This window comes from Lepidochelys kempii, chromosome 8 (genome assembly GCF_965140285.1).
Source record: "Lepidochelys kempii isolate rLepKem1 chromosome 8, rLepKem1.hap1, whole genome shotgun sequence".
NCBI lineage: Eukaryota > Metazoa > Chordata > Testudines > Cheloniidae > Lepidochelys > Lepidochelys kempii.
In genome coordinates, this window is record NC_136387.1 from 88417026 (window position 1) to 88660818 (window position 243793).

Sequence of the window (243793 nt, forward strand, 5' to 3'; positions counted from 1 at the left end):
GGTGAAGGAACCCTTCCCTGTAAAGTCACAGATTGAATTCTAACAAATGTTGGTTATAGATTGTAATGACTTTCAACTACCAGCAATGTGGGGGCCTGCATGAAATTAGCAAATGTTCTCCATCCATTAACAAATGTTCATACATTAAAATCACCCTCACAATGGGCAATGATCGGAAGACTTAATGAGAGTCTCAGCAGGGAAGTCCAGACTGGAGGAGCATGGACACTGAACCATCCACTTGCCCTTAGAGGTCACTTCATCTATGTCAGAGTTGAGATTCATTGCTGGGGAATTAGACAATAACAATGGCCATGTTTTTTACCTGTTTTTTGACTAAATCTAGAACTTCAGTCCCCTGGGTTGTTTATCTGGGATCTCACATGAGTAATATATTCAAGATTTAAACCGTTTGATCATTTAAAAATTATCTACAAAATCACTAACTTCTGTGCTTTGGGGTTTGTTGTAGTTTCTGTTAAGGAAGTCAGTATCTGTACTATTTAGTAAGGAATCAGGTTTGCCAGGACACTTCAATTATAACTACATGAGTTTTCAGTTCAATCAAAGTGTGCACAAATTGATGGAAATAGCTCTGTCACATTGGGAACACTCAGACTTAACACACACGGTGGCATATTTGGTCTCATTCTAACAGTACACCTGTGTATATATAGTTACTGCCATTCTAACACAATATCTAGCCCTGCAACATCCTATGAATACATGGAAGGGATAGAAAACGATTAATTTTGCCCTGTACTATGATACAAGAATGAGTAGAGGACATGGTGAAACTGAAAGGCAATGCACTTAGAAAAAATAAAAGGAAATTCTCCAACATCCAAGTTGTAAGTAACCCATGGAACAGCCTGCTGCAAGATAAATTTGAGACAAATGACTTAAATATAATTTAAAAGGATTAGACATTTCTCCAACTCAGAATCCAAGCTGGTTTTCAGGGTCCTCTAATACCTAAAATATAATGCGCATTCGAAATGTAATTCGGATCATACATCACAAAAAGATCCAGCAGAATTTTAAAGGACTGAGACAGGATGAAAAGAATAGGCATGGAAAGACTTTCACATGAGGAAAGGCTGAAAAGATTTAGATGGTTTAATTTAGAGAGAAGATTAGTGCAAGGGGACATGACAGAGGAATGTAAAATAATGAATGATATACAGAAGATGAATCAAGCCTTCCTATTTATCCTTTCTCACAATAAGAAGAATAAAGAAACAATGAAATTGAGTTTAAAAGTGTTATATGGAAATAGTTTTAGACCATTCATAATAATCTGTAGAACACATTGCCACTTTCATAAGTAACGTGGAATCCATTACCACAAGATATCAGAGCATAGCAGAATTCCGAAAGGATTAGACAGATAGATGGGAAATGAGAACATCCATAGTCACACTAGATAGCATAAAATATTTTTAGAAGGGATATAAACTCTCATCCTTCAGGGCATGAGCCATCCACTAACTGGTGTGGGGGTTAAAAAGAAACTTCAGCATAAGATTGTTATTCCACATTGGATCAGGCCATTGAGACTTCTCACATATTCCATAATTGTCTGAAGTAGTGATATGGAAGTAGATAAGCTAACATAACCAAAACTCCATATTCCCCAAATGAGAAGTGGGTAAACTCAGTTTACATATGTTTAACCTAGACCACACTACTGCCCTGAGGCATCTGGTATAGTTACTGTCAGTTAGCATACTGGATTAGATGGCTAGGTGCTGTGCATAATCAAAATAAGGCACCATCCCTAGGCCAAAGAGCTCAGAAAGGGCAAACAGAGAGATAAGGGGAAAGACATGCATATGGAATATATTTCCCAGATTTGAATAAGAACTCTGTGTAAGCTGGAAAGTTTGTCTTTCACCAATAGAAGTTGCTCCAATAAAGATATTACCCCATCCATCTTTCTACATACAACGAAATTGTATGGCATTGTGCTTAAGATATCCTGTTGCTGGGGATTTGCAATGTGAATGAATGATGTTTGTGACATGTTGTATTTGAAATATTTGTTTTCTTCATATACCTGTCAAAACACAGACCATCCATTCCAGCCCTGGAGTTGGATCAATTTCCTAGAGTCAAACGCAGGACTGTTTGACCAACACCATATTTGAGTTGCACTCATTCAACTGTGAGGAAAGATGATCTGGGCTCAAGTATAGGGGCCCTGTTCTGCATGATTGGGAGGGAAATCCTGAACCCACTGAAGTCAATGGGAGTTTTGTCATTGACTTCAGTGGGGTCAAGATTTCATCCCAGGTATTTGGATGACAAAAGGAATGCAGGATCAGACCCTTCTGGTTTGTCAAAGAGAACAATGAAACATTTCCAGGTTGTGAAGACTCCTGTGCATTTCTTGCTCAAGTAGTGTCTTGAACTGAAATGTCAGGATGTGGACAAGAAAAGGGTTTATTAACTTCCACATCTCACATTTTGGGTGGTGTGGCTGCTCTCTTACAATTTCCTTCCTGCACAAGTAACGATCACTACTTTTAGACCAACTTGCACGCTAGAAAAACAATGATGCTTGGAGACAGTTTGCAGTTTCTAAAATACCACCACAACTACCGGCTTAAAAAACTTACCTGGTAATAGAGTACTCTGTAAATTAAGTAGAAAGGTGAAAGATTTCATGGATCTGAATAGCACACTGCACATTACTAGGAAGCAGCCACAAATAGTCCACAACTATCTCCGCTCAAAAGCCAAGGACAAGCAATTAGAAAGATCAGTCATTCGGTCATCCGTTATTTGAGAAGAGCTTACAGAGCCTAGCACAATTTGAGAAAAGCCTGCAGAGTGCTAGCACAATTGGGTTCGTTGTCCATGACTGGGGCTCTTAGGTGCTACCACAATAAAAAAAATAAATAGTAGTAGTAATTAATATTAAAGTGCCATATTCCTAGATAGCTTAGTATGGATTTTATAATTTCTGAGCTTTAAGACTATTAATACACTCGTACAAAATCAATATTTGTTTCCTTTTAATATTTTACATTTCAGCTTGGTAGCAGGCATTCAAAGGTAACACTTCCTTTTAATATAATTATTATTAGCTTCATCATTACACAGCGAGAGAGGGATAGCCCTACAATTTGTGTATCCAATTAAGTCATGTATATACAGTATCCTCTATGAGGATCCATTGAGCTACTTGTTTCCACTCTAATATGCATTGCCCGAATTTCCCAAAAGACAGTGCACAGGACAATGGTGACGTGCACAATGAGACATCTCTCCATGCATCTCACTGTGAATTGACACAGGGACACCTGATGAGTACATGCTGTGCTGATGCAAGGACCTAAATATGCACATGCATGAGCAATATATTATTATATATATGCCAGATTATGTTGGCATACAAGCACGTCCGAGACACTTGGATAAGCTTCTTTGTCACATTGTAAGAAGAATATGCCTAACAGGCTTGTACTTCCTATGAATAAAATAAGCGTGCCCAAAATACAACCAACAGGAACAAATGCATCTTACGGTGACCCCACCTTCTCCCTCTTATGCAGGCTGAGGACAATGCTTGGTCTTCTGCAGAATTTTATTTTGAGTCAACTAAGGCAACCAACAAATTGTATGAATGTACTCCTAAAAACTGGTGTACAACCAAAGATTTTGGCTCTGAACATTTATTTTTAATAAAAATAAAAAAAGTCCATATGCAAATAAGATTGGGCCCTGGGCTCCTGACAAGCTACTACTGTGACTCTTGGTGTCTTTTTGGGCATCACATGGAAGTAATCGCAGTACCTCAGAACCCAAGTCTGCTCCATTGAAGTCAACGGGTGTCTTGCCATGCTCTCCAAATGGAGCAGGATTGAGCATGTATTTGCATACAGTGTAAACTAGGTACTAAAATATCATCAGAACTGAAAATATCTTAGAATTTGAGAGAACTTAAAGATCTCCCCCCTCCCCTCCCAGATTGTGTAACGGCAGCAAGCCAAAGCCTACAGCCCTTATTCAGACCTTAATTGTAAAGCTTGCACTGAAGGCAATGGGCCTGATTCTCATCACACTCACTTTATAACTCCACTGATTTCTCCACTAGGCTTAATTCTGTTTTCATTTCCACTGGGGTAAATTGGGATTAACCCCACTGAGGTTGCACTGGTGTAAGCAAGAGAAGAATCCAGCTCAGTATGTCTTTTAGTTTCATTGCTTTATGGTAAAAATTATAGAGCAATTGCAGTAATTGTACCAGAAAAGACATGCAAAATTTGTGTTTACATAGAATCTGAACCCAAGTGATTCTGATACTATTACTCAAGATGAATTGCACATTTGAAGACAATCTGACTACTCCTGGGGTAAGGTACTATTCAACCCAAGTAAAGCTAGCAGAATCTGGGTCTTGAGGAAAAAACTTAAACTCAGGCCATGTCTTCACTACAAAAGTAGGCTGTCACAGATTATGTTGGCATAAAGCAGACACAGTTAGTATATTGCTCATGCATGTGCATATTTAGGTCCTTGCATCAGCACAGCATGTACTCATCAGGTGTCCCTGTGTCAATTCACAGTGAGATGCATGGAGAGATGTCTCATTGTGCACGTCACCATTGTCCTGTGCACTGTCTTTTGGGAAATTCGGGCAATGCATATTAGAGTGGAAACAAGTAGCTCAATGGTGACTGGGAGCTAGAGGTCAAGTTCCCAGCGTGCAACTTTTGCCAACCCACACTAGCATCCATATCCCATAATTTTTATGCCATTTTTTTAATATCCCACAAACCCATGTGGCATTATTCAGTGTCAGCCATCTCTGACAGAAGCATGGAGCCCACACAGCTCTGTACTAGTCTCATGACTGCAGCAAATACAGGACATACGATTCTCCAGTGTTATCAGAGCTGCAAGAAGAAACAAAATAACAGGGGACATGATGATTTCTTCAAGGACAGATTTCTGAGCTACATAGCAAAAAATAATTCAAGGGTGTTGGTGTCATTCACAGAAAAGCTTCAGACAGTGGATCACTGCTTCTGGGCCAAGAAACAAGCACTGACTGGTGGGATTGCATCATGACTAGCAGTAGCTACAGAATTTTCAGATACACAAAGCCATATTCCTGGATCTGTGTGCACTGGCCATTCCTCCAGAGAAAGCATGGACACCAGAATGATAGTTGTGTTGACAGTTGAGATGCAAGTGGTGATCACACACTGGAAGCTTGCAACACTGGATTGCTATTGGTCAGTATGAAATCATTCCGGATTTGAAAAATCCATGGTGAGGGCCGTTGTCCTGTTTCCTAGGTCATTAATTGTGTCCTTCTGCGCAGAACCAGGGCTCTTGGCAACGTGCACATTACAGTGGATGGATTTGCAACAATGGGGTTCCCAAACTGCTGTGAGGTGACAGATGGGAGGCACATCCCTAGTTTGGCACCAGCCAGCCTTGCAACAGAGTACATCAGCAGGCCAGGCTATTGGTCTATGGTTATGTAAGCCTTGGCAGAGCATGTGTGCACTGGTCTAGAAAGGTACATGATTTTTGCACCTTTAAGAACACAGGACTGTTCAGAAAGCTGTAACCAGGGACATTCTTTACTGACGGGGCTGATTACCATTAGTGATGTTGAAATGCCAGTACTGATCCTGGGAGACCCAACCGACCCATTGCTTCCTTGGCACATGAAGCTGTACATCGGCCACCTCAACAGCACCAAGAAAAGATTCAATTACATGCTCAGCAGGTGCAAAATGACTGTTGAATGTACTTCCGGATTGGTTCTCATGAGAAAAATATCCCAGTGGTTATAGCTGCCTGTTGTGTCCTGTGTACTATCTGTGAGGTCAAGGAGGAAAAGTTGGTGCCAGGTAGTGGGGGGGGTGGCTGTCTGCTGAGTTTGACAAGCCAAACAAAAAGGCTATTAGAAAAGTTCAATGTGGAGCTGTGGCCCGAGGTGCCCAGGGCCAGGGCCAATAGGGGGTGGGAGGGGGTGGGGGGCAGGAAGAGAGAAGGGCCATTTGGCCTGGGCCTCAAGCTCAAAGGGGGCTTCAGATTTAGGCACTTGTTAATTTTTTGGCATTTGATAAGTTTCGCAGCTTGTTTTTATGCGCATCCCTATCCGGCCAAAATGTGACACACACTCTCAGCTTAGAGATGCAAATTTAAGCAAATAAGAGACGTGATTTGGTAAAAGATGTAATTTTTTTGGAAACTGATATAGATTTTGTCATATTAAAGAGTTAAAAATGTTCATAAATATTAATAAAAATTGGTTCTGATGGCACAAGATTAGACCGTGATGAATGTGTCCTCTCAGATCAGCTGATTATATAAACAAACCACTACTAGTGGCTGGTGCTGGATCTAGTGCGTGTTGAAAAGTAGAGAATGGTTACATTTTAGTGCCTTATAGTTTTACGTCTAGTTGACTAAGGAATTATTTATGTGTGAGAATTCCTCATTATCTTCATATGGTAGCTAAAAGAGGTGACTGGTTGGTTGGTCGAGCTCTAGCCTGGTAGCTTGGTCATCATCATAGGCTTTCATAGTCTATAGGCCCAGATTCAAGATGAAAATTTGTACAGTGAGTTTTGTGAGGACACATGTTTGAAATTTTTGGACATTATCCCTCTGTCTGTATCCGTATTTTTACTATATATATGTGTCATCCCTTTGTCTTCAGCTCAGCCTGTTATATTATACCTTGCGTGCTTGAGTTTTGATTCAGTGATAAGGATAATAACCTGTCTGACTGTTTCATTTTGTGTTCTTAATTAGTATTCCTTTGTTTTAAGTCTTTTCAGCATTTGTGTACCATTCAGCATTTTTACATGTTTACATGTACATGTTTACAGTAGAAGATTTCAAGTGTGGATAGGCTACATATTAACCAGATAGATCACTGTGAAGAGGAGATTTGAAAGTGGTGCAAGCAAGAGACAGCGAAAACAACTGAGTGAAGCAGCAGCTAAGAGCTCAAAGCCAATAACTTCATTCCTCAAACCACTGGAAAATACCCAACAAACCATGCTACAGATAATGAAAACTCCGCAATTACAACAGGTGATATTTCGACGCCAATACCTGAACATGAGGACAGTAGTCAAGAAGGAGATGTGCCAACAGTAACAGATGCAGCAGAAGATCCTGTGTATGATCAAGAAACTCAACAGCAACAGGAAGATGTAGATCTTGCATAGCAAGAGCAATTCATGAGTACTACAGGTTTGACCATGACTGACACTGGAATTATTGACCAGAGCAATGCTGCCCAAATGCAATCATTTCTTCAAATTAGTTGTTTTGAAATTCCAAGTAACATTCCATGAGATGCTGATAATCATGCTTTCCCTACTTGCCCGCTGACAAAAACTCTTCCAGATGGTGAGACCTGCTTATGCTGGAGTATGTAAAAACAATCTCTGTACTGTGCACCCTGCTTCATTTTGAACAAAAGTGCTGCAAATGCATCAGTTCTCTGATCAATCAGGATGGAGCATCAACAGAGGTTGGAGGAAGTTGAAAGACCGAATACCATCATATATGAGTTCAACGTAGCACAAATAAAGCTATGTTGCATGGAAATCAGCCAGTAGGGCAGCATCAGCTGAAAGTTCAGTTGAGAATTTACTCTTGACTGAACTCTCTACAGAAAATAATAACTGGAAAAAACTTCTTGAGCGCATCCTGAATGTCATCCTTTTTCTTTCTGAGCAGGGATTGGCTTTCTTTGGTTCCAGACAACGTATTGGTGATCGTGCAAATGGAAACTTTCCAGGCTTAGTTGAGCTCCTCAGCAAATATGGCCCACTTTTATCAGAGCATGTTAAAGAATTGCAAGAGAATCAGAAGCGCATGCAAGTCTATTATCTCTCCACATGCATACAAAATGTGTTTGAGCTATGCGGGTCATTCGTATAAACAATTCTTGATGAGATTCGAAATGCCAAGTATTTTTCAATCATTGTTCTCACAAGGAAGACTACTATGGTTATTTGATATGTTAAGATTGTAGACAGCTCAAAATTTTCAATTGAAGAAAGGTTTATTTTGTTTGATTTCATCAGTAAAACTGGAAAAGAAATTGCTGCTCGAGTACTAGCAATTCTAGAAGGTTTTAAGTTAGATTTTCAAGTCTGCACTGGTCAAGCCTATGACAACGGATCTAATATGGCTGGGAAGTACAAAGGTGTATAAGCAGTTCTGCTTGAGCATAATTCAAACTGCATTTTCTCCAGCTGTGGAAACCACACCCTAAACCTTGTAGGTGTTGACTGTGCTGAATCATGCAAGGAGGCAATTACTTACTTTGGAACCGATCAGCAAATGTACAATCTCTTCAGTAGCAGTCCACAAAGGTGGGAAATTCGGAAGCAATATCTTCCTGTTTCACTGCATGGGATGTCCAAAACTAGGTGGTCTGCATGGATTGACAGTGTTCAACCAGTTGTGCAATATTTGAATTTAGTGAGAGGCTTTAAATGAGCATGAATCTCTCAATCTCACTGCACAGGCTCAAACTGAACTTCAGTCTATTCAGAAGCACATGTCCAGATTTGTACATTCTGATGTCAAATTTGTGGATGAAGCTACTTACAATGATCCACCAAACTGATCTGGCAATTGAAGCACGCAATGCTACACTTGATGTTGAGAGGGATAACATTGAAAGTCTTATCAATGACATTCAACAGATACGTGAACAATGGGATGAGTCCAAATTAGTAGCACAAAATATTGGCATTTCATCTGAGTTCTCCACCAATGGCAACTTATCTACTGAATCTGATGCTGTAAAGGAGCGGACTCACCCCTGCGGCGCCTCCTGCTGGTCATTGGGAATTAGCTCTTTTCCAGCCTGGAGCGCCCTCTGCAGGCCAGTGATCCACCCAGCTCTGGTCCCTGTGTCCCTCACAGACCCCAGTGCCCCTTTCTCTGGGGTTCTGCTCCCTGGCCGTACCCCCACACTCTGCTTCTAGGTCTCTCCTTCCTGGGGAACCCCCAACCCACTATCCCCACCTGGCCTCAGTCTGGGCTACAGCCAGTCATCACCAAGCCCCCACTCCCTGGGGCAGACTGCAGCATAAAGGCCATTCATCATAGGCAAGGGGGTTCGGACCTGCTGCCTTCCCCTTGGACCAGGCCCTACAGCCTGGGGAGTTGCCAGCCTGGAGTACCCCCACTCAGCCTTCTCCTTCCCCAGTGCGGCACCACCCTCAGTACCCCGTCAGCCAGGCCCTGCTCTCTTCCAGCCTGGAGAGAGACTCCTTGGGCCTCTGGCTAACAGCGGCCAGCTGGAGCCTGATTGCGTTGTGGCCCAGCTGCAGCTGCTTCCCCAATCAGCCCTCTCCAGCCACAGCCCTCTCCAGGGCTGCTTTTAACCCCTTCTAATTTAGTGTACCCACACCACTGCAGATGCCAAGCAGCATTATAGGGTCAATGTCTTCCTTGTCATCGTTGACTCTATTCAATCAGGTCTTACACGTCGATTTGTACCCTTTTTGGGTTTCTTTGGCAGTTCAACAGACTGAGTAATGAAGATCTTCTTTCTGCAGCTGAACAATTTCAGCAACAGTACAACAAAAATCTCAAAAGATCTTAGTGACGAGGTCATCTTCCTCAAACGAATATATTCCACAAACTTTAAACTGGATTGCAAGCCAAAGGAATTGCTTCAAGAAATACTCAAACTTGGACTCTCTGGGGTGTTTCCTAATATCACAATTGCATTGCGTATTTTTGTCAGTTTGCCTGCATCCGTGGCTTCAGGTGAACACACCTTCAACGTGTTGAAGCAAGTAAAGAACTATCACCGTTCAACTATGGGACAAGAGCGTTTGAATGGGCTCGCAATGCTTAATATCAACTGTGATATTGCACGAAAGCTAGATTTTTCCTCAATAATTAGTGCATTTGCACAGAAAAAGGCTAGAAAAGCATTTGTTAAATAAAAAAATATTCAAATTATGTCTCACTCTTTTTTTGGTGCCTTATTTTGTTTTCATGTGTTGTCATTTTTTATTTTTATTATGGCTAGGGGCCTCAAAAGCTGGAACTGGCCCGAGCCTCTCTGGACCTCATAGAGGGTCTGACAATGGTGTCTGCTGAACTCATCATGGAGTAGCATGGGAAAGTGTCTTCCTATGGAGGAAGAAATAAGGCAGCCAACCCTAGAAACCTCACAGAGTATCTCCATGAAAGTTTCATCGAGATCTCTCAGGAGCAGGGCCATCCCTAGCTATTCTGGGCCCTATGCAGCCCCCCTGCGGGGGTGTGTGGGGCCCCAGGCCTCTGCAGCGGTGGGGAGGCTGGCTTGGGGGGCAGGAGGGAAACCACCCCCCAGCACTCACCAGCAACGCGGCTGGAGCTGGGTCGCTGCACTTCCCACTGCCAGTGAGAGCAGGCCTGGCCCTGTGGCAGTCCTCAGTGGCAGGTTGAGGCGGGGCTGGGGTGGAGCAGGGGCGGGAAGAGGTGGGGTGGCAGTGGAGCAGGGCGGGGGCTTTGGGGAAGGGGTGGGAAGAGGCGGGGCTGGGACAGAGCAGAGGCGGGGGCCATGGGGAAGGGGCGGGGCGGGGGCTGGAGCAGCACGCAGCTGCGCAGGGCACCAGGAAATTTGGTGCCCCAAGTTTCCTGGTGCCCTACACAGCTGCGTACTTTGCATATGGGTAAGGACGGCCCTGCTCAGGGGGATACAAGGGACGTCCTTATGTATAGCAACAAACTGCTCCACATGTCCTCCCTACCCCCACCACCTAATCCTACAGGGGAATGAAAATAACTCTACCTCAGCTGGTTGCACTGAAATCTTTTCTCACACAAGTAAACTGATGAAAAGTTGATACATGTGTCTTTGGGAACCTGGGATGATCTAGGCACCATCTTTCCATTTAAACATTGTAATGGGAAAATACATGCACACGCTTACCCAAGTTTCCTTCCCTTTCATCAGGCTCATCTGTGGTTGGCTGGTAGGACTGGCAAGAATGTGGTGGCGTCTCAAAGAGGTCCTGGCTCACTGCATAGCCCATATATTCCTCCTCGTCACTATTCATGGCCAGGGTCTGTGTCTTGGGCTCCTCGGAGGTATCTGTAATGGTCTAAGGGGTGGTGGTGGAGACTCTGCCATACTCATTGTAACAGTGGCAAGCCTGTGGCTCAGCACCAGATCTTGGTCTCCCTGGCCTCATGGTATGCCCGCCACAGTTTCTTTGCTTTCACGTGTAGATGTCCACATTTCTATGACTACTCCGTAGCTGTGCCTGAGCAGTCCCTTCTCCCCATGGGCCCAGGAGATCCAATAGCTCCTGTCTACTCCAGGCAGGAGCATGTCAAAGATACGCAGAGTTTTCCAAAGGTTAGGAATGGCTTCTGGTCTCCAGGACCCTTGGGCAATGAAGTTCACCGTTGTGACCAGAGCAGTCAGTGTCAGGCATACACTAGAGCAGTGTTTCTCAATGACCAGTCCGAGGGCTGGCAGCGGTCCCTGAGATCTCCCTGACACAGTTCAGGAAGGCAGAAAGCTGGTTCCTGGTATCAAAAAGGCATAGGCACTGGAAGTAGGAGTGCAGGGGGTGCTCCAGCACCCCCAGGTTTTACATGGAGTCCTGGCGGCCTATCTCGTGCCCGCCCCTATCTGTGGCTACAGCCTTGGCCCCCTTACTCCTGTCTGGGTCCCCCCTTCCCAGAGACATAGCCTGGTCCCAGGTCTGGGGGGAGGAACGCGGACAGAGGCAAGAGGGTTGGCTTTCAGCACCCCCACTATTAAATTATTTTCTAGCACCACTGCGAAAAGGTTGAGAAACACTGCTAGAGGATTAATAGGGTTGACGTAGGTCATGCAATGTCTACACTCACTCTGCATCAACCGCAGTGCATCAACCAGGACTCGAGGCTGTCCAGGGAGGTCTTGTTACTGCATCACCAGAATGGGACTCTTATGTCAGTAGGAGACAAATTTGAGTGTAGACACATGCATGAATTGGTTGATGCAAGATGCCTGTCATCGACCTAACTGTAGCGTAGACCAGGTCTCAGGATAGTGTTTTAAAACAACCCCATAGGTGGAGCTAGACATCTCACAAGTAACATGCTGTTTGTAGCAGGATGGTTTAGGATATGAGTAGCTGGATGGCTAAAAACCTTAATATAACAATGATAAGCCAGCAGTGTATTTAAATATTGGCTGATGTTTGTAGGTCCAGACCTGGTGCTTAACAAAGACTTTTATTTTAATTACAGGTATTAAAATATTGTTCTTATTTTATTATTTGCATTGCAGTAGCACCTAAGAGCCCTAGTCATGGTGCAGAACCCCATTGTGCTAGTTGCTATAGAAACGCAGAACCAAAGGAAGGCCCCTGTGCCAAAGAGCTGACAGTGAAAGTAACAAAGGAAAGCAAATGTTAGGAAAGCAAACGTTTCCAAGTCTGTTTTTGAATGGGCTGCTGAAAGTTTGATATAAAAACTTGACACTTTCTATTAATTACAAAATTATTTGAAGTTCTGTGGAATTTACTCTTTTAAACAATGTATTTAAACTCCCTTTACTATCATATTTAAGTCTTTAAAACACATGCTTTTTGAAAAGTTTTGACTCACCATGTGAAATAAAAATATTAAACACAATGATACAACCCTTTCTCATTTAAAGTAAGTTTCAGAAAGCCTAGGGAACACTATGTGATACCTTTAAAAGCACAGGCTGAATTTTCCATGATAGCAGGCCAGGTCATCCCCATAGGCACATATCAGAAAAGAGAGGCCTGGCTTTTCATTATCTTGATTTCAACAAAACTGTGTTCCCTGCAACATACCTAATGCACGTTCTCATTGCCACGTTGCAGGTCACTCAGAACACTGACGCTGGACTATAAGAAAATAATTGATGAGGAAGTAAGAAGTTGGGGGGGGGCATGGAGGGGAGGTGATGGTGGTAAATCAGTAACATTAAGTTCCCATTAATTTAGTATGAAGAAGTTGTTTTATGACTAGTCTAGAAAGACGTTTTAAGTCAACTGGGCAGGGCAAGGTGTGCTGAAGGCTAGTTCTTCTATTCTTATTACAGGATGGAAGTGACAATTAAATACTGATTTTCATTTGTATGGAAAAGATTTTGGGTTTTCAGACTCCAGGCCTGTATTATACAATATATAAACATCATCTTAAATGTAGTGCCTTTACATTCCTAATGATCCCAAGATATTTTGCAAACTTCAGCTAATACATATAGGGATAATTTTATCCTTCACTAAAATGCAACTGGCTCTGGAGTGAAACATATCTATAGCAACTATTTAACATGAGAATGCCTTAGGATTTAGGAGAGAAGAATTCCGTATCCAGTTAAAACTGCAAGGATACTGAAGCAGGCAGTCTATAATCCCCTACATTTGAATTCATCTCAGGCACATGATTTATACACTTATTCTTCCGAAAAGCCAAGGAAATTTAATGACTACAAATGATTAGTGATTTATGGACCCAAAGTGTTTTATCTCATCCAAAAGTCTTTTGATTCAATTTAAGACAATGAACTTCAGATTTTGAATTAGGTTTTCAGTTCTGATGCTTGAAAATTCAGAGAGATAGATGTATTATGGCCATAAAATAGTATTATTTCTTTATTGCAATTATTTCTATTGAAATAGTTTACCAACAGTTTGTGGAAAATAGGACTTTATACCTATGGATTCTTCAGTCACCGCTCCTAAGCAAGAGACCAACTCATCTGGAACTAACGTCTGCTCTTGAACATTTTCAGTGGATAGTGGACTCTTCCACTGGTTTTCCAAAAGCGTATTAGGTTCTTCATCTGTTGTATTGAAAGTGTTGCTCTGTCCGCTTCTGTTGCTGTTTAAAATAAGGTTAATCTTCTCAAGTAAAAACATATTGCTCCCAGTTCCTTCAGCATGCCACAAGGAAGTAACAGGACTTGTATAATCTTTTAAGAAAACATGTGTATCTTGGCTTGAGAGATATGTGTTTGGATCCAGTGCTTGGGACTGTGTTTCATAAGTATTACTAAATACGTTTCCCAGTGGGCTTCTGTTGGAAACCTGGGGCTTATAGCCATTGTTTTGCTCAGTATCTGGAGTGCTGACAAGCAGTGAGTTTTGAGAGATGTCCATATGCTCAGTGGCCACTTTTCTGTTTCCCTTTTTGGTGTCTGTGGTCTTGCACTCCTCTTGCAGTGATGTCTCTAGTACTTCCGTAATGACTGGATCATTATTATCCAAGAACAACTGGGTGGAATTGCTACTCATTAAATCACTTTTTTCCTGAAAAAAAAAATTAACAAATAGATAATATTTTGTAAATGGTAGAAATGTCACTGCTGTTTCCTGAGAGAGAGACAGGAGCGCAGATTCAAAATCCTACTCATTTCACCTATCCTTACTGTTCTCCCTTTCGGTCTCTTTCTTAGCATGTGTTACCATCATTTAACCACCTTCTGCAAAGGGAACTAGAGGGGAGGAGGAAAGGGAACAGGTGAGTGTGCCTGAATATTTTTCAACACGCTTCAGGGCCAGTCCTGATTGTAGCACTATTATTTAATATTTAGGTTGCAGTAGAGTCTCCAGATCTCAACCAGGTTGGACCCCATGGTGCTAGGCACTGTACACACACACACAGAGATGACAGTTCCTCCCCCAAAGAGCTTGCAATCTGATTTCCAGAGCCACTCCAGAATGTCACTATGCTTGCTGTGGAATCACGGTGAGCCATGACTCATAACCACAACATAACCTGTTCCAGATAGATTCATAGATTCCAAAGCCAGAAGGGATCATTGTTATAAACTAATCTGACCTCCTATTAGTGCAGGCCATAGGACTTCCCTGAATTAATTCCTGTTTGAACCAGAGCATATCTATCAGAGAGAGAAGATTTCTCTCACTTTGGTCTGCATTTATTTGTCATAACTTTTTGCATATGGAGTTAAATTTGAGCTGTATAGAAAAATGAAAACAACTGGGATCTTGTTTTGACTAGTTACCTGGAGTGACTTTACCACACTGCTGTTTTCCACGTTAGGAAAATCTTCAGTCAGCCATTTTGGTGTCAATGATGCAAGTGCTGTGTTAACTCTTACATAAAATAAAATAAGTAAAAAGTTAATGTATTGTATTAGTCACTTAGCAGGGTAAAATTGCCTCTGGACAGAGTGGCAATATGAGACCTATGCACAACTTATGTCTCACTTCAGCGGCATATAGGCCTTGCATTTGCCCTCTGCCCAACGGTGACATTTACCCTAGGAGTATTAAAGGCTCATTTACTTACAGTAATGTGATATAAATAATGGTGTGCTGTGAATTCTCAGAATTTTTTTGAAAACTGAATCCCATTTTCACCATAAAAATAATGTTGAAACCTCCTGGCAAATTTCAATTTAAGTGCCCAGTTGAGTACCACTTTCTCAGACTGTGTTCCATAGAAGTCAGAGAAAGGTAAATCCTGAACAGGGCTCTTTGGGAACATGAAAGTAGCTTGGTAGATGCAGACAAGTGAGTCAGGGCCTGATCCTGAAAGCCCTCCATATGTAGAATTCCTAAGGAAACCATGGAGAGCTCCATTTGCAGATTACATGTGGGACTCGGCCAAGAGAATATAGCTTGAATCCCACACATTTCCTATCCTTGTGAATCAGTTTGATGCTAACAGACTGACTGAGCCTGAGGGATGGGGTAGGTTGAGTCTGGCTTCACCCCTGGGAAGGGGACAGGCTCTGGAAATTGCATAATGCTTACTCTGGTCTTATGCTAGGTGGCTGCTACTGAGGAGGCAGTATCCTCTCAGATTCAGCCTTTGCAGCTGTGTAGCCTCCAAGGCCTGCGGTGCTTCCACGAATCAGAAATCACGGAAGCCATTTAAGCCCTCGTGCAAAATGTATGGGTTTAAATTTACAGTGTTGCCAGCTGTCAGACTGGAAAAAACAAGAGGAAGAGGATGCATATGTTTCCTGATCTGTTGAGATTGGCTCAGGCACATGGTCAGAAAAACAGTGGTATTGAACCTTGACTCTCTTACAATCAAAGCTGCTCTATAACCTGCACAAATGAAAATTACTTAAAAGAAACTTTAATTGAGCCAAACTTCCATGGATCTCACTGTGTGGTACAGTGTTCCTGAGGGAGTAGGAAGTCTCTGGTTTCAATTAAATGCTTTTATTTAACAGGTGCATCAACAGCAGAATAGATGAAACCTGATTCTGTGTTTGGTTCAGAGAACCCCTAAACACCATCTGTCCACATATTTCTCCTAAGCCTACTTTGTGTTGTGCCATCCTTTGGATCATGCAGCTTAACTCCATATGCAGGTTAATCCACATTAGGAAAACCTTCAATCGGCCATTTTGGTGTTATGCCACAGGAGTCTGCTTGCCCAAGAACCACAGCATTTCACTCAAGTTTCCTGTACAGGTGTGTTTGATGCAGCAGCGGATGGATTCCTAGATATCAATATCTTAGTGAAGCACAAGATTCAAATGTTGATGTCATTCACAAATAACATGCCCATTGTTCTGTGAAGTCCCTGGTTCGGAGGGAAGGAGCAGGGGATACAATACATTTGATACTGTAGCACTGGTGAAATGGATGTCAGGAAGTCTTTGTAAAATATTTTAACTGTTCTGACTGATTTTTCTTTCTGCTGCCCCTCTCCCATGATCTATTCCTGTTTCTAAATATCCTAATGTGGGATTTTGATAGGCAAGCTCTATTTAAGCAGTAATTTCCATTTATGCCTCAGCAATAAAGTTTTAAAAGATCAAATATAAGCCAACATGAGACCAAACTTAATTAGGGTTTGGATTAAGGTTTTTTCTTATTCTTTTTTTTTGTATGCCTATTTTATGAAATACCCCTTGTTCTCTAAATATGGGCTTTACAGAGAAATGGTCAGATTATTTTGTGTTGTGATTATCTACCTTATTGTGTGTGGGGAAAAAAAAAATCTAGGACATCTTTTGGCAACGTATAATTATGAATGGGGAAAGTTGCCCTGGATAACAGGGGGCTGTACAAAACTGGATCAATTTCTATAATTCTAGGTTTTCTGAGAGAGAGGTATATTCTGGAGACTAAGGGGGGAAAAAACTGAAAAGAAAGCAGTACCTTTTTCTAAGTGATTTTTTAAATATCAAAGTTAAGAAAACAATTGATAGTATGATCGCACCAGTGCCTATTCCCCAAAAAACTTCTCCATCATTATCTGAAAAAGGAGGGAAAAAAAGAGAATTAATCAAATAGCTTATATCTTAGGGAAGATTTTTTTTTCTAGGCCCCAAACCTGAAAACATGTACGACACATGTGTGAGTTGTCCCATTGAGTTCAATGGGATTATTAACACACATAAAGTTATTAATGTGCATTAGGGTTTGCAGGATTGGGGCATTAGCTTGTAAACCCTGGTGAGAGGACAAACCTTTTTCCAAAAATGAAGCTTAGAAAGGCTGAAGAAATCTTTCCTTCTTAAGAAATGTTGTTGGGCCCATTGCTCAGCTGACATACATCAGCATAGCTCCACTAAAGTCAATGGAGCGATGTTGATTTACACCAGTTGAAAATCTGGGGTGAGACACACAAAATAGAATATTGAGTGCTTGATTCAGCCCATTTGTTTAAAAATGACAAAGCAAGGGAGATGAATGTGCACTGTTGTCCTAATTGTACATTCCCTGTGCACCCCAAGCCCCCAGTGTCTTCAGTGAGTGCAGGACCAGAGGCTAGAGGAGCAGCACACTTTACACTGCAGACTTCTGTACATTTGCTGCTGTGATCTGGCTGTGAGAATCTAGCTGTGGAAGGGAGTTTCCAGGCAAGCACTTCTGAGAAATATGGCCATTGTGTTTAACCATTACTTACATATAAGAACAAATGTGTACACTCCTTTTAAATTGATCTTTTATTTGGTTTTGGCTGCCTGACTCTGAACCAGCAACACAGAAGTACCTTTATTGGTTACAACAAACCAGAAAAGTAACTGAGGTTAGTGTTACATGAGAAATAAACAAGTCTTTGGCTCAAATTATGGAGTCAAAATAGCTCAGCCAACATGCCAATGTGTATGATCAGGAAATGCTATCTTATTCTTTGTCTCAGTTTCTCAGATCTTAGCTGTTGTCACATACATTTAATTTTAAGTGTCTTAACAAAACAAAAAGACCTAAAGCATAATTGTTGCAATAGCATAGTATATACAACCTCGTAGTATTATGCCCTAGACTAACCAACATGTGTTGTTTGCTTTATAGGGCTGTAGCATTCTTGTACTGGTGAAAGGGTGTGTTTTTGGCTGGGCCATGTCTCCAGTAACAAACCAAGTGTTACTAACTTTTCACTTCTCTGCTATCACGTCACGAAACTGCCATCCCCTCTCACAGTCTCTGAGATACTATCGGTAGCACATAGCACAGCTAAAACCACCCACTTCTGGTCAAGTAGAAACTCTTGCTTACCCAGTCTGAAATACTATCTTCTTACCATAGGAAATCTCCCCTGTAGCTGTGGTGACGATTACAGGTTCAGTATAAATGCTTGTGTTTGGAAGCCTTTTCACTGAAATAATTCAATGAGGGAGAGAAAACAGTGTTGTGGTGACAACCTTACAGAATATGCTTCCTTTAAAAATTGGATCTAAAGTGCCTAAATCTGTTCAAAATGGCATTTAGGCACCCAAGACTGCTTAGGTGCTTTTTGAACATTTTACCCATGTCCTTACTGAAGGAAAAGAATAGAGCTGTTTCACTCAAGCCCCAAGGCAGCTGTTAGCACCTATTTGCCTTGGTGCCCAAGCAATTCAGTATGGATTTTTGTAGACCTGCCTGGAATTTAGACACAAGTGCAGAATGCCCATACTTACCCTTTTCAGCTCCCCCACTCTGAACTGGATGCCTGCCTGAGATTTCTCTTACAAATGCTGACTGCCAGTAAATCAGTTGCCAAACATCCTTGTCTAATGAGCCTCTTTGTATAATTTTTAAATGGTAAAAGAGAGAAATCCCTATGCCACTGTGCTGTGACAGGGATCCCATCAGTGAGATTTCATTAGCTTAGTGTGGATTTTGATGGCCAAGACCACAGACCAGTATGACAAATTGTACTACACAACTTGCCTTTATTTTAAAAAAACAAACAAACGTATTTATAGCCATGGAGTCCCATATCTATGTCTATCTATCTATTTTAGGCCTTCATAATCTGGACTCCCAGGAGATGGAGAACACCCACTCAATCATTTTTCCCTGCAGTCTAAATGTCTGAGAAGAACAACACTGCAGCCTTGCCTGAATTTCTTTTGAATTCTTTTTGATATCATTCATTTTGACTGGCTGGATGCAGAGCGAAGGCCAGTGATTGTGCGTCGCTTCCATGGAAGGAAGCACATTTTTACTGAACAAAGTCATGAGCATGGTTTCTTGTTTTATTGTTGCAATTCCCTTGGCATCTCCATTTCCCTCAGCCAATAGAAGGTGTCTTTGATTCCACAGAAAACCTCTTCCTTTAATTTTTGAAGTTCCATTCTATGCTTCTCACTTTGTTTTTAAAGTTACAGTCAAACTCTGTGCCCCTAGACCTGGCAGTTCAGGCCAGCAAGTCCAACACTGATACGTTATTTTGAAGGACTTTTTAAAGCTAACAAAGAAGAGTTTACATATACAATTTATCCCTTTTTAACAAAATACCGTAAAGGTTCAAAACTCTCCATCTTATAATATCTTACAACAGGACAATATCATTACACTAAGTCTTATAATAAAACGTTGTAAGAAGTAGAGTTGAATGACATCGAGATTTGAGCCATTGCTGTAGAGTAATGCAGTATTTTTTTTATAAAGGAAAAATATATTGTAGGTTTATACATGAACATGTACTGGATTTCGAGAACTGCTAATCCTGCTAATGATAAACATAATTACAAGATATATTGAATTCTGAACATATGTTTGATTCTCAGGATATGAAATACCATTATAATACTGATTGAATACAAATGAGTCATCACTGTGGACAATTACAGTCCATGCACCGTATAATTTACTCTGTTCTTTGGTTCCTCTATTGTAGTCGTGCCTAGAACAACACAGTTAGTAATAATAATGGTCGTATGTAGCACGAAATCATTTTTCCCCTGTCACTGAGCACCACTTAAAAGAATTGTGGTTATCTTTAGATCTGTGCTCTATTTGGGTTAAGGACATGACCTTCACCTGATGTAATTTGTTGGCCTATGTGAAAACCCATTATATGAAGTTCAATTTTGTCAGGACTTGCTATTGTATGACGATTTTCACAATATATCATTTGTTAACACTGAAGAACTATGGGGAGGGGGGAAGCTGTGGGTGTGGAACGAGAAATGTATTGATTTATACATTCAAATATATTTAGCCAATATTAGTGGGTTGAGACAGAATTACTATATTCTACATGGAATGCTGCCATCATGTGGCTCAGGTGGAAAATGCAAATTATAACAATTTACCTGCACCATGGATGTTACTTAGAACTAGTTGAATCTGTTATTGCAAATAGTTTATCTGGTCACTTTGGCCCTTTCTTCTGTTCATGACCCAGTCCTGATTTCTAAGAATATATTTGGTTTTTGCAAGCATTCATAAAAGAGTTTATGCAAACTGATTTCCACAAAGTATTTCTTTCAACTATGTCTTTAACTTCTTGTGATTCATAGTGTGTGTGGTTGGTCACCAAAGGCATATGGCATTGTTTTTGTTCCCTGATTGGATGATTAAATACTCTTAAACTCGGGAATAATGAATGAATTATAAAAATAGCAAATAATGAGGTCTGGAATGAAGGAGCACTGCAAGAGATCCTGAGGCTCTGGTTGTAGAGACTTGGCTAAACCCACAGTGGAGAGCCTTGCCACAGTCAGGAGGTCTGAGACTTTATCTTTGATTTCAGTTATTTGATGTCTATTCCTTTACCTGTTGGGAAACAGGGAACTGGTAAGGAAGCAATCCAGGAGTCAGCAATATGGCACTTTCAGGCACAGAGCTTAGCTGCCTAACTTTGGGTCCTGGATCTGAACCCAGAGGAGAGGGCAGGCTTGGGTTTCCTTACCATCCCCAAGTGCAAAAGAAGTGATCCTGCTATGCCTGAGCCTGATCACAAAGGGGCACCTCTGGTGTGCACCCACCTGCACAGCACTCCTCCTCTCTTCATAAAAAAACTCACACATCACCTTTTCCGCTATTCAGCTGGCTCTCATGCCAGTAGTTAACATTTCCTTTTTAAAATGTCTTGGTTAACCAAGACTTCGACACGAAAGGAAGACTGCCAAACTCAGAGACTGATTTCTTCTTCTTCTCTGGACCTTCTCCACAACTGTTATATGAGATGAACTGTATGTGTCACAATATCACTGCTGTGTCAACTGTCAAGCTATTTCCTACACTCGTCTTGGTACTAGTTTCAGTGCAGTCTTTGCTCTGAGCCTGTCATTCAGGCTGACATGGTTTATAATCAAAGGTGGGAAGGTGACTAATTCACAAAAGAAGAAGAAACACTATTCACTTGTTTTTGCCCCAGTGTGATTCACATCTATATTACCTATTTTCCCAATGGACTTGAAATAGCTTTTACATTTTAAGGATTTACGAGCTTCCTAAATCAACTGTTAACAGAGACAAACCCATTTAACTAAGTGCTTTAGAGTAATTACAAAAAATCTCTTGGAAAACTGGGTTGTGGATGACTGGGATAAATTATATATCTATATAACGTATATCATTGACCCCAGTCATTTATAGCACATATTTGATTTCACATTTGTAGCTTAAAATCACAATATAAATATTGATATGTTCTAGCTCAACCAGAAGATATAGGCTTGATGCAGGAATTATCAGGTGATATTCTATGGCCTGTGTAATGCAGGAGGTCATACTAGATACTTTAATGGTCCTTTTTGGCCTTAAATCCTATGAATATATTACCGATATGTTCAATAGTATCGATAACATTCTATACTTAGATCCTGTAGTGTCTTCAGCAGTGCAGCAAACATCACCCTAAGCTATGTCTTGTTGAGAGTTCAAGATTTAGTGTCTTACTTATACTGATTCTCCCACCCCCCCACGAGTAGATGGAATATCTGCAGCCTGGTTAGTTCCTATGGGAACACGGTCTGCTGATCTAGTAACTAGATCACCACATTGGAGACAATCAATTTGTCTTTGAGGAAGGACAACACTGAAGACCGTGATCAAATAACTTTGAGTATTTACTTGAGGTCATGCCTCCTTGATGGAAAACATTGGCAGGACTGCCCCCGAGAAAAATCCTGGCCAGAAACATAGCCAGTTTGTCTTAGGGGCAATGTATGTAGAGCTTCAGGTAGCTCCTCTGGAAATATATTCAGAGCAGCATGAAAAATTATTTTGTGGCTTTGTGGAAAAAAACACACATGTTATCCTTGTCTCCGCTTATGGGTACAGTAGCTTTTCTTTCCCGAAGAAAACAGCCAGTAGAATTCTGATGGCCTCCAAAAGTGTGTCTCTATTGATCCAGAACAAAAGATCAGGTTTGGGCTTTGTGTACATTACAGATTTCATGAGTCCAGGCCAGGAGAAAACAGGACCCTTTCCGTTTGATTTGGGTGTGAAAGTATGTGGAGTAGCTGTAGGAGAGGGAAATACTTGTGTTCTCCCATATTGTTCTGAAGATCCCTGACTGGCTGTTGGCTTGTCCCAGTGTGTCACTTCAGCTGGTGCTCTGGCCAAGGATCAGTTGCACAGAACATCTTAATTAATGTTGTGCATCTGGTTCCCAAGCAGAACAGAGGTCAAAATAATGCTAGAGGCCACTCAATTATCCTACAAGGGAGGCAGGGGCATTCAGAATACTGGAAGTCATGCAAAGCTTTCTCTTATTTTTCTATATTTAGACCACGTAGGGCCTGGCCTGGGACCTACACAGCTGCTTCTTAAAGGGAGGTTAGGAAGCGTCACAGCTTTGTCATTTTCTCCCCATAATAATGATGCTGTTTCCCCACAATGCATGGGCTTTAATTGTCAAATGTGCCCCCAAAAGAAGCAAATTTTGTCCTCTTCCATTACAAAAAATGAAAATTCTCCCCATGAACAAATCTGCAGATTCTAATGAAAATTCACAAACACATCAGTATTTGCACCATCTTGAAAAGTGAAAATTGATTCCCTTGAGCATCAGCTTTAATTATATTGTGTCCCATGAGCTGCAAACTACATTGTACCCACACAAAGGCAAAGTACAACTGTATTGGCAAGGTCCCTGCTAGTGGTGTTCTGGTATCCAAAGAAAATCGCCGTCTTTCAAACTCCTTCTAAAGTTCTGCTTTTCTCTATAGTTCAAGGAAGGTGGGAGAAAATTGATAGGTTTAGCCATAGTTTATAAAATCAAGTAACTCTACAAAATTGCCAAATCATGGAAAGATCTGGGGGAAGACTGTTTTCCATAAAAACCAAACACTGAAATGTTACTTCCATCCCAGCATGCAGTGACTTTACCACAAGAGCACACTTACCTAAATCTACCAGATAGAGTTGGCCAGGACATGGCTTGCTTATTCCATCATGATATACTGCATATACTGAAATGTTCATGTGAATTCCTGCTGTGATGTCGCCTGAAATGAATGTTTTATTTAAAATTTCTGTGCAAGTTAAAGTTAAAACTGCAGAAAATTCTAATGGGATATTTAAAGAAAAGGTGAAAAGAGGCCTGGTCTGAATATATGGGAGCAGGAAGGAGCTAGGAATGCTTGAATTCTATTCCCATTACTCAGACTGACTATCCAGTTTGGGTCAAGTCACTTAACTAGAACTGGTCAGATTTTTTTTTGGGGGGTGGAAAACTTCATTTTTTTGCAGTGAAAAATCAACTACTGAATGATACACTCTGGGCTCTCCTTTTGGAGAGGTGAAGCAGTGCATCATGGGTGTCTTTGGCACCTTGCATCATGGGAAGATGTTGTCTGGCTGGGAAGCCTAGCCCATAGAGGACAATGGAGATGTGAGGCAAGTGAACAACACTTCCCAGGAGGCATTGCCTGTAGCAGCATGGCCAAACCTAAATATTTTGTGAGTTTGGCTGAAATATTTCCATTTTCGGGGCTTTTAAAATTAATGTATTTATATATTAATTTTTGACAAAAAATTCAAATTTTCTTGGAAACCTCTCTCTGCTTCCCCATCTCTAAGGGAAGAGCACTCATTAACATTGCAGTGAAGATTAATTAGTTAATATCTGTAAAGTGCTTTGAAGATGAAAAGTCTTATGGATATTTGACACCACAGTGACTGGTGGTTTTAAAAAATGCCTAGAAAGAGAAGCATATTATTATTAACTTCGGAAGGAAATTACAGTTTAATACAGACTGAATATAGATAGCTAGCTTATGTATGACAGATCTGTTCTGATACATAAAATTGGAGACGATTGTGTTGTGAGAGAATTTGGGTATCAAATTTTTCACCAGTAATAAAAACTATACATCCAACCTTCCTGAATCTGCATTGCTGCAGATTTAGCAAAATTAATGTGTGCATTAATTAATTTGTGCATATGTGTCATAGCAAATTTTATAATCTCTGTGGTGACATCGGTTTAACAGATGGAAGAATTAATTAATTGTGTGTCAATTACAGAGGCTCTGTTTTCCCCACTGTAAAGACCCTATTCGTTAACAGTTTATGGAAGGGATTTTAGTTTCATATTCATTTACATGTAATGTAATATGGCATCCAATGAGAAGATGACTACAAAGGATGCGTTCATTTTTTTAATTTATACAGCTGTATTTATTATGATGAAAGCAGCTACCAGTTTTCACTTGAATTTCGTTTCTCACATTTTCCTCATAATATATCAGTACAGAATCTTTTTTCCAACTAATACAGTTAACTGGAGTCTCATACTAGGCTATATTGCTATACTGCTCAGGATACAGATCCCATTATATGCAATTCACCAAGACTATGCTGACTGATTTTAGGGGAGTACATATGTCAATGATCACATGGAAATGTGGGGACCAGGAACACTTTGCTGGCAGGATCTGCATTCAACACAATGGAGAGACAAGGTGGGTGAGGTAATATCTTTTTTATTGGACCAACAGAAGTTGATGATGGTAAAAGAGACACGCTTTTGAGCTACATAGGGCTCTTCTTCTGAAGCTCGTCTCTTTCACCAATAGAAGTTGGTCCAATAAAAGACATTACTTCACCTACCTTGTCTCTCTCTCTCTCTCATATCCTGGGATCAAGATGGCTACAACAACACTGCATTCAGCAAAATGGGACACATACCAAAATGGGACACAATCCTTATTTTGCCGGATGCTCGACCTCAGTGGGAATTTTGCCTGAGAAATGCCTGCAGGTTTTGTCCCCTACAATTGTTCAGTAACAATAACCGCAGAAGACAGTTGTTGCCTCACATATTACCGCCTCCTCTCCTGTCCTTTCACTTTTTATAGACACATTGCCATATATACCACTCTTCGTTGCCCACATATGACTTCATTCCTTCCCACAATCTAGCCAAGTTTCATGTCTTACTGCTTCTTTGTCTTCTCCCTCTTTGTGACTTGGTCCATCCTTTCACAGAGCATCCTATATTTAGAACAGCCTCCCAATTAATTTCCCCAACCTCTTTCAGACCACGTAACTCTTCCTCCTGCCTATCTGCTACAAACATATACCTGCTCTCCTTTATCATATTTGTACTGTTAAAAGTACCAGAGAGCTGGGGCTCAATTTAAATTTACACTTCCTTTGTTTTCTTTTGTTGTATTTTGAGCTACACGGCCTTGTGTACATCTATAGCACTACAGAGAAAGTAGATAGCAAAAAGATTGTTACCACATCTTACCCGCTATATATGTAAATGTATCCTGGCTGGGGACTTTCTTCCATAAAAAATCCTGTTGCTGATTATGCTGAGCTGCAGAAATCCATTCAACTATGAACCACAGAACTGATCTTCCAATGTATTTAGGCAGTTCCCATTTGACAGAGATTCCTCTTTTGTCATCATGGCTAATCTGCATGTTGATGGGGGATAGGAAATCTGCAAACGAGGTAGGAGGAGTGATATGACTAAGGTGGGCCGGATCCTTCCAGTCATAGGAAGGCCCATTAAATGGCTCATTCTGCACAGGGAAACTGCCTATGCTCTGAAATAGTTTAAGAACTGATCTTGAAATGAGAGAGAGATTTTACACATACATGGAGCATTTTATATATTAAAGGCCCATTGTCGAGTTTATCGCACCTTCTCTCTCTGAAAATCTGTATCTATTGCTTTTTACAAGAAATACCTCTGATTCTTCTAACAGAGAGACTCAAGAACAATCTGAATTTTCCACTTTATTTACCTAATGCACTTTTTATTTAGTTATTTTCACTACATAACCCCTTTCACTTGCAGTGTCTGTGGGACTTTCCCTCGTTGCTGAGTGCAAGAAACATTTTAGAAAACAGGAAAATGTGGTTGTGGAAAACCACAGTCATTGGCCTGGGGAATCTGAGGCAGATGTAGACCCTGAAACTACTTCTAATTCCCTGTTGTTTTGTTTGTTTTAAATGATGAGATGTAAAGGTGAAACTTGCCTTTATGGGAAATGAAAGGGGTTATTTTCACTAAGGTCCTGTGTATTTAAGGAAAATGCCCATGTTCTAAGACTGCTTTCAAGACCTAATTAAGCAGCACAGTTGTGTCAGCTGGAGCCAGCCAATACAGACAGCCCAAAACTTATTTTTAAACCTCTTGTTGAACATTGTCAGAGGGGAACATTTGAAATATATGGCTGCTTATTGTCTCCAGGTCACACAGTCTGGCGTCTTCTGGAGAGCACTAAGTTCATTTACAAAAAGGAGTGGGTGGTAGCAGAATTTCCAGAGGGTTTTCTCCAATTTAAAGCAATAAACAGAAGATTCCTTCTCCCCCCCGCTCCCCCCCCCCGTTCTGACAAAATCAGATTTCAGTTAAAGCCAATGATGAAGTGTGCATGATCTTACCGTTAAAATTACTGTGCTCTTGGGTCACTGTTATACTGGCTGGCATGGAACTTCCCTTTGAATTATATGCAGTCACATGGATGGTACGCATTGCTGGGGAAACCAGAACTTTGCATTTGGTGTCTGATGTGTTACATAAGTTAATCAATTCTCCCTGGCTTTCATGGAACACAGTGTAACCCAGAATTCTTCCTCTGGCATCTTTTGGAGCAAGAGGCTGAAAACAATGGAAAATAAATGCCCTTATAGAACAGTGTGTTATTTGCTGCCACTGGGGATTACATTCCTCAGTTCACCATCCCCACGCATAGTGCTTCGCATGAAATTGTAACTATGTGCCAAAAGTATTGTTAATTGACAAAGGATCTCAAAGGTCTGGAGTGAGATTCATCAACACAGCATGCAGAATACTCCGGAACAATTTCCTCTAAAGGAATAGACACAAACAAATTTTGCCTTAAGTTTCTACAGGCATGTCATTGTCTTTGTTCTCTTTCTTCCCTTGAACAAACTGGCTGGTTACTGCTTATACAAGGAAACCATCACTTTTCCTTGTATCTTTGAACTCCCATATAACCAGGATGTGGAACACTCACCGATGAGCCCTAATTTTGCTCGGCAGTAGAGCCACAAAACTAAAATCTCTTCCTTCCCCTTCTCCCTGAGCCCACAACTCTGCAGGGGAGACACCCTCACCCCCCCCATCCCCCTTATGTGGTATCAGGATCCAGGGGTATATCTCCTCCCTCCACCAGGTGGGCTTGGGAGAAAGATGCAAAGACCAGCCAGCCAGAGGGGCAGAAACAGCCAAAGCAGGGACCTTTGTCCTTTTTGGAAAACTTTCTACAGTTTTGACAGGACTTCTCTGCTCTTTCGTGACTGGCTGCTTACTCCAGCCATCCCTCTCTCCCTCCTTCATAGGGTATGTCTACACTGCAATTAGACATCCACAGCTCAGCTGGCCCATGCCGGCTGGCTTGGGCTTGGGCTGCAGGGATGTTTCATTGCAGTGTCGGCTTCTGGGCTCAGGGTGCGGCCTGGGCTCTAGGACCCTGTGGGTCTACACTGCAATGAAACAGCCCCGCAGCCCGAGCTAGCTGGCAGTGTAGACGTACCAATGGTCTCTCTTCATCCCAGCTTCACTCCTCTTACCTTCTTCTCCCTCTCCCTGTCCAACAGTGTCCCCTCTCCCTTCTACTTAGCTGATATCCTAACCCTCCTTCCCCAGAAAAGTAGTGGCACTAACATGCTGTTTGCTGCCATCACACTGTTCCTGCTGCTGACGTATTCTGCCCCTATCCCACCCTGTGTCTCTTTTGTCTACTTAGATTGTAAGGTCTTCAGGACAGGGGCTGGTTTTTTTTGTTCTGCGTCCGTACAGCACCTAGGGAAACAGGGTCCTGGCCCACGACTGGGGCTCCTAGATGCTACAGTAATACAGTAATAATAAATGGTGTTTTAGAATCCCATAGACGTATTGGAGCATGAGCTTTCATGGGTGAATACCCAGAAGTGGGTATTCACCCACGGAAGCTTATGCTCCAATACGTCTGTTAGTCTATAAGGTGCCACAGGACTCTCTGCCGCTTTTACAGATCCAGACTAACATGGCTACCCTTCTGGTGCTTAGAATCCCATGTGGCTTGAAAAAGAAAATGGCATTACCTTTATCAAGACTGTGACTTCTCGGCTACCGTTCATGTATACTGGACCCATAACCCTCCACACATCCAGGATTTTAGAAGGTGCTGCATTCAAAGGAAGTACAGTAATTGAATCAGTGATTTCTGGTATTAACATTTAAATGAACAAGGTAATGGCCATGATTTGGTATGTGACTTAGTTCAGTTTTAAAATCAAATGAAATGGCATCAGCAAGTATTTTCAAAGCACCCCCTTGGGGGCATTCTGAGACACAGGCTCTGGCAGATATGTTTCTATAATCTTTCTAATAATAATTAAGAACTGAGCTGCCTTTAGTTTAGCTCCTTAAGACAGCAGGGAAGGAGTTGATGATGCCTGGTCTCAGGGACCTGCTGGTACACAGCATGTCTCTCACTGCCTTTCGGGCACCGTGTGAGCCCTATTTGTAACTGTGACCCGCTGGGGTCCACTCCCTTGTTTGTGTGGCTTTTTGTACCGTCTACCTGACTCCCCCACCCTGTCTGTATGAGTTGGAAATTGTCCTCTTCTATTGGTAGATAGTTCCCATGAGAATCCCAGGGTTTTCCTCTGAACTATATTTAGTGCCTTACCCAAACATCAGTGAATCTGATTTGGCTGACTTTTCAATTGAAGTTTTGTGGTTTGGTTTCATTGTTTGGTACTTATAGATGCTTTGTGATGGGCCCCCTACCAATGGATGATTCATGGAGTTTAAGGCCAGAAGGGACCATTAGATCTGCATCACAAGCCATATTTCACCCATTTACCATTGCATTAAGATAACTTGCCCAATAACTTGTGTTTGGCTAACTCCTATCTTTCAGAAAGGCATCCAGTCTTGATCTGAAGACACCAATAGATGAGGAATCCCCTTGGTAGTTTTTTCTAGTGATTAATCACCGTCATTGTTAAAAATCTGTGCCTAATTTCTAATTTGAAGTTGTCTGACTTCAATTTCCCACCATTGGTTCTTGTTTTGCCTTTCTCCCCTAAATTAAAGTATTTTCTCCTTGTTAAAGTATGTTGTCATCACTAAGTACTTGTACACTGTAATCAAGTCACTTCTCACTCTTTTTGGTAAGCTAAACAGTTTGAGATTTCCAGACCTTGCATCATTTCTGTGGCTCTCTTCTACATCCTCTCCAATTTTTCAACATCCTGGTTAAAATGTGGACACCAGAACTGTACACAATATTCCAGTACCAGACTCACCAATGCCATATACAGAGGTAAAATTGCCTCCTTACGCTTACTCATACTTAAAGATCCAAGGATCACATTAGCCCTTTTCGCCATGTTATCACACTGGGAGCTCATGTTCAGTTGTTTTGTCCCCTAAATCCTTCTCAGAGTCACTGCTTTCTAGGATACAGCCCCCCCATTCGGTAAGTGCGGCCTACATTCCTCGTTCCTAGATGTGTATTGTAACTTTGCATTTGACTACCTTAAAATGCATTTTCTTTGAATGGGCCTGTGATGGGGTGTTTACCCCACACAGGACTGGAAGGTGTTCAGATGGCCAGGAAGGCCAATTAACTCCACAGACTACACCTGTAGGAGGAGCCAGAGAGCAGGGGATTGACTGGGAACAGACGCAGGGCAGGAATAGGTGGGACTTCCATAAAGCCAAGGTGCATACAACAGAAGGGGGAACCGGAGGGAAGGAGTCTCCAGTCACTCCCTGGGAGAAGGAAGGTGTATCTGGGGCTAGAGACAAGTAGCTTAGTTACTCCCTGGGAAGAGGGCTGTGGCGTGGCAAGCCCAGAGCAGGGGGAGAGCCAGAGAGGGAGGCAAGGCTCAGGGGAAAGAGCAGTGAGGTATGGGGTAGGTCAAACCTTGGCTGCTGATGAGAAGGCCCCTGAGCCAGGACGTGGAGTAGAGGGCGGACCTGGGTCCCCCTACCAGCCACTGACAAAGTGGCACCAGTGGGGCAGTGAGGAGGAAGAGAGCCTGAGCCAATTTGCCAAGAGGGACTTTGATACTCTGGAAGGTGGGAACGTGTATGGTGACCCAGCCAGAGGGCCGAGTCACAAAGAGGAGGCTAATATCAGAGGGGTAGCCGTGTTAGTCTGTACCCACAAAAACAACAAGGAGTTGGGTGGCACCTTAAAGACTAACAGATTTATTTGGGCATAAGCTTTCGTGGGTAAAAAAACACTTCTTCAGATGCATGGAGTGAAAATTACAGATACAGGCATAGATATACTGGCACATGAAGAAGCGGGAGTTACCTTACAAGTGGAGAACCAGTGATAAGAAGGCCAATTCAGCCAGGCTGGATGTGGTTCGCTCCCAATAACTGATGTGGAGGTGTCAATACCAAGAGAGGGAAAATTGCTTTTGTAGTGATCCAGCCACTCCCAGTCCCTATTCAAGCCCAAATTAATGGTGTAAAGTTTGCAAATGAATTGTAGCTCTGCAGTTCCTCTTTGAAGTCTGTTTTTGAAGTTTTTGTTGTTGAAGGATGGCTACTTTTAAATCTGTTATTGAATGTCCAGGGAGATTGAAGTGTTCTCCCACTGGCTTTTGTATGTTACCATTCCTGATGTCTGATTTGTATACATTTATTCTTTTACGTAGAGACTGTCTGGTTTGGCCAATGTACATGGCAGAGGGGCATTGCTGGCACATGATGGCATATATCACATTAGTAGATGTGCAGGTGAATGAGCCCTTGATGGTGTGGTTGGGTCCTATGATGGTGTCACTCAAGTAGATATGGGGACAGAGTAGGCAATGGAGTTTGTTGCAGGGATTGGTTCCTGGGTTAGTGTTTCTGTGGTGTGGTGTGTAGTTGCTGGTGAGTATTTGCTTCAGGTTGGGGGGCTGTCTGTAAACAAGGACTGGCCTGCCTCCCCAGGTCTGTGAGAGTGAGGGATCATTTTCCAGGATAGGTTGTAGATTGTTGATGATGTGCTGGAGAGGTTTTAGCTGGGGGCTGCACATGATGACCAGTGGTCTTCTGTTATTTTCCTTTTGGGCCTGTCCTGTAGTAGGTGATTTCTGGGTACCCGTCTCGCTCTGTCAATCGGTTTCCTCACTTCCCCAGGTGGGTATTGTAGTTTTAAGAATGCTTGATAAAGATCTTGTAGGTGTTTGTCTCTGACTGAGGGATTGGAGCAAATCTGGCTATCTGGCTATTTGGACTCTCTCCTCAGACCCTACGCTACCAGCACTCCTAGCTATCTTCGTTGACTTCCTAAGGAAACTACAATGCCTTGGTGATCTTCCTGAAAACACCATCCTGGCCACCATGGATGTAGAAGCTCTTTACACCAATATTCCACACAAGGATGGACTACAAGCCATCAGGAATAGTATCCCTGATGAGGCCACAGCACACCTGGTGGCTGAGCTTTGTAACTTTCTCCTCACCCACAACCATTTCAGATTTGGGGACAACTTATACCTTCAAGTCAGTGGCACTGCTATGGGTACCCGCATGGCCCCATAGCATGCCAACATTTTTATGGCTGACTTAGAACAATGCTTCCTCAGCTCTCGTCCCCTAGTGCCCCTCCTCTACTTGCACTACATTGATGACATTTTCATCATATGGACCCACAGAAAGGAGGCCCTTGAAGAATTCCAGCTGGCCACCCCACCATCAACCTCAGCTTGGACCAGCCAACACAAGAGATCTACTTCCTGGACACTACAGTGCAAATAAGTGATGGTCACATAAACACCACCCCATTCCTGAAACCTACTGACCACTATTCTTATCTACATGCCTCCAGCTTCCATCCAGGACACATCACACGATCCATTGTCTATAGCCAAGTCCTAAGATACAACTGCATTTTCTCCAAGAATGTCACAGAATACCTGATGTGGCCAAAGTGGAGGTGGGTGGAGCTCAGGAGAAAGCAGAGGCTGCCGGAACATTAGAACCTTCTCTCTCAAAGGGGAGATGGGATATTTTGTGAGGCATCTGGTGGTTGTGAGAAAGCCATTTCCCATTGAGTAGGGTCCCTATGTGAAGGGGAGTTGAAGGAAATTAATACAAAGCCCACCCCCTGCAGAGGAATGTATGTAAATGCAAATGTAACCAACCAACCCTGTGACTGCGTTATTAAAACAGAATCTCAAATGCCCCGATCAACAGGGGTAGAGGCAGAGCAGGCATCACACCACTGTGTGGGGCTGGAATCAGGACGGTTCCAGGAAGAGTCGAGACGTCTGCTCCTATAACAGTTGGTGATACATCACCTCTAGATGGAAGCAGAAATCAACCAGCAAGCTTTCTGGCTACTGACAATGCCAGACCCAGAATTAGCCAGCAGAGGGCACCAGCAAAACACTGCTGCGAGACCACTTCTTTCCTAGATGTGCTGTTAACTCCATTTGCCCATCAATTTGTGGGGCGTTTGCTTATGCTAACATGTGGGAAGTTACTGGGGTGTGTTTGCAGGATAGGGGGGTTAATTTATCATTCTGTTCAGAATCAAGTGGCACTCTGCACGACAGCAGAGCACATAGAATGACTGAATAATCCAACTCGGCATAAGAATAGGATCAAATTAATTATGCGGTTGATATACCAGGAAATAGCCTCTGTTGTACTTTCAAAGATGAGGCACGCTGCAAACAGGTAAGTAGCATAGTGCCTTTATGACCAGTGTGTGAGTTCTACCATGGTTCATCTATCCTCCCTGGATGGAAGTACTCATGGTATCTTTGAAAAATTATATCCAGTAATGAGATGCTAATCAGGGGCCTGATCCAAAGCCTAATTAAGTAAATGGAAAGTTTCCCTTTGACGGCAGTGGCTTTGGCTCAAGCTTTGGATGGTGCTGCTGTATCATTCCTGCATGTGCCATGGGTAGGAGGCAGTGATCTGAGGAAAGGTGTCACAGTGCATTGGCTAGGGCTGATGCCAGCTGCATTAGAGCAAAGGCAGAATGGGTACAGCAATTATTTTACTAGCTCAGTTTAAAACACAGGACAGTAACTAGCACTGATACTCTGTGCACATATCAATGCCTTTCATGTGAAGATCTTTATATACGTTAAGGCTCATAATGACCCTATGAGGTAGATGAGTATTGTACCCATCTAGCAGGTATGTACACTGAGGCGCAGAGAGGTTTAAATGATTGCCTAAGTCATTGTCAAAGCCAGGAACACAATTGTGATATCCTGACTCCAAATCTCCTACTTTAACTATTAGAGATGCTGTCTCCTTTGACTGATGTTGTTTGTAGTGTTGTCGAAGCCATGTTGGCCCCAGGATATTAGAGACAAAGTGGATGAGGTAAAATCTTGTGTTGGAGAAAGAGGCAAGTTTTTGAGTTACAAATGACCTGAAGAAGAGCGCTGTGTAGCTCAAAAGCTTGTCTCTTTCACCAACAGAAGTTGGCCCAATACAAGATATTACCTCGCCCACCTTGTGTCTCCATTGACTGAGTCATTTAAAAAATGGCACTAACTATTCTAATGACATCTATCCTGATTGGTTAAATGTCAGAAAAGGTTAAAGCCCAAAGATTACAAAAAGTCAATCTCTTCTTTGCAGATACACTTGTATTTGTATTTTTGCGCATGTGTTTGAATCCCAGGTGCAAACCTGGGTACTTGCATCTCTAGCTACTTAACTACAGCTGTCAAAAGGGAGGTTGCACCTCAGCCCTTCTTAAAAAATGTACCTTTTATGCTTTCAAGTGGGAAATGATGTGTCACATGCCATCATAAATATCTTTACAGTGGGCCTTTATTCCCCTGTAGCTTGCCAACCAGGAGGAATGGGAAGTGTTTGTAGCAAGAGAGATTGTCACACAGGGTGTCATAAATATAAAGGGAAGGGTAAACCCCTTTGAAATCCCTCCTGGCCAGGGGAAAGCTCCTCTCACCTGTAAAGGGTTAAGAAGCTAAAGGTAACCTCGCTGGCACCTGACCAAAATGACCAATGAGGAGACAAGATACTTTCAAAAGCTGGGAGGAGGGAGAGAAACAAGGGGTCTGTGTCTGTCTGTAGTCGTCTTGGCCGGGGACAGAACAGGAATGGAGTCTTAGAACTTTTAGTAAGTAATCTAGCTAGGTATGTGTTAGATTATGATTTCTTTAAATGGCTGAGAAAAGAATTGTGCTGAATAGAATAACTATTTCTGTCTGTGTATCTTTTTTGTAACTTAAGGTTTTGCCTAGAGGGGTTCTCTATGTTTTGAATCTAATTACCCTGTAAGATATCTACCATCCTAATTTTACAGGGGGGATTTCTTTATTTCTATTTACTTCTATTTTTTATTAAAAGTCTTCTTGTAAAACACTGAATGCTTTTTCATTGTTCTCAGATCCAAGGGTTTGGGTCTGTGGTCACCTATGCAAATTGGTGAGGCTTTTTATCCAACATTTCCCAGGAAAGGGGGAGTGCAAGTGTTGGGAGGATTGTTCAGTGTTCTTAAGATCCAAGGGTCTGGGTCTGTAGTCACCTAGGCAAATTGGTGAGGCTTTTTACCAAACCTTGTCCAGGAAGTGGGGTGCAAGGTTTTGGGAAGTATTTTGGGGGGAAGGACGCGTCCAAACAGCTCTTCCCCAGTAACCAGTATTAGTTTGGTGGTGGTAGCGGCCAGTCCAAGGTGTAATATTTTGTACCTTGGGGAAGTTTTGACCTAAGCTGGTAAAGATAAGCTTAGGAGGTTTTTCATGCAGGTCCCCACATCTGTACCCTAGAGTTCAGAGTGGGGGAGGAACCGTGACATGGTGGCACAGTGGTGGGATTAACCTGAAATCATTTTGAGATCCAGTTGAGATTTTTTGAACTAGAAATACAGATTTTAAAAAGGAATTTTTAGGAAGTCCAGAAGGCAGCTTTGAAACTGAAAGCAGCTTGGTTTCTCTCTGCTTTGTGGCCAAGCAGAGACAAAAGGGGATTATCTTGTGAATTGCAGGTTTTCTTTGCCTGGAGGCAGGGTACTTAACTCCTGCAGGGAAATTCACAGTCTTCCAACCCAGAGGTTTTTTTTTCTTTTCTTCCTAAAAGTAAATAGGGGGTGTGTGCTCTACCCATTTGCCTGGAGACAAAGTGGCAGGGTTTTTTTTAGGATTTTGATTTTTTTTTTGTTTTACAAGGAGCACAGGTTTGAAAAGAAATTTTTTTTTCTTTGGGCTGGGTAAGCAGGTTTCCAAGTAGTTGGAGGTTTTTTGCTTTAATTTGGGCCCAGAGCAGAGACAAGGGAATTGTCTTTTTCTGTAGGCTGACAATCACTATCAGAGAATAGGTATTCTATTCCAGCACAGCAAAATTTTACAGCCAAGTTTTGCTTGTTTATTTCTAAACCTCGGGTGTAAAGTTAGTTAAAAACAGAGAGGTTAGAATGGCCAAATCCTCGGCTCGACTACAGCTGGAATTAGCCAAATTTCAGGCTGAGGAAAAACAAAGGGAACATGAAAGACAGATAGAACTCATGCGGCTGGAGAACGAGGTACAGGAGGCTGCCCACAAGAGGGAAATGGAGGCAAGGAAGCATGTGGAGGAGATGGAGAGGATAAAGGCCCAGCAGAATATACCAACAAACCCTAGCAATCCTTCTCCAGGTACCACTTCCCATCCCAGAAAGTTCCCCACCTACAAGGCAGGTGATGATACTGAGGCCTTCTTAGAAAACTTCGAAAGGGCCTGCCTTGGGTACAACATCTCTACTGACCAATACATGGTAGAGCTGAGGCCGCAGCTCAGTGGACCCTTAGCTGAGGTGGCAGCTGAAATGCCTAAAGAACATATGAACAAGTATGAACTGTTTAAATCCAAGGCGAGAGTCAGAATGGGGATAACACCCGAGCAGTCTCGTCGGAGGTTCCGAGCCCTAAGGTGGAAACCAGACCTGTCATTTACCCGACATGCCTACCACATTGTGGAACATTGGGATGCCTGGATATCAGGAGCAAGTGTTGAATCTCCAGTAAATTTGCCCTTCCTAATGCAAATGGAACAATTCTTAGAGGGTGTTCCTGAGGAAATAGAAAGATACATCCTAGATGGGAAACCCAAAACTGTAATCGAGGCAGGAGAGATTGGAGCCAGATGGGTGGAGGTGGCAGAGAAGAAGAAAACTGGTCGCAGTTGGAGCGGAGACCAGAAGGGACCACCCCAGACCACACCCTATTACCGGGGGCCGCCCAAAGCCCCACCTACCTCCCAAAGAACCCTCCAGACCCCTTATCGTCCCACCACCCCGTTCTCCAGCAACCCACCTCGCCCCGGTGACCCGTCAGCTGGACGATGTTTTAAATGTAACGAGCTGGGGCATGTAAAGGCCAACTGCCCCAAGAACCCCAACAGATTACAGTTCATTGCACCGGAATCACACCAGAGGTCCACAGGCCCAGATACCTCCCAGATACCCTTGGAGCGGAGGGAAACTGTGAGTGTGGGCGGGAAGAAGGTCACCGCGTGGAGGGACACCGGAGCACAAGTGTCAGCTATCCATGCTTCCTTAGTGGACCCCAATTTAATCAACCCAGAGATCCAAGTGACGATTCAACCCTTCAAGTCCAACTCTTTCAATTTGCCTACAGCCAAGTTGCCTGTCCAGTACAAGGGCTGGTCAGGAATGTGGACTTTTGCAGTCTATGATGATTATCCCATCCCCATGCTGTTGGGGGAAGACTTGGCCAATCATGTGAAGCAGGCCAAGAGGGTGGGAACAGTCACCCGCAGCCAGGCTAAACAAGCCGTGAGGCCTAGCTCTGTTCCGGAAACTTCTATCAGAACCCGGTCAGAGGTGATGGACCCGGACCCCAGGCCAATGTCTGCAACAGCAGTAGTGGATCCAGTCCCAGAGACCCAGACGGAACCAGTCCCAGAACCGGAACCAGCTGAACAACCAACACCAGACCCCGTGTCAGCACTGAATCCAGTACTTGCAACCTCAACACCAGAGGGCCCCACCGAACCTGAACTGGCAGCAGCCGATAACCCTACCCAAGAGGCTCAGCCGGAGCCTGAATCCCAACATAGTGCACCAGCGGAGAGCGGTTCACAGTCAACAGAAGCAGCTCCATCCTCTATATCGCTTCCAGAGGGACCAAGCCTAGGTCCACAATCCAATGAGGAACTGATGTCTCCAGCATCAAGGGAACAGTTCCAGACTGAACAGGAAGCAGATGAAAGCCTCCAGAGAGCGTGGACGGCGGCACGGAGCAACCCACCGCCTCTCAGCTCTTCTAATCGATCCAGGTTTGTTGTAGAAAGAGGACTTTTATACAAGGAAACTCTTTCTGGGGGACACCAGGAAGACTGGCATCCTCAGAGACAGTTGGTAGTTCCAACTAAATACCGGGCCAAGCTCTTGAGCTTAGCCCATGATCACCCTAGTGGCCATGCTGGGGTGAACAGGACCAAAGACCATTTGGGGGGGTCATTCCACTGGGAGGGAATGGGCAAGGATGTTTCTACCTATGTCCAGTCTTGTGAGGTGTGCCAAAGAGTGGGAAAACCCCAAGACCAGGTCAAAGCTCCTCTCCAGCCACTCCCCATCATTGAAGTTCCATTTCAGCGAGTAGCTGTGGATATTCTGGGTCCTTTTCCGAAAAAGACACCCAGAGGAAAGCAGTACATACTGACTTTCATGGATTTTGCCACCCGATGGCCGGAAGCAGTAGCTCTAAACAACACCAGGGCTAAAAGTGTGTGCCAGGCACTAGCAGACATTTTTGCCAGGGTAGGTTGGCCCTCCGACATCCTCACAGATGCAGGGACTAATTTCCTGGCAGGAACTATGAAAAACCTTTGGGAAGCTCATGGGGTAAATCACTTGGTTGCCACTCCTTACCATCATCAAACAAATGGCATGGTGGAGAAGTTTAATGGAACTTTGGGGGCCATGATACGTAAATTCGTAAATGAGCACTCCAATGATTGGGACCTAGTATTGCAGCAGTTGCTCTTTGCCTACAGAGCTGTACCACATCCCAGTTTAGGGTTTTCCCCATTTGAACTTGTATATGGCCGTGAGGTTAAGGGGCCATTGCAGTTGGTGAAGCAGCAATGGGAGGGATTTACACCTTCTCCAGGAACTAACATTCTGGACTTTGTAACCAACCTACAAAACACCCTCCGAACCTCTTTAGCCCTTGCTAGAGAAAACTTACAGGATGCTCAAAAAGAGCAAAAAGCCTGGTATGATAAACATGCCAGAGAGCGTTCCTTCAAAGTAGGAGACCAGGTCATGGTCTTAAAGGCGCTCCAGGCCCATAAAATGGAAGCATCGTGGGAAGGGCCATTCGTGGTCCAGGAGCGCCTGGGAGCTGTTAATTATCTCATAGCATTCCCCACCTCCAACCGAAAGCCTAAGGTGTATCATATTAATTCTCTAAAGCCCTTTTATTCCAGAGAATTAAAGGTTTGTCAGTTTACAGCCCAGGGAGGAGACGACGCTGAGTGGCCAGAAGGTGTCTATTACGAAGGGAAATGTGCTGGTGGTGTGGAAGAGGTGAACCTCTTCATGACCCTTGGGCGTATGCAGCGACAGCAGATCCAGGAGCTGTGCCCTAGCTACGCGCCAACGTTCTCAGCCACCCCAGGACTGACTGAACGGGCATACCACTCCATTGACACAGGTAATGCTCACCCAATTAGGGTCCAACCTTACCGGGTGTCTCCTCAAGCTAAAACTGCTATAGAACGGGAGATCCAGGATATGTTACAGATGGGTGTAATCCGCCCCTCTGAAAGTGCATGGGCATCTCCAGTGGTTCTAGTTCCCAAACCAGATGGGGAAATACGTTTTTGCGTGGACTACCGTAAGCTAAATGCTGTAACTCGCCCAGACAACTATCCAATGCCACGCACTGATGAACTATTAGAGAAACTGGGACGGACCCAGTTCATTTCTACCTTGGACTTAACCAAGGGGTACTGGCAGGTACTGCTAGATGAATCTGCCAAGGAAAGGTCAGCCTTCATCACACATCTCGGGCTGTATGAATTTAATGTACTCCCTTTCGGGCTGCGAAATGCACCCGCCACTTTCCAAAGACTTGTAGATGGTCTCCTAGCGGGATTAGGAGAATATGCAGTCGCCTACCTTGACGATGTGGCCATATTTTCGGATTCCTGGGCAGACCACCTGGAACATCTACAAAAAGTCCTTGAGCGCATAAGGGAGGCAGGACTAACTGTTAAGGCTAAGAAGTGTCAAATAGGCCTAAACAGAGTGACTTACCTTGGACACCAGGTGGGTCAAGGAACTATCAGCCCCCTACAGGCCAAAGTGGATGCTATCCAAAAGTGGCCTGTCCCAAAGTCAAAGAAACAGGTTCAATCCTTCTTAGGCTTGGCCGGTTACTGCAGACAATTTGTACCGCACTACAGCCAAATCGCTGCCCCACTGACAGACCTAACCAAAAAGAAACAGCCAAATGCTGTTCAGTGGACCGGAAAGTGTCAGAAGGCCTTTAACAAGCTTAAAGCGACACTCATGTCTGACCCTGTACTAAGGGCCCCAGACTTTGACAAACCGTTCCTAGTAACCACAGATGCATCCGAGCGTGGTGTGGGAGCAGTTTTAATGCAGAAAGGACCTGATCAAGAATTCCACCCTGTCGTGTTTCTCAGCAAAAAACTGTCTGAGAGGGAAAGCAACTGGTCAGTCACTGAAAAAGAATGTTATGCCATTGTCTACGCTCTGGAAAAGCTACGCCCATATGTTTGGGGACGGCGTTTCCACCTGCAAACCGACCATGCTGCACTAAAGTGGCTTCACACCGTCAAAGAAACTAACAAAAAACTTCTTCGGTGGAGTTTAGCTCTCCAAGATTTTGATTTCGACATCCAACACATCTCAGGAGCTTCTAACAAAGTGGCTGATGCACTCTCCCGTGAAAGTTTCCCAGAATCAACTGGTTAAAATCGTCCTTGAGATGTGGAAAATATTGTTAGTCTTTATGTACTTGGTAGTATATTTAGAGATGCATGTGTCTTATTAACTCTGTTTTCCTAGAGCTCCAGGAAGAAATCCCAGCCAGTGTTTCACCCTAGCTGAGATTTGGGGGGCGTGTCATAAATATAAAGGGAAGGGTAAACCCCTTTGAAATCCCTCCTGGCCAGGGGAAAGCTCCTCTCACCTGTAAAGGGTTAAGAAGCTAAAGGTAACCTCACTGGCACCTGACCAAAATGACCAATGAGGAGACAAGATACTTTCAAAAGCTGGGAGGAGGGAGAGAAACAAGGGGTCTGTGTCTGTCTGTAGTCGTCTTGGCCGGGGACAGAACAGGAATGGAGTCTTAGAACTTTTAGTAAGTAATCTAGCTAGGTATGTGTTAGATTATGATTTCTTTAAATGGCTGAGAAAAGAATTGTGCTGAATAGAATAACTATTTCTGTCTGTGCATCTTTTTTGTAACTTAAGGTTTTGCCTAGAGGGGTTCTCTATGTTTTGAATCTAATTACCCTGTAAGATATCTACCATCCTAATTTTACAGGGGGGATTTCTTTATTTCTATTTACTTCTATTTTTTATTAAAAGTCTTCTTGTAAAACACTGAATGCTTTTTCATTGTTCTCAGATCCAAGGGTTTGGGTCTGTGGTCACCTATGCAAATTGGTGAGGCTTTTTATCCAACATTTCCCAGGAAAGGGGGAGTGCAAGTGTTGGGAGGATTGTTCAGTGTTCTTAAGATCCAAGGGTCTGGGTCTGTAGTCACCTAGGCAAATTGGTGAGGCTTTTTACCAAACCTTGTCCAGGAAGTGGGGTGCAAGGTTTTGGGAAGTATTTTGGGGGGAAGGACGCGTCCAAACAGCTCTTCCCCAGTAACCAGTATTAGTTTGGTGGTGGTAGCGGCCAGTCCAAGGTGTAATATTTTGTACCTTGGGGAAGTTTTGACCTAAGCTGGTAAAGATAAGCTTAGGAGGTTTTTCATGCAGGTCCCCACATCTGTACCCTAGAGTTCAGAGTGGGGGAGGAACCGTGACACAGGGCATGGCTTAAGTGACTATTTTTTTACATTTAGTCTGATTAGAAAATCAAATGCTACATTCCTGTTTTACATGGTAAGGGACAAACCCTGGTTTCTTTGTTGGATTAAGGTGGAAGAAGATGTAAGGAGCATTCTTTATCACCACCTTAGCACAGAGACAGGATTTCTCATCAGTGATTAAGAGCACTAAGAGGTGGGCCCAGCTAACATTCCCATTCCTTACACCCTGGCCCAAAGGGACTCTGATGAGCCAGCAGAGGTCTGGAATGGCTAGACTTCCAGCTGGCATGCGCTGACCAGTGAATCTGAACATAAGAATGGTCATACTGGGTCAGACCAAAGGTCCATCTAACCCAGTATCCTGTCTTCCAACAGTGGCCAATGCCAGGTGCCTCAGAGGGAATGAACAGAACAGGTAATCATCAAGTGATCCACCCCCATATCACCCATTCCTAGCTTCTGGCAAATAGAGGCTGGGAACACCATCCCTGCCCATCCTGGCTAATCGCCATTGATGGACCTGTCCTCCATGCATTTATCTAGTTCTTTTTTGAACCCTGCTGCTCCAGTAAGGTACACCTGACAGTCCACTGATTCCTCCATGTTCCAATAGCAGGGTAACTGGAAGCCTGCACCATTCCACTCCCTTTGACAATTGCCCCAAACAAGGGGGTGATCTCATTCAAAGTTTTTAAAAAATGAGAAAAAGTGATGCATGACAGCAAGAGATGGAGAAATCCTCTTGTAAGCCTGGGTGTGAACTCACCTGCTTCTGGGGTTGTGTAAATAAAGGGCTCACTCCATCCACTCCAATAGCTTTTGGCAAGAATTAATCGGCATCTCACTTGAAACTCATACTCTGTGTTCGACTCCAGGATGTAGTCTGTGTGTGGCCCTCTTGTCACATTTATGTCCCATTCTTTCATCTAAAATTGACAAACAATATAACTTTCCAAGCTGTACTAACTAGCCTCATGAAATTAGATATTCTTTCAGAAACATGTCCTGGCACCTATTAATAATGTTATAACAATCCCTGCCCAAGTGGCCTAGCCCTGAGGGAGTAGGCCCCAGCCTCCCTAGAGTGCCTAGGAGTGCAGGATCAATGTGGGCACTGCTCCGTGCCTTAGCCTAGAGCTGTGTTCATGGCCAGCTCCTCATACCAATGTGGAGGGGGGCGTGGCCATGGCCCTCTGTCCTCCTTATCTGTTCTGGCTGGGTTTGCACCTCTGGGGGTGTCAGGAGGAAGCAGTGCTCCCCCAAATGGAGGGATTGGGATTGTGCCCCGTCCCTCTGGCAGGGTGTGAGGGGTGGATAAAATTCTCCACATACACCCTGGCCCTTTTGCACGGTCAATCAGAGGCGGGGCACAATAGAGACCTAACAAGCTGATGTTAAACTGACCTACAAAAGCAGTCTCATCTCTTAGGGATCTTCTACATGGGACATTATACCAGTATGATGGTGTGAATTTAATCTGCAATAGTTATTCTGGTATAATTCCCCTGGCGGACACTCTTATTCTGGTATGAGTGGCTTTTCTAGCTCAGTTGGTCATTTTGGAAGTGATTTAAATTAAACTGTAACACTGGGAAATATCTTGAATATTGCGTTAATTTTCCTTTGCTTAGTATAGGGTTTATCTAAAGAATTCTGCAAGTACAGAGGTAAATTAATTTGAGTTACAAAGCAATGCAAATCTGCACGTGGCAGTGAGTGGGTGTTACTGAATAGTTCAGTTGGAGCCTCTCCCTTCCAAATTACCTGTTCGAATCCAGCCTAAATTACAAATGCCCTAATGTAGTTAGTAATCTCATGGCTGTTTGAGAGTGTATGTGAAGCGACGAGGTGGTCTCAGTCCAGGTGTGAGTGGACAAGTCCACACACAAAACCAACATCACTAATTGACTCCTGGTAGGAGTTTCAGTGGAAAATCTTAGAGTACCCCTCAGAAGAGGTGTCTCTAGGTTAGGTTTGATGCACACAAACAGGATAGTGCAAAGAAGCTTTCACCATCCTGCCACTGCTGTACCTGTCTGAATAAACAGAAGACTTCAGTCTCCAGGATTAGTAGCTTTGCACCTTTTACAAGTACTTAGTTAATTTTAAAATGTTTTAAAAACAACCCCTCCAAATACCCTTGTTGTTATGGTGCTATTATGTCTGTAAGGAGGATATGCAATCGCTTGCAAATCCTTGTTTCATAGACGTCCTCCTCTCCATATTTGAATACAGCAAATGACTGCATGGAAAAACGCCAGAGAATTGGTATCAATAATCCAGCCCAGCAATCTTTCACGCAGGGCCCAATTCTGCTCCCACTGAACGTAGTGGGAGTTTTGCCATTGATGTCAATGGGAACAGCAGCAGGCCCATGTTATGTAGTCGGAAAAAGGGTGCCTCACATGCCAAGTTTGGTCTGCCAGTGCTTTGTATCTCTCTTCACAGTATACGTTCTTCATGGATGTTTGCTTTTTCCAGCGGAGCAGGGTTTTCGGTGCTGAGCTGTCTGTAGTTTCAACATTTGTGACAACAGGTGTAGCTGGTATCACTAGAAGAGAGACAAAAGAATGGTGAATCTATTCTGAGCCCATGAAGAAAACGGTGCCAGTCTATCACTGTTAGGCTCTGCTATAATGATTTTTTAATACACTTTACTACAGAGGAGATCTGTTTTCTCCTGGGAGAAATATATCTTGATTTTTCAGTTTAACCTGCTAAAAAGCCCCGTCAGAGAAAAATCGCTGGACAATTTCACTGTCAGTTAAAGATAACTCTCCATTAATCAGTTTTATACTTTCATTAATGTACACTGGGAATTTAAAGTTGGAACTAACAGACAGGCAGTATGAGACTTGCTGTAATTGGAACGTACTACCAAATCACAGGCTTTGTGAGCCTCAATGTCAAAGTACTTTACTCAAATCCAGCACATCGCAAAAAACTAAGGAGAGAGCATACTGACCAGTGAAAGAATATTGATGGAAAATACTACAGACCAACCTGAGAAGAACAAATAAGAGAGGGCCATAAGACAGTGTATCAAAATGTACATCAGCAGCTGGTTCCCTAATGTTAAACAGCACTCTATCAATTTATCACCGATGCGCTCAGAAATCTTCAGTACTGCACATCCATCTAGATGTAGATTTTATCACTTTGTTTAGGGTTTATTTTAGTTCATACATATTACAACCTGCTTTCAAAGCCATTACTGAGATACCACATGTTACCTAAATCCTCAAGGTTAACTTGCAGATGATCCGAATGTGCTGTGCCTAGGTCGTTTTTGGCTTGGACCCAAATAGAATACAGTTTGCCTCCTTGTAATTTGCTCAATGAAACGTTGAGCGATGCATTTGAAGGAAATGCTTTCTCCTCCTCTGTCTGTAAACTAAAAAAGCAAAAAGCACCGGGGTAAATTCCGGGCCCCATTCAAGTCAATGGGAATTTTGTCATTGACTTCAATGAAGCAAGGAAAGAGACAGCACAAAAGCCAGTTTAAACCAATATAATTTAAAAACAAAAATCCGCGAGAATGGGGATGGTAGGGCCACCACATTGTTACAACGGTTTTGTCAGTCTTATCTCCTGCTGCAAATGCAGCCCAGCAGCTCATTTAAGATCAGTGGTATGATAATAAATTGATCCTCCTGCACTGTGGCAGTCTCCTACATTCCCGAACAATCCCCAGCTGGTCACCCAGACCAAATAGGACGACTGTCGGGCTAGTGATGCCACTTTTTTCCTTAGCAATATATACCATTGCCAAATTGATACTGTTGTAGTAGCCTCTTTTCCTACTACTTCATTGCATCATAACCCCATTATTTCTCATTTTGCCATCCATGTCCAGAATTCTAAACAAAAGGAAAGACGGTGATTTCTCATTCACTGGATACTTTTTTGTGAATCTTTGTACTGACAGTGTTGTTTTTTCTGAATAAAATAGAACCTGGTGTATTTAGTTTTCATGGATCTACTTAGAAAGGTCCAAATTGACAGGTGAGAGCTAAGCAATGAGGAAGAATTCTGCAGTAAACACTACAGTATTTTAGCATTTATTTAAATTGTTGCTTTACTGTCTCAAGACATTGTGGTAGATTATAGCATCTCAAGACCTCTTACAGGGCTGGTTAAACAACTTGATACGATCTCTGGACAGTGGGTCCTTACTGACAAATAGAAACATATACATGCCATACATTTGAGGGTGGGAGCTTTACTCTATATTTCCTTCCTTTTCCACCCCACCCTTCTGTTTCTGACTTGCCTATTTCTCACTTTCCAATCCACAGTCTTTTGATTAATCTGCGGGAGGTCAGTTTTCTCTCTGCTGTTAAGTTTCATGAGTATGTGTACGCTATCGAAAGAGGATGGAACTCTAGAGGGCTGGGTTCAATTCCTGGCTCTGCCACAAACTTCCTGTGTGACCTAAGGCAAGTTACTTAACCTCTCTGTGTCTCATCTGTAAAATGGGGATATTATTTTCCTTTTCATCCTTTATCTGTCTTGTCTGTTTAGATTGTAAGATCTTTGGGGCAGGAAACTATCTCTTGCTATGTGCATGTCTACACTATAATTGGAGGTGTGATTAAAGCTAGAATGAGTATGCCTACCCAAGCTGTAATCTAGCTAGCACAGCTAAAAATAGCAGTGAAGACACAGTGGCATGGACCCCAGAGCCGGCTGTACAAGCCTGCCTGGAACTCTGGGTACGTACCAGTAATGCTAGCCTGCAACGCTGACTGTGTCACCGTGTCTTCACGGCTCTTATTACCTTTGCTAGCTAGAGTAAAGATACAGTGCAGATGTCTGCACCAGAGCTGCAATTGCCCCTCCGATTTCAGTGTAGCTATACTGTGTTTGTACAATCCCTAGCACAATGGGGCCCTGATCTTGTTGGGAAGGCTAAGTGTTACAGATAATTAATGCTGTCTAGCACCTCCCAACAGAGCACGGGGCCCTTTTCTCCCACTGTCACTACTCCAGTTTTACAGAGGGGTAAGTCCATGGAGTTCTATGAGCATGAGATACGTCGGCATACAAGTAACATAACACAGTGATGGCTCAGGCCCATTGAGTAGAAAGCTGGCTTTTGTTTTACATTCTCGGTTTAGGTTTGACTAGAAACACATGCTCAACTATGAGCCAAATAGCACTGATTAGACAAGTAATTACAACACTGAGCAGAAACCTAGGTCTTAAAAGATTTAAATCCTAAACACCACCTCATTTGCGTTAAGTGAGAGCTAGCCATATACACAAGGCAGTTCACCTGAAGAGATCTGTAAGGTGGTGTTCTAGAAAGTGTAACTAGGACACTCTGTCTTTCCAGTCATCAAAACTAGAACATTTATATAATCGTGCTTGGTTTGTGGCTGCCGTTACGCTGACCGCATACGATTAGACCGCATAGTCATACTGGTACTTCAGGTTACAAGAGCTCTCCAGTCTTAACCATTGCCCCCAATTAACCTAGTTTGTTCTGCTGTTTTCTTTCCATACCATTAGCACTTTTACCACAAAGCACACTAGCAAGTGAGAGAATCAGTGAGAGCCTCTTGCTTTTATTCCTTTGAAACACTCAGAGCTACATTCTAAGCCCTGCAGAGAGCCCTCTACTTCAATTGTTCTTGGTTTTCAACTAAACATGGCAAGAAGCTGTCCAGGCAGGACTTACCTCTTCAGGAAGAGAATGTAATTAGTACTTAGGTAGGTGTACTTCCCTGCATCCCAAGCACAAGTGAGGTGGTCTGAATGTTCATAAATGACACAAGTTAAATTGGTCGGACTGTCTGGTGGATCTACAAAGATAGATTATATGCAAATGTACGTCAGTTAGGTAGTTAATGGGCAGCTCATCCAATGACTGGACATTTAGACATTTGAAACTGTAATGTCCTATAGAACCTAAACATAGGGCTCTATATCTTTGAACAGAAGTTATGAAGACGTGCTGCATTTTACCCATAATTGTTTGATACCAGAATCAGATGATTGTGTTATTCTGTGCCTTTCCATAGTGGGTTTTAGCTGAAATTTTAAAGTAAACTCCACTAGTATTAATGAAATTAATCTTCCACTGGGCTGGGATGCTGGAACTCATTGTCCTAAGGATGGAGCTTGCAGGCTGCAGGCAGGGCATTCCTGGCACCTATGGGATTCACTCTGCCAGAAACACACTTAAAATGTGAATCTGGGCCTTAGCTGACAGTCCAGATAGTCTTCACTCAGTCTTAAAGCTACAGCCACCAGGGAAACGTAATGTGTTTTCTCCTCTAATTTAGAATGTTAATGAGCCAATTTAAGCCATGTCAGTGTGTGGCCAGATACCACGTGGATGGGCATCTTGGCATTTATTTGTTAGAAAGATTTATCACCTCCGTGGGGTAGATCAGTATTATTTTACAGATAGGTACAGTGAGAAAGGTAGGCATGAAGGGGCGGGGGACAGCCTGTCAAAAGCTCAGAGGCGGTGGCCAAGGATCTGAAAGCAAAGACTGCTCAAACTCTATTAATCCCAGGCCAGATGTGTGACTTCCAGCACACTCAAGCAGACACTGGTGGTAAATCCAGCTGTACTGCTATCTTACGGCAGCTCTCCCGCCAGCAGAAGCGTTCATGTGGCTGCTGCAATGAGGGGCTCTGGAGTGTGGGGAGGGATTTAATGTTACTCAAAACAGTATTAAAAATTTTGCAGCCACGTCTGCATAAAATGCATGGATTTGGAAAGGAAACCATCTCATTCCCAACTCCTTCCACACTCTGGCTGCCCCATCTTCCTCCTCTCAACTCCACATGTCAGGGTACCCATACTAGTGATTGTGTAGAAGGAAATAAACTATGGCACATCAGTTTGCCTCTCTGTGCCTCAGTTTTCCTGTACGTAAAATGGGGATAATGGTAGTGACCTCCTAGTAAAGCGCGTTGAAATCTACCACTGAAAAGTGCTGTATAAGAGTTAGGTGGTGGTATAGCCTGGAATGATGCACAAAGTCGCTTCTGTTACTTGACTCAGGGAGTTCAATAGCTCCTTGCCATTTGGGCAAGCACATGACAGGACGAGGATAGTTTCAGTGTCACGTCCAGATACCTGTACACTGAATATGCACTGAAGTTGCTACTAATGACGTATATCAGCTGACTTCAGTTACAACATAACTTGCTGGTTAACTACAATATAAGTGTAATTACTAATAAGACCCCAAACCTTTTATTGTTAAATAAATAAAATAAAAAATGTAAGTTTCACTTTTCAACTGGAAAAAATACCCGCACTGCTTTTGTGTGATTGAGGGGAGGGGAGGCATCTAAAACTATTAAAAGGTCTAATACTGTAAATCTGAAAATAGCCTGCAACCCCCAAAATACTAACACTGTCTAGGAAGGAATAACAGTTTACACCATCTTAAATGGGATGAAGTAGAATTAGTGGGGAAACCATCATACACACAGCAAATTACTTACGTCCTGCAGAAAACTGTGTGCCACATACTACCATATTTGCCGCTTTGCTGGGACACTTGGCATAACACAGGACAGTGGAATATGGTTTCCTGAAATCATGAAGCTGAAGTTGCACTGTAGTTTTGTTTATTGTTGTTAATAATTTGTCTTCTATATGAGTTTTATTTAGTATCATGTATAACTTTGCCATTTGGCAGTTTACCGTAGAGTGGCAATTTATAGAAATGTTCAAACCCATCTGAATGACTGGAGCTGGCTCTATCCACACGTATCCAGAGCAGCGAACGTTTATGACACCTGTGAAAGCAGAATTGGATTAAAATAAGGCTCTGGTTGCCTATTGAAATAGAAGAAGCAAACGTTTCGGTTATGCAGCACATTTGGCTGCACTTCTTTTTGACGAGTCAAATGATTCCAGTGGACGCTGCTTAAAACCAGGCCTTAATGAACGAGGTCAGACCTAAGTCCAACAATTGTCCCTGGTTTCTGCAGTGCTCCAGAGTAGCGTCCTGAGCGGAACTTCTACACCCACTTCAGGTATAGGTTAGACAATGGAGGATGTCTGTTGATTTTAGTTATGAACCTCCCTTGTAAAGCACTTTGAGATCTACTGAGGAAAAGCATTATATAGGATTTAAGTGTTGCTTTTGTTAAAATGAATAAGGCAATCAGTATAATATCCCTTGTATTATTTATTTGGATACTAAGTGTAACCTGTTTTACCCTGCACCTGCAGTTTCAGTTTGCCACAGATTTTTGCACTGAGACTGTGTGAGAAATACATGTTTGAAAACATAAGTGCTCGGGGCTGCGAGCTCCTGCCAGGCAGGGTGGTGGTGTGGCTGGCTCCGGCCGGGTGGCAAGACTGCCTGTCCCGCTACTCTGAGCGGTATGGTAAGGGGGTGGGGAGCAGGGGGTTGGATAAGGGGTAGGAGGTTCCGGGGGGCAGTCAGGGGACAGGGAGCAGGGCGTGGTTGGATGGGGCGGAGGTTCTGGTGGTGGGGGCAGTCAGGGGACGGGGAACAGGGGACGTTGGATAGGTGTGGGAGTCCCGGGGGGCCTGTCAGAGGGCGGGGGTGTGGATAAAGGTCGGGGTGGTTAGGGGCAGGGGGTCCCGGGAGTGCGCGGTCAGGGGACAGCCTTGTCCGGCCCTCCACACAGTTTCGCAACCCCGATATGGCCCTCGGGCCAAAATGTTTGCCCACCCCTGTGCAAAGCTATTGATAGCTAATGAGAGCTTAGAGTTTAGATCACAATGTCATGCTAAGGGGAACATTTCTACAGCAAATCAGTGGCTGTGAAATCCTGGAGTACAGAAGCCCTGCCTTCCAGACCCTCTAAAACAGGGGTCCCCAACGCGGTGCCCGCGGGTGCAATGGCACCGGGGCAGTTGTCTGCGCCTGCAGGACACCGCGCCACCGAAATGCAAATGGCTAGTGAAGCAAAGTGCTAGTGAAGATTAGTAAGGATGTCAGAATATGGCTCCATGGCCAGTATTTATCAATGATCATAAACTTAACTGGCAGCACCAATTAGCATGGGGTGGCTTCGCTGCCACCAGGCCTCCATATGAGGCAGCATGTAGCTGACCCAGGAACAGACTGGGAAGCAGATTTTGACTCTAGAGTCAGTCGTATTCCCAGCTCACCCAGCTGTGACAAAGGGGGAGAGGAAAGGTAATATATATGTGATCTATCATACATCCTGTAGTACACTGACTGGTTCATTGTGGGCATGAAGCCAAGGTTCCACCTGTGTGGGAGGGGGGAAACACAGTGACTCGATACATGCTGTTCTCCCTTCTGCACAGCTCTCACTGGTACAGGTCACGGTGCAGAGATTAAGGGGGTGCCTCATCCCCAATGCCCCCACATTCTCCTGTGAAGGCACATAGAACCTGGCCCTCTGAAATGTCAGCAGTATGCAGTAAGAACTCAGATAGGAATCACCTGACTTCACAAATTTCAGATTGTGCTTTAATAATGACTATAGGGAGATAACCTTTTAGAAACAGATCTGAGCTAGAGCAAATATAAGTGGATTAAGGCAGCTCCACGATAGAAGCACAACGGCCCCTTATGATCAGATTACAGCTCTGCACCAGAGATGACAAATTTAGCTTCTGAGTGATATCAGATGTGATCTGTTCTTCCTGGAAAGGCGTGGCTGCCTTGAAACCTCTGACTTCTAAAATGTGCAATAAAACGAGGCATATCTATATGTCTGTAGGTGGCAAACAGCTAATAGAAGGCCCCAAAATAGTTAATATGTTCATTTTATTTCAACTACATTCATTTTATACTTGGCGGTTTATCAGCTCTGTGTTCCATTATGTTAGCTGAAATGTATTTATTTCTCTAAGACACAAAACTACACTAACTATTGTTCCTGAATTCAGCACTGAGAAGTGGGGGATGGAAGACAGACTATACCTCTGTAAATCCAGCTGAAGAGTATGTGGAGCACCACTGCCACCTTAAATCTCCCCATGGCCTGATTGATCCGTGGCTGACGTCAGTGGAAAAGCATGGCCTCTGAAAAAATGAAATTAATATTAGACCTTTCTCACACTAAACAATACAATTCTGAGACCAGGTTCTAAGACGAAACAAAACTAATAACAGGAAAGGCCAGTATCAGAACCTATAATACACAAATGTCATTGGTCCTGCTAGTTTCTGGATCTGTACACACTGCTATAGCTCTGGTCCTACCTAACTTCCAGACCTACAGAAGGGCCTAAGGCAATTTTCCAGATCTACAGCAGCAAAAATTGAAAATGTTGGTCACAGTAGGATGAATCCTTAGATGCTGCTAAATACAGTGGACCAAATTCATGACTGGGGCAATTCCATTGAAGTTAATAGGGGTGTGAATTTGGCAAGGCATTGCTTAGAGCTGGTTGAGGAGGCAATATTCAGAGATCTGAGTTCCAGGGCTAGGGTTTGCTAGAGAGGAAAGTATACAGAAGCTATAATGTGGAATCTTATGTCTTTCATGGTGAGTACCTAAAGTAGATATGGCCTGATTTTCAGAAGTGCAGACCACCCACAGCTCCTGTTTTTAACTGGCTCCTTTCTGTCAGTTAGAGAAAAGGAAAATGACTTGCTGTAAGGTGGAGCACTTGGTTAATTTGCCTGCTGGTTATGACTTTGTTTCTCATTTTTCTATTTCTCTTCTTTCTTCTGCTTTGTTTTGAAGATAGATTTTGACTTCTTAAGAAAGATGTCACATCTACCGCAAATTCACTTGAGTACTTTCTAATTAGTACTTTCCTGTGACACTTTCTGGCACGTTCTGATGGTGAAGGGGATTTTTACCCCCAGTAATCTTCAGACACCCACGTCCCCTTTGGTAGGGAGACAAAGTGATTTTTACCCCTCCTACTCCTGACCTATTGTGCAGGTGCCATCAGGCTCTAGAAGATTTAGATTAAGCCTCTGAAGTGCCTAGTAATTTTGGGTGTCTCTTGGAGCCCAACTTGAAACACTTTTAAAGTGGGCAAAGGGTGGGTACTCAGCACTTTCTCCAAATCAGGCCCCTTCAAAGTAGTCTCAAAGTTGAGCACCCAAATTCACTAGTCACTTTTGAAAATCTTGGCCTTAAGCCTCACTGCAACCTGATTGCTCTAGATCAGTTTTCCCCACTCTGTAGGCGTGCCTCCCTAGGGGGGCGCGGAAGAATGTTTGGAGGGGTTGCGGTGAGAACTGGGCCAGCCCCTATGGGGGGTGGGAAGGGAGCACCTCCCCAGTCCCGACTTGCGCCCAGTCCCCTCTCCAGCACTCCAGCTCCAGCCCCACCCCCAGTCAAGGTCCTGGTGTCAGGTCCCGGCCCCATCCATGGCCTGGCCCCGGCCTCAGACCCCAGCCTTGGACCCCGGCTGCAACTCCCACTTCTGGCCCTGGCCCCACTCCTGGCTGCAGCTCCATTCCTGGCCACGGCCCCAGCTGCAGGGCCAGCCCTAGCCTTGGCTCCCAATCCTGGACCTGGCTCCCAGAGGGTGCGGATAGATTACATTACGGATAAGGGGAACGTGGCATAAAAAGTTTGGGGACCACTGCTCTAGATGCATCTCTGCCAGCATTTGCAAGGACTTGGAATTTTTGAGCCTTGTAAAGATCTAGAGGTTTGATGTCCAGTCCCATGGAGGAAGAAATAGACTGGGCCTGGAAATATATCAATGTTCTGAAGAGAGAGGCAATCCACTATGTACATGCATTCTTCTCATGAATTCATGACATGCATGGATTTTGGATAAACTTATTTTCTTGGTAAAGCCATCCAGAGACATCACTTCCTTGTAGGCTGCTGGTACTCACCACTTGAAGAGCTCGAATCTGAGCTTGGTTAGAAACAAAAGGAATAGGTGCAAAAATGTGCTGTACCCCTCTCTGCCCTCAGGGCATCAGAGCTTACACCATGTATTGCTACCTGGCATGGCAGAAATGGGACCGAATCTGGCTCTGAGCTGGGTGTGTTATTCCAGGGATATTCGGTAAACTCAGCACCATCTGGGTGACGTGAAACTTAAGAATGGCAGGAGCCCAGGCTCCATCCTCATTAAGCCCTTCTCTCTCTCTATCCACAGCTACTCCTCGCCCAGTGCTAGTCCCTATCTCCTCTCTTTGGAGCCTAATAGGAAGGCTGATCAGTGGCCTGCAAGCCCTCCCCTCACATTCATTCCGGGTCTTCAAGGGCAAGGTTATCGCCCCTTTACTGTGCGTCTAAAAGGCATGCTGAGTAGAAGCCTCCTTAGCCTGCCCTTGTCAGGGGGTTGTCTGATGAGACAGCTGTCCCCCAATCCTGGGAAGGTCTTTTAAGGACAGGGGGTGTTTGGAAGCCTCTCTTCCCTTTATCAGGCAGCAGTGTGGCAGGAAACTTCTGCATTCGTGGCTCCTGGCTGTAGAGTGACTCTGGGAGTCATCATCAGCAGGAGTAGTTTGCTTCCTACCCCATTTGGGTGATGGAAATGGGTGGCTTCCAGCTCCCTGGAAGACTTTTTTGGTAGGATGGCAAGAAACAGAGAGAGCTACCAGAACACTCTCCTCCCTCCCACCCCTTCACTCCAAGCACAGAAGACGGGGCTAACTGCTGTTACTTTGAAGGCTCCCAGCAGGGAGGGAAGACATTCCCCAAAGTCAAGACAAGAAGGAAGGGGGAATGGAGCTCTTCCCTGGATGATTTCAGACATATGGGGAATCCAGCAGCCTGTTAGGCAGAGGTACGTGTGTGCCAGGAATGGATTGGAGGGTGAGGGTGGACATACCCCAAAGCTTAGCCCAGGCTCAAACCTTTTTGCAAGCCTGGGTTGAATTTTGGGGGTTGTTGTAATCATTTTTACACAGCCCTAGTTTTCACATGTGTGCTTATGTAACCCACACACTTCCTGCGTGTAGTGTTCTGTCCCATCCAGTGGCAGAGACCACTCAGAGAGAGAGAGAGAGAAAATGAGTTTGCTCTACAGCCTTGGCTAATAGCTAGTTGACTTTTAGCTCATGCAGTAGAGGCTCATGCACTATGCTCTGGAAGTCCCCGGTTCGATCCTGCTGACGACCAGGGTCTGTTGAAGTTACATTTCATGAAGCACATTCAATCTTAAACCTGCAGATGAATCTGGGTTAACGTTCATGCATTTATTTGATTGTTGTGTCTGTCTAAATCAGCACAGGCTTGCAAGTCATTTCTTGTCTAGACGCACTAGTATCTCTTCTCTAGTTCTGGTGTGGAACCATTCAACTGCACTGAGAGGAACCTGTCTATAATTATGTACCACAATGGACTACCATTTAAAAATTCACTATTTAAATAAAACATTAAACGTTAGCTAAATTACAATAATTCAAAAACAAACTAATGGGTAAAGGGAGAGGATTAAAGGGTCAAAAAGACCAATGGATGGAACATGATTTCTGAGACCGCAATACTTAATGGCAGTAGGAAAAGGACCTAAGGAGATTTAGCCTTGCATCAAACATCTGGAAGCATACATTAGAATAAAAATGGCTCCAAATATCACAACATTCCAGCTAGTAGCAAGCTCATAGAATCAAGGTGCATCTTCCCACAAGAGCAGATCTGCAGAGGAAATATACTTGGAAAGCTCCAGTTACAGATGAATAATCTTCCTTATTAGAAGCAGTGCTAGAGACTTCAATGGGACTATTTACATGCATAAGATTATGCAAGGGGTAGTCAATTATTTTTTGTCAAGGTCCAAATTTCTTGCTCAAGATATAGTCAAGGTCCAGACTCCAAAGAAACGTTTTTCACACCACAACAATCTTTCTCAATTTCCTAATGTTTGCCAGTTATATAGAAAAGAAATCTGATATATTTCATATTTACTGTTTGATAGCCATGAGTTAGGCTTAATTCAGCTGTTAAGAAAAATGTCTTTCTGATAATACAAACATCAGCCTATTACAAAAATCTCTCCCCCCCGCCACCCCTGAAACAATAATGATGATAAGTAAATAAAAAGATTTTGCGGTCCGTTCAATAGCATCTGGTGGTCCAGATTTGGCCTACGGTCCACCTATTGACTACCCATATGATGGGAGCTGTAATTGTTTTCCTAGGTCTCTTCCATTTATAATGCTATTAGATTGGTTTTACCTTCCCCTAACTTGTGCAGGATTAATCACTCTGGTATTTTTCTCTAGGGCGTCATCCAGCCTAGTTTTAAAAGTCCCAAGGGTTTTCTACTTTTCTCCTTGAGAAACTAGCTTATCACTCTCAGGAAGTCTTCTCTAATACCCCATCTCAATTTTTCCTTGCTGAACTCGATCCCTTTACACCTAGTTTTAATCCCTCCATACCACCCTGTCCCTGACCATTTTCTCTCTTATGAACCCACAGCCCTCCAGAGAATGCCAGAAATCCACATGATATTTCGCAGTGCTGGACTTTTACATTGAGACCCAAGTTAGATGTAACATGGGTAAAATCAGAGAATTCTCGATTGATGATGCCTCTGAAGGGGCTAGACTATGAAATATCTGGAGCTGGTGAAACTTGGCACAGCCATGCTTATTTTTGATGGGTATACAAGCATGACTGATGGGCAGGGCTGAAACCTCTTCCTGGGATACCACATCTATTTTGGAGGCTATCTGCACATACACATTAGCTACTCAAGCACAACTTTGAGGCACATGAAAGTATGCTGCTGCAGCTGGCTCTCTGAGGGGAGTCAGCAGTGTTTCTATTTTGTGAGGCTATGCATTTGTGGATCTCAGTTCAAAACTGAGCTCTAGGAGATACAGGATTGGCACTAGCTGAAGGTCAATGATCGCTCTACCCCGCTGTTTAAACTGGTACTTAAGGCTATAGAAAAATGATCAAAAGTAGATATTGCCAAATAATATTTTTAAATAATCCCAATGATTTGAAAAAATATATATATTTCCAATGGAAATAGTAATTCTTCAACTGCTGTACATAGTGATCTAGAATACATATCTAGAATGTCTAATGCATAACAAGAATCCTGGTATTTCTCCTTGTATTGCCTTTGCCACAGTGTCCTAAGATTTTCCTCTGTGTTGGAGATGGCAAAAATACTTCATAGTCCCTTTCATCAACTTTCATACTCTCTCTCCTTATCTGATCTGGTACATTTTATTTTAACACCCTACCAACATCCTGCTACGTTCCTGCAAGTTAAAAGAAACAAATAAAAAACACACTTGCTTTGAAAAAGTTCTTCTTTCAGAAGAACTTTCTAACCTCCAGCTGTAACATTTAGATCAGGATTTCAAACAACACCTGATTTGGGAGTTATTCAAATTTACGGTTTTATTCAAATTTATAGGGGCCACTTGCAAACTTTAGAATCAGATGCAGGCTTGGAATTTGAACATCCCAATAATTTAGAAGTATCTGGCGCTGGAGATTCGATCCCATCTCTACTAAGAACTCTGACTACTAAAAACCTCTTAGGCCAGGAGTGGGCACACTTTTTGGCCCGAGGGCCACATTGCAAAACTGTATGGAGGGCCAGGTAGGGAAGGCTGTGCCTCCCCAAACAGCCTGGCCCCCGCCCCCATCAGACCCCTCCCACTTCCTGCCCCCTGACTGCCCCCCTGAGAACCCCCCGCCCATCCAACCCCCTCCTGCACCTTGTCCTCTGACCTCCCCCTCCTGGGACCCCACCCCCTATCCAACCCCCCCTGCTCCCTGTCTCCTGACTGCCCCGACCCCTATCCACACCCCCGCCCCCTGACAGGGCCCCAGGGACTCCCACACCTATCCAACCCCCCATGTTCCCTGTCCCTTGACCACCCCCCCCAGAACCTCCGCCCCATCCAACTGCCCCCTGACAGGCCCTCCCAGGACTCCCACACCTATCCAACCGCCCCCTGTCCCCTGACTGCCCCCCAGGACCCCTCACCCCGGCCCCCTTACTATCTGCTCAGAGCAGCATGTCTGGCAGCCGTGTCGCCCAGCCCAGAGGGCTGTCCGCATGGAGGCATGGCTGCGGGTGAGGGGGAACAGCGGGGGAGGGGCCGGGGGCTAGTCTCCCCAGCGGCTGGCATTAGGGGGTAGGAAGCAGGGCAATTGCCTGGGGCCCACACCACAGGAGCCCCCGAGAAGCTAAGTAGCTTAGGCTTCTGCTTCAGCCCCAGGTGGTGGGACTCAGGGCCCTGGGTTTCAGCCCTGCATGGCAGGGCTTAAGCTTTCTGCCCTGGGCCTGAGTGAGTCTAACACTAGTCCTGCTTGGTGGACCCCCTGAAACCTGCTTGCGGCCCTCCAGGGGACCCCGGACCTCTGGTTGAGAACCACTGACTTACAGCAAATAATCTGGACAAAGCAGTTGTACCGTGTGAAGCATGTTTACAGAAAGCATGAACAAGAAAGCAGTAAAATACTCAAGCCTGCTGCTAGCAGCTTCAGATATAAACAACAAAATCTTATCAAAGTTTTGAGGAGTTTGGTTATTTTTTTACCTTGCCATCTGTCAGGACATTGTTCCATTTCTGTAGTCAGCTCCTTGATTTCTCTACTCCCTGCTACCTCACAGCATTTTAAAGAGGCTGGGACAAATTCAGAGTTCACTGCTCTAACAGAAACTACCAGCAAAACCCTGACCTACATTACTGATCACTCAAAAATAGCTTATTGTTTCCAGTTTGACAAGTATCTTTGACTCTGAGTCATTCTGTGGGAAAACCCAGCACCCCTTAAAGAAACAGTCTCATTTTTTCTCTCGTGGCTTTTTGGAAAAGTTTATTTTTAAATTATTATTAGTCAGGGTTTTTTTTAAAAACAAAAACAAACAAACAAACAAACATTCTCAATTTCCTAATGTTTGCCAGTTATATAGAAAAGATAATCTGATATATTTCATATTTACTGTTTGATAGCAATGAGTTAGGCTTAATTCAGCTGTTAAGAAAAATGTCTTTCTGATAATACAAACTTTCAGCTTTCAGCTGCATCAAATTTAATCACATTCTATTTCTGCCCCTATTTCCAGGCAGCTTATGTGTGAAATGTACAGAAATGTTCCTAATATTTACCTTACAGCATTCCACCAGTCACATCCCTCCATCCCAAACTGCTGCCCTTCTCACTTATTTCCTAAATTGAATTTATTACAGAATTTCCCCCTCTTGTTGAATGTTTTAAGAAGTAGATTCCCAGGATGTCTAATATTATATCCCAATGCTGTGATTAGGAATAGATTCTGACCACAACTTTAAAATATGGGCCCCTAATGTGGGCACCAAACCTGCTTTCAGGTGTTCATGTGGACAGTTGGATACACAAATGCCATTTTTACCATTAAAACATGAGATTCTGACCATCCTATTTGACAAGTGAGTTCATAGTATTGCCTGTAACCTCTGGCCCTGTCACTTAGGTCAGTATAGAACAGTGAGCTCAGTATTGTGACAAGCACCTTCATTCCTCTACTAGAGGGAAAAGTACACTTCACCCCAGAAAGCCCAATTTTAATTGGGCTCTAGTCTGGTGAAGTGCAGTAGGTGAGAGAAGTGGTGCCAGGTGGAAGGGTGCAGCAAAGCCCACCCCCAACTCCTACTCCAGTCTATGGACTACAGTCCATTCACACCACAGAGGCAGCCACCAATGGATTCATTAGAAGGCGCAGAGTTCTGCAAGGAATGCTCCAGGCAAAGAAGAATTGTATGGCAAGAATATCCTCTTTTGAAGGAAGAGGGCTGTAAGAGATGTCCCTGAAAGGTGAGACTTTCTCCAGAAAGTTACCTAAATGGAGGAAAAAGTGTTTCTGCCGAGGGCTGTTTTACAGGTGTTGTTCTCTAGAAGAAATGAAGAAGTCCCTTAGGGAGATCTCTTGCTCCCTGTAGCCCTAGTATGTGCTTTCCAGTAGATGCCCTATCTCTTAAAGTAGGGGAAGGAGAAATCAGGATTAAAAATGAAGTCTCTAAAGCAATGGTAGACATTGTAATCTGAGACATTGCTTGTTGTATGTGGCATTAAGGCAAAAAGAGCACGTAAAGGGTGATGTGAGTGTTTAGAGGGTCCCATTAACCTAGATTACTTCTCAGCAGATTTTCTTCAAAACTTTAGCTAGTCTGGATAAATACAGTCCTGCTCCTGAAGAACCTTTATGGATTCTAGGAGGCATAGACCTATACAAGGCAGTTCCCTAAAAATTCTGTTGTGAGGGGTGCTCCTTTTAGGGGAAAGGCTGCTGGCTAGGACCCCACTAAATCACAAGTGAGGGCTGCTGGCTAGGACCCCACTAAATCACAAGTGATAAGGCCATCTGGTCCCAGCAGGGTAGAGTTGAGGCAGGGTGCGTTGGCAACAAAAGCTAAAGGGAGGAATTTAGGTCTGTGAGGCAGGGTTTTTACTGGAGATTTGGGTTCCACATCAACTGGGTCTCCAAACATCTGAGAACAACATCTGAGAACAAGTGATACCTGATCTGAACCCCCTAGGATTGCAGGGAGAGAGGACCTAGATTTGACAGGAACCTGAGGATTGGGGTGAGATGTTTGAGGATTACATGAGCATAATATTTTCTCAATCAGTGACAGATTTTTCTCCACTATAAAACACTTTTAAAGAGGTGGCTTCTTTTCTCACGACAAGTTTAAGAGTTAACCTCAGTAGCTGTGTTAACCTCATTAGACACTGTAACCACACAAAACATTTACCACATTCTGCTAGGGTGGTATCATTTTATATTTGCAACAGTTTAAACAGAAATAAAGCTCACCTAAAAAGAGTCTCTGGCTTATGGAGCACCACGCACACCAGCACCTCTTACTGCCTTTAAACCGACCAATGCTTTTCATGAAAGTGAGGGTCAGGAAGCGAAAGTGGCCAGTCTTAGGGCCCAAGCCTCATCTAATGTAACTTTCCATTGACTTCAGTGGAACCAGGCCACTTTACACCAGCTGGGGATCTGGCCACTAGTCTTTCAAAAAGAAATATTTTAGTTTAATGTTCATGAATTATGTTTAGGGGACCCCAGACTGACCAGCTGCTTATCTTCCTTTGTTGCTGGCCAAACTCACTACCTGCCCACATGGTCTCCTATGTCATCATGATGGGGTAGAGCCATTTTCTCATCAATGGCTCTCCCTTTAAAGATAATTAAAGCAGCAGAATTACATTTTAACACATGCGGCATAATCCATTCATTCTTAGCCCTGTTACCTATGTCAGGGGTCAGGGCTTGCAGCGGAGTCAGTCTCCTGGCAACCCTACAAGCACAGCTGGCCTGCAGCAGACTACCTGATTGACTGCACCATCTGACTGGTCAGGAAGGGCAGCTGGCTGGCTTTGAGCCCAGCAGTAGCTGGCTGGCTGCACAATGTGTATCATGCCTGTCCCTGCTCCTGCTTGTTCCAGTTTCCTATTGGCGCCTGTCTCTCCAGTGCTGATCCTCAACTCTGCATCTGACCTATGACTCCGGTTAGCCTCTGGCTCTGGCATTTGCCTTCTGTCCCTCCAGCACTGGCCCTGGGCTTGTTCCTGAACTCTGCCCACCATGGACCCAGCTGTAATTGGTAGTCTGAACTCTCACTTTAACCACTAGACCAGCCAGCCCATGGCCTGGTGTCTAACAGCCTAGTGCCTTACTACACAAGTAGTCCCACTGAAATCATTTAGACTACTGGCAGAGTAAAGTACTACCAGCATGAGTAAGGAAGGCAAAATAGGTCCTACAATAAACACTAATAATTAAAACAGTATTCTTCATGAATCAGTTGTAAAAAAGTGATTTAATCACACCAAGAAGAATCCTGCCCTTAGAAACTTGCATACCACTCCCATTTGAGATGCAGTAGTTGCATGCTGATAGCCAAGGATAGAACTTGGCCCAGAGTTATGAGTCTATTTAAACTTTATACAGAAGTGCAGGCTTCTGACCTAAATGTAATAGCAAGCATGTGGTTTGCATCTCTGCTTAAACAGAGAACACATTGTTTTTGACAGTGCTTAATTATGCATTTGAAAAAAGGTCAATTTTGTATAGGTTACTCCTTGGGGACTTGGAGAGTGTCACCTGTCTACCAACTTTTTCCTCTTTTCTTTTAATGTAATACAGGAACAGCCCAAGCTGCAAAATTCACAGCTGTATAAACCCCCTAAATCTGGATGCTTGGATCCAGTATTTTAGTTCTGGTCCTTCTTCAGTAGTCAGTATATTTTTCATGTTGATAGCTCTTACTTCAAACAAGCAACTGGCACCTTGGTCTTAGGAAACACGTTTCACATTTCTTTCCTTTCTTCCTTATTACATTTCCTGGCTCGCTGGCAGCAACTGTTCTGCATGTCTGACTTGCTGGACCCATACATAGTATTTTACTGCATCTCACAAAGAATCCAGGCTTTGATCCTGCTCCATTGAAGGGCTATTGGCTACACTGGGAGCTGGATCAGGTCCCTAGATAAGCCAAATAATTGTATTTTTAAAATTACTAAAAATATTTAGTTTAGAAAAACAAGGAACGGTAGGCCTAATTGTTTTTCTTACTGCCAACTCCAGGGTGTGGTTCCCACTATTTAGTCACAGGGGTTCTTTTACAAATTTAGGGGACACCATGATCAAGACTAAGCAAAATAATCGCAATCATTGTCCATACCTATTTTATTATTAAAGATAGAAAGCCTTAAACAAACCACACAACTGATAAACTGGTGACTTCCGTTACAATCTCTTCTTAGGGTTAGGATTAGGGTTCGGGTGAACTGGAATTAATTTGCAAACTGGACACCATTAAATTAGGCTTGAATAAAGACTGGGAGTGGATGGGTCATTACACAAAGTAAAACTATTTCCCCAGGCTAATTTTCCCCTACTGTTACTCACACCTTCTTGTCAACTGTTTGAAATGGGCCATCCTGATTATCACAACAAAATTTTTTTTTCCTCCTACTGATAATAGCCCACCTTAATTGATTGGTCTCATTAGAGTTGGTATGGCAACACCCATTTTTTCATGTTCTCTTTTTCATATATATCTTTGTGGCAGGGCAGGGGTAAACCCCTTGAATGCCCTGCTAAAATGCTGGCTAAGCCCTAATCTCTGGTAGGGAGGCCAGGTGCGGGGGCCCAGGCGGTCAGCAGAGAGCCCAGCTGCAAGCCCTAAGGAGGGCTGGTTCACTGCTATGAGTTGAGTTAAGTAGTGACAGCTGGGCTGAAGAGGAGAGGGCTATAAAAGCCCTGGGGAAAGCTCAGTTGGGAGGTGAGCTTGGGAGGGGATAGGAGGGTTACATCTCTGTCTCCTCACCCAAAGAAGGGAGCCTCACAAGCCAGCAGACCCTGGGAAGGGTCTGACTGGGGATAGCCGTTGGGGGAAGAATGGGGATAACATTGTTTCACCGTAAATAAAGACACAAGGGTGAAGCACTGAAGAAGGCGTGGGGACCCTTTTTTTAACCAGCCAACACAGGGCGCAGGCACAAGAGAGTGGAAACTTGAGCAGATGCTGTGACAATCTTCCTACTGTATTTTCCACTGCATGCATCTGATAAAGTGGGCTTTAGCCCACGAAAGCTTATGCCCAAATAAATTTGTTAGTCTCTCAGGTGCCACAAGTACTCCTCGTTCTTTTTGCTGATATAGACGAATATGGCTACCACTCTGAAATCTCTTCTGTATGTCTCTCAGTGGAGAGCTTAAAAAGACACTATACCCTTAAGAGGGAACCACCTCTGGGGGGGAGGGGTGAGAAGGGGGGTTCTTTTCTGTGGGAAAGTTAAGATCAAAGTATATTTCTTCCTAAAATTATTATGAATCCATTCCTTATTATATCCTTGGGTAACTAAGAATGTTTATAGATGGCAAAAAGAATTTTGTTTCAGGGCAGGTGGACCTGCTGGTTATTAATAACTAAGCAGCCAGTTTATAGCTGGCAAAGTAAGCAATCTTAACTATGTGCTATGAAACTAAAGAAAAAGTTTAAATCAGTTACTTAGAAGAAATCATTTAAGGAGCTGTCTAAAACGGGCCAATTATGAATATTCAGAATCTTAGATCCCATTTTTTCTCTGTTTATCAATGTTTAGCCCCTGTCTCCTCTCCAGGAGGTACATGGTCCAACCACTTGGTGATTGACAGGAGAAACTTCCTTTCACCAATCTTTGTTGAAGTTTTGAGGAGGCAGCTTGCTTGTACAGATGGATGGGATAAGTTGATGAGGGCTTGCTGTTTTAAAAAGACTAGCAGAGGAGGTATATGTGAGAGGGTTTGATGCTGGCAGACCAGTTGCCAGCTCATGCCAAGGCCACTGAGCCTCGCAAAACTCTGACAAATGCATAGCTGGAAACCTGCCTGGCTCGCCCGTGTGTTAGTGTTGTTGAATAGATATTAGGGTTATAAGAGTGTGTTTAGACTGACTGGAATACTTGTAGGAAGCTGCATGTCTTAAGCCTACTTATAATATCTGTATCCCAGGTTGTTATTAGGTAAAGTTATAACGTTTTCTCTGTAATTATAAAAACGTTTGCTAAGACCGTAAACCCCCACAGTCAGGGGAGAAGCATTACCAAGTTACCAAATACTATTCACCACAAAAGGCGTTATCTCCTCCCCCATCAAAAGAGTGCCTATAGATACCAGACAAGCCATTGAGGATCAAGTGAAAATTTGTTCCATCACTTAGAAAATGAAGACCTGTGAATGTCTGGCAGGAGATGAATCAGGATGTCAGGCATTATACATTTTATTCTGCTACTCATGGATCTTATTCCAGTATTGATATGATTTTTGTTTCTTGGCCCCTGGCTAATGTAGTTAAAGAAAGCTAATCTGGGAGTTGTAAATTAGTCTGATCGTGCCCCTGCATATATTGGATTTAAAGTAGGGCTGTCAAGCAATTAAAAAAATTATTTGTGATATTAAAAAAATTAACCGTGATTAATTGCACTGTTAATAATAGAATACCATTTATTTCAATATTTTTGGATGTTTTCTACATTTTCAAAGATACTGATTTCAATTACGACACAGAATACACAGTGTACAGTGCTCACTTTATATTTATTTTTTATTACAAGTATTTGCACTGTAAAAAAACCAAAAGAAATAGTATTTTTCAATTCACCTAATGCAGGTACTGTGGTGCAATCTCTTTATCATGAAAATTGAACCTACATATGTAGAATTATGTAGAAAAAAAACTGCATTCAAAAATAAAACAATATAAAACTTTAGTGCCTGCATGTCCACTCAGTCCTACTTCAGCCAATCACTCAGACAAACCAGGTTGGTTACAATTTGCAGGAGATAATGCTGCCCACTTCTTGTTTACAATGTCACCTGAAAGTGAGAACAGGCATTCGCATGGCACTGTGGTAGCCAGCGCTGCAAGATATTTACATGCCAGATGCACTAAAGATTCATATGTCCCTTCATGCTTCAACCACCACTCCAGAGAACGAGTCCATACTGATGACGGGTTCTGCTCGATAACGATCCGAAACAGTGGATATAATGCACCGACGCATGTTCATTTTCATCATCTGAGTCAGGTGCCAGCAGCAGAAGGCTCATTTTCTTTTTTGGTTGTTCGGGTTCTGTAGTTCCCGCATCTGATGTTGCTCTTTTAAGTCTTCTTAAAGCATTCTCCGCACCTCGTCCCTCTCAGATTTTGGATGGCACTTCAGATTCTTAAACCTTGGATCAAGTGCTGTATCTATCCTTAGAAATCTCACATTGGTACCTTCTTTGTGTTTTGTCAAATCTGCTGTGAAACTGTCCTTAAAACGAACATGTGCTGGGTCATCATCCGAGACTACTATGACATGAAATATATGGCAGAATGTGGGTAAAACAGAACAGGAGACATACAATTCTCCCCCAAGGAGTTCAGTCACAAATGTAATTAACGCATTATTTTTTTAATGATGATCATCAGCATGGAAGCATGTCCCCTGGAATGGTGGCTGAAGAATGAAGGGGCATATGAATGTTTAGCATATCTGGCACGTAAATACCATGCAACTCTGGCTACAACAGTGCCATGCGAATGCCTGGTCTCACTTTCAGGTAACATTGTAAACAAGAAGCAGGCAGCAGAATCTCCTGCAAATTGTAACCAACCTTGTTTGTCTGAGTGATTGGCTGACCAAGAAGTAGGACTGAGGGGACTTGTAGGCTCTAAAATTTTACATTGTTTTATTTTTGAATGCAGGTTTTTTTGTACATAATTCTACATTAGTAAGTTCAACTTTCATGATAAAGAGATTGCACTACAATAGTTGTATGAGGTGAATTGAAAAATACTATTTCTTTTGTTTTTTACAGTGGAAATATTTGTAATAAAAATAAATATAAAGTGAGCACTGTACACTTTGTATTCTATGTTGTAACTGAAATCAATATATTTGAAAATGTAGAAAACATCCACAAATATTTAATAAATTTCAATTGGTATTCTATTGTTTAACAGTGGGATTAATTGCGATTAATTTTTTTGATCACAGTTAATTTTTTTTTTTAGTTAATCGCGTGAGTTAACTGCGATTAATTGACAGCCCTAATTAAAAGATTGGGACCCAGTAGAAAAACAAAGTGTCTGATGGTTGAATAGAGCTTTGTTGTATAATCCCTTTAGAATTAAAGAGTTGGAAGAAAATTTTCAGAAATAGAAGAAAATGGCAAGGAAGGGCTCAGGCGTTCTCTAGGATGCCAGAAAGGCAGTAATGAGGAGGAACCTTATAAATAAAGAATCATACCTCAATACGATGAGAGCACTCGAAGAAGAAAGTTTGGTTAAGGAACTTTCTGTTTTAGAAGTTAGATATAAATCAATAGGATCTAAAAGTGTATAAGAAAATAATTGAGATGAGGGAAGATTAACCTGTTACAAAACAGATAAGGGTGAGCAAATACTTAAAGAAACAAGAAAAGCCAGCCATCCCTCTGATTAAAAATAAATGTGCTAAAGTTTGTGGATCATTTGAGCGAACTTGGTATCATGTGACAATGGGAAAGGACACAAAAAGTCACTTTCTTCTGGCCAACAAGGAACTTTTCTAGAATAAGGTTCTAAACCTAAAGCTGCTCTGTTTCTCTACTTCAACCGTTTTGACCCAGAACCTCCTCCAGCCACTTCAGCCTGATTTCCCACTGCATATTTAAAGAGATGACACACATCCTCACAACTGGGTTGATGTTTTATGTTGAAATGGTGCAAAGTTCATGTTTGTTTGTTACTTGAAACCTTTGTGAAATGTAAAGGTTTGTGCCTGGAGATTGTGCTTTCATTTAAACTTGAAATCTGGGGCAGGGACAGGACAAGAGTGACCCAAACTGGACTGCAAATCGATTAAAAAGTTTGCACAAACCTCTGCAGAGTAAATTGCTGAAGCTGACAAGGATATTAAAGCAGGGGTTCTCAAACTTGGGCCACCGCTTGTTCAGGGAAAGCCTCTGGCGGGCTGGGCTGGTTTGTTTACCTGCCGCATCCGCAGGTTTGGCCAATCGCGGGTCCCACTGGCCGCTGTTCGCTGCTCCAGGCCAATGGGGGCTGCAGGAAGTGGCGCGGGCCTAGGGATGTGCTGGCCACCTACCTGCAGCCCCCATTGGCCTGGAGCAGTGAACCACGGGCAGTGGGAGCTGCAATCGGCCGAACTTGCAGATGTGGCAGGTAAACAAACCGGTCCGGCCCACCAGGGGCTTTCCCTGAACACGCAGCGGCCCTAGTCTGAGAACCACTGTATTAAAGCTCAACATTCTAATTAAACTAACCCACTGCCTCCAAAATAGACCTTCAAGACTGCTCTTCCATGGATGTGAGGGATGGCATGACCTACAAAGTCTCACAGGAACAAAATGTGTCTCCAAAGTATGGCCTTCAGCAAGGCAATTGACCTCTCTCAGCCTCAGTTTCCTAATCTGTAAAATGGGGAAACAGTGTTTACCTGATCTGTAAGGATGTTGTGAGGCCTATCTAAATAAACGTAAAGGTGGGAAAAGAACTCCTAACCCCCAGTCTCTGGATCACTGGAACTCATCAGCAACTTGTTCAAAATTCTCAAGTACAAAAAATTCTCATGCTAAGATGGTTTTATTGTTTTTTTCCCCAAATTTCCATGAAGCTTAAAATGTTTTACACAAACATTAATTAAAAAAAGAAAAAGGTTTTTTTACAATTTCACAGAAGTTTCATGAACGTGGACACTTTGGTGATGAATATTTCGCCCAGCTCTGGTAATATGTATTATTTTGTGATGAAGAAAAATGTGGTTTCACTTTTCCTTATGACAGAGAAAATTATAAGGGAAAGTTTAACTGTAAGCTAAATAAGGCTGGAGTCCTGTGTAAAAAATATCATGTCATCAGGTAATTAAAGACTGTATCACAAAGCATATGCGCAAAGGGAACTGAAACAGCAGGGAGGGAGAGGAGTTATTTAAGTTAAGGGCCAATGTTGTCACAAGAACAAATGGATACAGACTGAACATCAACAAGTTTAGGCTTGGAAACTAAGACAAAGGTTTCTAACCATCACAGGGGAGAAGTTCTGGAACAGCTTCCCAAGGGAAGGAATGGGGAGGAGGAGGGGAAATCTACCTTGATTCAAGTCTGAGCTTGATAAATTTATGAAGGGGATGTAATGATGAGATTGCCTATGATGGCATATGTGACTGTTATGAACAATTGCTCTGCTTGCTACCCCCTAATGCCGGCCCTGTGTGTTTGTTTGAGTTACCGTGGCAACGCATCTATGTGGCTGTCTAATCACGTCATGTTTTTGGTGCATGCCTGTGTGTGTGCTTCCACGCTAGTTCACTGGCAAAGACTTTGTTGCAAAGTGTCATGATGGTTAGTGTTGCTGATGAACCCATCACTAAAGAGCTAAAAAGACAATGCAAGTACTGACCAGAGTGTGGGGGGAAGTTACAACTGGATTTGTCAATCATATGACTGGGTTACAAAGGCATTTTGTAAATTGAGTAAAAAAAGAATTCAGCATCAGACACAGCAGTGAGTCGGATGTGAAGCATCATGCCAGCAGGAAACAACATGTGCAAAACTGCCAAATTGCAAAACAGAATACCCTGGTCTCAAACTTCTTCAGCAAGCCCAATGAAACATTGGAGACCCATGTTGTTGCTACAGAGCTTACCCAAGTGTATCACATAATGATAGTGCACCAACAGTCGTATTGGTCCTGTGACTGTGAATTGAAGCTTGCACCTCGTACCCAGATTCAATGATTGCAAAACAAATTAGTTGTGGCCATACAAAAGCCGAAAGCCCTGATTAAAAATGTACCATCACTGCCGTTAACTGAACTTGCGAATATTCTTCACAGTCAAGACAGACCCTACTTCTCAATTGCCACGGATGCATCAGACAAAGGTAACATAAAACCTTTCCCTTGTCCCTAAGATATTGAACCCCTGAACTAGGAATACAAGATAAACTGTTAGACTTTTATGAAGAAAATGAGGAGACTTCAAGTCAATAACTTACACTTTCCTTCAAAAATTTGTAATTCACAAACTTGACTTAGGTAAGTCTCTTCCTTTTGTGCTGACAATGCAAATGTTAATTATGGCAGGCAGGAGCGATGAAAGCTCCCTAAAAGTGTGTGTTTGTGGGGGGACCAGCACCTGAACCATGGCCCTGCCCCTGCGCCGCCCCTTCCACCCAAGACCTCCCCCCTCCCCACTCGCTCCTCTCCGCCCCATCTCCCCCCCTTTGCTTGACCTTACAGCTGGAAAAAAATGATGGGGCCAGGGCACCCTGGCACTCCCCAACCTCCTCTGGTCCCAGTGTCCCTGGGATGGTAGGCAGAAATCTGTATACCAGAACCTTAAAAAGGAGAATGAAAATATTTTACCTGCCAACTGCCCAGGCCACATCATGCATAATGCAGTGGCTCTACAAGTGGACAATGAATCATTGGTGATTCAGACATTTAACCACTTCAGCAGTTCTACTAAGAGAGTGGCTGTGCTGAAGGACATGTTTGAGTTTATGGACGTTGAGTAAGTTGCTTTGCTACGTCACATGCCAACACATTGGTTGAGTCTTTCCCATCTGTGAACAGACTGGTTAGCACTTGGCAAGCAGTCAAGAGCTACTTTGTGTCTCTGGGCAGTGACAACTGTCCATGGAGTTTGCGGCCTCTGTTTGTTGAGAGTGAGCCTGGTGAAGAAGGTCAGGAAACCAACAGTGTTGAGGTTCACCTTTATTTTCTACAAAATGTACTTAAAGTGTTCAGCAATGCTCTCTCTGCCTGGAGAAGGCTAGTGTGACTCTATGTGCAGTGTATGCCATAATAAACGGTCTGCGAATAAAGCTACAGCAATGAAAAAATGACCCATTCTTCGCTGCTAAAGTTGAGAATGCGTTCATTGGAATGACATCTTTGTATTCAGTCCTTCGCAAGGACTTTACCAAACTTTATGATGTTTCTGTCAAACATCTGGAGAAATAGTTTGACTTTTCCACTAGCGGCTATTTGTACAAAATTCAATGTTTTAATATCATCCAAGAGAAGGAGTTGGAGTTCATGGGTCTGTCTGCAGCTGTAACAACAAAAATCTGCAGAGTACCGTGGACCTGGATGAGCTCTACATTGAGCTTTGTACTGTCTGAGAAATCATCAAGAACTTGGAGCGGGGGAAAAAACTGTTGAGGAACTCTGGGCTCAGGTGCTCAGCTGTAAGGGAGATGGTGCTAATCTTCCTTACATAAAGAAGCTGGTTTCCTTCATGCTCAGTATACTAGCCTGCCGTATTTTCAATGATGAAGGATGCATGGACTGACGTGAGGAATCAAAGCAGGATTGAGCTGGTGAGGTCCGAAATGCAAGTAAAAATGAATTTCCTCATGAGCTGCAAGGAGTTCAAAACTTATTTAATCGTCAGAAAGGATGTTATGTGCATGGTCAAGTCATCCAAGAAGTATGAGACTGCTGGTGCTGAAAATTGAGAGCTGTACAATCTACAGTACAAGGTAGGCCTATATGCATGTTCTATTTTTATTTATTTTTTTATCTTATAAACGCAACTATTAACCCCCCTTCCCTGGAAAAAGGTGTCCTGATTTTTCACACTGGCCATTTGGTCACCCTAAACTGATCACCATCTCTGGGGATGGGAAGGAATTTTCCCTCAGGCCAGCTTGGCAGAGACCCAGGGAGTTTTTCACCTTCCTTACAAAGTGGAGCATAGGTTGCTTGCTGTTTTTAACTATAGTAGTGTAAATGGTGGAATCTCTGTGAATTGAAGTCTTTAAATCAAGAGTTGAGGACTTCAGTAACTCAGCCAGAGGTTATGGACCTATTATAGAAGTGGGTGGGTGAGATTCTGTGGGCTGTGATGTGCAGGAGGTCGTACTAGCTGATCATGATGGCCCCTTCTGGCCTTAAAGTCTATGAATTAAGGCTGCACAGGCATTTCCTAACGTTTGAGTGCTTGCCTTTGGCTTTCTGCTAGCATAGTGGTGGTGGCGGCTTTGGTTTTTGTATCTACTGTAATAGAGAAAAACATTGTAACCAAGTGAGCTGTGTATGGTTATCACTGCCCTCTGCTGGATGGAATCAGAACTGGTCAAATATCACAGCCTGGCCTTTTCTAGTGCACAAAAATAATGGCAATTCTCCATTAGCTCAAGCAGTCAGGGCTCTTATAGCAAAAGGATCTGCGTTCTAGCCTTGGTGTGTCTAATGTTCTGAGCATTGTGACATCTGTATAGTTCTAGGTGGCCATGGAGTTGTTAGAATACTTACCATCCCTGTGAGGAAGGCAAGTGTGAGGGTTAAGTAGTCAGCAGTATAGCACTTTACAATTTCAAAATGCTTTTAAAAACATTATATTTAGTTGTTTAGTTAATAGACTGTGGTGGTAAAATGATGCAAAGGATTCTGGGATATGGAGATTACAGGAGAGACTGCTCTCTGAACAACAGTCAAGAGAAGTCTCTGCTTCTGTCTCACCATTGTAGTGCTGAGAATACGTAAGTCAGGAGCTGGGTATGTGTTTGTGAAGAAGTTGCCTTCAGTGCAGTGCCTCTTCAGCATGGACAGGAGCAAATATTGTTAGAACCACATGTAGGGTTGCCAGGTGTCTGGTTTTCAACCAGAACACCCACTTGAAAAAGGACCATGGTGGCTCCGCTCAGTACTGCTGACCGGGCTGTTAAAAGTCTGTGGGGTGTGGGGCTGGCAGGCTACCTACCTGGCTCCAAGTGGCTCCCAGAAGCGGCCATATGTTCCTTGGCTTCTAGGTGGAGAGGTGGCAACAGGGGCTCCACGCGCTGCCCCCGCACTGAGTGCCGGCTCAGCAGCTCCCACTGGCCGGGAACCATGGCTAATGGGAGCTGTGGGGGCAGTATCTGTGGGTGGAGGCAGCGTGGAGAGCCACCTGGCTGCCCCTCTGGCTAGGAGCTGAGGGACGTGTCGCTGCTTCCTGGGAGCCTCACAAGGTAAGTGCTGCCCAGAGCCAGCACCCCCTACCGCAGCCCAACCACCTATCCCAGCCCGGAGCCCCCTCCTGCACCCTGAACCCTCATTTCTGGCCCCATCCCAGAGCCCACATCCCAGCCAGAGCCCTCACTCCTTCCTGCACCCCAGCCCCCATTCCAGCCCGGTGAAAATGAGCAAATGAGTGAGGGGGGGAGAGCAGACAACAGAGGGAGGGGGGAAGGAGTAAGCAGGGGTCGGGCCTCAGGGATGGGGTGGGGTGGCAGAGGCAGGACAAGGATGTTCAGTTTTTTGCAATCAAAAAGTTGGCAACCCTAACCACATGGCTTTTTAAGCATAGTTCTAACATGGTTTCGCTTTGAACACACTGGCTGGCCAAACTGTGTTTGGGTTTTTTCTCTCTATCCCATGAATGCAACCATGTTGGGAGATCTGTAATGGTCCCCCAACATGGCTGTATTTGTGGGGTAAATAGGCCCTTATAAAACAGGCTGGACCCATGTTTCAAATAAACTTAACTCAAGTCTTTACTAAGTTTTAAATGTAATCCTTTAACAAAGTTTGAGCCCCTATCTGGATCAGGCCATAAGTTTTCCTCTCCTGTCCTGCTCACCTTACAGCTTGGCAGCAAGTCACATAGGAAAGTACACATTTTTTTCTCTCTGTTAGACAAGTGCAAACCTTGGCTCTCTAGGCAGTTCCTCTAGATTTACACCAGCATAAACCAGAGCAGAAGCCGGTCCTGCAAGCCCTGCTCCAGGAGGCAGACTAGTCCATTTTCCAGGCTGGGTGGGGTTGTGCACGACTGCACGCCCTGGGGGAAAAGCCCCAGTTCAAATGATTGAACCTGGGAACAGAATATATAGGCATGGTGGTGCCTGACGGTAACCAACACACGATAAGGAAGCCAAGCCCAGTGAGCCAGGGAAGCTATTGCTGAGCAACACTGTAACAAAAGGTCATGGCAGAATTACTGCAGGGTCCTATCCCTGGGGAAAGAGGTGAAGAGGCCATTTGACTGAACTGCGTCTCCCCACCATGCACACAATATCTGTCTGGAGCAGACCACAGGCGCTCAGCACAGCCTTGCAGAGATCTGGGTTAGGGGCCCTGGAGATCTCTTCTGGTAAGTGCCACAGCAAGCTAGGAGAACTGCAGGGGAAGTGGAAGAACTGGAGGGCACGTGGGGCAACACAGTCAGGATCCTAGATGCCCTGAGAAGAAGCAGGAACTGGTGAAGAGGCAACAGCAGTGGGGTTAGACAAGAGGAGAAGCAGCAAGACTCAGGTGTTGAGGAAGGGGAAGCCAGATTTGTGGGGAACCAGTGGGTGGCAGCAGGATTGGGGGAAATGATGAGGAGACAAGAAGGGAGAAGCAGCAGTGGATTATAACAGGAACAGTGGTGCTGGAAATACAGGTTCTGGGGGTGCTGCCAACCCCCTAGCTTGAAGTAGAAACCATGTAGCTGGTGTTTGTTGTTACTATCATCTGCATCCCCCACTATAAAAACTGTTTGAGCACCTCTGAACAGGAGAGGGAGAAACTGGGAAAGGAAGGACAGGAGAGGTGAGGAGGAGCAGTTACTCAGTTTTCCCTGTCTGTAAAAGGGGATAAATACCTGCCCTCCTAGGTATGTTGTGAAGCTTCCTCAAGATTTGTAAAGCGAATGGAGTTTCTTGGATAGAAGATGCCAGGTGTAATTGCCCTATGCCCACTGAAAAGGATTAACCAGGTCTACACTATGGTAATGTCCCAAGGCTGACAATGAGTGTAGTTTGACAACCAGACTTTAATTGCAAATGCAGACAAGGACAAACAGTGTTCGCCAGCTGTTCAGAATAGACCAGCTGTCTGCACATGCAGTTTACACCAGTTACACTGCATACATTGTCAACATCCACTGTCAGCCCCAACACCATTTTGATTAGAGCCCCAGGCTCTAGAGTAACAGGTTACAGAGGTGCAATCCTGTCTAGGTGTACATGTGATCTCACTGTGCTACTGGCCAGGCTGTTGTTTGGAAGGTGTGTGGTTAACTGCAAGTACAGTCAGTTTTTTAAAACAGTGAATCGGTAATTTTAGCCACTATGATTGCCTCTAATTCCTCAAGACAGTTCTGGTTTTACAATCACACTTTCCAGTTTAAAAATAAGTTTTACTCTACCCTTTTCTGGTATAAAAGACTCACGCAGACAGGAGAAACCAACTCATGGACTGACTGTACAGGGGAGTCAATGAAGTGGGTTACAGAAGTGCACAAAATCAACCGAAAAATCAGAACAATCACTTTATTTTCTCTAACCTCTTTTAGATCTAGTAATCTATGGTTGAACTTTTAACTGGATTGAGTAAAACCTCAAAACTCATGTTTTTAAATTGTGCTGCACCTTTAAATATATATGTATCATGTTATATCTAATTGTACTATAGCTTAAAGTATATTATCTCATTGTCTTAACTGGAGATGTTGATGAACATGCAGTTAACTTTTCTAAGCTTTTGCAAATACACGTGTTGACACGCATAAAGGTTTCCATGGGGCTTTGGATGTGTTTGGTACAATGTGCATGCTCGCTCACTCTCTCTTTCTCTCTCTCTCTCTCTGAATGGTAGAAGTTTTTTGTATAACACAAAAGATGTAACTTTTCAGCAGTTGCCAGTCACATTTCAGGGCTGAAGCTGCATCATGGCATATATCTGTGCTGCTTCAGTCTCAGACCCCATTCAGGAAAGTACTTAAGAACATGCCCTACCTGGCAATGAAGTTCAAGGGGACTTAACTACAAGCTTGGCAAAGCTCAGGTCATGATAGCTTACAAGCTATTGCTTCCCTTAGAAGAGGAATTGCTTCATCATACTGGAACAATGGCTCCTGAGTCTCATTGTTTTAAAACTTGTGCGTGGGAATCTTTTTTGTTAACAAACTGATTTATCACATTTCTCTTCATACTAAAAAGGAGGGACCAAATCTTGCCATCTAGAATCCCCTATACTCTGTGGCTCTTTTTGCTGTTGAAAGCTGGACTGCTAAGTGTTCAAAAACTCATAGTGACACAAGGCCCGATTTCCAGAGATGCTGAGCATATCCAACTCCAAATGAAGACAATGGGCATTGAGGGTGCTCAGCCCACTTGAAAATGAGGCCACAAGCTTTTATTGTGCTATCAGTCAATTTGGCCTAGCAGTTTGTGCATTGAGAAGCCTGGAGGCCTGTAGTCTAGTCCCTGCTCTACTAGTGCTTCTTTGTGTAGCCTGGGGCAACTCATCTAACCTTTCTATCTTGGTTCCACCATTGGTAATATGAGGACAATATAAACTTCTCTGACTTTGAGGATTAATCTTTGTAAAGTGCTTTAAGCATGTAAATTGTTATGTAACAGCTAAATAATATTTTATTATTATTACCATGCAGGCCTCCTGTAAATTCTACTATAAGTCAAGGAGCATCTTCCCCTCCCTTCCCCCTTCTTCCCCCCACATTCCCCATAAATAATTCCTCATTTCCCCCATCCCTGCTCACATGAAGCTTGTCACCATGGAATCCTCATTCAGTTTGCATCTCACTGAACTTGGGCTTCATTGCTGCAGCATGTTGTAGTGAAGTGCAAGGTGGTTACACAACGAGAGAGCGAAAGCCTGGATGAAGCCTTCGGAGGACACTTGCTAATTTCATTGCACAGGAGGCTTGTGGAAATCCTGCAGCTGAGAGATCTGCAGCTGGACCCATCATACTTCACCATCTGGGCTATTGTGAGTCTCTACACTTTTCCCTTCCATCAGCTCAGCAAGGCTGTAATTTTATGTCACCTAATGCAGAAGCCAGTTTGTGCTGGGAAAGCAGGGATCACAGCAGGATGATCTTTGAGGAGGATTCAAAGCATAAATGGATCCCACATGGAAGTCAGGAAGGAACCTCCAACCCACCCCATCTCCTCCTCAGACAGCAAACATTGCACTGCACAATTAGACAGGGGTAGTAGTAGGCTTTTTGCCTATCTTGGAAGCATCTAGTATTGAATACTCTCAGAAGCAGGAGACTGGGCTAAATAGACCTGAATCAAATCCAATATGGTAAATACTGTGTTCCTAGGAAATGATCTGCAAAGAAGAAAATATTGTTTGTGCCCTTTTTCTTGTTGCTTTTTGATGTATGAAGAAGACCTGGTTTTAAAAGAGTTTGTTTTTCGGCTTGTATTTTTTCATTCCACATTCAGACATTGTCTTTCCTGGAAGACCCTATGGACAACTAGAGAAACTAGTAGGATTATGACATCACCAAAACCTGTAGAGTGAAACCTTAGCACCTGAGACTGTCAAACTGTTTAGAAGTCTGATTCTGTTTTTTGTTAACACCGATATAACAAACCCCTGAGAAACAGTTGGGAGAAAAGACCTCTTTGTTAAAAAACCAACATGCCTTCCCTTTCGCTGAAAGGCTAGATGTTCCAAATCCTACAGCACTCTGGGCCTCCAAGGAGACTTCCAGAAAGAACAGCAGAGATAAAACTATATTCCCAGTGTTGAGAATAGAAAGTCTGAAATAATTTTGGGGGGAAGAATACCCCTTTCTGTCCCTCTGCATACATTATGACATTTTTAAAATGGAAAAGTCTCCCCGCGCTCCCTTTTCAGGTCACCGTTAATGTCTTTGGCTATTTACCGCATTCTCACCAGCAGATTTCACATGGGAAATCCGATCAGGAGCTAATACAGCTCTGCAGTTAATTCCTGAGTACCTTCTGTGACTGCCTATGGGGAGGCATCCAATAGCAGCATTAAGGGAGGGGCTACAAGGGCAGCTGTGCAGAGGCCATATATCTCTGTGCCCCAAAATCTGTGTTTGATCTCATAAAATACAGGAAGGGCCAAGCCCTGCCTCTGTTCCTCATCCACTTTTATTGAATGAGAAGGAAACTCCTAACCTCTCTCCAGGTTTTTCCTGCTAGGGTATAACATGACCTTTAACAAAGTGATGGGACGGTGTTGTGATCCACGGATTGTTCTCCATGACATTGCCACAAAGTTACTGGTGCTCCACAAAGAGTTTTTCAAAGTTTGTAGCATGAAAGCACCAATTTTTCTAAAATCATGATTTCATTATTATAATTATTTATTTTATTATTTTTTATTTTAGGAATTTAATTAAAGAAAAATGACGCAGAGACTCTTAGGAAAACTTGATTCTCTGGAACAATATTCACGCAAAAGACTGGCCAAATATGCAAAGGTTGAAGTAAGTATGGAGTATATCGAAATCAAATCAAGGATAGACGCACCCGTTGTCAAAGAACTGTTTCTCGAGTTATGCCAGTACCTACACACTATCATGACTTGCACCATATAATAAATATCTATAAGGTAGATGGATGAGACGGATGGGAGAGGGAGAGACTGATTTATGTCTGACTGATGATTACTCCAGGCAACAAAGGAATACTGATAAAGTGAGCAGGTCACCTGGCAGCTGAGAAAAGAACAACATTAGAAGTGTGACAGGGAGTACCAAGCATTTGGCATCCCCTGCTGGAGGCCCTGCCTTTGGCGTATACTGCCCAAAGAAGGCATCCCTTGGGGGGAAATAGCAAGTTTAGACCTCCAAGAGTGGCCTAGAGAAGCCCCCCAGGATCAGCTGCTGGCAGAACCAATGAAAGTTGGTCCTCCAGCAGCTAGAAGATTTGGGAGCAGGTGGAAGCCAGTCAGGGCCCAGCAGGCATGATCTTTTGAAGCTGCAGGCTGCTGTTTTTTTGTGCATCTCAGTGAGAAGTGAGCATTTTGAAAAGAACGTCTTCCCATGCTGGCATAACCTCAGAAACACCCTATGCCAATGGCTGTTTTTCTGACCATGTGGCCAGGGGAGGCCAATCAAGTGCCTCTGAGCCCATATACACTTTATTTAAAAAATAATTTGGATTTGGATTTTCAGAATGATTGTTGCCAAAGAGAAGTAGCCCAGACCCCTCACAGGCAAGGCCCCCCCCCAACACATCCTCCCTCACTTATCATGGGCTCCAGCTGCCCATTCTTGCCCACGGCAGCTGTGCGGGTCTCCCTGTGTGAAAGGGGCTGTACAGGGCTTGGGCTACAACCAAGATGGTTGTGCCACAGGCAGCTGCATGGTGCGGCTGTGATTGGGAACAGGCTGAGGGATACATGGGGTGTAGGTGGCTGCCTAAAAACAGCCAAACAGTGTGAAAATCCTCACAGCACCCAATGCTTGGGGTCAGCTCCACAATCTGGGGCGTGAGGCCGCCATGAACACTTTAAGGATGAGAACACTTGGCAGGTGCTAAGTTTTGATGCATGAATAATATAACCATAGTAATAGTTTGTTTGTTTTTTTAAAAGTAATGGAGTAATGAGATCTCTATTGTAAAGCAGCAGTGGGTTGGACTTTTTTTTAGAGTTAACTTTTGCTTGTTTTTCTGACCTGACCTGCCAAGTTCTAGGGCCCAGCTCTGGGGGAACTGTGAAGTTCTTGGTTGAAATAGTGAAAGACTGTTTTATATTACAGAATTTGAAACCGAGGTGGTCATCTTGAGTTAAATATACATTTACTGCTGTACAATTAAGGCAGGTTTGCCTTGAGAGAGGCCCCGTTGGCTCAGATGGGCCCATGACAAAAAGCCAATGGAGCATCTCACCACAGAGCACCTGTAAATGCACCTGCCACAATATCGGTATATGTAGACCAACTCCCCCACCCTTACCTCATGTTTTACCTGACATGTAAAATTGTCAGGTTTTATAATGTGTTCTTTAAAAAATCGTAGGTTGTCAGAATTCTAGCAAACTGATTTCCTGGGAAAATCTTCTGTAGCAGAAGTCAGGGTAACCAGTATCACAGTAATATTTAACTAAGCTGTCTCAGCTACTGCATTGCACTGCAGTTAAAGTAAAAAGACATTTTAAAGTGCATTTAAACTCTAATGAGTGATTATGTAAAATGGCAGTTTCTTATTAACAGCTCTGCTCCCTATGTGTGTCTTCCAAGGCAATGATAAGTTAATGAAATAAACAAGATTTTACTGCTTTGACTCATGTTGGCTTTAAATTCAGATGCTTGATTGCAGAAAGAGATAACAATAGCTGGTGGTTCACAAAATTAGTAATATTTCACGTAATAGAAACAAGGATATTGCAGTCCTAACCAATTAAGGCCATGTATGCTTGGGGTGTTTTGTTGCAGAGCCCAGGGCTTGGGAGATTGCTGTTAAAGCCATTTGTGACAACCCCATTGACATTTGAATTTAAAGAGGATTATGATATACCCAGTGCTAGAACAATAAATATTTGCAGGTCTAAACCTGCACTGCAGTTTGCAGAAGATGAACAGCTCTTCAGACATCAGCAAATAAGGTGACCCCAAACTAGAATGTTTTGTGTTAATTTTAGTTTGACTTAGAGATGCTATAAATATCATAAAAATACCATTACTGTTTGACTTTTACATCAGTTCACTCTTAGCACAATTAAATTGGAGTTGTTAAAACTATCTTGTTTGCATGATTTACCCAAATCTACAGCCATTTGAATTAGCAATTATTAGTGTCAAAGGTATTATTGTTAGGAAAAGCCTTGCAATAAGGGGATTCTGTGCTGTTTCCTGTAGTGAAATGATTCCTCACCATAAAACAGGAAGCTGTGTAAACAGTAACTCACGTGACTGAATGCTAGAAATTATCCTATCCCAAAAGAAAAAGCTGGAAACGTTCAGGCAGTTAGTTTGCCACCTGAGGATGCAATCTTCCTGTGATCTCCAAAGTGATTACATACCAGGGTTTGAGTTGCTATATAAAGTTTGTGTCCATGAGCAGCTGGAAGTCAAATCCTAGAGAGGAAAATAGAAAGGAGCATAAACTCTGGCAAATCAAGTGTAAAAGTATATGGCAGGCGAAGAAGGAATTTGAAGATCAACTAGCTAAGGACACAGACCAACAGCAAACATTTTTTTAAGGGCATCAGAAGCAGGAAGATTGCCAAATGCTCAGTGGGGCTACTGGATGATCAAGGAACACTCAAGGAATACAAAGCCATTGCAGAGAAGCTAAATGAATTCTTTGTATTGGTCTTCACTACAAAGGATATGGAAGAGATCCCCCACTTGAGCCGTTCTTTTTAGATGACAAATCTGAGGAACTGTCCCAGATTGAGGTGTCAGTAGAGGAGGTTTTGGAACAAAATGATACATTTACCAGTAATAAGTCATCAGGACCAGATGATATTGGTCTGAAGAACTCAAATATGAAATTGCAGAACACTAACAAAAAGTGGTATGTAACCCATCACTTAAATCAACTGCTGAACCAGATAACTGGACAGTAGCTAATGTAACACTTATTTTTTAAAAAGGCTCCAGAGCTGATTATGGCAATTACAGGCTTTGGTAAGTCTAACTTCAGCACCAAGCAAAGTGGTTGAAACTATAGTAAAGAGCAGAATTATCAGACACACAAATAAAAATGATATGTTGGGGAAGAATCAACACAGCTTTTTGTAAAGGGAAATCATGCCTCACCAATTTATTAGAATTCTCTGTGGGGGTCAACAAGCATGTGGATAAGGATGATCCAGTTGGTATAGTGTACTTGGACTTTCAGAAAGCCTTTGACAAGGTCCCTCACCAAAGGCTCTTAAGCAAACTCAGTAGTCAAGAGGTAAGAGGGAAGGCCCTCTCATGGATCAATAATGGATTAAAGGATATGAAACAAAGGGTAGAAACAGTCAGTTTTCACAATGGAGAGGTAAATACTGTGGTAAATACTGGGACCTATACCTTTCAATATGATAAATATTCATAAATGATCTTGAAAAAGGGGTGAACGGTGAGGTGGCAAAATTTGCAGACCATACAAAATTACTCATGGTCAAGTCCAAAGCTGACTGCAAAGAGTTACAAACTCTCACTAAACTGGGTGACCGGGCAACAAAATGGCAGATGAAATTCAATATTGATAAATGCAAAGTACTGTAATGCACATTGGAAAACATAATCTCAACTATACGTACAAAGTGATGGGATCTAAATTAGCTGTTAAAACTCAAGAAAGATGTTGGAGTTGTCATGGATAGTGCTCTTAAAACATCTGCTCAATGTGCAATGGCAGTCCAAAAAAAAAAATAGCTAACAAAATTAGTAACAATTAGTAAAGGGATAGAAAAAAAACAGAAAATATAATGCTACTATATAAAATGCGTGGCACACCCACACTTTGAATTCACTGCATGCAGTTCTTGCTGCCTTGTCTTAAAAAATGTGCAGAGAAGGGCAACAAAAACTATTAGGGGTATGGAATGGATTCCACACACAGAGTGATTAAAAAGACTGGGACTGTACAGGTTAGCAGAGAGATGATTAAGAGAAGTTATAATAGAGGTCTATAAAATCATCAATGCTGCGGAGAAAGTGAATAGAGAAGTATTTTTTACCTCTTCCCATAACAAAGAACTAGGGGATGAAATTACTAGGCAGCAGGTTTAAAACAAACAAAAGGAAGTACTTCACACAACCTGTGGAACTCATTGCCAGGGGATTTTGTGAAGGCCAAAAGTATAACTGGGTTAAAAAAAGAATTAGAGAAATTAATGGAAGATAGCGCCATCAGTGGCTATTAGCCAAGATGGTCTGGGACCCCCATGCTTTGGGTGTCCCTAAGTCTCTGACTGGCAGAAGCTGGAACTAGACAACAGGTGAAGGACCATTTGAAATTGCTCTGTTCTGTTCATTCCCTCTGAAGCATCTGGCACTGGCCACTGTCAGAGATAGGATACCAGGCTAGATGGACGATTGATCTGACCCAGTAAGGCCATTCATACATTCTTATATACCTGTTCCCTGCTACTTGGCAGAGAGGGGTAGCGCAAAATCCAATCTGTACTTTGAACACTCTCAAGTTTGGAGACATTGTACCTCTGAACACTACTCCTGCCATAGAAATATAACATTAAATTAAATAATTTGACTTTAATTCCAGTTCTAAGCATCGTTCACAATGGTTCATTTAATGGAAATTCTCTTCCAGATTCAAGACTCAAGGGGCAGCTGCTGCAGTTTGTATAGTGCATATTACAATAGGGAGCTCAAAAGCAGCAAGACTGTGTTAGAATGCCAGCCACTCCGCGAGAGCAATTTCAAAAGTACTAGTGTCTATACTGGGCACCTTTTGTTCCCATTAATTTCAGTCATAGTTCAAGTGCTCAGCATCTTTCAGGATTAACCCTCTTAGTAAATACACAAAATATTAAATGATAGGGCCCAACCTAACATTTTGGACCTAGAGCTATCACCCATATGTGCTAAATTTTGTTATTACCATTATTTCTTATCACTTGGGGGGACAACCTTTCTTTTGCAATATTAGCTAAAGTATTACTGTATTATTCTGTTACCTTTTCCAACCTGTTTAACTTTTTTTAGTCAGATATTATTGTGCATGTCTATCAAATGTACAGCTTTGATTTTAGTCCTTCCAGACTTAAATCTGTGACCTCAAGACTGACGGCTAGAAAGAGTCACTCTGGCAAACCAACTGCAAGGCCATTTAGTGCTCCAGATACCTTGCAAGCTAAAGCATGTCATCAGAAAGGTACTTCTTTATGTATCGCAGGTTACTACTGATTCTGACATACACATTCTTTAACTTGTTTAGCAATTCTGTAAAACATTGTATGCAAAGTATTGACATTCGATTTCACATTTCAAAAAGCATGACTTTAGCACTATTGCACCCAGTCTACACTAAACTATGTCTTCACTGCCAAAAAGGTGTGTTTTTACATCGAGAGAGTTAGTTAACTTGATGGGGAAAATGCATTTTTTCTTACAGTGAAGACATAGCAAAAGAAAAATAGTTGCAAGAATCAATTTGTTTGGATGTGTTGAGCTTACAGGCCCTTGCATCTACATGTAACAGCCATCTAAGATATAAGTAATGACTGTACATGTGGGAGAAGGTCTTTAGCTCAGATGTGGTTGAATCAGTACATTGTGAAAAGGAAACCACAAATGTTGCAGCTGTCCTGGTTCAACTAGTTCTCCCATCCAAGAATACAGCTCCCTGTGTTAAGAAAAAACCAAAAAGCCCTTGCTCCTGGAGACAGTGCTGAGCATTATAAGGTATGTGCTCCAGAATCGCAGAATGTGCTGGTATAACCTCAGATGAAAGGAGCGCTGTATGTGGATGAGTCAGAACGGTTTTGTTTAAAAAATAGTGTTTTGAGGTAAACCTGCTACATCATTGCAAGGACAAGCAAGGGAGCACAACATTACATGTAATCACTGTCCCTTCAGCAGTTTCCTTGCTTGATGTGGCTGCTTATTTTAATGATTAATTCACCTCTAATGTAACCTATTAATTTAAAATACTACACTATAATAATCTCTTCAAATTATTCCTAATTTCATATGTATCTTTTTTTATAGAGAATCTGTACAAGTTAAAAGAAGATTTTATTTCATTAAAACTAAACCAAAAAGTAAAATCTGCTAGTCTTAGACCAAAAGTTCACAGAAGACCAAAGTGGAACACAGAGGTAAATTTCACTCTCATCTTAACCCCAAACTACGAACTAATTGCTGTCTTAACTCTAGCCAGATTTACACATGCTTTAAAACCGATACTAATTTCTTCTTGGGATGATTTACATCATCTTTTGGGGTATGGAAGAAGGAGGTGTCTGTTTGAGGGGAAATTCCTTTTCTGGCTGTAATCTAGATAGCCATGAAAATCACTCATCATAATGAGGGGCAAATTAGAGATGCTAGTTAGTTCTTTTTTTTCCTACAGAAAATACAGATCACAATTTTTTTCTAGTGAAACATAATTTTTTTCAAACTACCTGAATATCTGTTGGTCCATGGGTGTGTCCCCTTTTGCAAAACTTAAAACATTTTATTTTGTATAATTTAACATAACAAACTTGATGGCATTTAGAATAAATGGAAAAACAAGATTGCTACAAGATGAGGCAATCTTGCAGAAAGTTCTGAACTTGATGTACATACAGTATAAACATCAACTGTAAACTTAGGGAAGTGATCAGTGTTTAAAAAGGCTTTGCTGGAGAGGAACCTGACAAAATGAGTGAACATGTGACTATGGGGCTACTTGGCATAGGCATTTCTGGAATATTTGCTTCTCTTGCATTCACGCCACATTAATATAACACAAGCTGCATACAGTAAAGGTAAGTATCTTAAGGTGGACCAGACAGCCAAAAAAAATGCCAATGGAACAAACTAGAAGTGAAAAAATCAGTCTTCTTCCTACTGAGCACTAAATCAAAATATTTCTTGTAATAAACAATTAGCTTTTATTATTAATAATTTTATTACGGCAGTGCCGAAGGGCCAACCAAGAATGGGGCTGTCTTGTGCTTGGTGCTTAGTAGAAGGTCCTTCCCCTGAGATGCTTATAATCTAAATAGGCAAGACAGAGAGAGTGGGGGAAAGGGGCAAAACACAAAAGCAGGATGTGAACAATACGATGGCAATCATTGTCATATTAATTTCACAGTTTTTTGGGTGGCTGGGTTTAGTTAGGAAGGGATGAGCTAAATGGAAAGAAAAGGCAAGGGGAGGGGGTGAGGGACAGGGCAGGGGAGAAGAAGGTAAAAGGAGCAGGTGTGGAGTTTTGTTTTTGTTGTTCAACGTAATTATAACCCTGTGGGGCTAAATATATTCTGATTGGCATAGACCGATTTTTTTCCTTCCCCGCTGAGCCATAACAACTAGTGCCTGCTTTCACAACTCTGATGCACCTGAGGGTTTTCCTTCAGGGTAAAGCCAAATTCCAATTTCAGATGTGCATCAGCATGTAGTTCAAGAATATGGTAACATTTTGCCAATAACTACAACACAGTGATATCTAAGCTGCCACACCTTATCCCTATACTTAAAAGAGGAGATATCAGTTGTAATCCTATGGGTATCTACTGGCAAAGACTGACTTTTTAACAGACGTTCTTACACTATGCACACAAGCAGTGTTACGGAGATATATATATAGAGAGAGAGGCTGGCAGTGTTTGCTCACATATCTGAGTCTAGCACCTGTCTCTAAATGTGAAATCTACAAAATTTGTATAAGCGATCCACATTTTGTGCATACTTACTTTATATTGGGCAATGAGATTCTGTCATGAGCTTAGTATAAATGGTTACGCAATGATCTGGTATAGCAGGTCCTGTGTTCTTATTTATAATTCAAGTGACTGGGCTCTTTCATTTTACCACAAATACTATACTTTCTAATCTTTTTTTTTTATTATTCAGTCTGATTTTTTGCTTTAAATGCATGATCATTTAAAGTTTCTGACATACTGTTTACCATGAAGATGATTTAAAAGTTTCCATGTTAGGGTTATATTTTTAATGGTGACTCATTACAAATATGATATGATGTTAACATGTACAAATACTTCCTCATATCCAGGTTGAAAATGTTCCGAAGCTGGATGTCCTCTGTCAGCAAGATAGCCAAGCCCATTTACCGTCTACTCTTGACCATACAGACACTTCTCATTGGTGCCCTCCTACAAGTGCCAGTAGTCAGAATGAAGAGTCATTTCTAACAGCTTTAATGGGTAAGAATCAGTGAAATCCTTCCGTATTTACAGCTGAGGAAAATACATGGAGATTTACCAGTAGCATTGCATTGCCTTAGATTCGTATTAGAAGGAAAATTTTACTTGAAGAAACTAGCTGTGACAACTGGATAAAAGGACACATCCTGCCTAAATGGACTATTAAATGTGCATAATTCTAACTTGTTTAAACGTTTCCCTATTATATCATCTGTTCAACTTACATTTTTCTTTCATTCTTAAATTTATTTTTATGACTTAAATCTTGCATTAGTCATGGTATGAGATGAGATTAAAAATGTGGTTCTACTCTGAAAAGTGACCTTATAAAAATGCTATCGTGAGGTTCGCTCTTATAGTGTCTCCAATGATTCCCTATCAAACTTGCTCCATTTACAAGTAAAAGATTATTTGTCTAACTGGTTGACAGGCTGAGATCTAAAAATCAAATGTAGTAATTTCTGGCTTGTGCAACAACACCAGTAATAAATGTTCTGTGGGGCAAATATTGCCTTCAGTTACAAGTTGCCTTCAGTGCAACTTCATGCTCCTTAGATCATTCCATCACTTATACCAGTGCAAACCTGTTGCGTAAGAAGGTCTGCACCAGAGCAATTGAGAGTTTCAGAGGTGACTTTGCAATTGGAACTTAGCAAACAATTCAACTGATGCTAGTGAGCCAGAAAATAATCCGGTTAGCTCTCTCAGTTCTGCAGGGCTAACAGTAGTAAAAACTTGCTTTTTTTTCCATCAACCTCAGCAGCTATGACCCTGAACACACACCGAGAGCAGATGTGCTCAGTCAGAAGAGGCTGTTTTTACAGAATCGCTCTTCAGGGGGAAATTGCTCTTTAATGGTCAGATTGTGCCATTAAGGAACATTTTCTCAGAAGGAGAGAGCCTGTAGCTGTACTGTCCCTGGTGGGGAGCCTATGGGAGGCACCATGCCTTCTGGAGCCCAAGTCTCTGAACCCCTTTAGGGATGGTGCATCATGCATACTCTTCTGCAAAAGAGTAGGTAGGTCCATGGCCCTGATTCCTTTCTGTCCCTCTGGGAGAGGCTAGTGCTAGCCCTGAGCAGCCCTTGTGCTTGGAGGAGCTCAGGGATAACTGTGGTTAGTCACTGTTCAGAGGGCTGAAGATGGGAGTATGGCTCCTTGTGTCCTCCACTTTCTTGAGGACCAGTGCAGGACCAGCCACAGTCTGGCCCTAAGGATGCTGCTGAGAAATTCTGCTCAGCAGGGAGAGTGAAGTGCACAACGATACAAACAGAGTTGCTTTTAGTCACCACACAGGGTCCCATCAGTTTAAGGAAAAAAAAAACAAAAACATGAGTAACTGTAGGAATGTGCAATGTACCCTATGATGGAAAATTCTACGTGACCTGCCACACTTCTGCTACCATCTTGAATTCCTTGTTCTGAAGAAGGAATCCTTGTGGCTGAATGCAGCACCATACTGTCAAAGATGAAGAAAACATAAGACGCACTCTCTGCAAAGCTGTAGGCCGGGGTCAATCAGTTTAGCCCACTGATGTGATTCGTTGAAGATCTCCCATATGCTTTATTTTTTTTATATGGTTTTATAATACCCAATGCCTATACTATTTTCCAACAGCAGCCTGTGAGAAGTAACTTTTATCTCCCTTATTTGCACATATACGTATCACATACGAAAACTCACTGTCTTTTCAGGGGACAAGATAGCGCAATACAGTATTTATGGGGAAGCTGGCAAATTCGTTGCTCAACAGCTAGAGAGAAACAATAAAATCAGAGTCTGTGTAAATGGCCATTTGCCATTAGATGGTCTGAAAGAAAGGTAATTACTGTCAGACTGTAAATATTACTGCAAATCTAAGTTGAATTACTTTCTGAATCTGTGGCATCCCAATGACTAGTCAATAGTCATTAGTCAATGACTGGCCTTACTACACGGTTAGCTCTCACAAGACAAGTAAAAGTAGGCCTGGGCAGTAGTTGGAGTGGCGAACTTCAAGGAGTGCCTAGGATGATGAAGCAGGAAGTGGTACTAGCAATTCAGTGGGTAGCTCTCTTCCCTCTCTATCAGTACTGAACCAATGCCCCCTTGGATGATGCCAAGGAGCCCTGTGCTGCTTAAAGTGCCATTTTTATTGTAAAGCTTAAAAGACAAGTCATGCTGGTCATTAAAGATCCCATGGCACTTTTGCAAGGACAAAACCATTAACCTGGGAGTCCTAGTCAAATTCTAACTCAAGTAATTGCAATCTGCCTACTTACGTTGCCCCTGCAGCTTCATCTGGTTATGGTATTCTTCACCTCTCCTAAACAGTTGCATACAGTCGAGCCACTGTTATACCCTGTTCATACCAGACTGCATGTAAGTGATGAGCTGCCTTTGCTCTGTGTACCAGAGAGCCTTTGCTGATTAAAGGGGAAGGCAGAGAAGGAATTAGATCAGGTGAGTCACCTCAGCTGCCCATGTTTAAAGTGAGTTGTCTGCCATACCATTCTCAATGTATCCGAGATGGGGCTGTTAGCATGAGGGCTCTGCATCTCACGGCTTGAATCAGCATAGGAACAAATGGTCATGCCAGACCCTGCTGGACCTTATAGGTAATATCTGACCCGGTTGCATGACATACAATGTCCCTAAGCCATGGAAGGGGTTGATGGGTCCCATTAAGCTGTGCCCCCAGGAGAAAACAGTGGCTTCCCATGATAGGACAATTGTGTAACGTGGGTCGCCAATACGAGCACGTCGACTCAGGAAAGGACATATGTTTATCAGAGAGTTCTGTGTTGACAAACCTGTACTCACAAAGGGCTAGATTTTCAGAAGAGCTAAGCACCTATATTCAGTATCACAATGGGAGCTGTGGGGCACTGAGCTCTTTTGAAACTCTGCCAGTGCGCTTCCACAAAGCCTATTTCTTTCTCCTTTTTGCAGCCTGATATTTGGCAATTCTCATCATGAGCAAAACCTTCAGGAAAAGCTGTCTGTACTGGAGCTGGAGGTCCAATTTCCAGCTCAGGTGGATGTAGGTGCACCAGCCTTGATCAACGCAGTGCACTAGAAACAGCAGCATAGCCATAGAGGTGCAGATGGGGGGACAGGCTAAGTACCCAGGGTCTGGGATGGGATTATACTCAGGGTGGCTAGCCCATCCATCTACACTGCTATTTTTAGCATGCTAGTTCAATCAAAACTGGTATGCGCACATCCACCTGAGGTGGGAATTACTTCCAGCACGAAGTGTTGTCATACCCTAAGCTGAATACCCATACCTGCTTTTAAAAGATTGTTGTCTGAACATGTTTCAGGGAACAAGCAGCTATCTGCATCATCACTTGTTTAACTATGGCCTTCTTTATTTTAAGAAATGAAGCTCCTCTGAAAGAAGGTGTTTTTAATCTTGAAGAAACAGAAAGTAAGAATAATTTTCACCTGACTAAATCTGCTTCAGAAGAAAAGAAAGACTTCATCTCCTTGACTATTGAGGATGAAATGGAAAAACCAAATGCTAAAATAATCAATGTGGGCTCTCCAAAAGCAAAATCTCCCAGGCCGGTGGTGGTAATGTCCTGTTTACTGTCCCTGTTGTGTTTGGTAAAGTTTACAAGAGGTCTTGTACGCTACTGCATGCTGCTATTAAAAGAATATTCTATTTTGAAATAAGACCAGACTTCTGAACACTTGAGATTCCTGCAATAATAGCTTGCTATTTCATTATCCGTATTTGGAACAGTATGCATACAGTGTAACGTTTAGCAGGGGTGGAATCCTGGCCCCAGTGAAGTCAATGGGGTTTTTGCCAGGATTCCTCCTTAGGTCAGTGGTTCTCAACCAGGGATAGATGTGCCCCTGGGGTATGCAGAGGTCTTCCAGAGGGTACATCAGCTCATCTAGATATTTGCCTAGTTTTACAGCGGGTATGTAAAAAGCACTAACGAAGTCAGAACAAACTAAAATGTCATACAACAACTTGTTTATATTGTTCTATAGACTATACACTGAAATGTAAGTACAATATTTACATTCCGGTTTATTTATTTTATAATTATATGGTAAAAATGGAAAAGTAAGCCATTTTTCAGTAATAGCATGTTGAGACAAATGTATTTCTATGTCTGATTCTGTAAGCAAGTAGTTTTTAAGTGAGGTGAAACTTGGGATAGAGAAGACAAATCAGACTCCTGAAAGGGGTACAATAGTCTGGAAAGGTTGAGAGCCACTGCTCTGCATCATATGTCTTAACACCTCAGCTTCTGGCCAATGTCCTACGCTCTCAGTTGAAGGCTGTCGGGAGAGAAGGGACTGAGTGCAATTGTTAGCCCCTGAAGAATAGGGTAAATTGGGTCTCTTGGAAGGAGCCAACCTGTTCCCATTTCCTCTGCTCCCATTTCCAGCACACTTGACATGATCTGCTGCCAGTTCCTGCTCAGTTTGCAAACCAGCAGGGTGAGGGAAGAGACATCTATTGGGATCTGGGAGGAACTGGTTTAGAGCTAGCAACAGAGCGAGAAAGTGGTGCAGGCTGCAGAAGGTTGGGGGGTGTGGGCAGCACGTTCTGGCACTCAACAATGGGTGATAGGTTTTTTTGATAGAGGGCACCTGCTTAGGATGCAGATGGGAAAGGAGATGAGGAATTGGTGATGGATACGGATGTAGTACTAGTTCCTCAGTAAAGAGGAGTAAGGACAAATACACACATTCATAATGCTCTAAGGCTTAAGATTTCATGATTAATTTTAAGACCTAGTAAAATGCAATTTATGCTTTATACTGGCAATTAAACCCTGTGGTCTGACCATACTTCTTTAGGGTTGACATTTGAGCTAACTTGTATCAAGCATGTCCTGAATGAACTCTAGCCCTAGAACCTGAATTCACTTGCTGTGGTATTTTCTGTTTCTGGAGTTATTGGCTGTTATTTTCAGACCTATGTAAAGATTTCAAAAAACTCAGCAGGTTTTTCCTTCCACTGGGACCTCTATGTATCTCTTTTTTGTTTTTTTCTACAGTTTTCTGTATTGTACGTGAATACTCACACTCTACCTTGACTAGAAACAAGTGTCAAAAATGTATGATAAATACAGTTTATTAATATGGCACTGCAATGCATCATGTGGCTATCAGTACCATGTGACTGTTAGTGGGATATCTAGCTATATTATCTGATCTGATCCTATATATTTCTGCATCTTCAATACATTCTTGGACTTCGTTATGCAAAGATCTCAGAAACTATATCAGTAAGAAAGGAGAAAACTAAAGTCCCATTTCTTTTTTCTACAGAAAGTGAGTGAAACATACCCCATCATTTATGCTGAAGAAGGATATGTGCAAAACTCTATTTTGAAGAGGTGGCTGCATTTACATGGAGATAAAATGTCTTACAACTCAGAAAATGAAAACGGTGAGGTACAAACAAATCCAAATTCAGTTTTACAAAGCAACTGTGATTATACCCTTGCCTTAGTTGGAAAGGAAGAAAAGGGTACTTTTAATATAACTGCGAAGGGGAATAAAAAGCTAAAAAGAACATTATCTGGGAAACGGAAAATCAATATTCATATTTTATCTTCAGATGGAAAAAGTAAGAGCTTAAAAGATTCACAGAAGGAAAAAACTTTTGTGCAGAAAATAGTTGGTAGCTTTCATGATGCTGAAGTACCAATCAGTAAGCTCCCATCAAAAGACAGGAATGTTTCAGCAACTAGGGCTGAATGTAACCCTGATGGCCTTGTTATATTTGGAGTGAACCCAAAAGCTACAGCACACCAATCTGCTAAAGCAAATGCAGCAACCATCGCTAAATCTCACGGCTCTTACAGCAAGCCACTAATCACAGTCTCCCAGCTTCATAAAAAAGGCAGGTCGGCTCATTCGTCACAGCTGGATTATATATCCATAACAAAATCTATTAAAATACCTGACTGTCCAAATGTCAATTCACAGTCATTTCTCAAAATCTCAGGGAAATGTGATCATTTGGAAAACAAAAGGATTATTCTATCTGGTTTTTGGGGTAAAGAAAAACCTCCACCTAGTAAGAACAATGAAGTAGCCAAACCTGCCAGGTGTTCTCAACCAGCTTCTTGCAAGGAAGAAACATCAGCTGAGATAAAGCTAAATAATAAGGAACATTCCATAGATAGTAGGAAAGGCCAAGAATGGGATAATACCGTGGAATTCTGGAGCACTAGAAGATCTTCAGCATCACTGAAAAATTCACATGCAGTGCCAGACAACAGCCTTGAGTCCCAGAAAAAAGCAATGCTACCTGAACGCCCAGCATCATTACCTGTTAACTTCAATCATCCAATTATTAGTATACCAACTGCACAATGTGATGCCTCAGAATTCAAGATAAAAAATGTTGAGGCTGAATTTACAGACAACACTGGTACTCCAAAGGACACCAGTCGCTACAATTAACTGATGGTATGTCTAACAATGGGCTTCCAAAGATATATAGGATGGATCCATTTCTGAAATGAATGCATCTGCCAATCTAGATGTTATGGTAATTTTTTATCAGAACAGCTATTATTCTGTACATGAACTTTTGTAAACCATGAGATGTTTGCCATTACAATGAATTATGATATAGCAATTATAAGGGGATGTGTGTCTCTTAAAAATTAATTGATAGGCCTTTATTCAATGGTTTTACTAGGCACACATAAAAGCATTAAACTCCTATTTCAAGCACAGAAGTTATTTCTTTTAAATCCTGAATGACTTTGTGTGTGAACATTTTAATACAATAAGATATTTCTCTTTTTACTTTTAAATACAGAGAAAAAAGGTATTTAGAGTATTATCCACCTTTCTTCCTTAATTTACTGCATAGATTTAAAAAAATCTTACAACATCCAGTACTATGAATTTCACATTGCTTATCATCTATGTTGTATATTTCAAGATTCTAGCCAAAGTCCTCCCTTGAAATGTTAATAAAATTGTATTTAGTGGAATTAGGCTTTTAATATTTAGCAATATTGGATTAGGCTGGAGTCCTCCATAAAATACATTGTAGACAATATGCGTAGACTAATGACTACTTTGATTCACTTATTCTCAGCTAATATTAAATCACAGGCACTTAAAAAAAAAAGAAGAAGAAAAGGCTTTCAGCGCAATAGATTGTCTCCATATGGGAAGTGTTTGGAACTGAAATGAATGCAGGAGATTTTCATCATGCTACTTAGAAGATATCTTACCAGACGAAGCTAAATTTACACACTGTACTCAGACCTGATAGTTTGAACTTCTGAACAGACATGCAATTTCACTCCTATAACTCTTTCAGTAAGCAACATGTAAGAACCCCACACTTCCAATCATTAGGTGCCTAAATGGTGATGCAAGTCCATGGGCCCTTGGCTTTATCTCCTTACATTGCTAGAGTACATGCAACATAGCTGAGCACCTAATTTGGTTTCTGAACTGAGCTGATGTGTTTGTACATGTAAACACTGTATTTGTAATGCTTTGCCTATAAATGAAATTACTGAGGAACAGATTTGATGTTGGGGTCATTTTGTCTTTTTTTTTAAAATTTCCTTAATTAAGTTCACACAGCTCTCTCTACATGCATGTTGCCGAGCTGTGCAACCTTTCTTGTAAATTGGCAAAGTAGTAAAGTTCATATTCCCTTTGACCTTGCTGCATCAAAGAGACAGCCAACTATTTAGGCTCCAAAACGTATCTTTGTCTGCCCAACTTCCCTGTTGCCTTTGTATGTATTTTTGAAAAATATGGATTTATTTTTGTAAATGTGGCTGGATCACCAGTGATTGCCCAAATGGAGACACCCCTCCACTCACGCTGGTAGTTGAAGGCTCATTTAGATTTAAGATTGTTCAATATATTCTAAAGCCAACACTATGCAAATCTTTCTTCTTGCCCTATACAATCCTTCCATCCATCAGCACGTTATATTTTACCCCCAGCTCCCACTACAACCCCAGCACCTCTGCAGGCTTCTGGTGGCTGGTGAGAGGAAGGCAGCTGAAAGACTAAGGGAGTCAACCATCTGGTGGGTATCTCTGGGGAACTTCAGCCTTATTGCTATTGATTAACTTTGGGGAGTGAAAGAAGAGCATTTCCTGTGCTGGTAACTTGCCATTGAATTTGATAGAACTGGGCTTGTTGTTGTGTTTTGAAATTTAGGCTTGGTTACCCTGCAGTTAGAGGAGTTATCACCTGCTTCTAGTAGGGCTCTTTGAAGTGAGAGAAGAGCAGTTTTGATTGGATAGGCCAGTGATTAGAGGTGGATTCCTAGTGTTTGTAGGGCCAAGGCTGGCAAGTGGCTGCTAAGGCAAAGGCAGCTGGGATACTAAGGGAATTAGCCAGCTGAGGAAGGCAGGGAGGTAAATTGTGTGTTGTTTTCCTTAACTTGCAGGTACTCTACAATGGGAGGAAAATGGTGATTTGCCAACATCATTCCCAGCTCTTCCTCTGCCTGTACCTGTGGGGCCCTCTGCCAGAGAGGCATCCTGACCCTGGAGGCTTCCACCCAGGCCCTGGTCTTCACTTGCTAGGAATTTGGTCTGCATGTCCCTGACAATGAAAGCCAGGCAGGGGGAACCACTCGATGTGAGAGGTGTCTGTTGGTGGAATACCTCAGGGAGCAGGTAAGAGCTGCAGGAGGAGATGGCTCACAGGCATTTAATCCACCTCAGGGAGCAGGTAAGAGCTGCAGGAGGAGATGGCTCACGGGCATTTAATCCAGGAGCACAAGGACTTCATTGACAGGTTGCACATGGAAACATCTGGGATGGAGGATGCTAGCCGAATACAGATGACTACAGTGGTACCAGAGTAGGAAGGAGAACGGCTGCTTGCTGGGGAGGAGACTAGCTACTGGCCACCTTGGACAGTAGACAGTGCTCCACTCTCCACCCAGATCCCCCCATGTATTGAGATGAAGAACTATTATACTGTATTGGCAACAGGAGATGAGGAACAGACCCCAGTGGCTGAAGAGGAGTCGTCATCTGCCCCGAAGGCTGGGAGGCTCATGGCTACTGCACCCCATAGGAGGAGGCATTGGATGCTGATGGTCAGGGACTCCCTTTTGAAGGGGATGGAGGCATCCATCGGCTGACCTGACATAATGTCCTGGGAGGTGTGCTGCCTGTCTGGAGCCTGTGTCTGAAATGTTACACAAAGTTTACCAAGATTCATCCATCCCTCTGACACTCCCCCATGCTGCTCATCCAGGTATGACCCTGAGCAGATCAGCAGTGACTCCAGGGTCAGGAGCATAGGTTCTGATTTTAGCCATCTTCCCAGTTTAGGATGTGCATGGCCCTGCCTGGGCCTTTACCCTCAAGATGAATGCATGGCTGCACAGATGATGTCAATGGGTGGGCTTGACCACAGGCTGCTGTTCCAGGAAGAAGGTCTGCTGGGAGAGATGGGGTCCACCTGACCATGGAGGAAAAGAGCATCTTTGCACAATGACTTGCCAACCTAGTGAGCAGGGCTTTAAACTAAGTTCAAAGGGGGCAGGTTAGTATAAAAAGAAGTGACCTTAACAGAGAACTAGATATTGAGGGGGATGTGGAAAATTACAATGGGGTCACAGGAGCAACAAGAGGGAAATCAGTGGGGGAATCTGTTCAACATCTTAGATGTTTATACACAAATGCAAGGAATATGGGGAATAAACAGGAAGAACAGGAAGTATGAGCCGATCAGCCTTCTTGATGTCATTAGTTATTCGTTCTCTTTCCCTGCTAAGTAGTGGAACTACACTTTCCATTGTCTTTCTGGTGCTCCTAATGTATTTAAAGAACCTCTTCCTATTCCTTTTTATGTCCCTTGCTAGGTGTAACTTATTTAGTGCATTGGTTTTGTCCCTACGTTCTTGTGTTGTTCTGTACTCCTCATTAGTAATTTGTCCATGTTTCTACTTTTTATAGGATTCCTTTTTGATTTCCAGGTCACTAAAGAGCTCCTGATGGAGCCATATTGGCCTCTTACTTTCCTCCCTATTTTTCCTTCGCTTCGGAATAGTTTTCAGTTGTGCCCTTAATATTGTCTCCTTGAGAAACTGCCAGCTGTCCTTCCTCCTCCACCCCCCGAGATTGTCTTCTATTTTGCTTCAGTCTTCATTAAAAAGGTTAATGATGACCAGATGCTTAACATAATTGATATTAACAACTAGGGGGAAGGAATGCAAGGCAAAATAGAGAAAGAAGAGGTTAAAGAATATTTAGATAACTCAGCTGTATTCAAGGCAGCAGAGCCTGATTAACTTTAAACTACGATGCTTAAGAACTAGTTGAAGTAATCTCAGAACCATTAGTGATTATATTTGAGAACTCACAGAGGACGGGTGAGGTCCCAGAGGACTGCAGAAGGCAAATATAGTACTTATAGTACTTAAAAAGAGGACTAAAGAGGACCATTGGAATTATAGACTAGTCAGACTAACTTTGATACATAGAAAGATACTGGAACAAATTATTAAACAATCAATTTGTAAATACCCACAGGACATAGCATTATAGAAAATAGCCAGTAAAGATTTGTCAAGAACAAATCATGACAAACCAATCTAATTTCCTTGTCAGGGTTAGTGGCCTAGTGGATAGGGAAAAGCAGTAGATGTGATATATCTCAGTTTTAATAAGGCTTTTGACAGTCCACCATGACATTCTTATAACTAGGGAAATATGGTCTAGATGAATTTACTATAAGGTTAGTGCACAACTGCTGAAACACACTACTCAAAGAGTACTTATCAATGGTTTGCTGTCAAAACGGGAGGGCTTATCTAGTGGGGTCCCACAGACATCAGTCCTGGGTCTGGTACTATTCAAAATATTTTCATTAATGACTTGGATAGTAGTGGAGGAGAGAAAATGCTTATAAAATTTGCAGACGACACCAAGCTGGGAGGGGTTGCCAGCACTGTGTTAGACGTGATTAGAATTTAAAATGATATTGACAAATTGGAGAATTGGTCTGCATTCAACAAGATGAAATTCAGTGAACATAAGTGTGACGTTTCACTCCATATTCTTTATGAAAATATGCTTATGATATGAATATGACATAACTGAGATATGATTTATGCAAAATGGCTCATGTAAGATATCATTGGAAAGGCTATGATTTACTGAATGTGATTATCCAATTTGTATGCCTGTATCATTTCTGTATCTTAAGATAGGAATATTAATTATGTATCTGTATTTCAAATGTGTTACTTTGGGTGTCACCCCCAACCAGCCCTTCAGGTATAACAATGGAAAAGGCACAAAGGGCTAATGGGCTATTAGGAGAGACAGTGGACTGTGAAAGAGCTGAGTCTTCCTGTGGATGCTCCAGACAGCCTACAAGTAATGGCTGCCACAGCCCTGCAGAGACATGGGTCTGAGTCACCTGATACTGCACCCACCCCTTGGAATGCCAGTGTTCTTCCACTGGGAGACAAAGGGTTCCCGCCATACACAAGAGCTATATAAGGCAGGGGAGTGACATCATCGAGGTTCTCCTCTGCCTCCTCACCCAAAGAGACAGTGAAAAACATGTGGAAGCAAGAACTGAACTGAGGGGAGAAAGGTTGAACCCAGGCTGGGAGCGTGTCCAGTCTGTGAGTGGAAATACCTGAAATCTCCAGGTGCAGGCCAGTGCAGCTTCCTTTCAAGACTTTCTGTAATCTACCTGTGACAATACCTAGGGTGAGAAATTATGTTTTGTAACCTGTGTCTTAAGTATATTGAGCTTATCTTGTGTATTTCATTTTATTTGCTCAGTATTCTGCTTTGTTCTGTCTGTTACCTCTTATATTCACTTAAAATTCACCTTTTGTAATTAATAAACTAATTTCTTGTTTATAATATAACCCAGTTTGTGCAATTCATAACTGGTGGATGGAGGGAAATAAGAGGTTTTGCATACCTTCCTCCACATTGAGGGAGGAGGCAGATTTCATAATATATCTTTGGGTCTGCATCCCAAAGGAGGCAGACACCTGAGTGCTGGGGGCAAGTCCCTTAAGCTGAGCCTTCACAGGACTCATCTGTGTCTGTTTCGTTCTGCACTTTGGCATGGCCCTGCCTCCGTGTGTGTGCTTGAGGAGGCTTAATAGAATTGCTTGGCTCAGCAAGACAGGTAAAAAGGGTACCAGGCTGGCATAACAGACAGGCTCTGTGGCATCTCAGCACATCAGGTGGCATACTAAGGGGGAGGCAAACCATCACCATAAGTACTTCACTTAAGAAGGAAAAATGAAATGCACAACTACAAAATGGGGAATCACATTAGGCGTTAGTACTGCTGAAAATAATCTGGTGGTTATAGAGGAGGACAAATTGAATGAGTCAACAATGTAAGGCAGCTGCAAAAAAGGCTAACATAGAATCATAGAATATCAGGGTTGGAAGGGACCTCAGGAGGTCATCTAGTCCAACCCCCTGCTCAAAAGCAGGACCAATCCCCAATTAAATCATCCCAGCCAGGGCTTTGTCAAGCCTGACCTTAAAAACTTCTGAGGAAGGAGATTCCACCACCTCCCTAGGCAACACATTCCAGTGTTTCACCACCCTCCTAGTGAAAAAGTTTTTCCTAATATCCAACCTAAACCTCCCCCACTGCAACTTGAGACCATTACTCCTTGTCCTGTCCTCTTCCACCACTGAGAATAGTCTAGAACCATCCTCTCTGGAACCACCTTTCAGGTAGTTGAAATCAGCTATCAAATCCCCCCTCATTCTTCTCTTCTGCAGACTAAACAATCCCAGTTCCCTCAGCCTCTCCTCATAAGTCATGTGTTCCAGACCCCTAATCATTTTTGTTGCCCTTCGCTGGACTCTTTCCAATTTATCCACATCCTCCTTGTAGTGTGGGGCCCAAAACTGGACACAGTACTCCAGATGAGGCCTCACCAATGTTGAATAGAGGGGGACGATCACGTCCCTCGATCTGCTCACTATGCCCCTACTTATACATCCCAAAATGCCATTGGCCTTCTTGGCAACAAGGGCACACTGCTAACTCATATCCAGCTTCTCGTCCACTGTCATCCTAGGTCCTTTTCCGCAGAACTGCTGCCTAGCCATTCGGTCCCTAGTCTGTAGCTGTGCATTGGGTTCTTCTGTCCTACGTGCAGGACCTTGCACTTGTCCTTATTGAACCTCATCAGATTTCTTTTGGCCCAATCCTCCAATTTGTCTAGGTCCCTCTGTATCCTATCCCTGCCCTCCAGCGTATCTACCACTCCTCCCAGTTTAGTATCATCCGGCTAATATCATTGTGGGATGTGTTAACAGAGGTATGTCCTGTGTAAGGCAGAGAAGGTAACCATCTTGCTCTACACGGCTCAGATGAGGCCTCAGCTGGAATACTGGGTCCAGTTCTTCGCACCCCACTTTAGGAAAGATGTGGACAAATGGGAAAGAGTCCAGAGGAGAGCAACAAAAATGATACAAGGTTTAGAAAACCTGACCTATGAGGAAAAGTTAACAAAAACTGTTTCATCTTGGGAAAAGAAGAGTGAGTCAGAACCCACTACCAGTCTTCACAGTCCTCTTTACCGGAGCCATTTGATCAATGGTCCTCCCAAACCACTGAAGCCCAAAGATTACTGAGCTTAATCTGCAGCCAGGGAGAAGTAGATCAAACCGGGGGAGGGGAACCAGCCTCTGGAAGAGGCTTGCAAGGGAATTTGTGGACGCAAGATCATTGAAGGTTGGTACCAACAGGTTGGACACGGGGGAGATGATTCTAGGCTGACTTGGTCCTGCCTCAGCGCAAGGGCTGGACTGGGCGAGTCCCAAAATACAGCGGCCCGAGGATGCCAACTCCCGCCTCCGCCGGCAGCGCCGGAGCCGGTCACGGATCCGCTATGATCGGCCCCCACCCCACCGGCAGCCCGTGACCCGCCGCCCCTTGGGTGGGGCGGCACCGCGCGCGCGCCCGCTCTGCCGCCCCCCCCTCCCCTCCCCTCCCCGGCCGAGCCTCGCGCAGCCCCCGCCCCTGCGCTAACTCCCCCACGCCCGCAGCCCTAGCGGGGCTCCCCGCCCCCTTGGGCCCGGCGCCGCCCCCCGCCCGTCTGCCGCGCCCCTGCAGCCATGTCGGCCGCCGCGCGCAGACGCCAGGCAGCCGGGGCGCCGCGAGAAGCCCCCGCTGGCGGAGATGAGGAGCCGGGCATGGCGGCCCCGAGCCTCAGCGTCTGCCTCAAGCTGCTGGCGGCGGCTCTCTACGGGTTCAGCTCCTTCCTCATCGTGGTGGTGAACAAGAGCGTCCTCACCAGCTACGGGTGAGCCGGGCCGCCCCGAGCCGCGCTCCGGGCAGAGTTCGGCGCCGCGGGCTCGGAGCGGGCGGGGGCTGGCTGCACGTTAACTCGTTGCCCGGAGCAGCGCTTGGCCCCCTGGCCGCCGGGCCCGGGGCGGGGAGCTGCTGGGTCCCAGCACCGAGCGGGGCAGGGGGCCTTAGCTGGAACCCCAGGGATAGCCCCGTGGGGCGCCCCCCCCCCCGCCGCCTTCCCGGGCTGCCGGCGCTGGGGTGGGGGCGTTTGGGGCCACTGTTTTGACCCTGGCCCCCAGCTGAGGTATGCGCGGTGACTCTCGCTTGGCACTTGCTGCCTCAGGGGGTTGTGTGGTTTGGATGAGCTGGCTAGCTAATCGCTGGGGGGTTCCCCTGGCGTGGAGCAGGCTGGGGCGCAGGTTCACTGCCTGAAAGGAATTGTTCAGAGTCCCTAAGACTGTGAGCCCCGGGAGAACAAGCTGTTAGCATCCCAAAGCTGTGGGGTCATGGGTGCTGTGTGCCGTTAGCTCAAGCGGTACAGCCAGCTTTTTTAAGCTTTGGCCAGGGAATGCTTTAAGGCAAATATTAAAGGCCTAACATTAAGACTGAGTTAAAGAGCAAATTTTGAAGGGGGGGCAGATTGTATTTCCATGTGGTGTTTCTCTCTCTAGAATGTGATTGACTGAAAGTACAAGGTTGACTTTGCTGACTTGTATTTTTATTTAATTTTTTTTTTTTTTTAATTATAGATTTCCCTCCTCACTATGTGTTGGACTAGGCCAGGTTAGTTGGTTTCCTGAATATTGCATGTTTCTAGTAGTGCATGGGAGGGGTTGTCGGGATGGAACAGTGAGTGTTTTGTGCTCCTCTTATAGATGCTGGCCACGGTGACTGTGCTTTGGGTGGGAAAGGCACTCAGGGTGGTGAAGTTTCCAGACTTTGATAGAAGTATACCTCGAAAGGTAAAACGATTTCCCTGCATAGTGTCTAATGTAAAATACAGTTCTTTCTTTCCTTTTAAGGTATAAACACTTTAAAATGTGCATATTCTTTAAGAAGTTCAGTAACAGCTAGTGCTGTCAGCTAGACTTGAAAGAAATAATGCCTTTTATTTAAAAATATACCGTTTTAAAATACGTTATTCATCAAATATAACATGGTTTCTGCCTTATTACATTATGCAATCCAGCACAGAATTCTGCTATGTAAGGCAGTTGTTGTATTTATTTTTGTATTCTCATGTATGTATTTTTTCCAAGTTTTTCTTGCCTTTAATTTTAAAGACAGTATCTATATGCAACCAAAGATGTTCTGTTAATGTTTCGCAAACTATTGCTTAAGATGAATGCATTTTTCAGAAGTGTGTGTTGTAACTCATATTTTAAAGTAGGCTGAACAAATGTTTTTGCTTGTCACCATACTGAGATGGTTCCCTAACTGAAAGCTATAAAACCGAGGAGTACTTGTGGCACCTTAGAGACTAACAAATTTATTTGGGCATAAGCTTTCGATGAAGTGGGTTCTAGCCCACGAAAGCTTATGCCCAAATAAATTTGTTAGTCTCTAAGGTGCCACAAGTACTCAGGTTTATTTGCTGATATAGACTAACCAGGCTACCACTCTGTAAGTGAAAGCTGTTGTTATAGAATCAGTGCTTTATTGTTAGGGCTGTCGATTAATGGCAGTTAACTCATGCAATTAACTCAAAAAAATTAACTGCGATTAAAAAACTTAATCACAATTAATCGCACTGTTAAACAATAGAATACCAATTGAAATTTATTAAATATTTTGGGATGTTTTTCTACGTTTTCAAATACATTGATTTCTATTAAAACATGGAATACAAAGTATACAGTGCTCACTTTATATTATTATTTCTGATTACAAATATTTGCACTGTAAAAATGATAAACAAAATAAATAGTATTTTTCAGTTCACCTCATACAAGTACTAGTGCAATCTCTTTATTGTGAAAGTGTAACTTACAAATGTAGATTTTTGTTTTGTTACATAACCACTCAAAAACAAAACAGTATAAAACTTTAGAGCCTACAAGTCACTCAGTCCTACTTCTTGGTCACCCAATTGCTTAGACAAACAAGTTTGTTTACATTTACAGGAGCTACTGCTGACTGCTTCTTATTTACAGTGTCACCTGAAGGTGAGAACAGGCATTGCAAGGTTTTTATGTGCCAGATATGCTAAACATTCATATGCCCTTTCATGCTTCAGCCACCATTCCAGAGGACATGCTTCCATGCTGCTGATACTTGTTAAAAAAATAATGCGTTAATAAAATTTGTGGCTGAACTCCTTGGGGGAGAATTGTATGTCTTCTGTTTTTTTTTACCGCATTCTGCCATATATTTCACGTTATAGTAGTCTCGGATGTTGATCCAGCACATGTTCGTTTTAAGAATGCTTTCACAGCAGATTTGACAAAATGCGAAGAAGGTACCAATGTGAGATTTCTAAGGATAAATACAGCACTCGACCCAAGGTTTAAGAATCTGAAGTGCCTTCCAAAATCTGAGCGAGACGAGGTGTGGAAAATGCTTTCAGATGTCTTAAAAAGCAACGCTCCTATGCGGAAACTACAGAACCCGAACCACCAAAAAAGAAAATCAACCTTCTGCTGGTGGCATCTCATTCAGATGATGAAAATGAACATGCGTCAGTCCGCTCTGCTTTGGATCGTTATCAAGCAGAACCCGTTATCAGCATGAACGCATGTCTTCTGGAATGGTGGTTGAAGCGTGAAGGGACATATGAATCTTTAGCACATCTGGCACATAAATATCTTACAATGCCAGCTGTAACAGTGCCACGCGAACGCCTGTTCTCACTTTCAGGTGACATTGTAAACAAGACGTTGCCAGCATTATCTCCTGCAAATTGTAACCAAACTTGAGCGATTGGCTGAAGTAGGACTGAGTGGACCTGTAGGTTCTAAAGTTTTACATTGTTTTGTTTTTGAATGCAGTTTTTTTTGTACGTAATTCTACATTTGTAAGATCAACTTTCATGATAGCGATTGCACTACAATACGTGTATTAGGTGAATTGAAATACTATTTCTTTTGTTTTTTACAGTGCAAATATTTGTAATAAAAAATAATGAGCACTGTACACTTTGTATTCTGTGTTGTAACTGAAATAAATAAATTTGAAAATGTAGAAAACATCCAAAAATATTTAAATAAATGGTATTCTATTCTTTAACAGTGCGATTAATCATGATTAATTTTTTTAATCGCTTGATAGCCCTATTTATTATATTATCTGAGGTCTGAATGTGCGTGTGAGAACTAACCGTTTCAGGATGGAAGAACTCTGATCATGTAACCATGTTACTATTTGAATGGGTAGTTCTCTAGATGTCTAATTTTTTATTGAGTGTTGTCCCTCTTATAATTTTCTAGACGTTTCCACTACCTCTTCTCTATTTTGGGAACCAAATCACAGGACTGTTCAGCACAAAGAAACTGAAGTATGGATAACTTTTATTATTTAGTAAGGTTATAATGTGTTATGATTATACATAAAGGTGAAACTGATCTTTAATATGCCCATGGGCTTGATTTGTGGCAATGTAGGGGAATGAGGGTTATAACTATTATTTGGCAACTAGTAATCAAGGTCTCTTTCCTGGCCTTGGAATGTGCAAGTTTTTTTTAAAGGTCCATAAATCACTAGATGACATTCTCCTGACTGGTATTTAGTGATCTATCAGCGTCTCCAATGAAGCTTATTCCTATGATCTTAGAGGAGTCTCTGTTTTTACGCTTAAACAGCATCTGGGGAGGCGGAAGGAAAGGAGTGGGGAGAAACTGTACTAAAAGATGCCTGGCTTTGGATCTGCTGAAGCGAGGGGCAAGGAGGGGTGGAGGGATGGAGAAAATAGTATGACTTAGCTGTTTTGAAGAGACGTTATTTTGGGGGAAAGTGGGAAAGAACCCCATAATCAGCTACACATCTGTTCATGGAACATTTTTTTCACTATAATACAGCTTGATTTTTTTACATCGAACTGTGTGAAGCCTTAAGATAAATAGATACATTTAGTAATAAATATAATCAACCTTCATTTGTTACTCTGGATTTCATAGATTTGAGATTGAAAATAGCCCTCAAAATCAAATTATTTTTAACCTCTGGAAGTAACATGCACTATATCCAGCTGGTAGGAGATGGAGACTTTCTCCTGTGAATATTCCTTGACAGGTCTAAGTAGTATCTTTTGGCTATCAAATTAGTGATTTCCAAGAGGGATGCCATGGAATCCTTTCTGATGTGGTGGTTTTGTATAGCTCTGATTTTAATCTTTCTTAGTTCCTATAAAGTAACTTGGCGTTGATTCAAAGTATCGTTGTGGGGTTGAGCTTGGAGTGTAACATGCAACACGTCTGTGGAGTTTTATAATTTTTTTCGTGTTTAATTTTATTTTTTTCTTTTGCAGCTTGCCCATGTTCACAGTTCTGAGAAGGTTTTCTATTCTGTTTACAATGTTTGCTGAAGGAATTTTACTCAAGTGAGTTATTTCCAAAGCTATCAATCTTATATTCATATCATTTTTAAGATTGTTAAAGTGCTTGCAACATTTTAGTAAGCCTTTGCATGTAGAGGATTTGTGCAGTCAGATTTAGACATAAATTGAGCTTTAGAAACATGGGGGCAAGAAAGAGAGAGAGCACAGATAATACATTATTTTATTGGAGAATCATATTATCTTAGATGGGTCCTTCACTCTCATGTTTTTATCAAAGAAAAAAAATCTAATGCATTAAGTTTATATATTTAATTACAAAGGTAAGGGAGGAAAATGTTAAGATTCTTACATTAATAATGTACTTTCTACACTGTATCTCTATCATATTTGTCACTAGGCTGACTCTACATGCAGATTATGTCCATATGCCAAATGGTTAACACACAGTTCATTCCCTACAGTGGGGATGTACTGTGTTTTGGTAGTCTTGGATGAGGTCAAGTCTCTAGCTTAATTGTCTTGATGTAGTTGGATTCTAGCACTGTTCATCTGCAGTGTAGGCAAGATCATTAACTCCGAGAGTATAGGTAGGTTTGTCAGTCTTCCTACCTTGTAATTCTTTGGGTAGGAGGCTATCCCAAAGTGACTTACACCACATCTTACGTGGGTCAGTCACTCTGTGTATTATTGATGTTTTCCCCCTCATCCTCCCTTGAATGTCACCTATTCACAGGCTAGTCAGTGTTAGTGGCCAGTCACCACAGCATTATGGCATTTTTCTGTGATAATAGCTCACAAATGGATGTCTTTAACTATAGTTGGCTCAGATAGCACTTACTGAAGTGTTACACTCCATCAGTCCTAATTAAAAAATCATAAGTATTCTGCTCTTCCAGAATTTCTCATCTTTGCTCTTTATATGTTGATTCCACACCAGGAAGTCTGAAGTGTGACCAGAGCAAACGTTTTCCCCTTAATACTAGAAACAGCACTGCAATGTCAAAATTGAACTCTGCTTATGCGTGTTAGTAAGGTTCTTGTATCTTTTTTTCAGGAAGAAATTTTCTTGGGGCATTCAAATGACAGTGTTTGCAATGATAATTGGTGCATTTGTAGCTGCTAGGTAAGACTTCAAGCTTTTATCCCTTCCACTTTATATTACACAGCTTTTTACAGTTTATATTATTTGTCTTTTTAAATGGCTTGTACAGAGTATGTTGGTTAGTTTACAAAGTTAATTAGAATTCATAAACTATAATAATTTAAAGGTAGCACTTAAATGACAAAATCCTGCCTGCATGCTCTGCGATAGATAGACCAGTTAGAAAATTCTAAACTTAAAAGCATAACTTGTCCTTGTTCAGCCTTCATTTTTTTCCACTGTCTGGCCTTCATGTAGATAATGGTAGAATGGGGGTGAGGCCTGGTCTGCACTCGAAGTTCTGCTGTTTTGGTTAGGGGTATGAGTTATAAAATAAGTTTTTTATTATTTTTACTTATAATTATACCAGTAAAAGCCCTGGTGTGGATGCAGTTATATTGGTATTAAGCAAAAAGTAAAGGAGTACTTATGGCACCTTAGAGACTAACCAATTTGAGCATAAGCTTTCGTGAGCTACAGCTCACTTCATCGGATGCATCAAATAAATGCATCCGAAAGCTTATGCTCAAATAAATTGGTTAGTCTCTAAGGTGCCACAAGTACTCCTTTTCTTTTTGTGAATACAGACTGACACGGCTGCTACTCTGAAACCTGTCATTGGTATTAAGGTGCCTTTTACCAATATAACTTATTCCCCTTCTACTAGGTAAATAAAGTATACTGGTACAAGCACCTTTATATCAGTATAACTGAAAAAGTGAAAGCGATACAATTTTCTGGTGTAAACAAGGCTTAAATCATCATGTCAAAGCTTGATTTTAAAATATTTTATAATCCTTTTAAATGGAAGTTGCTGAAGTTATGCAAAACATTGAATTTCATTGTCAGGGGAAGGTGAGTGGAAAAACTCACTCGTTCACCTGTGAGAAGAGTAGACGACTAGTTAATGGCCTAATATTTGTATGTTTTCATTTATATATAAAAAAAAAAAGTCCAGAACTAGAGAAAATGGCTTGCAGTCCCAGACTAAAGCTCCCATCCTCAAACACTTATGCATGTGCTGGACTTTACTATCAGGAATAGTTCCACTGATTTCAGGGGTACTGCTAATGCTAGTAAAGTTAAGCATTTGTGGCGTTTATGGGATCAGGACCTTAGTTTGTACAATTAGTAGTACTGAATGCAGCATTTATTATATTGAGTCCTCGCTCAGTGCCTCAAATACAGAGGCTAGCCTGCCAGGTAAGCTCACGGGGAAACGCCTTTTCTACATGGAACTTATCAGACAAAATATAACATGGAGGAGTTTTATAAATGTTACACTCTGAGAGATTTAAAATCTTAATTTCCCCCTCCAGTTCTGACTTGGCATTTGATCTAGAAGGATATATTTTTATCCTGATTAACGATGTCTTGACAGCTGCAAATGGTGCATATGTAAAACAAAAACTGGATTCGAAGGTAGGATGACTTCAATTTTCACTTTAAGAATGACATTATTGTGTTGCAAAGTAACAGCTAACCTACAACACTGCGACCTTTAAAAATTTGAACATTATGGGTAAATGAATAGAAAGCTAATTGTTGGAGACTGAAAATGTGAGCGTATTCTGCAGCTGGTAATATGATGCTTTGATGAGCTGTTCATTTCCCCGAGTATTGAGCTCTGTCACTGAACTCAGCACATCTTGTCACTATTATTTAAAGTAGAACTTTTGTTGCTCCTTATTCTTGTTTGTCCTGAACAATATTCTTCTGGATCTTAACTTGACGCTTCTGTATTTGAAAATAAAACAGTTGCATGTATTTTGAAATAAGCTGTAAATCCAGTTTTATCAAACTGTAAGCATAACCAGTTCACTGTTGTTGGAGCTATATTTATTTGTATCTGCGTGAAATAATAATTTGGCTATTTAACTGCAAAGTCAGGGTTGTTTAAAAGAATTAAAAACCTGGTTCTTCATTAGACAGTGAACTGACCACATCTTCCCTCCCACTGCTTTCAAAGACAGGGAGAGCTGATATGTCACCCTATTCTACCCTTTTTTCTGCAGCCGGACCTGGACATGAACTTCTGTCCTTATTGTTGCAACTATGTAGTTTTTTAACACTGGGTCTGAGGGATGCTCTGTAGTGTACTTTTGGGGCAATTGGGAGTCCCTGTTCATCTCCTTTGAACGTAAATGTGCTGTATTCAGTTAGGGTCTCAGCAGTATTGCTAAGTTCCTAGTAGTTCAACATCTGAGAAAGAGAAACTGATTGTTTAGGCTACCCTGAAAGTACAAGAATGAGCTTATCAGATGTTCACAACATACCGTGTGAGGGCTAAGTGTAACTTTTAATTACAAGGTGGAGGATAAACCTTTACATTGCTAGTGAACTCCATTTCTATTAATCTAGCCAGGAAGATACAAGTACAAGCCACTGTAAATAATTTTTGGAGCATCTGTTGCCTGTGTTATGAAGCATTTTCTTGATTATATTTATTGTGAATGTTGAGTCTGGTGCTTAAAATGCTTTTCTTAATCTTCTTCTCCTTTAGTTTCCTGTGGTGAAGTTACATGTTTTTGTGTAGCATAGAATCATATTTTGACCATAGGATAAGGCAGCTTGTGTATGTATAAGGTGGCTTATGTCACCAGTCTGCTGCTATGGAAAATGGCAAAATTTTGAGCTAGGTATGCTATAGGTGTATCTGTTCTTCTGTGGGCTGTCATAGACCATTTTAGCATTATAAACGTATCCTGCAATCTTGAAGTGCTCCAGGGCATAGCTGCAATCTGTTCGACAGTGAAGACACTTCCATTTGATTAATGATAACTATTAACCAGGTTTCCAAGCCTGCTGTATGGAAGTCAAACTAAGTAAAAGTATTGCCTAATAAACTGTAAGGGAGAATTTTACAAGTCTGATAAATAGTTTTCCATCAAGCCTGCTGGAGGTACACTCCTCTTTCTGTCTGTATTGGGAGTTGGTCTGTATATGAGATACCGCATGTCAAAACACAACTCCCCCGACAATGCACCTTGCCTCCTCTCAGAAAATTATTACTGAATGCTTTGGCTGCTGGTGTAAACAGGGCCAAACCATAATGATGCAGAAAACTCAAACAGAATGAAGGCTCAGTCATGATTCCTGCTTCAGGTGTCCAAAAGAGACAAATGGGCAAGTTAATATCTTTTATTGGACCAACTTCTGTTGGGGAGAGAGACAGCGTTTTGAGCTACACAGAGCTCTTCTTTGGGTCCAACACAGTTTGGCTCTGTCTACATCAGTGATTGGTTGGTGGGCCCATGGAGGTCATTTACTTAGAGAGTGTCCAGGCACTGTGCCTGTTCTGATGAACACCTGGCCTCTCTGTCTTGTCTTTTTGTCTTCTCTGTGAATTCCAAACCAATTTGCTTTCTCTACCTGAAATGAAACATGGCTGTGTCCCTGAGTTTTTCAGACCCAAATATTGATGGTTGTTAATATTTCAGCAATGCCTTTATGGGTCTCTGAAAGAACATCCAAGCACAGAATTTGCCCAGTTGTTCTAAAAGTGTCATACACAAGACAGATTTATTTCATAATATTTAAAATGTCCATGTTTCCCTTCTAACTATGCAGGAATACCACATTCATTTCACTGATGAGACCTGGTTTTGTGTAGCTTTATGTATAAGGTTTTATGTCTCTGTTTGGTGGAGCCAACCTAAATACCCAACTATTTCCTGTTCCTAGGAGCTGGGAAAGTATGGTCTGCTTTATTACAATGCACTGTTTATGATTCTTCCCACCTTGGCCATTGCCTATTTCACAGGAGATGCGCAAAAGGTAGGACTCTTGTTCCAAATTGCAAGCCTTTAGTTGTACAGTAAACATTTTCTGTCATATATGCTTCTGTATTGCTAGAGAAAATGGTTTTTTTCCTATTCATCATAACTCAAATGTGAATGCAGAATGACTTTGTTTTTCTGTAACTTATCAACTTGTTTTTTTATACAGTATTTGTCATTTATATGTAAATGTGAAACTATACTATATGTAAGGGATCATTTTTGGAGGGAGGACTGAAGAAACCACAGAAGTTCCCTATAAAATTAAGTATAAATAGTTAAGAGAATTAGTGACTGTTGATATGAGACACCTTATTTCCGATGAAATCCATGGAATGGCTTTATACTGATCTTCATAAGAACTAAGCAATTCCTTTTTCCTAAAGAGGAATGAAATAATTAAAACCAAGTACTAGGAAGATATGAAGACTTCAGAGTAGTTTATTCCTGACTGGCTTGTACTAGAAAGATGAAACACTGCAGACTTCTTGGATTTTTTTCTTTTGATTTGTAGAGGTAGTTGGCTTATTTATGGTGGATTTTGAACACAGTAAATATTAATATTTACCAATATTAACTCACCAGTATATTACCTGACTTCCCACAGATCAATGTGTTTAACATCTGTATGCAAATTTAGAACTTGAATGTAAGTAAGTGTGCTTAATTTGTTCTTCTAGCACTGACAAAAGCACTGATCTTGAACACCACTTAGTAAAATAAATTGGTATATCTTCCCCCCTCCAAGAGATACTACTTGAGGCTTTCAACCGTAGCTTATACTAAAAAGTGAAATGGTGAAGCAGGTAAATATCAGGGGTGGGGGATATCCTTTACCCATATAAATTCCTTCTGTGTGAATGATAATGCCAATTAATATTAATGGCAGTTAGATGAGTAAATCTCTTACATATCAGTAGAGAAAACAGATAATCATATAAAGCAGTTACTAGCACTGTTCCTTTAATAAAATCACAATCCATGTACACTTACCATAAACTATTTTGTGATGTTTGTGATGCTGCATAGACATTTCAGTAGGGAAGTCTTGTGATCTAAAGCGATATCTACTCCTCGGAATATCTTTTTTCCTGTTTAATTTATTAAAGCTGGCAATGGCTTTGATCATGAGTATATGATTAGCTGTGAGAACTGGATGTGAACAGAAAGTATTTCAGAGTGTCAGTTTGTCCTTCCTCCTCACCCCACTCCTCTTTGCGATACGCCAAAGGCAGCTCAGCTGGAATATATTTGAGGGAAATATACTCCTTTATAAATCAGAGCAAACCAATGAGGAGTTGAATGTCGGCTTTGTGCTACTCTGTAGAGTCTGTGTATTCACAGTATGTGTAGAAACCTCCTCTTCCCCAATTTTTTGAGTAAACATTCTTTTGCTCTCTGGAAAAGGTCTTGGCAATGAAGGTGATCAAAGACTCATTCCGCTTAACTTAGTCCCAGAAAATTCAGCGTCCAGAGGATTATGAAACTTTATTTAATAAATGTGTGTATTTTATTTCATTGTTTTTTTCTAAAGCATATCTTTGTACTAAATTTATTTTTGCATTCTCTGCTAATCCAAAAAATGCATTAATAAAGCAATAATAAAAAGTATAGCCACAGGGGGAAGAGTGGCTGGCTGTTATGTAAAGAGGCTCAAAACCTGGATTTTTGTGGAGCGTTAACTGTCAGACAAAAAGATTTCAGATCCATAGGAAAATGTTTGTAATAAAAGCTGATAACATTTTCCCATTATTAAAGCATGTCAATGATTTGTCATGGTTATACGTAGTGTTTTCATTAATTCATGTCAAAGGTATTGACATCTTGTTGAGTTCCCAGTTACACAGCAGGCAGAAATGGCTATGTGCTGAGAGCAAGCAAAATTTACATCTAAATAATTCATGGCAATGAAGTGAATAAACCTCAATGAAGCCGGTAGGTGTAAGTTTCTTTAACTGGTCAGTCACCTGGCTTTTTTTTCTGTCTATTTCAAGTACATACATGGCCCCCATCATCATTAGTCTCGAGCACCTCACAATCTTTCATGTGTGTGTTCTCACACCTCTGTGAAATACTGCTATAGTATATAATACTATTATCCCCATTTTACAGATGGGAATTGAGGTTCAGTTTCCAAGTGACTTGTGCGAGGTCACACAGGAAGTATGTGGTGGATCAGGGATTGAACCCAGGTATCCCAAGTTCTTGACTAGGATACTAACCACTGGCCCATCCTTCCTCTCTAAAATACTTCAAAGGGGACATTATTTGGTAATTGGGAAATATACCCAGCCAAAGACCCTTCTAATACCATACAGGTGGGGGGTGGAGGAGAGAGAGAGAACCTGTATTTTCTCCAGTACTCACTGGGGTGTGGGTGCATATTTATATTTAAAAAATAAATAAATAATGCTGCTGGTGTGCTTGGCATGGAGGCCGGTTACTTTAAATTGGGAATGTTAGTTTTCAGGCATCTAACATGACTATTGCTAGATGCCTGAAGTCATCTGGCCAGTTGTGCTGTTGTCTGTCATCCAGAGAAATACTGATCAATATCTAGGATCTTCGATTGTGGGATGGCTTTTAAGCATTAGTGTAGTGTTTAATGCTAACCTCTACTGGATGTTAATATTTGTTGTTGTATGTGTACAGCTATATGTCTGTAGACATTTTTTTTAATTATAGATGCTTTCCACCTCAAACCTACTGTTAAGTTACAAAATACAAAGGGTGTGTGTATGGATAGGATAACTTTGAAATGGAATATCTGTAGTTGGCCTTAGATCTGTTTACAAAGAAAATGAGATTCTAGAGAGGTTGTGTCAGCAGGGACATGTAAGACAAACCCCGAGAGAGATTCTGCTCTTCTCAGAATAACTTACATCAGAGGTTGTACACTCAGTACTATTTCCCTCAACTAGGCAGAAAACAGACTAGAACTAAATTGAGCTTTGGTGATTGTCAAAGCTATGCTTCCATGACAAAGTATTAATGGAGAAGTCTGTCATCAGATGGCTACGTAATAGAAATCAGGACATGTACTAATGTAAGAGTTCTGCTTGAACAAAAACTCAGAACAGTATAGTTAAGATAGGCAAAGAAAGCAAGAGACTCTTCCCCATCCTAGGGCTTGTCCTTACTACTGGGGAGATGAACGTCGCTGCAATTGATACAGCGGGTGTCGATTTAGCCGGTCTAGACCGGCTAAAAAACTATCACAGAGCGCTCTCCGGTCAACTCCAGTACTCCAGCTCCCCAAGAAGAGTAAGGTAAGTTGACTGGAGAGCGTCTCCTGTAGATGCAGTGTAGTGAAGACACCAGGATAAGTTGACCTACGGTACGTTGACTCCAGTTACGTTATTCACATAGCTGGAGTAGCATAACTTAGGTTGATTTACCCCTGTAGTGAAGACAAGCCCCTAGTTACAACTAAGCAACATTAAGCAGCCTTGTAGATAAACTCAAAGGACATAAAGCCAAACCCATTAATAATGCACTGCTAAATGTTCTGTGAAGTTTAGTTCATTGTCACATTAACTCTAGCAACATATTATCTCCTAATATCGTGGGACCTTCAGTCATACATAGAGGATAAGCAATAAGATGCAGTTCCTGTTCACTCCAAGGAAAACATCTCTGAACTGTTACAGCTGTGTGACTGTTAGCAACATTTAAATCTCCTTCCTGTATTATAGTAATCTTCCCTTTGAATGAATAGGGTTCCTTAATCAGCTGGACTGATTGCTGTTGGAATGACATGAGGCATACTCTCGACAGCCTACTCTTGATGCACTCTCTGCAGCAGGGATACTCAACCTCAGTGGTTCAGGAGCCAAATTAGCAATCAGCATTGCCAAAAGAGCCATAGTAGTGTGAATTCATTGCTTCATTCACAATACTACTATATTATATTTAGTTATATAATTTTCTCACAGCAAAATAAGTTCATAACTTAGTGGAAGTTGAAAACTTCATTAGTTAATAACATAGTAAAAGCATCCTGATTGGTTAATAACTTTGATTAATAATTAAACCAGTGTTTTAATACCACGTGCTGCAAAGAGCCTTAGGAGACTCTTTGTGGCTTGTGAGCCTCGTTCTGAGTATCGCTGCTCTACAGTGCAATATTCGCCTACTGGCTCAGGAAGTGAAGTACGAGGAATTATTTCCTTTTCACTTCCCTCCCATGTTCCTCCCCTGTCGCCCCCCAGGCACTCCTGTCTTTCTCGCTCCTCCAACTTCCTGTTGATCCCACTGTTGGTTGTTTAGTAGTCTCTGTCCGTTTCACTAAGGTATCTTCTGCTTTTTTTTCATGGATCAGCATTGGCCAAATGTTTGAAGGTGGCACAAGTATTAATGCAATTAAAAACAACAAACAAAGGGTCTCATATTAAGTTAAACTCTGTGCTTCTTGGATTTTTCTGTAAACTATTATTCACAGCATCTTTCATTACAAAGTATGGAACAAAGGCACCAAATAGCGCACCACTACTTCTAATATGACAACATCATAGTTTACTATGTTTATAGTTTATTAACCTCTCCACTTTTATTGTAGAACACAATGAAACTATATTTTTTGTCTTTAGTATTTTCTACCTTGCCATGGTGGCCATATGAAACAAATAGATTTATGTGGCATTAGTGTATTGTTTGGTTTGAAAGGACATTTATTGGTAAATGTCAATTTCAGTGTACACATACAAACTGATGAAAAATACTTCCATTGATGAGCACTGAAATTTAGATAGGCAAAGTAAGAAAAATATTGCTTGAGAATTTTTAGAGTTTGAATTAAGGATATTTTACTTTATATTTTGAAATGACGACACTTTATGTTTTAATGTTTATAAAGCTTTAACTTTTTGAGTCTGCGTCTACTGTCATCAAATAATTGTCGCACCCATAATTTCCCACAGTTGTGAAAATTTAAATAGATGAAAATAGGAAAAAAATGCTTAACACATAATTTTCAGCAACTCTGAAAATTTAAATGATAAAAAAGCTTAAAAGAAACATTATTATCCATAGAAATTAGTTTAAAAAAATCTAATTCTGCCAAGCCTAATTGTGTAGCATAGGTATTTTTAAAAGCATGTATGTATTTATAATCTGTCACACATACACTTGGAGTGTTTGTGTGTGTTCATAGATGTAGGTTTCAGAGTAACAGCCGTGTTAGTCTGTATTCGCAAAAAGAAAAGGAGTACTTGTGGCACCTTAGAGACTAACCAATTTATTTGAGCATGAGCTTTCATGAGCTCATGCTCAAATAAATTGGTTAGTCTCTAAGGTGCCACAAGTACTCCTTTTCTTTTTTCATAGATGTAGTATACGTGTTACTCTAATCTTCAGGTATAAAATGGAATAGACATTTATACCAACTGAGAGACAAATAACTCATTCTCAAAGCCATTCATAATACAACAACTGGGGTTTGAACAGCCACTTGGCAACATCTGCTGTGGGTTGGCATTAGTAACTGTTTGCCTGTTCTAAATGTAAATCATTTAGAAATTGATGGACCTCAACTCCCAATAGCAGTATTAGCAACTGCATTTGAATAATAAGTTGTTACTCTCTTGGGGTATGTCTACGCTGCAGTTAAACACTCGTGACTGACCTGTATCAGCTGACTTTGGCTCACTGTGTGGCTTTGTAGCTGTAAAATTGCTGTGTAGATGCTCGGGCTGGAGTCCCCATGAGGGGGAGCATAAATGTCTACACAGCTATTTTTAGCCCATGAGCCTAAGTCAGTTGACCTGGGCCAACCACAGCCCTGCTATGGATCTTTTATTACAGGGTAGCGGTACCTTTGACACCAGTAAAGAAGTGTAACTTTGTTAATTTTTACAAGAACTTTCTCAAACTGTGGGTCGGGACCCCGAAGTTGGTCATGACCCCATTTTAATGCGGTCACCAGGGCTGGCTTAGACTTGCTGGGACCAAAGCCGAAGCCCGAACCCCACCGCCCAAGGTCTTCAGCCCTGGGCATCGGGGTTCAGGTTACAGGCCCCCTGCGTGGGATTGAAGCCCTTGGGCTTTGGCTTTGGTCCACCCTATGTGGGGGTGGTGGAGCTCGGGCTTTGTCTCCCCCCACCCCAAGGGTGGGGGATGGGGCTCAGGCTTCGGTCCCCCCTCTTACGGTCGTGTAGTAATTTTTGTTGTCAGAAGGGGGTCGTGGTGCAATGATGTTTGAGAACCCCTGTTCTAAAACAGCATTCAAAATGCTGTCTCTGTTAGTTTATAAAATCACACACTTTAAAATTACCTTCATATGTGTTAGATTTTAATATCCAAGGTGATGGGATCTGTAGTTGAGCTGCTCTTCTGGCTTCAGAATCCCTGATCTACTTTGCAAAGAACTTTGACACAGCTGGAGAACTAAAAGGCTATCCTAAAACACAATACTGTGGAACAATTAATTGTGTATGAAGCTTTGTATCATAAAAAAAATTCACTCGCGATTCTCTAAACTGCGATCTTGTTTTACCACAGATTTTGCCTTTTTTTAAAATTATTTTTATTTAAACAGGTTTTGTTAAACACCTTGAATTAAACTGGTACCACTTGTAATATAAACAAGCCAACAGGCGCTTAACGCCGTCAATGCTAGACTTGTTTTTTTTTTTTTAATCTCTATTGCTCACGTTGGTGGAGCTGCATCTCTGGTAGCAGTCGTTTCTAAACTGCACACTAACCCCACTTTCGCTATTTCACAAACATCCCCCACTTTCACTGTTTATGCTGAATATTGCTGTAAATGGATGACAGAAGCAAACTACATGTCAGCAATTGCTTCTCGAGAAGCTAAGGCTGAATACTACTGCCTGCCTCCTTTTCCTGTGTAGACTCATTGGGGAGGGAAAAGAGAAGAGTGTGAGTCCACCAGCATCTATCCTCTGCTAGTATCTTGAATGCTTCACAAATCTGGCATAGAGATATCAAGTACAAATTATGCCAAACCAACCTAATTTCCTCCTTTGGCAGGATTACTGGCCTAGTGGATAGGGAGGAAGCTATAGCTGTGATATCTTGATTTTAGTAAGGCTTTTAACACAGTCCCACATGACATTCTCAAAACAAAGTAGGGAAATAAGGCCTAGATTAATTTACTGTAGGGTGCATGCACAATAGGTTGAAAACCCATGCTTATAGAGTAGTTATAAATGGTTCAATGTGACACCCTGGAGTTTATCTAGTGGAGTCTCATAGGGGACAGTCCAAGGTCTGGTGCTGTCCGTTTTCATTAATGACTTGGATAATGGAGTAGAGAGTGTGCTTAATGAAATTTGCAGATGGCACCAAACTGGGAGGGCTTGTCGGCACTTTGGAGGACAGGATTAGAATTCATAATCTTGACAAATTGGAGAATTGGTCTGAATTCAACAAGATGAAATTAAGTGAAGATAAGTGCAAAGCACTTCACTAAGGAAGGAAAAATGAAACAAACATCTGCAAAACGGGGAATAACTGACTAGGTGATAGTGCTGCTGAAAAGGATTTGGGGGTTATAGTGGATCACAAATTGAGAGTCAATGTTGTGAAGCAGCTGCAAAAAAAGGCTGCTATTCTGGAGCATATTAACAGGTATGTCATATGTAAGACCTGGGACGTAACTGTCCCGTTCTCGTTGGCAGTGGTGAGGCCTCAGCTGGACTACAATGTCCAGTTCTGGGCACCACACTTTAGGAAAGATGTGCACAAATTGGAGAGTCCAGAGGAGAGCAATAAGAAAATAAAAGATTTAGAAAACCTGACCTGTGAGGAAAAATGAAAAAAAATAGACATATTTAGTCTTGATAAAAGGCATCCCAGGGATCGGGGATCTGATAAGTCTTCAAATATGTTACGCTCTGCTATAAAGAAGACCAATCAATTGTCACCTTTTGTCCTATTTTCAGTGGACATGAGATTTGGCTTAATCTGCAGCAAGGGAGATTTCGGTTAGATAAGAAATACTTTCTAACTATATAGGTAGGTTAACTCTTGAATAGGCTTTCAAGGAAGTTTGTTCAATCAGCATCATTGGAGGTTTTTAAAAACACCTTTCAGGGATGGTCTAAAAGAGACAAGGTGGGTGAGGTAATCTCTTTTACTGGACCAACTTCTGTTGGTGAGAGAGACAAGCTGGTGAATTTACACAGAGCTCCTCTTCAGGTCTGGGCTGACTGACCTGAAGAAGAACTCTGTGTAAGCTCGACAGCTTTTCTTTCAACATTAGAACTTGGTCCAGTAAAAAAGATATTACCTCACCCATCTTGTGTGCCTAATATCCTGTGACCAACACAGCTACAACTACACTGCATACAGGAATGGTCTAAATTTACTTGGTCCTGCCACAGTGCAGAGGGATGGACTCGGTGACCTCTCAAGGTCCCTTTTTAGCCTTACGTTCCTCCTGTGATTCTAGAATCTGGATTCAGACTAAGCCGCTGTACTCAGAAGGCTGTAATAGCATTGGTGAATGACCTCCTTATGGCCATGATCCTTTAGTGCTCATTTCTGGCTTTCACATTAACTGCGGCAAAACGTTAAAGGATTAAAGTCTACTTTAGAACATTATTTTTCATTTTTAAGATTGGATTTGTTTGTTTCAGGCAATGGAATATAAAGGCTGGGGAGATACACTCTTCGTTATACAGTTTACACTTTCATGTGTAATGGGGTAAGGATTTACTTCAACTTTAGTGGTGTTTCCTCCGAGTAGTAGTCTCTCTACTATATCCCCACCAATAGATACTAAGGAAGTGCCTTACTCTGTGGGCCTGCTATGTAGTCAGTATGCACATAAAACTCCCATTAATGTTAATTGTGGGGAGAATAACCTTTGCAGAGAAGTACTACTGTTGATAAAGTTCTAATTAGTAGAAAGTCCAATTTCAGTGGTAGCACAAAACAGTTTGGAGAGAGATTATTGCTTAAAAGGCTGTCTCATGAGTTAGAAATTCAGATGCTACTGTGTATTCTGATTTTTTTGGAGAGACTGCATACTAATGTTTTTTATTTTCTGAAATCTAGCTGTTTTTATTAGCAATGGCATATTTTACTATTTCCTTTTACTTAAACTAGTAGAGTCTTACCAACTCTCACTTTGCTAATCTACAAACTTGATTCCACGAACGCCAGTGGTCTTTGCCCGCTTCTTAGTAAGAATTAAACAATAGAGTGTGGTAACGAAGTCATTACTAAGATTTCATTACTATTTAAAAATTTTAGTTTGTGACACTTACAAACATAACTTCTTATAAATAAAACTAAATTACGTGTGTCAAACTAAACTACTTGTAGAATTTGTGCTGTAGTTTACTTAGGTTTTCTGGTCTATTTGCTCACTCACTAATTTCCTAAATTTAGTGATCATAAAAGGGTTGCCCTGTTAATGCGAGTTAGTAAGGTCCTCCTGTACAATACAGTATAGTGTACATGATGGTGTGGGGACGCTATTGCTGTGTATTTTGACAGATAACATTACTCCATAGTGAGTTATACAAGTCTCTCCAAACAAGGAGTTCTGGAAACTCTGTAGTATGGCATATAATTAAGAGCAGGGAGTGAGATGGCATGTTAGTATAATAAATGCACCCTCAAATGATGAAAAGCTGAATGTTGTGTGTGTGTTTTTGTTTTTTTCCTGCTGCAGGTTTATTTTGATGTACTCCACAGTTCTTTGCACTCAGTATAATTCTGCTCTTACAACTACAATAGTTGGCTGTATTAAGGTAAATTGCATAAATCTCTTAAATATTTGTCAGGTTTATTAAGTTTCCATTTTCTGTGATACAACAGTACCTGTATGATGCTTACAAAAGCAGCATAAATGTTTATATTCCAAGGTTTTTGTATGAGTGGAAGGGGTACTGAGAGCTAAGTAGGGATTTTTAGTAATTTGGAGAATAAAATTAGTCAAACCAAGAACAGTGAACCAAATCTTCATGATTGTCTCTCTTAATGCCAATTCAAGGGTGTGACCTCCCATTTACTCACCTGTGGTTCTTACTATGTGTTGTGGGGTACCATAACTAAACCCTAGCAAAATATTCACACTTATGAATTATGAATAACATATTAATAAAAGAAAGGAAAGAAAGAAACTGGTGAGCTATAACCAGTGGCTATTTCAGTTGCAATCTCTTCTGTATGTCTCTATTATGGAGAGATTACACCATCGAGAATGAGTCTGGGCTCCTGGGGATGTTGTTCCCTAGATAAATTAAGATCAAAGTGTATTATTCTGAAATTCAGTAGTGAGTTCTATCTTAGTGGAGCACAGATTACTATCATAGTTTGTACCTGGGTAAAGGAATATCATTTAAGGGTTGGTGAATCCTGTTTAGTTATCATTCCTAACCTAAACAATTTACAGATGGGCAGAGGAAAGCAGTCTCAGCTAAGTCCTATGAATCTGGAGAAAATATTTAACTTGTTTACTTAAAAGAAGCCATTCAAAAATTACTAATTACTAATTACTAAATTATTAAAATTACTAATTTAAAATAGTAATGTTTCTTAATGCTCCAAATCACTTTAAGGAGAGGTTTTGAGGCTGGCAATTTAATGAAAATTAAGCATAGGAATTATAGAAATTTAGGACTGGAAGGGACCTTAATGGGTCATCTAGCCCAGTCCCCTGCACTGAGGCAGGACTAAGGTGTTATCTGCACCATTGCTGACAGGTGTTTGTCTAACATGTTCTTAAAAACCTCCAATGATGGAGATTCCACAACCTTTCCAGGCAATTTATTCCAGTAGAATTTATATTCTACCCTGACAGTTAGTAAGTTTTTCCTAATATCTAACTTGAGTCTACCTTACTGCAATTTAAGCCCATTACTTCTTTTCCTGTCCTCAGTGGTTAAGAAAAACAATTTATCACCCTCCTCTTTATAACAACCTTTTACATACACCTCTATCCCGATATAATGCAACCTGATATAACGTGGGTTTGCATAGAACGCGGTAAAGCTCTGACACGCTGCTCTGAGCAGAGCATTAAGGGGGCCCGGCCAGTGCCGAGGGGTTGGATAAGGGGCAGAGGGTCTCGGGGCGGTCCTGAAATTAGTTAACTCTTCTATTGCTTTGTGAGCCACAATAGAATCCAGCTCACCCTTCTAGTGTCTTGGCTCGGCATGGTTAAGGGGTTAGAGGATAGACAAGGAATACATAGAGAGAAAAGATACAGAGGCTTTTATGTGATATCCCCTTCCAGAGCAGAACTTCCCTTTAGGGCTGACGAACTCCAAGAGCTCTCCCATGTCTGTATAGGCTCCTTTCCATTCATTGATACGAGTTCTCAATAGTGATCTGTAGCTGCCAGCATTGTATATGGATCTCTGCTCTGGGTAAATGCTTGAATATCTTTTGCCTCATGCATTGGTACTAAGCGCTTGTAGAGCCCTACTGTAGAAACCCTGTGGAAGGTTGTGTGGTTGAAAGCTGAGGATATTGAACTTTGGCATGACTGGAGATCTAAATGAAGTCTTTAACAAAACCAGTGATGCCTGAGGGGAAATGGGAAACCAATAAAAACATATCTGAACTAAAAAACTGCTGTTGAAGCTGTTAGGCCTAGAATTAGGACTGCTAGCAGTATGTGTAGTTTTGGAAATGCATAACTTTTTAAGGGTAAGGATTTTTGTACATGTCAGCATCTGCCTACTTTCAGATAAGGAAGAGAGGTAGAGCAAGAGAACAACTGGCTTTCTGAAGAATTAGTGCTCTGGGTACTTTGTTGTAAGGTTGTCTAGCAGAAGTGTTCTTTCCCCTATATTGCAGCCTTTGTTTTGCAGGGTGGGGGAAAACATTTCTGGGGCTACTAGGGCAATATGAAGGAAAAACAGCAAGACAAGAAAAAAAAATTAAGGCCTGAATATTTTAATATTTTCGGTAGCCCTGATATGGTAACTTTCAAGTCAGTATTATAAATACAAATGTCAGTATCTTTCACACAGTTATCTCTTCTGACACTCTTCTGTTTGTTTCAGCATCCTGTTTATGCAAGTGGAATATACATAAACAGCTCTTTTAAAAATTCTAAGCAAAATGTGTAAATCTTCTTTTTTCTTTCCAGAATATATTAATAACCTATATTGGAATGTTTTTTGGAGGAGACTATATTTTCACGTGGACAAACTTCATTGGGTTAAATATCAGGTAAGAAAACTGAAAACTGTGTAACACTCTTCAAAATAACTTTGTAAATTGAGCAACTTGCTATTGAATTACTAAAAGAAGTATTGGACCATCCAAATAGGATCACTTTCCAAAGTACAACTGCACTTTGTTGAAGTCTGGTGGGAGGAACCCACTACAGAGCTATTAGGTAGGAAGTGTTAAGTGTTGATCCTGAAAACAGTTATGAATGTGAGTGGTCCCATTAATATCAAGGGATTTATGTGCATAAAATTAAGTTTCAGAGTAACAGCTGTGTTAGTCTGTATTCGCAAAAAGAAAAGGAGTACTTGTGGCACCTTAGAGACTAACCAATTTATTTGAGCATAAGCTTTCGTGAGCTACAGCTCACTTCATCGGATGCATACTGCTTGCAGGATCGTGCTCTTGTCATAGCTTTTAGTTAAGATTTTTTTTTTTGTATCGCCAGCATAATGTTCCGTCGTTTTTGGTAACAGATTTGTTTGGAGGTAAAGGAAGAGGAAAATGTGGGATTCTAAGTGGATAAAACCTTTCATAGAAGCGGGTGTGTGTATTCAGTATGACTACTATGGGTGTATCTTTTATAAAATAAGCATAAGTAATTGGACTACTTGGTTCATTGATCATCATCTGCTACAGCAAACCCTATGTCACTGTGTAGAGTTCATGTGTTGAGACAACATAAGGGAAAATAACTTAACAAACTTAATTTAAAAAAACAAAACCCAGAGACTTACCTTTTCAACTGATAAATACCTAAAACAAACAACCCCTTCCCCCCGATCCCCAATTCTTCTAACTTCAATGCTTATCTTCAAAAGCCATTGAAAAAAGCAACATATACCCCTCTGGTTCTCTTTTTAAAACATTCAGAAATGCATCTGCACCCAGTAAGAATGCACTGCTCATTCTAGGCAGCATCAGGGGTTGTTTGGTATTCAGTGCACATAAACTGAAAGTTGATACAATCCTGACCTACATTTGACTGACCTAAAAGGCATCCATGTGGGGTTTTTTGGGGTTTTTAAGTGGGTTTTTTTTAATGCTCTGGCTGAATATTTACAGCTCAAATTATATAAAGTCTCCAGATAGTACCACTGGTTTCATTACTGTTTTAAGGTGGAGAGGTTGTGCTGCTAAAATATGCCTGTAAATTTGGACCATTCTCTCTTTCTACCTCTTAAATTTTAAATTTTTAACTAAAGGTAGTAAGAGACAATGAAGTTACTTAAGCTTTTTAATGCACTTGGGTATACAGTATTTTATGGTCTGACACAGGTCGAGGGGTACCCTAAATGAATAAAATGACCTCAAAAGAAACTCTGTTTTTAGTTCTGCAAAGAACACACATACTCCTTTTTCGCTTATATTCTTCTGAATGGTAACTTCACAACACTGAAGCATGTGAAAATAAAATTAAGGTCTCTAGATATTTAGTGGTTGAAGAAAATGGGTTATAAATCAGATTGAACACAATGTGAACCATATGGAGAGGAGAGGACTGATTTCAAGGGGGGCAGGGGGAGAATCAGTCAAGTGTCAGCCATAAATCAAATTTATGGCTGACACTTCATCACCTTGCTCAGACTCCTATTTTACCAATTTAACTTCCTTTGTTCCTTCTGCAGTCTATCTAAAATGGGGGCAGAGTATCATCAAACATTTGTATTTCTGTGGCTGGTCAACTATTTATAGGCCCACCCCAACTCCTGTACCACCAGGCCTAGCATTTGGTACATCTGCATAATGAGATCCATGGATATTTTGGTATAATGGTAGGAATGAATCAAAATTCAGAACAATCTCTGTACTGGATTCTAGGTGAAAGTATATTAGTAAATTGGAGAAGGAATGCAAGTTTAAAATATGTTTAGAGTATGTAGAATGGTACTTATGTGATAATTTACATGGAGTTCTAACATTAATATGCATCATTTCTTTCTTTTACCAAAAAATGTGTTTTGTAGTATTGCTGGAAGCCTGGTGTATTCTTACATCACTTTTACAGAAGAGCAATTGAACAAGCAATCTGAAGCTACTATCAAAATGGATATTAAAGGAAAAAGCTCAGTATGACCAGGGGATTACTTATAAGAAGTAACTCCTTGTTTTTGTTCAACGATCACTGGCAGTATACAGTAAAAATATAACAACGTGGGTGTCTGTTATGGAATAATGCTGGTACTTCGCATTTGCACAATCTAAATATGCTGCCTTTTTAAAATTTTTATTAAAAAGAGATTTATAATTGACTGCACATTAAATATACATCTGGTTAATTTAATCTAGGCTATGAGGAATACATCTTTTGTAATTTATTATGACCAACTCTGGTGGTAGAACCGTGCACAGATGATGTAAACACTTCAATTTTATAGGAGTCCATCAAACATACTGTTAATGTTCTTAGATATAGTTTTGTTTTCTTGTAAGAAAACTTGTCCTAACCTATCAGGTACAGTTTAGCTTGCATCTGGGTTGTCTTGCAGCTAAGCATATCAACGGGCAGTAATAAATATTTTTAATTAGCTTTTAGGGTGAATGATTGACTCAGCTCCACCCCCTTCATACTGTCTAAAAGGGCCAGGGTGATATCAAGGGTCTCAAAAAGCCCTATGTCCCTTTCAGGGGAGAGTTCCTCAGTTCAGGCACATCAGGCTGCCTTCGGAGGAACCTCTCACAAGTCCTGGTGTGGCGACGGACAGGTTGTATTGGGGGCAATGTTCCCTCTAATTTTTGATAGGCCGTGTGCACAAAAAATTTCTTCTGTGCAAATTGTGCTTCTGTGCAAATTTTTGTGCGTGCGGCGTTTCGCCGTGTGCGTGGGGTTTAGGATCTGTGTGCACGTACACAGCTTAGAGGGAACAGTGATTGGGGGTAGGGGAAGTGTTGCTGTAGCGTAGAGCCATGTGGAGATTCTGGGCAGTGCTGCAGCCCAGAAGACCCCTGTGCAAAACGACTGCAGCTTAGATAAGCCCCCGGGGGGTGGAACAGGGGAAGACTCTTCAGTTGCACACAAAGATGATTTAAAGCCAGCATAGCTCTGTGCTGGGCTGCAAGTTCTGTGCTGTGCCTCATGGAATCTCACCCCTTATCTCAGAAAATGCAAGCTAACAGATTAGTTTACGTTATTTTTGAGAAGGAAGCTACTGAAGCAGGGTAACATTTATAGACTTTCACGAACTATAAGCCCAGCATAGATCATGAAAAGAAGATACATATATTTGGCAATTTTGATTTCATGTCAATATTAAGCTTTCAGAGGAACAAGAAAAAGGGAAAGAAAAGAAACCATTTTCTCTAGAGCGGGAATATATACAAATGGAGGGAGGCTGAAATGTAATTCCTTTTTTATTTTACTAAGGAAAGAAATGGCTCTGCAACCTTGCATATGCAAATACAGATCCTTCAGCAGAAGTATCAATTCTGCAGTACACTCTTATTTCAGTCAGTCAGTCATCCGGTTTTAAGTTTTTGGCCAAAACATGCTTGAATAGTCAATGATTTTAGTAGATGTTTAATTTTTTTCATGAACTTTTAAGCCTGTTCTCATTCTGCTCAGATTCTGCGTGCCTCACAACAGCTTAATACCTCTTTTTGTAAAGCTGATGTAGGGTGGTGAAACTCGAGAATAGGTGGAGGGATGATGGTACACCACCTTCCAATTTTACATAATATATTGGAGAACTCAGCGGGAAAGAAGTATTGAATTAAAATAAGAGCTATCCTGCAGTCACACATGAGTGACTTTACTTACATAAGTAGTCCCACTGGACAACTTAATAAGTAAAGCTACTCACATGCATGAGTTTTTGCAGGGTAAGGCCTAGCACTCATTCAAAATCAAGTGAAAATCTGTGTCTAAAAGACTTTTTAAAATGAATTAATGTTTTTGATTCCCTTCCAGTCCCAGTACCAAGTGTGCCCCATTATTCTGAAACAATAGTACAAGAGTAAATTTGAAATACGTTATCTTTTTAGTTTAGTAAATTAACAGTTAATCTATATATAACATTTTGTGCAGCTACAGGTTGACAGGTCACCAAGAATTAATATGTTATCTCATAGTAGAGAAATACCCTTACTCTTCTAGATGATGTCAAGTTAATTCATTAATTGGTACATTTAATTTGTACTATTATGTGATTGATACAGTTCTGATGTTTTAACTTTGTCCAAATTTTATGCTCTGTTCAGTTTATTTTTGGATGTAGTAAAATTTCTTTTACATTGTGAGCTGTTTTTAATGGAGAAATATTTTTAAAATGTCAAGCAGTATTGATTTTTTTAAAAAAAATTTAAAATTGATGCAATATTACTGTCTATCTTCCTCCCTTTGAATCTTTCTTTGGTTAAAATTGTACTTATTTCTCCACAATTTATTCCTACTCCTACCCTTCACTTACAAGAAGAGACTTTCACAGGTAATTAATCTAATTACATTTGGAAGGCTATTTGGTGGAAAACTGAGTGACATGGTGTTATAGAAACATTTAATCAGCATACTGTGTATTACAGTATGTATCGACTGTGTTTCTTTGGCAGTTTGCATTGTTAGCTAGTCCTCCATTTTAGAATGCTTAAAGGTAGCCTGCTCATCTAGTTCTTGTTTTAATTGAGCTAAATGGAAAAATTGTGTATGATACCCATATACTGAAGGAAAAGGATGGGGGAGCGTTCAACACAAATGAACTTACCTGATGTGTTCCTGCTTTTGCTAGCTTCCTAAAATCACTCAGCCAGCTCCTGCTCTACTGTGATTCCTCACTGTGTTCCATAATGTGATGGCACACCTACTAGTGTCACCCAAGGGGGCTATCCCAATAAGTGCCGTTTATGTGTGGTGTGGTGCAGTTTTGTAAAGTCACTTACCTTACCCTAAAGGGCAATAGACTTTGCAAAAACACTACCCCTTACGCCAGTAGTTTGAAAACAATCCCTTACTCTTGTAGGCCAGCTCCAGTTTAGCAATGGCAGCACAGCAGAAATTAGTTTTTTACATTATTTTTTGTGCTGAATGTCTCTTACTGGGTCTTATGGAATATTTTAGCTCATATACAAAACAAAGGCCTTGCAGGAAATCTTAACATACACCCCCCCCCGCCCCCCAAAAAAAGTAAAAGTAGTAAGCTAGGGAACCAAATTGTCTCTTTAATTTTAGCCTGTTGTGATCCCCATTCTTTTTATAAGATTTGGATCTTTATTTAAATACTGTAGTCTCAACTTTACATGTGATAAATGTGCCTGTTTTTAAACGTCAAGGTCAGTAACTCTGTCAAAAGATGGTTTGCAGCTCATTCTGCTGTGAACTTCAAAATATTTTGCCAAATTCTTATTTCTTATGTCTCCTTGTCCTCGCACCCTCTGTTGTAGGAATCTGGAACACATAGCATCATAATGCTACCATCTGGAAGCAAGGATGCAAAGAACTGCTAGATCCTGCCCCTGGACATATAAACCTCAGCACCGTCCCTCAGTTTGCCTTTCCTCCTTTGGAAGCATGGACCCCTTGCCTCAGCTCTCCTGCCATCTCTTTTCACTTTCTCTTTTGTGGGAAATTTAAAGAAAAAATAGGACACTCAGCCATCCCGGACCTTGTGTCTGAGGATTGGAACTGCGTGGACCAGTGCACCCAAGAGACTCGTCCTAAGGCTAGATGTTATCCTGTTTCTCCTGAGGAACCAGACAAAGTATTTGCTATTGCTAGGGTGGGTGCATTGGCCTTATGTCTCACTTCTAAATTGTTCTCTTGTGGAGTATATGTCCACCCTATGGACAAGACTTGGGGTGGACTTGGCCCTTAATACAGCTTAAAAGCTCATAGCAGTGACTTTGCATATTGCATCCCATTTTCCTGTGGGGCCTAAGGTCTGTAGGTGGACCTCCAGAAGGATTTCTCCTCTGATTTTTCCTGTGACACCAGAACTACGAGGCTTTCTCCACCGTCCCCTGTTCTATAGAAGCCACTTCCTTTTTGTGTGAAGCTGCCTGCATGGGGAGTTTCCACTGTGGGTCAGAGACACATTTGGCTTTGGGAGTGGAATGCAGATGAGGGAGCAAAGTCAAAGCTGGCCAGTCTCCCCTTTTAAAGGGCTTGATATCTTTGTCTAGATGCTGCTACCAAGAAGCATGTGGATTCTTCCAAGAACCACCCTGCATCCTCGGTGAGTGTGCTCCCTTTTACCCTTTGTTGAAAGCCTGTGCTCAGGTGTGGGCAGGAGTCTTCTTCAGTATCCTTTGACAGGTCAGCCCTTCGTTCTGTGGGATTCAGGTCTTTCTTGGGCCCAGGAGGCTGCTGTTTAAACACTTCTTTCCCCTGCTTTCCCAAAGCAGCCCAGCTGCGCTCAAGCCAGAGTCACCCCCATAGCACATCAGCCCTGCCATTGTTGGAAGTCGTTTGCTGATATTTGTGAAAATGTGAGCCGCCTCCACCTCAGATGCCTGATAACCTTACTCAAGCTCCTTCAGCCTCATGTCTTCTACAGTCTCAGGACCTCTTGCCTCATGTGGCCCAGATCACCAGGGACAAATATTTTTCCCACCTGGGAACTTCCCCATCTGGATACAGTCCTGAATTCTTCACTAGGAAAGTCTTTCATTCTCCTGGCCAGATTCCGTTCTTTTGAGAACTCTGTCATCAGTCAGAGTGCTCCTCCCTGGTTCGGTCTTGGAGCCTCCTTTGATTATTGAGCCATGTTGCAGCCTGTGTGGATCTCCTGGGTGGGGCTCCACTTTTACCCCCTGCAGTCCTTCTTCCCATCCAGATGGCATTCCTGTTCCTTCCTTGGAGAATAACACTCTTTCTTCCTCCTTGGAATCATGTGCAAAACCTGCAGCTGTTTGCGTGGCTCTCCTTTCTATTCACCCTGGCCCCATTTGTATTACCACTGATGCAAATCTCTTGGGTTTAGAGGGGGCTCACACCTGGGCATTTTGTTAACTTAGAGCCTCTGTTAGGTGGAGGAACACACATTTGGTATAAATCTCCTTGAACTGCAGGCTGTGCGTCTGGATCTCATAGCTTTGGAATCCTTAATTCTCAATTCCCATATCTTTGTTCACTGGAACAACTGCATGACAGTGGAGTATGTCAGTTGCTGGGGGGGACCTGCAGGACCTCACTCCTGGTGGAGGCATCCCATCTGGGAACCTGGATAAAGACAAGTCTGCTCTTCTTTCGGGCCCTTTATCTGGAGGGCAACAGTACCCTTGCTCAGCCACAGCCATTTGGCTCCAGGAGAATGGAGCCTCCCCCAAGTTTTGAAGGCCATTTGTCGAAAGTTGGCACCATGGCCAAGTTTACCTGTTTCTGTTTCCAGCCCCTGGGCTCTCCTATATGATGCATTTGCATGGCGCTGGAGTGTCAAGAGCTGGGTTACTGCTGCTGCTTGAAAAGCTGCTGGAAAAAAAATCAGGTAGGACAAGGCGGCTGTGATTTTTTGGTAGCTCTGAGGCACCCACGGTTCTTGGTTCTGATGAATCTTTTCAGCCTGGTGCCAGTTCAGGAACATCACTGTACTGTTTCAGTTGCTTCAAAACATGTTTTGGATTTTCTCAAGAAAGGTCTTGGAGTCCGTGTTTTTACATGTGCATACCTCAGCCATCCACTATCTGTCCCTGATTTATGTATTGTGAGATGAGAACAGAGTAAGACGTACTATGAGAAAAAACTACCAATTGTTGGTCATGGTCGTCTTCTATCCTACGTCCGGCTCTTCTCCCCTCTTGGGGGATGTGCTGCTGCTGTCTGTATATTGTCCTCTTCTTTCAACTCTTACACAATCTTTTATTCTCTGATAACCCCCCCCCCTCCCCTTTGCTCTGGAACTTTCTCTAACTGAAGGGATTGGGTGTGGCTGAGGCTTATATGCCCAGCGTTGATGGGGGTGCCTTGCGTTTTTTGTTTGTTTGCTTCCAGAAGGTGACACTATAATGCTATTTGTGCATAATTCCTGTGTCATAGGATAGGAGAAGAGACTGTAGTAAACAATTACAAGGTATGTAGTTTTCCCTTCTGTTGTGAAAACTGTCAATATAGAAACGACATTATTTCTGTCATTCCACACAAGATACTTGAATAATTTTTTGGGGTTTGGAGCTGAATGGATAAATGGTTTTCTGTTTGCACCTTTGCATATTTAGGTGAAGCGTCCCCATTTTAATTGGTGGGATCTGGGGTTATGAATGGATTTAGTTAGTACATTGTATATGCAGAATGAGCATAAATGTGGGGTCTGCTAATTCACTGATGTTCTGTACTCTTCCCACATCATAAATGTTGCTCATCATTCTTCACAATGAGTTGTTAGCTGGCACAGGCTAGTTGAACTAGTGGATTATACTGTAAAATTGAAAAGATTCATCCTGGATCTTTGTAAGTCTGGGAATCTGCAATATAAGAGCCTTAATTATGATAAAATCTGGAGAAGCTGCTTCTGCAGAGTAATATTGTCAGCTATACACAGTATGCAAAGGCTGTAAGACCCTTCCCTTTCTTCCACTTCCTCGGTAGTCTTGTTTATGGTTGTTACTGGATCATGTACTTCTAACTATAAATTGTTTTCCTTTTAAACATGTAGATTTTAAATTTGGTAGAAGGAAATTGTACCTGCTTGACAGATCTTCTCCATTCCTAAATTAGCATGCAGGATGGTCTGCTTGTGAGGGGGGAAATATATAACATGGGAGTGATTTTTTAAAAAAAAAACTTGAAAAAATATTCCAATATTTCAGTTTCATACTTTCTTTCTTCAGCTGATAGACCAGCTCGGAAATTACTTGTTCTAAAATCCTTTATATCTAACAAGACCATGGGAGAGATCCAAACGCCTCTCTGGCCCTTTTATGCTGAGTTATAGGGCCAGAGCAGTGTAAAGGGGCCTTAAAATCCCCATTCCAGTTGTTAAAGGATTCCTCCAGGGTAGGCACTGAGGAAGATGGCCATAAGGCTCCTTTTTGGGGACCCTCTCGCAAGTGCTGGTATAGGCAATATGCCAGTGGTAGGCATGGGGTATGGAGGGATGTGTCAGGCAGAAACGCCAGCATCGTGGAGATTGCAGGGCTGCCCTGAGAGATTACTGTAATTTAGACAAGCTTCCAGGGGTGTCTAAACTACACCAGGGGCTTCTCTAGTAAAGGGAGGGAGGAAGGGTGGTTTAAATCCACCATAGTGCCCCTTCCCCCCGGGACAGAGAATTCTGTGCTGCTGCTCTTAGAGGAGTTTTTTTTTTTTAGCGAAGACAACTACTTCTCATCAATAGCTTAAAAATCGGAATATTTTCAAGTCACTTGTTTTGTCATCTTGCTGTACAGAGGCATTTGGGTCAGGATGTTCGTTACTGAGAATTTTTACCATTCTTTTATTTTTAAATCTACTGGTTAGATTTGTTGTCCTGTACAATATTCTTAAAGTTTATTTTGTTTGTAAACGTGCACTTTTTAGTGCCAATGTCCAGACAGTATTGTATACGCTGGGAAGGTGAACAAAAGTAATACAATAGTATATTTTCTATGCTGCTGTTCTTACTATAAATATTTTTTCTATTTCTATATAGATTCTATTTACAAAGTGACCATTTTAGTGTTAAAAGGGTAACCTTTTTCATTTGAATGTACTGCAGGCTTTATATCTGTAAGTCAGGTGACAGCAAAAGGAGTTTTATGTGCCTTTGTATTTTTTGTACTGGCTTTAAATAAATTCTTTTTTCCTGAAAGATTGTGACAATTTGCTTTTCTCAAATTCACCTAGTGTTTGTAAGGCTGCCAGCTAGAGAGGGTGTCGTGCATGTTAATACAGTGTGGGTCTCTGTGCCCTCTAGTGGCTGAACCACAGAAGAGATTGAGTTAGCTAAGCCTTACACACTAATGGACTTGATGCTCTAGGTTCGGGGTGGCCCACCTGTGGCTCCGGAGCCACCTGCGGCTCTTAAGAAGTTAATATGTGGCTCCTTGTATAGGCACCGACTCCAGGGCTGGAGCTACAGGTGCCAACTTTCCAATGTGCTGGGGGTTGATCACTGCTCAACCCCTGGCTCTGCCACAGTCCCTGCCTCCACTCCACCCCTTCCTGCCCCCTCCCCTGAGCCTGCCATGCCCTCGCTCCTCTCCCTCCCTCCCCCCCCCCCCAGCCTCCTGCATGCCATGAAACAGCTGATGGGGAGGGAGAAGGAGGTGCTGATCAGCGGGGCTGCCAGTGGGTGGGAGGCGCGCGGGGATGGGGGGAGCTGATATGGGGCCTGCTGATGTATTACTGTGGCTTTTTGGCAATGTACACTGGTAAATTCTGGCTCCTTCTCAGGCTCAGGTTGGCCACCCCTACTCTAGCTCAAGCAGTAGATGCTAATACTTTTTGATAGGGAGGCCATGGGTTTAAATCTCCACTAATAATCCAATCAGCAGCATTTATGAGGTTTCTGTAGGATTATATAGTGTCATGTAGTTCAGAGTATAATGCTATATTCTTCCCACTGCTGCTCACATTCCAGTTCATGCTGTCTCACTACCAGAAGAGGATAACAAAAGTTACTGATGGATTTAAAAAGGCTCTGTCAGTGGTTCATTTACTACCACAACCCAATAATCTTTGAGGAGAAGACGAATCCCTGAATCCAGACAGCAGCTTATCAGAAGCAGTCACTTGCCTCGACTATACTGAATGATTAGTTAAGTTCTCTGCTTGTCTTCTAAAGTTCATACAATAGCTTTTATAGAACACTTTCAGTCACAAAGACAACTTAAAAACATGGATTACTTCAAACACCTCTGTAGTGCAATGTGCCACAACAGACCTACAATGACAAGAAGCAAAGCTGAAACTGCAGGTGGGAATTATATGAGGAGAATTTTATTATGGAAGGGGACACTGAACACCTCTACTCTTGCAAAATAGTGTTGTGGGAAAGCTAATGATAAAGTGGTTACAATCACTCTCTTTTCATCACAGTTGAAAGACCACAGCACGGTGCTGCCTCATTGGCCCACTGGTTCATTGCTTCAAAGAAAAGCTTCACTAAAGGAATTACCAGCATTCCTGAAGCAATCTCTAGTTTTCTTGGAGCCCCTCGCTATATGCCTGATCTTGCTTTGCTTGTGAGATCTGGCGTGATCAGTGCACTACTGGGACTCAGACTTTGGTTCTATCCTACCTCTATCAATGACCTGCTCCAGGAGCCAGGACAAGTCCCTTCACACTGTTGTGCCCCTGTTTCCCCTCTTGCTCTTTGTCCAACTTACCAATTTAGAGTCTGAAATATTTGCAGTAGGGTCTCTTAAAATGTGTTTTGTAACAGGGCTTAGCACTGTGGAGCCCTGTTCTTGGTGGGGATCACTAGTGCTATGCTGGTAAGAATAATAAATATGCATGTTGATTTTTAAATCTTTTTTTTTTTTTTTAAACAACCTTGAGTCACTAAGAAGCCAGATACAGAATGGGGATTGAGCACCAGTATCTGGGACATGCTGCTAATGTGGAAACCAGATGTTGGGAGTTTTTGGGTACAGACTCAGGACCAGTGGCTACTGGTAAATGAATAACTGCAGTTAGGTGATCTGTGTCTAGTACACATTTGCTTTTCACATATTTCACTTCATCAATTTCCAGATGAAATGTGTTCTATAAATAGTGAATGTAGTGCTTGTAAAAGGCTCTGTTTACTTTCTTATGGACAGCAATAACTGTAAACTTCCCAAAATGCCTAGCAAATGTGCCTAAGGCCTGGTCTGTTTAAAAGTGTAGATGAGTTTTCCTACCCTTTCAGTACATAGGCTCTGTTAACTGAAGGGGCATTTGTGATAGGACATGTGATCTCCCCACTTCAATTAAACCCTAAGTGTAGTCTGACCACTGTGCCATTTTCTATAGGCAGCTAAACACTCAAATGGCTGCTAGAGCCTATTTGTACCTCTATTTTTGCCTTAACTTATTACTTTAGGGTAACCAGATGTCCCAATAAAATCGGACTGTCACGATTTTTAGTTCTTTGTCCCATGTCCTGACTGCTGCATGGTTGGGACAACATTTGTCCTGATATTGCAGCTTTGGCTGCTCTGGTGCTTTCCCCCGCCCCTTCCTTTCCACAATTCCCCTCTGGCTGCTTTTTTGGGGGGGGGGGGGCTTCCCCCATGTGTCCTGATATTTTGTCCATTTCATCTGGTCACCCTACTTTAGTAGGGGTGCCAGGTGTTTGGTTTTTGACTGGAACGCCTGGCCGAAAAGGGACCCTCATGGTGCTGGTCAGCACCGCTGACTGGCGTATTAAAAGTCAGGTCAGTGGTGCAGCAGCATAAGCTCCCCTGCCTTCTGTGCGGCTCCCCAGAAGCAGTGGCATGTCCTATGCGGAGGAGCAGCCAGGGGGCTCTGCGTCCTGCACCCACCACAAGCGCTGGCTCTGCAGCTCCCGCAGATGGGGCAGGGCACTTCTGCATAGGAGCTGGGGGGAGGGGGGACATGTCACTGCTTCTGGGAACTGCTTGAGGTAAGGGCCCCTGGAGCTTGCACCCTGACTCTGTCCTACACCCCAATCCCCTGCATCAGTCCTGATCCTCCTCCCACCCTCTGAAACCCTCAGTCCCAGCCTGGAGCACCCTCCTGCACCCCAAATCCCTCATCGCCAACCCCACACCAGAATCTGCACCCCCAGCTGGAGCCCTCACACAGACCCTGCACCCTAACACCCTGCCCCAGCCCTGGTGAAAATGAGTGAGGGTGGGGAGAGCGAGCAACAGCGTGAGGGGGGGATGGAGTCGGGGTGGGCAGGGCCTCAGAGAAGGGGCAAGATGGGCAGGACAAGGGTGTTCAGTTGTGTGATGACACCAGCCATCAGCAAATGTTAAGAACAGTGCTGACTATGCTAGGGCATCCGCCAACTCCCCAGTTACTATCAAATTGTATATGGAAGCCTCAGTGCTCCAGGCAGTTTAACTCCTTTTGTTTGTTTGTTTTTACTGCTTGGGGGTATTGGTCTCCAAAATATGTTAACCAGATATTGCATTTTTCACAAACGTGTCAGGTGGGAGGGGCCCTTACCCCTCAGCCTGGGCTAGCAGGACCCAGTGAGCAGGGGTGGCAAATCTCCATGTGGTGCCTTAGCACCAGCAATATTCAGAGCCCAGGGAACCCAGCTCCACCAATATTTGGGGCCGGGTGTCAACCCTGACTCCAGCTGCTGCCCCCTGCCTGTCCCCTGGCCACCTCTTCCTGCCCCCAGCCCCCCACGCACCTCCCTGGGCCCTGGAGCAGAGCATCCCTGCCTCTGCCTCTTCCCTGCAGCTCCATGCTGCCACCCATCCAGCAACTGCTGCCGCAGGGTCCTATTCTCTCTCTCCCTCCCCCACTCCATCTCGACTGCCAGGGCACACTGACTGAGCCTGCCCTTCCACCTCAGACCCTTCCCTCTTCTGGTGGGACCCTCCACCAGCACATATTCCCCCTCTTCCCCCCCGCCCCCGCAGTCACCACTCCTGCCCTTTGCTGGGCAAGTAGGCAGCCCCATCCCTCACCCCCAGTGAGGCTACAGTCAGGGGCAACAGCAGGGGGGGAGGCGCTTGCAGCACCCCACGGCACCCACCACGGGGGAGGCAAGGGAGATTCCTGGACCTGAGAGGGGCCCTAGGAGCACATGCAGTGGTGGGGGTGAGTGTGCTGCTGGGGGGGCGGGAAAGGGGGGCTCCTCCCCCAGAGCTCACTACTGCCAGCAGAGAAAGGGCTGGGGGGAGTCCTCCTCTCTGGCCCTGTCTTGGAGCAGCCTGCCTGCACCCCAAACTCATCCCTAGCCCAGCCCCACCCCAGAGCCCACACCCCAGCCAGAGCTTTCACCCCCCCACTGCACCCTCTGCCCTAGCCCTGAGCCCCCTCCAACACCCCAAACACCCCAGTCCCAGCCAGAGCCCTCATCCTCCTGCACCCCAACCCTCTGCCCCAGCCCTGAGCCCCCTAACCAACCCCTCATCTCCAGCCCCAGCCAGAGCCCTCATCCCCCAACCCTGAGCCCCTTCCAACACCACAGAGCCCTCATCCCCCTGCACTCCAACCCTCTGCCCCAGCCCAGAGCCTCTCTAACCCCTCAATCCTCCCAGCCCCAGACAGAGCCCTCACCCCTTAGATCCCTACTCTTGCCCTGAGCCCCTCCCATCCCCCACAGCCCTCACCCCTGCACCCCCCCTCCCATCCCCAAACTCCCTCCCAGAGCCTGCACCCCAATCCCCTGCCCCAGCCGAAGGGGCTGCATCCCAGACCTTCTCCCCCACCCAAACTCCCGCCCAGAGCCTTGGGCAGGTGGGAGGGGGGCAGAGGCGGGTTCTGGGTGCCACCAAAATTTCTACAAACCTGCCACCCCGGTGCTGCCCACGCCAGCGGGCAGCTCGGACCCCCAAAAGCGCCTGTTGCTGGGGGGGGGGGAAGGGGGTGTCTCAGAGCCAGGTGCACGCCAAGGCTCCTGAGCCTGCCCGGCCGCTGAACCAGCCCAAGGCCCCTCGGGGCTGCCCGGCGGCGCCCCCCGCTGCCCGGCCGCCCCAGGAGTGCGCGGGGCTGCAGGAAGCGCTGCCGGCCACCAGGGGGCGCCTGCGCTGCAGCCTCGGTGGAAGGCCCCAGCGCGGCGCCGGCTGCTAGGCCAGGGCTGGCGCCTGAACAAGGCAACGACCCAGCGGCGCGTCCAAATCCCCCCTCGCAGCCCCGCCGAACCCCTGAAACGCGGCCCAGCTCCCCCGGCACACACCGCCCACTGCCCGTAATGCCGCCCACCCCAAGCACAGCCTAGCTTCCCGCAGCTGACAAGGGTGCTGCCGGCACCCAGTGCCGAGAGGCAAAACAACAGCAGGGGTTCGTTACCTGGGGTGCTTCACCCAATAATCACAAGGGGGTGGAGAAGCAGAAAAGTTTATTTGAAGCTTCAAAAAGGTACAGGGAGATTAGCATCCCAAAGCCCGTACACAGCACAGGAAGTTACACAGGCTTTTATACATCCTGTCTTCAGCATACTTATCCAATAGCAAGCTGCCCTAAGTATCCATATAGCCAGCCAATCCACTTCCCAGCGAGTGCTCTGTATCATTTGTTAAACTATACATAAAGCTGCTTTATTCAGCATTGTTCTTCCATATCTGCCCTGTGTGGCCTTGTTTAGTTTCAGGCAGTCTGACTCCGCAGCATATTGTTGCAGATCCTCAGCATAACTGCTGTGAGCGCCTCCAGGCCGGGGCAGGGGGAGGAAGGATACTTGGGCCTAGTGCGAGGGGGGCTTCATCAACACTCGTGGTCTTCCATCCCCTCGAGTTACCTAGTGGCCATGCCCCAGTGTTCCCAACAAGGGTGTGCACGAGCGCTTGTGTCACACACTTTCTAGAATCATAGACTATCAGGGTTGGAAGGGACCTCAGGCGGTCACCTAGTTCAACCCCCTGCTCAAAGCAGGACCAATCCCCAATTTTTGCCCCAGATTCCTAAATGGCCCCCCTCAAGGATTGAACTCACAACCTTGGGTTTAGCAGGCCAAAGCTCAAAACCACTGAGCTGTATCATTCGACGTGCTGCCAAGCAGACCTGCGGGTCTGGCCCAGAGCAGGGAGGTCAGCGGAGGGCCAAGCTGGCGGGGAGAGGGGGTGCACAGCTGTAACTTTAGCACAGGGCTTACACTAGCTGCACTCCCTCCTGACCAGGCAGCTCCAGCTCTGTGCGGATGAGAGGCCCAGTATCCCCAGCCTGCCTATGCCCCTGCCCCCGTTGAGTCACGCATCAAAATGCTGGGCCCCATTACACGCCTTTGCTGACTTTAGAGGTGCCTGGCTGCACCTGACTGGCTAGTCTTCGGGGGACCCCAGAGCCCACACGGAGCTTGTCAAAGGGCTGGACAGCTCCCCGCACCCAGCCTGAGCGCAGGGCCACTCGGTGGGCAGAATTGCTGACGGATGTGTAGCTGTGGGCATCCGTGGTGGCCGGGGCTAAGCTGTGCATGTGGTGAGAGCCGGGGGTTGGGTTCTGGCCACACCTGGGCCCCTCCCTTGTCAATGGTTCCCTGCAGCAGCCATCTGCCCTGGCCCAGCAGCAGAGCAGTTGGCATGGTATTGAGGCCTTGTGGCAGGGCAGGTGCCACTTGGTGGTTGGCAGCTATTCCTGCAGCCCCATAGCCCAGGTGCTAATAGCACTGGGGACGGGGCAGTGCAGCAGTGGCCCATGGGCAGTAGGGCAGCCTTAGCCCTAACTGTACTGCTCCAAGCAGCCTTGGGCTGGTTCATCTGCTGGGCAGGCTCAGGAACCTTGGGCTCTGGGAATCCCGCCCCCCCGGGCATGGGCCTCCTGGCTCCTTTGGTGAGGTTGCCCCATAGGTTGGGAAGCACTTAGGGTTGCCACCTGAGGTACAAAACCCCATGATATTCCTGAGCCCATAATGCTGGCCATATGTACCAAGCCCCCACCACAGCTTCTGTGGGCCAACCTGGGACACATGGCCCGCCTAACAGAACTCCACTGCCCTGTGCCTACCCCTGGGAGGGGGAAATCCCCTATCACAGCCCACCTGCACCCCCAGCCATGGAGCTACTTGAGCCAGCAGGGCTGGAGCAGGTGTCTCCCTCCTCTTGAAGATACTATGGTGCCATGTTTGGCAGTCAGGGTACACATGCACCCAGTGGCTCCTTTGAAGTCTGGAAGGTGTTCTTGAGGGGCATAGACAGACACCAGTGAAGCCAAGAGGAGGAGGTATGTTCTGGGGTTGGGGTGAGCAGGACAGCTGGAGCTGGCTGGGGTGAGAAATCATATGGTGGAGCGGGGCATGCAAGCTGAGGTAGCAGCATTGGTTGGTTGACTTTCTCCAGGAACCAGAAGAATGGGGAAAAGCTGCTACTGCCGTGGGAATTTCTCTGCAGATGCAGATGCAGTGAAAGGTTCTGAAAACCCCTGAAGTTGGCAAGTCAGGCAGCAGCCAGGCACCTGAGGCATCGACAGACCTAGAGCACAGGGATGCCTCTGCAGAATGAGGAGCTACACACAGACTCAGTGGCTAAGTAAATGTAGAATTAACAGGGATAGGTGGGTGACCATATGTGAGGTTGGGGTAGGATTGGATGTGAAGCAATGCGAATGCATGGAGCCAATAGAAGTAGGATAAAACTGGCACAATGCTTGGTTAAATTTGTTAAACTTTTGGATGCAGCATAAGAATGGCTATGCTGGGTGAGACCAAAGATTAAGCCAGCCCAGTATCCTGTCTTCCGACAGCGGCCAATGCCAGGTGCTTCAGAGGGAATGAACAGAACAGGTAATCATCAAGTGATCCATCCCGTGTCACCACTTCCCAGCTTCTGGCAAACAGAGGCTAGGTTGCTGTAGCCTTGTCAGTGCCAGGATAAGGGAGGTGAAGGGTGAGTTAATATCTTTTATTCGACCAACCGCTGCTAGTGAGAGATGAGCTTACACAGAGCTTTTCTTCATCTGTCTGTCTCTCAGCAGCAGTAGTTACCTATCTTGTTAAACTTTTGTCAGTTTCAAATGGTGCTAGGGAGGCAAAAGAGAGCACAAGCCTTTTCACAGGATGGTTTTTCACGTAAGTCAGGTTTTAGGGGGCACTTGACAGTTTTATGTATATTTGGAGTGATTGTTTGCTGCCTTCCTTCCCTCCCAACTTAGAAGAAAATAACATGTACTGCATAGCTATAAACCTAGCCCTGAGCTTCTCTCCCCACTACCATCCCCCTCCTCCCCAGGCAGCTGCTGTTCACTTACAGACATCTCTTTGGCCATATTTTGTAACCAAGTGTGCACTTGGTGGAGAGGGTGGAACTAGGTGGGTGAGGGAAGTGCAGGAGGGAGAAAGAAAGGATGGGTATGGGACTGTTCAGGTATGAGGGAAAAGAGAGGGAAGGAATTTGGGCTGAGAAGGCCAGGGCTTTGAAGCAGCATGGAGTGAGGGTAGGAGCATAGGTTCTTGTTCCACTGGACAGTGTAGCCACTTCCCCTTCACTCACACTCTAACCAAGCACATTAAATGTGGCTCGTATGACACCCTCTGCAAAGTGAAACTCCTAGCAAACCAGCATACAAGGCTAAGGGTGAAGACCCTATTCGTGCAGTATGGCCCTTTCATGGCCCGGGTCATTTACTGAATAGGATGTTTAAATGTGAGCTGCTGCTGCAGGGCTGTACCCAGCTCCACAATCAGTCTGGCCCATGGAAGAATAAGTACCTGCAGTAGGGTGACCAGACAGCACCTGTGAAAAAATAGGACAGGGAGTAGGGGAGGGAGGTAATAAAAGCCTATATAAGAAAAAGACCCAAAAATCAGGACCATCCCTATAAAATCAGGACATCTGGTCACCCTAACCTGCAGGCCTGGCTGGTGCAATAGTTACCTCCAGCTGAACATACTGTTAACAGTAAAGAGGAAGAAAGTGGGTTAAAATAATGCAAACACTTGAAAAAATTTTGAGACACACACTAAGAGCCTGGAGAGTACAGCACACTGAATAAGAAAGACATTAGGGAGCGTTAGCACACCATTGCAGAAGTGCAGATGCACAGGAGACAACAGAAAATGTGGCAGATATAGCAGTGAGGAAACACCTGTTAGAAGCTAAAGAAAGCTTAAACAAGTATGCTGCAGTGCAACATTTAGGGCAAATATTGGGAAAAAGCAACAGGTTTTTAAGAGTTGAATCGAAGGCCTTGTCTATACTAAACAGTTGGTCAACGAAAGTCAGCGAACAAAACAGTGCACCCTGCAACATTCCTCCCACCCATTTAACTCTCTTGCTCTGCCAACATAATAAAACCACCTTGACGAGCCACACAGAGCTTTTGCAACGAAGTTAGAATGAGACAGTGTCAGTGTGGACACTGCGCTTGCTTATGTTACCCTAAGTGGCCTTCAGGTGTCCCGCAATGCTGACCATGACTACTCTGGCCAGCAGTTTCAACTCCGTTGCCCTATAGTCAGGAACACAGGCACTTCTAGTGAGCCCGGTCTGAAACCACCCAGACCCTCTGTCCCATCTTGCACCTTCTCCCTGGGCCACACTCACCTTGGTTAGTGCTCTGGCCATGCTGTGTGCTTGGCCAGGAAAAGTGAGGTGTATGTAATTTGTATGATTCAAGACTGAGTGCACGCACAAAACTGACACTGTGTATTGTTTCTTTTGCTTCTGCAGATGAGGGCCAACTCCTGTGCACTGGCGGAGCGTCTCTGTCAGATGAGGAAGTGAATGAGGAGTAAGGAGGACGTGTTTCGAGAAATGCTGCAATTGTCTGATCATACAGATAGAGAACACAGCGCATGGAAAGAGAAATTAGAAACGCAGAATGGATAGCCAGGAAAGGAGACAGGTAGAAGCGGATAATAGAGGGGCAGGAGCAAATGATAAAGCTTATGGAGGACTCAGGTCCCTGATTGTACTGCAGTTAGAACAGCAGATTGTGTTCGTAACACTCATCACAAGGCTGGAGAGCGGTGCAGGATCCATGCTTTCAGGCACAGATGGCAGGTACAAAGTTTACAGGGGCAGTTCAAAAAATGCCACAAAATGTAATCAGAAGCTCATGGAATGATGAGACGGCGAAAACTGCATCACGGGGTTGTGAGCCCACCCCCCAATGTACTGCAATCCATTCCCAGAACTCTTAGCAGCAGAAGGTGGCGATTTGCACAGTGGGATAGCTACCCACGGTGCACTGCTCTGTCAGTGCTAGAGCACCAACCGTGGGCATGCTCCGCAGACACAAGGTGTGTTGTGTGAATATGCACAAGCAATGTAATTACAGTGGTTTATAATCACCAATGTAACTTAAGTTGACTTAACGCTGTAGTGTAGACATGGCCTAAGATTTTCTGAATGGTTGGTATACTTCTATAGAGGGCCACCTGTAAATACAGTAATTAAGGAACTCTGCTAGTCAATACACAAACTGCATTTAAAATTGGTGATTGACCTGAGGCTTAAAACTGTGATTCTCTAAAGAACAAAACTGATGCTGTGTTTTAAAATGCTCTTTTAACAGCTCAGCTCTTAAAGGAAAAACATCAGTAGAGATTGAAATAATTTTGCTGGCATAGCTGATGGGTCAGGAGCACAGCTTGTTAGCATTACGGCAATTTTATGTGGGGCAATAGGCACCAATGGCCCTATCATTAATCCAAGCCATCAGGTTTATGCCATTCAAATTACACTCGTATTAATTTATTTTCTAACCCCTCGGTACAGGTCAAAGTTGAAAGAATATTCATCAATTTCCAAATTCCTTAGTGAAATGGGATGGAAATCTGGAGTAATGGGCTGAGACCAGGCAACAAGCTTGCAGTGAAACAGGCAGAGTATGCGGAGTGATCAAACGATTCCATTTTATATCCAAGAGCCCATGTCAGAGTGGAGCACTTCGCTCACACTCCAGGCCTCTCCAGCTCAATCCCCACTTCTTCCACCTTCCCATACAGTCACTCACCCTCTTCCCTGCTGATTTTCCCCAGGGAAAATGGGGCCATAATCAGGCACAGAGACAACAGTGGTTGGCAGGGCTTCCCTAGCATGGCCATATTGGTCCTCCAAAGCCATGATCAGCACTGCTATGAGAACCCTTAATGTTCAGATAATGTTAAGGAAAAGTTAGCACATGTGACTCCATTTTGGTTTGGGGCCCACCAGTGTTTAAATGCCAGCACATCATACACCAGGAGAAGTGATTCTTAGATACTGAATCCCTGTGAAAATCCTCTTCCTTGTCTCCAGCCTGCCTTGACTCCCAGTATCTGGTTTTTGTCAGTCTCTAACTCCCTGTCTCTTGGCCTTGATGTGAGGCCTCCCATCCTGATTTACTGATGCATGGCTTTAGGACTATGCTGTGTAATTAACATACTGGTACAGCACGAGGAATGCACCAAGCAGGGATAGGTGGTAGATAAGACAAGGGTTTGTTGATTGACTAAGGTTTCCGATGCACGAAGGCAACATGCTTTGCTAAAAAGTATATAACCTTCGTATAATCTGTATTCAGGGTCCCCTCCTGGCTAGCAGGGAGGCACCACGCTCGAGCATAATAAATTTAGTGTTTTTTGGGAACTCTGCAGTTGTGGACTTTGTTTATGTGCCTCAGCCTAGATTCGAACTGTGCGTGTCCTACCAGGGTGTAATTCGCAGCATTGGTGTGCGTGTCCTACCAGGTGTAATTCGCAGCAGTTGTGTGTGTGTCCTACCAGGTATAATTCGTAACAGTTTTGGCGACCACGAAGGGACTCTAGGCTCGCCCCAACAAGCGAGACTACACTCCTCCTCTCGGACAGCTCCAGCCGGCACAGGGTGAGTTCACCTTTGAGAACTCCGAGGAGGGGGGGTGTAAGCCGTTGCTTAGGCGATAAGGTGGCACATTTGGTGTCCTTTTGGTAGCCCACTATGGGTTCTGGGCAGAGTGTAAGTAAGGGGACCCCTTTGGCTGAAATACTCCAGAATTGGGGGAATATTTCTGGCACCCATGGGTTAGGTAAAAAAAAAGCTGTAATCTTGTGCAAGGTTGAGTGGCCAGCACTAACAACTCAAACACCTTTTGACTGGCCACCGGATGGTTCCTTTGCTGGGGAAAAATTAACAGCGCTTAGGAAAAGGCTGGAAAACAAAGCTCCAGCCCAGATGGATTATTGGTATGTATGGGACAACTGGGCTTATGCGCATGCGAAAGGACGTCCTCTTTCCTTCTCCTTTTCTTATTCATCTTAGGGGTCTCCAGCCCCGCTCTGTGCTATGCCTGCTTCTGCCCCTCCTCCGGCTTACCCTCGGCTTTCTGACTTATGCCCGTCACCTCCTGGCTTGCCAATTAGCCGTGCTTTCTGTCCAGGTAACAAGCCTTATGGGGGGAGGACCCGGGTAGCCCTTGTAAGTGAAAATATTTAAGAAAAGAGACCAGGAGGGCTGGGGGCTAGTTAAAAAGCCCACCCTCCTTGTTAATTTGGTAGTGAAACAAAGCTGGTGCTCATGGAAGGGACAGTTCAGAGAAAAAAAACAGGATCGGGTCCAAGCAGGCAGGCAACAGATAGAGAGATTGGAAAACAGGTTGGAAACTTGTAGGTCATAGTGAAAAAAGAAAAGTAAATAATTACAGGAATGGAAAACGTAAATCCCAGAATAATACTTGGTATGGTAAAATCTAAGTTAATTGGGTGTCGTTTTGGGAAATAAGCAAGTGATTTAAGAAAGAAAAGTAAAAGTTAACTCTTTAGTTGCTAAAAAAAATTAAGCAGTTGAACTTTGTGAAATACTGGAAAGAAAACGAATTCTTGGTTTCTTTGCAGCCATTTTGGAAAAAAATGGGCCCTTTTCCAAAGAAATGCAATTATACAGTGCTACTTAATTAATATCTTATTAGGCTCCAACGGGCTACAATAGGTGGTGTCTTCCTTTTCAGGTCGCTGTGTGTTTGACAGCAGGAGTTAAAAGTAAAAGGCAATCAAAAGTCTGGTAAGGTTTATTGTGCCCTTTTTAAAGTAAGAATCTTTAACCTGTGGATCCAAAAGCAAGCCGGAAAGCATTTGTTTTAATGTAAATTACCTAACTGATAAGGTAAAGGCCACTGAAACCTGGGCTGCCTATAAAACAAATACAAGAAAATATGGGTAATTCCTCTGTTTTGCCTGCAATTAACAAAAGTATTTGTATAAAAAGGAAATATTTTAAGCAATGACTGACTGCCCAAAAGGAGTAGATCTGTGTTTTTTTTTTGTCTTTCAGAAAATCAGAAAAAATTGATGCCAGCTGAAAAGCAATTCAACATCTCATGAATTTACTGGCATAATAGGAATTCTGTTCTGTGTTCTATGTCCTGACTTGTGGTGTTTGTCTTGTGGCCAGAATTGCTGTGTTTAATTTTTCATAGAACAGTTTAGTTTAAAACTAAATAGAAGGGTTAAATCAAAATGCAGATACTTGTTTTATTCAACTTGGAATACAAAGTGTTTGAATAATATAAAAAAAATGTGATATACTAAAGTTTAATACATTTGCTTAAGTAAAAAAAAAAAAAAATTCATTGGCCAGATCTTTTAATTGAAAAAATTGTTGTTAAAATTTGCACACCAACAGTCTTTGGAAGCAAGGACATGAAAGGTTAACCCACTCCCCATATTATACATGAGATCCTTCTGGCTACCTCACATTTCTAGCCAGAGGGCTGGGGAGGGAGGAAAGCTATTGGACACCAGAGGTTGTACCAAGTGGACTCCTCAAAAGTGGGTGTGCTTGTCCTGGCTTGTTGCTCCAAAGCTCTGTAACAAAGTCATTTTCCTAGAAGGGTGTATGTGGCATACATTAAACAATAAGACTAAAGTGCTGTATAACAGGCAGTGTACATGTGTTCCTTTTTAAACAAAGGTGTATAAGTAAAAAGTGAAAGTTTCCTTTGCAGGTTAATAAAAGCCAAGAAGGGAAAAAAAATAAAACGGAGGACAAGCTAATTCAACGCTGTAGCTGGCAGGCTCGGTCCAAAGATAGACACTGGCCTGCCCAAGGACACTACTCACAGCTAGGATTTGGCTAACAGCCAAGAAAGAGGGGGGCTTGAATGTGCCCAAGCAGCTGTGAGATCTGCAACACACTGCCAGACATTAATGAAATGTGTTAGGTCTCTGTATTTACAGGTGAAAGAAGTCCTACTCCAAGGATCCTGAGCAAACCTGCCATTTGTTAAAACTAGGTAACTGGGTCTACATAAAGGTCCATCAACAAAAGACTACTCTGGCCCCATGCTGGAAGGCCCTTATTAAGTCCTGCTAACTACCAACACCGCTGTGAAGTGCCAAGGACTGACTGCCTGGACCCATGCTTCTTACTGCAAAAATACCCCTCCACCTCGAGATGACAGTGGACGAGAAGCTGGATATGAGTCAGCAGTGTGCCCTTGTTGCCAAGAAGGCCAATGGCATTTTGGGATGTATAAGTAGGGGCATAGTGAGCAGATCGAGGGACGTGATCGTTCCCCTCTATTCGACATTGGTGAGGCCTCATCTGGAGTACTGTGTCCAGTTTTGGGCCCCACACTACAAGAAGGATGTGGATAAATTGGAGAGAGTCCAGCGAAGGGCAACAAAAATGATTAGGGGTCTAGAACACATGACTTATGAGGAGAGGCTGAGGGAGCTGGGATTGTTTAGCCTGCAGAAGAGAAGAATGAGGGGGGATTTGATAGCTGCTTTCAACTACCTGAAAGGGGGTTCCAAAGAGGATGGCTCTAGACTGTTCTCAATGGTAGCAGATGACAGAACGAGGAGTAATGGTCTCAAGTTGCAGTGGGGGAGGTTTAGATTGGATATTAGGAAAAACTTTTTCACTAAGAGGGTGGTGAAACACTGGAATGCGTTACCTAGGGAGGTGGTAGAATCTCCTTCCTTAGAGGTTTTTAAGGTCAGGCTTGACAAAGCCCTGGCTGGGATGATTTAACTGGGACTTGGTCCTGCTTCGAGCAGGGGGTTGGACTAGATGACCTTCAGGGATCCCTTCCAACCCTGATATTCTATGATTCTATGACTTCACTTCGACTACTGATCAGCCTGTCCCTCCTTCTGGGTTTTTTTTCTTTCCTCCTTTTGGACAGCAGGAAAAAAACCAAGGTGAAGTGCTAGTAACCTCTCCCTTGTCCACTGACAAAGCTAACCTGCATTCAGTATTTGCTAAAGAAACCAAAGCACTACAGGGTGACGTGCTCGTAACCTCTCCCCTGTATAATGCAAAACCATGACTGTTCCAAGAAAAAAGAAGAAACGCCTGCTCTGCTAAAACCACTAAAATCCAAGGATTCCTGACTGCAAAAGACACTGAGAATTGGCCTTGATGGCAAAGACGGAACATTGTACATTGGCAGGAAGGAAGTTGCGGGATGTATTCTTGGGAACATGAAGTAAAGTAGTGGTGTGGGTTTATTCCAGAGGCTGGAACCTGTGCTTGTAGGCAAGTATAAATACCAAAAACGCCTTACAGCCACGAACATTACTCCCACCATTTGCCACCACTCCTTTGCAGGTAAAGGTTCCTGGATCCATCATAGCTACGTTAAGTTGGCGCTGGGACCCCCACCTGACCCTGACAAGCCATTGGACAAGCCACTTCACAAATGAACACCACAACCAACCCATGGACTAAGCTTTCCAGCTACTGGGACCTTCACAGCCCACCAAGATTTTTTGTGTTCCTGTTTATTGGACTTACATTGGGGGTAGTGTTTTTTGTATGGTACAGGGGAGGATGTCGACATTGGTATGGTTTGCCTGGGGGGTCCTCTCCCTATTCCCAAGTCCAGTACAAGGATGGAAGGGCAATAGCTTCTGGAATTTAACCCGTGCTATCAAACTGGGTGTACATCGAACGCAGTGTTGGATTTGTATTCGTACCCCCACATATTTAGGTCAGGGGGTCCCATTGGTAGGGGTACCTATCCCCCTTAATTGAACACTCCAAACTAAGCTATGGGCAAACACTACATTTAACTGAAATGTTACAATCCAAATATGGTTTATTGATATGGTGGCCCAGGGTAATTATGCTTTGTGTGTGTCATGACGCAAGGGCATAGAAAATACAGTTTTTGTAGGGAATTTTGTGGGGTGCAAGGACACCACCCAAATCAGCTCTGGTGCGGGAGGCCCTTCTACCTACTCCAGGACCCCGTGGCCAGTCCCCGAGGGGTCTGGCTGGTATTGGTTATGTAATCACACAGCCTATAAGGTTCTCCCAGCAGGATGGTGTGGTACATGTATATATGTAGGGGCTATAGTACCCGCCGTGACAGTACACCAGAACCTGAGCCGGGGAGAGATCCGCAATCTAGTATGGGGGGACCGACGAAGTATTCCTTTAAACCCCCTTTCTCAACGGCCCAAAGGCTTTCACTCCTTTGTGCGTTGGTTTCTGCCATGGTTGGGAGTAAGCGAGCTGGAAAAAGCTATAGTTAACATTTCAGCTGCTTTGGAACTAATGGCAAATGCTACTGCAGATGCTCTATCTGCCCTTCAAATTGAAGTCACCCAGCTGTCCCAAACGACATTGCAAAACCGCCTAGCCCTGGATTATCTCCTTGCAAATCAGGGCAGGGTTTGTGCTCTCGTCAACTCAAGCTGTTGTGTATTTGTAAATCAGCACCATAGGGTGAAAACTGACATCCACGTCCTCAAGCAACAGGCAGCCCTATTCCACCACATCAGCCTCGACACTACCAGCACTGGATTCCAGGAGGTCTGGGACCGGCTCACCTCATGGCTACCGGATGTGGGGACGGCGTATTTTGTATTTACTTTTTTTGACTGTTATTATTTTTGCGTTATTTTTTGTATGCCTACAATGCTGCAGTAAGTGCTGTTGGCAGTTGCTAACCCTGCAGCACGGTTACTCAGCCCCAATATAGCTTACCGACGTACAAAAAGAAAGGGAGGACTGTTAAGGAAAAGTTAGCACATGTGACTCCATTTTGGTTTGGGGCCCACCATTGTTTAAATGCCAGCACATCATACACCAGGAGGAGTGATCCTTAGATACTGAATCCCTGTGAAAATCCTCCTCCTTGTCTCCAGCCTGCCTTGACTCCCAGTATCTGGTTTTTGTCAGTCTCTAACTCCCTGTCTCTTGGCCTTGATGTGAGGCCTCCCATCCTGATTTACTGATGCATGGCTTTAGGACCATACTGTGTAATTAACATACTGGTATAGCAGGAGGAATGCACCAAGCAGGGATAGGTGGTAGATAAGACAAGGGTTTGTTTATTGGCTAAGGTTTCCGATGCACAAAGGCAACATGCTTTGCTAAAAAGTATATAACCTTCGTATAATCTGTATTCAGGGTCCCCTCCTGGCTAGCAGGGGGGCACCACGCTCGAGCGTAATAAACTTAGTGTCTTTTGGGAACTCTGCAGTTGTGGACTTTGTTTATGTGCCTCAGCCTAGATTCGAACTGTGCATGACCTACCAGGGTGTAATTCGCAGCAGTTGTGTGCGTGTCCTACCAGGGTGTAATTCGTAACAATAACTAAGTGCAGACACACTTCTGCCTGGTATTTCAAGGCAGGAGACATTAGACACTGAGCTCCCTGCGCCTCAGTTGAGCTGATAGGCTAAGATGAAGGTGGGAAAAGCAGTTCCTCTGGGCTAAGGCATCTGTACTTGATATCTCCATCATGGAGGAAGGGGAATCTTGGTGGGGAGCCCTTAGTATGCCAATGCTTTGGTGCACAGACCCTGCTTACCCTGTGGTGCTGTATGGTAACCAGAGCTGAAGCAGCTCTCTGTAGTGCCAAGGCCCCTCACCCCCAAGCCCAGGTTCTCCTGCACATAAACCTGTTCCTCCTCCATCCCTCTGCACATCCCTCACTAAATCTCTCACCCCTCAAAGCCCCACCAACTTGTCTGCCCTCCCACATTTCTCTCAGAGCCCACCCCTCACAGCCCTGTTTGGCTCTCCATGGTCGCTGAAGGAACTAGTGTGTCAGGAAGGCAGGAGGCATTGGGAAAGAGAAGTAGCTGAAGTAACTGGACAGGTCTGTTAGTTCACAGTGTAGCCCAACTAGATAATCACAAATCAGGGAAATAACTGAGTATGAGAGAAGTTTGGAGAAAATTCAGTTGTTCCCTGAAGTTAGTCTAAGATTTGGACACTAAACTCAATAATTAAACTGGAAAACAAAGGGAATTTCACTTCTGGTATAAGTGAAAATCACAATCTTCACTCTGGAGTTGCTACCAACTCCCTGTAAGACATGAATATATATTTGCGCATCCTTCAGAATTATTCACTCAATTAAAAGTTCTGCTCTGAATTTAGAAACCTCAATAATTGTATACAAAGACAATCCATTAAAAAAATATTTTAATAAGCTTTTCCAGAATTGCAGACAGGGAATGGGGAAAGGACAAGGGAATTACTAACAGTGCAAAATTACTATGCGTGAAAAAAAATGTATAAAAACTAATTTGTAAATTTTTAATTTTTTTTTCAAAATATCACTTTAAATCTTTTATAAAGCCCAAAGGTTAGTTCTGTTGAACTGAATTTTTGATTCAGGCTGCACTCTTAAAGCACTTCATGAACCAGGACACCTGATCCAGCTGGATACATCATGACAGTGCTTGAAAAATATACTAAGTGTTACACATAAGCTGCTGTCTTTCAATGCAGTTTGGAAGCTGGTTCAAATATTCCTTGGTTCCAAACTGTGCTGAATGTTTCTGAAATGAATCAAAGTTACTATATTACTAGAATTTTACATAGTGCTAGCAGTGCAATGACTTATCAAATTATAGTGGCTGCATTTTGAAGAACATGAACCAAATATTGTATAAAACACCTGCATAAAACAAAACGCAAATTATAATTAAATACTTCTTTAAGAACAGCTGAGCATTACATATTATATGATTATGGAATGTCAGATCTCTTTAGGCATACCATAAAAAGATTAAAAACAAATCAACATTTCTGAAAATGTACACAGTGCCATATTTTATACACAAGCCTGAGACAATTTACTTATAAACTCTCCTATAAAATGTTTTTGCAAGTATTTCCACTTGCAAACAAAAATGCATACAAATAATACATTGAAAATAGGATTCTGATTAAAGAGGTAAAGATTTTTAGAAGCACTGCACTACCTTCGTTCTGAAACTTTCTAAATACCATCTCTGACATAAGACTTGATACTTTGGATTTCTGTTAAACCAAATTTTAAAATTGACAATGACCTCCTCTTAAAACAATCACTCCACAAGATTAATGCAGGCCATAAATTAAACACTCTCTTGATTATGTCTCTCTGTATAAACTGTTATCTAGTTTCAGTTACAAGAATGTCAATGCCCTAATGTCAGCTGAACTAGTTAAAACAGATCACTTAACGCGTCTGAGAAAAATGGGCTAATTTCACACCCCGCATAATTAAGTCAATGGAGTTACACAGGTCTGAATTTGGCTCAGCGTTTCTATCTCTGCCTCATGATCATTTGTGAAAAGCAAAAACTGAAAGGGGAAGGGGGAAAAAAAAATTGTGTTTTTGTAAGTCAATGTGATAATCAAATTAGTTTGAAAATTATGGTCATGTGGTTTCAAAGTAAAGCTCTGAAGACGCGTATAAATTTTTGAAGACCTGCAGAAATAACCAAGTTAAAAAAAAAGGTAACAGTATATTTGTGAAAGCACAGAAGTAGAAGACAAGAGTTTATAAATTAGACAATCAGGGCAATGTTTCCTGTGGGTTTCTTTACACTATTTTGTGTAGCTGTGGCTAAAAAGCACTGGTACTGTAAACTTTGTAAACTTTCTACTTCACAGACCTAACCCCCCACCTCAACAAAATTTCAAACATTTATTGGGAAAGCTACAACCAACAGATTTAGCATTTCCCTCCCTTGATAAAGGTTTTCCTTTCTAGCACAATCTCTTAAAAACAGATACCAACGTTACTATCGCCTCTTACATATATACATGTATATATGTTTCCATACATGCTGTGCCAACTATGTACATAGATGCTGTTTCTGCACCTGCTGAAGTAGTCAATAATCTGAATCCCAACATTTCACAGAGATGCAAGATCAGGCCCACAGTTACCAGCTGTGCATTAAATTCCTAACTTATGCAACCAGAGTCACTTGACCCATTTCCTACCCCTTCTGTGGTCACTGAAATGCACAAGATTATTAAAAATCATGAATAATCTAATGCCTGAACTTGGCTAATGAATTTTTAACATATTTAAGGATTTGGCTGAAATTAAGCTTTTGTCTGACCTCAAAAATAAAATTTGAAAATGTATAATAAAAGAAAAAGTTTGTGCAATAAAAGCATCATGCTTAACTCCAAAATTCTCAAAATCACTATTTGTCCTTGGACAGAAATTTGAGAAGTCAGATTCTCATAATTATGTGACTGCTTTAACCACCCTATTTTAACCTTTAACAATTTTAATGTTTACAGTTTTCTGAGAAGAAAATATGACTTAGTAATAACTACATAAACACTTAAAAATTTGTTTTTAGTATGTTTTGTTTTTTAAGAAAAAGACTTTAGCAAAATAAAAATGAAGCTGACATTAGACTCAGAATATCTATTTTCTCATAAAAGTTTACCAATTGTACAAGTTAAGAAAATTATACAAGCTTTTGTTTTAAGAAAGGACAGCTCAATCAAGACATAAGTACTGTAAAATCTTTCAAAGGCTACAAAGAAATCTGGAAAAATACAGAACGTATTTCTTTAGCCCAGATAAGAATATGGAAGACATCATTGATGTCAACAATTTTACATATACAAACCTGACTTGGTTTATTTTTTAAAAACTTCTATATATAAAAATAATCGTGCTCATAACTTTCAGGATTCATAGGAGTTCCTTAATTGTATACCACTTCTCTTCATCTAGACTGAAAATCTCTACACCTGCTCCTCCACTGTGTCTTGGAATTATAATTTCATACTAACTACTAGTGACATTGAGATTTGAATCAGCTCTCCTCTTTAAAAAAATGTAATTTGTACAGTAGAACTATATCTACAAACAATTTGAAGAATGTGTATAAGAGAAATTTCCTTTATAAATTAAGCAGGAAATGTGTTTACCATATAAAACAAGTTTATGGATTCATTTCTCGAACACCTTAAAATACCTAAATACTGCCAGAACAGTAATAGTTCTGTGAAACAAAATATTCCAGTTCTGCATTTCAGGTCTGAAAAAAACAGCAGAACTTCAGAGCCAACTCAAAGGTGAAAGAAAAATCTCAGATTGCTTCAAGGAGTTTGATTTTGTAAGGTAACCCATCAACCCTGAAAATTTTAGGCACCCCAGAATTTACTCCAAGGAATAAAGTCAGTTCTCATATTCAATCATCCAAAGTCTCTAGTTCTTCAAACTTCACATGTGATATTGCTTCTTGAAAATACTCTGAGGAACCTGGACTTTCTTTTCCATTGCTGTTGATTCTTCTCCTCTTTGCAGGTCTTTCATTTTTTTCTTCAAAATCATTTTCATTTCTTGCAGCTGAATGAGCAAGTTTAGGGTCAATGGAAAGGTTTTCAGTTTCATATCCATTTGTGTCCAGATCTGTGTGAGGTGTTTTCTTACCACCTGTAGGTCCATTCACATGCAATCCTTCAATTTTTACTTCATCTTTACTCGATATCTCACCTGGACCATTAGTGGATACACCTGCATTACAGAAGAAATATGAACTAGACATTTAAGCAATTTCTATCAATACAGTAGACCCTTAGGTCCATAAAACCAAAAAGCCAATCTTCGGTATAAGTATCTTCATCATGTGACATCTCAAATTTACTGCCATTCCAGGAGATCCATCCCTGAAACTATGGAAAGCTGTAGCTCAGATCCAGACACAACAACATCCTATAGAATACAGCAGTACCACAGTCTTGCTGGATAATCAAACTACAGCTTTTACAGTCAATCTAGTTCAGATACATATGCCTAAGGTACCACAGATTTCTCAGTCCTATTATAAGGTTCATGCCTATATCAACCTGAGAAGAGTTAACTGAATAGTTTTCCTCCAGGATACAGCACCCATTCTAAAGCATAAGGAGAGTTTCCTCCTCAAAAACCCAAATTGTTACTTTTTCTAAATAGTATAAGATGAAAGCAATAAATGGAAACTGATCTACCATGAAGATAGTGTCAAGTTTCTGTGTCTAAGCTACAGTGACTGGCAGTTGAGAAAAATATACTCCTAACCCAGCCTGGAGGTTTCACAGACTTTCAGGTCCATCTCACGTGCAATAAAGGAGCTGTTTCTTTTCCACAATCCTACTGTAATTTTTCTCTCTACACCTCAACATTACTTAGCAAGAGATGATTGATAGCTTGTGTTCTTTAACTTTCAAAGTTGCTTAATGCATTTTTTTTAAGGTATTAGAAAATTTTAAACATTTGTCATTGATACTCCTTAATTAAAAATGATCTAATTAAAATGCTCTTCTACACTGAAGAGTGCCTAACAATGAGAGCATGGGGTTCATGTTTATTGTGTCCCATGGAGTTCCAAATCAAACAGGCGCAGTTTACAAACAATTTTTCCCCCCTAATTGCCAAACTTGAAACTTCAGCTTGAACTCTAGGAATCGAACCGGATTCTTCTCTTCTTGCACAGCACCCTGGTAACAGAGGTTATGCAGGCCAAACTATGCCCTCAGATGCTGGGTGCAACATATTTTCTCCAAATTATGTCTTCAGTAACATCAATTAAAACCTCCATCTTCACTGAGTTTGACTGGCCCCGGATTTGGAAGTTAGTAACTATTTCTGCTGGTGCACCATGATGAACAGAAGCCAGCTCCATCAGACAGTTGTACTGACTCAGCAGAGTTAACAAGAGCACAAGCTGATTTCTGTTTGTAACCTCAGCAGCTATGACTGCCACATGGGGGGAGAGGATCTGTGTAAGGTTGGACATATGACCAGGGAAGAGTATAAAAATATTGCTCGGGCATGTAGGAATGATATCAGGAGGGCCAAATCGCACCTGGAGCTGCAGCTAGCGAGAGATGTCAAGAGTAACAAGAAGGGTTTCTTCAGGTATGTTGGCAACAAGAAGAAAGCCAAGGAAAGTGTGGGCCCCTTAATGAATGAGGGAGGCAACCTAGTGACAGAGGATGTGGAAAAAGCTAATGTACTCAATGCTTTTTTTGCCTCTGTTTTCACTAAGAAGGTCAGCTCCCAGACTGCTGCGCTGGGCATCACAAAATGGGGAAGAGATGGCCAGCCCTCTGTGGAGATAGAGGTGGTTAGGGACTATTTAGAAAAGCTGGACGTGCACAAGTCCATGGGGCCGGACGAGTTGCATCCGAGAGTGCTGAAGGAATTGGCGGCTGTGATTGCAGAGCCATTGGCTATTATCTTTGAAAACTCGTGGCGAACCGGGGAAGTCCCGGATGACTGGAAAAAGGCTAATGTAGTGCCAATCTTTAAAAAAGGGAAGAAGGAGGATCCTGGGAACTACAGGCCAGTCAGCCTCACCTCAGTCCCTGGAAAAATCATGGAGCAGGTCCTCAAAGAATCAATCCTGAAGCACTTGCATGAGAGGAAAGTGATCAGGAACAGCCAGCATGGATTCACCAAGGGAAGGTCATGCCTGACTAATCTAATCGCCTTTTATGATGAGATTACTGGTTCTGTGGATGAAGGGAAAGCAGTGGATGTATTGTTTCTTGACTTTAGCAAAGCTTTTGACACGGTCTCCCACAGTATTCTTGTCAGCAAGTTAAGGAAGTATGGGCTGGATGAATGCACTATAAGGTGGGTAGAAAGCTGGCTAGATTGTCGGGCTCAACGGGTAGTGATCAATGGCTCCATGTCTAGTTGGCAGCCGGTATCAAGTGGAGTACCCCAAGGGTCAGTCCTGGGGCCAGTTTTGTTTAATATCTTCATAAATGATCTGGAGGATGGTGTGGATTGCACTCTCAGCAAATTTGTGGATGATACTAAACTGGGAGGAGTGGTAGATACGCTGGAGGGGAGGGATAGGATACAGACGGACATAGACAAATTGGAGGATTGGGCCAAAAGAAATCTGATGAGGTTCAATAAGGATAAGTGCAGGGTCCTGCACTTAGGACGGAAGAACCCAATGCACAGCTACAGACTAGGGACCGAATGGCTAGGCAGCAGTTCTGCGGAAAAGGACCTAGGGGTGACAGTGGACGAGAAGCTGGATATGAGTCAGCAGTGTGCCCTTGTTGCCAAGAAGGCCAATGGCATTTTGGGATGTATAAGTAGGGGCATAGCGAGCAGATCGAGGGACGTGATCGTTCCCCTCTATTCGACATTGGTGAGGCCTCATCTGGAGTACTGTGTCCAGTTTTGGGTCCCACACTTCAAGAAGGATGTGGATAAATTGGAGAGAGTCCAGCGAAGGGCAACAAAAATGATTAGGGGACTGGAACACATGACTTATGAGGAGAGGCTGAGGGAGCTGGGATTGTTTAGCCTGCAGAAGAGAAGAATGAGGGGGGATTTGATAGCTGCTTTCAACTACCTGAAAGGGAGTTCCAAAGAGGATGGCTCTAGACTGTTCTCAATGGTAGCAGATGACAGAACGAGGAGTAATGGTCTCAAGTTGCAGTGGGGGAGGTTTAGATTGGATATTAGGAAAAACTTTTTCACTAAGAGGGTGGTGAAACACTGGAATGCGTTGCCTAGGGAGGTGGTGGAATCTCCTTCCTTGGAGGTTTTTAAGGTCAGGCTTGACAAAGCCCTGGCTGGGATGATTTAGCTGGGAGTTGGTCCTGCTTCGGGCAGGGGGTTGGACTAGATGACCTTCTGGGGCCCCTTCCAACCCTGATATTCTATGATTCTATGAATAACAAGGTGCCATTCTCACATATTTAAAAGATTTAAAGCGGCACATTAAACTCTTCTTCCTCTGAAGAAATGCTGCTTACTTCAATTCGCAGGTGAGTTAAAAATCAAACCTACAAGAACCAGAGCTGCTTAGTTTCTACTTTTATTCTGCCTTAAAAAAAGGTTATTTCCTTATGCAAATGAAATTTGTCTGGGAAAAGCGAGAAGCTTTTTCCAACAAAATTATCAAAAGTAAAATACTCGTATCTCGATATATGACAGGATCTAGGGCGCCAGCAGAGTTCATAAACTCTGTAGTCATACAGAAAAACATTTACCTCAATAATTGTGTGAAACCTGGCAAACGTGAAATTGAATAGTTCTACAGTATTCTGTATATAAATGTCTAAAACACATCTTCTCTGTTTAGCTGTCACTTGTTAAAAGGTCATCCACTGAGCTCAGCCATTATATTCATTATGCATAAAACCCACTGTGAATAGGGGTTCTGCAAATTTTAATCTTACAGGACTTCAGGCTTTACAGTTTGATGACAAGAATTTGACTGATTCAACTTTGTAACAGGAGATGTCGTCATGTTTAGGAATCAAATAATAGCATATGCATCAGGAGAATTTAAATCCTTTCAGTGCTAGCTCACAAGTACAGCTAACCTCTGGAATGCTACCAATATAAACAGCAACTACGCATGTCTCTACCTCCCCATCCAACTTCCTGTGCAGCATGTTGGTCAACTTAAGGCTTCCCTCCAGATTCAATGGTCAATATGATTTGGCCTCCTGCACACACATCTTCCTTCCTCCTGCTGGTGCCGTCACTTCCAAACATTTGGAGAGGACTGTTCCACATCCTCCTCCACCCTCAGTTGTCTTCCCTTTGGACATCTGTCTATAACCCTCTTCCTCTTGCTGCTGCCAGCTCTCCAACACCCAAATCCTGGTAAGTACAGCAGATGAGTTAACTCTGCTTCTGATGCGTCACCTGAAGCAAGCACTGGAGAAGCATTAACTTGTAACATCCATTGACTTTAAAGTCAATGGAACTACTTAGTTAAGCACCTGCACAGATGCAGGTAGGACTGAATCTGAAAAGGCTAAAACACTGAAGAGGAAGAAGGTTAAACTTGCCAAACATTTTGTATTGAAATTTATGTGCAAATAATGGTCTTTTAATTTTGTAATTTACCGCAGATACCTTGCCAGAACCCCTTGGAAAGAAGATATTTCAAGGGTTCTTGCTATGCTCATTAAAAAAATTCTGTTTACAACTTTTCAGCCCATTTCCAAGATTGCTATGATGTGGCAACTTCTTTTAGAAGTGAGGAAGATGGGGGTGAAAAACCACCAGTTTACACGTACCATTTTGATTACTGTTGCTAGTTGTGCTGTCCTCCCTCTCAGACTGGCTGGTGCTGCTGTTGGAGGTTGTAGGGGGTGGGGACGGAGCTCGACTGGAAGCAGCACTTTCGCTTTCATCTAAAAGACGGTCCATGTAATCCCTACAAACACACACCACATTCAGCATTGGCTTGGCTTTTTAGAAGTTGGTTGTGTGTGTAAAATAGTGTGTACACACACACCTTTTTTATATCTACTTCAAGTATTTAGATGGTACTTTATACAGTCAGTTAACATTATAATCACTTTATACTAATTTTTATCCTCCTGTTATTTGTCCATGGCAAATAAGGGGCCATGCATAACCTTGTGTACAGGGAGTCCCTGATGGGAGGCTGGCATACAGGGGAGGGAATACTGAGGAATGCAAGGAGCTCCTGGCAGTGTGCAAAATGCGCTCAACATACAGAAGCAACAAAAAGTGCGACCATCAAGTCAAATGCTGAAAATAGTTACCTGCAAACATTTAAAATGTGAACAAACAGGCTATTTTTTCTCTGAATATTCAGGTGAACAAGTTTATTGGCATGAATGTTTGCCAAAACAACAAATTGGAAAAAACTACTGCAGAATACTTGCAGAAAGCCAAATTAAAATTTGTGATTGTGATGCATTTGCATAAAACATCCACCAATGAATGTAGCTATAGAAATTGTGATCTGTTCAGACAATGCACAATCAGAAAACAGGCTAAATTAAATTAATTGTTCAATGTAAATACTTAGCCTTAATACTAACAGGTGTTCTATTTTAGCAATTACACTGCATGGAACTCATTGCATCTCTTCTCCCTTGGCCACTCTCCTACTGGAAACTGAAATTATGGAGTAATCAACTTCTTACTCTATTTTAAAAGAGAGCAATATTAAGAAAAGACTAGAAATCTGACATGTATGTAAGAAAAAATAGCACAGCTTACGTTACACCAGGATGAAGATTGTACTTCTTTTTCCCAAATCGGGTCTGCTGTGCAAAGAAGTCATACCGCTCTGATTTTTTCCACATGTAATAAAATGCTACACACTCGCCAACTGATCTGGTTCGTACCTGTGAAAAAGGTGCCACACAAAATATTGATGAATACAAATGTATTTTCTGCTAGAGACCATGAGACACATATACTATACTTTGAGAGATTCTGCTTGCCCAGAGCAGAAACTCAAAGCGTACTACGAATGATTCCCTTAAGATTTTTCATCTTAATATGATGAGTAACAGGGTGACATGATAAAGGTATATAAAGTAATAAACGGTACAGAGAAGGTAGATGGAGAACGTTTGTTCTCCTGGTCTCTGAAAACAAGAACAAGGAGAGGTTCAATGAAATTAAAAGGTGAGAAATTCAAAACCAAATGAAAACCTTTTCACACAGTGTATAATTAAAAACCGTGTAATTTACTGACACAAGAACTTGTTGAGGCCAAGAAATTAACATGATTCACAATGGAATTAGACATTTATATGATATCAGAAATACCCAGCATTGTTATAGTTCATGACAAAAGTTTTAGAAGGGATATTTAAACCTCATGTTTCAGGGCTTAAGCCCATCTCTACCTATTAGACATTAGGATGAGAGCTACCAGGATAGGGGTGTGGAAAGCAGATTATCCCACATCTGCCTATAGGAGGGATTTTACACTTTCCTTGGCAGCATCTAGTGCTGGCCACTGTCAGACAGGATACTGAATCAAACCAGAGGTCCATCTAGCCCCGTATGGCAATTCTTATATACATGTGATATACCTTTTTTAGCATAATTCAGAAATATTCTGGAAGTTACTTTTCCATAATTCAGAAATATTCTGGAAGTTACTTTACTAAAGCTAAATGCCAAATCCTGATTTTGATCAATTAAAAAGGAGCAAGTTAAACAGGGAAGGCGGGCTTCCCAAACATATGCCTTTGTATTCAAACATTAATTCATAATGGGAGAAAATTTCTGTGCATGTCCATATCCACACATTTCAATGACTAGTTTAGCTCAAGAAAACACAAGTGGCAAGGGTTCAGGTGGAAATGGACACACCATGAGCAAAATCATGGCATACTACCAGTCATGCAACTATCATGCAAATAGAGGCTAAGTATCTACGTGGGGAATGAATATTTAATAACGGGCTCTTTAATCTACCAGAGAAAGGTATAACATGATCCAATGGCTGGATGCTGAAGCTAAACAAATTCAGCCAGAAATAAGGTGTAAATTTTTGACAGTGAGGGTAATTAACCATTGGAACAGTTTAACAAGGATTGTGGTGGATTCTTCATCATTAACAATTTTTATATCAAGATTGAATGTTTTTCTAAAAGATATACCTCTAGGAATTATTTTGGGGAAGTTCTATGGTCTGTGATATACCAGAAGTCAGATCAGATGATCAAAATGGTCCCTTCTGGCCTTGGCATCTATTTCAAATAGCAGAGTACTTTATTGCAGCACTGAGCTGGAATAAGTCCAGTGGTGACAGGAGGTGGGTGCTGCAGGAAGAGCACTCACAAGTGACCAGGGGAAGCATCAGGAGCATGCTAACACAGAGGATGCCTCAAGTCTTGACTCTATTAAAGGGAATGATTTGTGAAGCAGGTTTGATGCCCTGAGGTATGGCAGTGGGAACAACTTTTCGGAACCTGGAGCAGATGATGTAATACTTCAAATGCTCATTTGACTTCACATTTTATACCAGCTGAGGATCTGCCCTAGAGATTGCAGGTGGGGTGGGCAAAAAATATAATGGAAAACTATAGAAAGCAGATTCTGAAGTTCCCCTTTTATGGGTTTTACATGTGCTCTGACTGAGACACCTCTGGACAAAAAGCAAAAACACCATTGGGCCAGTATTCCTGCAGATAGCCAATATGAATTTTTGTTGCATACTAGGGGGAGACTCCACCTATATTTTATTTCCCAGTGGATTCTGGGAAAAAGCTTTCATTACCCTCTAACTTATACTTGCTTAGGGCTCTGAACAAAGCATACAGTCAAATCTTGAACTCAACTGCAAAATGTCCAGGTATTCAATCAGTGGAGAAACTCAATTATTACAATATGAAAATTCCTATTAACATTCCTGTAACAACCTTGGTTGTAGCATTTCCGAAGATGCCTACCACCCTCTACAGAATCTTTAAGTCTATTTAACAAGATAATACATTCTGACCAGTTAAGCATTAAGTGATATTGACGATAAACTTTTTGTAAACAGACCTATTTAAGGCCTTGCACAATGAAAACTCAGCATTTCAGAATGGTTTTCCCACATCCCATACAATGCCAGCTAACTCTTGAAGCTAATCAGAACACCCTCCTGTGATAGATCAAGTGAAAGAAGGATATGTAAGTTCAGTGACTAGTGGGGAGGGAAAAAAAACAAAAAACAAAAACTGATTTGGAAGGAAGCCAAAAGATATTACAATATCTTTTCAGCTACAAAGAAAAGTAGGAAAATAACTACCATTTTTAAAATCAATCATCCTTACCTTGTTTGCTTGAATCAAATGAAAATCCTTTCCATAGGCCTTCAGTCCTTGTTCAAAATTCCTACATTCTTCCTCTGTCCAAACAGCTAACTCTTCTGAAATTAGAAACACAATACAAAAAACATACTTTAAAGTGACAGTATAATGATAACAAATGGAAACTCAGGATTCTGATACAAAAAACACTCTGTATTTAAGTTTCTTGATCATAAGATGATTAAAGGAGAACAGCCTTCAGAAATTCTAATTATTAGTGTGAAAATCAGAAAGAATCTGTTCCAGTCTGAAAGTGGAAAAGTGACCATTTGCTAACAGTTGTCAGCAATGGATCCTCAGCTGATACTGAATATCATTTAACTACTGGAACAGATGGGACAAAAACCATTTAAACACAGTCAGGACCACTGATACTAAGGAAATTTTTCAAAACTTAAAAATGAAAAATTTCAACACAAATACTGGTTCAGCTCCAGTGCTGTGAGCAACATTGAAAGCCCTAGTGTTGACAGCCAGCTGGCTGCTGCTCCCATTTTAAGCACTGTCATCTACATTTACTCAGATCAGGCCTAATCAACATGATGCAGGTTAAAATGGCTGTGCAGCCAACGGGCTGCCTACATTACAGCTACGAATACGATGAACTGGTATTAGAAATCATTGAGAACATTTTGAAAAATATTTCTAGCACAGACAGGGCCTCATATGAAGAGACAGGGCCATCCCTAGGGGAGTGAGGGGCCCGGGGCGGAAGTGATGTCACTTCCAGGACCAACTGCACTGGGGGCAGGTAGGGAAGGCAAACACCCAGATGTGGACCCGCTCACACTCCACGCCCTCCCACCGCCAGGGCCCCACTTCAGCAGCGCCGCTGGTGGGACCACACCGCCCGCCTTCCCGGGGCTGGGAAGGCAGTGCTGTGCACTCTCCCTCCAAGTGCTCCAGGGCGCACGTTCTCCCTTGGGTGGAAGGGGCAGGGCTGGGGGTAGCCTCCCTCAGCCAATGGTTCACTCCCCCCCACACACACACAATCGCACTGGCCAGTGGGGCCCCCCAAAGCACAGGGCCTGGAGCAGTCACCCCGATTCGCCACCCCCTAGGGACAGCTCTGTGAAGAGACATATCACACCTTTATCATGCCTTCCATAATGGTAAGGAAGACAGCAGTATACCTTCTGGACTACCAGCTGAACTGTTGTCAACACCATTCAAGGACAGGTACAGGGAGACACACTGTCACAACCACGAAGAGCAAATGGTCATTTTACTAATATAAAAGGACCCTAATTTGGGTGGCAGAAGACCAAAACAGATCAACTTGACAATACCTTTAACTGAAATGAGCAACTGCCAAGAAATATTAGACTTAAGGCTAGGCCTATCTCAGTAAATAGCCATCATGCTTTCCACATCACAGGGTGAGAAATCCTGGTGGCAAAGTTTCCATGACTTTCAGCCAGGATTTCACCCCAGGTTTTGAACAGTTGGTCTCATCTACACAGAGAGTCACAGATCAACAAGAGGGGTGGTGAAGAAAGAAGAGAATCTATGTTTTACAGTGATTTTCTTGTGTAGACAGATCTAGGACTCTAATTTTCTCTGTCATCACCTTCAAAAAAAGAATACTCAAAAGCTGAGCAGGCAGGGAGTGCTAACAGATGAGTGCATAAAGAAAAGAACAGGAAGAGAGAGGGTAAAAAGTTAAACCAATGAAGAGGAAACGACAGAAGGATACAAAGGAGAGATCTGTACAAGGACAAAAAGTGCACAATGCACCCAAAGCACCTTCTAAAGATTTAAGTTAGTTTATTAAAGTTTAGAATCTTTTTCTGTCAACAAGATTTAGAGCCCTAATCTCTTTTTACTTAGAATTTTGAATTCTTGTGTATTTCACACACTAACTTTAGTGAATTATATGAAAGTTCGGAGGCATGAATATAGAGAATAAGCCCTCTACAATTCCTACTTTAGTTGGGTGCATTAAAGTTCTAAATTTTAAAACGTTACAAAGTAACGATTAAAAATGTCAAGTTTTTATTCATAAACCCTCTTCTTGTGTGTTATTGCCTAGGTACTTATATATTCATACTATGCCCATCACTTCGTCCTCCAAAATCTCATCTTGGCCCTCAACTTTTAGAACCACAGTGTCAAGCTCATCCCTACATAGCTGCATTAGAAGTGAACTCTGAACATGGGGTCAGAGTTCATTAATTCCTGGATTTGAGGAAGAGCGATAATAGTGCTACACAATGCTGATGTGAGATTTCTGCGGTAATTGGAGTTATCTGACAGCAGCAATCAATGCCCAAATTTTAATGATTTGGCCAAATTAAAGGAGGCATGGGGTAAAAAAACACAAGTACATTTAAAATTTTATGTATTCTTACCTCTGGCTGCTTTTACATTAAATCTTAATCTTCTCAATGATTCTTCTGTATCAAAATTGCACTTAACCAATTCATACAATGCCTGGAAAGGTGAAAAACTACAGATTTAATATGCATGACTCCATATACTACTGAATTTGTGTATTGCTACAATGGTTCAATGATCAATTACTTACTTAATCTGAAAAATCTAATTTCTCTAAAAATCCAGTAGAACTATTTTTAAAACAGCAATATAAGTATACAGAAGACTAACGGAGATAACTTTTAGGTTATACACCTCCTAGATAGAGTATGTATAATACACACTTTTCCCTTCATTTCTTGTTCTAAAATATTATATTGCAGCGTTATGTACTGTAAATAGCTTCCTTGCTCTACCTTAATTTATAGGACAAATTTTTACAACTGATCCCTAAGATACAGAAGTGTGACAACAGGTATAGCCTATGCCTATTCTGTGGAGAGACTCAGAAATGAAATTCTGATATCCCAATAAATGTGCACATATGGTTAGTTACACAAAGAGTAACCAACTTGGGTTGCCAATTTTGTTTTACCATACATCCTAAAGCTTAGGAAATCTGCAGGACTGGTGATCTAGTGCTTTAAGGAATTTATGCACGTCTTCACAGGTCCAGCCCCTTCTCCCCACCAAAGATTCATATTAACAAGATTTACATTGTTCTCACATGAGAATTGGACACGTGCGCACATCAAAGGGCTCATCAATGCACACATTTGTCAAGTCCATGTTCTTTTGTTCAGGGCAGGAGCAGAATTTGGTTTTAGTTAGTAAAGTGCTATAAAATCTACAACAGGAAGACAGAGACCAGAACGTAGGTCTTTGCAGATAAAAAATGTTTCTTAATGCACTTAATTTTAAAACTGAATATGCACTGTGTTATTGATTTGGGATCTTAAACATTTGCTTTTGTTGGGAACAGCGGGTGGAAGCAATTCAGTTCCTCTGATGGGGATAAGAGAAAAAAGAAGCAATCTCAAATCAGATTTTGAGGTATGGGAACAGCAAACGTGATAGTTACAATAAAATAACACACACTATGGACTACAAATTCCAATATGCACCTGTTCATTGTCTTTAATATGTGATCCTTCAGGAATTGCCTCTAGTCCTTTCTCATCTCCTGTTCGCCTGGAGGCTTCATTGAGGAATTCAATCACTTTATCTTCTGTTAAATAATCAGGATTCCACAGCAGCTGGTCATCATTTTCATACACTAAATTAAGAAGAACAGAAACATAAGTGAAGCATATTCTGTAAGACTCCAACTTCTACTCAACCTCAAACAATTGCAAGTTTAGAACACAAGGACATTCAAAATTACGAACATGATTAATGGGACAATCTGATTGGCCAGAGGACTGAGCATTATATTAATTTGAAATGTATGGTACTATCAATGCTCTTCCAAATGGTTTCTATGGCTCACTGTTAACTATGTTAGATCATGTACACACACACGGATTACAGTGCAGTGCTGCAAAATGCATTGTGCATCTAATCAGATTCCCACGCATACACAACATCTGTGGAAAAAACAATCCCTCCTCATCTTCTGCCCTTGAAACTAAAAAAATTAGAAGATGGCAGAACTGTTTCAAACAGTGTGTCAGCTATCCCTCCAGACTGCGTTCACCTAACCTCAAAAACAAGACCTTGTGAGTAATTCTCATCTTACTTTGCTGAAAAGATCTATCTACTAGAGATGAGATTAGAAAACTGATCACTCCAGTTTCCTTGGAACATTTGGTCCAATCACACCAACTGAGGTCTTGAAAGCACTGAGGGATGTGTGGACTACTACATGTGAAGTCTTAGCCACCATGGTTCAATAAAGCCAGCAAAGAGCATCCAGGCACACTCCTGACAGAGAACACCTTTGCTTTGCCTCCTTCAGAGAGGGCAATTTACTAGACAACGCCTATCACTAAGTCAAAATGCCTCTTGAAAGCAGCATCTGATGTCAGAAACCTTGCCAGCTCAGCAGACAGCCAACATACTATTGCCCAGATGACAGGAACAGAGACACATGTGAGTGAAAACGAACTAGCTCAAGCTTAACTCAAGCAAGACGAAGATACTGAGAAAAAGAAATATTTTGAGAAGATAGCTGAGACACTTGCCTCAATGAAGTCTCAAATCTCTGCTCAATAATAGAAGCTGAAAAACAACTGCCTTTACGCATCATGGATAGGTATGATTAAGAAAAAAGTAACAGCGGTTAAATCAAGGAATCGTGGTGAACAAAATTTGTTATGGATTTAGTACATTTCTTAATTTTGTAACAGACACCATTATGAGTGTATTAGAAGTTACTAGACACACAAAGAATGACTATCACATCAGTGGGTAATACCAAAATCTGAACCCCCTCTATGTTAAATCCTGTAAGTTTTCCCTATGAGTAGCATCTCAAGGGATTGTTTTAGTCAGCCCTTCTTGCATGTTCCTCTAACTGCCAAATGGCATGCCTGCCATGGAAGATGCTCTTGCTTAATTCTTAACAAATCTCAAATATTTCCATCTTCTCTTCTGGGTAACTTGAGCAATAAGGGGTTGTAGAACTCAAACAAATGTGGGCATTTGTTACAGATTTGTTCCATTTAATACCTAGTATTTTTCTAAGACATTATACCAAAACTGCATTTGTTATGAAAATCTTCATGGAAACAGAGTAAGTCATTAAGCTACTATGTTCAGCCAAGTGCTAAATTTCCTAGATGTTCACAATAATGTAATTCTACCCAAAATACAAATGTTTATATAGGCAGTACATTATAAGTTATACTTGAAGAACAAGATCTCATCAGCTGAGAGCCAAAGGGTCTTGTTGCATATTGTCAGCCTAATTTATCTTTCCATTGTAAACATCAACACTAGTCCAATTTGAGGCCTGTGAATAAAGGTTTCATCCAAAAATACAGTGGGTGGGGAAGGAAAAAGTACAGAACAAAAATTATACCAGCACTAGTGTAATAACAATTTAGTGAAACTTCACCCCCCTCCCCAAGTCTGTGTCCATGATGCATACTTTCTGTTCTCAAACCAGTGACTGGATGCAAGGCCATGAAAAGCTGGTTTTTGTAGGCTTCTGCTGTACAAAAACCAGCTGTATATTTTTATTGTAGGAGGCCACAAGTCATTTACAGTACAGTAAACTAATAAGAATGGATGAATCAGCAGCAAATTACAAGCATACCTTGTTGAATTTCAGAGAAATACAGAGTTCAAGCTCTATGTTAAGATACCTACCAGATAAAGAAAGGAGCACCAAAAGTAGTTTCTCCACAGCTAGTGGCACATACTTTATCATTTAGTGCATTCATATTTAAAATAGACTTATTCCTCCAAGTGACATTTTTTTAATAGCAAAAGCAACCACCACACCATTATAGCTAGGGATGCATTGTGGCTTCCATTTTAAACCCAGATTCATTCATTTGGAACTTTCAACTTATCGAGCTGGAATGTTTTGGACTTAATCTCTGCTCGATTTTTTATTTTTTTAAATTCAAGCAAAGAAAGATCCGCCATCTCAAAAAGTCTCTGAATATAAATCACATAAGGGTACACAAATCTTTTTCCATGGACTTTTCTTGCTAAGGTCATGAAGTTAAAGAAAAACGAGCTGCATTTGTATGCACATCTAAGTTTGCTCTGGTTTCAATTTCTATGACTGTTCCATATCCTGGGAGACTCAAGTTCCCTCTCCTCAAGCTCTTCTGACTATCACATCACCAGGGTGCACAAGTTGGGCAGGAATCACCTTAGCTATGGACCTATTAAGGAACACAGGATGGAAGCTTGCTTCTTGTGCTTCTCAGTAGGTCTATAGTGGGGGCAGATACCTGCTCTGCAGAGGTTGGAGTAAGAGCTCTGTTCTGGTGAGCACGGGGGTTACAAAAGCAGTTGCTTTACAACAAGGAGAGATACAAAGCTCCTAAGTTTCACAGAACATTCATCTTACAAGGTCTGCCTAGGACAGAGGATTTGGTGGTATAGACAAAGCGTCCTAGATTAGGATATTTCTCAAGCTTTTTTTAAAAAAAGCCATAAAAGTAGATTAAGAGAATTTTAAGGTTGAATAATTAAGCATTCAAATCAGGGAATGCCAAAGTCAAAGTTACATGTGCCATCTTAACGCTGTCGCCTCTAACACATATACTATAACTAAATTACACCAATGTATAAAATTTCTCAAATATTATATACAATTGTTTCCAACAAAGTATGCCAAACAATACTTAAAAAGGACTAGTAATAGTCAGCACACTGTATTTGTTAGCTGAATAAAAGAGGGCTCAACAAGCAAACTTTGAACCGCAGAAGTAAATTCTTTCCTTCCTTTCTATCCAACTCCTCAGAACTCCCCCAGTGAAACGTGAAGGCTTGGCAAGCCAGTCAATTGATGGCCTGTTATGAGGCTATATAGTCTAATACTGCCAAATATTCCACCAAGAAAGCCCTGATGTAGGCAGTGACCTACCATCTTGTTGATTGCATCATGGTACCATTCTTTCACTTTTTAGAGCTTCATTTAATTGGGTTTAGCATTTTTCTGAGTTAAAATAACTCAGTTAAGTAACTGGTTTGTAATTAGGCACAGGTATCTAAGGCTCAGCCTATTGAAGTAACAATTGTTCGTGGTCTGTTCTAATAAATTAGCACTTTGAATTATTTAACCACATCTGACAATTTTTGACTGGTCAAATGCCCAATTATTTTGGACCAGTCAAATGCCAACCCTAACACAGTGTAAACAGTTTCAAATACAGGCATATCTGCATGACCGAATAAATTGTCTTATTGTGCAAATCACATCAATTAATAGTTTTTAATTTTTCCTAAGATATCTTGCCTGAAATCCGCCCTCAAGCTTTAGTACAGAAACTCTAACAAATCATTTCAGAAATGTTGATAGCGTCAAAGCTCACCTTTCTCATTTTCCTTGTATTTGCATATGCCAGCTGGAATTTCAGCTTGAAACATAGAACCCACCATAATTTCCTGTTAAAAAAAAAAAATGTAGATAATGCACTTGACAATCTTATTTGTTTTCTATAGAATGACAGAGTGACAATATCCTTTTAAGCACTAAAAATCCTGCCACCAATAACCTACAAAATATGGGACAAAAACTAATCGGAATTTAAAAAAAACAACAATATGGAAATGTACTTTTTGTCTATGAGGCTTTGAGAGGGTATTAAAAGAAACATACATTAATATTAAAACTGTTCATTTTTAATTGTTGGAAAGAGCAGGAGAGGAAGCAGATAGATAATCTATAAAGCTCAAAGTCATGAGTTAAAACTTAAACTTCAACCCTTTTCCTCTATTTTGAGAATTAAAAACCCTTCACATCGTGCAGAAATGTATTATGGTTTTTACTTTACGTGGCATAATTGGCAGAGGAAAAAGAAAAGTAAATACACACTCTTTTACATCTACTTATTGATATTAAAAACAGTTACATGTACTTCATATAATGCTTGAGTTATATTAAAGCACCCCAGGTGTAATAAGAATTAGAACAAAGATGGCAATTACTTCAGTGTGATTTCTCACTTAAATCACAGAATTTATTTCACTAAATGAAATTACATTCTCCTGATCGGTCAGATGGAGACTGATGGATATGGAGCTGCTCCGTGATAATGTATGAATACTGTATGTGACATGGTTATCATGATTTCACAGTAAGAATATGTCGGTTTAGTTTAATAGCAGGCTGCTAAAAAATACGAGCAGGAAGTGAAACAATAGCTCAAGATATACTATTTCTCAGTAAACACTTCAGAGCATGGTTAAAACACAAGGCCTGAGCTATAACCGTGAAGATCCTACCTCCAGATTACAGCCAAAGTTACAGGGACAAAGTTGGGGGCCAGTAGATCAAAAAGACTACTGTGTCCAGAGATCAGGGAAGTTGTTGCCAAGAAGCTGTTTGTTACTGACACCCCTCTCCACCCCCCATGGGACATCTGAAGAGGTAGGCCTCCCTAGGTCACCATCACCAGATGGTAGATCTTTAAATAAGAAACCAGCATGTAGACGGTTTTAAAATCCTTCCTCTCATATTATGCTTTATTCCTACTTCTAAGATTAAACAACACTTGGGTTTGAGAAGACTGATCACTGGTAAAAAGGGACCAAACTCCGCAAAAGAACTGCAGGTGTCAAACCCAATCAGACCTACTGGGCTAAGCACAGTTGATACACAAGGTACTATAGCCCAGGGCCTGGCCTAGGAGTTGGCTAATCGTGTGATTTCACCCCTGGAAAAGTAAAGGCAAAAGGCCTGACACCTGAAGGGGTGCATTCAGAGACCTGAGAGGGGACAGAGATGCAGCTTGTCCTGTAACTGACAGAGGTTTTTGAGGGGAAACCCCTAAGCAGAGGCAAGGAAGTCAGAATGGGGGAAATCTCAAAAATGGAGGCTACTCCTATGCAAAGCGGTTCTTGTACCTGAAGGGAGTGGAAATCACCATGAACTTCAGAAAACAGACAGTGAAGAGAAAGCAAAAGTTAAAAAACTCTTAACTTGGCAGCATTTGTATTTTACCCGCAAATTATGAAATGATTTATTGAAAACAAGCTAAAGATGACAACCTGGTGGTTTTAGTTAAGTCAGACAATCTTTTCCACTTTCTGGATAAACTGAAAATTAGCAAAAAGGAGCCTGTTTATAGGAACTAATTCCACTGAACTCTTATTTCTTGTCTCCTTCTGCTGATAGACTACAATACCCACTTATGCCTGGAATAACCAACTGTACACTGCATTTAATAGCACACTTAATAAAGATATATCCTTAATAGCAAGTCCTTAAATGTTTACCTTTTTCCAGTCTTCTGAAGGAATATAATCTTCATCTTCCTCAGATTCTTCTTCTATTTCACTATCTACAAGAAATTTTTCAGACATTATTTACATGGGAAGTACTACCATAAACCTTGTTCAGGCCAACATTATATTCCAGTAAAGTATGTCTTGGAGACAGATTGCTCAAAGCCATTGCTCGCTGGCTATTTGGATCTTTAGTTGTGACGTCACAACCACCTTTCTGTGAATGAACATATGGCTGGGATCTCACTGAGGAGCAAAACGGGAGACCACCACAACTTGGTCTGTCTTCCAGTTGAAAGGCATCCCATTGTGCCTTAGAAGAAAAAAAGAATCAGCTAATGTGCTTACCCAGAGTGGTTAAATATCCTGTTAATTGGAAAGACAGCAAACAGGAAGAAGGTTGTAAGTTTTTAAGATGCAAATAAGTAAACAGTCTATCCATTTTTGGGCCCCACCATAAGACTTTATTCCCCTTCATCCAACTCTACTTGTATAGGCTGACAACATTCCAATTGGTCAGGTACAGTTGTTTTCTGCAAGCATGCCAGTGTCTTCAATGATTACACTGAAACAGGTTCTCCTTACTTTCAACAGAACTGGCAGGCTGTTGGGCTAGTCACCCTCATTTCATTTCAGATCCTGCATCCATCACCGTCTTTCCTCATCCTTAGAGCAACACTGGCACCACTATCAGCCTCTGTTGAACTGTTTGTACACTAGAACACAATATGTGGGTCACTCCAAATCCAGCTGTTACATGCTCAGGCACAATGACATTTAAAAATACTGAACTTCACAGCGCACTCAGCTCAGCTATCCACAAGTAGTGCACTGAGAAAGCAGATTGCTTAATACCTGTGACATTCGGTACTTGCATTTGCTATAGTGAATTTAACATTTAGGAGTCCTTAAGTCAGGATGTGCGTCTCTAAGGAATGTCGGATAACCGTCTGTAATAGGGACTATCATTTGCATGGTATTGAAAGTAGCCACATTAATGTCAGCAGGTGAGGATCAGGTAGTAGAAAGACAGACCCTTTTATTAAATGCAAATCAGCATTCTGTTAAACATTGGCAGAGGAACCAAAAGCTAACCTAGGACATCTGTGTTAGATAAACATGAAAAGGAGAAAGTTACTTTGACTGTAAGCTCTTTGGAGCAAGGGTTGTCTTTTTCTGCCGTGTTTATTGTGTGCCTAGCACAAGTCCTGATTCATGACAGACTCCTAGGTGCTACCACAAATCCAAACAATAAACTTGAAAAATGACATTTCCAATGACTTAACTAGTGATGTAGATGTGAAGAATTTTAAATGTTAATTTCCTTTATTTTAAACCACTGGGTATACGGAGCTATAAGCAACCTTTAACTATAAGGTGATAATGTTTGTTGTAAACATATAGGTCTAAGACTCCAAATACCAGGAATGATACATTTTACTTTCCTCTGGTATAAATGGCTACACCACACAGTGAAATATTTGGTTGTCCAAATGACTTGGCTGGTAATATCAGATGCTACTCATTAGGAGAATGCAGGTTTGAGACCCAGCTAAGTGTTATTGCAACAGCAGTGAGGGTTACATAACACTAGATCAGCAGTTCCAAGTGGCTGCAAGAGTGAATTTTAAGCACATCTAAGAAACAGAGACATGATCAAAGAGGGGAAGTATGGAGCAGGGAAATGGTAACACTGAAAATGACGTTGTCAAGATAAATATTTTAAAAGAAAATTTCCTTCTGTGTTGCTATTCCCACCTCAGTTTATTAAAACCTGAAATAATTTAAATCTATTTTAGTTTATTTTTATTCATTTTTCTATTACTGAAATTAGACAATAAAAAAAGTTTTACTTTTGTTTCTTGTCAATTTCATTTTCTAGTTCTCACTCACTAGCACAAAGGTTCTCAAAAAGTTTTTCATGGAGCAGACCACAACTTAAGGGATATTATCTTGTGGACCTGCACCTCTCCCATTTATAATTTAGTTTCCATGTAGCAACTACAGCAACTGCTTACTTGGAATATTTATATAAAGAAAACAACATTTTTATTGTCTTTTTAGGGTGAATTAGCAACTGAAAATATGGAGGTGAGCCAGCACCCTGCAGCCAGCCAACTATTCTTGGACCATCAGCAGTGCTCCACAGACCACAGCTGGGGAAATGCTACAGCTGAGCAATACCGCAATGCAAGGTTACAAACACTGCAGGGAATATTTGCACTGATCCTTCACGTTGGTCCACATGGGAAGATCACTGTAGTCACTGGGGCTCCAAGTGGATGGCAAGGGAGCTTTGCAGAGATGTAGAGGCATGCCCATGTGGACCTATTTGCAGGACTGGGGACTACGTTTCCACTGAAATGTTAAGAAGTTATTGAAAGCATTTCACTGGCCTTAGGTTTTGCTTTTCCTTTTAAGTGTGCACCAGATTTAATCCTACACTTTTCCTTTAATAAAACTAATACAAAGTCCATGATTTGTAAAAAAAAATAAAAAAAAGAGAGGCTTTATCATATGTTAAGGACCGTGGACAACAAAGAACTATGTTTAATTCAGGTTTCAGAGTAGCAGCTATGTTGAAGTGACTTGATAATAAAGAACAGCAGTGGGAGAAGAAAAGAGATCTGACAAACACTCATAAGTAGTAAGACTTAGATATTTTTTAGTAACTCAATATTTCATTAATTTTAGATCTTAATAAAATTATGACAATTTAGATGATGGTGCATAGTACTGAACAGCACATACTTGTATCAAAATATTTACATCGACGTGGGTGAATTATCTCCTGTGGATCTTGAGAAGCAAGAGATGGTGCTGGATCATCATTGGAGGACTGTGTCTCATCCTCCTGACCTGATGAATCCTTTATGGTCTCCTCCTTAAATACAATAAAGCAAACAGGAGACCGTTTAAACCTTCTGCATTAGAGATAATCATCTCTCTTTTTTTATAACATTTTATTTATATTTCCAGAAATTTCAAACAGAAGAGGATGTTGTACACATAATAAACTACAGGTTGTAGTGTTACGAATGATAGGTACTGGCTGTGGACAGCCACAGAGATTGATTAGATGCATTACACAGTATTGATACAGATTTTGAGAACATATTTTAAGCAGGTCAGGTTTAACATTAAGTCTTAGATGAGCTAACCAGAATTAAGCACTGTATCTAGTTTTTCCAACATGGAAATTTAGGGTTAAAGTTTAATACCATGAGCAACAATAAGTATTGTCACACTTATGTGAACTATCCTATACTTAATCACGCTTTGGTATAGGATGGGGATATGTTGGATTTCTATTACTGAGTAATTCTATGTTTCGCTAGGAGCAATTCCGGGTGTACACCCCTAATTTTTTGTTAAGCTGTTTGTAAGGATATGCAGCTTGTGGATCTTAGAACCAAGGGATAGGTCAATTTCACAAGCTAATTCATGTGAACCACTAGCTTTTCACAAAATTCTCATACTGGGCACTCAAAATGTGTCAGTGAATCTACAGACAAACACTGAATGGTAAAAATTCCCTTCACTTTTAAGTAGTGAGGTTTTTTTTGTTTGATGGAGTAAGTTATGCACAATAAGCTAAAAAAATTGGAAATTATAAAGGCATAGAGTTCTTTACAGCTCTCTTGCTCTTAAAGTATACCCCTATCTTTAAAACCATTCCCCCAGAATTTTGGATTTTTTTTTAATATCAGGATTAGGAAACACTGGATAACCATTTCTAGTCACGTGGAAGGCTACATCTACATTACAAGCTAGGGGTGAGATTCCCAGCTCGCATACACATACAGAGAGCGGGCATGAGTAAAAAATAGTTAGCGTAGCCACAGCAGCACAGACAGCAGCAGCATGGCTCAGCCGTGCCAAGTATAAACCTGCTTGAACCCCATGCGGGCATGTACTTGGCACAGCTAAGATGTGCTATTGCCCACGCTACTGCAGAAATGCTACTATTTATACCTGCACTAAGTATGTGTATGTGAGCTGGGAATCACACCCCTAGCTTGTAGTGTAGACGTAGCCAAAAAAAGTTACTCTTCAAGGTGTGAGGTTATCATAAAAACCTTCAATAATTAGATTTCACCCCACAAGAAGAACGTATCAGCATACTCCAATTCTAACATCACTGAGTTAAGTAAAAATGGTAAAAAGATCAAATATTAAAAGAACAGATGCTTGACAGAAATGAAACCACCATAGTGGGAGATATTAGAATTAAAGAAAGTTACATGAGAAGGGTTGAAAAAAATGAGTTAGTGGATTGATTTATGCATTTGGTGAAGATAACTAATGCAACTTGCTCAAACTTATTTGTTGAAACATCTCAGACACATTATGCACATCCTGTATGCTTTTAATGACAAAGCAGAAAATAAGCTGCAAGTTTAATAAGTAAACGGGAAATCAAAAATAGTCCAAATGCAACACAGCCAACTCAATGGTTCAATGGGAACTTTTAATGTACTGTCATTCCTTTTAAATTTCCACCCTCCATGTTGCATTAAATAGAGCCCACCCCACCCTCAATCGGTTTTCTATGGCTTTGTTTGTTTCCTTAAGTACAATATCCGAACCTTAAAAATTTCTTGTCTCAGAGTTATTCAACTTGCACGGATTTGGCAATTTTTACAGGGGAGCTTTTAAATCACAAGAACAAACTTTCATGCTTTAAAGAGCTGCTCATGTACTCAGTGCATTCCATCCAAAGGCTCCAAACCTGTAAACGAATACATGTGGGCAAGAGCTTCATTGATACAAGGCATGCAAGTGTCAATGGAATATTGACAAGGGTACAGAAGGTCTAGCCACACACAAGAGCTTGCGGAGTTGGGGCTCTATTCAGTATGCACTTTTCAAACGGTCAGAACTTTGATAGGTTTTAACAAAAAATTGAGGTTGACTTAAGGCACTAATGCTCCTTAAGAAGTAAGCAAATGCCGGGTTTTGGACATTTTAGCTATAGCCCTATTTTTAGAAGTATAGTTAGAATTTTACAACATATTTTAATCTTTTAATTAAAATTGCTGCTAGGATTTCACTCATACTTTGAACAGAGACCGAACATGTAAGAGTTCATGTCAAAGAGCTCTATTCTTTGCTCAGCCAAACACCCAAGTAAGGCAAGAGGACCTACTGTAGTCTGGCCTAGCATGTATAAACTTTAATTTGCTTTATTTTAAATCGGATTTACATTACAGGACCTCAAAAACAGCTGTGTCCTTAGCTTGTGTCCTTAGGTCTGGACAAAAGTAAAGGCAACCATTTAATTAGAGAACTGACAGTTTGTGTCATAACTAACTTCTTGCTGTGGTAAGAGGGCTAACCTTTCTAACGTGTGAATGTATGAGAGCATGTAGATGTTTAAGTAGTAGCACTATGTAAATTTATATTAAAAAGAACACAATTAGATACCAACTCAAATTCTAAGCAGGTGACAGATCAGAGTGTAACCCTTCATTCTTAAAGGTATCAGCATTAAATTACTCTACCCACTAGGGGAATCGTGAGTTGCTGATCACCATTGTATTAAAGTACATAAGTTAGCCAGAAGGGGAGTAAATAGAGTACATCACTCAATTAACGGTGCTTTGAAGGAGTATAATAAGAGTTCAAAAGCTGAGAAAAACTGCACCTCCTTGACTGTATGGGTTAGTATGTGTAAGGTTAGAGTCAGAGTTTATGGCTAGAAGGGACCACCAGATTGACTAGTTTGACCTGTTGTGTATCACAGGATACCAACACCTCATCCACATACTAAACCCAAGAGCTGAAATTAGACCAAAGCAATCAAAAGTAGACCAAAGATTCATCATGTATTTCATTGATCTCCTGATATGACTAACTGTGTTGATTTGATCATTTGGTCAACTGTTGATCCCATTTCATGTTATTAATATCTTGATCAATCAATTCAACCTCTGTAAGACTGTGTAGTCTTAGATTTAATCATCATATTGTTCCATCCTGTTTATGAAAATTATATTAATTTAGCCAGTAATATGTTGATTTAAATTATATTTGCTTTCACATTATCTTAATAGAATCCATAAATCATACCAAACTGGTTTCTTTCTCAAAACAGCAACAAGGCTAAATAACCTCAAAGGCACAGGTGATCCTGGCCATATATTTATATCTCATTACCCTTACACCTATCATGCAACTTTGTGCAAGTCACTTAACCTGTCTATGCTTTAGTTTCCATATCTATAAAATGGGTAAGATAGATCCTCAGTTGTGAGTGCTATAATAAACAGTACATTATTTATATTATGGACAATATTTCCTTTTTCAATCCATACTAAGCTTCCTAACCTCCCTCAATCCTGTTGGTATTAACCATACAAAGGATTTTACATTACAACTGTAATACTGTAAGATTATATGCTTTAAAAGGCCACCAACAATGACCAAGTTATGATTATGTCATGACAGTATAGAAGAAATCAGAAACAGAATAATTACAACTATAGTTAAAGGCAGGGTCTGGAGAACTGCAAGCAGAAAAATGCCTTCTAAAATAAAAGATGTTCGTTTATCTTAAGAGTTCATAGGACTGCATTTTAAAGAGGCCATGATTATAATGATATATTCTCACAAAATATTTGATCATATTTATTTTCAACTATTAATTATAGAGAAACAATCACTGTCAGTCTTTAATACGTCAGTCAAGAGTGATTTAAAATGGTTAATTTCAGAAATTCAGGCCATCTGCAACCATCATGGGATGACTTTTTGTTTCAGTACCACACCTGATCAATAAAATCATCATATCCATAGTGATATGCTCAAATATATAAAATAGATTGTTTTCAGATGAGTCAGACACTATGTTTTAAAGCAGACTATAATCCTGTTGTATATAATGCTGCACTGTGCAATTTATAATTGATCTCAGCATCAATTCTGGATGCTATAAAGATGAATTACAGCAAGGGTTTATGGGATGGAGTAGATGTTTAGAGCTCACTCCTGAACAAGTGAGCAAAGTTCAAGTAAAAGTGCTTTTTACAGGAGAATAGAAATTGCTGGATTGGGTCAGACTGCTGATCCATCTAGACGAGTTTATTCTGGATCTGACAGTGACTAGGTATTAGAGGAAGCTGCAAGAAACTTGGCAGACAACAGTTATGGTTCAACATGTGTAAAAGGGCCAAAGCTCATTAGTAGTTGATCCTTAAACTACAACTGGATATAAAGCAAGAGGGATGAGGGGAGTAACACCTAATTCAGCCCTCTGATAAAACCAACTCAGGTTTGTGCCACGTGGACCTCTTACGCAAAGAGGCTGTACCATTTGTTACTTCTTCCACATTTCTATTTGGAGACCTTTTGAAATCAATTCTGCAGTATTTAAGAGTACAGTATTCTTGCAAGTATTCATAATAGATTTGCCTCCCAACATAGTGCAAACTATTTCTGTTTCAGCTTCTGTACTAGATGACTGGAGGATAGCTAATGCAACACCTGTTTTTTTAAAAAAAGGCTCCTGAGGCAATCCTGGCAATTTCAGGCTGGTAAGCCTAACTTCAATACCAGGCAAATTGGTTGAAACTATAGTAAAGAACAGAATGATCAGATACCTAGATGAACATGATTTGCTGGGGGAGAGTCAACATGGCTTTCATCAAGGGAAATCATGCCTCACCAATCTACTAGAATTCTTTGAGGGGGCAAACAAACAGAGATGAGGATACGGGTGATATAATGTACTTGGACTTTCAGAAAGCCTTTGACACGGTCCCTCACTGAACGCTCTGAAGCAAAGTAAGTGCTTGGAATAAGCGGGAAGGTCCTCTCATGGATCAGTAACTGGTTAGAAGACAGAAAACAAAGAGTAGGAATAAATGATCAATTTTTGGAATGGAGAGAGGTAAAAAGTGGGATCCCCCAGGGATCTGTCCTGGGACCAATGATTTTCAAGATATTCATAAATGAACCAGAAAAAGGGGTAAACAGTGAGGTGGCAAAATTTGCAGACAATACAAAATTACTCTAGATGGTTAAGTTGAAAACAGACTGTGAAGAGTTACAAAGGGATCTCACAAAACTAGGTGACTGGGCAACAAAATATCAGATAAATTCAAAATGTTGCTAAATGCAAAATAATGCAAACTGGAAAACAATCTGAACTATACATACAAAATCATGGGGTCTAAAAATTAGCTGTCACCACTAAATGATCTTGGACTCATTGTGGATAGCTCTCTGAAAACATCCGCTCAATGTGCAGCGGCTGTCAAAAAAGCTAACATTGGAAACCATTAGGAAAGGAACAGATAAGACAGAAAATATCAAAATGCCACTATATAAATCCATGCTATGCCCATACTCTGAATACTATATGCAATTCTGGTCATCCCACCTCAAAAAGGTGACATTAGAATTGAAACAGGTACAGAGAAGGGCAACAAAAATGATTAAGGGCATGGAACAGCTTCAGTAGGAGAAAAGAAAGACTGGGACTTTTCAACTTGGAAAAGAGATGACTAGAGGGGATATAATAAAGGTCTATAAAATTGTGACTAGTGTAGAGAAAGTGTTATTTACTCATTCACATAACACAAGAACTGGGGATCATCCAATGAAATTAATAGGCAGTAGTCTTGAAACAAACAAAAGGAAGTACTTCTTCACACGATGCACAGTCAACCTGTGAAACTCATTGCCAAGGGATGTTGTGAAGGCCAAAACTATAATGGAGTTCAGAAAAGAACTAGATAAGTTCATGGAGGATAGATCCAACAATGGCTATTAGCCAAGAGGGTCAGGGATGCAACTCCATGCTCTGGGTGTCCCTAGCCTCTGACTGTCAGAAGCTGGGAGCGAATGACAGGAGATGGATCACTCAATGATTGCCCATTCTGTTCATTCCTTCTGAAACACCTGACATTGCCCACTGTCAGAAGACAGGATACTGGGGTAGATGGACCATTGGTCTGACCCAGTATGGCAGGTTTTTATGTTCTGCTTTGGTTTGGCATCTTGCATATCCATGAAGGGCTTTTATGTACTATTAGTGACTAAACTAGAAGGAGCATGCAAACTAGTTCTGAATTTCAGGACAGGGTACTAGACAACTGAATGGGAAAATATTTCCAATTAATACAGTCACTTACTTTGTTTTCTCCACTACACCCACTGTTGTCGTCATTATCAACATCTTCTCCTTCCTCTCCTTCCTCTTCCTCCTCTTCCTCATCATCTTCATCATCTTCCTCTTCTGGAAGTGGGACTGTACCATCATAGCCATAAAGGCTAAGTAGTTCATTAATTGGCATTTCACCTTCCTGAATAACATCCACCAAGCAAAGTTTTGACTTCCACAAAGACATTTCACATTACACAGACCTTCTCCACATTTTTAAGATATGTATTTTACACATAACCTAGCATGGGTAAATATGTGAGGAATGCATGTGTTAAGACCATCTCAGCTAACATAAGCATTTGATCATTGGGAAAAGATTGGAAACCTTACAAATCTGTGGAAAATTACTTCTTGAACAACATATGGCAGGACTTGCAACTTCTAGCAATGTAGGAATTTAAACCTGATTTTGCATACATATTCCCAAATTATGCACAATACTGACTAGCAGGTCACTGTTCACACAGATACCCCTTAGCTCTTCATCACATGCAAGAGGTAAATACTATTGAGCACACTGTTGCACTACTTTTTAAAAATCAAACTACTAAAAATAGTCTACAAATGTGCAGTTAAAAGTAACCCTCAAAATATTTGTCCATTTTTAGGTCTTTATATTTAAAAAAGAGGTTCTACTCTGAAAGAGGACTACATATGGCTCCCAATTTTTTTTTTAAATCATCAGTTATGTTCAGTTTAATACAAAACATTAACTGTCAGCCCAGCAAATTCAGCACTGGATCTTTCATTCTGCTGGCCAAATTATACCCTCTAACACCTATGTAATCTCACTGCCTCAAATGGTGATGCACAATGGTGATGCATCTGGTTGGCCCTGTTATTGGAAGTTAGTAACCGTTCTGTTGATAAACAAAGAAGCAAAGAACCCAGCTGACAATCCCTTCGCACTGCAGTACTCCAAAAAGCAAAAAAAAGTAAAAACATATTTTATCATGAAGCCAGTAGACAGGACACAAGCAGCAGATCAGTTGAGTAACATGGCAAAATTTGTACATATTCATTCTTCTTCTTTTGAAGAACTCTGTACAGCTCGAAAGCTTGCCTCTCCCACCAACAGTAGTCCAGTGAAAGATATTACCTCACCCACCTTGTCTCTCTTTACTTTGGTGGATTCTCTGAGCCTGCCTTACCCCATTACACTCCAAAAAGCTTTGGGTTCTAGCAACCATTTGTGACAAGGTGGGGGTCAGCTGGTATCAGATTATGATCTCTATGTTGTCCTATTTGTAGAAATATAAGCACTGTAACTGCACAAGTCTGAACTTTCCCCAGGGCAGTTATTGTATCCCAGAGCGCTACCCTGCCCAGGAAAGGTGTAGGACACCTCGAAGAGACTATAACTGAGATACATCAAGACTGCAATCTAGGGCCATCACTTCATTTCTCAGCTACTGGCCCACCCCCATGAAACAATGTTTTTTTCTACATGGGACCTACAAAGGTAGGGTGGGAGGGAGAACAGAAACATGACTGTTAGATCTGGAGCTTCTTATTTTGAGCACATGGCCCAGAGTCTGAGGCCCTATTTAAGACCACGGATGGTATCCTCTCCATAGTGGGCCAATCACCACCACATGTGAACTTCAAGAGGGACTGCCCAGCCTCAGATGCTGACAAACCATGGACTCATAAATAGGGGTGAGCTCAGACTAGGGGATGGCATGTCTCTGGACTTTGTTATTTTCAAAGATCTATAACTCTTGAATGCTTTAAAAGTAAAGTCACTTTGGTTAAGCAATTCCTTTGCTAAACTTGCGTTCCTTTCTTTCCTACTACACTGTCTCTGAAGGGATTAAACTAGTAAGCTTGGAGTGCCCCCTACCTAGGTGGAACTCATGGAGCATGTGACTTGGGAGGTCTGACACTGGTTTCAGGATATACAGAAGCTGGATGGTGGCATTCCACATCTCAAGGAAGAGTATCAGACGAGATCTGAGCCTAGAAAGAGTGTTCCAGAGCTAGAACCAGTGACTAAATTCTGCCCTGACCTAGTTGGCTTGGATCCAAGAAGGATCCATTCACAACAGGCTGATAACTGTACAGTGGAGTACAGGGCCAATTTATAACATCCTTCCTCTACAGAGGAGTAGCACATGGCTCCCTCTAGATCTAAACAGCACCACTGCTCATTGTCTTGCTCAGCAGAAAGTCAAAACATGGAGACCCACCAGAGTTTCCAACTCCTGCCAAGGAACAAACTCTGGTCCTGACCTTTGATCGCTGCCATGGCATCACCAGGCAGTACACAACTATACCACCAAGCTGACCCTTTTAAAATGTTATATAAAATATAAGGAAGGAAAGCAATTGTATTGAAAGCTCTCTCTACACACTTGAGGAATCCTATTTCCCAGAATTCACCCTTTCACCCAAAGCGTCTCTAAATTTGTAATAAACTGATTTACTTAACTTCATTTTCATCTTTAATATCAAACCTGCAATTACAAATGTAAGTGACAATTCATTATTGTTACTGAAGATTAAACAGGCTAAATAAGCTTTTTAAAAGTTAAACTGGTAGTGATTTACTGTAGTTGAAGAAAATTGTACTTATATATAAATTTGAAGATAATTACATGTGCTGAAAGCCTTTCAACCCATGAAATCACAGACTGCATTTGAACTAGTTTAGAATTCATTATGAACATGCTTAAACCACGAAGTATTGTTCCTGACTAACCAGTTGCAATTCAAGTCAAAATTCTGCCAAGCTCATATCCCCTAAGAGATCACTTAAAGCAGTATTTAAATGCCAGCAAGAGCCCAAGATAAAAAAAATAATTCTTAGAATGCAATTATTTTCAGTACACATTTTAAGATGTATGCATAATCATCATTAATTGGTGTTCTAATCTCAGCTCTGCTGAGAACTCATTACGTGGCCTTGGGCAAATTACTTAATCCCTGTCTCAGTTTCCCCACCTACAGAATGGGGCAAATACTACTTACTTCATCACAGGAGTGGTATGAGGATGAATGTTTGTACAAAGAATTTAAAATGTCAAATTAAAAAAAGTTATGGGATGAAGGAGTTTATTTATAGAAATTTGAAACTAACATGTACTAATCAAACAAACAGGGAATAATCAATTTATGTAAAACAAACATTTAGCTAGAGCACACTTTGTTTACGATAAGTCTAAAATTTGACATCTACACCAATAGGTATAAACAAAAAAACTATACCTCAACAAGCATTACAGTCTATTATGTACATAGCTTCTTTGCTACAGATTTTGAGAACTGAAAAAGTACCTCAACGGGTCACCATTCCTAGGATTTATTTGTTCACCAATGTATTTGGGATCAAAACCCAACAAAATGTAACCATCTTGCATAAATGGTATTTTTGTTTTATAACCCATAAGTGCCATTTACCCTTGTAAGATCCTCTATTTCAGAATTGAAGTTTGTTTCTCCTTCCATCATTTCCTCCTCTTCTAATGTCCGTTCATCATCAAAATCATGAACCAGCATATCAGCAGACGGGTCAAATTCATGGTCATCAGATGTTGCTGAACCTCCTAGTATAAAAAATTTGAAAAGAAGTTGATCAATCACATCATGGGTTTAAGGAGTTAGCTTGGTATTAGGGCTGTCAAGCGATTAAAAAAAATTAATCGCGATTAATCGCACTGTTAAACAGTAATAGAATACCATTTATTTAAATATTTTTGGATTTTTCTACATTTTCAAATATATGGATTTCAATTACAACACAGAATACAAAGTGTACAGTGCTCACTTTATATTTATTTTTGATTACAAATATTTGCACTGCAAAAAATAAAATAGTATTTTTCAATTCAGCTAATACAAGTACTATAGTACAATCTCTATCATGAAAGTTGAACTTACAAATATAGAATTATGTACAAAAAAATAAAACCATGTAAAATTTTAGAGCCTACAAGTCTACTCAATCCTATTTCTTGTTCAGCCAATCGCTCAAACAAGTTTGTTTACATTTGCAGGAGATAATGCTGCCTGCTTCTCGTTCAGAATGTCACCTGAAAGTGAGAACAGGCATTTGCCTGGCACGGTTGTAGCCGGCTTTGCAATATATTTACATGTCAGATGCGCTAAAGATTTATATGTCCCTTCATGCTTCAACCACCATTCCAGAGGACATGCGTCCATACTGATGACGGATTCTACTCAATTACAGTCCAAAGCAGTGCGGACCGATACATGTTCATTTTCATCATCTGAATCAAATGCCACCAGCAGAAGGTTGATTTTCTTTTTGGTGGTTCGGGTTCTGTAGTTTCCGCATTGGAGTGTTGCTCTTTTAAGACTTCTGAAAGCATGCTACACACCTCGTCCCTCTCAGATTTTGGAAGGTACTTCAGATTCTTAAACCATGGGTTGAGTGCTGTAGCTATGCTTAGAAATCTCACATTGGTACCTTCTTTGCTTTTTATCAAATCTGTTGCGAAAGTGTTCTTAAAAGGAAGAACATGTGCCGAGTCATCATCCGAGACTACTATAGCATGAAATATACGGCAGAATGTGGGTTAAATCAGAGCCTGAGCCATACAATTCTCCCCTCCAAGGAGTTCAGCACAAATTTAATTAACGCTTTATTTTTTAAACAAGCATCATCAGCATACAAGCATGTCCTCTGGAATGGTGGTTGAAGTATGAAGGGACATATGAATGTTTAGCATATCTTGCACATAAATACCTTGCAATGCTAGCTACAAAAATCCCATGTGAACATCTGTTCTCACTTTATGGTGACGCTGTAATTGAGAATAGGCAGCAGTATCTCCCGTAAATGTAAACAAACTTATTTGTCTTAGCAATTGGCTGAACAAGAAGTAGGACCAAGTGGACTTGTAGGCTCTAAAGTTTTACCATGTTTTGGTTTTGAGTTCAGTTATGTAACAAAAACAAAAAATCTACATTTGTAAATTGCACTTTCACAATAAAGAGATTACATTACAGTACTTGTATGAGGTGAACTGAAAAATACTATTTATTTTATCATTTTTACAGTGCAAATATTTGTAATAAAAATAATATAAAGTGAGCTCTGTACACTTTGAACTCTGTGGTGTAACTGAAATCAATATATTTGGAAATGTAGAAAAAAATCAAAAAATATTTATTAAATTTCAATTGGTATTCCATTATTTAACAGTGCAATCAAAACTGCAATTAATCGCAATTAATTTTTTGAGTTAATCAAGTGAGTTAGCTGCGATTAATCAACAGCCCTACTTGGTATTAATAAAAATGTCACCAATACCCAAACCAAAAACTAAAATAAAATCTAGACACGAAGATGTTTGCAAAGTCTAAAGTTCTGAAGAATTCAACTACCCTATTTATTCAAAGGAGAGGTTCATATTCTGTTTAGATGGTCAAAAGCTATAGAAAGAATCAGAGGTGAGGGTTTGACTATTCAGTTTTCAAAGTACTGCACAGTTGCATGACATCAGCTGTTGCTCCATGTAGCTCTCAGCTTAATCTCTATGCAACCGATAATTTAGGGTTGGAGTATTCAAAGGCTGAATCATAGAATATTTGGGTTGGAAGGGACCTCAGGAGGTCATCTAGTCCAACCCCCCTGCTCAAAGCAGGACTAATCCCCAATTTTTACCCCAGATCCCTAAATGGCCCCCTCAAGGATTGAACTCACAACCCTGGGTTTAGCAGGCCAAAGCTCAAACCATTGAGCTATCCCTCTCCCGCTCAACAGCCTTATTCAACAGCCTGCACCAGAGTTCTACATTGGGTAAATTACTAGAAATATTGACCAGGATGTATATGAAGGGAATTTTTGTGGCTTCTTGGAAGGTACCATTCTTAAAACTGAAAGGACATGAATGGAGTACTGTTATTCATAATTACAGATTAGAAGGAAGTTTTAAGACTTTGCACATTAGGTCAAGACCTTAACATTCAGGCAATTTTCTACCTATTTTTTGTTTTTTCCCCCTTTTGCATGATTCTTTGTAAAAAAAAAAAAAAAAAAAAAAGTCTAGATATAGTAACAACTAGCAGTAACAAGTGAAAAAATAAATGAAAGGCTGACTGCTAACAGACTGAGCACAATGCTGAAACCAACGAACTATTGATTTATAATCCCAGCACTTTTAACTACTTGCCTTGGGCAAGTAACTTCATCTGTGTTTCAGTTTCCAAATCTGTAAAAAGTGATAATACGTAGCTCACAATGGTGTTATGAGGATTAATGTTTATAAATCCATTTTAAAATATAAAGTGCATCAAGTATCATTAAATGAGTTTTAACAAGATTTAAATTTTCAAATATGTTGTAGTCCACGGATATTGACAGTGAAATTTAGCATCTAGTTTGCAACGGGAAGCTTAGTAAATGTCTTCAGGTTATGAAATTACTGCAGGTGACAATTTCCATCACAGAAAGATGAGCTCTCCAAGAAAAAAAAACTGTTCAAAACATAAATTTATAAGTGATATTTTCATTCCTTTAACATGTAAAAAGTTGGAAATGTTTATTAAAATAATACCTGATTCTTCCAGGTAGTCATGCAAGCTGCTGTAAAATTACATAATCTACTGAATTATTTTGTTTGGTATTTTCACTACACGAAAGAACACTACTGAAAATGATGCTCTGTAAAATCTTAAAAATTAAGGATTTGATTGCTTTTGTTGATGCAGTAGCTTCCAATGCCAAAACCTGATCTTTTGTAGGACTTGCACCAGAGTCGAGTCTCGCTTTCATCTGAAATGATCTCACCATAATGTGAAGAAAACATCTATTTGCTGAACAGATGATTTCATAACCAAAAGCAACATATTAATTACCTGAAGTAGCAAAAATATCCACTGACACTAATTCTAAAAGAAACTGCAGTTTCTCACAGAACTCCAGTATATGTAGGTGTGATTTTTTGCTGAAACAGCTATACCAGTACAGCCCCTAGCGTGGATATAGTTATAGAAGTATAAAAGGCCTTATACTGATATAACTGTATCTACATTAAGGGTTTGTACTACTTTTATTGCTAAAGCATAGTTAAGTGGTATAACTGTTCAAGACAAGGTAGTCCAACAAAAAGTGAAGCTGCTCGTGTTGGAAGGCTTGCATTTCAATTACTAGGATGTTAATCTTGACAAGGTCAATCATCTTGGACAAAGTGTTATATAATTAACACTGGTTACTGTAGTAGCAAGGTGTGAAAAATCAAAAACTCAGTATTTATTACTATACTGCACACTAAAAAGCTCAGCATAAATGAGTTAATCATATCAGAACATCAGACACCAACCAGTTTTTAAAAAGAGATGTAATGGAAATTCCTGTTTTTCAGTAACCCATATAAGCAAATATGTTCCTATTGATTACAGTCCACAGAGTGCAGGATCAGTGAAAAAAGCTATTGTTTTTCCTGATACAACTTTGTTTTTCCTGCTAATGTGAGTGAATTTCATGCATGGGAAAACATGGGACAAATATAACTGTCACTAGTCAAGTACTAGACATAGTACAAGTAGCTGCTATGCAAACTACAATGCTCTGTAAATTGACCTTAATCTTGACCCACATAAATTTCTGCAATTTCAGTACTGGTCATCTACTAAACAAAGGCTGCCAATTATGTCAAATTGTGTAGTGGTTTTGTGCTGTATGCAAATGAAAAATACAGTTAGTATACATATTCCTGTGTCTCTCTCAAAGGAAAAATATAAAAGATATTCAAGTAACTAGAACTAATTACAATCACTACAAATAATTAAAGTATGCCAAAATGTAACAATGATTAAAAATCAAATTGGAAGCTGTCATCTTCACAGTCTAATGGTTTAGGTAAAACAACATAAGATGCATAGGAAAGACACTTTCAAAGGTGTATGTTATTTTTAAGATTTAAAAATGATTTAACTATTCAATTAACAAACCTAATTAGAACCATACAACAGTGATAAACCTGTAGTAACAGGGAATATGCAATGCCTCTAATTTCAACTTTGAACTGTTAATTCCAACAACAATAATATTAAAAAAATAGAAGGTAATGACTGGCATTTTACTGAAGTGTTCCCCTCCCTCTCAAACATAATATTATATTAAATTTTTTACCTGGGCTTGAAGACTGAAGAGAAGGCTAAAAAGAAAAAAAAATAGTTTTTCCATATTAAGTCTGTACAAACAAACATAGAAGGTGAATTCAATAGCTGATCTGATACAAAAGATTATAAATAAGCAGTGCATTGACAGTCACTTTCTCACCAATATATCAGAAATATTGTGGCCATTCTAAGTAGGTTTAAAATGACAAACAAGATTCATTTCCTTCTTTATACTTTCAGCCTTGTTATTTTTAACCAAATGATAATGGGAAGAATTCCCCATTTTGTGAAGCAATCATTGAGTTCCTTAGAGTATAAAATACAGCCATTCTGAAACCAAGGTAAATAGCCCCCCTCTGCCCAATCATAAGTAATACATCACAAAAAAGCCCAATTTATATTTAGATAAAATACTAAAAACTTTTTTTCTTTTTTGAAAAAAAAATCAGAAACTGCAATAGGAAGTCCCCGTAAAGCTTAGGAAGGAGACAAACTATTATATATCAATCTGTGACCCAAAACTGGGAGAACTTTGAAAGTTTTCTTGAAAGCCATCTGTCCTGCCCAAGCACTAGTGTAATGCTAGTTTGTCAGAAAAACAGGGAACTGTATTGACATTATACTGCAAACAATACTTTAGAATTCTGGAATATAAAAAAGTCTGTACTTCAGCAAAGACCTTTTATTATAGAGGTCCCCCGTTGGTTCTAATGCTCTATATAGGGTTAAACCTCCTCCATACTGACTCACTTTAGCAGCCCATGACCTGCATAAGGCATTTCCAGCAACCCCCCTCTCCCAACGTAAATTGCATTGAAATAAACCTTCTAATGCAACTCGGAAAGAAAGCGGCTTTCAGATTAGCAATTTTTCCAAATGTGAAATACTAATATTTAAAAAGAACTAGCTAAAAACATTAGTTTACTTGACAATGTTTTGTGTTAGAGCTACAGATGTACACAAGTGAACTGAATATTTTTCAAGTATCAGAGCAGTAGCCATGTTAGCCTGGATCTGTAAAAGCGGCAAAAAGTCCTGTGGCACCTTACAGACTAACAGATGTACTGGAGCATAAGCTTTCATAGGTGAATACCCACTTCGTCAGATGCACGTCTAACCCACGAAAGCTTATGCTCCAATACGTCTGTTAGTCTATAAGGTGCCACAGGACTATTTACTGCTTTTACTGAATATTTTTGCCTTCTCTTAAGCTACAACCTATTATAAAGATCAAAAAGATTTGTAGGTGTGTGTATGGGGGCTATTGTGGCCAACAGGATTCACTATATTAACATATATACCAAAAAAGATAGTGAACGTAGAAATATTTATTTCAGTGGAGCTATTACAGTCTATTTTAGTCACCTAAGAACAGTCATCCTGGGTCAAACTAATGGTCCATCTAGCCCAATATCCGGTCTTCTGACAGAGGCCTGTGCCAGATGTTAGAGAGAGAATGAATAAAACATGGCAATTATAGAGTGATCCAACCCCATTGTCCAGTTCCAGCTTCTCGCAGTCAGAGAACTAGCCACGATGACTCAAAGATGTCTTTCTTGAATGGTAACAGCTAATTTAGACCCCATCATTTTGTATGTGTAATTGGGATTATGTTTTCCAATGTGCATTACTTTGCACTCATCAACACTCAATTTCATCTGCTATTTTGTTGCCCAGTCACCAGTTTGTGAGATCCCCTTTGTAACTTTTTGCAGTCTGCTTTGGATTTAGCTTGAGTAATACAGTAACTCCTCACTTAACATTGTAGTTATGTTCCTGAAAAATGCTACTTTAAGCAAAATGAAGTTAAGCAAATCCCATTTCCCTATAAGAATTAATGTAAACGGGGGGGGGGGGGGCTAGGTTCCAGGGAAATTTTTCCCCCCAGAAAAAAGACATGTATAGAGACACACAGACAAACACACACACACAGCGTAGAAGTTTTAAACAATTTAATATTGTACACAGAAATGATGATTGTGAAGCTTGGTTGAGGTGGTGGAGTCAGAGGGTGGGATATTTCCCAGGGAATGCCTTGCTGCTAAATGGTGAACTAACACTCAACTGAGCCCTCAAGGGTTAACATATTGTTGTTAATGTAGCCTCACACCCTACAAGGCAACACGAATGCAGGGAGAAGACATAATAGACGCATGGCAGTGGCTGCAAACATTCCCTGCGGAAACTGAACATGATGATGAACCCACGCTACCCCACTGGAGCACACCACTCCCTCCACTTTCCAAAGTGCCGGGTGGTGCTTGAGTGTGAGAGAGAGACACAGACAGGCGCACTGCCCCTTCAAGTATGCTGACCCCACTCTAAGTACGCTGCCTTTTAAAGTATATCAGCAAGTTGAAACAGCAGCTGCTGCCAGCAAGCTCCCTCCATCCTGAGCCCTGTTGTGTTGTGTCCATCCCCCACACACACTCTGTGGAGATGGGGTACAGGAGTGGGGGGAGGGGGAACACCCTGACAACAGCACCCCTCTTTCCCCCCCCACCCGCTGCACAGTAAGCACGAGGCTCCCAGGAGCCGCTTCAAGGCAGAGGGCAGGAGCAGCATCGGGGGGGGTGGGGGGGAAGACACCTGAACTGCCCAACACTTGATAACCTGCTGGGTGGCTCCCACACAGGGAATTTAGGGTAGCTGATAGGGGGCTGCCAGCCCCCGCAGTTCCAAGCCCCCACCAACTAGCTCCAACGGGCTGCTCTTCCAGCAAGCAGTGGACAAAACAGGTGGCTGCCAAACAACGTTATAAGAGAGCATTGCACAACTTTAAATGAGCATGTCTTCTAATAGATCAGCGACATAACAAAACAACTTTAACTGGGACAACAATAAGTGAGGATTTACTGTACTGTATTGGCTTGCAATGTTTACCCCCTTTTCTAGATCATTTATAAATATGTTGAATAGTACTGGTCCCACTACGGATACTTGGGAGACCCCCACTATTTGTCATTTTCTATTCTGAAAATTGAACCTAGAATCATAGAATATCAGGGTTGGAAGGGACCTCAGGAGGTCATCTAGTCCAACCCCCAATTTTTGCCCCATGTCCCTAAATGGCCCCCTCAAGGATTGAACTCACAACCCTGGGTTTAGCAGGCCAAAGCTCAAACCATTGAGCTATCCCTCCCCCCATTTATTCCTATCTTTTAACTAGTTATTGATCTATGAGAGGACCCTATCCTCTTATTTCATGTATGCTTACTTTGCTTAAGAGCATTTGGTGAGGGACCTTGTGAAAGACTTTCTGAAAGTTCAAGTACACTATACCAACTGGATCACCCTTATCCACATGCTTATTATCCACTCCCCTCAAAGAATTCTACTAGATTGGTGAGGCATGATTTCCCTTTTAAAAAGCCCTTTTGACTCTTCCCCAACATGTTGTGTTCATCTATGGTGCTTAAGTTAGGCTTACTCGCTTGTAATAGCCAGGATTGCCTCTGGGGCCTTTTTTAAAAGTCGGTATTACATTAGGTACCCTACAGTCACCTGGTGCAGAGTCTAATTTAAGTGATAGGTTACCTATCACAGTTAGTAGTTCTGCAATTTCATATCTGAGTTCCTTCAGAACACCATCTGGTCCAGATGACTTATTACTGTTTAATTTATCAATCTTTGCAAAAACCTCCTTTACTAACACCTCAATCTGAGACAGTTCCTCAGATCCATCACCTAAAAGAGAAAGGATCTGAGGGTGATTCCCACATCTGAGCCAATGCAGTGAAGACCACTGCACAGAATTCATTTAGCTTCTCTGCAACAGTCGTGTCTCTTTGAGTGCTTTTTAGCACCTCAATTGTCCAGTAATCCCACTGACTGTTTGGCAGGCTTCCTGCTTCTGCTGTACTTAATTTTTTGCTGTTAGTTTGTGTGTATTTTGCTAGTTACTCTTCACTTTTTTTGGCCTGCCTAATTATATCTTTATACTTGAAATGTTTCACATATAGATGACAATTAAATTAGTAATCTACTAATATCCAAATTAAGCAATAGATTGCCACTGATCATCCATAGTGCACTGTTTGGGAAGGAGGTTTTAAAAAGATGCCTGCGTCACATAAAACAGAGCAGAATCTCACTAATTTTCAGTTAGATAATTTAACTGGCTGGAACAGTGTTCTCCCATCACTTTTCAGCAAGGACTTAACACAGTACTGAAAGAGGTTTCCTGTTGACAAACATTACTTTTACAAAATTCAATGCACAATATTGCTTTTAATGTTTACCTACTTTAAATTTGCAAAACTGAGCAATACACAACTGGTTCATCAATTATTGTTAATTAATGAGTCCCCTGTGTACCTGCTGCAGTATTCCGACATAGTAAGAAATTCAAACTGCTTATTTTAGCTTGGTCAACGATGCTTGAAGAAATGAGTAAACAGAATTACATTTTAGTCCATGCAAATGAGAGGAACATGAGAGGAGGGGAAAAACTATTAAGAAAATTCCAAATAAAAGCCTCATTTTCAAGGATAAATTTCACAGAAGAACTACTGAAGAGAGCCTGTGGTATAAATCTGAAATGGGCATATGTAGTGGGAACTCTGGCTAATGCAGGTAGCAGCAAAGTATAATTTATAATAAACAGCTCAGCTTAATTGAGGCTACCTCGGGTATTCTCAGAAGCAAAGAAACTAGCCAGTTTCTTAAATTCTGTGGTGTTGCTTAAAAGCATTGTGAACTGCAACAGAAGAATGTTTCACTGCTTGAAGGTAAAAGAGGGGATAAATAAAGAAAAGTCCAGCTACCAATAATCAACTTATGTTCTCCAAAAATCATCTCTGCAGATCTACACTACAGCATGCCATGCCTCACAAGCCATGGAACCAAAGCAATAAGCCATGAGAGAACATGCACTGACTACAGATCAAACACTCCAAACTATAAAGTTACACAATACCTACCCATCTTTAGCTCCTTTCCATTTCAGCAAAATCTCTGTGTGTGCTGAAGACAAAAAATAAGGGCATTTCTGACAAGGGATGCTTAGTCTGCGCATTTAATACAAGGTTTAGGTCCCAAAAAGGATTTTTCTTTATTGGCAAAGGGTTGAGAAGCAAGGCAGCTTTGAGAAATATTATGCCTGAGTGAGATGAAACTCTACAGCAGCATGGTAGAGATAGCAAGCAGAAAACAGCTGTTGCTTGGATTTTTAGAGTCTGAACTTTTAGGCCCAAATTAAGATCTTGCTGTAAGAAACCCAAAAACGTTATTTTGCCCTTGCCTTGACTAGATTCATGACTTTGCATTGTGCCAAATGGGTAGACTAAGCCCTTAAAAGTGCCCTGTTTGTGGAATGCTCACTCACAGGGTGGATAAAAATCAATGTTAAAAAACCCACACTCCAAAAATGGATTTTAAATAGGATTTTTTATTTAAATTACAAGTTTCTCTTTTAAAAAATGAACCTGTTTAAAATGAAATCTGAATTTAATACAAAATATATTAAGGCCTAAATGTATAATCTCTTTAACAATAAAAAAAGTATGCTGAATCCATGAGAGTCTCTATAAAGAACTGAGTTAAAGGCTGCTTTTCTATATAAAGAACGAATCAGGGGAAAAACATCTAACTTTTGATATCAAGCTTTATAAATATGGCACAATAGGTAGTGCGTTGTATTAAGCGCTTGATCTTGTGGGAGACCTAGGACCGTGCTACTGGGAACAAGAGACTGGCAAAGTCATCGCAGGCGTTGGAACCTGGTTTCTGACTCCAGAAAACACCATATATCATCTCATCAGATTCATCCACTGAGCACACATGGGTGGTCTCATACTCCTATTTTATAGCTTCACTTTACCTGAGCTCTGATTGGCTCAGTTCTCCAATTATGAATATTTGTGATTCCACTAATCATTGAAACTTACTCTCCAGCTCATGGGAAAAAGAGCAGTTATCTGCCCAGTAACTACCAGCCCTTGCTTCTGGATGATTGCAGGTACTTCACGCAAATGGCCTTGATCTGTCTCCCTGCATGTGCACATGGACAGAGATACAAACAGAAATTAATTTCTCAACTGCCTCCCTCTCTGTTCCTAAACAAAAGATACTGCAGTGCAAAAGACATGCAGGTTACATGAGTAGAAGTCTTGGATTGTTATTTTGTTTTTCTGGGGCTGGGAATGAGGGCGGGGGAGTTACATAACAAGGGAGAAGCAGCAAAGTGTGGAACTAGTAAGGAGCAACATATTGTCAAAATAGGACCCTGTGGGAAGAAGGGACAACATTCTTGAGAGTGAAGCTTCTACAGTGTTGATTTCAACACCTGAGTGTAAAAACAACCCTACCTAGGAATATTTTCAAGAAATTCCTGTACCTCTGTGTAAAGTAAGGAACATGCACCAAGCATAAACAGTGCAACAAACAGATGGAAGGCCTCGTTGTCAGAATGAAACAACATTATGAAAAATACTCATCAGAAGGCAATGACTGAAGATGATGTGCAAATGTCTGAACTATCTGGACCAACTGATTAGTAAATTTCTATTTGCCCCATTTTTATGGACTGCTGTCCATGTCTTACTATGCTAGTCTTGATGCATGGAGCAATATACACAATAATGCAGTAACATGTGCTTGTGTGACAACAGATGAAGGGGTTGTCTGTCTCACAGAAACAAACAATGCATCAGCAAATGACCATACAGCAGAATACTTAAAGTAACAGCAGTAAAAGCTATAACAAACTGTGAACAAAAATTCAAGTGTCAAGTGCGCAGCTCTGTCACAGTCAATGCTGCAAATATAGTAAAGATGAGCAGAAATGTAGGCTTTAATGATGGGAACCTGAAATTTGACAAACAGGTGCAGCGCTCATTTGAGGCATCTTTTAGCCAAAGACTAAAATACAACTCCAGGAATGCAGGAAAAATGTTGCTGAAATTACAAAATACTTCCCTAACAAGTTATTTGTTTCAGCTTCACTGAAGAGAGCAGGAGAAGCCAAACTAGGGGCATCAGAAGAGCTGAGGGAGGGGGAAGTGATTGCTGGGAAGGAGCCTGAGTGTCAAATCAAAAGGGCTGTTGGGTGGGAGAAGTATGGAACAGGTGTTTTTTGGGCAGGGAGAGATTGTTAGGGAGTCTTCACCATACAGATTCTGGCTGACCCCTAGTTTCTCTCATTCAGTCAGGCACATTGCCCGTCCTCTTGTGTCCTTGCACCACCAATCAGCCACCCCTCCTCCCCATGTGTCCCTGCACCCCATCCCCATGCTGATATGGGACCTCATACTGAAAGATCTTTACTGAACCCCCTATTCTGGCCTTCAAACAATCCCCCAACCTCATCAGAAGCAAGCTCCCCACAGAACAAGTCACACCTTTCCTCCTAATGACTGGAGGGGTGTTAACACATTTCAAGGGACCATTCAAGGTAAAGTGGCCTGTTAACTACCTACACTAAACAATCTGTTCTATATAGTATTTAGCTGGATCACTAAGGGCTTGTCTACACTGGCAATTAACAGTGTTGCAACCTTCTCGCTCAGGGGTGTGAAAAAATACCCCTGAGCACAGCAAGCTGCAGAGCTGTAGTGTGTCAGCGTAAACCGTGCCCCCCCAGCGCTCGGAGCTGCACCCCTCGTTGAGGTGGGTTTTTTTTCTTGTGCTGTGCCACAACCACACAAGAGGTATGTTAAAGCGCTGCCGTAGCAGTGCTTTAGTGTTGCCAGTGTAGACTAGCCCTAAGGTTATGTCTACATTAGAAACTTCAAAGTGCTGCCGCGGGAGCGCTCCCGTGGCAGCGCTTTGAAGCGTGAGTGTGCTCACGCGTGAGTGCTGGGAGACAGTTCTCCCAGCACTCCTGGTAATCCATCTCCACAAGAGAAATAGCTCGGAGCGTGGCTCCCAGCGCTTGGATCCTGTCCACATTAGCACTTTACAGTGCTCAACCTTGCTGCGCTCAGGGAGGTGATTTTTAACACCCCCGAGACAGCAAGTTAGAGCGCTATAAAATGTAAGTGTAGACAAGCCCTAAGTTTTCCAGATCTGAAGAAGAGCTCTATGGTTAGCTCAAAAACTTGTCTCTCTCACCAACAGATGTTGCTCCAATAAAAGGTATTGCCTCACCCACCTTGTCTCTCATATCCTTGGATCAACACAGCTACAACAACACTGCATACGATAATGAAGTTACTGTCATTTTGCAAGAAAAAACAAAACAAAACAGTACACTTTCCTTTATCATTTCATTCTTCGTCATGGAATAAAAATCACTGTTTTATGGATTTATTCCAGGTGTGTAAATACCCAACCATATGAACATCAAAGAGGTTGCACATCAAAGTTTTAAATGTAAAGCTAGATCATATACTATAATTGTTTCTATTACAATTTAACTCATACAAAGCACATGGCTCACCACCTTGGACAAATTCCATTTGTAAAACAAACAGCATTTACGCTCATGCAGCTTTTCATCCATTTATTTAGTTACTTCACTCATGACTAAATTGCAGACACCTCAGAGATGGAATGCAGGAGCCATTTAACAGACTACAGCAGTACTACATAACTACTTAGTGCAGGAAGTTAAACACAACTTAATTGACAGGTTTCAGAGTAGCAGCCGTGTTAGTCTGTATTCGCAAAAAGAAAAGGAGGACTTGTGGCACCATAGAGACTAACCAATTTGAGCATAAGCTTTCGTGAGCTACAGCTCACTTCATTGGATGCATAAAAGTGGAAAATGCAGTGAGGATAGATAAGCTATTACCACCAGGAGAGTGGGGTGGGAGGGAGAGAAAACCTGGATTTGTGCTGGAAATGGCCCACCTTGATTAACCTGGATTTGTGCAGGAAATGGCCCAACTTGATTATCATGCACATTGTGTACAGAGTTGTCACTTTGGATGGGCTATCACCAGCAGGAGAGTGAATTTGTGGGGGGGGGGGGTGGAGGGTGAGAAAACCTGGATTTGTGCTGGAAATGGCCCAACTTGATGATCACTTTAGATAAGCTATTACCAGCAGGACAGTGGGGTGGGAGGAGGTATTGTTTCATATTCTCTGTGTGTATATAAAGTCTGCTGCAGTTTCCACGGTATGCATCCGATGAAGTGAGCTGTAGCTCACGAAAGCTTATGCTCAAATAAATTGGTTAGTCTCTAATGTGCCACAAGTACTCCTTTTCTTTTTACACTTAATTGGTGACTTGGAGGAAACCACCAGCTGAAATGGTAGGCAATACCCTTTGCTCAACATGGTGTGACTTCCTTTTGTTACTTGGATATACAAACTGGAGTCTTGTTAGAACCCTTGTGCATTTCTGTATATTCAGGTAATGGCAGTGTTCAAGAACATTTATCCCCACTTGTGTTTAGCAAGAAGGTCGAACATTTGCTGGATTTGTACTTCCAGGCTAGTGTAAGATTACTACTTGGGTCGACATCTGAACTCCACTCGGAAATTTCAACTAAGACAAAAAATGGATGCTCACTGAAGAATTTTACACACACTACTCTGACGCTTGAGACTGATTTGGCTTCTTTGTCACCTCCAGATGAAATTTAAGGTGTCTGTCTCAGTTTATGAAGGCTTGTTATTTGGTTACCAGATATTTAAGAGACCACTTCTCCCTCTGTGATTCTCCCAGAAAGCTGAGGTCAGTTGGGGTACTTGAGCTTGTATGTCAGGGGCTGGATGCAGTGCATTCTCAGTAGAGGACCCTTGATTACACAATTTCTTTTCACCAGTTACAGCCCAACTTTGACAACTTTCAAAGACTATCCATTTACTTAGACTTTTTCTGAGGAAAGGGTTAGGTAAGATTTTGTTCAGTTTATCAGTTATCAAATTTTAAAATGCTGTGTTATATTTATTGTAAGTTTTCCAAGATAAGTTAATGGGCACAAATTCATACTGAACAAACCAATCTGGGGTTGCAACTACTTAGGAATTTAGATAGGCAGAAACTAATTACCAACACTTGGTCAAGACACCTCACTTTTGTAAAAGCGTGATGAAGAATTTGATGATCACAGTTGGTCAGAATCTCTGCTTTATGTTTCATCTGAAGCACAAGCCTTCAACAGCACAATATCCCAGAAAACCATGCTGAGTAATTAATTTTGTTTTTACTTGAAGACTGACTTGACTGAAGTTTCCTGTAGCATCCTGTGATTCCTTGGAAGTCTCCCACCTTCATACTGTTCAGGCCCATCCCTCCTCAACTTGTGAAATCCGAAGAGCTCATAACCAGAGGTGATATGATTGTAAAAAAAACAAGTGACAATACTACTATCTTTCATATAGCATATTGCGTTACTGTTAATTAGAACCCTCTCCCCCCCATGGAAGACAAAATGCTTCACAGAATTACATTATACAGAATTAGGTGGCATAATCAGGGAGAAATGCATGTATTCAACTGAGACTTAAATTAGATGGGAAACACATATAGGAAGGCAGTTCCAGATGCCAAGTGCTGCAAAGGTGAAGGTTCTCATAGCACCATTAATGACAAAGATTGGCGGGGGAGTGGGGGTGTCAATAAGAAAGCTTACTGTCTTAAAAGCTGTGGTATTTGATATGGGCTGACTTATGTTCTTTTTTAACTAAAGAAACTGCACATACATAATTACACTTAGACACAATTGCATCACTTTCTCCACAGCCTTTGTACTAAACTAGAATTCTGATTAACAACTGCATACCTATTTTTGAACCTTAAATACTTAAAATGTGGATACCCAATCAAAATAAAAGCTTTTGTAAAACTCTATATATAATGTTAACAGTGAGACTGTCCCCTTCCAGCGAGTATCAACCCCTTTCCCCATATTAAAAATGCAGAACCACAAAGGGGTATTAATTTCTCTTCAAAAGCTTATAATCAGGGAAAGAGTGAATTAAATTGCATGTATACCATTACTGAATGAATGTACAGTACAACTTCAGAGTAACGAACACCTGAGTTATGAACTGACCAATCAAACACACTCACCTCAATTGGAACTGGAAGTACACAATCAGGCAGCAGAGGACCCCCCCCCCCCCCCCCCAAAAACAGCACAGTACTGTTATACTACTAAAGAAATAAGTTTTAAAGCTGAGTTAAATGAATGTTCAGCTATAAACTCTTGAAAGAACAATGTTTTGTTCAGAGTTACGAACATTTCAGAGAGTTATAAACAACCTCCATGCCCGAGACATTTGTAACTCTGAGGTTCTACTGTATAAGCCAAATGTTTCTTTAAACCTACTGCTCTTAGAGTTAATACTACTTCTCTATCTCAAAGAAAGCTGGAAGGCTAAATTCACTGAAATTTGTCAGGTGCTCCGATACCACAGAAATGCCCATAAATTAAATAAAATAAATAAATAAATAAATGTAGTCATTAGTAACTAAAGCCTAAGTGTAAATGGATAAAAGAAAAAAAATGGATACTTAAAAAAGGAACATTCAAACCAGTATTAACTTCGAAAAAAATAGTTTCACTTTTGCAGATAAAAATCAGTTTCATTTTCTAGTCCCATTTACTAGCATAATGGCGTTTGCGTTCCCGTCAACAGAAACTGTTTCAAGCCCAACATTCCATTAAATTAAAAATAATCCACAAAGTCTTTTCATATTATATTATATTTGTTCAACATTTTAAGTCTATAATTTTGGTCTTAAAAAGCTAGCTGTTTGTCTCAAGCACAACAGTTTATGATACTTCCTCACTTAAAGTATATCTACACTGCAGCTGGAAGCTTGCTTCTCAGAGCGCATAGACAGAAATGCACTAGCTCAGCATGAGCTAGGGTGCAAAACACAGCAGCATAGCCTCGGGTAGCCCAGGCAGCAGTGTGGGCTAGCCCCCGATACAAACCCACCCGGACACCCCAGGTACACATATGAGTTACTACCTGTGCTGTACTGGCTACACAGCTATTTGTGGCATACTAGCTCAAGCAGAGCTAGTACATCTGTCTATCCCCTCTGGAAAGCGCATTCCCCACTGCAGTGCAGACATATCTTTAGGGTGAGACTGGACTGCCCCTAGGAGGGTCAGCGCTGAATTCACAGCCTGGGGAAGAGAGGGATAATGTAGTTTTAAGACATCTTTGAGCCCTTCTGATCCTCAGCTTTTTCCTGGCCCCTGGTGTAATTTAGACAGCCCTCAGGGCCTAAGTTATTGGCAACCTTTCTCCACAGTGCTGCTTGAGATGACCCCATTTAGTCAAATTTAGTCTAAACTTCCAATCTGAAGGCAAAGAAAATCTTTCAATACCGTTCCTACACAGTTCAGAATCTGAAATGACATTCTCCCAGAAGTGTAAAAATTGCCCTTTCAGCTCGAGTGCTTCCCAACCCTATAACCCTCCAGTCTTGCACCCAGTACACCTGTTACCATCACCTACAAAGACAGCATTATAGCAGCATCTTCCTCAGTTCCTGTACCACAGAAATCCTTCTACAGCCTGATCCAGGGCTTCTGGAGCCCCTTTATGCTGCTCTAGAAATTTAACATGGCATCAAATGGTCAGAGTGGGGATGAGGATCTCCATCTAAGTCCACATTCCTAGTAACATCAAAGTTTTAAAATAAAGCTCTGGGAAGTTCTCCGGTGGCCTCTGAACAACTTTTCTTGTATCCATTAGCAAAATATCAAGTTCAACAGAATATAAGTATACCTCCAGAACAAGGCACATTAATATGAAATTTTAAAAAAAAATTCATGTTTCACCAGCTACACCAAGATGGCTTTCTACAGCTCTATCTATATGCACTCTGCAGCAGAAGTCCCATAGCACTGAGAATCGTATCATCTGTTACAATGCGAATACATGTGGAAAATACAGTACAGAACAGGGGTCGGCAACCTTTCAGAAGTGGTGTTCCGTGTCTTCATTTGTTCACTCTAATTTAAGGTTTCGCGTGCCAGTAACACATTTTAATATTTTTAGAAGGTCTCTTACTATAAAGTCTGTAATATATAACTAAACTATTGTTGTAAAGCAAATAAGGTTTTTAAAATGTTTAAGAAACTTCATTTAAAATTAAACTAAAATGCAGAGCCCCCTGGACCGGTGGCCAGGACCCGGGCAGTGAGCGCGCCACTGAAAATCAGCTTGCGTGCCATAGTTGCCTACCTCTGGTATAGAAAATAACTTTGGAAAGTAATGCAGAAAGTACCAGTTACTGGCTCCTGCAACAACATGGTAAATACTTCAGTTCACACCAGTGTAGTATGCAAAAGATTTCAGAACTAACACCAGTATTTAATTGACAAAATATGCAAGCAATTAGTGAGACTTTAACACACATAGATCCCAAACATGTCCAAAACATCAAGTGTCCCTACATCTCTGTGGCCTTGAAGATGAGAGAGGAGAGGGGAGTTACATACTTGAATTTCTTGCAGGTTATGAAAATACTGAGGGAGAAGATCTGTGACTCTCATCGACCCTCAAGGTATTGAGAGAAAAAATGAAGGTGTTTATTTCCCAACTGTGGTGACACTGAGGATATCATAAACATATTGAGCACCTTACAGCACAGACTTCTGCTGCAGGAAGGGGCCTGAATGCCAAATCAGAATCTTCACAGAGGAGGGGTGGGGGGAAGGAATACACATTGAAAAAAGAAAACTCTCCCCACGTCAAAACAAGAGGAGGGATGAAAAAGGAGGTTTCATAACCCATAGTTTAAAAAAACAACAACAGAACTGATAAATAGTCTTTACTCTAAAGACAGAATGGGCTCCCTGAGTTTTGAAAAGACAATTGTTTCTAAAGACACTCTCCCTCTACAGAAGGGTTTTACTGTATGAATTGCCAATGAACATTTCCAATATCATTCACTGAAATGGTTCTACCACCATACTAGTTGAAACTTCCAATTCCAAGTCAAAGAAAACCTCAGCAACATTTCTACTCCCTCTATCCATAACATGAAATCAGCAATTCCCCAAGAAGGGTAAAACATTGTCCTTCTGTATCTCATCAGAAGAAGCAAATCCCTGCCACACAAACCTCAAGTAAGCCTTTTTTACACCACATCACACATGACCCACAAAACAGAAGAACTATACAGTAACTCCTCACTTAAAGTTGTCCCGGTTAACACAGTTTCATTATTAGGTTGCTGACCTACTCGAGAACATGCTTGTTTAAAGTCGTGCAATGTTCCATTATAAGGAGGTTTGACTCACCCCACTCCGCCCACCCGGCATTCCAGCTGGGGAGTGGGTAAGCCCTGGACCCTGCTCCCCGGCTGGAGGGCCAGGCGGGCAGAATGGGGCAAGACCCCAAATCCCAACCCCACTCCTCAGCTGGAGCAGGAAAAGCCCCTGTGCCCCGACCCCGCTATGCCCCTGTCTCAACCAAGCTCCACAATCATAATTGGGGAGTACAGTATTAAACTGTTTGTTTAAAATTATTTAAAACTTATATTGTATATGTATATAATGTCTTTTGCCTGATGAAAAAAAATTCCCTTGAACCTAACCCTCGTCCCGTCCCCCCCATTTGCATTAATTCTTATGAGGAAATTGGATTAGTTTAACATCGTTTTGCTTAAAGTAGCATTTTTCAGGAACAGAACTACAACGTTAAGTGAGGAGTTACTATAGATAGCTCTTCCCCATTCTCCCCACTCGGAGACCCCAGAGTAAGGGGGAGCTCTTCCTTCCTTCCCCACCAGGAAAAGCAGGCACACACTGCAGGAGCACCCACGCCATAGGACTAGGCCACCTAAACCCAGGCGGGCTGCCTCCACTCCTGCCATAGGAGTAGCACCCCCCACCCAGCCTGCCCACCCCAGGACTTGCTGGCTGCCTCCTCACCTCCCCTAATGGTAGCGCGCCCCCCCGCGAGGCGGGCCACGCACCCCTTCTCCCAAGACCTCCCATGGCGGCCGCGGCCCCCCCGTGGCGGCCCCCCCATAGGGGAGGCGCCCCCGTCCCCGCCTCAGGGTATGGCTCCGGGCCCCGGGGCAGCAAGGGGCGCGTCCCTAAACTCACGCAGCACAACCCCCCTGTCCCGGCGTAGGACCCCCCGCCACCAGGGGCGGGGCCCCTGTCCCGGGGCAGGGGCCCGTGAAAGAGCTACAGGGCGGCCTCCCCTCCCAGGTAACTAACTTGTGGGAAGCTCCTCCCGGCCGCAGCGCCGCGCAACAAGTTCCCGGCCAGCCCCCGCCCCAGAGCCGGGCTCTTACCTCCGCCATGTTCACTGAGCGGGCGGGACAGGGAGTGGGGAGGGTCACATCGCCGCCGCGGCGGAGGAAGCGGCACCGGCGGCGGCGGGTCACGGTCTGTGCGGCGGCTGGGCGGGGAGCCGCCGGGGGGCAAAGACACTAACGTCACTGCGTACAGGCGGCGGGCGCGCCCCCGACAACACCCAGTGCACGCTTCAGGCCGGGCCCGTGCGCGCCCCCGACACCGGAACGCGCGCTCCCAAGACGTACAGTACACAGCTGACGGATGGAACGTAGAGAACAGAAAGCCCCGCCTTATCAGGTTCTACTCACCAGCAAACAGGGAAATCCTTCTTCCCGCCCCCAGCGGTGCAGGCCCCTGGCCGTCAGAGCCCCTCGGCCTTCAGGGCTTGCCGCTCGTCTTAGGTCTAGGCTCCAGCGTGCGAGGGCAGCCCCGGCTGGCATATGGTGCCGGACCCCCACCCCCATGTCACTAGATAGCACCACCCCTCCCCGTCCCCCTCCAGTGTCACTCACGAGTCTAGCAAAAGAGCAGATCCCTCTGCTGCGCTCGCAAATGGTGGTATCAGTCACCTACAAACAGGGATCACTTGAATAACCAGCATACGTACTCTCCCTTCCCTGGAGATCACCAGCCCGTATACATCCCATCCCACCCCACCCCGTGCAAATCAAGACACCAGGACATACAGTACTCACGTTCCCCAAAGCAATGTAAATCACCTGCACACATACGTCCTCTTCCCCCTCTCCCTTCCCAGTGAAATCAATAGCACACATTCACCTCACACGCAAATCACCAGCACAGGTACACCCCCAATGCAAATCACCAACCAACAAACAGGGTTCGCGCTCGTCTAAATCACCAGCAAATTATTATTTACAGTATCAGTACTGCCAACATCAAGTATTCAAAAATCATGAGACAGGTCCCAAACAATCATGCAATCAGCTTAAAAATTAGATTAAAAATATATATATTTAGGATTTAGGGACTTTTTTTTTGCCTTCCATTTCTCTGTCTTTAAGATGCGCTCATTTCATGTTTTTAAGTCTTTTCTACAACCATGAGAACCAGAAACTTGCTTTACAAAAAGGAAAAACCAAAGCTGAGAGTCTCATGTAATAACATGACTCCAGGAGCTGGGGCTATAAGTAAAGTATCATAATACCTGTGATACAATCATAACAACTGGCAGCACTGTGTAGTGCCTATGGACACCAATCTTGACTGAGGCATCACTGTGCTAGGCACTGTACAAACATGTAGTAAGAGACAGTCCATTATCCAAAGAATTTACCATCTAAACAGCTAAAACAGATAAAGGGTGAGAGTGGTCTCCCCTCCCTGGTGTAAGGCTCCAGTAAATAGGGTCTCACCGGGCACAAGTTAAAAGGATGTGCATCTGTCTTAAATTGCAACAACTAAGCTTTGTTTACTTTTGTAATTAATTAAGACAAAGGACAATAGAAGCATAATAACTTGCTTTAATTTAGGACAATCAATTTTTTTTAAATGTCTACATAGATGTCAGACTCAAAATCACAATTCAAATTTTACCAATATTCTGAGTATAGGATCTGTGACAGTCTGTTGGGGAGCTTATTAGCACTGTAAGGAACGTTTGCTTTGTGAGCTGGTTCATGCATGTACTATAAATGCCAATTAGGGCTGCCAAGCCTGATTGCCCTGATAATACCTCAGCAGAAGTCAGTGATGTTTTCTGTAGACTGGCAAAAGATTATATTAACCAGTACAAATGAAAGATAAGACCTTATGTGAGGTACAACATAACTAATTGGCTTAAAACAGAAACAAATATAAATTAAATATAACCACACTAAAAAGTACACTCACATTTTCTATGAATATTAGTTCTGTTTATTCTAGATTCCCTATATCACTTGTATCTGGTCATTGGCATTTTTTTTTTTCAAATAGATTAAGCAGTGGTGCAAATTTAGGCCTTAATCCCACAAACATTTAGACCTAAGCTGCACTACAAATTTAGATCAACATAAACTGCCTTGCATTGACCTACTTGGTGGGAGGGATAGCTCAGTGGTTTGAGCATTAGTCTGCTAAACCCAGGGTTGTAAGCTCAATCTTTGAGGGGGCCATTTAGGGATCTGGGGCAAAAATTGGGGATTGATCCTGCTTTGAGCAGGGGGTTGGACTAGATGACCTCCTGAGGTCCCTTCCAACCCTGATATTCTATGTACAAACATGAGTGTTTCATTATGCCGACACAGTTACACCACCTCCCAGAGCAGCACTGGTCGATATAGTCAGATCAATGCAGCACAAGTGTAGACACTGTGTTACCTATGTCGACTCTAACAGTCCTCCAGCAACTGTCTCACAATGCCTGACACTGACTTCCCTGGTCACAATTTTTAACTCCCCTGCCCAGGGATCATGGAAACTGCAAGCCCCGCCCTGCCTTAAAACCCTGTGAATTTTTGAAATGCCTTTTCCTGATTGTGCATCTTGGTGAGCACACCTCTAGCAGCTCTCCACTATTATGCGCAACTGCCCAGCTGACCATGCCGGCTACATGCATCAGACACACTCTGGGCTGAAACAGGCAAGAGATATTAGATCTCCTCTGCCTGCGGAAAGAAGAGACTGTGTAAGCACAGCTATGGACCAGCCATAGAAACATGGACATCTATGAGAGATTGTATGGAGAATGCAGGAGAATGGGTATGACAGGGATCAGCCCAGTGCTGTGTGAAAGCAAAGAAACTACATTAAGCATATCATAAAGCTAGGGAAAATCATAATCGGTCTGGTGCCAAGCTGCACATCTGCGGTTTTCGCAAAGAGCTGCACGCCATACTTGAGGGAGATCCCACACCCCAGCACACCACTATGAATACTTCCAAGTGAACAACAAGGTGGAGGTGGAGGAAGAGAAGGAGGATGGGAGACATGTGACCGGGGTGGGGCGAAGGGCTGTGTCCAGCTGTGCCGCAAGCCAGGACATGTTTGAGACTCCATCACAGTCCGATCATTTGAGCATCGGTGAGCCTGATGCAGGGGAAGGAACCTTGGATATGTGTGTAAATTCATTCCCATTACAGTGCTGGTACCCCCAACTTAGCAGGATACAGCTATCAACTTTTCATTAATTTACTCGTACTAGAAAAGGTACAATAAAGAGAGTTAAAGTTGTTAACTGCTTTTCATTCCTCTCAGGAGTTAGTCAGGGGCCCTTGCGGAGTAGTTTGTTTATGTGCACAAGAATGTCCCTTCAATCCGTCTGAGAGATTTTGATGAAACTTCCATGGAGGTACTCTGCAATCCTCTCCCAAAGGTTTCTAGGGATAGTAGCCTTATTTCTTTCTCCGTGGTAGGATACTTACCCATGCCAGTCAGAGATAACGTCATCAGGTACCATTGCAGTAAACAGGCTAGCAACATACGGGCCCCAGGTAGCTTCTGGTCACCAACAGCAACCGTTCTCTCTGTGCCTTTATTCCCCGAGTCAGGAGATATCAGCTAAAATCACCACCAACTGTGGAAAATGGTGCCAGTATTCAGTGCCATTGCCTGACACTCCCATATAGTTTCATGCAACCGAACAATTCCCTCCTCATTTCCCTCACCCCTGACAGGCTTTACTCACTATAGGTGGTGCTGTGAGTGGCACTATGCACAGTCACTGCGAAGCAGAAGTGTCATGAGCAAGTCTTGTTTAAAACTTATGAGGAACAAGGGAAGACAGTTATGAATTTTAATTTTTGATTTCTGTTATGACAATACTGACAATGGTAATGCTATGTTTTATTTGTAGGTATGGCCATTTTAGCCTTGAGCAGTTCCCCCTCTGAACCCATGTAATGCTTGAGCTAGATAAGGAGGAGAAAAAAAGAGGATTCTATGACATGTTCTGCGAAATCCTGCAAGCCACTGCTGCATCAGACCATGAACAGAGGGCTTGGAAGATGAATATTGCAGATTGTAGAGAGCGGGAAAGAGCTGACAGCAGAAAGGTCCAGGAGGCCTATCAGGAAAAGCAGAGGGAGATGCACTAGGACATAATCGGGCTTCTCTGTCAGCAAACACAGATGCTGCAACCTTTGTAGACCTATAGGTTCAACAATGCCAGGCTCGCCTCCCTTTGCAGTCCATGAAGAATTGTAGCAAAGAAGCTCCTTATATGCCCCCCCCCCTCCGCATTCCATGTGGCATCAGGGACCGCATCCCTAACCCTGCCATTCCATCCTGTGAGACAGTAAGGACAATCACAGCTTCACACAAACTGACCTGTGGGAGCCACAGTTGGTGTATGTGTAGCTAAAATGGACACGAATGTTCCTTCCTCTTTTTTATGCTCTCTCCTAAATTTATTAAGGTTTCAATGTACTTACTTCTAACTCTTTTGTTTGGAAAATAATTAATCTTTATTACTTTCCAACAGGTCTGTATAATGCCTGGTGGCAGTGAAAGCAGTGGTATCGTACACTGTGACACAACCCATAGGACCAGTGACAAACACAGTATAATAATCTTAAATTTACAGCAAGCACCACAACATTAATAGGTGCATTGTCAGTGTTACATTCATAGATGTACAGCGAGAACATACAGTTCCAGACAGGCCCCCAAACTGCAGGGTCAGGTAGAGCACAGTAAACCACAACGTATTACTGTGCCTCACTGCTAAAGTGCTCTCTCAAAGCCTCCCTGAGCTGTATAGCTGCATGTTGAGCTCGTCAGAGAGCTCCTGTGTCTGGCTGTTCAGACTGAGCAGACAGCCATTCTCTCTCCAACTCAGCAGCAACTTTTCCCCCTGTGCTTCACAGATAATATGCAGGACACAGCAAGCAGCTATAACCATTGAGATGTTTATTCACAAGAATGGATCGCAGTGAAAAAAACTAACACCAGCGCCCCTTCAGTCTACCAAAAGCAACTGTCATTCTGCACCTGCTGAGTCAGTAGGTGAACTTTCTTTGATGCTGTCGAGGTGGCCGGTGTATGTCTTCATGAACCAGGGAAGTAAGGAGTAGGCCAAGTCCCCCAGTATGACTATTGGCATTTCAACCTCGCAGTGATAATCTGCCAGTTGGGAAATCTGCTTGTAGCTTTCTGAACAGTCCTGCATTCTTGTGTCATACATGTTCCCTGACCAGCCAGCATTGTTGGTGAAGCGACCCCCACGCATAACCATAGAAAAATAGCTCTCTCTGTTGATATACTCTGTGGGTGATCTGATGCAAAAACAGAGATATGTGCACCGTCTTTCGCTCCATCTCATTTTGGGAACCCTCCATTATGTCCTGCACATTGCCGAGAGTCTCAGTGCTGTGTAGCAGGAGACAATTAATGGCCCTGCAGACTTGCATGACAACAGCCCCCACAGTAGATTTTCCAATTCCAAACTGATTTCCCACTGACTAGTAGCAATCCAACATGGGAAGTTTCCACAGTACGATTGCCACTTGCTTCTCCACTATCAGGGCAGCTCTTATTTTTGGTGTCCCTGCGCTGCAAGGCTGGGGTGAGCTTGGAACATAGACCCGGGAATGTGGCTTTGAACATCCGAAAGTTCTGCAGCTACTGCTCATCATCCCGAGCCTGCATTTGTTTCTTGGGCCCAGAAGTGGTGCTCCACCTTTTGCAGCTGCTCTGTGAGCACCACCAACAATCTTGAATCAGTTCTTGTTGTGGTTCTGCAAGGATCGTGCATCCTGTGCTTGCAGTGCTCATGACACCAGTGCAGCAGAGCTGTGCGGGCTCCATGCTTTGGTTAGAGATGGTGGACAGTGAAACTTCCTGTGCTGGTTTGTGGGATTTTCAAAACAGGTGCAAAAATTATGGGATGGAGATGGTATTATGTATGGGCTGGAGAAAATTGCATGATGGGAACTGGACCCTGCATTCCCAGTCACCACTGCACTATTCATTTCTACCCTGCCATGTGTTGCCAAAGCAGTGTTCTGGCGGTGGCAAGTTGCACACTGAGATACCACTACACTTTACATCGCACTCCTGGTGAGTATGTGCACCACTGACACAAAGAAGCAAGTACGCATGAGCATAAGCAATATACTAACTGCGACAGCTTTAGACTGACGTAACTTGTTTACAAAAGTTTGTAATGTAGACATGCCCCTACTCACAGGTTAACTTTACCTAGGTGAGTAGTCTCATCGAAGATGAAGCAAAGAGGTCCTCTAACAACCTGTGTTCACCATCTCCTGCTCTATGTAACAGTGTTGGATGGGATATAACTAGCAGAGGAAACCTCTAGATCCCACATTTGTCCAATCCCAATACGGCCTGTTTGCCCTGAAGTTTCTGAGAATATGGCTACATTGCAGCTGCTACAGTGGCACAGCTATGGTGATGCAGCTGTGCCACTGTAGCACCATACTGTAGACACTTCCTACATCAACAGAAGGGGTTTTCTGTGGATTTAATTAATCCGTCTCTCTTAGGCCTCGTTATATGAGGAAATTAGGTTGGTATGTCACTTGGGGTGTGAAAAATCTATACTCCTGAGTGACACAGTTAAACCAACCTAATCCCTGGTGTAGACAGTGCTAGGTTGACGGGAGAATTCTCCTGTCAATCTAGCTACCACCTTTCGGGGAGTGAAGTACCCACCCCAATGGAAGAACCTCTCCGGTTAGTGTAGGTAGTATCTTCCCTGAAGCTCTAACACAGCGCAGCTGCAGCAGTGCACTGTAGGGATTTATGTATAGACAAGACCTGAGAAGCAGTAGCTTGGTTGACAGAAAAATTCTTCCATTGACCTAGCAGAGTCTACACCAAGGGCTAGGTCAACCTAATTACAATGCTCAGAGTGCGGAATTTGTCACAGCCCTGAGTGACATAGCTAGGTTGATCTAATTGTTAAGTGTAGCTGAGGTCTAAGTAATAGTCATATCTTCCATTCAGGTCCACCTAGGCAGGCTTCAGCACTGTTCAATAGTGGGTATAATGTCACCACCAGAAGTAATGGTGGGCTGTCACACAAACTTTCTAAGTTAGAGCATATGTGCCACGGGTCCAAAAGGCTGGCATTAGGAATAATCTTAGAAAGGGGGACACTGTATTATGTACAGTACTTTGGAAAAGTCTGTCATTCTAATTTGCTGTTGCTGTCTACAGCCCTTATAAACAGGTAATAGGTAGATCATACAGCCTGTTTCCCCCTGAATTTATCTATGGTCAAAGGACACCATGTTTTCTACAAAAGCAAATAAATTTGTATTAACCACAAAGCCAAACCAAGGCATTTTGATTATCAACAGTACCTAGAGGCTCTGACCAAGACCAGGGCCCCATTGTGGTAGGCACTGTAAGAGATAGCAAGTGACAGTCCCTCCTCCCAAGGAGCTTACCAGCCTAAAGACTGGCAAAGTGTTGGAGAAAGGAAATGTTATTAGCCCTATTTACGGATGGTGCATAGAGCTTAAGTGACATGGGAAATTTGCGACAGCCAGGAATTAAACACAGGTCTAGTGCTTTAACCACAAGAGCATTCTTGACTATACAAGAATGGTCCAGTCCACACAAGAGATCCTCTTCCTGGACACTACAGTGCAAATAAACAATGGTCACATAAACACCACCCTATACCAGAAACCTACTGACCGCTATTCCTACCTACATGCCTCCAGCTTTCACCCTGACCACACCACACGATCCATTGTCTACAGCCAAGCTCTGCGATACAACTGCATTTGCTCCAACCCCTCAGACAGAGACAAAAACCTACAAGATCTCTTTCAAGCATTCTTACAACTACAATACCCACCTGTGAAGTGAAGGAACAGATTGATAGAGCCAGAAGAGTTCCCAGAAGTCACCTAATACAGGACAGGCCTAACAAAGAAAATAACAGAACGCCACTAGCCGTCACCTTCAGCCCCCAACTAAAACCCCTTCAACGCATTATTAAGGATCTACAACCTATCCTGAAGGATGACCCAACACTCTCACAAATCTTGGGAGACAGGCCAGTCCTTGCCTACAGACAGCCCCCCAACCTGAAGCGAATACTCACCAGCAACCACATACCACAGAACAGAACTACTAACCCAGGAACCTATCCTTGCAACAAAGCCCGTTGCCAACTGTACCCACATATCTATTCAGGGAACACCATCACAGGGCCTAATAACATCAGCCACACTATCAGAGGCTCGTTCACCTACACATCTACCAATGTGATATATGCCATCATGTGCCAGCAATGCCCCTCTGCCATGTACATTGGTCAAACTGGACAGTCTCTACGTAAAAGAATAAATGGACACAAATCAGATGTCAAGAATTATAACATTCATAAACCAGTTGGAGAACACTTCAATCTCTCTGGTCACACGATTACAGACATGAAAGTTGTGATATTACAACAGAAAAACTTCAAAACCAGGCTCCAGGGAGAGACTGTTGAATTGGAATTCATTTGCAAATTGGATACAATTAACTTAGGCTTGAATAGAGACTGGTAGTGGCTAAGCCATTATGCAAGATAACCTATTTCCCCTTGTTTTTTCCAACCCCCCTCCCCCCCCTTCCTCAGACGTTCTTGTTAAACCCTGGATTTGTGCTGGAAATGGCTCACCTTGATTATCATACACATTGTAAGGAGAGTGATCACTTTAGATAAGCTATTACCAGCAGGAGAGTGGGGTGCGGGGAGAGAAAACCTTTTGTAGTGGTAAACACCCATTTTTTCATGGTTTGTATGTATAAAAACATCTTCTGTATTTTCCACAGTATGCATCCGATGAAGTGAGCTGTAGCTCACCAAAGCTTATGCTCAGATAAATTGGTTAGTCTCTAAGGTGCCAGAAGTCCTCCTTTTCTTTTTGCGAATACAGACTAACAGGGCTGTTACTCTGAAACTTGACTATACATTGTATCCCGTTATCTAAAAGTCTCTCCACTACCTGTAACAATCCAAATTAATATCAAAAATAGCTAAACAGTGTAAGCTTTTAAATTTTGTAAATTTCCAATCTCGCCATGGCTCACATACACACACATTGTGTGTGTGTGTGTGTGTGTCAAAGGCACATTGAGATTGCACCAAAATTTTTGGGGGAAACCTGCATCCACCCTGTCCCTAGCTGAGACTTTTTTAGTCTGTGGTTTAGGTTTTGTTTACTTTTTAAGAGAAAAAATGTGTTATACAATATTTATAGCCTATGATTATTACACTCAAACACCAATGCCACCAGTTTTTCAATACTCACATTTTAAATACTTTAAGAAGTTCTGTTACTCTCCTGGACTGTTTAACCACATGGATGCAATGTTGCTTTCCTGACAAAGGGAGAGAAGAACACAGACTTGCCCCACGTCCCCGTTAATTTGAAGGCAGTGTTTAACATCTCTCTCTCAAGAATTTTGGTGTTGTAATGAGAAAAGGGGGTGACAGGTCCCTGAACGGTCAGGGGAGGGCTCCTAGCATGCGTTTAGGTCGGCTGAAGGCAGACCGCAAGACCCTGAGAAAGAACAGGTAGGAGCTCCCAACCCCGAAGGCTTGTTGGAAGCTCAGGTGTAACGATGTCCCCTGGTGTGTGGGGGTCCTGATCCTCACTGGTTTTTGGGGGGTGAAGCTCCTCCTAGTCCCTGGTGTGTGGGGGTCCTGATCCTCACTGGTTTTTGGGGGGTGAAGCTCCTCCTAGTCCCTGGTGTGTGGGGGTCCTGATCCTCACTGGTTTTTGGGGGGTGAAGCTCCTCCTAGTCCCTGGTGTGTGGGGGTCCTGATCCTCACTGGTCTTGGGGGGTGAAGCTCCTCCTGGTCCCTGGTATGTGGGGGTCCGGACCTTGACTGTATTGTTTGGGGGGGAGCTCCTGGCTCTTGCTGTGCGGGTGTCCGGACCCTGACCGGTGTTGGGGGGGGGAGCGCCTGGCCCCCGCTGTGTGAGTGTGCGGGGCGCCTCTCTCTGACTGGTGTGGGGGAGCCGCGGGCTGCGGGCCACCGGCAGCAGAGGCCTCCCGCCATGCACAGCCGACCTCACCTCAGCGCCTACCCCCGGTTTCCGCCCCTCTCCGCCGGCCAATCGCCTGGGTGCAGGTTGGCAGGCGGTTGCCATGGTTACCGTGTAAACACGCTCCCTCTGGGCTATGCGGAGGAGTGCGCTGGGCCGCTTGGGACCGGAGCTGTACTGAGAGCTGCCCCCTCCCGCCAACACCATGTCCTCCTCCACCCGGGCCGGCAAGGGCAAGAAGCATAGCGTCGTCGTCAGCTTGTGAGTGCCCCGCCGCAGTGGGCTCAAGAGGACACGGGGCGGGCTGGGGGCCTGCCCTCTCCGCAAGCCCTGGCTGCTCAGGCAGCGCTCGGGCTAGCGGTTGTCTCTGCTAATCCTGCCAGGCTAGGCTCCATCCCAGTGCTTTCCATCTGCACTGAGCATGTGGGGTTTTGTTGGTTACTCTTGGTTACCATCGCCTTAGTTTACAAGATCTCTCTCCTATCTGATCGATGTGGCACGTTTCAAGTGCACCCATCCCAGGAGTCCCTAGCTACCAGTAAGCTTTCTTTGCACTTAGCATCTTCCACACAAGGAGCCCAGGGCATTTTAGAGCAATGAATGGACTAAGCCTCACTGTTGCCTTGTGAAGGAGGGAAATGGTAGTATCCTAATTTTACAGATAGAGAAACAAAAGCACAGAGATATGATTCACCAAACTCCAGCAGAAAATCTTTGATGGAGTTGAGAACTGTACCTATGTGGTCTGAATCCCAGTCCTACATTTTAATCCAAAGACAGTGCTTCTTGGTCCTTCATTTCCATACCAGTTGCCTTTCACCACACTTAGTCCCATAAATAGACTAGCATTTCTTCTGTTATTTTACAGTTAACATTTGCTTCTGTTTGTGAAGTTGATATTTTGTAGTGAGCTTTATACTGTTCATTATCTGCTAAATAGTCTATATAAATTTCTTAATCATATTTTGTTTGGGTTGAAATAGGACATCAAAGCTGGAGTTAAATATGAAGAGGGCATCTATTTCAGGAACTAGCAGCCAAAAACAAATGAGCTATGTTAGTGGTTTCAGCCCAAGCAGAGTTGGATCATTGAGTCGAAGAAGCATACTGATAGCTTCTGATGGCAAAACTATGGATAAGGGGTCTCTCATAGGGAGTAAGCATATCATTCAGGTAATTAATTTTGAAATATCAAATATTTCTAATTATGTTTGATTGTTAATCTTAAAAGTTGTCTGGAAAAAGGTTTGGGTGGAGTGCAAGGGGAAAAGAAGGCAGTGTGACAGGGTAACTCTGACTCTGAATGTGACAAGGCTAAGCTTTCTAGGAAAAGGGGAAGCCAGTGCAGATATTCCAGAAAGTGAGAAAACCATCTGGAAAGGATGATGATCAATGTTTAAAAAGTGACCCTCAAAGGAACAAAGTATCTGTGCCCTTTTTGCTTCTTTATGATATACTGAGGAAGGCTGAAATTTCCCCCCTCCTTTCTTTTCTAACTTACAAATAGAGTTTCTGCCTTGTCTTCCCTGTTTTTTTCTAGGTGACTCTTTGGAGGGTTTCTTGGAAGTCCGGAGAACTAGTGTAGGAGATTCCCTTGCTCTTAAGGATCAGGGTTGTTTAATCTTTTACAAAAGATCTTTTATCCCCAAAGGACAATCAGTCATATGTGTTAATCACTATTTAAAAAAAATTAATTTAAAATGAATTTCTTTCGCAGGTTCACAGGTTTCACTCTCTTGGCCCTGGGTACTTTTTATGTCATAAGATACCTAGTTCTCCTTGCCCATGGAATCTTGGGGAAAAACAGGGTAGATGACACCGCCATTTTTGCTAAAATACAAGCAGGATTTCCCCCCCTTAATCTTAGGCATTCATCCATCATAAAGAAAAAGGGAAATATTTCTTCTGCCACCTCTTATATAGCAAATATTGGCTACATCTAGCATATCTATACTTGCTTGCCTTGATTTGGTTGTAGGCTGTATACAAACAGCTACATGCTCAAGGAAAGCTTGATTCCAGATAAAATAGATGAATGATAACTTTTATAAATTCAGTATGTTGTATTTATATCCAACTAAGGTTTTGCATGCAAACCGGGAAAAATTGTGAATCTAGGCTAAAGCATATTACATACATGCATTTCTCTGTTAGTGCAGGGGTCTTCCATAGGCCCGATCCATTTCATTACCCCTGAATGTGTGATTAAGGCTGTGCATAGGACACTGTGCACTGGAATGACTTTTACCCTTAGAGAATGTCAGGTTCCAGTTGTGTTAATATGCCATCTTTCACAAACATTTAAGAATTGTTCTCCTACTTAAACAAACAAAAAGTGGAGAAAACTTTCTTTTGAGAGAACTTTTTTTTTTTCGATTTTGTAATAATAATGCTTTGAATTACTATAGAGCTTTTATTCAGTATTGTCAAGGCACTTTACAAATTGTAATTGCCTCACAGCTCTCAACGTGGGGAGGTATTATCTCCATTTTATAAATGGGATACTAGGGTAGGGAGATTTAAGTGACTTACAGGGGTACACAATAACTCCTTAAATAGCTAAGGAATACATATATTTATCGAGCAGTGAAATGTACTTTTTCCGTTACTTGCTTGTGTTGATTTGAAAAATCGGCCATTTAGATCAACAGTCTTCTTCTTAAGTTGAAAATAACCTGTGTTTAAATCCATGAGACATGTTGACAGGAACATTTGTATTGGTTTACCTGACATAGAGAAGAAATTACAATACAAAGTTTCAAGAAAATTCTGTTTAGAAACTTTACAATCGACTTACAGTATATTTTCTTGCAGAAAAAAGATTTTTTTGGGGGGAGGGACTAATACAATTTAGTAAAGCTGCATAATAATTTCATAATATTAGCGCTGTGAACCAGCTAGCCTCTGATTTATACCAGATTTTGCCAGAATTTAGGTTCCCTAGATTTCTTCATCATGAGGGTTATTATAAAGCAGCACAGCATGAAAAGTCAGCAGTGGTGATCAGGGAGGAGGTGTGCCCCAAGTAGCTGGTAGATGTAGTTTCTCAGCATATTCCTGAAACAGCCTCCACTGGCAGAGTTCCTAAGAAGCTCTTGGGAGAAACTAAAGATGTCCTCTCGTGGTTGAACCCCTTGAGGGAGAGTGGCAGTGAGAGGGTAGATGTTGTTTGCAATGTATGCTGGCATAGAGAGGTTCTGTTGCCCCTCCCTATGTTAACTACTACGGTGAATGTGCCTGTACCTTCTAACACTAATAAAGTTAAATGTTGCATAGCTGCATTTGTAGCTCAAACGTTTGTCTTTTTCACCAACAGAAGTTGTTCCAATAAGAGATATTACGTCACACACCTTGCATAGCTACATATCATTTTCATTTTTTGAGAGAACACAAGATAATTTTTATTATTGTTATTTAAATATTCAGGTTTTTGATGAGCAAGGGAAGGATGTAACACCCCGTCCACTCTATCGTCCAGAACCAAGTGCTTCGCTACACAGACAAAGCAAAATCTTATCAACCCAGGATTTCTCTGGGGCTACTGGATCTGATTTTCTCTCTTCCTTATCCATGCATCAGACATCTGGAGTTAATGCTAGTTTAGTAGGTCCATTCTCAAGGTATGTTGTTGCATTCCTTGGGTCAAATCCTGGCCCATTCTATACAGGATTCCAGAATGGCGATTATGTAAGCTTCAGAAGTGCTAATACCAGGAATAATTGGAGCCCTGGGTTCCAGTCCCTGCTCAAATTATTTTAAGGCCCCTTCCATCTCCTTTCAGAGTAGCAGCCGTGTTAGTCTGTATTCACAAAAGAAAGGAGTACTTGTGGCACCTTAGAGACTAACAAATTTATTTGAGCATAAGCTTTTGTGAGCTACAGGTCACTTCATCGGATGCATTCAGTGGAAAATACAGTGGGGAGATTTATATACATTGAGAACATGAAACAATGGGTGTTACCATACACACTCTATGTTTCATGTTTTCTATGTATATAAATCTCCCCACTGTATTTTCCACTGAATGCATCCGATGAAGTGAGCTGTAGCTCACGAAAGTTTATGCTCAAATAAATTTGTTAGTCTCTAAGGTGCCACAAGTACTCCTTTTCTTTTCCATCTGCTTGGCATTTTCTGTCAGGTAACTTAGGTGGCTCCCTGCTCAGCATGCTGGCTTTTGTGGATCCCAGTCTTAGGCACCTAACTCTCCCTATATATTGTATAGGGAGCCTACGTGCTTAATTCAGGGCTGTGGGTTCCACTAAGCAGGAGGCGACCTAAAGTTAGGTGTTGCAATGCTGAGGCTCAGTCCGCTTTGTGTATCTAGCCCTCAGTTGCAATTGCAGTATTGCATGAACTTAAGTGTTTGCACTATCATTTTTGTCATTTTAAATTTTGGGACTAATAACCAATATAATGGAATCCGTCTATAATTTCTAAGTCACACCTTCCTTAGCCTATTTTCCTACGCTGCATTATGCTCTTGTATATTTTGAGACACACACCTTTTGAGGAAAAGGAAGTATACTAAGAAAACTGTTATACACAAGTATGTTTTAAAAAAAACCTTCATCACAACCACTCCTTACACATAGATTCATTGTTTTTTCATTTTGACTTAACACAATGCGACCAGTGTATATGATTTTCAAGATGTTTTCTTATATATTTCAAAAGAAATGTCAAAGGATTGATAGTGAAAGGTGCTGAAGACTCACCTGACAGTGGTGGGATCATAGCAACACACAGCAGGTATCCAGCACCATTGCTCGCCTTTATGCCTTTTCTTAAAAAGGGGGAGGGGCATGGCTCCCTGGCCCCCTCCTGTTCCGGCACCCCTGTTCCACACTTCCCAGCCAGCCTGGCTGCTCTAACAGCACGATCAGCTGTGTGGCCTGGAGAGAGGATGAGGCTGGGGTTCAAGAGGTCAGGAATCTAGTCCCACTGCCCTTCTGTGTCACCGTAGGTGAGTTCCTTGGCTTCTCTGAGTTTCAGCATCCCCAGCTGTGAAATGGCAACAACACACCAGGCTTTGAGATCACTGCCTGATGTGTGCTGTGGTGAATGGATCCCAGATGTTATTAAATTCTTCCCCATCATCTTTTCAGTACCATAGGATACTCTCTCAGATGAAGTCTTAATTTATTAACTCTTTTAAACAAATTCATTATTGTCTTTCCAGTGTCTTTCTAGGATTTCTTTTGCAACACAAGCATTTGCTGTATGCACAACCACCATGTAGTGTGACTTGGCTATCCTACTACCAGTACTTTGTTATTTTTGTATTATTTTGAATATTGCCATATCTGGACTCTCACATTTTGTTTCTGTATATTTCTTTGTTATTAAAGGACATATGGAAGCAGCAGTATTTCTAAATCAACCACATCTACAACTGAGTCTATGGCAGATGAAATAGTAGAGCCTGGTTCCAGACGAGACACAGCTACTAGCTTATCTGGTAAAGAAAATGTGTTTCTGTAATTACAGAGATTCATACTGTTGGCTTTGAAGCATGATTCTGGGAGACACTGAAATTAGAAGGTAGAAGTTGAGGGGTGCTGAGCACCCCTTGAGGAGCTCAGTGCACCACAGTATGTGACTCCAAGTCAACAATATTATTTTTTACAATTAAGTTTTTCTCTTTTGATCTTAGAACAAAAAAAATATCCATTTTCACATTATATAATTTGACAGATGTACAGGTGAGGCGAGATGAGATAAAAGAACAACTGACAAAAGAAGACATTGATAAGAGAGTGGATATTTACCTCATGGAGACAGAAACTATCTGGCTATTGGACATGCCAACTGTCATGGTGTCCACTGAATCTGAAGATGCTGAAAAAGTGCAGTATGTATATTTACAATTTCACACACACTTCGGTATCCCGAGCCATAATGCACTCAATTTCCATTGACTTCAGAGAGTTGAAAGGGCTCATTGACTTACAGGATCAAGGTCTTTACTACCTATATTTCACAACATGACTTTTGTCTAAATGCCATACCGTACTTGTCATCTCTAAACATGACAAGCTAGTCTCCTTTAGGCTGTCTTGCTGACTGAATTTAGACCTTTCACCTACTCACACAGGTAAAGCAGTTAGTGAAAAGTAGGGGTGAGTAGTATCCTAGTGACAACAAAACCCATTACTAAAATGAATGTTTTATTTTAAAAAAATCATTTCCCTTTACCCAAGTAAAAAGGCTTTCAAAAACAAATGTCAATCTTTAATTATTTACCATCAGTTAGAGCCCCATTATCATGCGAGGAATGGAAGAATATGGGCAGTTTTTATTGCTTAAAATGCATTTATTATGTAGCAGTGCTATGTAAATATAGGAAAAGCAGACTTTTAATTCAACCATTAAAGGGACACACTCAGATAAACATTATATGGTATTAGTAACACAGGAAACGATGTTTGTTTTCAAAGGAAAAAAAACCCACACCTGTAGAAAGAGGAGGATTTAGAGCCCCATCCTGCAAATACTTGCATTTAAGGCAATTATTCACTGTAGTAAATGCTGTGCTTGGTAGTACGTTTGTGGAGGATCAGGTTCTAGATAGCTAGAGAGCCTACAGGAGTTAGGTTTTGATACAGAAAAACTGTTCTGGGATTTCTGGTTTATTTACGGCAGTTCAGGTTTACTAAAAAAAACCACCTCCCTCTCCCCCAAGTTTGGCAAAAGACTCCGGATGTATGCTTTCCATGTAGCTTTTCAGTCAGTAATTCCTAAACAAATGTATAAACCAACAAACTAGATAGTCCTTACGTTTTCCTGGAGCTGCTGTCTCTGTCTCCCACTAAAGTAACCCAAACCCTTTTAAAAGTGTAGAGCCTAAATAGGCTCAGCTGCACCTATTTAGCTCCTACTTTGGCATTTTAGGCTAAATTCACAAAGGTACCAGACTTAAGTGCCTAAATCCAAATATAGGCACCTAAGTCCCAGTTTTAGTCTCCCCTGTGATTTACAAACACCAGCCGTTCCCTGTAGGTGCCTAAACAAACTTGGCACCTACATTTTCAGAGTAAACATTTCCTCTGCCTAAATGTCTGCCTCTGAGTATGTGCACTGTTGTCTCAGTGTAGGTGTCCAGGTGCTTATCTCCCACCTCAGCCCCAGAGTGATTCACAAACCAGGGAAGATAGGCTTACCTCTATTGCCTGCAGGACCCTACCTGGTAGGCATGCTCAGACACTGCCTGCTAGATTGGGTCCCATTCAAAGTCTGGTCAGAGGAGAAGCAGGTGGTGATAGTGCTACCCATCTTATATGTTTTAGCAACCCAATGATTAGAGCATGCACCTCTGATGTGGGAGACCTGGGTTCAACTCCCTCTCTGCCTGATGGGGGAGAAAGAATTTGAAGAGGGATCTCCCACCCTCAGGAGAGTGCTTTACCCTCTGAACTATGGGATATTCTAATGTGGGGGCTCCCTCAATCTCTCCAGTTGAAGCCAATCCACTGTGGATAAATAATCACAAGAGTTGAACCCAGCTCTCCCACAGCCCAGATGAGTGCTCTAACCACTGGGCTAAAAGTTACAACATGGGTGGTGGCAGCTCTATCACCTTCTCCTCCTCCTGCTGCCACCATTGTGTGTGGAGTTGGGTGCCTGCCTGAGTCATTCTCACAAGAAATACCTTAGGTGCCTAAGCCTCCTGACTCCAGGAGAGGGGTTCCTAGTTGTGAATCACTAGCAGAGCTAGGCGTCTAACACCAGGCACCTGCCTCTCTGAGAGGTAGAGGTTCAGCAGGCACACCTCTTGGCGGTTCCCCTTGTAGTATGTTGTTTTTTGTGAATCACAATCTAAGACACCTATCTCTCCCCAATCATTTAATAAGGAACCTAAGTGCCTAACTCAGGCTCAGAAAATCACAGGAACAACACTGTGATTCACAAGGTGCCTAAAAGTCCCTTGTGAGTCTAGCCCTTCCTCCCTGGCATGTCTCTCTGAACCTTGGCTAGGAGTTAACCCCCAAAACCAGAGATTCCTGGGCTCTTCATTGGAACTCCACTGGGATGGAGTGTGCCAGGGCTCCCTCTTTGAGCTCTGAAAGCTTGTCACAATGTGTTTGCAGAATTAAGCCATAAGGGCTGGGATCCAGGCTCCCACACGACTTAGCCTGTGAGCAGCAGTTGGCATATTGAACAGCTTATTGCTGGTGGCCATCTGCTTCTGGTACAGGATACAGGGAGGAGGTAATACATCCTGGGTCCCTAGTGGGTCTCCATCCCACAACATAAGATCACACCACAGTGTGATCCAAGGAAAGAAGGACGGGAAGCAGCAGCGAATAATATGACTCTGATTTAGTATGTATGCACAGCATACATTGTAGGTTGATTGGGGGTAGAGGGTGACCAAACTGTTGGTAGATTCAGGCTTAGTATAATCCACTTCTGCCTTTTCAGTATTAAAACTGAAAGAACTAAAAAAAGACATTTCCTCTTCACTATTTCTGCAGTTATTAGAGACTAGACAATATAGATTAATCACTTTCACTTTTGTATTTAGGAGCATCTAGTTAGTTTCACTCTGTAGTAGAGATGGGTCAGAATTACAAATTTCAGAACTGTATCTGAATTTCCCCAAAGTTCAAGGATGTTTGGATCTAATGTTTTGGCTCAGGCCCATCTCTATAATACTTTTCTGACCTAAACAATGTGGCAAAGTTGGGGTAGCAACCACTGCAAGGGAGTATTTGGAGCCAAACAAAACCTTTTTCATTGAAAGAGACAAAAGCAGTAGACCTTAGTTGAAAACACTATGTCCTGTTCAATGTGTTATTTTTAATATCGATAGATTTGGTTTTTTTAACATGTATATAATTTTTCAAAGGGAACAGAACAAGGATTATATTGAGCTTTGTAAAAATAGAGTTGGTAATGATCGCTTTGTGGAAAGGATGATGCAAACTCTTAATGGAGCACCAAAGAATAAAGAAGTACAATGTGACAAAATCCTCATGGAGGATAAAGGTAAATTATCATTCAAAAAAGTGATAAATATAGCAAATGTTGATGCTTAAGAGCCCTTTCCCATTAAACATTTTGTACCTTGCTAATTGTTATAGTGGCTTATTAGTGATTAAACTTAGATTATTCATTATTTTTTAAACTTATTCAGGACAACACTAAAATTAAAGAAAGACCATGCGACTTTGTTGAGGCTACTTTTGTGTAGGTGTATAAGCAGGCTAACAAAGAGTTCAGGAAGTAGACCTGGGTTTTCCTGTCCTGCCAAAATTTTTGTGATTTCAATAATTTTTCCTGCCCCAAATTGGGATGAAAAGTTAAAGTCTCAAATTTTTGCATTTTGAAAATCTGAAAAGAAAATTTGGTTTGGGACCATCAAAATGTTTCAAACTGGAAAGCTGGAATTTTTTGTTTAGAAAATGTCAAAATGGAATGTTTTGATACTTCCTAAACCTCACAAATATTCTTTGCAAATGAGAAATTTCTCAATTTCTCTCCCCTGCAGAAAGTTTCACTTCAGACAAATAAGCATTTTTTCCATAAAAATGTTTTGTCAAAAAATTCCTGAGCAATTCTATGAGGGATTCCTTTTCTTGCTTGTACACCCACGCAGCAGGCAGCCAGAATGTCAGTGTTTGCATTTCTTGAGCATAAGATGCAGGTATGGTAGAGTGGCCTGAAGTAGTCTGCATCCCAACAGAGATGTGGCAGCAGGAGATGGGATGGCGGCATCAGCAGAGCCCCTGCCTCACTTCTGCACCTCCTACTCCTACCATGTAGAAACTGGTCCAGGGAGCAGCACATTCTGCATCCATTGAAAGGATATAGTAGTTGATCCTTCAAAGAGCTATCCCCCTTTGTAATCTGTCCGTCTCAGCACCACAGAGGCAGAGTACCTCTGGAAAGGCAAAACTTTATCCAAAACTCAAACTAAACATCTTTCTGAGATTTGAAAATGCTGTTCCTTTTTTGTCCTTAACTTTTCCAGTGGCTCTGGTTTCAGCTCTAGGTGAAGATAGCACAGCATAGTAGCATGGAAGAAGCTCTTTCCTGGGATTTCAAATCTCCGTCAAACCAGGAAGTCCTGGCAAACACAGGAGAAGACTGTCTTACAAGACTTCTGCCTCAGTTTTCTAGACAAATTTGGACAAGTATGCAGGCTCTTAGATGTTTATCCAAATTTCAGCACCTACTTTTGACATTTTCTTTATGAAGAAGGCAAAAGAAAGGCTGTGGAGAATGGTGCTCTAAATCTGATTTCTTTGATTTATTTAATGTATATAAACTAAATATAAAAGGATAGTATTGTAGAAAAAGTAGAGAGGACATATAAATGTTCACATATATGTGTATAGATTAGATACAGAAATGAACTGGGAGTATATTTTCCACATTATATGCGTCTGTAATTCTGATTATTCTACATTCCAATTAGTTGATGTTTTGCAAAGTTGAATACATAAAGACTTATGGGTATATACATACTAAGTATTATTAGTGTTTTTTAATAAGAGATGGACACAAACACTGATGGGAGACCTACACACAGACAACGTTAATACACCCATGACAGCCCCACAGTTGATATTGTTGCAAACTTGTCTGACACTTTTCAGAGTAGCAGCCATGTTAGTCTGTATCTGCAAAAAGAAAAGCACCTTAGAGACTAACAAATTTATTTGAGCATACAAGTACTCCTTTTTTATGTCTGACACTGTTTCTGTACCAGTTTACTGAAGAGATTTGGCATTTCCTATAAAAAGTCTAACATTTCCCTCAGTTTTAGTCCTTTACAGTAAATGTTTAGAAGCACAATACAGTAGAAACTCAGAGTTATGAGCACCTCAGGAATGGAGGTTGTTCATAACTCTGAAATGTTCGTAACTCTGAACAAAACGTTATGGTTGTTCTTTCAAAAGTTTACAGCTAAACACTGACTTAATACAGCTTTGAAAGTTTACTATGCAGAAGAAAAATGCTGCTTTCCCTTTATTTTTTAGTAGTTTATGTTTAACACAGTACTGTACTATATTTGCTTTTTTTTTTTTTTTGTCTCTGCTGCTGCCTGACTGCGTATTTCTGGTTCCAAATGAGGTGTGTGTTTGACTGGTCAGTTTGTAACTGAGATTCTGCTGTGCTATGATATTGTGTAATTCATTTTTAGGGATAATGGCCACTTCTTGGGACTTGTATGATTCCTTTAATGCCTTGGAAACAACGCTTACACCTTCAGTAACTGAAAGAAGTAGCAGACCAACAAGTTTGACTAGCAGTAAATCTAACGTGACCAAAGACCGTGAACGAACCATGTCTACAACTTCTACAGATAGAGGTAACTTTTCGTTCTAGGTTTAAATTTCTACAGTGTTTTTCTCCTGATAAAGTTGTGATTATCTGTATTTTCATAAAAATTATACTGAGAACATGTTCAAACTGCACAATTTAGCATTCAAAATTAAAGTAAAAAATAACAGGGTTAAGGTGGCATGCAGAACCTTCACTCTGTCCCCTTGTGTGTAAGTACTATGATAGTGTTTTATTACATGGTCACCACCACACCTAAAAAATACAATATTATATTACACTTTTCTCTGCAACCTTAGTTACGCGTTGTAGAATCATATACTTCAAGATGGTACACGTGGGCATGGGCAAACAGGGTCACATACTATTTCTCAGATAATACTGTACAATTTTTATAACCCTCGGTAATTATTGACCATCAACCTCTATGCTCGTTTTTACCAGACAAAGGCTATAATGTATATTACAAGAAATAGGCTGCAGTCTTGCAGCTCAGCCAGGTCCTCAGTTAACAAAACAAACCCAACCAGACTGGACAGCATTTGTCCTTCCCTTGAGTCTTGGACATTCATCAAAGCCTTCTAACCATTTTTCCCTCCAGCTGAGACCCAGATAGGACTCTCTTAGAAGCCTGTCACCGCTGTTCCTTTAATCAACCAGAGATGTTGCTACTGAATGATGTGAAACACTCTCCTCTGTGGGGTTTGCTCAGTATGCTGCCTCCAAAGCACTCTGAGCCCATTTCCCCTTCATGGCCGGCTGTGGCTTTGCAGGCTGAATCATAAGACTGTCACATTATTTAAAGGGACACGTCTCAGAATAAAAACAATAGCTGTCAAATCAAATTTCCTTTATTAGGGTATTAGTATTACCTTAGAATATTAAAACTGGAAAACAAACTAAAAAAAAAAAATCTAATGTACTTTCCACCATGTATGCAGTTTACTTTTTGCTCATCACTCAGCATGGACAATGGAAATGGAGAGTCACCTTCACTTGTATTTATGGTCATATCATAATTGGTTTTACGTCCTCCATGTTGCAATATTTGAGTTGCAAACACTGAGGGGGAATAGTTAAATCTAAACAAAAAAAACCAGTTTCTTTTTAAAATGTGGGAAAAAATCTTAAAGTTAGTTTGTTTTTCTCTTTTAACAAAAATGACACCCACCCACATCAACGGGTGGGGGAAACTGACGGGGCCAGCGAGGCAAGGGGGATGGCCCCAGTAGCAAGAGAGGGAGAGATTCGCCAAGGGATAATAGGTAGTTCCTTCCCTTTGGGACTCTCTAGCACCCATTGGCCGGGGGGGTGGGGGGAAGGGGGCTGATTGGCCAGCATTCCCCAGCTCCCAGGAGTTAGCCCGGTGCAGGAGCCATGTGGAGCATCTTTTGGCTCCATTCCAGAAGCCCACCCTATCCACCCAAACTAGGAATGGGAACCTAGCCTGACAGAGGCTGCTAGTCTATCCCATCATTTGTTTAACTTATATATCCTAAATAAGAACTAAGTTCTGCCCTTTGGATACATCCCATTACCTGGGATGCACACAGATACTAGGGCAGAATTTAGCCCTAAGAGATTGTAGTATAGACACTTTATAATACACTATTACTTGACAGTTTTGGCAATACAAAGAAAACAAAACTAAAGAACTTAAAAAAAGCTAATAGTGGAGGTATTTATTGATCATTACAAGATTTTCTGTTGGGTTTTTTTCTGGCTTTTGCCAAATGTATTGGATTATCCTACTAAACCTGCCTTTTTTAACATTATGTTGGTTTTCCAGAGAGCATAACCTCAAGTTCTATAATCGATTTGGAAAGTGTTATTCTTGCCAGAATCCACAAAGAAGAGGAAGACCATTCTGAAGCTATATTAAAATCAGAAAAATTTCAGCAGGATTTATTTTTTATGGAAAGGGTTCTAATGGAGAATGTTTTTCAGCCCAAACTTGCAGCTTATCGGCAACTTCCTGTTCTTATAGGTATACTTCTCATCAGTTAAGTCATTCTCAATATGAAGGAGCCTGTTTTGCATTCTAAGAAATATACCAAGTAAAAATGCCCCTACTCTGAAGTCTTGACAGAGGAATCAGTTCTGTTAAATAAAGACAAAGGTCGGGGAAGGATTTGCAAAACCCACACTGGGGTTGTTCAGTACTATGCTCCATTTTACCAACACCCCTGAAAAATATACATGGAGTTTTGTGGAAGGTTTGGATAAATGGTTCTTGAGCTGGCTCATCTCCACTATTAACAGCAGTAAACTGAGACTGGTTTCCACAGTGTTTGTCAAACTAGTTTTTACATTGTATCTTGAGCTTCCAGAAACAATATGGTTTCATGGACAGAGCACTGGACTGGGACTCAAAAGACTTGGGATTTGTTCCTGGCTCTCCCACTAACCTGCTGGGTGACCACAGGCAAATCACTTCCCCAGCCTGTGCCTTGGCTTATCCCCATTTGATAGATGGGAACAATGATACTGACCTCCTCTGTAAAGCACTTTGAGATCTACTGCTGAAAAGTGCTAGATATGATTGTTTAGTATGTTTTCTTGGTAGTACAGCTGTTCACTAGAATACACAGTCTTTCAGCTCAGCTCTGAGTAAAATTCAGGCCAGACTGGTAGTAAAAGTTTAATCAACTGATGGCTATTCAGTTCCTTTGAAAAATGAGAAGATGGATTCACTGCAGATCATAAGTGGCACTTATTGGACTATTGTTGGCAAAGAAGAAGCCAACAACTGACTGGTGGGATAGACTGAACTACCATTTTACCCCTTAGGGGAAATCCAGTTAAAAACGGGATTAAAAACATATGAAGTGAGGAAGTTCACATGGCCATGGCCTATATTATACCTGTTCACCAGACAGATTAATCACTAAATAGGAGGAAATTTTCCTTGGGGGATAGGTTATGCTATAACTACCTCCTGCCGGGTTCTTGAACCCTCCTATGAAACATCCAGTACTGGACACTGTTAGTGATGGGACATTGGACTGTCTGGATCAGAATGCTAGTTCCCATTGCTAGTTCCTACAAAAATGTTGGCCAAATTTTGAAAAAGTCATGAAATCTTAGTTCTCTGAATCTTCATTGCAGTGCTCTGCTATGAAAACTTTGCTGAGAAGTGGGATGAGATCATTGTGTTTCTGGTCAGAATTAGCAGGATTGCAGATTAGTGGAGTACTACTATGATTCTACTGTATTTGTTGCACTTTAGAACCAGTTCTTACATCTGATGCTGGCAAAGAGGAAGCAGAAACAGAGGAAGCAGAAGAGGAGGAGCAGGAGGAGGAGGAAGGAGCGGGGGAGGAAGAGGAGGAAGAGCAAAAGGAAACAGTAGTTAGTTCATCAATTTTGTTAGATCTGAGCGAAGCACCAGAAGAAATCTTACCGCCCAGTCTGGAACGACTGTGGTCCTATACATGTGAATCGACTAATGGCCACAGTGTGAGCAGCATGGCTTGGAACAAGCTAAACCCAGTGAGTTACCAAATTTATTCTTCTAAACTTTTTTCTAGAATTGGGTGGGTAATTGTCAAGGTAAAATACTAGCTCGGGTTTGATACACCCTGCTGGAGCAGGGTTTCAGATGCTGGGTAGATGTGTGACGAGGAGGGATTCATCCCTGAGGTCAGACAGGTGGTAGTTGCTTCCTGCAGTCTGTATCTTCCTTTGCCTTTGCTGACTTAGCCGCATTGATCCACTCTTTCATGACCTTCAGGATAGATAATTGCACCTCACCATTTCTAAGAATGAGCAAATCTACCTTGAGAGATCTTCAGATGGTTCAGTATGCAGCAGTTTACCTTCTCAGCAGCACTGGTCTCAAAGAGCACTTGACCAGGTTCAGATAACTACAGTTCTGAACTACAGTTCAGATAACTACACGCTTATAGAATTCTGGGTCAAATTCAAAATCTCAGCACTAATCTTTAAGACTATTCATGGCATTGATCCAAGATAGTGTAGAGACCACCTCTTACTCTGTGACAATGATCTCCCTAGACCGCTGCATTTCTCAGGAATGAGGACACCAACAACCTTGAGAGTAAGACTCATGAGAATGGCAGGCACAGCTTTCACAGCAGTTCATACAAGATTGTAGAACTCACTTCCTGTGGAGCTCAGAATGACCTCAGAGCTCTTTAGTGTCAGAGCAGTATACATCTCATTTCTTGATTTAGCTTTCCCAAGGTGACAACAAAAATAACCATGTAGGGGAAGAAGGTAAAAATGGGGGAGGAGGAATATAAAGACAATCAGACTACCTAAGGGGAAAAAGGGAGGAAATATGGCCACATATAAGGTCTTTGGGCCAGATCTTCAGATGTAAATTGGTATAAATCCGTTGGCCTGTTGGATACTGATCCATATGTTCATACTGACTAGCCACAAACTAAGAATTATAAGACCATTAAGATGCTTATTTTCAAAATGCTTATTTCACAAACAAATGGTTGTTTTATGTAGAAAAATACAATTTAAAGGAGTTGAAGAGTAAGGGCCTTGCTTGTTACTTATAAACCACAAGGTGTAAAGAGCGGTGGCAATCATAAAAATATTATTTGTCTTCCCTCCTCAAAATATTAAACCCTGGAAACATTTACCATATTGTATCAAATACTGCACATTAAAATATGTTTATAAAACACTTTGTATACACCTATATAAAATGGACAGATTTTTATAGGGGCCTCCCTTTTTTTGGGCACAATTTGTGCTCACTAAAATTGCACTTGCAATTAATTTTCACTCATGCATAGTGAGTAGTGCCTTACACTTACTGCATTAGAATCTGACTCTAAATCTTATTTACTGTAATTACCTTACTTTGCTTATATGACTACATTACTGAGGCTGTGTACTTTGTACTGGGTACTAAGTTATCTAAGTAGAAGGATTTGCACACTTAACTGCTGGCAGAAAGCTGCCACTTAAAATTCTAGCTTTAAATTTCTGATTTAATTGAAGTATATCCACCAATCTGTACTTTTGGGTTTTAGGATCTTTTGGCTGTTGGTTATGGGCAATTTGGTTTTCAAGAACAGAAGAAAGGTTTGGCTTGCTGCTGGTCACTCAAGAACCCTATGGTAACACAAGTAGAGCTAAAGCACAATTTATTTTAGTTCTTGTTACTTTAAGACTTTTTTTGCTGTAATAATTTTTTATGGTTTAATAGCAGATCATTGAGTTTCCCTTTGCTTGAGAAAGCAAGACATATAGCAGTAATGTTATTTTGTTAGCCCAGACTGAACCCCTTCTGGAAAATGGATAATAATTAACAATTCTTATTTTTAAAATGTCTAAACTACCTTACTGCTCGTGAAAAATGCTAGAAAACACTGGAGACTAAAGATCTCCTCTTATTCGCAGGACAGTTACAGCAAAGGGAACAAGGGTACTGCACACTTGCTCCACAATAGCCTGCCAATGTGCCTCAGATTTGACCTGGAGGAAGTATCTATAGAAAGTAGTCTCTGTGCCCATTCACCCTCTGTACTGTGGTTTTGTAATATGGACATCTGTCCACAGGGAACTGAACTCATGTCACAAAGACTATAAAACAGCTGGTTAGAACAGTCAGTTTAAACCAACTTAGGCTATGTCTACACTGCACTTTCGTCATTAATTGACAAAGGACATACGTTTTAACGACAAACCGCCAGTGTGAACAGCGCTTTGTTGATAGGAGACACTCTCCCACCGACGAAGCTACCACCCTCATTGGGATAGGTTTATTTTGTCATAAGAAGAGCTCTTTCCTGGTGACAAAGAGAGGCTACTCTTTGTGCCTTACAGTGACAAGGCTTTAGCAGCACGTGCTTCTGTGCTTCTGTAAGCTGCGCAGTGTAGACATAGCCTTAGACTGGGCAACCTAAGAATGAAAAGCTCTGTATTCCGTTTCCAATCCCCTAGCCAAGATTATGAATTAATCAGTTCAGCTATTACCTGGATTAGATCCAGGCGTGCAGTTCCTCCTATAAAGATTTTTATACAGTAGGGAAAGCTCTTTTAAGCATTTCAAATATAAAAACAAATTTATTTACCGTGCATTTGTTTTCCCATAATCTTCCTACAGTTGCAAATTGAGGATATTTGTATTTTAAATTTAGGGTTTCCCCTTCCCAGTCCATCTTCTCGTCTGCAATAAATTTTGCGCTGCATGAAAAAAAGTAGATATTTTAAATTTAATTTCAACATCTGCAGAATGTAACTTGTCCTGATATTTTCAATAAACAGCAGATTTCAAAGATAACATTTAAAAAGTTGATGTTTCTATGAGAATAGTGATCCTTGCCAAAATAAATTTTTGAATTAAAAAAAATGAAAATGAGGGTTTTCTTTTAATATAGAATAATTTTCACTCAAAAATGTGAAAACTCAATTTTTCACAAAATCAAATTTTCTGAAATCAAAACAAAATGCAGAAACCTCATTCTGAAGTTTTCCAGCTTCACTGTAAATATTTCACACAGCCCTAGCCATGATGCAGATTTCCATGGAAACACTTTGTAATGTCACCAACTCAAATTTGAGTTCATTACCAAATCAAGTAAAAAAGACGATAACCTATCAGGGAAAATGCTCTTATTCAGATACATCTGGGATGAGAGTAAAAAACAGACAATAACTGGGTAGGCAACTGGACATTTCTGTAACTCTCTCTTCTTTCAATTTTGCTCCAATCTGATGCGTTCCCTTTTCAATAAGTAAAAGAGATGTGCTTAGATGTGTCTGGGTTCTTCTCAGCACTGCCACTTGTGCGCATCTGCTGTATGACCTTGGACAAGTAACTTCATCTCTCTGTATCTGAATTTCCCCATGTGTTAAATCAGGATGTAGGGCTTGTCTACATTGCCCCACACTTCGGATTATGGGGGTGTGAAGAGCAGAGCGCACCAAAGTGCTGCACTGTAATGCCCTTGTGTGGACACTGTGGGTGTGAACCAAAACGTTCCTAGTTTGTGCTTGAAGAGGACTATGTTAACAGGTCTACACTAATGCAAATTAGGAACTTTTTAGTTTGCACCTGGAGTGTCCACGCTGGGGAACTATAGTGCAGCATTTTGGTGTACACTCACACCCCATAGTCCAGACTGCAAGTCAGTATAGATATAGCCAAACTTCCCTTTTTAATGTCATTTGAGATCTAGGGTTGGAAAGTGTTGTATAAGAGCACTGTATTTTTATTATTATTGTATTATTTTGTTTAAAAGCTATGCTATTTCTTATACACTCATCCATTTCTGCAAGCTTTTATATGACTAAAAGTTTGCAGGATCGGGACCTCAGGGTCTTATTCTCATTTCAGTATGTAATTGCTAGACAGTTCCTCGAAGAGAGCGTCTAAGATCTAGTAAGCTTTTATACTTACATCTTTAGGGCCAAATCTTGCTTGCACACAAATATTATTGACTTAAGTGAGACTACCTTTGAGTGAGATGAGTAAGATATGACCCTAAGTGTAGTAAGCTGGGCAGTGGAACTAAAAAAGGTGAAATGCCTGTAAAAATCAGATCTATCTGAGAGAATGCAATAAAATTTGTATTGAAATGAATTGTTACATTCATTTACTATTCCTATAACATTTAATTTTCACTTCAAATGCAGTAGGATCCCAATTATCTGAAACCCCAAATTGCACTATATAATGACCTGCCCCTATGTGTCTGTGACTGTTAGCTCCTTTACAACTGACTCTGATTATACAGACAAATTTGAAGTCACCCAAACTGTTGAGATAATTGCATCACACTAAATGGTTCTGTAAAGGTCTAAAATGATTTGGCTCAATATTTGTTTTACATTTTTGATTCTTGAAAATCTAATTTTTTAAACACACAGTAAAAATGAATACTCACAATCAAATTTAAACAATGGTGGTGCTTCTATAAACATTACTCAGGGTAAAGCCAAGGTGTTATTCCTGAGTTAAGGAGTACAGAATAAGCCTCTAACTGGTGCCCTCCTTCCCTCTAACAGTTTAGATGTTCTATCACATCAGTATTTATGGTACCATGAAATTAACACAATACAGATCAACAATAATCAAGTTATTTCCATCTCTGCATTAGCTGAGTGCATAAGCATCAGAATTAAGAGCTGACATGTATTGAAACATACTTATTTTCAGACGAGTACCCTGATGACAATGGTTAAATTCAATGGCTTCCGTAGAGTTGCATCTTCTTACAAGGGCTAAATTTGGTCCATGTAGGCAATGCAATTCTTTATTTGCAGTCTATAAACGGTACATTGCATGAACATAGCACTCCAGCTTAGACTACCTAAATTACCTTACATTACAGTTTACCTCCAACTAAACTTCTGCTGATTAGAAAAACACATGAATAAAAAGCAGAGAAGATTAGATTTTAAATTGTGAGATGTACAAAAATTAGAAGTGGTGGTTTGCTTTTTTTCAAATGTCAGGTTTAGGTTGTAGTGGGGATCTGGATCCCATCCCACTTTATCCAACCCTCCAAAGTTCAGGGAAATTGTTGTCATTTACATGGTTCAGTTTAAACCCACCTCTAATTCAATTTACAATACAAAAGTCACATTTCTGCACAGCGCTCCTTTCAAATTTGACAACTGTAGCAGGAGATAGTAGTCTCAGTTATTTAGAATCTAGTCTTAAAGTTGAACCTGGTAAAGCATTTGTAGGTTTAGAAAAATAGTGGGTAATCTAGCAATTAACTAACGCTCAGAAGAATGAAATAAATGTGCTATTTTCTTCTGTTCAGTGGCCAGAGCGTATTTATCAATGTGATCATGGTGTTACTGCATTGGATTTCTCTCTGGCAAACCCAAACCTTTTAGCAGTTGGAATGTACAGTGGCACAGTAGCCATCTATAATGTACAGACCCATAATACCACAGCACTTTTGGACAGCAGGTAAGATTACAAATTCCCCACCTTGTTGTACTTCTTTCATGTCTTGTTAGTTGTGGACATTCCATTCCATTGCTAAAATTTAAATAAATGAGTGAACAGTAGTGCTCTTGAAAAAATGGATTCAGTGAATGCAGGGAAGTGCTGGATAATTCCCCCCTTCCCAGCTTTGCTAACGTCTCTCAATTCTGATTTGAAACATTTACACTGTACCCTACAATCCTGGGACTTACTTGAAAAGAAACTGTCAGGCATGAAGACTTTGATATGTATAAATGTCCATGAAAGTCTAGATTAGGCCAACCATGAAGTAGCGCCAGTACAACGATTCGGATACCTAAAGAAAAGTGCTTGAGTCCTTTAAACATTATTCTATAATTAAATATGTAAAAATATTTTCTAAAATGTACTTTTAAAACAATAGATACAGGTCTTAACACTGACTTTTCATAGAATCATAGAAGATTAGGGTTGGAAGGGACTTCAGGAAGTCATCTAGTCCAATCCCCTGCTCAAAGCAGGACCAACCCCAACTAAATCATCCCAGCCAGGGCTTTGTCAAGCCAGGCCTTAGAGGTTTTTAAGGATGGAGATTCCACCACCTCCACAGGTAACCCATTCCAGTGCCTCACCACCCTTCTAGTGAAAAAGTTTTTCCTCGTATCCAACCTAGTCCTCCCCCACCTCCCATGAAAATTAAAATAACGAATTAACACATGCCCACACTCCAGAGTGTTTGTTCCTAAGTTATGTACACACCATTTTTTTTGCTTATGTAATAACGTTTTCAAAATGCATTCTCCCTTATTTCTGTTAACTTATAGCTCTGTTTGTGCATTCCTTTATTTCAGTGAATCTTTTGATAAGCATATAGGTCCTGTGTGGCAGCTGAAGTGGATCGAACAGGACAGGGGCACAACGGGAGATGACAAAGGAGAGATATTAATCTCTATCTCAGCAGATGGCAGAATAACTAAGTGGCTTATACGCAAAGGACTAGGCTGCACTGGTGAGCATATTCTCTCAGGACTTTCTACACTGGGCTATTGCACAATACCTTATTCCAGGCAATTTCCCTGTGTAAACAGCCCGTAGATAAAACATTTCAGAATTGTTAAATATCTGAAGTACTTATGAGTTATTCAGAATGTTCTAATACGTCACTATCTCTTTCATATAAAATTCATATTTCATGTACTGTCTATTTGCATAGATCTGATGAAACTGAAGCGAACCGCAAGTGAAAGGAAAAAACTAACCGGTGAAAAAGAAAAGAAAAGTGAAGCTCTGATATCTCGACAGGCACCTGGAATGTGCTTTGACTTTCATCCAAGGGTAGGCTCAGGAAATCCATTGTGATTATTAATGTTTCAAATTCAGTTGGCTGAAGTTTTATCTATCAGAACAAAACATTATAGGTCAGATCCTCAGCTGGTGTACACTGATGGAGCTAGACCATCACAGCTGAAGATTTCACCTTATGTGTTTAAACAAACACTAAGTTGTAGTAGTCTCCTGGATTCTGGAGACATAAGCTAGACAAGCACTAACTGCTGCTCTAACTGTGAATATTCAGATAAGAATGAATGAAAATTTCAAAAGAAAAGCTGTATGGTGCCAGAAGATTAATACACTTGCCTTTTACTTTTAGCTGATTTTATTCAAGGTTGGTTTAAGTCACCAATGAAACACATTTGGAAATCTTTCTTTTCCCAAGTGATTTTTTCCTGTCTCACGAGATCACTGCATGCATGTCTGCATTGTAGCTACTCTCTAATGAAAGCCCCCAAACAGTTCAAAAATGGAGATCAGGATTCAGGTATAGAGGAAGCTTGCACTGCAGTTGCCCATGTTTCTCCAGCAGTAGCTATAGAATGGTTCTGATTTACATAAGCGCGAACAATATTACCTAAAACTGATCAGAGAGAAAACCAAACAAGCTAACCCCTATATTTTGTGAGTTTTACTGTTTTAATTATGTTGCTTTGATTGACTTTGGGCCTGATCCCAAGGGCAGGTGAACAAACACAACTCTTATTGAAGTCAGTGGGAATCTGAGTGCTCCGCATCTCCCAGCAATTTCACAGCCTAAACTCCACACAGCTCTTTAAATATGTCAGGATAAATATCCTACAGGGTGAATCCCAGTTTGGAATATCTGCGTTGTGCAGGGAGTCAGACTAGACAATCATAATGGTCCCTTCTGACCGTAAAGTCTATGATTCTAGATCTGGATTTTTGTTTCAGAATACTAATATATATCTGGCTGGAACAGAAGAAGGACATATTCACAAATGTTCTTGTTCATATAATGAGCAGTTCCTAGAGACCTACCGAGGTCATAAGGTAGGTAAAATTAAATAACAGAAAAAGTGATTGGATCAGTTAGATCTCAGAAAAAATGTTTGATTATATGGAATAAGTTTATTTAATTTGTTATATTCAGTAGACGACACACTTGCAACACAGATTTTAAAACCAAAGCCAAAGTAGCTTAGTAAGAAGGCTACAAGATATAAAGGATTCAAAACTCTTTTGAAATTATGCTCTTCAGTATATAGATTCTTTAAGAATTACTAATCCTTTCTTAAAGCTTTGACTGCTACTAATTTAAATTTAGTCCTGGCTTTATTTAAAATTAATAATCAGATCAGTGATCTCATTGACCTGGAACTCATGGGTTAATATGGTAAAATGTCCACACGAGTTTTAACAACCCCAATTGCTCTGCACCTCAGTTTTGTCTCGTCCAGCAGATTGCATTCCCAAGAGTAGTTTTTCCTAACGTCCTGACAGGGCATTGAATCAGCAGTGACTCAGAGGGAAAAACAAAACCCCTACTGAATCATCAACAGCACCAACAAAATATTTTTGGTCTTAGAACAAACAGCACATCCTGTGATCTTTGCTGTCCGAATACGCTGCCTATGACAGTGAAATAATAGTATTGTCAGTATTGTCTATATATATATATATATATAATGCAATATATAATGACAGATTGTCAAAGACACAAAGGGCACCCAGCTCCCATTTAAAATAATTGGGAGTTGGGCGCCTAGTTCGCGTAAGATCTTTTGAAAATCCCAGCCTGCTAGCTTTGGAGTAACATGCAATTCCTTTTCCCCCCATGTTAAGGGTCCTGTGTACAAGATAGCATGGAATCCATTCAGTACTGACATGTTTTTAAGCTGCTCTGCGGACTGGAGTATTATTTTATGGCGCCAAGATTCACTAAGGCCCATTTTAACTTTCAGTTCCACCACTGATGTTGTTCATGACATTATGTGGTCTCCAAAATCAGCCTTTGTATTTGCAGCAGTGAATGAAGGCAGAGTGGAAATTTGGGACCTGAGTGTCAGCACGTAAGTGATACCTTTTCTTGCATAGGATTCTGAAATAATACAAAGACACACTAACTCTTATAAAACATTTAATTATGGTAGTGTCCAAAGGCCCCAGTTGGTAATGGTGCCTGACCATTATAATTACAAAGCATTTAGATGTAATAACAATGTATTGCATTCACCGTACAGGCAACAGGTAGCATGTACTAAAGAAAATCCAGGGCTGGGCGCTGGATGGCTCAGGGAACTGGGGGCTGCTCTTTTGCCACAGGAGTCCTGATTCTACCACTTCCATGTGTTTTTAAAAAACATCCTTGAGCTTTAACTTTTTGGGACTTTTGCACATGAGCAACAGATACCAGTGGGGGTTGAGACACCTGCCCCTTCTCCTCCTCTTCAGTTTTTGATGAAAAGTGAGTATAAAAGGGTGTCAGATCAGAATTATCTACTCGTTTACACTGATGATAGCACTGCACACCCACTTTGCCCAGCATAAATGACTGTACCAAGTGCAATGCAGCAGAGAACTAGGTCCAGTGTATCAGTCACTAAAAAGCAAATGGTTTGTATTCTAAAAAATGAAAAATCTCCAGCTATTAGGCAGTAGACCAGATGATTTTCAGATAGCCAGGATACCCTGGTTAGCGAGGGTTGGGATTTGAGTTGTATTTATCAGAGAACTCGCAAAATGCACTTTCACCATTACTTAAGGCTTTAGATTTTAGTTTGCCCAGATAATAAAAGTGAAAAGTAAAGATTCAGCAATACTAGGATTAGCCGATTCCTGTAACAGTCATCTAGACAAATGCCCCATTGGTCTCATTTCTAGTAGATACTAACATCATCTCTTTTTTGGTTTCAGTTTGGACCCCCTGATTGTGACTTTTGCCAACCCGGGAGTGAAATTCACAACTGTGCTTTTTGCTAGAAACACAGACTGCATTCTTATAGGGGACAGTAATGGAATCGTAGGTGTGTATGAGCTGAGGAACATGACTGCTTCAGATAGTAATAAGGTACGACTAACTGGATAAGAGGGTTGATCCTAAGATGCCCATATACTTATCTGGGTTCCTCTTCCTTCATTAAGCATTTATTTTAAAGAACTAGGTTGAAAAAGGTTTAGCTAATAAAGGTTTAGCTAATAATAAATGTGTAACAACACTTGGAATGCAAGAATGGATTCAAAGCACAGCTGGCTCCTGCTCTTATACGTGCATAAAAATAGGATTTCTGAACTAGAGGGATACATGAGGTCCAATTCAGGACTTAGACTCCACTTGATTGAAAAGCTGCAGCCAGGAGGGGAACCACTGGGTACAGTTTTTGGATTTTCTCCCAAAAGCTGCAGAGTTCACACATATTCCACTAATTCTCTAAGGCCAGTCAAAGGAGTCTGTTGTTTTTTTTCAGGGTAGAGGAAGGAGTCAGCGGTGTGGTCTGCACGTTTTATCACATACCCTCTTATAACATACCCTCTTGATCATCTACACACACACACACACACACACACACACAAATTTTATCCCTAGCCTGAGTAATCTCCATGTCCAGCTGATTCTGCATGCACATTCCCAGCCATCCAGAATAGAGGGTCACATTAATGCTGTCCTCTCCTTGGCAAACTCACTAGCCTCTTTTCTCCACCTTATCTTTACTCTGGCAGAAAAATAATTGCCTTGCTCCTGCAAGGACTTTCCTGTCCCAAAATCCAGGTCTCTCCAGTTTCCTTGGACTAGTACTGAGTGAATCTCCCTAGAGTACAGCTGTTGTGGACTTCATGCTAACACAGGCAGCAATGTTAAAGCAGTGAATCCCTGCTGCTCACCTCGCCCCTTTCTTTTAACAGCCATATCTGTGCCAATTTATCCTGAAGCTCTCCTGTGGGCAGAGAATGTGCTGATTAAATCAAACAACCCTGGCTCCGTCGTCCTTCCTAGAGCAGTCTGCAAAGGTCTTGGGCATTCTAATAACTGGTGCGTCCATGTTACAGTGGGGTCTGGCAGACTCATTATCTGGATCCCTGAACTATACTGCTTAAATCCATTCATGGCTCTACCACTGTCTGTGCACCACTGGGCAAGTAACTTAATTGCTCTGTGCTTCAGTTTCCCAATTAGTAAAATGGGGTTATTACCCACCTTTGTAAAGCACACTGATTTCAGTGTAAAACAGTATGTAAAAGTAATATTCATAGAATATCAGGGACCTCTGGAGGTCATCTAGTCTAACCCCCTGCTCAAAGCTGGACCAACCCCCAATTTTTGCCCCAGATCCCTAAATGGCCTCCTCAAGTTTTGAACTCACAACCCTGGGTTTAGCAGACCAATGCTCAAACCACTGAGCTGTCCATCCCCTCCATCTATTTGGGAAGAGAAAATGCTAACCTTAATGAGAGCCGCACTTGGTGAATTAAACAATAGCTATTATTATCTGTGTTACCATAGTGCCTAGGAGCCCTAGTCATGGACCCGGACCTTCTTGTACTAGGCACTGTGCAAACAAAACAAAAAGATGTTCCTGCCCCAAAGAGCTTAGAATTTAAGTAATAACTGTGACACTTACAAAAAAAATTATTGCACAATTACCACTGTAAGTTACAAAACTTCTCTAAATTTTTAAGCACAGAAAATTCTGCAGTAAATTCAGGTGAAAAGATAGTCTTGTGGTTAAGGCATTGGACTGGGACACGCGATCTGTGTTAAGTTACCATCTCTGACACAGATGTCCTGTGTGACCTTGGATGCGTCACTTATTTAGGCTGTGTGCTTCAGATCCCTGTTTGTAAAATGTGGATACTATTTCTCTTTGGCCTGGTCTACACTACGAATTTATGTTGGATTTAGCAGCGTTAAATCGAATTAACCCTGCACCCGTCCAATAACAAAGCCATTTTTTTCGACATAAAGGGCTCTTAAAACTGATTTCTGTACTCCTCCCCAGTGAGGGGATTAGCACTGAAATCGACATCGACATTTCGAATTAGGGTTAGTGTGGACGCAATTCAAAGGTATTGGCCTTCGGGAGCTATCCCACAGTGCACCATTATGACTGCTCTGGACAGCACTCTGAACGCGGATGCACTGGCCAGGTGTACAAGAAAAGCCCCGGGAACTTTTGAATCTCATTTCCTGTTTGGCCAGACGAGCTCATCAGCACAGGTGACCATGCAGTCCCAGAATCGAAAAAGAGCTCCAGCATGGACCGAACGGGAGGTACTGGATCTGATCGCTGTATGGGGAGAGGAATCCGTGCTATCGGAACTATGTTCCAAAAGACAAAATGCCAAAACATTTCAAAAAAATCTCCGAGGCCATGAGGGACAGAGGCTACAGCAGAGACGCAACACAGTGCCGCGTGAAACTTAAGGAGCTCAGACAAGTGTACCAGAAAACCAAAGAATCAAACGGACGCTCCGGGACAGAGCCCCAGACATGCCACTTCTATGCTGAGCTGCATGCAATTCTAGGGGGAGCCACCACCACTACCCCACCTCTGTCCGTGGACTCCAATGATGGGGTACTCTCCCCCATGCCTGAGGATTTTGCGGACGGGGAAGATGAGGAGAAGGAGGACGAGCTTGAGGAGAGCACACAGCACACCATTCTCCCTGACAGCCAGGATCTTTTTATCACCCTGACTGAAATTCCCAATCCAACGCAGCCGGAGAAGGGACCTCTGGTGAGTGTATCTTTTTAAATATAATACATGTTATAAAAGCAAGTGTTTTTTAATGATTAAGTAGCCCTGAGGACTTGGGATGTATTCGTGGCCAGTACAGCTGCTGGTAAAGTCTGTTAATGTGTCTGGGGATGGAGCAGAAATCCTCCAGGGACATCTCCATGAAGCTCTCCTGGAGGTACTCTAAAAGCCTTTCCAGAAGGTTTCTGGAGAGAGCAGCCTTATTCTGTCATCCATTTACCACGCCATGCTAGTAGCAAGTAATCTGGTATCATTGCATGACAAAGCCTGGCAGTGTATGGTCCCTGTGTTTGCTGGCATTCAAGCAACATCCGTTCTTTATCTCTCTGTGTTATCCTCAGGAGAGTGATATCATTCATGGTAACCTGGTTGAAATAGGGGAATTTAATTAAGGGGACATACAGAGGTGGCCGTTCCTACTGGGCTGTTTTCCTGTGGCTGAAAAGAAATCCTCCCTGCAGTTAGCCACGCGGTGGGAGTGGGGGCCATTGGCACTGAGCTGTTCGCGTTTGGCTAGCAGGGATCTTCCCTGATACCAGCCACATGGTGGGGTGAGGGGTAAAGCAATCATCCCAGAGAATTGGATGGGCGAGGGAGTTAGTTTGGTTTCTGCTACTGCATGTTAACAGGAAAACCGCAGCACTAAATGGCCAACTCAACTTGCTTTGCTTGGTATGGGAGAGGAGGGCGCTGAAGTTTGCAGAAGCCAAAAGACTATGGCTTACCATGGCTGCCTGCAAGCTGAATTCTGCTGCCCGGCACTGCATGTGTGATCTCTAACACCAAAGCCGCAGGCACTCAATATAAGATGTAAAATGCAACCTTGTACCAAAATCACATGTGCTATGTAATGTGAATAGTGTTGTTCACCGTGAAAGAGTATAGCCATTGTTCTGTAAAGTGTATCTTTTTAAATACTTCACTTCCTTTTTTTCCTCCAGCAGCTGCAAATGTTTCAAGCCTCCCTCCTCCGTCCCAAAGGCTATCTCAGATAAGGTGGTGAAAAAAAATGCACGCACGATGAAATGTTCTCTGAGCTCATGCAGTCGTCTGGCACTGCAGAGCCCAGCAGAATGTGTGGAGGGACAAAATAGCAGAGTACAGGAAAGTGGCCGATGAACGTGAGGAGAGGTGGCAGCAGGAAGATCAGAGGAGGCATGAGGCAACGCTGGGGGCTACTGCGGGATCAAACGGACATGCTCCGCCATCTGGTGGAGGTTCAGAATGGCAGCAGGATCACAGACTGCCGCTGCAGCCCCTGTTTAACTGCCTTCCCTCCTCGCCAAGTTCCATAGCCTCCTCACCCAGATGCCCAAGAACGCGTGGGGGAGGCTCTGGGCACCCAACCACTCCACCCCAGTGGACAGCCCAAGCAACAGAAGGCTGTCATTCAAGAAGTTTTAAAGTGGCCTTTTCCTTCCCTCCTCCCACACCCCACCCGGGCTACCTTTTGAGTTATCTCCCTATTTTTATAATCAATTAATAAAGAATACATGTTTTTTTAAATGATAGCGACTTTATTTCCTTTACAAGCAAGCTGTGATCGAAGGGGGGGAGGGCGGGTGGCTTACAGGGATTTTAGAGGCAACCAAGGGGGCGGGTTTCCATCAAGGAGAAACAGAAGCATCGCACAGTACCCTGGCCAGTCATGAAACTGGTTTTCAAAGCTTTCCTGATGCGCACCGCGCCCTCCTGTGCTCTTCTAACCGCCCTGGTGTCTGGCTGCGCATATTCAGTGGCCAGGCGATTTGCCTCAACCTCCCACCCCACCATAAACATTTCCCTTTTACTCTCACAGAGATTGTGGAGCAAACAGCAAGCAGCAATAACAATGGGAATATTGGTTTCGCTGAGGTCTGAGCGAGCCAGTAAACTGCGCCAGCAACCCTTTAAACATCCAAATGCACACTCTACCACCATTCTGCACTTGCTCAGCCTATAGTTGAACAGCTCCTTACTACTGTCCAGGATATCTGTGTACAGCTTCATGAGCCAGGGCATTAAGGGGTAGGCTGGGTCCCCAAGGATAACTATAGACATTTCAACATCCCCAAAAGTTATTTTCTGGTCTGGGAAGTAAATCCCTTCCTGCAGCCATTTAAACAGACCAGAGTTCCTGAAGATGCGAGCATCACGAACCTTTCCCGGCCATCCCACGTTGATGTTGGTGAAACGTCCCTTGTGATCCACCAGTGCTTGCAGCACCGTTGAAAAGTACCCCTTGTGGTTTATGTACTGGCTGCCCTGGTAGTTCGGTCCCAAGATAGGGATATGGGTTCCGTCTATAGCCCCACCACAGTTAGGGAATCCCATTGCAGCAAAGCCATCCACTGTGACCTGCACATTTCCCAGAGTCACTACCTTTGATAGCAGCAGCTCAATGATTGCGTTGGCTACTTGCATCACAGCAACCCCCACAGTAGATTTGCCTACTCCAAATTGATTACCGACTGACCGGTAGCTGTCTGGCATTGCAAGCTTCCACAGGGCTATTGCCATTCGCTTGTGAACTGTGAGGGCTGCTCTCCTCTTGGTATTCATGCGCTTCAGGGCAGGGGAAAGCAAGTCACAAAGTTCCATGAAAGTGCCCTTACACATGCGAAAGTTTTGGAGACATTGAGAATCATCCCAAACCTGCAACACTATGCGGTCCCACCACTCTGTGCTTGTTTCCCGTGCCCAGAATCGGCGTACCATGGCATGAGCCTGCCCCAGTAACACCATGATCTCCAAATTGCTGGGACCACGGTTTTAGAGAAATCTGTGTTCATGTCCTCATCACTGCGCTGCCGTCGCCTCCTTGCCTGGTTTTCAGGTGCTGGTTCTGCATAAACTGCATGATAATGCGCGAGGTGTTTACAATGGTCATAACTGCTGCGGTGAGCTGAACGGGCTCCATGCTTCCTGTGCTGTGGCGTCTGCTTGGGCAATCCAGGGAAAAGAGCGTGAAATGATTGTCTGCTGTTGCTTTCACGGAGGGATGGAGGGAGGGTTGACTGACGGCATTTACCCATAACCACCCGTGACAAATTTTTGGCCCCATCAGGCATTGGGAGCTCAACCCAGAATTCCAATGGGCAGCGGGGACTGCGGGAACTGTGGGATAGCTACCCACAGTGCACCGCTCGGAATGTCGAGGCTTGCCACAGAACTGTAGTCACACACTGCCGAATTAATGTGCTTAGTGTGGACACATGCACTCGATTTTATACAAGCTGTTCCCAAAAATAGACTTCTGTAAAATCGGAGTACTTTTGTAGTGTAGACATGGCCTTTGTCTGTTTTGCCTATTTCTTGTGTTAGCTCTTTGGACAAGAGTGTCTTTCTAGGGTTATATACAGTGCCTAGCACAGTGGACTCAGATCACTCTAATACTCCCACTAATAAAGTGAATGGACTACAGCATGGTGTACGTTGCCCTACTGAACAGGTACTGCCTTGCAGGCCAGCATTTTTTTAGAAAGAAGGTTCTATGGTTGAATAAGTTTATGCCGTCAAGTATGATGCTGAAAATCCATGCTTCACAGTCCCACCTGCCATGAAATCTCTTTAAACTACCACACCAGTTATTTCTAAAGGTGCTATTTAGGAAACAGTAAGCCTGTAAAAGGAAGCAACTAGCATCATGCAATTAACTTTGCCATTTACTTCTCCCTTCTTCTTGATACCCGTTATGTGGATATCATTAATCTAGGACTAAGTGGGGCTTTTTAGATCACTTCTTTTCTTAAGCACAATTACAATGCAATACAGTATCTTTTTTCTTCTTTTCCAGGTGGATGCTTTACATGACATAATTGGCTCTGCTCTAGCCAGTTAACACTAGTTTACTGATAATACTTCTCAGTCAGTAAACAAAGGAAAAGACAACAAATAATTATGTCCTATGTGTCTGTATATCCTGAAGCCTGTCATTTAATTATGCAGAAAAAAAATCCATCACCATAAAATGCAATATTGTATTAAATAAAGGGTAACAATTTTTCCATCATCAAATGTATTTGTGGAATCAAACCGAATGCCCTGAATTTTCCGCTGGAAATGCCCATCATTGCACACAAATTAAGTATAAATTAAGCTTCCAGTATATTATCCTGTATCAATGCCCAAGTCAATTGCATCAATCAAACAGAACATCCTGTCCTTCCTTATTACGCATATGGATCAGTAAAGTTCCAAGTAAAGAGAGGGCTGGAAACTTGAGTCACAATGGCAGAAAACTAAGTTCATAACAGACAATTTGAAACACTAAGAATTTCTCCAAGCATATGTAGAGGTGCTATTGCAGTCCAAGAGATCATTCCTGTACATTAGCCATTGCATTATACTTGTGGTTGT

The 243793-nt window shown here is 42.0% G+C and overlaps 4 protein-coding genes and 1 long non-coding RNA gene across 21 annotated transcripts; 3 read left to right on the forward strand and 2 right to left on the reverse strand.

Moving 5' to 3' along the window:
• Positions 1–13369: 13369 nt before the first annotated feature.
• Positions 13370–58145, reverse strand: IL23R (interleukin 23 receptor). The gene is made up of 15 exons (XM_073357405.1): positions 58034–58145; positions 51518–51619; positions 49086–49382; positions 47299–47422; positions 44849–45009; positions 44021–44166; positions 42382–42541; positions 28698–28780; positions 27033–27249; positions 25885–26082; positions 23534–23635; positions 18490–18564; positions 17121–17217; positions 15002–15092; positions 13370–14282 (listed from the first exon to the last, which is right to left on the reverse strand). The coding sequence occupies exons 2-15, from the start codon at positions 51573–51575 to the stop codon at positions 13641–13643; spliced, it is 2451 nt and encodes an 816-aa protein (XP_073213506.1). The 5' UTR covers positions 51576–51619; positions 58034–58145; the 3' UTR covers positions 13370–13640.
• A 41485-nt stretch (positions 58146–99630) lies between these two features.
• Positions 99631–130630, forward strand: SLC35D1 (solute carrier family 35 member D1). Its single transcript, XM_073357406.1, has 12 exons — positions 99631–99818; positions 100555–100588; positions 100681–100767; positions 103231–103298; positions 104268–104339; positions 105352–105420; positions 106758–106860; positions 109123–109215; positions 117818–117885; positions 118861–118939; positions 121288–121370; positions 123338–130630. Exons 1-12 carry the CDS (start codon positions 99631–99633, stop codon positions 123444–123446), a joined length of 1053 nt encoding a protein of 350 aa, XP_073213507.1. The 3' UTR covers positions 123447–130630.
• Positions 130631–138029: 7399 nt separating this feature from the next.
• Positions 138030–144881, forward strand: LOC140916190 (uncharacterized). The gene is made up of 2 exons (XR_012160453.1): positions 138030–138365; positions 140505–144881. It is a non-coding gene; the product is annotated as an uncharacterized LOC140916190 (long non-coding RNA).
• Positions 144882–149163: 4282 nt separating this feature from the next.
• MIER1 (MIER1 transcriptional regulator) lies at positions 149164–211870 on the reverse strand. Of its 12 annotated transcripts, none has more exons than XM_073357410.2 (15): positions 197179–197665; positions 192969–193071; positions 187091–187115; positions 185130–185168; positions 182392–182537; positions 178961–179131; positions 172593–172707; positions 169815–169879; positions 167909–167981; positions 164039–164190; positions 162950–163031; positions 160563–160657; positions 158002–158129; positions 157044–157183; positions 149164–152517 (listed from the first exon to the last, which is right to left on the reverse strand). In XM_073357410.2, the coding sequence occupies exons 1-15, from the start codon at positions 197346–197348 to the stop codon at positions 152192–152194; spliced, it is 1830 nt and encodes a 609-aa protein (XP_073213511.2). In that variant the 5' UTR covers positions 197349–197665; the 3' UTR covers positions 149164–152191. The 12 variants fall into 12 exon arrangements, with proteins under 12 accessions (XP_073213511.2, XP_073213510.2, XP_073213518.1 ...); XM_073357409.2 differs by having other exon boundaries at positions 172575–172707; positions 197179–197654; XM_073357417.2 differs by lacking the exons at positions 192969–193071; positions 197179–197665 and adding an exon at positions 211466–211870 and having other exon boundaries at positions 172575–172707.
• Positions 211871–212352: 482 nt separating this feature from the next.
• On the forward strand, positions 212353–243427 carry DNAI4 (dynein axonemal intermediate chain 4). 6 transcript variants are annotated; one of them, XR_013636196.1, is made up of 17 exons: positions 212353–212467; positions 213190–213379; positions 215633–215826; positions 217558–217667; positions 217904–218060; positions 221058–221197; positions 223359–223526; positions 225288–225485; positions 226728–226990; positions 228514–228600; positions 232258–232409; positions 233258–233415; positions 233620–233741; positions 234654–234752; positions 235545–235771; positions 236616–239434; positions 240397–240961. XR_013636196.1 is itself a non-coding variant. In XM_073357407.2 (17 exons), exons 1-17 carry the CDS (start codon positions 212412–212414, stop codon positions 243273–243275), a joined length of 2520 nt encoding a protein of 839 aa, XP_073213508.2. In that variant the 5' UTR covers positions 212353–212411; the 3' UTR covers positions 243276–243427. The 6 variants fall into 6 exon arrangements, 4 of the variants coding, with proteins under 4 accessions (XP_073213508.2, XP_078710237.1, XP_073213509.2 ...); XR_013636197.1 differs by having other exon boundaries at positions 240400–240961; XM_073357407.2 differs by lacking the exon at positions 240397–240961 and adding an exon at positions 243231–243427 and having other exon boundaries at positions 236616–236769.
• The last annotated feature ends 366 nt before the right edge of the window (positions 243428–243793 follow it).

Excerpts from the sequence above, each read along its gene's own strand:
- IL23R (XM_073357405.1), bottom strand. The coding sequence starts at position 51,575 with ATGGGGAGATTTAAGGTGGCAGTGGTGCTCCACATACTCTTCAGCTGG. Across the intron at positions 45,010-47,298 it reads TACATTCTCTTCCTGAAGAG|TTTACAGACAGAGGAGGAGA; the intron begins GTAAGTCCTGCC and ends TTGCTTTTTTAG. Across the intron at positions 28,781-42,381 it reads TTACACAACCCCAGAAGCAG|CACCTTCTAAAATCCTGGAT; the intron begins GTGAGTTCACAC and ends CTTTGAATGCAG.
- SLC35D1 (XM_073357406.1), top strand. The coding sequence starts at position 99,631 with ATGTCGGCCGCCGCGCGCAGACGCCAGGCAGCCGGGGCGCCGCGAGAA. Across the intron at positions 100,589-100,680 it reads TATGTGTTGGACTAGGCCAG|ATGCTGGCCACGGTGACTGT; the intron begins GTTAGTTGGTTT and ends CTCCTCTTATAG. Across the intron at positions 109,216-117,817 it reads TCACAGGAGATGCGCAAAAG|GCAATGGAATATAAAGGCTG; the intron begins GTAGGACTCTTG and ends TGTTTGTTTCAG.
- MIER1 (XM_073357409.2), bottom strand. The coding sequence starts at position 197,348 with ATGAAAGATAGTAGTATTGTCACTTGTTTTTTTTACAATCATATCACC. Across the intron at positions 187,116-192,968 it reads TTTTTCCCATGAGCTGGAGA|CCTTCTCTTCAGTCTTCAAG; the intron begins GTAAGTTTCAAT and ends TTTTCTTTTTAG. Across the intron at positions 157,184-158,001 it reads AATCTTCATCCTGGTGTAAC|GGATTACATGGACCGTCTTT; the intron begins GTAAGCTGTGCT and ends GTGTGTTTGTAG.
- DNAI4 (XM_073357407.2), top strand. The coding sequence starts at position 212,412 with ATGTCCTCCTCCACCCGGGCCGGCAAGGGCAAGAAGCATAGCGTCGTC. Across the intron at positions 217,668-217,903 it reads CACAGCTACTAGCTTATCTG|ATGTACAGGTGAGGCGAGAT; the intron begins GTAAAGAAAATG and ends ATAATTTGACAG. Across the intron at positions 221,198-223,358 it reads AATCCTCATGGAGGATAAAG|GGATAATGGCCACTTCTTGG; the intron begins GTAAATTATCAT and ends ATTCATTTTTAG.